This window comes from Dendrobates tinctorius, unplaced genomic scaffold, assembly GCF_039654945.1.
Source record: "Dendrobates tinctorius isolate UK_male_01 unplaced genomic scaffold, ASM3965494v1 ptg000065l, whole genome shotgun sequence".
In the NCBI taxonomy this organism is placed as follows: domain Eukaryota; kingdom Metazoa; phylum Chordata; class Amphibia; order Anura; family Dendrobatidae; genus Dendrobates; species Dendrobates tinctorius.
Window position 1 is genome coordinate 2,061,860 of NW_027361733.1, and position 238,563 is coordinate 2,300,422.

The 238,563-nt window shown below is 45.3% G+C and overlaps 2 protein-coding genes and 1 long non-coding RNA gene across 9 annotated transcripts; 1 reads left to right on the plus strand and 2 right to left on the minus strand.

The window, feature by feature from the left end:
* Nucleotides 1-7,184: 7,184 nt before the first annotated feature.
* Nucleotides 7,185-12,223, plus strand: LOC141094657 (P2Y purinoceptor 1-like). The gene has a single exon (XM_073580492.1). It carries the CDS (start codon nt 7,364-7,366, stop codon nt 8,414-8,416), a length of 1,053 nt encoding a protein of 350 aa, XP_073436593.1. The 5' UTR covers nt 7,185-7,363; the 3' UTR covers nt 8,417-12,223.
* Nucleotides 12,224-105,087: 92,864 nt separating this feature from the next.
* On the minus strand, nt 105,088-230,424 carry ARHGAP27 (Rho GTPase activating protein 27). Of its 7 annotated transcripts, none has more exons than XM_073580495.1 (17): nt 229,282-230,424; nt 227,518-228,325; nt 133,822-134,253; nt 133,240-133,434; nt 132,511-132,591; nt 132,192-132,302; nt 131,676-131,743; nt 128,418-128,505; nt 124,505-124,606; nt 121,822-121,929; nt 117,123-117,216; nt 116,281-116,382; nt 116,102-116,200; nt 115,368-115,445; nt 110,785-110,919; nt 110,402-110,507; nt 105,088-108,957 (listed from the first exon to the last, which is right to left on the minus strand). In XM_073580495.1, the coding sequence occupies exons 2-17, from the start codon at nt 228,304-228,306 to the stop codon at nt 108,783-108,785; spliced, it is 2,763 nt and encodes a 920-aa protein (XP_073436596.1). In that variant the 5' UTR covers nt 228,307-228,325; nt 229,282-230,424; the 3' UTR covers nt 105,088-108,782. The 7 variants fall into 7 exon arrangements, with proteins under 7 accessions (XP_073436596.1, XP_073436594.1, XP_073436595.1 ...); XM_073580493.1 differs by having other exon boundaries at nt 128,418-128,508; nt 229,282-230,423; XM_073580494.1 differs by lacking the exon at nt 229,282-230,424 and adding an exon at nt 228,720-229,208 and having other exon boundaries at nt 128,418-128,508.
* On the minus strand, nt 218,256-220,223 carry LOC141094660 (uncharacterized). Its single transcript, XR_012233149.1, has 2 exons — nt 219,914-220,223; nt 218,256-219,719 (listed from the first exon to the last, which is right to left on the minus strand). It is a non-coding gene; the product is annotated as an uncharacterized lncRNA (long non-coding RNA).
* Nucleotides 230,425-238,563: the final 8,139 nt, after the last annotated feature.

The window sequence follows — 238,563 nt, forward strand, 5'->3', positions numbered from 1 at the left end:
TGTGGCCTCCATGTGCCTGTATGACCTCCCTACAATGCCTTGGCATGCTCCTAATGAGGCGGCGGATGTTCTCCTGAGAGATCTCCTCCCAGACCTGGATTAAAGGATCAGTCAAATTCGCGACAGTCGGTGGTGCAACATGGCGTTGGTGGATGGAACGAAACATGATATTGCAGATGTGCTCTATTGGATTCAAGTCTGGAGAATGGGCAGGCCAGTCCATAACATCAATGGCTTCATCGAGCAGGAACTGCTGGCACATTTTATTATTATTATTATTATTATTATTTATTTATATAGCACCATTGATTTCATGGTGCTGCACATGAGAAAGGGATACATACAAATTATAGATATCACTTACAGTAAACAAACTTACAATAATAGATGGAAGAGGACTCTGCCCTTGCGGGCTTACATTCTACAGGAAGGTGGGGAAGGAGATAGTAGGTTGGGGGTTTGCAGCAGCTCGGATGTTGGTGAGGCGGTAGCTCTGGTAGTGGTGAGAAGTCATTGCAGGCTGTAAGCTTTCCTGAAGAGGTGGGTTTTCAAGTTTCGTCTGAAGGATCCGAATGTGGTTGATAGTCGAATGTGTTGAGGCAAAGAATTCAAGAGGATGAGGGATATTCGGGAAAAATCTTGGAGGCGGTTGAGTGAGGAGCGAATAAGTGTGGAGGAGAGAAGGAGGTCTTGGGAGGACCGCAGATTACGTGAGGGAAGGTATCGGGAGATTAGTTCAGAGACATATGGAGGAGACAGGTTATAGATGGCCTTGTAGGTCAGTATTAGTAATTTGAACTGGATACGCTGAGGGAATGGGAGCCAGTGAAGAGATTTGCAGAGGGGAGAAGCAGAGGAGTAGTGAGGAGAGAGATGAATTAGTTGGGCAGCAGAGTTAAGGATGGACTGGAGAGGTGCGAGGATGTTAGCAGGGAGGCCACAGAAAAGAATGTTGCAGTAGTCGAGGCGGGAGATGAGGAGGGCATGCACAAGCATTTTAGTAGATTGAGGGTGGAGGAAAGGACAGATTCTGGAAATAATTTTGAGCTGGAGGCGACAGGAGGTAGATAGAGCTTTCCATGTGCATTCCATGTGCAATTTGAATGACAGAGCAGAGTCAAGGGTTTCTCCGAGGCAGCTGACTTCTGGTACGGGGGAAAGCGTGATGTCGTTAATTGTGATAGATCAGGTAAGGAAGATCTGTGAGATGGGGGAAAGATGATGAGCTCAGATTTGTCCACATTGAGTTTGAGGAAGCGAGAGGAGAAGGAGGATATGGCTGATAGATATTCCGAGATTCTGGACAGCAGAGAGGTGACGTCTGGGCCAGAGAGGTAGATCTGTGTGTCATAAGCGAAAAGGTGGTACTGGAATCCATGGGATTTTATGAGTTGCCCCAGGTCAAGTGAATAGATTGAGAAGAGTAGGGGTCCTAGAACAGAGCCTTGGGGGACTCCAACAGAGAGAGGGTGGAATGAGGAGGTAGTTTGGGAGTGGGAGACGCTGAATGTGCGGTTGGAAAGGTATGAGGAGATCCAGGATAGGGCAAGGTCTTTGATGCCAAAGGAGGAGAGGATCTGTAGTAGGAGGCAGTGGTCAATTGTGTTGAAAGCAGAAGACAGGTCTAGAAGGAGTAGTATAGAGTATTGTCTGTTAGCTTTGGCTGTAAGTAGGTCATTAGTAAATTTGGTCAGGGCTGTCTCAGTGGAGTGATGGGGGCGGAAACCAAATTGTAGATTGTCAAAGAGCAAGTTAGATGAGAGGTGGGAGGAAAGTTCAGCGTGAACGTGCTGCTCCAGGAGTTTGGAAGCGAATGGAAGCAGAGATATTGTGCGATAGCTGGACATAGCAGTTGGGTCGAGGGTTGGCTTTTTAAGGATAGGCGTGATTGTGGCATGTTTGAAAGCAGAAGGGAAGGTACCAGAAGTTAGTGATAGGTTGAAGAGGTGGATTAGGGATGGGATAAGAGTGGTGGTGAGGTTGGGGAGGAGGTGGAATGGGATGGTGTCGAGTGCACAGGTTGTGATGTATGATTTGGAGAGGAGACAATTAAGCTCCCCTTCAGTGATGTTAGATAGGGATGTTATGGGGTTTGGGCCTTGGTCTGGTATACAAAGGGGTTGTGGTGATTGAACAATGAAGACTTGCCTTGTTTGGTCGGTCTTATTTTTGAAGTGTGTGGCAAAGTCCTCAGCAGAGATGAGGGAGGTTGGAGGGAGCAGTGGTGGGCAGAGGAGGGAGTTAAAAGATTTGAATAACTGTTTGGGATTGTAGAATAGATAAGATACAAGAGTTGTGAAGTTGGCCTGTTTAGCAGAGGTGAGGGCAGATTTGAAAGCGAGTGTTGCCTGTTTGAATGTAGTTAAATCGTCTTGAGAATTTGTTTTCTTCCAACACCGCTCTGTAATCCTGGACACTTGCCAGAGCTTTTTAGTGGTGTTATTGTGCCAGGGTTGTCTGTTGATTTGTCGCACTCTGCCATGAACGAGAGGGGCAACAGTGTCAATAGCTGATGCGAGAGTGGCATTGTAGAAAGCAGTGGCACTGTCTGTGTCGTGGAGTGAGGATATGGATGCCAGTGGTAGAATAGAGTCAGAGAGCGTGTGGGTGTCTAAGTGTGCAAGATTTCTCTGGGGGTGCGCTTGTTGCTGGACATGGGTGACAGATTTCAGCCACATGAGGCCTAGCAATGTCATGCATCAGAAAGAACCTCACAATGAGTCTGAGGATCTTATCCCAGTACCTAGTGGCAGTTAGGGTACCTCTAGCTAGCACATGGAGTGCTGTGCGGCCCTCCAAAGAAATGCCTTCCCACACCATTACTGACCCATTGCTAAACCGGTCATGTTGGAGGATGCTGCAGGCAGTAGAATGTTCTCCATGGCATCTCTAGACTCTATTACATCTGTCTCATGTACTCAGTGTGAACCTGCTCTTACCCATGAATAGCACAGGGCGAAAATGTAAAATTTGCCAATCTTGGTTTTCTCAGGCAAATGCACGGTGTTCAGTTGTAAGCACAACACCCACTTGTTGACGTCGGGCCCTAATACCACCCTCACGAAGTGTGTTTCTGACAGTTTGAGAACACACATGGGTGTTTGTGGCCTGTTGGAGCTCATTTTGCAGGGCTCTGGCACTGCTCCTCTTGTTCCTCTTTGCACAAAGGAGGAGCTAGTGGTCCTGCTGCTGGGTTGTTGCCCTCCTACGGCTCCCTCCACGTCTCCTGGTGTACTGAGCTGTCTCCTGGTATCTGCTACATACTCTGTACACTGTGCTGACAGACACAGCTACCCTTCTTGCCACAGCTCGCATTGATTTTCCATTCTGGATGAGCTGTACTACCTGAGCAATTCCTGTGGGTTGTAGACACTGCTTAATGCTACTGTACAGTACCTCTATGGATGAGAGCAATGACAAAATGGAAGTGTGACCAAAACAAATGTCAAAAAGGAGAACAGAAAAATGTTCTGTGGTTCCCCCTGCAGAACCACTGTTTTATAGGGGTTTTCTTGCTAATTGCCTATAATTTCTACCTGTTGTCTGTTCCATTTGCACAACAGCAGGAGAAATTGATTCAAAATCAGTGTTGCTTCATAACTGGACAGATTGATTTCACAAAAGTGTGATTAACTTGGAGTTACACTGTGTTGTTTGAGGCTATGTGCACACGTATGCAGAAAATTTCTGCATAAAAACAGGACTGCTTCCCAGAAAACGCGCGAATTTTGCACGTTTTTGCTGGGATTTTTTCCACGCGTCCCCAGACACATAGAAAATAGCCAGAAATGCGGAATTTACCGCAAAATTAATGAGCATGCTGCGTTTTTTACCGCAAAGCGTTTTTTTCGCGGTAAAAAACGTATCAATATGCACAAAAAGTGCAAAATGCATTAAAATGAATGGGAAGCTCCTTTTAAGCGTTTTTTGAGTGGATTTTTTGGTAAATCCGCAAGAAAAACGCGAAAAAAACACTGTGTGTGAACACAGCCTGACTGTTCACTTTCTTTTTTGAGCACTGTATATCTTTGTAGGAGGACACACAGAGTAATAAACATGGTTATTTATTACTGTCGGGAGCAAGGTAATTTATTACTGTTGAATCCAAGTATAGGAAAGGTCGCACTCGACAGAATAAAATATAGCTCCTTTATTGACACATAATTACATGTCAGGTCAGAGTGGTGTGGCAAGAGTGGAAGCGCTTGAACAGTGCGAAACGGCCGTTGTCAGCTTGTGAACACTCTTGCCACACCACTCTGACCTGACATGTAAATTATTTATATGCCGACAACATATTCCGCAGCACTTTACAATTCAGAGGTTCATATACAATAATTATATTACAATAATTAAAGCGAAAACAATGACGACACTGCTCGTAAGAGCTTATAATCTACAATGAGGAGAGGGTGACACAAAGTACAGGTGCATATTTAGAATGATGGTCCAGCCATTTTGAGGGAACGGAGAATAGATAAAGGCTGCATGCGCTAGTCACCAGCCAATATTTGTAGTGTTTTTGGGTGCATTGGAGTTTGATGGAGAATTATATTCAGAGAAGTAGAGAATGGACTATATATAAAAAGGACTTTGATTAAGGAACATGATAGGCTACCCTAAACAGATTTGATTTTAGGGAGCGCCTAAAGCTCTGTAAGTTGTGCTTAGTCCTAATTTCTTGGGGTAGCGCATTCTAAAGAACTGGTACAACTTGGGAGAAGTCTTGGACCTGGGAGTGGAAGGTATGTATTAGTGTGGATGTTAGTCAAAATTCACTTGCGGAGCGTGGAGAATGAGTAGGCCAATAAAAAGAAATAAGGGAAATGTGGGGGGCAACGCACTGTGGAGAGCTTTGTGGGTGAGAACAAGCAATTTAAATTGGATCCTATAATGTATGGGCAGCCAATGCAATGACTGGGCACAGAGCGGAAGTGTCCAAGCAGATATTGTCCTAAAAATCCTACAATGTCTCTGAGTTATAGTGGAGGACAATCCTAGTGCAGTGATAATCCAAGGATCAGGACCCACTGATGTTAAAAAGCCTGAGTCTGCACTACTGAGAACAGATGTCTCTGCATTGTCATGGAACTCTTATGTGGATCCAGATCACTATGGATAGCACCGGTTTTATGTGAATAGACCAGGGTACCAGCATATTTGATGATTTTGATCTTCAAATGATCTCTGAACTGAAGAGGTGGCTAAAAACTTTACATTTTCTTCTTATAAAAAAAATCCAGGTTTGGAAATAATAAGATTATAGATTATGACCATACAGATCAGTAAGGCTCTGTTCACATGGAGTTTTTTGAGGCGTTCAAAAATGAGTTATCAAATGAAATCCGCTTCAGTAAACACTTCTTTTGGGGAGGATATTGAAGTTTTGTCTTTTCCAGAAGCGGGCTTGAAAAGTTTGACAAAAACGTATGGAAGATCATTTATGGTACGTAAGCCACCAGGGTTTCAAGGTTTGGGTCCATATTGCAGAGGAGAATACTGTGTTAATTAATTCTATATATTTATTTATTTTGAATCTGCCATCTTGTAGTTGGTATAAAATAGCCCTCTAATTCTTCCAATTTACCATGAGATATGAAAGCACTGGAGAAGTCATACTGACCAATGAGAATGATCCTTAGGTGATGTCAGGCTCTGAGATCCAAAAACAATGGGGCTCATTCAAAAAGACAATCCCATTTTCAGCTGATATTGGAACCACTCCCTCTCCCCTAAGGTCTTTTTCTAAAATTGGCCAATGAATAATTATTAGTCAAATGAACACTCATTCATCAATGACCCTACACAAAGACAAAGCAAAGACTACATTACTGAATATTGGATTTTTTTTGGTTGATGATCTATCCAGTGCTGATCACCAAACAAAAAAACTCCAACAAGCTCGACCGGTGTTCTGAATGATTATGGTTGCTCAACGATCCTTCAGTCAAGATAAACAATCGTTCGTTTTACAATATCAGCCGAGAATCTTCATTATGGTCATATCTCATTTGAGTTTTTAACCCAATGTGTATGGACTCCCTTATGATCCATTTACACTGCGCAATGCATAATATAAAGTGACCGGCGACATGATTCCTAGTCAGTGGTCATTTAATAGTATGTTTACACAGGCCCACCTGGTTTAGATGTGCACTGAGCAATCAGCAATAAATCGATCTGTGCATAAAGGCCACCATTGATCTCAGCAGCACAAGGTCTGTTTGCACAGTACAATGTGCTGTCGAGAATGATGATCTTTTGTGCTAACCAAAAGCGTTTTGCTCGTTTATTGGGGCATTCCCAACTTGTTTAGACTGCATAATTATCATGAAATGAGCATTCCTAGCAGTGCTTGCTCACGATTATCGTGCACAGTGAATGGACCTTTAGACCATGATTACAACAAAGATTACAATCTGTACATAGAAAAACAAATGTCACATATTTTATTGCTGAAAGCCTGAGTCTGCACTGCTGAAAGCTAGTGATGACAACAGGTCTTGTCCTCTCCGATGTCATAAGTAATCTCAACCAACCTTTCTTTCGAAATAAGGGCTCATTCAGATATCAGTTTTTCGCGTATGAGTTCTATCAGTGTTTTTCATGGATCAAACCGAACCTATTACAATTTATGGGGCTTTTTCATGTGTCCATGTACTTTTGTGGACCGAGCGGTCAGCACAAAATCACGGATCAATCTCAGTTTCGCAAATTTAAGTCTTTGGTTCTGTGAAAAACTTAGATAACCTTCGGATGCCATTGTATGCTGTCCATTTTCATGGACTGTTTGATAGGAGAAGCTTGAGAAACCTCCTCCAGTTGTTTATTTTTTCATACAACAAATGATGAAAATCTGCTAGTAAAAACTGACATATTGACCAAACTTTGATGAAAATCAGATACAAAACATTGATGAAAACTTGACCATTTTTTGAGATGAGAAAAATCTGAAGAGTTATAACTGAAGAGTTGCTGAGGGAGTAATGCTGGTCCCAACGTAGACCAGGGGTTACTTTAGGACACGACTATGACAGATGTGATGCAGGTAGCTCATGTTATATAGCAGCCACATTGATGGGCAGAAGTTGCTACGCTTATCTGGAGACTTGTATGCGAGTAATTCCCATGCTGAAGTACTGAAGTGAAAGTATCTGTGAGTAGTGGGCAGCACCAAGAGACAGCCAGGAGTGTACCGAGAGAGTCACTATGTTTAGTGGAGGGAGGAGCAGTTCTCAGCTATGAGATGTCAGATCCCTGCACTCCAGCAGAAGCACTGTGCTCTCCATGTATGCTGACAGCTGAGGGTCTCCATCTGCAGGCCCATGCCTGCTTCATCTAGACCTCCTCTGCACACTCTATCATGGAAGAGGATTTCTTTGAGTCTCCCATAACAGCTGGAATTCTTAATGTCAGCTCAGAATGCAACGTCAACAAGACTTTCACCTTTCGCTACTTATCTTCTGTTTACCTTATCGTCTTCATTGTGGGATCATTAGGCAATGGTCTTGGGTTGTGGAACTTGTGCATGAACTGGAAGAAATGGACCTCACTGAACGTATTTGTGTTGAACCTTGGCATTGCTGACCTTCTCTACGTTGGGACGTTGCCATTTTTTGTATCTTATTACCTCAGCGAAGGTGTTTGGATGTTTGGTTATGGATTCTGCCGCCTCGCACGCATCCTTTTCCATATGAACATGTATGCAAGTATCACCTTCCTCACCTGCATCAGCGTCCAACGCTACCTTGGAATAGTACACCCAATGAAAATGATGGGTCATTTCCAGAACTTACGCCCTTCATTGTGCATCAGCATTATCATGTGGATATTGGTCATTCTTCAGATCTTACCAAACCTCTTCTATACCAATGCCATTAAAAACGACACATACTGCCACGACTCAACAATCAACGAACACCTGGAATCCTATGCGCCCTACACCCTAACCATCACAATCACAGGCTTCTTGATCCCATTTATCATAATTTTGACTTGTTACACCCGGATTCTCACTGTTCTTACGAAAAACAAAAATGTGGACCGAAACCTGAAGAGCAGAAGCATCAAACAAGTTTTTATCATTCTGGCCCTTTTTGCCATCTGCTTCTTTCCATACTATACATTTCGAAACCTCAACTTGATTTCCAGAGTTTGGCAGCTCCAGGGAACCTGCACCGAAGGTCTAAAGAACATTTACATTTCCTATCAGGTGACCAGAGGACTGGCCGCCATGAACAGTGCCATTAACCCCTTACTTTATTTAGTGACCAATGAAAACTTTGTTTCAAAATTTAGAAAGATTCAGAGGAGAGCCTGGTACGCCCTTGTCTATGTTGCCAGAAAACAGTCTCTCCCAGATATCCAGGCTATGTCTGTTAATGGAAAGGAAGAAGAGATTTCTGAAGTTCTGTGATGGACAAGTGTCAGTACCAAGCTTGACTTGGGTCTCATTAGGCATTCATAATGCTGCAGAATTTCAGCTTAAAGCTGACCTAAGGACTATATAGTCATTAACATCCAAAGCCTCTGGATTTTGCCCTTTTTCCTTGCTTCCAGTTGTCATCAAACTTAGCCTATGAACACCATGGAGAAGATCATGGTCCTGGGTCATGAATGATCCCATGGGAGATATTGTCAATGCAGAAATAGATTCCCCAAGAAACCGAAGTCAAAGTTTTTAAACGTTTATGGTCAGTCAACTCTAAACCACGGAATATGCAGGAATGACATTATGTGAGTACTAGGATTCTGTAGGTAGGAGAGGTTGGCAGTAGGTTTGTTGATATTACAGTTGGTCCTTGGGTCAACTGATTTTTTCTCTTTACATCATCATGATTCCTACTTAGTAGAGACTAATTTCTTTTGTATTCCTGACACCATAGAATAAAAGCATTTTTTAAATATTAATTAGCGTAAAATACAGGAGCACGGGACTAAAACTTCATACTGCCACAAAAAAGATAAATATTTCACCAGATTTAGGCTATGTTCACACGTTGCGTTTTTGCAGCGTTTTTTCCTGTAGGCAAAACCTGATTTCTTGGCAGTAAAGAAGCTGCTAATAAAAAGGAGATTTTGCTGCTTTTTTTTGGTGCGTTTTTATCAGGTACATTTGTCTTCTGTGCATAGTTTAGTGCATAAAATAAAAACATGATGCAACTTCCTGAGGTTTTTGTGCCAAAAACGCAGCAAAGCCTGATACCTGCATCTTTTTATGTATTTTTGCTGTATATTTACACTTACTAATTGCTTTCTTTTGAAAAAACGCAGCAAAAACGCTAAAAAAAAGTGACATGTTGCAGTTTTCAAAAGCGCAGTAGTTTTCCAATTCAGTCAGGGAAAAAAAATGTGTGTGCATGAGATTTCTGAAATCTCATAGCTTTTGCTGCTACTGTAAAGCGCAGCTTAAAATTTGCCAAAACGCAACGTGTGAACATAGCCTAAGGGTGAGTTCACACGTTGCAGATTGTGCTGCGGATTTTTCCGCCCGAACTTGCCTAAATCCGCAGGTCAAAAGACCTGCATTTTATCTGCGGATTAGCCTTCTGTTTTCCCCTGCGGTTTGACACCTGTACAATGGAGCAGGCGTGAAACCGCTGTGGATTCCGCACAAAGAATTGACATGCTGCGGATTTAAAACCGCAGCAAATCCGCGTGGAAAAATCCACAGCATGTGCACTGCGTTTTTCAATTTCCATTGACTATAAATGTACTGCACAATGCAGCAGAAACTGCTGCGGATCCGCAGGGCCAAAAACACTGCAGATCCGCAGCAGAATCCGCAGCGTGTGCACACACCCTAAATATTGCCTATGGATTATTGTAGAGAGTCCAGCCACAAAAAAAGCTAAATACCTAGAAAAATTGTGGTCATCTTCGAGCACACTTTTATCCACTGATTTTATATGCTTACATCCATTATTATAGAATTTTTTGTCGTATTTCTGAAAATAACATGGTTTTAGTATTTGTATTTTTAGCTGTATATTTATATCCTTGTGTTTCTAACATTACAAGTCATGTTACTCAAAGATCATGTTATTCCTCTTGGGATTCGTGCAGACGGCCATGTAAATCAGACGCGTGCTATCCGTGGGTTTGACAGGCAGCACTGGTCCCCATGTTATTCTATGGTGCTGTGCATATGTCTGATTTATTTCCTTGGACCAAGTGGTCCAAGGAAAAATATTGCAGCATGCACGATTTGCTTCCGAGAATTGGATAGCACTCCCCCATTCAGGTCTATGGGTGGGTGAAAAAATATGGACCGCACACAGATGACATTCATTTTTACAGAGTGAGAGGTGGAGATTTTTTTTTCTTCCTCCAAGAAAATCGAATACTATTATAATATCAAAAATACACAAAAAATTCAACAAATATGAACCCAGTGCGTTTTTTAACAGAGAAACAAAAAACTCTGCAGTTCTGCGGGACAAACTGCCTGCAAAAATGCCATACCTATAACATACTGCGATTTAGAAAAAGAGTCACAAACATGAAAATCGATAAAAAATGCAAAAATGCAGTAAATGTGTTGTGTATTTTAATACAGCATTTTTAGTAGCTTTTTTTCCTAGCGGTTTGCTGAGAACTATTAAAAAATATTTTTTACTAAAACATTATAGTTACCCTCCAGAAGAAGCCCCTTCTCCATCTGTGGTCATATGTGTTATTGCCTCTTAGGTAAATCTAAGATAGAAGAAAGACAACAGACATGAGATTATTGTAGCCCTCTAGATGAGAATTGGAAACTGGTGTCCTCAGGGGTACGTAGGCTAATTGCACCCGTGAAGACACCAATGTTTCGCTTGGGAAAACTGGTGTTTTCTGCTTTAGTTTACATCAACAGCCTCATAGTCATTATATGTATTTTGATAGATCACTCTGCCAGAGAAGGGGTTTGGCATATGCCATTAGATGTAGAAAGAAAGCACTAGGCTGGGAGAACACAAGCTTACCGGCCAAAGATCCCTTTATGACTCTGCAGCAGAGCATTATAATGCAGGTGGATGGTGTCACATTGTGACCTGTAAACTTCTTCGGCAAGAAAGTCATGAAAAGGTGGAATCATTTGGATTTTTTGCAACTTGCTTGTTGCAGTTCTCAGAAACTCGCAGGTCACAATTTGACCGCTTTCACCTGCATTACGCTGCAATGAAGCAGCAGCATAGAACTTTGCATGACTTGTGTAGACACAGCCTTAATCAAATAGTAGACTCGTATTTAGTCCCTTTTACTGTATACCGTATTTTTCAGATTATAAGACGCACCCAAATTTTGAGGAGAAAAATTAAAAAAAAATGTTTTTTAATAAAATGGTGGTGCTTCTTATAATCCATGCGTCTTATTGCTTACCGGGTTTGCTGGTGGAGGAGTGGAGTGATGCTGCAGGCCGCAGGCTGGGATGAGGGGGTGTTCTGATGTGCGGTGCGCCGCTGTGGGTGTCCACTTTGGGGTCTCTGGTGCCACTGCAAGGGTCTCTGATGCCACTGCAGGAGGTCTCTGCTGCAGCTGCAGGGGATTTCCGCTGCTGCACCAGGGTCTCCGCTGCTGCTACAGGAGTCTCTGCTGCTGTGCGGGGGTCTCCGGTGCTGCAGAGACTCTTCTGATATTTTCTCAAAGGCCAGAGCCCCCAGCAATTCCATGGTTTCCTGTGCAGTGGACTCCTGGAAAATGGCCGCCGGGGGGGCAGTGCATGAGCAGATGGAGTTCTCGGGAAATGAGATTTCAGCGCTGGGATCTCCTCTCCCGAGATTTTGGTGCCGAGGTTCTGGCCTTTCACAAAATGTCCGCAGAGCCCCCGCAGCACCGGAGACCCCCCGCACGGCAGCATAAACCCACTGCGACGGCAGTGGAGACCCCTGCAGTGGCACCGGAGACCCCCCTCATCCTAGCCTGCGGCTAGCAGCAGCGGTACCGGTAAGGTATATACATATTATAAGAAGCACCCCCATTTTCCCCCCAAATTTGAGAGGAAAAAAGTGCGTCTTATAATCCGAAAAATACGGTATATTATACATTTTATACAAAGACACATTGGTATTAAAGTTAAATGAATCAGAGACGAAAAGGACTGTGACTTTCCCTGTATTATTCTGCTGCACAGATTTTACCTTAATGAATAAAAATGATATTTATATATGAAATATGTTTTTTATTTCGAAGTAGAAATGTGTTAGTAAAAAGTAAGCTGTGAATAAAGTGACTTGTACTGGTGTCCCTGATTTACAGTAATCTTGTCCTATAAAATATTCAAGTGATATATAATCTCCATGTTTTATGTAATTCTCATGTTCTATATAGACCAGACTAACTCCTCATCCATACTGACATTCTGTCCACACAAATATCAAATCCACATAAATATCACACTAATAACGATACCACTTATTCACACTACATATTCTCATACAGTTTTTCTCCATCTCTGGAGTGACATGACAATAAGGAAAATCGTCCTATAGAGTACTTTTTTCTACTATACGGCAAGGACTGGATTTCCTTCTGAATGCAGCGACTCTGAGTGTTGGAATTTAGACTTCCCAATTCTGCTCCAGGATATTAACAGAGATTAGAAATGTTTCTTCTCAGTAATTGTTTCCGGCAGTAAAAGCAGAAACAGCAATATTCAACAGGGATGTTTATGTATGCACCTCTGTCGCTAGGACTCGGAGCAGGAATGTAAGTATAGTGGGTGCAGGGGTTCCAGTCGCACCCGGGTTCTGAAGGACCCTTTGGCCCATATCGTAGAGAAAAATTATAAAATCCATAAAGACATATCCGGAGAGTGGAGATACTACCCTCACTTTGAACATATGGGATTAAATATAACAGGGGAAGTGAAAAGAGCTGTCACTTCAACCTCCATTGAAGTGTGACCACCTGCCATGACCAGGTAATTCTATGAGAGCTAGACGCTAAGAATAGGATTCATGTCCTCAGAAACAGAGAAGTATAGGGGCTTACTCTGTTCAAAGGAATCAGCTTCCTCTCATCAAAGTATTTGTCTCTGGAGCCGGTGGTTACTGTTGAATATTGGATTTTGCATCGATCTGATATTTATGCGAGATATATTTTTGACATCGTAGTGAAGGGATGAACATAATGTATTCAAGGCCAGCTAAAGACTTAATATCGACAGAAGGATGATGCTATGCATGCCATGTTTCATCTCTATAGAAAAGTAAAATGTGATAGGAAACATAAGAATGATAACTCCCACCTGGTACCTCCAGGAGCAAAAATATCCTGAAAGTTGGGGATGTCATAAAACTCTAAAAAACCTAGCACATTCCACGAACAGCCTCAATACGAGTTCACTAAAGGCTGGTATGAGTTTGGGTTTTAGGCTGTGTGCACACGCTGCGGATTCTGCTGCGGTTCCGCAGCGGATTTGGCCGCTGCGGACCCACAGCAGTTTTAGCTGCGGTGTACAGTACCATTCAAATGAATGGAAAAAAAAAAACACAGTGTAGACGGTGCGGATTTTTCCACGCGGTTTTCCTGCGGTTTTGAAACCGCAGAAAGAATTGACATGTCAATTCTATCTCCACCATTGTGGAGATGGTGAAACCGCAGGGCAAAACCGCAGGCTAATCCGCAGATAAACCACAGGTCTTTTGACCTGCGGATTTATCTGCGGATTTTGCAAAATCCACGCGGATGAATCCGCAGCGTGTGCACACAGCCTTAGTCATTTGTCAATTCTGGAAGGTACAGCTGTAGTTCGTGTCCATTTTTCTAAGGAGTACCTCCCTCCACTAAGCTCTGAGCCATTTCTGTGACATAGGTTTAGTCCTTCTCTTTCTTTTAGTTCTTTTTTTATCCATCTTATGTTATCCTTGACATCCCATATGAGATATACAATACTATTAACCCCTTTCTGACACGGGGTGAGCGCTGCTGATCGCGGCCGGGTGTCAGCTGATTATCACAGCTGACACCCGGCACTATGTGTCAGGGGCGGTCACGGACCACCCCGACATGTTATCCCATGGCACACTGCGATCAAACATGATCGCAGTGTACCGGGGGTTTAGGGAAGCATTGGCAGGGAGAGGGCTCCCTCCGTGCTTCCCTGAGCCACCCGGAGCAGCGCGATGTGCAGTGCTGCTCCAGAGGCCTCCTTCCCTACAGGTCCCCGGATCCAATATGGTGGCACCTTTGGGGGCCTGCAGGGAGCCGGCTTCCTCATGCCTGCAAAGCGCCGACATGAGGAAGCCTCCAGCAGTGCCTGCGTCAGATCGCTAATCTGTCACAGCGATCTGTGATGTCACAGATCAGCGATCTGTCACATGACAGTGATCTCCCCCCTGGGTCGGTATAATAAAGTTAAAAAAAAAAGTGTAAAAATAATTTACAAAAAATCGCTAAATAAATTAAAAAAAATATATATATTCCCTAATAAATTCATTTTTTGGAAATAAAAAAACCCCAAAACAATAAAAGTACACATATTTAGTATCGCCACGTCCATAACAACCCGCCCTATAAAACTGTCCCATTAGTTAATCCGTTTAGCAAACCCCTTAAAATATAAAAATAAAAAACAAAGCAAACAATAATGCTTTATTATCATACCGCCGAACAAAAAGTGCAATAACGCGCGATCAAAAAGACGGATATAAATAACCATGGTACTGCTGAAAACGTCATCTTGTCCAGCAAAAAACAAGCAGCCACACAGCATCATCAGTGAAAAAATAAAAAAGTTATAGCTTGCAGAGTATAGCGATGCAAAAATAATTATTTTTTATATAAAATTGTTTTCAGTGCATAAAAGCGCCAAAACATAAAAAAAGACATAAATGAAGAATCGCTGTAACCGTACTGACCCGAAGAATAAAACTGCTTTATCAATTTTACCGCACGCAGAGCGGTGTAAAAGCACCCCCCAAAAGAAATTCTTGAAATGCTGGTTTTTGTTCATTCTGTGTCCCAAAAATCGGAATAAAAGGCGATCTAAAAATGTCACGTTCCCGAAAATGGTACCAATAAAAACGTCAACTCGTCCCGCAAAAAATAAGACCTCACATGACTCGGTGGGTCAAAATACGGAAAAATTATAGCTCTCAAAATGTGGTGATGCAAAAACTATTTTTACAATAAAAAGCGTCTTTTAGCGTCTGACAGCCGCCAAACATAAAAACTGCCATAAACAGTAAATCAAACCCCCCGTTATCACCCCCTTAGTTAGGGAAAAATAATAAAATTAAAAAATGTATTTATTTCTATTTTCCCATTAGGGTCAGGGTTAGTGCTAGGGGTAGGGTTAGGGCTAGAGTTAGGGCCAGGGTTTGGGCTGAGATTAGGGTTAGGGGTGTGTTGGGGTTAGAGTTGGAGTTAGAATTGGGGGGTTTCCACTGTTTGGGCACATCAGGTGCACTCCAAATGCAACATGGCGTCTGATCTCAATTCCAGCCAATTCTGCGTTGAAAAAGTCAAATGGTGCTCCTTCCCTTCCAAGCTCTTCCATGCGCCCAAACAGTGTTTTACCCCCACATATAGGGTATCAGCCTACTCAGGACAAATTGCAAAGCAACTTTTGGGGTCCAATTTCTTCTGTTACCCTTAGGAAAATAAAAAATTGGGGGCAAAAATATAATTTTTATGGAAAAAAAATGATTTTTTTATTTTCACGCCTGGGCGTTATAAACTTCTGTGAAGCACTTGGGGGTTCAAAGTGCTCACCACACATCTAGATAAGTTCCGTGGGGGGTCTAGTTTCCAAAATGGGGTCACTTGTGGGGAGTTTCAACAGGTTAGGCACATCAGAGGCTCTCCAAACGCGACATGACACCCGCAGACCACTCCATCAAAGTCTGCATTCCAAAACGTCACTACTTCCCTTCCGAGCCCCGACGTGTCCCTATACAGTAGTTTTCTCCCACATATAGGGTATCAGCGTACTCAGGACAAATTGGACACCAACTTTTGGGGTCCAATTTATCCTGTTACCCTTGGGAAAATAAAAAAATTGCGGACTAAAAGATCATGATTGTGTAAAAAATATGATTTTTTTATTTTCATGCCTGGGCGTTATAAACTTCTGTGGAGCACCAGGGGGTTCAAAGTGCTCACCACACATCTAGATAAGTTCCTTAGGGGGTCTAGTTTCCAAAATGTGGTCACTTGTGTGGGGTTTCCACTGTTTAGGTACATCAGGGGCTCTCCAAAGGCAACATGACACCCGCAGACCATTCCATCAAAGTCTGCATTCCGAAACGTCACTACTTCTCTTCTGAGCCCCGACGTGTGCCCATACAGTAGTTTTCTCCCACATGTGGGGTATCAGTGTACTCAGGACAAATTGGACAACAACTTTTGGGGTCCATTTTCACCTGTTACCCTTGGGAAAATAAAAAAATTGGGGACTAAAAGATCATGTTTGTGGAAAAAATATGATTTTTTTTATTTTCACGCCCGGGCATTATAAACTTCTGTGAAACCTTTGGGGGTTCAAAGTGCTCACCACACATCTAGATAAGTTCCTTGGGGGGTCTAGTTTCCAAAATGGTGTCATTTGTGGGGGGTTTCCACTGTTTAGGCACATCAGGGGCTTTCCAAACGCGACATGGTGTCCGATCCCAATTCCAGCCAAAAAAGTCAAATGGCGCTGCTTCCCTTCCGAGCTCTGTCATGCGCCCAAATAGTGGTTTACCCCCACATGTGGGTTATCAGCGTACTCAGGACAAATTGCACAATAACTTTTAGGGTCCTGTTGCCCTTGGGAAAATAAAAATTGGGGGTGAAAAGACCATTTTTGTGGACAAAATATGATTTTTTAATTGTACCGCTGTACGTTATAAACTTCTGTGAAGCCCTTGGGGGTTCAAGCTTCTCACCAGATATCTAGATAAGTTCCTTTGGAGGGTCTAGTTTCCAAAATGAGATTTTTTTAATTTTACTACTGTACGTTATAAACTTCTGTGAAGCCCTGGGGGTTCAAAGTTCTCACCACACATCTAGATAATTTCCTTGGGGGGGTCTAGTTTCCAAATTGGTGTCATTTGTGGGGGGTTTCCACTGTTTTGTCACATCAGGGGCTTTCCAAACGCAATATGGTGTCCGATCTCAATTCCAGCCAAAAAAAGTCAAATGGCGCTGCTTCCCTTCCGAGCTCTGCCATGCGCGCAAATAGTCGTTTACACCCACATATGGGGTATCAGTGTACTCAGGACAAATTGCAAAATAACTTTTAGGGTCCTGTTACCCTTGGGAAAATAAAAATTGGGGGTGAAAAGATCATTTTTGTGGACAAAATATGATTTTTTAATTGTACCGCTGTACGTTATAAACTTCTGTGAAGCCCTTGGGGGTTCAAGCTTCTCACCAGATATCTAGATAAGTTCCTTTGGAGGGTCTAGTTTCCAAAATGGGGTCACTTGTGGGGGGTTTCCACTGTTTAGGCACATCAGGGGCTCTCCAAACATGACATGGCGTCCGATCTGAATTCCAGCAAATTTTGCATTGAAAAAATCAAATGGCGCTCCTTCCCTTCTGAGCTCTGCCATGTGCCGAAACAGTGGTCCCCCACCACATATCAGGTATCAGCGTATATAGGAGAAATTGCACAATAACTTTTGCAGTCCAATTTCTCCAGTTACCCTTGGAAAATTAAAAAAAAATGGACCTGAATTAATTTTTTTGTGAAAAATTCCTGTGACGCACCTAAAGGGTTAATAAACTTCTTGAATGTGGTTTTGAGCACCTTAAGGGGTGCAGTTTTTAGAATGGTGTCACTTTTGGGTATTTTCTATCATATAGACCCCTCAAAGTGGCTTTAAATGTGATGTGGTCCTTAAAAATAAAATGGTGTTGCAAAAATGAGAAATCGCTGGTCAACTTTTAACCCTTATAACTTCCTAACAAAAAAAAATTTTGGTTCCAAAATTGTGCTGATGTAAAGTAAACATATGTGAAATGTTACTTATTAAGTTTTTTGTGTGCCATATCTCTGTGATTTAAGGGCATAAAAATTCAAAGTTGGAAAATTGCGAAATTGTCAAAATTTTCGCCAAATTTCCGTTTTTTTCACAAATAAATGCAAGTTATTTGAATGAACTTTTACCACTAACATGAAGTACAATATGTCACGAGTAGAGTTGAGCGACTTTGATCGGATCGGGTTTCATGAAACAAAATTTGTTTCAGATGAAACTGGTCCGACTAGGGCAAAAAAAGTCAGAGTTTCATCCGAAACCTGACCCCAAAGCAAGTCAATGGGGATTAAAAGTCGGCATTGAGTGGATGAATGTCATCCGCTCAATGCCGACTTTTAATTCCCATTGACTTGCATTGGGGTCGGGTTTCGGACGAAACTCCGACTTTTTTTGCCCAAGTTGGACCAGTTTCATCTGAAACAAATTTTGTTTCATGAAACCCGATCCGACCAAAGTCGCTCAACTCTAAGTCACAAGAAAACATTGTCAGAATCAGTGGGATCCATGGAAGCCTTTCAGAGTTATTACCTCATAAAGGGACAGTGGTCAGAATTGTAAAAATTGGCCCGGTCATGAACGTGCAAACCACCCTTGGGGGTAAAGGGGTTAAAAACCTTTGATAGCTGAGGACACTGTTGATGATTTCGACATTGGGGTCAAAGTGTTTCAAGTTACACCATGAACTCAGACAGGTGCAATAGAAACTTATGTAGCCACCATAACATACAGTATGCATGTACATGAGCCTGGATGGAATTGTGTTATTGTGGCAATGTAACTTTTTGCTACAACAAGAATAACCAGCTATAGTGCAGGAAGGTCTTCAGTCATTTCCATGGGCAGCCCTGAGGAGACACAGTGACAATAGTAAAATGTAAAGGAATGCGCAGATATGTGGTTGTCACCCAGCACATTGTTGCACCAAACCAGGCACATATTACTTGGTCACATGTGATTCATAGCTCTGCTAGCTTACTTACCATCGATTAGAATGCTAAATTTGAGACATTTAAAGGGGTTGTCCACTACTAGAACAACCCCTTCTCATGTCTCATTTTTGGCCCCGATAAAATAAAATCACCTATACTCACCTCTCATGCTGGGCAGGTTCTAGCGTTGGCACTCGCATTCTCAGTGCTCATGTGCAGTTTTATGACTCATGAACCCGGTACCCAATCAGTGCTGGCGTCATTGTCCCCTCCTTCGGACACATAGGTAATCAAGATAAAGTCAGGGCTACAGCAGGCCACTCACTTCTTCTTGATATGCATACATATGAAGGCGGGGACAGTGACACCAGAGCTGATTGGGTGCCGAGCTCACGTGTCCCAACAAAAACACAACAGCCCTGAGAACGCGAGTGCCATCACCGCTGGAACGGCACCGGCATGAGGTTTGAGTGTTCTTAATTTTATTGGGGCCAAATATGGGAAATGAGAAGGGGTTGTCAACTCTTTTAAGTCCCACCCAGGAATGTCTCCACAATGACACTTTTTGGTGTGGTTTGGCTGAATCCCACCCCTTTGTGGTATGGTTTGCAGTAGTGTGCAGTCAGAATCAGCACAATTTGGCAATGTTGCCTAAAAGAAATTGCATCAAACTGTAAAAGGGGATGATCTGAGAATACTATAGCCACACAACCCCTTGAGAAAGTTTTTTCCTTAAACTCTTCAAAGCTCGTAGAGTAAATGGCAGCTAGACTTACAATGTCAGGTCATGCTTTCCCAGAAAATTATAACAAATTACACTTGACATTGGCCATTTATGAAGGGCCGTTATATGAGTAATGGTGAGAAAGGCAGATGAATAGTTATGTCTAATGTGATCTATAACCTTTTTATTGCAGCAGCATATGATGACTGTAATTGGGTACAATGCAAGCTCTGTGCTTTTTCCTATTGTTATGTGTTGTACGCAGGTTGGCTGAGGTCACAGGCCATATGTGAGAGCACAAGAGCCATGTGCCGCATAGGTTTTGTTCTATGTCCTGCCATTTTGAACAGTCAGGGAGCTGGTGACATAGAAACCGACGCCAGCACAATACATGACTTTTTCAGAGGTACTGTAAGGGGGTACGGAGGCTAGTTTATGCCCTGTTCACCTTACCTATGTCTCTGCAGAACTGGTATATTTTGTATGTCTGATATATTTTGTGTAATATCTTGTATATATCTATATATATTATCTGCTGCTATAACATATAATGCAATGTACATATGTTAATGTGTATGGTAAGTGTAGGATTTAGATCAGCCCACTAGGGGGGCACAATAGAATACAATAGAGTAAGATAGGAACATGTTAGACCAATGAGTTTTTAGTTAGGAGGGGCCAACTGGGAGTAAGTTAGGGAGCTTCCTGGAATTAGTTAGTTAGGACTGGGGGCCAGGACAGGACAGTTGTGTCCCGTAATGTTTAAGGTGGGGAGCCCAGTCATCCAGGGCCTATGGGCTGACAGTCACATGGTAGTGGAGGAATATAGGGCAGCACCAAGATGGTAGCAGCTAACTTCATGGGAACAACAATCCCAAACGTCCGGGGCGAAACGGACAGGGAACTCCTGAAGCAGGTTGGTCGGGTCAGTCCAGAAGCTGCGGTACCGAAGTCGACAGTACAACCCTGCGATATTCCTGGAGGAGTGAGGCACGGTACAGGGAACAGAATGGTGATGTTTTGTGAAGAACCTTGTGCTGTTTCTGTGACTAAACTGGATGAGCTGAGTAAACTTGTTTTGTTAAAGTTGAACTTGGACTCTGACTGCAAAGAAAAAGTTGAAAAAAAAGAAGGCCCAGCAGTCCAGGGAGGACCCCCACATTACTAGTAAGTGCACTACAGAAGGGACAGGGTGTTTATGTGACGGAAGGCCAGGGTGCGACAGTGCAGCCACCAATAGCCATGACTACAGCCCTGGCCTCCGTTTCACTACTTAGGGGCACTTTGAGGGTATAAATGAGTTGTAGGATCTCCCATGAATCAGGGAAACTCCAGTTAATGCCATCTTTACTATAAAAGTTACAAATTGCTCAAATCTGCAAATTTAACATTTTATCTGAGCGGAGGGTGAAAGGCTGAGCATGGAGGAGGTGAACTTCTGAAACCAATGAAGGGATTTTATCATTTAGCACAAAGATTAATAACAACAGATACAGGAAAATAGTGCTGGAAATATCTTAGTGGTTTCTTACTCTTCCCTCTCGATACTACATATAGATAAAGTGACCAATTGCAGTCTGACATCCAAAAAATCATGCAAAAAAAGAAGAAAGGCAATCAAAATCTGCTATGCCCTATATATGATTATCAAATGACCTTCTGATATTGCTGACCCTATATCTTGTTGGGGGTGACAGTGCCTGCACTGGGACCGAGTGATTACTGTACTGGTTTGTCTCGTTGCGGTGGTTAGTATGTGCTTACTTGTGCACTAATAGGAAAAGGAAAGGTGTTCAGTTTTATGTGCAAAATGCCTCTTCAGAGAGGAAGAGGACTTGAACTCTATAGTGCTACCTGTTGGTAGTTGATATCTTGTCGGAAACTGAGCTCCCACATTGTGGCTTTATATCAATGTCCTCTAAAATATCTCAGTTTTTCTGAGATATTTTACATTACTTTATGATACTTTAGTTTATGATACTTTATGTTTGATACTTTATGTTATGATACTTAAAGTGAAACAATAGGTGAACTCTGAATCTATAATTTAAAAGGTTATTCCCACCATTATAGATGGCTACTGTCAGATAGTGCTTGCAAAAAAACATGCACTTTTACAATTTACTGCTTGTTTAAATTTGCAGGCATTCTGTAGATATTGACATTTTTCTTTTGCTTGCAGCTCATTGCGTAGGAGACCGACCACCGCTGCTGTCTAGTTTGTAAGCACTGCACTGAAGCTGGCCGAGATTAGGAGGTAGTAATGCTCTCCAGCAATCCTGGAATCCTTGAAAACAGTGCTTACAAGTTTAATTTAAAATTTGTAAGCACTGCGTATGTTCTGCAATCTAGCAGAGGTGGTCAGTCTCCAAGGCAATAAACTATAAAAAGAGGAAAAGTCTTAATATTTCAATAACGACTAACATTTGTATAAGCATTAAATAGTAATACTGCTTATATTTACAACCACTATCCAACAATAGTCATTTAGGAAAATGGGAATAACCATTCAAGGCCACTAGATAGTAGATTAAAATCTGACTATGTGTTGCAGATTTTCCACAGAATAACATTCACTGTATGAGCAGCAATGTGAATTCTCCACTTGACATCAATAATAACCATATTAGAAATTTTTGAAGAGATTTTTTTATGTGAATTTTGGAGTGGATTGTATTCAAAAGCTATTATTATTTGTTAGGAGTGGCGGAAGGCACTAAAATAAAAATATAAATAAAGTGCCTTCGCCACTCGGGGTCCACCGTGCGGTAGATGGAACGACCGCTGCTAGGTGTTGGCAGAGCTATAGGCGGTAGAGTGCACAGGTTAAAGTGCGTCACCAAGTGCACTGAACAAACTCTGTTGAGCTCACAGAGCTGTAATTATAAATGGTAACACCAAAATACGCTGAGTCTGTTCAGGACACAGAATCTCAGCGCAACACACGCGGTATGCGGTCACCGGAGAAACACAAGGTAGCGATACTAACTCCGTAAGGACCTACCGGAAATGTGTGCAAGGTGTCGCAACCGCAAACGCCACTAGGAGCTGCAACTGCAGCGCGGCTATAGCAGGGCCGCTGCAAAGACACTGCTGACTAGCAGGCGCAACGCTGACGCTTAGGCTGCTGTAGTATGGAGCATAACGCGCTGGTGCTTGGCGCTGGGTACTGGCACTAACACAAACACTCACACATGCATAGTATCAGAGGGTAGGGGTTTCATAATAAGTCAGTCACCAGTCCATGCATCCATCAACAAACATACAGCAGCAGTATGGCTACACTAGCGCATGGCGGAACGGCCATGCGCACTTTTTATAGCGCACGGGACCTTCCGGAAATCTCCAAGAGTCCAGGAAGAGCCAATAGGATCCGGAGCGGGACCTGAACACCTGACTCCCGAAGTCCAGTAGGAGCTCGTCCCGTGAGTATGCCCAATAGATGGAATAAAGGACTTAGCCTCTGGAGACAGTTGTTGTGAGACAATCTCCTCAGCAATCCCTTCTGCTGCATCAGATGGGCAAGAGACTGCAGCATGTGAGAATATGGGTTTCTGTCTAGACGTGTCAGAAACCAGATTCCTAACATTACCCCTCCTCCTAGGGCCCCCCCTCCCTGAACCTTCCGTTCCATCACCCTGTGCCTAGCAGTGGCACAGAGCTCAAACTCGCCTATAGACGAGCTTGGTGTCCTGGTAGGTGACATAGTAACCCGGGACACATGGAAGGTACCAGCGGAGGCAAGATCGCCCGGTTTCAGGGGGGGAAATCTGGGAAATGGCAGGAGCGGGAGTGACCGTGGCACGCCGCCGTGTATCGACGGTCATCGCCCCACTCCACCTAGAGAGGCTATGCTGAGCACAAGAGGTACATGCCTTAATAAACCTCTTAACATCCCGAGCCCTATGAGGCCACCAATATGCTCCGGCTAAGAGCTTCGAGACCTGCATGTAGCCTCGGTGGTGAAACGCATTGGACGCATGCGCCCAAGCGAGTACCTGAGCCCTAAGATGAGGAGGGACAAAGGTCTCGACTACCGGCTCAGACTCAGACCATTGCGGGGAGCTGGCTTCCGGAGAAACCGCACATACGTGGTGACAACCACAAACAGATTCCTGGTCTGAGTCCGTATTAAAATCGGTACGAGACACCTCCATGGGCTCAGGAGGTAGGACTTCAGGCTCAGGTGGCTCTAGCGGCTCGAAAAATTTGGGGAGCGGAGTACCCTTCCGTTTTGAGTGAGCTGGCTCTAAGCCGCGCTCTGAAAAACGGAGGTCAATGCGCGAGGAGATGGAAATCAACTCTTCCAAGGTCGTAGGAATCTCTCTGGTAGAAAGAGCGTCTTTCACATGCTCCGCTAACCCTTTCCAAAAGACAGGGATAAGGGCCCTCTCAGTCCACTCCAACTCGGACGCCAGTGTGCGAAAACGTACGGCATACTGGCTCACCAAGAGAGATCCCTAAGTGACTGCGAATAGCTGCAGGGAGGTGTCGTGCGTGACCCGTGGACCGAGGAAAACCTGCTTGATGGCCATCAGCAGGTGCGCTGCGGTTCGTATATCAGGATCACCACGCTCCCATAACGGCGTTGCCCATTCCAGGGCCTTGCCCGACAGTAGGGATATTATGAATGCCACTTTGGCCCATTCCGTAGGGAATTGTGCAGCCAGCAGCTCCAAATGGATCGAGCACTGGCTGATAAAACCCCTACAGGAGGCACCATCCCCGGAAAACTTATCAGGCAACGGGAGGCGGGAAACTGTCGGCGCAAGGGTGGACATGGACAAACGCGCTACTGCATCCGTTAACGCCTGGACAGCAGCATCAGTGGCTTGAGCAGCAGAGAGAGACTTCTCAAGAGCGGCCACCCGGTCGCCAAGCTGCTTAATGCACTGCAGGAGCTGCTGCTGTTCTGCCATCACTAGCCAGACCCTGGCGCTAGTGTAATGTTAGGAGTGGCGGAAGACACTAAAATAAAAATATAAATAAAGTGCCTTCGCCACTCGGGGTCCACCGTGCGGTAGAATAGAATCATAGAATCGTAGAGTTGGAAGGGACCTCCTGGGCCATCTGGTCCAACCCCCTGCTCAAAGCAGGATTCGCTAAATCATCCCAGTTAGATGTCTGTCCAGCCTCTGTTTGAAGACTTCCATTGAAGGAGAACTCACCACTTCTCGTGGCAGCCTGTTCCACACATTGATCACTCTAACTGTCAAAAAGTTTTTTCTAATATCTAATCTGTGTCTCCTCCCATTCAGCTTCATCCCATTGCTTCTAGTCTTTCCTTGTGCAAATGAGAATAAAGTTGATCCTTCTACAATGTGACAGCCCTTTAGATATTTGTAGACAGCTATTAAGTCTCCTCTCAGTCTTCTCTTTTGCAAACTAAACATTCCCAAATCCTGCAACCTTTCCTCATAAGACAGGGTTTGCAGACCGGTCACCATTCTGGTCGCTCTTTTCTGAACGTGCTCCAGTTTGTTGATGTCTTTTTTAAAATGTGGTGCCCAAAATTGGACACAATATTCCAGATGAGGTCTGACCAAAGAGGAATAGAGGGAAATAATTACTTCACGTGATCTAGACTGTATGCTTCTGTTAATACATCCCAGAATTGCATTTGCCTTTTTTGCTGCTGCATCACACCGTTGACTCATATTCAGTCTGTGATCTATTAGTATACCCAAGTCTTTTTCACATGTGCTGTCACTTAGCCCTATTCCTCCCATTCTATATATGCTTTTTTCATTTTTATTGCCCAGATGTAGTACTTTGCATTTCTCCCTGTTAAAAACCATTCTGTTAGTTGCTGCCCACTTCTCCAGTTTATTTAAATCTTTTTGAATCCTCTCTCTCTCTTCTCTAGTATTAGCTATCCCTCCTAGCTTTGTGTCATCAGCAAATTTAATCAGTTTACCCTCAATTCCTTCATCTAAATCGTTGATAAAGATGTTGAACAATACAGGGCCCAGGACAGAGCCCTGTGGTACCCCACTTGAGACATTCTTCCAACTGGATGTGCAGCCATTTACGACCACTCTTTGGGTCCGATCACTAAGCCAGTTATGAATCCACCTAACAGTTGCCTTGTCCATTCCATACTTAGTCATTTTTTCAATAAGGATTGTATGAGAGACTTTGTCAAATGCTTTGCTGAAGTCAAGATATACTATATCTACAGCATTTCCTTGATCCACCCAATCAGTAATACCATCATAGAAGGAAATTAAATTAGTCTGACATGACTTATTAGTTACAAACCCATGCTGACTCTGTTTAATCACTTCATTCTTATCCAGGTATTGACATACATGTTGTTTAATAATTTGTTCAAAGATCTTTCCTGGTATAGAAGTCAGACTCACCGGCCTATAGTTGCCTGGGTCCACCTTCTTCCCCTTTTTGAAGATAGGAACAACATTTGCTCTTCTCCAGTCTTCTGGCACTTCTCCTGTTCTCCAAGAATTTTCAAAGATTATGGAGAGGGGTTCAAAAATTTCTTCTGCTATCTCCTTCAGTACTCTGGGGTGTAATTCATCTGGACCTGGAGACTTGAATTCATAGAATCATAGAATCATAGAATCGTAGAGTTGGAAGGGACCTCCTGGGCCATCTGGTCCAACCCCCTGCTCAAAGCAGGATTCGCTAAATCATCCCAGTCAGATGTCTGTCCAGCCTCTGTTTGAAGACTTCCATTGAAGGAGAACTCACCACTTCTCGTGGCAGCCTGTTCCATTCATTGATCACTCTAACTGTCAAAAAGTTTTTTCTAATATCTAATCTGTGTCTCCTCCCATTCAGTTTCATCCCATTGCTTCTAGTCTTTCCTTGTGCAAATGAGAATAAAGTTGAGCCTTCTACAATGTGACAGCCCTTTAGATATTTGTAGACAGCAATTAAGTCTCCTCTCAGTCTTCTCTTTTGCAAACTAAACATTCCCAAATCCTGCAACCTTTCCTCATAAGACAGGGTTTGCAGACCGGTCACCATTCTGGTCGCTCTTTTCTGAACTTGCTCCAGTTTGTTGATGTCTTTTTTAAAATGTGGTGCCCAAAACTGGACACAATATTCCAGATGAGGTCTGACCAAAGAGGAGTAGAGGGAAATAATGACTTCACGTGATCTAGACTGTATGCTTCTGTTAATACATCCTAGAATTGCATTTGCCTTTTTTGCTGCTGCATCACACTGTTGACTCATATTCAGTCTGTGATCTATTAGTATACCCAAGTCTTTTTCACATGTGCTGTCACTTAGCCCTATTCCTCCCATTCTATATATGCTTTTTTCATTTTTATTGCCCAGATGTAGTACTTTGCATTTCTCCCTGTTAAAAAACATTCTGTTAGTTACTGCCCACTTCTCCAGTTTATTTAAATCTTTTTGAATCCTCTCTCTCTCTTCTCTAGTATTAACTATCCCTCCTAGCTTTGTGTCATCAGCAAATTTAATCAGTTTACCCTCAATTCCTTCATCTAAATCGTTGATAAAGATGTTGAACAATACAGGGCCCAGGACAGAGCCCTGTGGTACCCCACTTGAGACATTCTTCCAACTGGATGTGCAGCCATTTACGACCACTCTTTGGGTCCGATCACTAAGCCAGTTATGAATCCACCTAACAGTTGCCTTGTCCATTCCATACTTAGTCATTTTTTCAATAAGGATTGTATGAGAGACTTTGTCAAATGCTTTGCTGAAGTCAAGATATACTATATCTACAGCATTTCCTTGATCCACCCAATCAGTGATACCGTCATAGAAGGAAATTAAGTTAGTCTGACATGACTTATTAGTTACAAACCCATGCTGACTCTGTTTGATCACTTCATTCTTATCCAGGTATTGACTTACATGTTGTTTAATAATTTGTTCAAAGATCTTTCCTGGTATAGAAGTCAGACTCACCGGCCTATAGTTGCCTGGGTCCACCTTCTTCCCCTTTTTGAAGATAGGTTAGCTAAGTTTAGCTCATTTAGGTTAGCTAAGTGTTTCCTCACTATCTTTCTGTTTATAGATATCCTGGATTCTTCTATTCCCTTAATAGGACAGTGAATAACAGTTGATGTTACATTACCTTTCTGAGAGAAAACAGATGCAAAATAGGAGTTTAAAAGTTCAGCCTTCTCAACATCCTGTCTTACCATTTCATCATTTTCATCCTGTAAAAATCCTATAGCATCTTTGACTTTTCTTTTACTTTTGACATATCCTCAAAATCCTTTATTATTGCTTTTGACATCTCTTGCAAGCCTCAATTCATTTTCAGCTTTAGCTAATCTGATTTGTGCCCTGCAGGTTCTGCAGACAGCATTATATTCTTCTTTAGATATGCCTCCTTCTTGCCATTTTATAAACATTTTTTTCTTCCTTTTTAGCATGTGCTTAAGTTCTGTGTTCATCCATCCTGGTTTCCTTAAATGCTTCCTATTTTTCCCTCTTTTCGGAATTAACAACTGTGCTTTGAGAATTTGATTTTTCAAGATTTCCCATCCTTCCTGGACATTTTTGTCTTTAAGGATATCCAGCCATTGGATCCCTCCAATTCTCTTTCTGAATCCCTTAAAATCTGCCTTTCTGAAATCTAACCTTGACGTCTGAGTCTTCACAGGTCTTCCGCCTCTAGTTATCCAAAATTCTAAAATAGCATGGTCGCTACCTCCTAGGGTCCCAGCCACTTTTACCTCCTCAACCATTTCCTCCCTGTTTATAAGGATTAGATACAAGGTAGCAGTTCCCCTTGTTTTCTCCTTTACCTTTTGGAAGATAAAGTTGTCAGCAAGAGAGGATAAGAATTTCCTTGACCTGTTAGTTTTGCCTGAGAGAGATTCCCAACAAATGTCTGGATAGTTGAAATCTCCCATGACAACTATGTCATATTTTTTGGAGAACTTGGCCATTTGATGCATAAAGAGTTGATCCATATCTTCAGCTTGCACAGGCGGCCTGTAGTAAATGCCTACAATGGTGTCCTTTCCATTGTTCTGTCCTTGTATTCTTACCCAAACAGTTTCCACAGAACTCCCAGTCTCTGAAGCTTCAATCTCTGTGCAGATATACGCATTTCTAACATACAATGCGACACCCCCTCCTCGTTTATCAAGTCTGTTTCTTGCAAATAAGTTGTATCCTTCTAGTCTTGTATTCCAATCATGTGTATTGTCCCACCAAGTTTCAGTGATTCCAATGACATCATATTTCTTTTCCTGTGTTAGTAGTTCCAATTCTCCTTGTTTGTTGCCCATGTTTTGTGCATTAGTATAGAAACATTTTAGTTTGTGATTGGTTTCTCTTTCTCCAATATTTTTATTAATTAGATTCTTTCGTCTTTGTTCTTCCTTTCCACTTCTAATAGTAGATGGAACGACCGCTGCTAGGTGGTGGCAGAGCTATAGGCGGTAGAGTGCACAGGTTAAAGTGCGTCACCAAGTGCACTGAACAAACTCTGTTGAGCTCACAGAGCTGTAATTATAAATGGTAACACCAAAATACGCTAGGTCTGTTCAGGACACAGAATCTCAGCGCAACACACGAGGTATGCGGTCACCGGAGAAACACAAGGTAGCGATACTAACTCCGTAAGGACCTACAGGAAATGTCTGCAAGGCGTCGCAACCGCGAACACCACTAGGAGCTGCAACTGCAGTGCGGCTATAGCAGGGCCGCGGCAAAGACACTGCTGACTAGCAGGCGCAATGCTGACGCATAGGTTGCTGTAGTATGGAGCATAACGTGCTAGTGCTTGGCGCTGGGTACTGGCACTAACACAAACACTCACACATGCATAGTATCAGATGGTAGGGGTTTCATAATAAGTCAGTCACCAGTCCATGCATCCATCAACAAACATACAGCAGCAGTATGGCTAAACTAGCGCATGGCGGAACGGCCATGCGCACTTTTTATAGCGCACGGGACCTTTCGAAAAAAAACGATTTTGGCTCATCTTTCATCGTTTTTAAGAAATCTCAAGATGGAAGAGGCCAGGAGCCATTTGGTGAGCTGCATTTCTTGCTACATGTTCACAGATTTACCAGTGGAAAAGCCAAACTTCACATGCCACAAATGCAAGCTTGTGACCCTGTTGGAGGAAAAGTTGCAAAATCTCGAAGAGAGGTTAGCTACGTTGAAGATCATTAAGGAAGGTGAAGAGTTCTTGGACAGAGCAGAATTATCTCTTCATGTTACAGAAAGAGAAGAAATTCGAAGTGCACCTGAAGAAACAGAGGAATGGAGACATGTGACCCAGAGAAGCAGGAGGATCAGGAGGCAGTCAGCACCCATACTGCTCAGAAACCAGTACCAGGCTCTCACGCAGGAAAACGATGAAGAAATACATCAGGATAAGACTTTGCCAACAAACAGCAACCTTGTACGCCTTCAGAGTCCTCCTGGATGGAGAAAGAAAAATGTTGTGAAGAAGAAACGGAGAGTGGTGGTCATGGGGGATTCCCTGTTGAGAGGAACAGAGGCCGCTATCTGCAGACCGGATATAACTTCAAGAGAAATGTGCTGTCTTCCAGGTGCAAAAATAAAAGATGTGTCTGACAGGATATCAGGACTCTTCAGACCTACAGATGACTACCCATTCCTGCTACTACATGTGGGGACAAATGACACCGCAAGAAACGACCTGGAAACCATCTGCAGAGACTTTGAAGACTTAGGCAAGAAAGTGAAAGAACTGGGAGCGCAGGTGGTCTTCTCTTCCATCCTCCCAGTGGATGGCCATGGAACAAGGAGGTGGAATAAGATTCTGCAGGTGAACAACTGGCTACGTCGATGGTGCCGTCAGCAACGATTTGGATTTCTGGATCACGGAGTGAACTACTTATACGATGGACTACTTGCTAGAAATGGGGTGCACCTTATGAAGACTGGAAAACATGTATTTGGAAGTCGCCTTGCTACACTTGTAAGGAGAGCTTTAAACTAGAACAACATGGGAAGGGAAGCAAAAGACCAGAAAAAGCCATACACCTGACAAATGCTATTGAGAACTCTGCTATTAGAAGTGGAAAGGAAGAACAAAGACGAAAGAATCTAATTAATAAAAATATTGGAGAAAGAGAAACCAATCACAAACTAAAATGTTTCTATACTAATGCACAAAGCATGGGCAACAAACAAGGAGAATTGGAACTACTAACACAGGAAAAGAAATATGATGTCATTGGAATCACTGAAACTTGGTGGGACAATACACATGATTGGAATACAAGACTAGAAGGATACAACTTATTTGCAAGAAACAGACTTGATAAACGAGGAGGGGGTGTCGCATTGTATGTTAGAAATGCATATATCTGCACAGAGATTGAAGCTTTAGAGACTGGGAGTTCTGTGGAAACTGTTTGGGTAAGAATACAAGGACAGAACAATGGAAAGGACACCATTGTAGGCATTTACTACAGGCCGCCTGTGCAAGCTGAAGATATGGATCAACTCTTTATGCATCAAATGGCCAAGTTCTCCAAAAAATATGACATAGTTGTCATGGGAGATTTCAACTATCCAGACATTTGTTGGGAATCTCTCTCAGGCAAAACTAACAGGTCAAGGAAATTCTTATCCTCTCTTGCTGACAACTTTATCTTCCAAAAGGTAAAGGAGAAAACAAGGGGAACTGCTACCTTGTATCTAATCCTTATAAACAGGGAGGAAATGGTTGAGGAGGTAAAAGTGGCTGGGACCCTAGGAGGTAGCGACCATGCTATTTTAGAATTTTGGATAATTAGAGGCGGAAGACCTGTGAAGACTCAGACGTCAAGGTTAGATTTCAGAAAGGCAGATTTTAAGGGATTCAGAAAGAGAATTGGAGGGATCCAATGGCTGGATATCCTTAAAGACAAAAATGTCCAGGAAGGATGGGAAATCTTGAAAAATCAAATTCTCAAAGCACAGTTGTTAACAATTCCGAAAAGAGGGAAGAATAGGAAGCATTTAAGGAAACCAGGATGGATGAACACAGAACTTAAGCACATGCTAAAAAGGAAGAGAAAAATGTTTATAAAATGGAAAGAGGGAGGCATATCTAAAGAAGAATATAATGCTGTCTGCAGAACCTGCAGGGCACAAATCAGATTAGCTAAAGCTGAAAATGAATTGAGGCTTGCAAGAGATGTCAAAAGCAATAATAAAGGATTTTGGGGATATGTCAAAAGTAAAAGAAAAGTCAAAGATGCTATAGGATTTTTACAGGATGAAAATGATGAAATGGTAAGACAGGATGTTGAGAAGCCTGAACTTTTAAATTCCTATTTTGCATCTGTTTTCTCTCAGAAAGGAAATGTAACATCAACTGTTATTCACTGTCCTATTAAGGGAATAGAAGAATCCAGGATATCTATAAACAGAAAGATAGTGAGGAAACACTTAGCTAACCTAAATGAATTCAAGTCTCCAGGTCCAGATGAATTACACCCCAGAGTACTGAAGGAGATAGCAGAAGAAATTTTTGAACCCCTCTCCATAATCTTTGAAAATTCTTGGAGAACAGGAGAAGTGCCAGAAGACTGGAGAAGAGCAAATGTTGTTCCTATCTTCAAAAAGGGGAAGAAGGTGGACCCAGGGAACTATAGGCCGGTGAGTCTGACTTCTATACCAGGAAAGATCTTTGAACAAATTATTAAACAACATGTATGTCAATACCTGGATAAGAATGAAGTGATTAAACAGAGTCAGCATGGGTTTGTAACTAATAAGTCATGTCAGACTAATTTAATTTCCTTCTATGACGGTATTACTGATTGGGTGGATCAAGGAAATGCTGTAGATATAGTATATCTTGACTTCAGCAAAGCATTTGACAAAGTCTCTCATACAATCCTTATTGAAAAAATGACTAAGTATGGAATGGACAAGGCAACTGTTAGGTGGATTCATAACTGGCTTAGTGATCGGACCCAAAGAGTGGTCGTAAATGGCTGCACATCCAGTTGGAAGAATGTCTCAAGTGGGGTACCACAGGGCTCTGTCCTGGGCCCTGTATTGTTCAACATCTTTATCAACGATTTAGATGAAGGAATTGAGGGTAAACTGATTAAATTTGCTGATGACACAAAGCTAGGAGGGATAGCTAATACTAGAGAAGAGAGAGAGAGGATTCAAAAAGATTTAAATAAACTGGAGAAGTGGGCAGCAACTAACAGAATGGTTTTTAACAGGGAGAAATGCAAAGTACTACATCTGGGCAATAAAAATGAAAAAAGCATATATAGAATGGGAGGAATAGGGCTAAGTGACAGCACATGTGAAAAAGACTTGGGTATACTAATAGATCACAGACTGAATATGAGTCAACAGTGTGATGCAGCAGCAAAAAAGGCAAATGCAATTCTAGGATGTATTAACAGAAGCATACAGTCTAGATCACGTGAAGTAATTATTTCCCTCTATTCCTCTTTGGTCAGACCTCATCTGGAATATTGTGTCCAATTTTGGGCACCACATTTTAAAAAAGACATCAACAAACTGGAGCAAGTTCAGAAAAGAGCGACCAGAATGGTGACCGGTCTGCAAACCCTGTCTTATGAGGAAAGGTTGCAGGATTTGGGAATGTTTAGTTTGCAAAAGAGAAGACTGAGAGGAGACTTAATAGCTGTCTACAAATATCTAAAGGGCTGTCACATTGTAGAAGGATCAACTTTATTCTCATTTGCACAAGGAAAGACTAGAAGCAATGGGATGAAGCTGAATGGGAGGAGACACAGATTAGATATTAGAAAAAACTTTTTGACAGTTAGAGTGATCAATGAGTGGAACAGGCTGCCACGAGAAGTGGTGAGTTCTCCTTCAATGGAAGTCTTCAAACAGAGGCTGGACAGACATCTAACTGGGATGATTTAGCGAATCCTGCTTTGAGCAGGGGGTTGGACCAGATGGCCCAGGAGGTCCCTTCCAACTCTACGATTCTATGATTCTATGATTCTATGATTCCGGAAATCTCCAAGAGTCCAGGAAGAGCCAATAGGATCCGGAGCGGGACCTGAACACCTGACTCCCGAAGTCCAGTAGGAGCTCGTCCCGTAGCCCAATAGATGGAATAAAGGACTTAGCCTCTGGAGACAGTTGTTGTGAGACAATCTCCTCAGCAATCCCTTCTGCTGCAGCAGATGGGCAAGAGACTGCAGCATGTGAAAATCTGGGTTTCTGTCTAGACATGTCAGAAACCAGATTCCTAACAATTATTAAGTACAATAAACATGACCCATCCTGCATAAACAACTACAGACCAGTCTCCAATCTCCCCTTCATCTCTAAACTTTTGGAGCGCCTAGTTTACTCCCGCCTTACCCGTTACCTCTCCACTTACTCCCTTCTAGACCCTTCACAGTCCGGCTTCCGCCCCCTACATTTGACTGAAACTGCACTAATCAAAGTGACCAATGACCTTCTGACAGCAAAATGTAACGGTGACCACTCTCTGCTCATTCTTCTTGACCTATCTGCAGCTTTCGATACTGTTGACCACCAATCTCCTACTCTCTAGGCTCCAGTCACTAGGCATTTTCTGGACTTAGCTGGTATTTTGTTTTTTCCTCCTTCGGTGACTCATCATAACAAAGGACACTGCTCTCTCCTGGTGCTCTTCCTATCTCTCTGACCGCTCCTTCAGTGTTTTGTTCTCTTGCTCCACTTCATCTCTTCTTCCTCTTGCTGTCGGGGTACCTCAGGGCTCAGTCCTTGGCCCCCTTCTCTTGTCTCTCTACACAACCCCAATTGTACAGACCATCAGCCGATTTGGCTTTCGGTACCATCTTTATGCTGTTGGCACACAACTATATATGTCTTCCCCCGACCTTACCCCCTCTGTACTACAGAACGCCAGTGACTGTCTGTCCGCAGTCTCCAATATCATGTCCATTCTCTATCTGAAACTCAACCTCTCCAAAACTGAACTTCTTCTGCTCCCGCCGTCTACTAACCTCCCTAAATCTGACATTTCCCTCTCCATGGGTGGTACCACAATAACAACCCGGCAGCAGTCGCGCTGTCTGGGTGTTATGTTTGACATCAATCTCTCCTTCACATGCCATATATATCTCTTGCCCGCTCTTGCCGCTTAAACCTAACGAACATCTCTAGAATCTGCCCTTTTCTCACTATGGAAACAATGGAAACAATAAAAACCCTCACTGTAGCATTGATCCACTCCCGCCTGGATTACTGCAACGCTCTATTAATTGGCCTCCCCATCACTCAATTATCCCCTCTCCAGTCCATACTTAATGCAGCAGCCAGGGTCATCCATCTGGCTAAGTGGTACTCAGACATGTCCGCTCTTCGTCAGTCATTATACTGGCTGCCCATTCATTATAGGATCCAATTCAAAGAACTTGTTCTCACCCACAAAGCTCTCCACGGTGCGGCACCCCCCCTACATATCCTCCCTCATTTCTGTCTATCGGCCTAACCGACCGCTGCGCTCTGCAAACGACTTTCGACTAACCTCTGCACTAATCCGTACCTCCCACTCCCGACTCCAAGACTTCTCCTGTGCTGCTCCTATCCTCTGGAATGCTCTACCCCAAGAAATTAGGACTACTAACCACAATTTGCATAGTTTTGGCGCTCCCTCAAAACACATTTGTTCAGAGCGGCTTATCACGTTCACTAATCAAAGTAATTCTATGTGTAAGTGTGCGTGTGTAGCCCATTCACTATCTCCATCCATCCCTCACTCCCTCAAGATGGCTGGAACTTCATTGTAAATATACAATTGTAAATACACACCTGTACTTAGTATCTCCCTCACCTCATTGTAGATTGTAAGCTCTCACGAGCAGGGTCATCTTATTTCATCTTATTTTGCTCTAATTATTGTATTGTTAACGTTGTTACTTATGACGTGTTTTGAAACTGTTAAACTGTAAAGCGCTGCGGAATATGTTGGCGCTATATAAATAAAGATTATTATTATTATGACCAATACAAGGCACACACAAGTACAAAAGGAGAGAGGACACTGCCCGCGAGGGCTCACAGTCTACATAGGAAGGGTGATGAAACACTAGGAGAGGGGAGAGCTGGTCGTGTGGCAGTCCAGTAGACTGGGGATCACTGCAGGTTGTAGGCTTTTCGGAAGAGGTGGGTCTTCAGGTTCCTTTTGTAGGTTTCCGAAGCACCAAGCATGCGGGACTGGGGAAAGTGAGCAGCCATTGACGTTGATGGATAGGTGTGATCGAGGGGTAGAGTGAGATGGGGGAAAGATTATGAATTCTGTTTTGTTCAAGTTTAGTTTTAGAAAGCGAGCAGAAAAGAAAGATGAAAAAGGGGACAGACATTGCGGGATTTTGGTCAGTAAGGAGGTGATGTCAGGTCAAGTTAGGTAGATCTGCGTGTCATTGGTGTAGAGATGATACTGCAAACCGTGTGATTCTATGAGCTGTCCCAGGCCAAAGGTGTACAGTAGATGGAGAAGAGTAGGGGTCCTAGAACTGAGCCTTGGGGAACACCGACAGACAGGGGGCAAGGTGCGGAGGTGGTGTGGGAGAGGAAGACACTGAATGTCCAGTCTGTTAGATATGACGAGATCCAAGATAGGGCCAGATCTGGGATGCCAAGAGATGACAGAATCTGTATCAAGAGGGAATTGTGTACAGTTTCAAAGGCAGAAGAAAGGTCCAGGAGGAGGAGGACAGAGTAGTGTTGCTTGTTCTTGGCAGTTAGTAGGTCATTGGTGACTTTAGTTAGGGTGGTTTCAGTTTAGTGATGTGGGAGGAACCCAGATTGTAACCTGTCAAAGAGGGAGCAGGAGGAGAGGTGGGAGGACAGTTCAAGATGGACATGCTGTTCCAGTAGTTTTGAGGCATAAGGGAGAAGAGATATTGGGCGATAGCTAAATTCAGAGGATGGGTCAAGGGAGGGCTTTTTGAGGATGCGTGTGATTGAGGCATGTTTGACGGATGAGGGGAAGATACCATTTGTAAGTGAAAGGTTGAAGAGATGTGTTAGGGTTGGGATGAAGACTGTGGCAAGGTTAGAGATGAGGTGGGACGGGAGCAGGTCAGTGTGAATTTTGGAGCGGATTCTATTCAAAAGTTATGTAATGAAATAGGCGTGAGACTTTTACTTCTGTATGATGATGTGTAAGCAAGTTGTGGGATGCAGTGACAGACAGAAGGCAGAGCAAGGGTTAACCAATTTAACAATTTAATTTAAAAAGGGATTTAACTCCTCACAGGCAGATAAATGGTTAAGGGGGAAATATATACAGAAACAATAAATGTAGAATAAGAACAGTCTTTTTAGAAATAACTTATCGTGTCCTTTGTGCTCCTTCATGGCAGACGTTCCCGCAGGGAGTTGCAGCGTTAGCAATGGCTGAAATAATGTCCAAAGAGGTGGTCCTTTACACGACGGTCTGTCTTCTGGCGGCAGCGGTCGGTGTCCGGTACCTTCCGCTGAACCCTAAGCCCATGAATTACTGTGGCCGGAGCAAACAGGGCCGCAGTGTCTCTCAAGTCCAGGATATGACTGTCAAAGTTTACTGACAAGGAATGCCGCCAGTGTATCTCCGGTACCGGGCCATCTCCAGTCTGCACGTCTGCTGTGCTCACAGCCCTGGAGCACACAGTGGCGCTCCTCTTAGTGATCCCGCAGGTAAAAGCGGGAGCCGATGCGCGAGGCCCTTCGCAGTCCCGGAGCTCAGGGAACGGAACGCTCTGCTCAGCCTGTCGCGCGCCTCCTGTTCGCGCACAAACTGACTGCTTCCGCGCACGCTGATGCTTAGCCACGCCCCCTGCTTCCGGATCAAGAGATTTTTCCAGTCTCTTATTTCTTCCCCCAGACAACAGAGGAGACAGCCCCAACAGCTCTGGACCCGACTCAGAAAAGGTACCCGCAGCCCAGTCTTCATTCTTACAGAAGTAGTAGACGTCATACACTTCCATCATAATGGGAGATGCAACATTTGAAGAGAATGGGTGGTGCTGAGCACAATCTGGATTCGCCTTTCGGACTGGACCGTGAATTTTTCAGAGGCTTCAGGGGCACCTATGAGGTACGAAGGGGTTGTAGGAACCCCGTTTACATGCTTTTACAGGTGATGGATATGGATTATACGGTATAAATATGATGACATGTTCCTTTTCAGAAAAAAGTATTGAGGACATAAATGTTGCCATTAAGCTGCTGTGAATCTCAGCTGTCGTTTGTCTGGAATTCTTTAGATATAAACTCAGCGCAGCGGCTCAAGTCTAATGTTGTTCCCACTATAAACTCTATTCAACATTTTTCTGATGTGTAAAATAGCAAAATCTATCTGGGAAAAACTAAACCTACCCTGAGCTCTGCAATCCTCATGTTCCGAACCGCTATGATGTCTTTCCTTCCAGATCTCAGATCCTGCAGACGTTTCCCTTCTCCTAATTCACCAACAGGAAGAGGAAGCCATGTTACACATATGGCGGAGCTGCAGTCCATTCACTGGTCACCGACTCATATTGCTCGTCCTCCTTTTCCATATGTTTTACCACTTTTATTTCCAGAAATAAAATGTGTCCTGAGATTCACAGAGCTCTGATCCGTTGGCCAATGACTACTGGCGTGGTCACTAGACCAGGGTCCTGCATATTATTTTGCTATGCTCTAGAGCAGGGATCCCCAACCTATGGCTCGGAAGCCACATGTGGATCACAGGAGCATGATGTGTGGCTTGCGGATGACTGCCTGTTTGATGCACCAGCACCAGGTCTAGCATACAGCTATGAAGACCAGGTGTCCATAAGGTGACTTCTGTGCATAGCCTCACTCAGAATAACAGATCTGGATGAGCATATACCGTGTTCCCCCCCGCCCCCCCAAAATAAGACCAACTCTGAAAATAAAACCGTAGCATGATTTTCCAGGCTTTTTGGAATATACTTGAAATATAAGGCCTAGTTATAGAGAGGGCCTACGTCAAGAGGAGGGAGAAAACTAGGCAATTGCCCAGCGTCACCACTCTCGTAGGTGCCCCCAGCATATCTATTCTGATTTTATCAACAAAGGTCGTTTAACTGCAGGAACTAGACTGATACTGTACAGTATGTATCGTATGTTCCGTGTGTGTGATGATATTTATTTTTTTTCCCCATGAACTGTAGAAGAGAGGACCGGGCTGCAATGACTGCTGAAACGCCGAGTCAGGAACTGCTGGGGCCAAATTAGATTGCAGACAGAGTGAGCTGGTAACCCGGGTGAAGGGGGCGTGGCCAGGGAAAGTAAGTTAAAAGGGGAACGCAAGGGGGCTTCCCGCCAGAACACTGAGCAGGTGTGACGTATAGACACAAGATGGAGGCACGTTTCGGGTGCAACAGGTCCAAGTTTATTCTTTCTTTCACCGTCCACCTGACGGTCCCACAACACACCGGGATTCTCTTCACAGCTCTCAGGTTACAGAACACATTGAGACAGCTTACTTTCAACAGGGACGTATATATACGTACCGTCCCTTTTCACTCTGTGACGCTCTGACAGCTCCGTCACTGTGGCTGCCGTAGGCCTGTACACCAACAGTAATTTTACTGGTCATACGTCGTTCCAAATACGGTGTCCTACACCTGGAGCCTCGTCTATACTGCGGTACTTCGTGTCAGGACCACCCCCCTGACTTCCTTTCTCCTCAGTCCCCTAGTTAGGTTTTCCTCACAGTGCACCAACTGTCACAGTCTTCTTGTCACTTGAGCTCCCCCTGGGGACTGGAATCTTCTGGAACCCTCCTGTCTATAGCTTTCCCGATTCCCTGTAACTCCGCCCTCCATGACCAACGGTTTCTTAGCCCTAAGCTGATGTCAAGTCCTATGCTCACACTCCTCCCTGCCCTCTAATGTCAATTCCAGGTACTGCACGTCACCTACACTTTCCTAGCTGTTTTCCCTCCTGTCATAACTGATATCCTGCCTGACAAGTGTAAACCCCTTTGAAACCTGACCAGTCAGTCCGTCCGTCTGGTCACCTTCCCTACAATACTATGGAGCGGCTCTCTTCTTGTGTACTTGGATCAGTGCTGAGGCTGCTGTGATTACATGACATCACTTACTGAGGCCTTTTCTGTACAGACACAAAGACAAGTTTTCATTTTCTGTTCAGGTAAGGATCCTTTCCCTGGGCAACTACATTTCCTGTAACAAGGTCTGATTGAAGTTATAGGAAATCATTTATTGCCTGTTTACTTTCACGCAAAAATAGTCATTGTGCAATCATTAGTTTCTCCTCCTCTTACACAGTTTACATTATTACAGCCCATACACTGGTTATCCACTATTATGTGAGTACTGTATAGTAATAATATATTATTGGAACACTACATGGTAATATTATTTGCATACTGTCAAGGCGCTAGAGGTCCAATACCTAGGGCGACAAACTACAGGGGGTCACATCAGTGTGAAAGAGAAATAACAACATTGGTGTCTGTGGAGCGGCTTCGTTGATGTATCCTGTATTCATGTCTTTAAGACACAAATGCAAATAAAGATGCAAGAACGTTGCCGCAGCAGGGCCAGAGACGCACAAACCAGCTAGTTGCCCCAATGTGCAGCATCGCTGCAGTGCAATGAGGTCACCTCATCACTCTGCTTATGTCGCTGTGGCTCTGCAAAGGCAGCGAAGACGGGACAGCAAGGAGATTCTAAGCTCTTTGAAGTGGAGCTGAAGATGCAAAGGAATTTTACTATAGACAGGGGAGGTGGTATTCATTATTTAGGGTGAGGGACAGTGTGAGATCACAGTATGGGAGCGGGGCAGTATACATAAGGAGGGATAGGAGGGGGGTCAGTATACAGAACGGAGAGGATGCAGCATGGGGGACAGTGTGAAGAAGGCACAGTATAGAAAAGGGCCAGTGTGGGTGGGACATAGGGGGTATAGTGTAAGTTATGAATGTGAAGAAGGACCACCAAGTCTGGAGGAAAATACTGAGCCTTGGGCACTACTGGTTGAGGAAGGCCAGGTAGCATGAAAGGTAGATCCAAGTGGATGTAGAATAGCTATTTTACTGTTAAAAAGTTATTTATGGGTTTTAATGATGGATTAGGTGTCATGATCCAGACTGGGGTTGGAGTCCTGTTTTCCCTTTTTCCCGGTCTGGTCATGTAGGGGTTAACCTTTCTCAGCCTGAGTCTATTAAGGCTGGCGGAACACACCAAATAATAAAAGATGGTAATGAGGTGCATTCGCAGCCCGGGGTCCAACGTGCAGAGATGGTAGACTGCTGCTCGGTAATTGTGGACGGAAACTGGCGGTATAGCAAACACACATGGGTTAACCTCACCCGGTGAATAAGAGGCGGACCCTGTTGCTTCACAGGCCGCGATACCGCAGAGTGAATGCTAGTGTTTTGGTCACAGAACCCTGCCCAAAGGACACGGGTTTAGAGTCCCTCTAGACCCACTAGCATTCTGTGCCACAACTGTGATGCCAAGGAGAGACCCTTACTGAACGCTGTGCCCTGTTAACTGTCACACAGTGCAGCTGATAGATGAATACCGCATGAAGTACATACAGTGCAGCTCTGGCGGACGCCACTAACCAGCCTAAGTTTTGGTCTGGAAAGCGCATTAATGGTGCGCGGCGCCACTCTGACTGTAGTTGCTGAACTTGCGGTACTGTAGTGCCTAATGTAGTATGGCCTGCTGTCCAATGATAGTTGGAAACAATAACTCCCAGAATCTCCTTCCCATTGTTAAGGTTATATTTGGAGTTGCAGGCTAATTTAATACAATTGTACAAACTGCACTAAACTTGGTGCTGTTTTCCTGTACTAAGAATGATTCTGGTGATGCATTCTCACATTGATGTTGGCTCTGATGCTGTATTCATGTGCTAATGGTGGTTCTGGTAATGTACAGTGGTGCTCAAAAGTTTACATACCTCGGCAGAATTTTTGCTTTTTTTACTATTTTCTCAGAGAATATGAATGATAACACCAAAACTTTTTCTCCACTCATAGTTAGTGGTTGGGTGAAGCAATTTATTGTCAAACTACTGTGTTTTCTCTATTTTAAATCATAATGACAACCCAAAACATCCAAATGACCCTGATAAAAACTTAACATACCTCATTTCTTAATACCATGCATTGCCCCTCTAACATCAATGACAGCTTGAAGTCTTTTGTGGTAGTTGTGGATGAGGTTCTTTATTTTCTCAGATGTTAAAGCTGCCCACTCTTCTTGGCAAAAAATCTCCAGTTCCTGTAAATTTCTGGGCTTTCTATCATGAACTGCGCACTTGAGGTCTCCCCAGAGTGGCTCAATAATATTGAGGTCAGGAGACTGAGATGGCCACTCCAGAACCTTCACTTTGTTCTGCTGTAGCCAATGACAGGTCGATTTGGCCTTGTGTTTTGGATCGTTGTCATGTTGGAAAGTCCAAGTACATCCCAGTATTTGCTGATAACATGCTGCATTCATCTTTCCTTCAACTTTGACCAAGTTTCCTGTGCCTTTGCAGCTCACACATCCCCAAAACATCAGCGATCCACCTCCATGATTTACAGTAGGATTGGTGTTCCTTTCATCATAGGCCTTGTTGCCCTCTCTCCAAATGTAACGTTTATGGTTGTGTCCAAAATGTTCATTTTGGTCTCATCACTCCAAATTACCTTGTTCCAGAAGTTTTGAGGCTTGTCTGTGTGCTGTTTTGCATATTGTAGGCAAGATACTTAGTCGCATTTGCGCAGTAATGGCTTTCGTCTGGCGACTCAACCATGCAGCCCATTTTTCTTCAAGTATATAAAAAAGGAATGGGGATTGGGAGAAGTCAGCTCACCATTTGTAGTCTCTTTCCAAGAATGAGTTCCACGCACGGAGCCGCCTGGGGTTGAGCATGCAAGTTCCAAAGAATGAAGAAAAAAAAGAATGCAAGCTTAGAAAAATATAAAACTTCATCTTTAATGGAAAAAAATTCATAAAAGCGTGCACAATGCGGACAACATATAGATCCCAGAGAGCTACCAACTGACACGTTTCAACACTCCGAAAAGTTTTAGATTTTTCTACACTGGAGTACCTTTTTTTCTTCATTTTTCTTCAAGTTCCTCCATATTGTGCATCTTGAAACAGCCACACCGCTATTTTTCAGAGAGTCCAGTATTTCAGCTGATGCTATTTGTGGGTTTTTCTTTGCATCCCGAACAATTTTCCTGGCAGCTGTGGACAAAGCTATTGTTGGTCTACCTGACCGTGGTTTTGTTTTTACAGAGCCCCTGATTTTCCATTTGTTAATCACAGTTTGAACACTTGACTGGCATTATCAATTCCTTGGATATCTTTTTGTATCCCTTTCCTGTTTTATACAGTTCAACTACCTTTTCTCTCTAGATCCGTTGACAATTCTTTTGCTTTCCCCAAGACTCATAATCCAGAAACGTCAGTGGCTGGATGAGAGATGCAAGAGCCTGTCTGGATCCCGGAAACTCACTCAGCTTTTATGCACACATACTGATTACATGCAAACATGTCACAGCTGAGGATGTTGCCTTTAGTAGACAATCAAACGCCTTTATGTCAACTTCTGTGCATGTTATCAGGCCAAAATCACCAGGGTATATAAACTTTTGATCAGGGTCATTTGGATGTTTTGGGTTGTCATTATGATTTAAAAAGAGAAAACACAGTAGTTTGACAATAAATGGCTTCACCCAACCAATAGCCATGAGTGGAGAAAAAGTTTTGGTGTTATCATTCATATTCTCTGAAAAAAGGCCAAGAAAGCAAAAATTCTGCTGGGGTATGTAAACTTTTGAGCACAACTGTATTCATGTAAAGATAGTTCATGATGATAGTTCTTATTCTAGAGTATATTCATATCCTAATAATAGTTCTTGTGAAGTATTCATGTACTGATGGTGGTTCTGGTGTTCTATTTATGTACTAATGGTGGTTCTAATGTAGCACTAGCAATCCTTAAAGGGGTTGTCTGAATTACAAATTAATTTTCATCCTATATCCCTATCTATTTAATGTAATAATCTAAACTCTTTTCTAATAAACATAAATTAAAAATTCCCTAGCCTTCCCTTACTACACTATCTGCTTTTCTTTTCTTTATTTTTTCCTGCACGATATACATGGTATGATATGCAAAATGGTAGTGCGCTTTTGCAGTGGTTATTTTTCACATTCCAAAACCCACATTTTAACATGTCTGCAGCAAAAAAAAAATCATGGCTGTAATGCCTATAGCAACATAAACTTGACATACTGTCCTGCATGTTGTATATAGGTATCATTTAGACACTGACAGATAGTATTGTGTAGGCCATGTATGGCAGTAATATGGCCGTAATTATTTAAGTGGGGTTGTAGCACATGCATGCAATGTCAGAGAGAACCTGTCAAGTGGGGCTTAGTTCAACTAAGGCTGTAATTGCCGGGGCCCCTGTGATGTCCCTGTAACTAGGGGAAACCCTGTCTGACCCTCAACCCAGGGTTTTTGCTGATGGTGCAAATGCCTGAGCCTCCAACCTTTCCTTGTCTCCTGCTCAGCCCTGCACTTAACCCTCCACCCTCCACCCAGTGAGGAGTCACACCACCAAAGCCCCCACACAAATTAAGACAGACAGGGAGAACTTAAACTGCACTGCGCCACACACACACAGGAATATACAGTAATGTGAACAGGGCACCACTAAACACAAATATGGGAAGGAGAAAGGATAACGACGGATCATATGCCACCAGATACGAATCTCTCTCTCTTCAGCACCTCCACTCCAGACCGGAACCACTTGGTATGAAACACAAACTATAATCGGCGACGCCCATATGCCAGCCTGACTATTTAAAGACCGTGGGCGTGACTAACCTTCCAACCTGGTCTCCAGCAGGATTAACCCCCGAGAGCCTGAAGATCAAGCCGGCGCCACTGAGGCTATAGTGGCTGGAGGTGGAACTACCTCTGCCTGCCGGATGCTGTGGTGTGAACAGCGTCCGACATGACAGTACCCCGTCTTCTACGAGGGACCCCAGGGCCCTCAAGACTCATAGGACCCGGCTTGTCCGGATGACGACGGTGAAAAGAACTGACCAGCCGATCCGCATGTATGTCTGAGGCTGGAACCCAAGACCTCTCCTCCGGACCATACCCCCGCCAGTGCACCAAATACTGAAGAGTACGGCGTACTACTTGAGAGTCCACTACCTTGGCGACCTCAAACTCTAAATCGCCATCCACCATGACTGGAGGTGGCATCGGCGTCGTGTCCACCAAGCCTACCACCTTTTTCAATAAAGCCCTGTGAAAAACGTTGTGTATTTTGTACACCGCAGGAAGTTCCAACCGATAAGCCACTGGGTTAATGATGGCAGAAATCCTAAAAGGCCCAATAAACCTTGGACCCAGTTTTAAAGATGGAATTTTGAGTTTTATGTTCTTCGTAGCTAGCCACACCCATTCACCCACACACAGGTCCGGACCTGGCACGCGTCTACTGTCAGCCACCCGTTTGTACCTGGCACTCATGCTCAACAAACGCTGTTTCACCCGCTTCCAGACTGATGACAATTGGGCTCCTAGCTGATCCTCCTCCGGGACACCCCCCGAGTCACCCTGACGTATGGTACAAAACTGAGGATGTTGACCGTACACACAAAAGAATGGAGACTCTCCTGATGACTCTTGGCGGTGATTATTTAACGCGAATTCGGCCAGAGGAAGGAAAGTAGACCACTCCTCCTGGTTGTCGGACACAAAGCATCGTAAATACTGTTCTAGATTTTGGTTCATGCGCTCAGTTTGTCCATTAGACTGTGGATGAAACGCCGATGAATGTGACAACTTGATCCCCAAACGTGAGCAAAAAGCTTTCCAAAACCTCGCCACAAATTGCGTACCCCTATCAGATACTATGTCAGACGATACTCCGTGGAGTCTGACCACCTCCTTCACAAATACCTGAGCCAACGTCTTAGCATTGGGAAAAGAAGACAACGCCACAAAATGCGCCATCTTTGAAAAACGGTCAACCACCACCAGGATGACCGTGTTCCCTGCCGAGGCAGGCAAGTCAGTGATGAAATCCATGGAGATTTCTGTCCATGGCCTATTGGGTACCCCCAGAGGCTGTAGCGTGCCAGCAGGACGGGTTCGGGGTGACTTAGCCCTAGCGCACGTGATGCAAGCTGCCACGTAAGAGACCACGTCCTGCCGGATTTTGGGCCACCAGAAACGACGCGATACCAGCTCTAAGGTGCCCCTCACCCCTGGATGACCAACCAGTACCGAATCGTGGTGTTCCTTCAACACCTTAAGGCGAAGATGCAGGGGTACAAATGATTTGTTGGCGGGAAGTCCTGGTGGTACCTCCTCTTGGGCCTCGGCAATCTCCGCCTCTACCTCCGTCGTGAGAGCCGACACCACTACCCCTTTCTGGAGGATGGGTACCGGCTCTTCCCGAGGTTCTCCCCCCGGAAAACACCTAGACAAAGCATCCGCCTTGGTGTTTTTAGCCCCGGGACGGTACGTCACAAGAAAATTGAAACGAGTAAAAAACAATGCCCAGCGAGCCTGCCTAGGAGACAGACGCTTGGCCGACTCCAGATAGAGCAGATTCTTATGGTCGGTGATAACTGTGACCTGGTGAGCCGCCCCCTCCAAGAAGTGTCGCCATTCCTCAAAAGCCAGTTTGATGGCCAACAACTCCCTGTTGCCGATATCATAATTCCGTTCGGCCGGCGACAGCTTCTTGGAGAAGTAGGCGCATGGATGCATCTCGCTCAAGGACGAGCCTTGAGACAGTACTGCCCCCACTCCCACCTCCGACGCATCAACCTCTACCACAAAAGGTTTAGACACGTCTGGTTGCACCAGAATGGGGGCTGAAGCAAAACTATTCTTCAGACGCTCAAATGCACGTATAGCCACCTCAGGCCAGTTCGCCAGATCGGCACCCTTTTTTGTCATGTCCGTGAGCGGTTTGGCGATAGTCGAAAAGTGTTTTATAAATTTCCTATAATAATTCGCAAACCCAAGGAACCGCTGGAGTGCTTTCAGACTCTCCGGCCTCTCCCATTGCAGCACCGCTTGCACCTTAGCGGTGTCCATTTTAAACCCGGCTGCGGACACAATATATCCCAAAAAGGGCAACTCCTGGACAAAAAATAAACATTTTTCCAGCTTAGCATAGAGCTGGTTCTCCCGGAGCAACTGTAACACCTGCCTAACATGCTCCAAATGAGTGTCCCGATCGCTAGAATAAATGAGGATATCATCCAGGTATACAATCACAAATCTCCCCAGGACATGAGCAAATACATCATTAATAAAATGTTGGAAAACGGCAAGCGCGGTGGTCAACCCAAACGGCATAACCAGACTCTCAAAATGACCCTCAGGAGTGTTAAACGCCGTCTTCCACTCATCCCCCTGACGGACCCTTATGAGGTTATACGCCCCCCTGAGGTCCAGCTTGGAAAACCATTTCGCCCCCGCTACCTGGTTGAACAAATCCGGGATCAACGGCATTGGGTAGGGATCACGGATAGTAATCTGGTTTAACTCTCGGAAATCCAGACACGGGCGTAACCCCCCATCTTTCTTCTTAATGAAGAAAAACCCCGCGGCTACAGGCGAGGATGAAGGCCGGATGTGTCCTTTGCTCAGACTCTCTGCGATGTAGTCTTTCAGAGCTTGTCTCTCAGGACCAGAAATATTAAACATCCTGGCCTTAGGTAATTTGGCCCCGGGTTTTAACCTAATCGCACAGTCATAGGCTCTATGTGGAGGCAGTTCTGAGCAACCCTTCTCAGAGAAAACATCCGCGAAATCCTGCAAAGCCTCCGGCAGGCTGGGCGTCACGGCGGACACACATGTGGCCAAGCAATTGTCTTGGCAGAAACCACTCCATTGTACTATGTCTTGGTTTTTCCAATCAATTACCGGGTTGTGCCTGGACAACCATGGAAAACCCAGGACCATTTGAGCTGGGAGATTACGGAGGACCCTACATGTAACCGACTCCGAATGTAGGACCCCAATGTGGAGTTTCACCTCTGCAACAAACTCTGTAATCTCCCCTTGAGGGAGGGGAACAGCATTAATGGTCACCACCTGTATGGGGCGAGGAAGTTTTTCGATCTTAAACCCGGCGGTGTGTGCAAACTCCTCATCTATGAGATTGGTGGCGGAACCGCTATCCACAAACACTGATATTGGTAGCTCTCTGCCCGCGATAATAACCTTGGCAGGGAGCATACATTGAGATACCATCATGGAGGATATGCATACGCTCAGTTGGGTCTCCTCCATACCCTCTGAGCTTAACAGTTTTCCGCCGATGTGACCCTCTTAGGTAGTACCGGGCAAACGTTAACATAATGACCTCTTTTACCACAGTAGAAACATGCTCCGGGCTTCCGGAATCCGTGACGCTTAACCTGTGCCACGCCAGCAATCTGCATAGGTTCAGGGGACTCATCTACTTCAACCACACCTGCACCTCTGCTTTCCCCCAGAGGTAGCGTCTCCTGGGCCCCCTGACGAAAACGGCGATCAATACGTATCACCAAACTCATGGCAGACTCCAACGATGCCGGAGTCTCATACATCAGGAGGGCTTGTTTCACCCTCCCTGATACCCCATGAATAAACTGGCTCCGCAGTGCTGGGTCATTCCACTGTGTGTCTACAGCCCAGCGGCAAAATTCCGAACAATAGTCCTCTGCCAAGTGCTCCCCCTGGCGGAGGGCGCGGATTTTAGATTCCGCTAGAGCCAGTCGGTCAGGGTCATCGTAAATGAGCCCGAGGGCAGAAAAAACATTATCAACAGAATGAAATGTAGCAGAGTCAGCTGGTAAGGAAAATGCCCATGCTTGGGGGTCACCACTCAGTAATGACAACACCAGCCCTACTTGCTGGGCCTCATTACCTGAGGAGATTGTCCGCATGCGGAAGTATAACTTGCAGGCCTCCTGAAATACGACAAATTTGCTGCGATCGCCTGAAAATCATTCTGGCAGCGGAAACTTCGGCTCTGCACCGATACCTGCAGATGCCGCTTGCACCTTCGCTACTACCAGGCCCTGCTGCTGAACTGCCCCTTTCAACTCGGAGACCTGTAAGGACAGCGCCGCCAACTGGCGGGTTATGGAATCTAATGGATCCATGGACTCCTGAAAAAAAACAATGTGGGCCGATTATAATGTCACGTGGGGCTTAGTTCAACTAAGGCTGTAATTGCCGGGGCCCCTGTGATGTCCCTGTAACTAGGGGAAACCCTGTCTGACCCTCAACCCAGGGTTTTTGCTGATGGTGCAAATGCCTGAGCCTCCAACCTTTCCTTGTCTCCTGCTCAGCCCTGCACTTAACCCTCCACCCTCCACCCAGTGAGGAGTCACACCACCAAAGCCCCCACACAAATTAAGACAGACAGGGAGAACTTAAACTGCACTGCGCCGCACACACACAGGAATATACAGTAATGTGAACAGGGCACCACTAAACACAAATATGGGAAGGAGAAAGGATAACGACGGATCATACGCCACCAGATACGAATCTCTCTCTCTTCAGCACCTCCACTCCAGACCGGAACCACTTGGTATGAAACACAAGCTATAATCGGCGACGCCCATATGCCAGCCTGACTATTTAAAGACCGTGGGCGTGACTAACCTTCCAACCTGGTCTCCAGCAGGATTAACCCCCGAGAGCCTGAAGATCAAGCCGGCGCCACTGAGGCTATAGTGGCTGGAGGTGGAACTACCTCTGCCTGCCGGATGCTGTGGTGTGAACAGCGTCCAACATGACAGAACCTTAATTTTGCATGGGACCTCATTTTCTCCTAAACTAGCCCTCCTACACCCCTTTTTATTACTGGGAACAATTATCTGACTTATTCCATCATGTTACGTGTGTGGGTTACATGCACACATCCCCTCAACAAAGCATTCCAGTAGCTAAGCATCTAGAAGAAGCAATTAATCCATGGCAGTTAGTCAGGGCAGGAGACAGGTAACCCACACTTTGCTCTCCCTTTTAGCCATGTGCTTTATTTCTATCCTCCTGTGTCCCCTTGCCATCCACATTCATCGACCAATCCCCCCTCCATCACGACTCATACACATCAGCTCCTCTATACTTCCCTCTCCCATGTACAGCTCCCATGCACTTCTCACCTGCCTGAAAAACCTCAGCCCATCTTGCCCAAACACACTGCACAAAAAACTTCTTACAATTCCAATAACTACTTGCTCTTTGTCTTCCAACTTCTACTGATTTCAGGGCGCATCTCCCCCAACCCTGGTCCACCATCCCCCAACCTCCACCCCTACCCTACCTCCCTACCTCACATCAAAACCTTACTAACCTTCTTAATATTAGTTGTACTCCTTCATCTCCCTCTTTTAATTGTGCGCTCTAGAATCAACGGTCTGTATGTAACAAACTTCCTATCCTGCACAATTACTTTCTGAACAACTCTCTTAATCTGTTGGCCCTCACTGAAACCTGGATTCAGGATTCTGACAATGTCTCCCCTGTTGCCATTTCCCATGGTGGCTTACAATTCTCCCATTCCCCGAGACCCACAAACAGACTTGGTGGTGGAGTCGTTATACTTCTGTCCCCACAATGCACTTTCCAGGTTATCCCCCCAGTTTCATCACTCTCATTCCCTTCTTTTGAGGTCCACAACATCAGGCTCTTCCGTCCCCTCTCCCTCAGAGTAGCAGTCATTTACTGGCCCCCAGGCTCACCCACCCACTTCCTTGACCATTTGTCTGCCTGGCTGCCGCACTTCAAGTCCTCAGAACTCCCAACCTTTATTCTGGGAGACTTCAACATCCCCATTAATAGCCCCACTTTCACATTTGCATCCCAGCTTCCCTCACTAACCACTTCTCTTGGCCTCTCACAGCTCTCAATCTCTGAGACACACAAAGACTGTAACACCCTTGACCTGGTCTTTGTACGGCTCTGTTCAATGTCCTACCTAGATAACTCACCGCTTCCCCTCTCTGACCACAACATTCTCTCCTTCATGCTCACAGATCCTCACCCACCCCAGCACACTCCTACCTACCACACATTCAGAAATCTACAAGCGATTAACCCTCGTACACTTTCAGACTCCCTACACTCATCACTGTCCCCAATCTCCACTTTTTCCTGTCCTGATCTGGCTGTATAATCATTACAATGACACTCTCAGAAGCACTCTTGACCAAGTAGTGCCCCTCACGCTCAAAACCTCCAAACACAGAGTAAAACAGCCCTGGCTCACATCGCAAACTCTATTTCTCCTGCAATGCTCTAGGCGTGCTGAACGCTTATGGAGGAAAGCTTGCACACCAGAAGACTTCATCCACTTCAAATTTATGTTAAAAACCTATAACTCTGCCCTTCACCTCACCAAACAGGCATACTACTCTACAACACCACCCTGATCTCCTCACTATCTAACAACCCCAAGAAACTTTTTGACACCTTTCTGTTGGCAGAGGATTATTCAAGATACTCTCCAAGCGTGTGACAAGAGAACTTCATTATTCAGGAACAAACAGGACCAATATATGATAAGCTTAATAGATCAGGAATAAATCATTTGTGTGCCTCTATCTGTGCAGCATTTACAGCAGGCTGCTTCTCTCATACACGCACAGGAAAAACAGGAAATACAGTCCCATGCTCTCTCTGTGTGAGCCTCTGGGAGTCGTTTTTTAACTTTATAAACAGCATACAAATCTAGTAACTGAACACTCATAGACAGGAATGGAGTTTTTGCACCAAACTTATTCCAACACTTTCACTCCCTCCTCAGGCCGAAAGCACAAGCCCCTACCACAGACGTTTGTGCTGATGACCTGGCCTGCCACTTTATAGAGAAAATAGCTAATATCCATCAGGAAATCTGCTCCCAGCCACCAAGTGCTTTGACTCCCATCCATCCCCGCATTTCCCCTGGCTCACTCCGCACATTTGATCCCATCACAGAAGAAGAAGTCTCCAGGCTAGAGTTGAGCGACTTTAGTCGGATGGGGTTTCATGAAACAAAATTCGTTTCAGATGAAACTGGTCCGACTAGTGCAAAAAAAGTCAGAGTTTTGTCCGAAACCCGACCCCAATGCAAGTCAATGGGGAATAAAAGTCGGCATTGAGCGGATGACATTACCGGAGTAACGGCCGGTTTCGGGGAGGATGTCATCACTTGCGGGGGAACGCAACAGCGTCTTCTGGAGACAGGCTCCGCACCGGTGACACCGGGCGTGGCGTCACCGGGCGGCGTGGCTCGGGGCTAGGAGTGGAGACCCCACTCAGCTCCGCATAGACAGTGGGGTTTTCCTTGGCCAGACTTTCGGGATCACAGGAGGCCTCGTGCTGCGGCTGAGTGGTGGGGGCCGCTTGCGGAGCCGCTGGTAGAGCCGGGGGAGCTCTCATCTTCCCCGGCGCCACGGTCTCCGTTACATCTTTCCGCGGCTGCTCCTGCAGTCTCCGCTCTTCACTCCACCGTCCGGTGGGGCTGGCCTCCAGGCTCATAGGTTCCGCGGAGAGGCTCTATGCTGGTATCTCTGGCGGCTGCTCCCGTGGGATCCGCCATGGCTCCGCTCCTCCACCTGAGATCAGACTGACTGTTCGTGACTCTGAGGTATAGATCTTCTGGCGAAGCTCGACCTCCCGCCGCCATTGCCACTCCAGGCAGCCGATGCCTCAACAACCGCAGCATCGCATCCCATCCGGTGGGCAGCATTCGAATGGCGCCAAACAGCCGCAACCAATCTTTTCCTCGGTGCCACTCCTTCTGCTGGGTGGGGCGATGGCAGGCCTTTCCACCCACCTGCCAGGGTCCAGTATGTGGGAGCGTCGGCCTCCTGGAACATATCACTGTCCCCAGGGGTACGTAGGAGGGGGTCCCAGTCCATCCAGAACGACTGTAAACACCCGGACCTCTCTTCTGCGCTGAAGCAGTACCGCCATCTTGCTCCAAACCTGGTACCGCCCCGGATCCTCTGCTGGCAATGCAGATACGCCACAGTGCTCCCAATTTGTAATCCACAGGTGTTTATAATCCAAACAGTCCAAGTCTGTTTCCATTCCTCAGAGGCAGGCCTGCCGCAGAAGATATTGTATTAGCGCCGTTGATCCTGCCGACTACGCCAAATGTAGGGTCGATGGGCCGGGCTGGGGGGTGGTCCCTCTGTATACCGCGCAGTGATGTACAGACACAAGATGGAGGCACATTTCGGGTGCAACAGGTCCAAGTTTATTCTTTCTTTCACCGTCCACCTGACGGTCCCACAACACACCGCGATTCTCTTCACAGCTCTCAGGTTACAGAACACATTGAGACAGCTTACTTTCAACAGGGACGTATATATACGTACCGTGCCTTTTCACTCTGTGACGCTCTGACAGCTCCGTCACTGTGGCTGCCGTAGGCCTGTACACCAACAGTAATTTTACTGGTTATACGTCATTCCAAATACGGTGTCCTACACCTGGAGCCTCGTCTATACTGCGGTACTTCGTGTCAGGACCACCCCCCTGACTTCCTTTCTCCTCAGTCCCCTAGTTAGGTTTTCCTCACAGTGCACCAACTGTCACAGTCTTCTTGTCACTTGAGCTCCCCCTGGGGACTGGAATCTTCTGGAACCCTCCTGTCTATAGCTTTCCCGGTTCCCTGTAACTTCGCCCCCCATGACCAACGGTTTCTTAGCCTTAAGCTGATGTCAAGCCCTATGCTCACACTCCTCCCTGCCCTCTAATGTCAATTCCAGGTACTGCACGTCACCTACACTTTCCTAGCTGTTTTCCCTCCTGTCATAACTGATATCCTGCCTGACAAGTGTAAACCCCTTTGAAACCTGACCAGTCAGTCCGTCCGTCTGGTCACCTTCCCTACAATACTATGGAGGGGCTCTCTTCTTGTGTACTTGGATCAGTGCTGAGGCTGCTGTGATTACATGACATCACTTACTGAGGCCTTTTCTGTACAGACACAAAGACAAGTTTTCATTTTCTGTTCAGGTAAGGATCCTTTCCCTGGGCAACTACATTTCCTGTAACATGGTCTGATTGAAGTTATAGGAAATCATTTATTGCCTGTTTACTTTCACTTTTACGCAAAAATAGTCATTGTGCAATCATTAGTTTCTCCTCCTCTTACACAGTTTACATTGAACCTTTCTCAGCCTGAGTCTATTAAGGCTGGCGGAACACACCAAATAATAAAAGATGGTAATGAGGTGCATTCACAGCCCGGGGTCCAACGTGCAGAGATGGTAGTCTGCTGCTCGGTAATAGTGGCCGGAAACTGGCGGTATAGCAAACACACATGGGTTAACCTCACCCGGTGAATAGGAGGCGGGGACCCTGTTGCTTCACAGGGCCACGATACCGCAGAGTGAGCGCTAGTGTTTTGGTCACAGAACCCTGCCCCAAGGACACGGGTTTAGAGTCCCTCTAGACCCACTAGCGTTCTGTGCCACAACTGTGATGCCAAGGAGAGACCCTTACTGAACGCTGTGCCCTGTTAACTGTCACACAGTGCAGCTGATAGATAAATACCGCACGAAGTACATAAAGTGCAGCTCTGGCGGACGCCACTAACCAGCCTAAGCTTTGGTCTGGAAAGCGCATTAATGGTGCGCGGCGCCACTCTGACTGTAGTTGCTGAACTTGCGGTACTGTAGTGCCTAATGTAGTATGGCCTGCTGTCCAATGATGGTTGGAAACAATAACTCCCAGAATCTCCTTCCCATTGTTAAGGTTATATTTGGAGTTGCAGGCTAATTTAATACAATTGTACAAACTGCACTAAACTTGGTGCTGTTTTCCTGTACTAAGAATGATTCTGGTGATGCATTCTCACACTGATGTTGGTTCTGGTGCTGTATTCATGTGCTAATGGTGGTTCTGGTAATGTACAGTGGTGCTCAAAGGTTTACATACCTCGGCAGAATTTTTGCATTTTTGGCCTTTTCTCAGAGAATATGAATGATAACACCAAAACTTTTTCTCCACTCATAGTTAGTGGTTGGGTGAAGCAATTTATTGTCAAACTACTGTGTTTTCTCTTTTTTAAATCATAATGACAACCCAAAACATCCAAATGACCCTGATCAAAAGTTAACATACCTCATTTCTTAATACCATGTATTGCCCCCTCTAACATCAATGACAGCTTGAAGTCTTTTGTGGTAGTTGTGGATGAGGTTCTTTATTTTCTCAGATGTTAAAGCTGCCCACTCTTCCTGGCAAAAAATCTCCAGTTCCTGTAAATTTCTGGGCTTTCTATCATGAACTGCGCACTTGAGGTCTCCCCAGAGTGGCTCAATAATATTGAGGTCAGGAGACTGAGATGGCCACTCCAGAACCTTCACTTTGTTCTGCTGTAGCCAATGACAGGTCAATTTGGCCTTGTGTTTTGGATTGTTGTCATGTTGGAAAGTCCAAGTACATCCCAGTATTTGCTGATAACATGCTGCATTCATCTTTCCTTCAACTTTGACCAAGTTTCCTGTGCCTTTGCAGCTCACACATCCCCAAAACATCAGCGATCCACCTCCATGATTTACAGTAGGATTGGTGTTCCTTTCATCATAGGCCTTGTTGCCCTCTCTCCAAATGTAACGTTTATGGTTGTGTCCAAAATGTTCATTTTGGTCTCATCACTCCAAATTACCTTGTTCCAGAAGTTTTGAGGCTTGTCTCTGTGCTGTTTTGCATATTGTAGGCAAGATACTTAGTGGCATTTGCGCAGTAATGGCTTTCGTCTGGCGACTCGACCATGCAGCCCATTTTTCTTCAAGTATATAAAAAAGGAAAGGGGATTGGGAGAAGTAGGCTCATCATTTGTAGTCTCTTTCCAAGAATGAGTTCCACGCACGGAGCCGCCTGGGCTTGAGCATGCAAGTTCCAAAGAATGAAGAAAAAAAAGAATGCCAGCTTAGAAAAATATAAAACTTCATCTTTAGTGGAAAAAAAATTCATAAAAACTTGCACAATGCGGACAACATATAGATCCCAGAGAGCTACCAACTGACACGTTTCAACACTCCGAAAAGTTTTATATATTTCTACACTGGAGTACTTTTTTTTCTTCATTTTTCTTCAAGTTCCTCCATATTGTGCATCTTGAAACAGCCACACCGCTATTTTTCAGAGTCCAGTATTTCAGCTGATGCTATTTGTGGGTTTTTCTTTGCATCCCGAACAATTTTCCTGGCAGCTGTGGACAAAGCTATTGTTGGTCTACCTGACCGTGGTTTTGTTTTTACAGAGCCCCTGATTTTCCATTTGTTAATCACTGTTTGAACACTTGACTGGCATTATCAATTCCTTGGATATCTTTTTGTATCCCTTTCCTGTTTTATACAGTTCAACTACCTTTTCTCTCTAGATCCGTTGACAATTCTTTTGCTTTCCCCAAGACTCATAATCCAGAAACATCAGTGGCTGGATGAAAGATGCAAGAGTCTGTCTGGATCCCGGAAACTCACTCAGCTTTTATGCACACACACTGATTACATGCAAACATGTCACAGCTGAGGATATTGCCTTTAGTAGACAATCAAACGCCTTTATGTCAACTTCTGTGCATGTTATCAGGCCAAAATCACCAGGGTATATAAACTTTTGATCAGGGTCATTTGGATGTTTTGGGTTGTCATTATGATTTAAAAAGAGAAAACACAGTAGTTTGACAATAAATGGCTTCACCCAACCACTAGCCATGAGTGGAGAAAAAGTTTTGGTGTTATCATTCATATTCTCTGAAAAAAGGCCAAGAAAGCAAAAATTCTGCTGGGGTATGTAAACTTTTGAGCACAACTGTATTCATGTAAAGATAGTTCATGATGATAGTTCTTATTCTAGAGTATATTCATATCCTAATGATAGTTCTTGTGAAGTATTCATGTACTGATGGTGGTTCTGGTGTTCTATTTATGTACTAATGGTGGTTCTAATGTAGCACTAGCAATCCTTAAAGGGGTTGTCTGAATTACAAATTAATTTTCATCCTATATCCCTATCTATTTAATGTAATAATCTAAACTCTTTTCTAATAAACATAAATTAAAAATTCCCTAGCCTTCCCTTACTACACTATCTGCTTTTCTTTTCTTTATTTTTTCCTGCACGATACACATGGTATGATATGCAAAATGGTTGTGCGCTTTTGCAGTAGTTATTTTTCACATTCCAAAACCCACATTTTAACATGTCTGCAGCAAAAAAAAATCATGGCTGTAATGCCTATCGCAACATAAACTTTACATACTGTCCTGCATGTTGTATATAGGTATCATTTAGACACTGACAGATAGTATTGTGTAGGCCATGTATGGCAGTAATATGGCAGTAATTATATATGTGGGGTTGTAGCACATGCATGCAATGTCAGAGAGAATCTTTATTTTGCATGGGACCTCATTTTCTCCTAAACTAGCCCTCCTACACCCCTTTTTATTACTGGGAGCCATTATCTGACTTATTCCATCATGTTACGTGTGTGGGTTGCATGCACACATCCCCTCAACAAAGCATTCCAGTAGCTAAGCGTCTAGAAGAAGCAATTAATCCATGGCAGTTAGTCAGGGCAGGAGACAGGTAACCCACACTTTGCTCTCCCTTTTAGCCATGTGCTTTATTTCTATCCTCCTGTGTCCCCTTGCCATCCACATTCATCGACCAATCCCCCCTCCATCACGACTCATACACATCAGCTCCTCTATACTTCCCTCTCCCATGTACAGCTCCCATGCACTTCTCACCTGCCTGAAAAACCTCAGCCCATCTTGCCCAAACACACTGCACAAAAAACTTCTTACAATTCCAATAACTACTTGCTCTTTATCTTCCAACTTCTACTGATTTCAGGGCGCATCTCCCCCAACCCTGGTCCACCATCCCCCAACCTCCACCCCTACCCTACCTCCCTACCTCACTTCAAAACCTTAGTAACCTTCTTAATATTAGTTGTACTCCCTCTTTTAATTGTGCGCTCTAGAATCAACGGTCTGTATGTAACAAACTTCCTATCCTGCACACTTACTTTCTGAACAACTCTCTTAATCTGTTGGCCCTCACTGAAACCTGGATTCAGGATTCTGACAATGTCTCCCCTGTTGCCATTTCCCATGGTGGCTAACAATTCTCCCATTCCCCGAGACCCACAAACAGACTTGGTGGTGGAGTCGTTATACTTCTGTCCCCACAATGCACTTTCCAGGTTATCCCCCCAGTTTCATCACTCTCATTCCCTTCTTTTGAGGTCCACAACATCAGACTCTTCCGTCCCCTCTCCCTCAGAGTAGCAGTCATTTACTGGCCCCCAGGCTCACCCACCCACTTCCTTGACCATTTGTCTGCCTGGCTGCCGCACTTCAAGTCTTCAGAACTCCCAACCTTTATTCTGGGAGACTTCAACATCCCCATTAATAGCCCCACTTTCACATTTGCATCCCAGCTTCCCTCACTAACCACTTCTCTTGGCCTCTCACAGCTCTCAATCTCTGAGACACACAAAGACTGTAACACCCTTGACCTGGTCTTTGTACGGCTCTGTTCAATGTCCTACCTAGATAACTCACCGCTTCCCCTCTCTGACCACAACATTCTCTCCTTCATGCTCACAAATCCTCACCCACCCCAGCACACTCCTACCTACCACACATTCAGAAATCTACAAGCGGTTAACCCTCGTACACTTTCAGACTCCCTACACTCATCACTGTCCCCAATCTCCTCTTTTTCCTGTTCTGATCTGGCTGTACAATCATTACAATGACACTCTCAGAAGCACTCTTGACCAAGTAGTGCCCCTCACCCTCAAAACCTCCAAACACAGAGTAAAACAGCCCTGGCTCACATCGCAAACTCTATTTCTCCTGCAATGCTCTAGGCGTGCTGAACGCTTATGGAGGAAAACTTGCACACCAGAAGACTTCATCCACTTCAAATTTATGTTAAAAACCTATAACTCTGCCCTTCACCTCACCAAACAGGCCTACTACTCTACTACCCCACCCTGATCTCCATACTATCTAACAACCCCAAGAAACTTTTTGACGCCTTTCTGTTGGCAGAGGATTATTCAAGATACTCTCCAAGCGTGTGACAAGAGAACTTCATTATTCATAAACAAACAGGAACAATATATGATAAGCTTAATAGATCAGGAATAAATCATTTGTGTGCCTCTATCTGTGCAGCATCTACAGCAGGCTGCTTCTCTCATACACACACAGGAAAAACAGGAAATACAGTCCCATGCTTTCTCTGTGTGAGCCTCAGGGAGTCGTTTTTTAACTTTATAAACAGCATACAAATCTAGTAACTGAACACTCATAGACAGGAATGGAGTTTTTGCACCAAACTTATTCCAACACTTTCACTCCCTCCTCAGGCCGAAAGCACAAGCCCCTACCACAGACGTTTGTGCTGATGACCTGGCCTGCCACTTTATAGAGAAAATAGCTAATATCCATCAGGAAATCTGCTCCCAGCCACCAAGTGCTTTGACTCCCATCCATCCCCGCATTTCCCCTGGCTCACTCCGCACATTTGATCCCATCACAGAAGAAGAAGTCTCCAGGCTAGAGTTGAGCGACTTTAGTCGGATCGGGTTTCATGAAACAAAATTCGTTTCAGATGAAACTGGTCCAACTAGTGCAAAAAAAGTCAGAGTTTTGTCCGAAACCCGACCCCAATGCAAGTCAATGGGGAATAAAAGTCGGCATTGAGCGGATGACATTTATCCACTCAATGCCGACTTTTATTCCCCTTTGACTTGGATTGGGGTCGGGTTTCGGACGAAACTCCGACTTTTTTTGCCCTAGTCAGACCAGTTTCATCTGAAACAAATTTTGTTTCATGAAACCCGATCCGACTAAAGTCGCTGACCTCTACCCCACTGTACTACAGAATGCCAAGGCAAGCAGGATCATGGGGTGCATTAAAAGAGGTCTGGATACACATGATGAGATCATTATACTGCCTCTGTACAAAACCCTGGTTAGACCGCACATGAAGTACTGTGTACAGTTTTGGGCACCGATGCTCAGGAAGGATATAATGGAACTAGAGCGAGTACAAAAAAGGGCAACAAAATTCATGACCCAGCCTATTTTGACCTTAATGACCTGGCATTTTTTTGCAATTCTGACCAATGTCCCTTTATGAGGTAATAATTCAGGAACACTTCAACGCATCCTAGCGATTCTGAGATTGTTATTTAGTGACATATTGGGCTTCATGTTAGTGGTAAATTTAGGTCGATAATTTTTGCGTTTATTTGTGAAAAAAATGGAAATTTGGCGAAAATTTTGAAAATTTTGCAATTTTCAAATTTTGAATTTTTATTCTGTTAAACCAGAGAGGCATGTGACACAAAATAGTTACTAAATGACATTTCCCACATGTCTAGTTTACATCAGCACAATTTTGGAAACAACATTTTTTTTTGTTAGGGAGTTATAAGGGTTAAAAGTTGACCAGCGATTTCTCATTTTTACAACAAAATTTACAAAACCATTTTTTTAGGGACCACCTCACATTTGAAGTCACTTTGAGGGGTCTATATGGCAGAAAATACCCAAATTGACACCATTCTAAAAACTGCACCCCTCAAACTACTCAAAACTACAGTCAAGAAGGTTATTACCCTTCAGGTGCTTCACAGGAACTAAAGCAATGTGGAAGGAAAAAATGGACATTTTAATTTTTCCAACAAAAATTTTCTTTTAGCATCAATTTTTTCATTTTCACGTGGGTAACATTATAAAATTGATCATAAAATTTGTTGGGCAATTTCTCGTGAGTACACGGATGCCTCATATGTGGTCATAAACCACTGTTTGGGCGCACGGCAGGGCTCAGAAGGGATGGAGCGCCATTTGACTTTTTGAATGGAAAATATGCTGGAATATTTAGCGGTTGCCATGTTGCGTTTGGAGAGCCCCTGTGTGCCTAAACATTGGAGCTCTCCCACAAGTGACCCCATTTTGTAAACTAGACCCTCCAAGAAACTTATGTAGATGCATAATGAGCAATTTGAACCCCCAGGTGCTTCACAAATTGATCCGTAAAAAAAAAGTACTTTTTTTCACAAAAATGTTCTTTTAGCCTCAGTTTTTTCATTTTCACATGGGCAACAGGATAAAATGGATCCTAAAATTTGTTGGGAAATTTCTCCTGAGTGCACCGATATCTCATATGTGGTCATAAACCACTGTTTGAGCACACGGCAGGGCCCAGAAGGGAAGGAGCGCCATTTGACCTTTTGAATGGAAAATTAGCTCCAATCGTTAGCGGACACCATGTCGTGTTTGGAGAGCCCCTGTGTGCCAAAACTTTGGAGCTCCCCCACAAATGACCCCATTTTGGAAACTAGACCCCCTAAGGAGCTTATCTAGATGTGTGGTGAGCACTCTGAACCCCCAAGTGCTTCACAGAAGTTTATAACGCAGAACCGTGAAAATAAAAAATATTTTTTTCCCTCAGATATTATTTTTAGCCCACTATTTTTTATTTTCACAAGGGTAATAAGATAAATTGGACCCCAAAAGTTGTTGTCCAGTTTGTCCTGAGTATGCTGGTACCCCATAAGTGGGGGGGACCACTGTTTGGGCACACGTTGGGGCTTGGAAGGGAAGTAGTGACGTTTTGAAAAGTCGACTTGATGGAATGGTCTGCGGGCGTCATGTTACGTTTGCAGAGCCCCTGATGTACCTAAACAGTGGACACCCCCCACAAATGACCCCATTTTGGAAACTAGACCACCCAAGGAACTAATCTAGCTGTGTGTTGAGCACGTTGAACCCCCAAGTGCTTCACAGAAGTGTATAACGCAGAAATGTGAAAATAAAAAATATTTTTTTCCCTCAAAAAATGATTTTTAGCCCACTATTTTTTATTTTCACAAGGATAACAGGATAAATTGGACCCCAAAAGTTGTTGTTCAGTTTGTCCTGAGTACGCTCGTACCCAATATGTGGGGGGGGCCACTGTTTGGGCACACGTTGGGGCTCAGAAGGGAAGTAGTGACGTTTTGAAATGTCGACTTGATGGAATGGTCTGCGGGCGTCATGTTACGTTTGCAGAGCCCCTGATGTACCTAAACAGTGGAAACCCCATTTTGGAAACTAGACCACCCAAGGAATCTAGCTGTGTGTTGAGCACGTTGAACCCCCAAGTGCTTCACAGAAGTTTATAACGCAGAGCCGTGAAAATAAAAAATAATTTTTTCTCCACAAAAATTATATTTTTAACCCCCGATTTTTAATTTTCCCAAGGGTAACAGGAGAAATTAGACCCCCAAAGTTCTTGTGCAATTTTTCCTGAGTACAATGATACCCCATATATGGGGGTAAACCACTGTTTGGGCACACGTCGGGGCTCGGAATGGAGGCAGCACTGTTCGACTTTTTGAACGCAAAATTGGCTGGAATAAATGGTGGCACCATGTCGTGTTTGGAGACCCCCTGATGTGCATAAACAGTGGAAATCCCTCAATTCTATCTCCAACCCTAACCCCAACACACCCCTAACCCTAATCCCAACCCTATTCATAACCCCAACACACCCCTAACCCTAATCCCAACTCTAACCCTAATCACAAACCTAACCCTAATCCCTAACCCTAACCCTAGCCCTAACCCTAACCCTAGCCCTATTTCTAACACTAACCCTGTTTCTAACCCTAATTGAAAAATAAAAATATTTTATTATTTGTCCCTATGGGGGGTGATAAGGGGGGCGGTGATTTACTTATTTTTTTATTTTGATCACTGTGAGAGTTTATCACTGTGATCAAAATAAAAAAAATGAATCTGCCGCCGGGAAATGCCGGCGGGCGCACTGCGCATGCGCCCGCCATTTTCCAAGATGTCGGCGCCCATGGACCGGGACGGCGGGACACCGGGACGGCCAGAGGGGGTTAGTGAGTATCGTGGGCGGATCAGAAGGTGGGGGGGCGGAGGGAAGGGGGAGGGGGCAGATTGTGACAGCGGCGGCCGATCGCCGCCGTCAGTCGGTGGCGGCGGCCGATCGGCGCCGTCAGTCGGCGGGGGGTTAACTTAGTGTCTCCAGCCATGTCCGATGCTATTTCAGCTTCGGCCATGGCTGGATTGTAATATTTCAGCATCGGCCATGGCTGGATTGTAATATTTCATCAATTTTCATTGATGAAATATTACTATCGCTCTGATTGGCTGTTTCACTTTTAACAGCCAATCAGAGTGATCGTAGCCACGTGGGGGTGAAGCCACTCCCCCTGTGGTGAAGAACAAAGCCCCCTGTATCTGCGGGTTGGGTGACCTTTCATTGACCCCGGTCACCCAACCCGCAGGGGGGCTTTGAAGTCATGACACAGGGTATGCGTCATGGGTCGGATTGGCACCGACTTTCATGACGCATACGCTCTGTCACAGCTCGTGAAGGGGTTAATAAAGGAGATGGGGGAACTACAATACCCAGAGAGGTTAGCAAAATTAGGATTATTTAGTCTAGAAAACAAGACGACTGAGGGGCAATCTAATAACCATGTATACGTACCGTATATAAGGGGACAATACAAATATCTCTTTGAGGATCTGTTTATACCAAGGAAGGTAACGGACACAAGGGGGCATTCTCTGCGTCTGGAGGAGAGAAAGTTTTTCCACCAACATAGAAGAGGATTCTTTACTGTTAATATAATAATAATAATAAATTTTATTTTTATAGCGCCGACATATTCTGCAGCACTTTACATTTCAGAGGGGATTTGTACAGACAATAGACATTACAGCATAACAATAATCACATATAGTAGATTATAACAAATACCAAGAGGAGTGAGGGCCCTGCTCGCAAGCTTACAGTCTATGAGGAAAGAGGTAGACACGAAAGGTGGGTGGTAACAGTTGCTCTGATTGTATGGACCAGCCATAATGTTAAGTGTGTAACAGTACAGACACAGAGGGCTAATGGATGCATAAAGCATGTGGGAACATGATGCTGGGAACCTGGTTATGGTAAAACTTTTGGCTCTGCCACACAGGGATAGGTTAGGTTAATGTGTTGAGGCGATAGGCCAGTCTGAATAAATGCGTTTTCAGGACACGCTTAAAATTGTGGGGATTGGGGACTAATCGCATTGACCTGGGAAGTGCATTCCAAAGAATTGGCGCGGCACGTGTAAAGTCTTGGAGACGGGAGTGGGAGGTTCTGACTATTGAGGATACTAACCTCAGGTCATCAGCAGAACGGAGGGCGCGGGTAGGGTGGTATACTGAAACAAGGGAGGAGATGTAGGGTGGTGCTGAGCCATGGAGGGCTTTGTGGGTGAGGGTAATAAGTTTATACTGAATTCTGGAGTGGATGGGTAGCCAGTGTAATGACTGGCACAAGGTAGAGGCATCGGTGTAACGATTGGTGAGGAATATGATCCTGGCTGCAGCATTCAAGACAGATTGGAGAGGGGAGAGTTTGGTAAGAGGGAGACCGATTAGAAGAGAGTTACAATAGTCGAGACGAGAATGAATAAGAGAAACAGTAAGAGTTTTTGCAGAGTCAAAAGTAAGAAAAGGTCGAATTCTAGAAATGTTTTTGAGGTGCAGATGACAAGAGCGAGCCAGTGATCGAATGTGGGGGGCAAAGGAAAGCTCGGAATCAAGTATGACCCCAAGACAGCGGGCATGTTGCTGGGGAGTAATAGTGGAACCAAACACACGGAAATGGCAATGTCGGGTGTAGGTACATTAGTAGCGGGAGGAAACACAAGGAGTTCAGTCTTTGACAGGTTCAGTTTCAGATATAGTGAGGACATGATATTAGACACAGCGTTTAGACAATCGCCAGTGTTTTCTAGAAAGGCTGGCGTGATGTCAGGAGAAGAAGCGTATAATTGGGTGTCATCAGCATAGAGATGGTACTGGAAACCAAATCTACTGATTGTTTGACCAATAGGGGCAGTGTACAAGGAGAAGAGGAGGGGGCCTAGAACCGATCCTTGAGGAACCCCAACAGTAAGGGGAAGGTGAGAGGAGGAAGAACCGGCAAAAGAAACAGTAAAGGAGCGGTCGGAGAGATAGGAGGAGAACCAGGAGAGAACGGTGTCCTTGAGGCCAATGGAATGGAGCATAGTGAGGAGGAGCTGATGATCCACAGTGTCGAATGCTGCAGAGAGATCCAAGAGAATTAGCATGGAGTAATGACCATTTGATTTAGCTGTTAGCAGATCATTAGAGACTTTAGTGAGGGCAGTTTCAGTGGAGTGTAAAGAGCGGAAACCGGATTGGAGAGGGTCGAGAACAGAGTTTTCTGAGAGATAGCGGATAAGACGGGAGTGGACCAGGCGTTCCAGGAGTTTAGAGATGAAGGGAAGATTAGAGACAGGTCTATAGTTAGCGGCACAGTTTTGGTCGAGGGATGGTTATTTAAGTAGTGGATGTATGATGGCATGCTTAAATGAGGAGGGAAAAATACCAGAAGAGAGAGAGAGGTTAAATATTTTAGTTAGGTGAGGGGTGACAGCAGGGGAAAGGGACTGCAGGAGATGTGACGGAAATGGGTCACTGGTGCAAGTAGTTGGGCGAGAAGATGCAAGGAGCCTGCTTACTTCTTCTTCTGTGACTGGTTCAAAATCAGAGAGTGAGTTAGATGCAGTGGGGGAGGGAGGACAGTGCATGGTATGAGGGGATTTGGAGATAATTTCCTGTCGGATCTGGTCAATTTTTTCTTTGAAGTAATTGGCCAGATCGTCAGCTCGGAGCTCCGTGGTTAGGGCCTGTACTCTTGGATTGAGTAGAGAATGAAAAGTGTCAAAGAGACGTTTCGGGTTATTGGAAAGTGAGATGATGAGGGTGTTGAAATAGGTTTGTTTGGAGAGGTGAAGGGCAGTGTTGTATGTTCTAAGCATAAACTTAAAATGGATGAAATCTTCGTGTAGATTGTATTTTCTCCACAGACGTTCGGCGCACCTGGAGCACCGCTGCAGGAAACGTGTTTGCACCGTGTGCCAGGGTTGTCGCCGTCTGCGTTGTGGTGTTCTATTTATAGGGGGTGCAAATCCATCCAGGGCACTTTGAAGTGTTTCATTGTAATGCTTCAATGCAGAATCAGGACATGAGAGGGAGGAGATAGGGGCCAATGAAGACTGCAAGTTCTTCAGAAGTTTCTGGGTGTTAATGGCCTGTATGTTTCTATAAGTCTGGACAGTGGGGGTGACCTGAGCAGCCTGGCAGTTCTTGATAGAGAATGAAAGAAGATTGTGGTCAGAGAGCGGGAGAGGGGAGTTTGCAAAATCATCCACTGCACAAAGCCGAGAGAAGACCAAGTCGAAGGAGTTTCCGTCTTCATGCGTTGGAGAATTAGTAAGCTGCGAAAGGCCAAATGAGGAGGTTAGAGATAAAAGGTGAGTAGCAGATGGGGAGAGGGGAAGAGCAATGGGGATGTTGAAATCTCCCATGATGAGGATAGGGATGTCACAGGAGAGAAAATGTGGAAGCCAAGTGGCAAAATGATCCAGGAACTGATGGGAGGGGCCGGGAGGACGATACACCACCGCCACTCGCATGGAGAAGGGGGTGTAGAGTCTGACGGCATGGACCTCAAAAGAAGGGAAGACAAGTGAGGGTACTTGAGGGATAACCTGAAAGGTACATTTTGGTGATAGGAGCAGACCAACGCCTCCACCAGCTCTATTGTCTGATCTTGGGGTATGAGAGAAGTGTAGCCCCCCGTATGAAAGAGCAGCAGCAGCGGTAGTATCTGACTGCTGGATCCAGGTTTCAGTAAGAGCCAGGAGGTTAAGAGAATTAGAAAGGAAGAAGTCATGAATGAAGGAGAGTTTGTTACACACTGAGCGAGAATTCCAAAGTGCACAATTAAGAGAGACAGATGGCATGCAGGGAATATTAATAAGATTAGAGGGGTTTCTGAGTGTAGCAGTGGGGGGGTTTGACTTTCTATAACATGGGGGACCAGGGTTGGGAGCAATGTCTCCTGCGACTAGGAGGAGGATAGAAAGAGTGAGCAGATGGTTAAGTGATTTGTGAGAGCGTCTCTGGTGTTGAATGGTGGGACTGGCTGGATCTGTGCAATTTAACAATGTGAAAAGAGCATGAGTGCTATACATAGGAGAGGAAAGAAGCGAGGGGCCAATATGGATGGAGTGTGGAGAGTTAATGCCAGGGCGGTGGATATGTGTGAATGCAGCGGCCAGGATAAAAATTACACAAATGCATATGGTATATATTTGTTGTACTCCAAATGTACGGGGAGTAGATGTATATAAATGTCTTACCTGTCTCCTGCCCTGTCTAACTGCCATGTTATAACTGCCAGAAGTACTTTGATACATGTACTTAGATTACATGTGCATAAATGCCACCCCTGCATAAATGCTCCCCCTAGCTAGGTCTGAATATATAGGAGGTTAAGGCTAAGTTTTTTTTTTGTTTTTTTTTGTGGCTCTCTCTGCTCGTTAATCAATCACACTAAATTGAGACACCAGGACCCAATAAAATGTTGTGGTCAAATAAACACATGTCCAGCACTACATGGATCATAAAGCACTTTGAAAAGTTTCTTGACCTCACAACATAAGGGGACAAGCAGAGTAAGTTGAAAAAAACTATATACCAGATATAAGCTTGCAGAGTTGAAAACACATAGATAGCATTCAGGATTAACTGCTTGCTGACATTGAATGGAGACACAGGAGTGGATTCAGAGCAGAGATTAGGGCAGTTAGGGCAGTGAGAATCTGGAATTCCTTGACTGAGGAGGTGGTGATCGCGAACACAGTCGAGGGGTTCAAGAGAGGCCTGGATGTCTTCCCGGAGCATAACAATATTGTATCTTACAGTTATTAGGTTCTTTAGAAGGTCGTAGATCTGGGGATTTATTCTGACAGAATATAGGCTGAACTGGATGGACAAATGTCTTTTTTCGGCCTTGGTAACTATGTTACTATGTCTGTGCGCTGTCTACAATATCATGTCCGATCTCTATCTGAAACTCAACCTCTCCAAAACTGAGCTTCTTCTGCTCCTGCCGTCTACTAACCTCCCTAAATCTGACATTTCCCTCTCCGTGGGTGGCACCATAATAACACCCTGGCAGCAGGCGCACTGTCTGGGTGTTATGGTTGACACCAATCTCTCCTTCACCTCCCATATGCAATCTTTTGCCCACTCTTGCATCTTACACCTAAAGAACATCTCTAGAATCTGCCCTTTTCTCACCATGGAAACAACAAAAACCCTCACTGTTGCCCTGATTCACTCCTGCCTGGACTACTGTAATGCTCTATTAATTGGCCTCCCCCAAACTCGACTTTCCTCTCTCCAGTCCATCCTTAATGCAGCAGCCAGGGTTGTCTATCTGGCTAATCGGTACTCGGACGTGTCTGATCTTCGCCAATCGTTACACTTGCTGCCCATTCATTATAGGATCCAATTCAAAGTGCTTGTTCTGACCCACAAAGCTCTCCACAGTACGGCATCCCCCTACGTCTCCTCTCTCATTTCTGTCTATTGGCCTACCTGATCGCTGCGCTCTGCAAACGACCTTTGACTAACCTCTGCACTAATCCGTATCTCGCACTCCAGGCTCTAAGATTTCTCCCGCGCTGTGCCAATCCTCTGCAATGCTCTACCTTAAGAAATTACGACTATCCACAATTTGCACAGTTTTAGGCGCTCCCTCAAAACACATTTGTTTAGAGCGACCTATCACATTCCCTAATCAAAGTCACTTTATGTGTAAGTGTGTATATGTAGCACATTTACTAGCTCTGTCTATCCCCCACTCCCGAAAGATTGCTGGACCATCATTGTAAATAAATACCTGTACTCTGTGCCTCCCCCCACCTCATTGTAGATTGTAAGCTCTCACGAGCAGGGTCGTCTTATTTTGCTTTAACTATTGTATTATTGTTAACGTTGTTACTTATGACTGTTATGTATGAAACTGTTAAACTGTAAAGCGCTGCGGAATATGTTGGCGCTATATAAATAAAGATTATTATTATTATTGTTATGTTACCATTCTCTAAATGGTTAATGGGGTGTTGCACACATAACTGGATTCTCATTCATTTCTCAGCTCTTGGAATCCTGGCTATAAACACAGGAGCGGGAATGTTGTCTGGATCCAGTCAGGTCTCCGGAGCTGGAATCTCTCACTGCATTCACTAGGTTCATTCCTCATCCTGACAGCAAATCACAAGAATATGAGAAAGACGACAAGTAAATGAGAAATATCCACTACTAGTGCACAAACTGACCGACTGACTGTGAGCTCCATGGACGAACCTCTTCTGTACGTGTCCAAGAGCAGTCCAGGATCGGTCCAAATCCAGCACGATGGGGAGTGTGATGCAGACCCTCCAACTTGTGGAACTAAACATAGGTACAGCAGCTCAGCACACAGTATTACAAGATAGAATTACAGTAGATACAGGGGCTCAGCACACAGTTTCACAAGGTAGGATTAGATACAGGGGCTCACCAGACATTACCTGATAGGATTAAATACAGGGGCTCAGCAGACATCACATGATAGGATTAGATACAGGGGCTCAGCAGGCAATACATGTGATAGGATTAGATACATTGACTCAGCAGTAAATATAAGGGTATGTCCATACGTAGCATTTTTATGCACTTGTAGGAGGAGGAGTCCCCGCTGTGTGTCCAGGCCGGAACCATGGGGACTGTCACTAAGGTTCCTAGGGGGACTGTTTCTGGGGGACATAATTAGGGGACGGAACACAGAGACTTCTAGAAAGGTTGCGGGAGGAGCTAATATAAAAGGGGCTGAGGACGCCAGCAGAGGGCAGTCAACAGAGCAGGAGAGAAGGATCAAGGAAGCTAGAGGGTGCCAGAGAGCCAGAGCCAGAGCAAGAAGAACAGAGCAGCGACGGGAGAGACTGAAGGGGGACTCACCGCCGACAGAAGGGAGACGGCACCGAGCCGTCCAACGGAGAGACACCGACCACCTGACCGCGCTCCCAGTGGCCACCGCCGCCCAACTCAACCCCGCGGGTGCGGCCCCTCCGCGGCCGCCCACGCCCATGGCAGCTCGGCTCCAGCAATATATGAATGTTTTGCAGGAATTGTTTGTAGCCATTGAGAGGAAGGATGGGGTCGGCGTGGAGACCGTGCACGTCACGTTACGTGACCTCTTAGTGACCGGGCTACAAGACACCCTGACGAAACAGGCTCTGCGAGAGCGGGTGCGAGTGGACCCGCATCTGACCTTTTCGGAGATCGGAAAGGAGGCTCGTGTTCAGGAACATGAGCAAGGGGTGACAGTCCCTGTGGGGATGGCTCGGAGTATTGAAGCATCCGTAAGTGCCCTGGAAGAACCCCACTGGGTACAAGAGATGAGGCAAGAGCTAGGAAGTATTAAAGGCGAATTGGCTTAAGCGAGCAAAGAGGCCACTGTCATGGTTAGGTCATGGCTAATGTCCTGTTCTCGCAGGGTTAACTTTTGCCGGCCTCTCTTTGGATCTGGGAGGGGTAGGGAGATCTGGGATCTGGGAGACTAGGATTCCCTGTCAGCTATAGTGTTATTCTGACTGTGTGTCTGACCCCTGGTGTGCATGTATACTGCGTTGCTTGTTTGCTTCCTGTGTATGACCCGGTCTGTCCCCTCACTCTGTTCCCTGTCTCACGTTTTGGTACTATCGTCTTCTCCGGTTCTGACCTCCTGGCTTGGCTATCGTTACTCCATTACAGTTTGTCTCTATTGTACCATCTATTGCCCGTTCTGGTTTTCTGATCTATTGCTACGTCCTGATTATCCGTCTAACCCTTTGGTATTGTCGTGCTCTCTTGTGCTTTGACCCTGGCTTAATCTGGTTTACGTCTCTGCCTATGCCCCATGGTAACTTGTCCCGTTAGCCTTTCTAGGAGTTTTCCTTCAGCTCCCAGCTCTGTGTGGCTTAGGCCACGCCCCCAGCAGTCACATGCTTCAGGCCCTGTTAGTCTGAAGCACGCATCTTCACCGCTGCTGCCTCGCTCCACAGGTATCTTTCGTACTCAGGACATGCGCACTGGCTCAGTGAGAAAGTGCAGTGCGGTGTTCCTGACATTATAGCTGACCATTTCAGTTTTTTTTTTCTCTCTGAGAAAAAAAAAAGTTATCTTCATGGATTCCATGCAAGTTTTGGCTGATCAGGTCAAGCACCTGACCCAATTGTTCCACAAACGTAATGTGGAACAGCGCACGATGGCCCATACCCAGCAACAGTTGGTGGATACTGTGCATGGGGCTGTCGCTGCAGGGGCTCCTAGTGCTGGGGATAGAGATGTGTCATTGGCATCCCCCAAATCTCCGGTCAAATTGCCAGACCCATTCTCAGGGGATAAAAAGGAGTTCAGGTCGTTCAGAGAAGGATGCAAGCTTTTTTTTTTCTCTGAGGCCCCGCTCCTCCGGGGACGAGTTCCAAAGGGTGGGGGTCGTCATTTCCCTACTTCGGGGGGCTTCACAGGCATGGGCTTTCTCTCTCTCTTCCTCTGCTCCTGAACGTATGTCTGTGAATTTGTTCTTTGAGGCTCTGGGGCACATTTATGATGAGCCTGATAGAGTGCGTCTGGCAGAGGATATGGTGATGAGTGTGACACAGGGGAGGCACTCTGCTGAATGGTTCTGCTCAGAGTTTAGACGTTGAACCGCCGAAGTATCCTGGAACGACGCTGCCCTGAGGGGGTTGTTCCGCAGGGGCCTGTCTGACCGTCTGCAGAACGCTCTGGCATTACATCCTCCTCCTGATACCCTGGAGGATGCCATGATGCAGGCGGTCCGTATGGACCGGAGACTCCGTGCTAGAGGAATGATGCAACAAGAGTCTCCCTTATACCCCAAATTGTGTGACACTGCACCTATATCTGCGCCCATGAAGGTTGGGTCAGTCTCGATTAAGGAGAAAGAGAGAAGGGATCGCAGGGACAATCTACTATGCTTTTACTGTGGAGCCTCTGAACATTGGATAAGGAATTGCCCCTCCTGTCCTTCTTCAGAGAAACCATCAGAGAAACAACTGAGTCTGGGCAACAATCGAGGAGGTTGTCCAGACTCCCAGGTACATTTTTTCTCACATACAAAGATGGTGCTCCAGGTTGAATTGGAACTTGCTGGCGGTCCTGTTATGACTACCGCCTTTGTTGACTGTGGTTCCTCCATTAATCTGATTGATGCCCAAGTTGTGACTCTTAATAAGATAGGGACAGTCAGGTTAAAAGACCCTGTTAAAATTGTGGCCGTGGATTCATCCCCTCTTACCCGGGATGGAATTTGCTTTATGTCTGAAGTTTTTTCTATGAAAGTGGGTTCCACTCATGTGGAAAAGTTAAGCTGTTTCATTATGAATAATCTGCCTGCAGGACTGGTATTGGGGATGCCCTGGTTGCAATGCCACAATCCTCTCATTGATTGGGTGAAGGGGGAGATCACCCGATGGGGATGTAATGATAATGGTCTGTGTGGTAACCCTGTTCCTTTTGTCAATCCGATAAAATCTGTATCTGTGTCATCTGTCGGTCTGGAGGGTATTCCGGAGTACCTGAGAGACTTTGAAGACGTGTTTTCCGAAAGCGAGGCTGAGGCGCTCCCACCACATAGACCACATGATTGTGCTATCAATTTAGTACCTGGAGCCAAATTGTATACTGCGTTGCTTGTTTGCTTCCCGTATATGACCCTGTCTGTCCCCTCACTCTGTTCTCTGTCTCACGTTTTGGTACTATCATCTTCTCCGGTTCTGACCTCCTGGCTTGGCTATCGTTACTCCATTACAGTTTGTCCCTATTGTACCGTCTATTGCCTGTTCTGGTTTTATGATCTATTGCTATGTCCTGATTATCCGCTCTGTCTAACCCTTTGGTATTGTCGTGCTATCTTGTGCTTTGACCCCGGCTTAATCTGGTTTACGTCTCTGCCTATGCCCCTTGGTAACTTGTCCCGTAGTTACCTTACTAGGAGTTTTCCTTCAACTCCTAGCTCTGTGGCGCTTAGGCCACATCCGCAGCTGTCACGTGCTTCAGGCCCTGATAGTCTGAAGCACGCATCTTCACTGCTGCTGCCCCGCTCCACAGGTATCTTTCGTACTCAGGACGTGCACACTGGCTCAGTGAGCAAGTGCAGTGCGGTGTTCCTGACAGCCAGAATAAGTCAGCTGGTGCCGGGCAGAGAAGGCACGAACCATCGCGGCCCTCACCAGAGTCGGTTCCCACAACCACTTGCCTGTTACGATTGTGGAGGATTGGGACACTCCGCCCAAGAGTGCCCACATTGCAGGAGGAACCTGCCCCGCCGGCCATTAAAATCAGAAGACCCTGAGCTGGGGGGGACGCCGCTCGGGGCCAGAGCCCACCACACGGGGTGGTGGAAGTCATGAAGATCTGATTGCGCAGTGTCCAGTGGTATGGGCAGAGGTCGAGGGCCATGCCGTACATTGCCTAGTAGATACAGGGTCGCAAGTAACGACCATACCAGAGACTTATTTTCGGCAGCATTTTCCCGAAGCAGTGAGACCTCAGTGGGTGTCCGTGATAAAGTTGGTAGCCGCCAACCAGCTACCGGTTCCTGTCGTCGGAGTAGTCTGGATGCAGATTTCGCTAAGCGACAAGTCACTCGGCCGCCGGGGAGTGGTCCTGACCCAGGGAGACGCAAACAGCAAACATCCGGTTACCCTGGGTATGAACATACTGCGGGATTTCGGCAACCTACTCCTCAATCAGCCCACGCAAGAGACTCTGAGCCAGTGGGGCTCCCGCATGCCCCAAGGGCTGGTCTTCCAGCAGTTGGTGCGGGGAGCGCGAGTCCTCCAGGTGGAGCCGTGCTTCTCGGAGCACCTACCCCCTGGAGTCCTGGTGGCCCGCACCTTGGCCACTGTGTGGAAAGGGACCATCCTGGTGCGCTGTGTCAACCTAGAAGACCAAGACATCGTCCTGAAACCATAGGCCGAAATGGCGAAGCTGGTGAGACCTTTGGAAAAGGTGCTTCCGACCCCTGCATTCCAATGAAAAGTGCAGGCAGGGGACCCTTGGGCGGTATCTATCCAGTCTCTTCAGACCACCGGGTCCTCGACTGAAGAAAAAGGCCGAGTCATCCTGGAGAGAATGCGAGCCAAACTCTCTGGCCTTACCCTGGCCCAAATCCGCCAGGTAGAAACGCTTTTGGGCCAGTACCAGGAGGTATTCGCCAACCATGAGGATGATTTTGGATGTACCACAGCCATCACGCACGGCATCACCACTGCAGGAACGGCTCCCATCAGGGAACGATATCGACAGATTCTCCCACAACTAGATCAGGAGGTAAAAACATTACTGGGCCAAATGCTGCGGAAAGCAGTTACCCGAGAAAGCCAGAGTCCCTGGGCGGCCCCCATCGTGTTGGTCTGCAAGAAGGATGGTACCTTGCCATTCTGAGTGGACTATCGAAAATTGAACGCTTGTACCATTAAAGATGCCTCGGATAGAGGAGTCCCTATCTGCCCTGGGGAAGGCGACATACTTCTCGACTCTGGATCTGGCCAGCGGGTAGTGGCAGGTGCCAATGTCAGAGGAAGACCGTGCCAAGACCGCGTTCATCTTACCCATGGGACTGTTTGAATTTAATTGCATGCCGTTTGGGCTGGCCAGTGCCCCCGAGACCTTCCAATGGCTGTCTGGGGGATCTCAACTTCGAGGCCATGTTGATATACCTGGACGACATCATTGTCTATGCCGCCACATTTGAGGACCACCTGCGGCGGGTGGGGCAGGTGCTCGGGCGGCTACAGAAGTACGGGTTGAAGGTAAAGCCCCAAAAATGCCACCTGTTTCGTACACAAATCGAATACCTGGGACATACTGTCTCCTCCGAAGGCGTTAGACCATCCACGGAAAAGGTTGCCGTGATCCAAGGGTGGCCTACTCCCGAGACGGTAAAAGAGGTACGAGCCTTCCTGGGGTTGTCCGGATATTACCGTCGTTTCGTAAAGAACTTTACACGACAAGCCTGAGCCCTGAAAGACCTGCTGAAGGGGGCCCCTGTCGGAGCAAATGGATGGAAGATTCAGTGGCGAGAACCGCAGGAGGAGGCCTTCCGAGATGTCAAAGCCGCACTCTCGGACGCCCCGGTGTTAGCTTATGCAGATTTCTCGCAGCCGTTCATACTGCACACTGACGGGAGCCTAGATGGGCTAGGAGCTGTATTGTCGCAAGTCCAAGACGGTCAGGAAAGAGTGATTGCTTATGGCAGTCGATCACTCCACGACTCCGAGCGTAATCCCGACAATTACAGCTCCTTTAAGCTCAAGCTCCTCGCAGTAGTGTGGGCCATGACGGAGCGTTTCGCAGAGTACTTGGCATGCTCCGAGGTGGTGGTACGAACCGACAACAATCCGCTGGCCCACCTCGAAAACGCCAAATTAGGGGCCCTGGAGCAACAATGGGTGGCCCGGATGGCCAAGTTCAAGTACAAGATCATCTTTAAAAGGGGAGCAGAGAATGTACATGCTGACATATTCGACGTACAGCCCCAGGGTACAGTCGAGATGACGAACTGGAAGGAGAGGAGACGCCGTTCACTCTGACCCCGCCGGACTCACTGCCACGACCCAAGAACAATCCCACATAGGACTCACTAGAGGCAAGCTAGAACAATCCCGGGACAAATGGATCAGGAAGCAACAAGAAGATGGAGAGATTGGGGCCCTGCGTCAATGGGTGGCCACCGGCGAAATACCTAGTAACAACACTCAGAGACAGACTTTGACTCAGGACACTTTATTAATGCTACGTCAATGGGAGAAATTGGTAATCAAAGGAGGACTATTGTACCGCAAGGCGGTATCGTGGACAACATCAGCAATAGCTTGGCAAGTAGTTGTACCAGGAGCCCAACTTAGTGAACTACCTCGGGAGGCCCATGAAAAAGGGGCTCATTTTGGGGCTCAAAATACTTTTCAGTGGTTACAACAAATAGCTTACCATCCTCGTTTGCAGACAGCAGTGGAAGAAGCTTGCCGTGCGTGCTGCCTATGCGAGCTAACTAAACTGCCCGCACAATGGGCCCCAGTACAGACAATAGTAACATCAGCACCCCTCAAGCTCTTGATGATTGACTATTTGACCATTGGCCCTGCGCACCAGGGGTATGAACATTGTCTCGTCATGGTGTACCATTTCACCAAATTCGCCATAGTAACCCCTACTCGAGACCAAACTGCGGAGTCGGCCGCCTACGCGATTTGCAAAAACTTTATCCAAGTGTACGGCTGCCCCCAACGGATACATTCAGATCAGGGTGCGTGCTTTCTGGGAAAAGTCATGGAAGAACTACACTGTCTATATGGTATCAATAAATTCCGGACAACTCCGTACCACCCACAAGAGAATGGGGCCTGCGAACGATTTAATCGGACACTAATCCAAATGTTACGCACCCTGGAGAGTGACCGAAAGGCCCGCTGGCCTGAGTACATCCCTGAACTGGTGTGGGTTTATAACAACCGGGTACACCGAGTCACCGGTTACACCCCTTACTCACTGCCATTTGGCTGGGAAGGCAAGGGGATCACGGAGGTGGAATTAAACCCAGAAGAGCAACAACCATGGACAGGGGTCTCCTCGTGGGTCCGGAACCACCGGCATCGGCTACAAACCCTGCACCAAATCGTCCACACAAAACTCCAGGACCTGGAACATTCAGGGGGACTCTGCCTCAATCCACCGACCTCCAGGCCGGGATCGGGTACTCGTAGGAGATCAGCGCCCTCAAAACAAGCTGGAACCATGCTGGGAAGAGAGGCCATATCGAGTGTTGCGCCGAGTAAGCCCCGATGGGCCGGTGTATGAAATACAACCCGAAAAAGATGGGGATCTCCCTACCCGTACGGCCCTGTACTTCCACCGACCCAACATGACCCGAGGCCACTCCTCAGGTCTCAGAACCTCTGTCAGCAGTATGGGATGAGAACGACGAGGAAGATCTCCCAGCAGTACAAGCAGACACTTCGAGAAATAATATTCCAGCGGACCCAATCGACCCACCAGGCCCGACCGACCTGCCACCTTCCACCACCCCAGAGGACTCCACCACAGTAGAACCGCAGCGCTCCGAGCGGTCAACAGCTGGCAAACTCCCCGAACGCTACAAACAGGATCAGTTCGTATGGCAGAGGAAACTTTTGTCTCGAGAAGCCGGCCCAGGCCTCCCCAAGCCCTCGCCCGAGGACTGGCGAGCATACAGGATGGGTGAGTGTAGGACGAGTCCCCGCTGTGTGTCCAGGCGGGAACCAAGGGGGCTGTCACCAAGGTTCCTAGGGGGGACTGTTTCCAGGGGACATAATTAGGGGACGGAACACAGAGACTTCTAGAAAGGTTGGGGGAGGAGCTAATATAAAAGGGGCTGAGGATGCCAGCAGAGGGCAGTCGATGGAGCAGGAGAGAAGGAGCAAGGAAGCTAGAGGGCGCCAGAGAGCGCCTTCTTCCCAGAGGCATAACTTTTTTAGTTTTCGGTCAATATGGCTATGTGTGGGACAAGTTGTACTTTTGAATGACACCATTGGTTTTAACATATCATGTACTGGAAAACAGGAAAAAAATTCCAAGTGTGGTGAAATTGCAAAAAAAAGTGCTATTCCACAATAGTTTTTTGTTTCTTTCACCATGTTCACTAAATGCTAAAACTGACCTGCCATTATGATTCTCCAGGTCATTGTGAATTCATAGACACCAAACATGTCTAGGTTTTTTTTTTTTAATTTGTGAAAAAAAATTCCAAAATTTATATATAGAGTCCCTGCAATGCTAGTGCTAAAATTTGTTGTCCTATTCTGCCAATATGTATTATCATACTGGGTACTATACATTTTCTAAATATAAATTAGGCATAGTGCATAAAATAACTGCAGACGTCTAAGACAGATTAGAGACGAAACGTTTTATAACCCTTTGTATATTCTTTATTTTAATTAATAGAAATAAAAATGAAATTTGATGGTCTTCTAGTGAGGGTTTATTTGGGTCTGCGTGAGGGCTTTTTTTTTTGCACACATAGCTGATGTTTTTATTGATACAATTTTGGTGTAGACAGAGGCATATCTATGGGGGCAGCCAGGGCATGTGCCCTGGGCACAGCCGGCAGGGGGGTGCAGTCGGGCCGCCTAATGCGGCGGTTCGCAGTGTCTCCCCTGCAGATGCATTCTGCCGTGCTCCCAGGGATCAATTGTATATGACTCTGAGGACGCGAGTACATTTGAAGCTCTGACCGACGCCAGCAGCGTGATCAGATCATGTGATCACGCTGCTGACATCACTCTTCGACCTGCAGACAGAGTTACACATTGGTGGTAAGTGCTGCAGTGGAGCTGAAGACACCGAAGATTAAGTGCATTGAGGGGGGATTTGGAGTGGAGTTAGGGGCATGTAATGTCTGTGGGGAGATTTGGAGTGGGGATGCAGGCATTTAATGCATGTGGGGATAGGGGCTTTTAATGCATGTGGGGAGATTTGGAGTAGGGATGCGAACATGTAATGTGCGTGGGGTGATTTGGAGTGGGGATGCGGGCATTTAATGCAAGTGGGGATGGGGGCAATTAATGTGTGTAGGGAGATGTAATGTGTGTGGGCTGATTTGGAGTGGGGATGTGGGCATTTAATGCATTTGGGAAGTCGGGATGGGGTCATTTAATGCGTGTGGTGAGAATTGGAGTGGGGATGGGGCATTTAATGTGCGTGGTGAGATTTGGAGTGGAAATGGGGGCATTTAATGCTTGTGGGGAGATTTGGGGTGGTGATTGGGACATTTAATGCGTGTGGGGATATTTGGAGTGGGGATGCGGACCTGTAATGCATGTGGGGAGATCTGGAGTGGGGATGCGGACACGTATTGTGTGTGGGTTGATTTGGAGTGAGGATGCGGGCATTAATGCGTGTGAGGAGTGAGGATGGGGGCATTTAATGTGCGTAAGGAGATTTGGAGTGGAGATGGGTTATTTAATGCATGTGGGGAGATTTGGAGTGGGGATGGGGAAATTTAATATGTATGGGGATGGGGTCATGTAATGTGTGTGGGGAGATTTGGAGTGGGGATGGGGTCATGTAATGTTTGTGTGGAGATTTGGAGTGCAGATGGGGCATTTAATATGTGTGGGGAGAGGTGGAGTGGGGATGGGGGCATTCAATGTGTGTGGGGATGGGGGCATTTAATGTGTGTGGGGAGATTTGGCTTGGGGATAGGGGCATTTGATGTGTGTGGGGAGATTTGGAGTGGGGATGGGGCATTTAATGCATGTGGGGAGCTACGGAGTGGGGAGTGGGTATGGGGGCATTTAATGTTTGTGGGGAGATTTAGAGTGGGGATGGGGGATTTAATGTATGGGGTGAGATATGGAGTGGGGATGGGGATTTAATGTATGGGGTGAGATTTGGACTGGGGATGACGGAATTAATGTGTGGGGGGATTTGAGGACACAAAATGAGGTGCAAAAGGGGAGATGCAGAGCATGTATGAGGAAACAGTATGAGGGGCATGGACGAGGATACAGTATGGGGGAATGGGGGCATGTATAAGGAAACAGTAAGGGGGATGGGTGCAGACACAGAATGGTTAGTGGGGGAATGGGTGCAGACAGTATGGTGAGCGAACAGGGGAATGTATGCAGACACAGTATGAGTAGCGATGGGAAAAATGTATGTGGGCACAGTATGGGGAGTGAGGGTGTTGGGATGTGTGCAAACACATTATGGTGAGTCAGGGGTATGTGTGAGCAGGCAGTATAGAGAATGAGGGGATAAATATATGAGGAGACAGTATGGTGAACAGGGGGGATGTGAGAGAAAACAGTATGAGGAGGGAGGGGAATAGTGTGAGGAGACCGTATGGGGTGAGAAAAGTGAATGGGCACAGAATAGAGAATGAGTAGTGGAGGCGTAGCATGGGGGGACAGTGTAAGGGGACAGTATACCAAGGAGGAGGGAGTGTGATAAAAGGGTACAGTATAGAGACTGAGCCCTATAGGGAGGACACAGTGTGAGAGGACAGTGTGAGAGGACAGTGTGAAAAGGGGTCCAGTATGGAAAGGAGGGGACAGTGTGAAGAGCATGTACCATAAGAGGAACAGTGTGGGGCAATATTTTGTGCAGACAATGTTGCCCCCTATTGAGGAAGCCATACAGCGAAACGGCGTTGTCGGGGTAGCCAGGAGGGATTCTTACACCAGCGGCACTAGCAGCTACATTATGTAAGTCTTGTTGCAGCTATACGAATATTTGTGCAAGTTTTGCCTTATGTAGTATTACAGCTAGTTTGTTGCGGACAATTTTATTTAGCACTGAGCAGATTACTTTATATTGGCCTGCATTAACTATTTATTCACTGGCATTTAGCACTTTTTAGGTATCTGCACATTTATTGTGATAGAATAACGCATTGTCTGTGTTAAGGTATATAGTATTATCGGATACATCTATGAAAAATTTCCTTTTTTGATATATTAAAGCGATACTGTACAAGATATAATAAAAAACAACATAGTTAGTCAGGGATAATTTTATCCATGTACTGAGTAAATTATTATTATATATATAATGTGTATATATATATATATATATATATATACTAGATGGTGGCCCGATTCTATCGCATCGGGTATTCTAGAGTGTCTGTTAAAATAAAAAATAGTGATACACTCACCTCCCGATGGCCCCCGGACTCTTTCTCTCCTCTCACCTCACTCCCGGCATCTTCCGGTCCCAGTAATGCTTAGTGCGAAACACCGCTGATGACGTCGCGCTCTCGCGACAGTGACATCATCTCCGGCCCTTCTCGCTAAGCATTACTGGGACTGGAAGATGCCGGGAGCGTGGTGAGAGGAGGGACAGAGTCCGGGGGTTGTCGGAAGGTGAGTATATAACTATTTTTTATTTTAACAGAGACTCTAGAATACCTGATGCGATAGAATCAGGCCACCATCTAGAGTATTATACTCCTGTTACACCCGGAGCTGCTGTCACTGTTCTGCTGTTACCTAATGTATTGTACTCCAGTTACAGCCAGAGCTGCTGTCACTGTTCTGCTGTTATCTAAAATATTGTACTCCAGTTAATCCCAGAGCTGCAGTCACTGTTCTGCTTTTACCTAATGTATTGTACTCCAGTTACACCCAGATCTGCAGTCACCGTTCTGCTCTTACCTAATGTATTATACTCCTGTTACAGCCAGAGCTGCAGTCACTGTTCAGATCTTACCAAATGTATTGTACTCAAGTTACACCCAGAGCTGCAGTCACTGTTCTGCTGTTACCTAATGTATTGTACTCCAGTTACACCCAGAGCTGCTGTCACTGTTCTGCTGTTATCTAATGTATTGTACTCCAGTTAATCCCAGAGCTGCAGTCACTGTTCTGCTTTTACCTAATGTATTGTAGTCCAGTTACACCCAGATCTGCAGTCACTGTTCTGCTGTTACCTAATGTACTCCTGTTACACCCAGAGCTGCAGTCACTGTTCTGCTGTTACCTAATGTAGTGTACTCCAGTTACACCAAGATCTGCAGTCACTGTTCTGCTGTTATCTAATGTATTGTACTCCAGTTACTCCCAGAGCTGCAGTCACTGTTCTGCTTTTACCTAATGTGTTGTAGTCCAATTACACCCAGAGCTGCAGTCACTGTTCTACTGTTACCTAATTACCTAATGTATTGTACTCCAGAATATGTACAGGAGTGTGCCTGTGTAATGAGCGACGCAGCAGTGATGCCTTTAACGGCTGTAATGTGCTGGTACAATAAGCAATGCGGCCGTGTTGCCGCGACGACTAAGCAACTGTCGACGACTAAGCAACTGTCGCGCGTGTCTTGTCTTATCTTTTAAATTTTGAATCAATAAATTTGGTGATTTTATATTTTTGGCCTATGCCTTTCTTTTCCTGCAATATTCAATGTAGGATGTAGAGAAATATATTGTTTTGGAAGGTGGTATTCTAATTTTTGGATCTAGTTGATATGTATAAATATAGTGAGGAGCAATTATTTATTCAGGGGCTTGGCGAATGGGAAGATATTTTTATTCAGAAGTATTATAATGATACTGGTATCTTTAAAGGCATCATGTGGAGATTTGCTGCAGAAGACCGGAGCAGATGGAAGTCTGCAGAGACGGTTGTGGATGAGAAAACTCATCATGGGGTCTGGACAAGATGAAGAAAAGAAGGAGAACGACTCCAAAGACGACAGCTCCGTAAGGTACCTGGATGTAAATATTATTTGTGAAACTTACTTATTCTCATGTTTTTATTTATGGTAGGAGCAATAAAGGGGTTGTCCAGGCTTATGCTGAGTCTGCAGTCATTCTATGTGACTCCAGACTTCTGAATTCTCACAGTGCTCACTGAACGTTGTTAGGATTCTTTCGTGCCGGTAATTTACATACATGCGGTCACATGCTGACTAGACATGTGTGGCCTTACTCAATGAAAATGAACTGAGCGAGGCCGGGCACGTCTAGTCGTAATGTAGCCAGAAATATAAAAATCACATGCTTGTGCTGACATGACTGTACATCGGCAAGGGAGAATCCTAAAAGTGTGCAGTGCATTAGTTGTGAGAATTCAGAATCGTGCAATGTCAGGATTCAGCTCTGCAGGTTCCAGTAGTCATAACATGGACACTTCATGCATATGCGACTTTCAGGCTATGTGCCCACGTAAGCAGATTTTTCCTGAGAAAAAAAACAGTCTCCATCTCAGGAAATCCGAATTTTTTTTCGCGTTTTTTTCTGGAGCATCCTAATAAAATGAACATAGTGGTGCCAAACGGAATTCTTGCCCTGAGTGCCAGAAAGCCTAGATACACCTCTGGGTGTAGATACAATGTTTTGATCACCTGTTATTGCAATGTTGCGGCGACAAAAAAAAGCGTAATTCTGGCGTTTTGAATTTTGTTTCTTGTTATGCTGTTTAGCGATCAGGTTAATTCTTAAATTGATAGATTGGGCGATTCTGAACACGGCAATAACAAAAATATGTGTATATTTTATTTTTTTTATTATTGTTTTATTTTGAATGGGGCGAAAGGGGGGTGATTTGAACTTATATTTTTTATTTTTTTTTAAGATTTTTTAATTTTTTTTTACTTTTTGCGTGCTTCAATAGTCTCCATGGGAGACTAGAAGCTGCAATACTTTGATAGCCTCTGCTACACACAGGAGATGATCAGATCGCCTGTGTGTAGCAGAAATCCTCACTTGCTATGAGCGCCGACCATGGCTGCAGACCTCTGGTTATCATGCCGACCCATCGGTGACCTGCAATCATGTGATGGGATAACCTATGGGTGGAGCCAGCGACGCGCTTTATGAAAGTGTGAATTAAAGGCCGCTATCAGAAATTGACAGCAGCATTTAACTAAATAACAGCCGTGAGTGGATCGCGATTCCACCCACGGCTGTTGTGGGGACATGTCAGTTGTATACAGAGGCGTATCTGGGGGGGGCAGCCGGGGCATGTGCCCATGGCGCAGTCGGGCCGTCGAATGCGGTGGTCTGCAGTGTTTTCTCCGGCAGCTGCATTCTGCCGCCCCTCGAACTGGGAGTCAGCCATTCTCTGTGCCAGCTGTCAACCTGCAGCTGCAGCATGCCGGCTCGCAGGGATCAATTGTACTTGTGTCTTAGAGACGCAAGTACAATTAAAGCTCTGACCGCTGGGTCAGAGCGACGCCAGCAGCGTGATCAGATCATGTGATTACACTGCTATCGTCACTCACCGGCAACGCAGAGACGCAGGATGGGTGGTAAGTGCTCCAGTGGAGCTGAAGACACCGAAGATTATTTGCATGGGGGGATTAATGTGTGGGGGGAGATTTGGAGTGGAGATGGAGTTATTTATTGTGTGTGGGGAGATTTGTATTGGGGATGGGGGATTTAATGTGTGGGGGATTTGGAGTGAGGATGAGGGATTTAATGTATGGGGGAGATTTGAGGACACAAAATGAGGAGCAAAGGGGGAGATGGGGGCATGTATGAGGAAATAGTACAGGGGAATGGGGGGCATGAGTTAGTAGATAGACCGGACTGAGGGTACCTGCATGCCGGGCCCGGAACTAGAAAGGCTGCATCTTTTGTTCCCTGGGGGAAGCCTGAGTGGGGCGGACCTTCCCTTCTGTCTGAGGGAAGTCTGAGCAAGGAGGACCTTCTTGGGGATGGAGAAGGGTGGGGAGAGCCAGAAAAGCAGCAGCAGAGGCATAAAAGGAAAAAGTGCGTGAAGCGGAGCAGTCTGCTGCCGGAGGGGAACAGCACAAAGAGCAGCGCTCAGAGCAGTGAGCAGCACGCTCTGCTTCCCCCTCATACAGTACCGGTGTGGCGATGGGCTGTATAGAAGGAGCCCTCGTCACCTGCAGAGAGAGCTGTGCAGAGCAGAGCCATGCACACAGAGCAGAGCTGGGCCGGGTGTTGCAGCAGTCAGAGAGAGAAGTGCTCCGTCCGGGGAGCATCAGCCCCCACAAAGACCAGCGACCACTGTCGCCCGCCGCCAACCACGGGGACCAGAGAGAGAGATGGACAGTGTGTGCTCAGTAACCAACATAAAGCCAGGAGCCAAATACTTCAGGATCATGAGTACCGTGCGTGTGCCGCCTTAAAGAGACCAGTAGCGTGAAAGTAACCTACACCCTGACTGTGCTAGTAAATCTCGGCCCCAGACACTTGTGACTTGACTTGGCCTTCGTATACTTGCAGAGCCACTCTGGGCTCGTACAGGACTGTGGCGCTTACCGTTGTTTAGCCACTACAGTATATGGCCTAGGGACAGTGGAAGATGCCGGAGACCGACCATGGTTACCAGAAGACAGGGTATTGTCATTTACTTGTCCCCACTGGAAAGGACATCGCATCACTGTTGTCGGTGCCACTGTTGGAACCCTGAGGAGCTGCACCCAAGAAGACTACAGACTGATATGTTTCACCTCTTTATTACTGAACTTTCGCTCGTCCCTGACCTTCCCTGCCACTCTCCCAGTTCTGCCCCATTCCCTTATCATCACCCTACAATCCCTCACTCCCTGCATGGAGTACATTCCCCTGTAAATAAACCTGTTAACCCTTGCTCTGCCTGTGTCCCATCACTGCATCCTGCGTTCCTGCTCATACTCTTACACATGTACGAGAAAACAGTATGGGGGAAAGGTGGGCATGTACAGTACAAGGAAACAGTACGGGGGAATGGGGGGCATGTAGGAGGAAATAGTATGGGGGAATGGGGGCATGTATGAGGAAACAGAATGGGGGCATGTACAAGGAAACAGTACGGGGGAATGGGGGACATGTACGAGGAAACAGTACGGGGGAATGGGGGGCATGTATGAGGAAACAGCATGGGGGGATGGAGGCCATGAATGAGGAAACAGTACGCGGGAATGGGGGGCATGTACAATGAAACAGTACGGGGGAATGGGGGACATGTACGAGGAAACAGTACAGGGGAATGGGGGGCATGTATGAGGAAACAGTATGTGGGGAATGGGGGGCATGTAGGAGGAAACAGTATGAGGGAATGGGGGACATGTACTAGGAAACAGTAGGGGGAATGGGGGCATGTATGAGGAAATAGTATGTGGGGAATGGGGGGCATGTAGGAGGAAACAGTACGAGGGAATGGGGGACGTACGAGGAAACAGTACAGGGGAATGGGGGGCATGTATGAGGAAACAGTATGTGGGGAATGGGGGGCATGTAGGAGGAAACAGTATGAGGGAATGGGGGACACGTACTAGGAAACAGTAGGGGGAATGGGGGGCATGTATGAGGAAATAGTATGTGGGGAATGGGGGGCATGTAGGAGGAAACAGTACGAGGGAATGGGGGACGTACGAGGAAACAGTACAGGGGAATGGGGGGCATGTATGAGGAAACAGTATCTGGGAATGGGAAGCATGTATGAGGAAACAGTATAGGGGATGGATGCAGAAACAGTATGGTGATTGGGAGGGATGCAGACAGTATGGGGAGCGAACAAAGAATGTATGTGGTCACAGTATGAGTAGCAATGTGGGAAATGTACACTCACTGGCCACTTTATTAGGTACACCTGTCCAACTGTGTGTTAAGACTTAATTTCTAATCAGCCAATCACATGGCGGCAACTCAGTGCATTTAGGCATGTAGACATGGTCAAGACAATCTCCTGCAGTTCAAACCGAGCATCAGTATGGGGAAGAAAGGTGATTTGAGTGCCTTTGAACGTGGCATGATTGTTGGTGCCAGAAGGGCTGGTCTGAGAATTTCAGAAACTGCTGATCTACTGGGATTTTCACGCACAACCATCTCTAGGGTTTACAGAGAATGGTCCGAAAAAGAAAAAAAATCCAGTGAGCGGCAGTTCTGTGGCCGGAAATGCCATGTTGATGCCAGAGGTCAGAGGAGAATGGGCAGACTGGTTCGAGCTGATAGAAAGGCAACAGTGACTCAAATTGCCACCCGTTACAACCAAGGTAGGCAGAAGAGCATCTCTGAACGCACAGTGCGTCGAACTTTGAGGCAGATGGGCTACAGCAGCAGAAGACCACACTGGGTACCACTCCTCTCAGCTAAGAACAGGAAACTGAGGCTAAAATTTGCACAAGCTCATCGAAATTGGACAGTAGAAGATTGGAAAAACGTTGCCTGGTCTGATGAGTCTCGATTTCTGCTGCGACATTTGGATGGTAGGGTCAGAATTTGGCGTAAACAACATGAAAGCATGGATCCATCCTGCCTTGTATCAACGGTTCAGGCTGGTGGTGGTGGTGTCATGGTGTGGGGAATTTTTTCTGGGCACTCTTTGGGCCCCTTGGTACCAATTGAGCATCGTTGCAACGCCACAGCCTACCTGAGTATTGTTGCTGACCATGTCCATCCCTTTATGACCACAATGTACCCAACATCTGATGGCTACTTTCAGCAGGATAATGCGCCATGTCATAAAGCTCGAATCATCTCAGATTGGTTTCTTGAACATGACAATGAGTTTACTGTACTCAAATGGCCTCCTCAGTCACCAGATCTCAATCCAATAGAGCATCTTTGGGATGTGGTGGAACGGGAGATTCGCATCAGGGATGTGCAGCCGACAAATCTGCGCCAACTGTGTGATGCCATCATGTCAATATGGTCCAAAATCTCTGAGGAATGCTTCCAGCACCTTGTTGAATCTCTGCCACGAAGAATTGAGGCAGTTCTGAAGGCAAAAGGGGGTCCAACCCCTTACTAGCATGGTGTACCTAATAAAGTGGCCAGTGAGTGTATGTGGACAGCATGTGGGGAGTGAGGGTGATGGGATGTGTGCAGATACAGTATGAGAAGTCAGGGGTATGTGTGAGCAGGCAGTATAGAAAGTGAGGGGGTAAATATATGAGGAGACAGTATGGTGAACAGGGGGGATGTGAGAGAAGACAGTATGAGGAGGGAGGGTAGTTAGTGTGAGGAGACAGTATGGGGTGAGAAAAGTGAGTGGGCACAGTATAGAAACTGAGTAGTGGGAGCGTAGCATGGGGGGACAGTGTAAGGGCATAGCTGGGAGGGGACAGTATACCAAAGAGGGGCAGTGTGATGAGACAGTAAAAACACTGGGCCCTATAGGGGGAACACAGTATGAGAGGACAGTGTGAAGAGTGGGGCCGGTATGGAAAGGAGAGGTCAGTGTAAAGAGCATGTACCATAAGAGGGACAGTGTGTGGGTAATATTTTGTACAGACAATATAATGAGGGGTAATTATTTATTCAGGGGCTCAGCGTACAGCAGATATTTTTATTTAGGAGCATTATAATGACACTACTATCTTTAAGGGCATCGTGTCGGGATGTGCTGCAATAGATTGAAGAAGATGGAAGTCTGCAGAGACGGCTGTGGATGAGAAAACTCATCATGGGGTCTGGATAAGATGTTGAAAAGGAGAATGACTCCAGAGACAGCGTCATCTATAAGGTACCTGGATGTAAATGTTATTTGTGATTCTGACTGTCATATTTTTATTTATGTTAGGAGCATTAAAGGGGTTGTCTAGGTCTGTGATGAGTCTGCAGTCATTCTTTGTGACTGCAGTCTTATGAATTCTCACAGTGTGCACTGCACGCTGTCAGGATTCTGTTGTGCTGGCGATTTACATACATGCAGTCATGTGCTGACTAGACGTGTGTGGCCTCACTCCATGACAGTGAACTGAGCGAGGCCGGACACGTCTAGTCGGTTTGTGGCCAAAAGTATACAAATCACATACTTGTGCTGACATGACCGTCCACCAGCAAGGGAGAATCCTAAAAGTGTGCAGTGCATTAGTTGTGTGAGAATTCAGAAGCTGCAATGTCAGGATTCAGCGCTGCAGGTTCCAGTAGTCATCACACGGACACTTCATTCATATGCGATTTTCATACTTATGGTCCTGTGACAACGAGCTTCTCTTCCTTCTTCTCTCAGTTTTTCACTGAACATTGAGAGCATTAGGGTGAGCAGCTCGTGGGTACATGACTAACTGTGCAAATTGCATGTGTGCTCGGGGGGGGGGGGGGGGGGGGGGCGCCAAACCGAATTCTTGCCCCAGGTGCCAGAAAACCTAGATACACCTCTGGCTGTATAGATCAGCTGTCATATGCCCGGAAAGGTGCGGGCTTCGGTGCTGAGCCCACACCTTTCCAAGCAGGTGGATTCCAACATGTACGTATTGTTACTGCACATGTCGGAAAGGGGTTAAAGGATAAGACACACAGCTCAGCAGGCAGTGTCACATATGATGGGGTTAGATATACCAGCTCCGCAGACAGTATCACATAGGATAGGATTAGATACACGGCTCAGCAGATAGTATCACATATGATGGGGTTAGATATACCAGCTCAGCAGACAATATCACCCAGGATAGGAATAGATACACGGCTCAGCAGATAGTATCACATATGATGGGGTTATGTACACCAGATCAGCAGACAGTATCACACAGGATAGGATTAGATACACGGCTCAGCAGATAGTATCACATATGATGGGGTTAGATATACCAGCTCAGCAGACAGTATCACACAGGATAGGAATAGATACACGGCTCAGCAGATAGTATCACATATGATGGGGTTATGTACACCAGATCAGCAGACAGTATCACACAGGATAGGATTAGATACACGGCTCAGCAGATAGTATCACATATGATGGGGTTATGTACACCAGATCAGCAGACAGTATCACACAGGATAGGATTAGATACACGGCTCAGCAGATAGTATCACATATGATGGGGTTATGTACACCAGATCAGCAGACAATATCACACAGGATAGGATTAGATACACGGCTCAGCAGATAGTATCACATATGATGGGGTTTGATATACCAGTTCAGCAGACAGTATCACACAGGATAGGATTAGATACACGGCTCAGCAGATAGTATCACATATGATGGGGTTAGATATACCAGCTCAGCAGACAATATCACCCAGGATAGGATTAGATACACGGCTCAGCAGTTAGTATCACATATGATGGGGTTAGATATACCAGATCAGCAGACAGTATCACACAGGATAGGATTAGATACACAGCTCAGCAGATAGTATCACATATGATGGGGTTATATACACCAGATCAGCAGTACTTGTTTCCTGCGATGCAGCAGAGATGTGAAGAGGACGACGGGGATTTCTGACGATGATCACTTTAGGTTGTTTTTCTTGCAGATTGAGATCTCATTACAGTTCAGGGTGAAGCGATACGCAACCACATGAATGGCGCTGCACTACATCAGACTCCAAGTGCTTAGATTAGGATAGTTTGATTTCAGATCATGAAATATAAACATTTCCTTTCCAAGTCATTAGCAGTGTTAGTAAAGCCGCACTATTATGGCCGGATGTTTCCGTCATTAATGACTTTATTCTACAAATTGTCCATAATAGGAAACAAACAAAAAGTAAATCAGTGATTTGGCCCAGACCATCAGTTCCTACAATACACATCACAAAAAGTAAAAAAAAAATATGTATATATAAAATATATGTATATACACAATGAACAGCAGCATTTCGTTGTGGCAGAAATTCAACTAGTAGAGATGAGCGGATCAATTTGTAGGACTAAAATCCAGCATCCAGATCAGCGGTACCTGGCAGCTAGATAGGAGGCCCGCTAATCTCCTACCTTCTGGCGACTATGGTGCAGCTTGGGCTGGTGCAACGTCATCTGTGGATCACACCGATGATGTTGTCCCAGCCCTGAAAAATCAAATGCCATGCCGGACAGGAAGAGGTGTTTGGGACTCTAGTGGCCACTGATCTGGATGCGGGATCGGAGTCCTGTGATTCGATTTTCTCATCTCTATCTACTAGGTTGAAATTGCTCTACAGAGATATTGGCCCACGTGGACAGAATAGCTTCTGGGCGTTGCCGCAGGCTAGGCTTCATGCAGACGTCCATTTTTCACACATGTTCTGTATTTTTCACCATGTTCTGCATTTTTCACCATGTTCTGCCTTTTTCAATGATAGAACACCTACCTAATCTATGGGTTGTTCGCATGTCCTTTTTTGTGTGTCCTTGTATTCGTACCAAAATCACAAAGACATATCCAAGTCATGAACGCATAAAAATCACCGATGCCATCAGACTGCAGTCTGTATGATGTCCATTTTTAACATCACAATGGAAAATCACAGAGAGTAAAAACAAAGACACTGACCAAGTATGGATTAAAATTGGTCACTTAAGATCTTGGGCTGTGAAGGCCGTGGATTCGAGGAAAATTGACAGAAAAAACTGACGGCACATCCTAGTCTGAATATGTGCATACCAAAAAACAGCTTACATATCAAAATAAGGAAATGGTTGCACTCAATTGCATTAAGGCATATCAAATATGAAGTGTGAATAGCATAATGGCTTTTGGAATTTAGAAAAAACATATGAGATACTTAGCACAAAATTTGGCCAAAAGATGTAAGCCCATTCACCAACGTCAAGGTGATCTCATTGAACGGGTCTCTATTCTAACTGCCTCATTTTTCAAGGAAAATTGGTCTCATCCCCGAAATCAATCCATGATTATGGTATGTGAACATGGCATAGGTATTGGTAAAAGTGCCACATAATGCACAGCAATTAAGTGGTTAAAAGAAGCGACATGCTCATTGTTCGGGTGGTGTCGGCTCGGGAGCTGCATGCTCTCTGTACTTCACAGTATAACGAGAAAGATGTCAGCAGCTAAGTCACTGCAAGAACAACAGCGATCTCCTGAAGTGACGTCAAGTGGGAAAACTTGGAAGGTGTGCTGGCGTCTTAATGCTTAGGGTATGTTTACAATGAGTTTTTTTTTAGGAGGATTTGGAGCAGAAGTGGAGAAAAATCTCTCCAAATCCTCCTAAAAAATGTGGGCTTTCAGTTGTTTCCACTCTCAAAACTTAGTAAAAAGACTCAGTGTGCGTGTACCTTTAAATTAATCTTGTGGCATAGGGCATTGTCCTACTACCATAGCATAGACAGGTCCCATGAAAGGATGAACTTGGTGTGCTACAATGCTTAGACAAGCCTCATTGTCCAAATGTCCATTTAAAGGTATAAGAGGAGCCTGGGAGTGCCAAAAAAAAATTCCATCATTACGCCACCTTCACCAGCCTGAACTGTTGACACCAGACAGAAAGAAGTCATCTATTAGTGTTTCTTAACCTGACCATCCCATCAGAATGGTGCAACAACTCATCTGTCAGGGCAATGTTTTTTCACTCCTCAGTACCCACTGGAACCATGCCTCTTGGGAACTCGTCTGCTGTTAAAGCCCATTGGTACTAAGGAATGACAAGTTGTGAGTTTGGACACATTGGAGTGAATTCACACTTTTTTGGAGCAGAAACTCTACAAAAACAACAAGGAGTTAAAAAAAAACACAAGTTTTGATTGCAGGGTTAAAGAGATGCTTCTAAAAAAAAGACAAAAATCTCAGCGTGCACACACCCTTAGGCCACGTTCACATGTTCTATTTTTGCCTTACAAATACTGAAGTAAAATACTGACCAAATACTGAACGTGTGAACATGATCTTAAGGATCTTTCACACTAAGCGATATCGCTAGCAATATCGCTATAACGTCACTGGTTTTTATGACGTAGCAGCGATATTGCTAGCGATATCGCTATGTCTGATACTTACCTCCGACCGGCTCCCCCGCTGATTATCGCTGATCGCGCGAGAACGTCCTGGACCGTTTCTCGTCGTCAGCTTCCTGCTGTGGAGACGAGCGACGCGTGGACGCTGGCGGGAGGACGTCAGGATCACCTCGTCTAACAGGTAAGTAGCGACCCCCGACCCCTGCGATGTCGCTGGTGAGACCTGCCTGTGTGGCAGCTCACTAGCGACCACTTAGCGATGTACCAGCGATCCTGACCGGGTCATATCGCTGGTCGGGATCGCTGGTGCATCGCTAAGTGTGACAGTACCTTTAATCAGACACCAGAATTGCATTTCCTTGATTGTTCACTAGAACAATCCTTCACCACCTTTTCCTGCTTCCATTTATCCAGTTGTTTACAATATTCCCTTTTGGAATGTTCAGTGATGTTCAAGTTTCAACTTCCTCATAGAAGACTTGACGTACTCGCCTAGAATTTCCTAATACATGATTAATTCCATCTTTCCCTCAACACGCTGCAGGTTCACAGTGCCAGAGAAAGCAAAGCAGCCCCTTAGCATCATCAAGCCACCGCCATGCTTCATTGTAGGAGTCACTAAGACACAGGCTCTTTTGTAGGCATCACTGAGCCAATGACTATTGAGGAATGAGTATACTCGTTGCTCGGGTGTCCTCCGAGTATTTTGCCATGCTCGGAGATTTAGTTTTCCTCGCCTCAGCTGCATGATTTGCGACCTGTTGACAGGATGAATACATATGGGAATTCTCTAACAAACAGGCATTCCACACATGTATTCAAGCTGTCCAGCAGCCACAAATCATGCAGCTGAGACGACGAAAACTAAATCTCCGAGCACACCAAAATACTCGGGTTTTCCCGACCATGCTCGGGTGGTCTCTGAGCAACTAGTAGACTCGCTCATCACTACCTATGACATGTTTATCACAGCATATGATTCAATATTTCCTCATATACATAAATATATACACATACTGTATCACTGATCCATAACTACAAGAAGTTATAGCTGCACAAAACAGAATCTCAAAACGTCTGTTTATTTTTATGGCTTTCATCATATTATTTATTATTAATTATTATTATTATACATTTAAATAGCACCATTTATTCCATGGCGCTTTACAGGGAAAAGGGGAAATATAGACAAGTACAGTAAACATGTGCAAGACAAGGGACACACAAGTACATAAGGAGAGGGGACCCTACCCGCGAGGGCTCACAGTTTACAGGGATGGGTGAGGATACGCTAGGAAAGGGTAGAGCTGGTTGTGCGGTGGTTCAGTAGACCGAGGATCATTGCAGGCTATAGGCTTGTCAGAACAGTTGCGTCTTCAGGTTCTTCTTGAATGTTTCCGTTGTTGGCGAGAGTCTGATGTGTTGCGACAGAGTTCCAGAGTATGCGGGAAGCACGGGAGAAGTCTTGTATGCGGTTGTGGGAAGAAGAGATGAGGGGGGAGTAGAGAAGGAGATCTTGAGAGGATCGAAGGTTGCGTGCGGGTAGGTACCGGAAGACCATGTTACAGATGTATGGAGGAGCTATAGTTGGAGCTATATTGGTGCTATCTTTTCTTATGCGTTTTGTCCAGTAGAAGGGACATCTTGGAGTCTGGCCCGTGGAAACCTTCCAAGGCCTCATTCACACAGCTGATGTTCACATACAAGTACTATACTTGGTTTTCTCAGATAATGCTTGCTCTTGTCATAGTCTATAAGACCATTCACATGCCTGTCATTTTTCTAGAACCGGATGGTCTCCAGAAAATAGCGGATACATGTCCAATTTTCATCCGAGAGTCAGATTCATACATAGGAGATTGTGCATAAACTTTTTTTTTCCCCCACACACAAAAAAAAACTGAAGATCCATTTTTCTCCTACGTGGAAATTTCTAACATCTGAACGAAGCCTCACCTATGCAAACAAAACCTAATTGTCCACTTCCACCGAATCTTGCTGCAGTTTTTTTGCAGTCACTTAAGGGATCTTGAACAACCTCAAGAATCTGGAGGCGGCCGGTGAGAGGTTCCTCCTCTCATGTTCAGGTAGTGGAACCATTGCTCCTTTAACTTTGAACAATCCTTCCAGATGAATAGCGAGGACAATTCATTGCTTTTGTATCTTTCTATTTGTTTTTGCAAAGCAACCATAGCTTCTCTTAACTTTTTAGACCACGCTCTTGAATTAGTAATATTACTACAACAGAATCAAACCTCAGTCACCCTACTGCTTAGCCAGTACAGGTATTGGATGAGTTTTATCCAAGACCTGACATCCTGAATTATTACATAACATGTGCTTCAAATAACAATGTATTGTTTAGTGTTCCCTTTGTTTCCATAATACTATACTGCTCAAAAAAATAAATTGTATTAGCACTAAAAAAAGAAAAGCATTAAAAAAAAATGCAAAAAAGATATTTTCTTTACCCTCTTAGGAGGGGACGTTAACATTACGTTTTATCCACACACTTGTGACTTGAAACCAAGAACAAGGTTTTACTGCGCTTTCATCTTTGACTTAAATGATAGATGTGGCCAAAAACATAACTCGGAGCCCAAAGTTCCAGGTTTTATATTTATAGTCTATGTATCCATTACACGTCAGACAGAACCGCCCACTAGCGTCAGACGTTTGCCCAAATCTAACCTGACCATTCTCTAAATGATCCTATTCAAGGGTGAATCAATCTGAGACTGCAATAGGCAGTAAGTGTGGCATTTTTGGGTGAACTTGGAGGCAATAATAATAAGCAGTAATACATAAGTTATATAAATGTACAAAGTACAGGGTGGGCCATTTATATGGATACACCTAAATAAAAAGGGAATGGTTGGTGATATCAACTTCCTGTGTGGCACATTAGTATATGGGAGGGGGAAAACTTTTCAAGATGGGTGGTGACCATGGTGGCCATTTTGAAGTCGGCCATTTTGAATCCAACTTTATAAATGGCCCACCCAGGTGTATCCATATAAATGGCCCACCTTGTACTCTATATTAGTTGTGTCGAGCTATTTACATAATAATAAATTAAACAAGAACAAAAAGTTTGTAAATTTTGCTAATAAACCAAATTTGTAATGGGATGTGGGATGACTAATTTTGACTCCAACTGTAATACATACACTGCTCAAAAAAATAAAGGGAACACGTAAACAACAAAATGTAACATCAAGTCAATCATACTTCTGTGAAATCAGCCTGTCCAGTTATGAAGCAACAGATTGTGAATCAATTTCTCCTGCTGTTGTGCAAATGGAACAGACAACAGATAGAAATCATAGGCAATTAGCAACACAACCACAGTAAAGGAGTGGTTCTGCAGGGGGTGACCACAGACCATTTCTTTGTTCTCATCCTTTTTGGCTGTTGTTTTGGTCACTTTTGCATTTTATCATTGCGCTCACCCCTGCAGTAGAAAGAGGTGGTGTCTACAACCCACATAAGTTGCTCAGGTAGTGCAGCTAATCCAGGATGGCACATCAATGCGAGCTATGGCAGGAGTGGTAGCTGTGTCTGTTAGCATAGTGTCCAGTGCATGGAGCAAAGAGGAATAGGAGGAGCAGTGCCAGAGCTCCGCAAAATGACCTACAGCAGGCCACTAACATCCATGTGCCTGTTAGAAACAGACTCCATGAGGGTGGTATGAGGGACCGACATCCACAAGTGGTTGTTGTGCTTACAGCTCAACACTGTGCAAGGCAATTGGCATTTACCAGAGAACACCAAGATTGGTAGATTCAACATTGGCGCCCTGTACTCTTCACGGATGAGAGCAGGTTCATACTGAGCACATGACAGAGTCTGGAGTTGCCATGGAGAATGTTCTGTTAACTGCAAAATCCTCCAGCCTGACCGATTTGCCAGCGGGTCAGTAATGGTGTGAGAAGTCATTACTTTGGAGGATCTCACAGCCCTCCATTTGCTAGCCAGAGGTACCCTGACTGCCATTAGTTACCAGGATGAGACCCCCAGACCCATTGTGTGCCCTGGATTCCTTCTGATGCATGACAATGCTAAGCTTCATGTGGCTGAAGTGCGTCAGCAGTCCCTGCATGATGAAGGCATTGATGCTATGGACTGGCCTGCCTGTTCCCCAGATAAGAATCCAATCGGGCACATCTGGGACATCATGTCTCGTTCCATTCACCAATGCCACGTTGCACCACAGACTGTCCAGGAGTTGAATGATACTTTAATCTAGGTCTGTAAGGAGATCCCTCAGGAGAACATCAGCCATCTCATCAGGACCATAGTCAGGCTTTGTAGGGAGGTCATACAGGCATGTGGTGGCCACACACTACTGAGCATCATTTCCTTGTATTGAGGCATTTCGACTGAAGTTGGATCAGCCTGTAGTTTGATTTTGAGTATCATTCCAAATACATACCGCCAGGGGTTATTAATTTTGACTTACATTGATCATTTTTATGTTTTACTGTTCTCAACGCATTCCACTATGTAATGAATATAGATCTGCAACTGGAATATTTCATTCAGTGATATCTAGGATGTGGTATTTTGGTGTTCCCTTTTTTTTTGAGCAATGTATATTATATACAGACACACAGTATACTAATATGAGTTGTGCAAAACCTTTTGCAGGACTCTGGTCCAGCGGCCACATTGACAGTCTTGCAAATCATCTCATATTTGCTAGCATCCTCAGAGTCTCTTCACACAAGGAGGAGTTCAAGTGTACGTTGTGCCAGGCCTCCTAATAAGAAGCTGCGCTGGAATGCCAATAGGTAGAAATAGGGGTCAGGTCCAGTGGCTATGGTCTGCTGCTGTGGCCTCCAAGCGCCTGTGAATCTTTTTTGCTTCATTCTTATTGTATACACAGTATTTCCCCTGGATTCCACTCAAACATAACCGATACACATGGGTTGCAATGAATGTGATGTGTAAATAACATCTTACCCCCTATATATAATGTGTGGGGCAGGGGCGGACGTATCATTGGTGCAACCTGTGCTACCGCATAGGGGCTCAATAGGGAAGGAGGCCACTATCACCTCCAAAGCAGGGGGAATTGTACATTATAATGAGATCTTGTTCTTTCACAGGGGCCAGCTTCTGTCTGAGTCCACCAGTGGTGGGGAGTGTTGTATATATTGGGATGTGTCTGGTTACACTTCACTGCCATGTATTGCCTTTTTTTTCCATTCTTTGTATAATCGTCTTGTCTTTTTTTTTTTGTGAGGTGGGTGGTGTGATGCTCACAGGGATGAAATAAAGGGCAGCTCACCTACGGACATGATGCAGAAGAAGGCATCGGAGCACCGGTTGTATAAATGTTTCCAGGGATCCAAGGATACAAATATATGGAAACCTCTCAAGGCGTCTTATGTAGGATATACAGGATGTGACTTGTGCTATCATTCTTGGGTGCTGTGGCGGGTTACACTATGTAAATGACAGGTGACTGTTTCTCAGTTGCTTGTTGCCTTGGGGTATGTTGCAGGTCTGTGTCACTGCACAGAACACAGCTCACTCTGGCACTTACATAGGAAAAGACTGGAGGTGTGGTGTGCATGGTGAGGTCCACTCGGTTCAGATAGATCCCTGCAGCGTTTTAGGATCCGCTGCTGGCCTCCAAGCTCTCACGACTGAGTGACAGAAATCCAATGCAATGATATTCTGCAGTATCTCAGTCTCTGCTCGGATGGGATTTCCTGGCAGCCAGAGTTCAGCTTTAACTCTACCTTCAGGATTTTGTCACTACTTTGATAGAACTGGCAGCTGGAAAGCACATGCATGGACGGAGGTATAGATACAGGACCTTATAGTCACATCCTGGACTTGATGGCTCTATTAAGACGACGGCACAGCACGCTCTGGTGGCCATTAGTAACCCTGCAGCACCTGCAGAGCACTCTCTGGTGGCCATTAGGAAGCCGGCAGAGCACTCTCTGGTGGCCATTAGGAAGCCTGCAGCGCCGGCAGAGCACTCTCTGGTGGCCATTAGGAAGCCTGTGAGCACTCTCTGGTGGCCATTAGTAAGCCTGCAGTGCCAGCAGAGCACTCTCTGATGGCCATTAGGAAGCCGGCAGAGCACTCTCTGGTGGCCATTAGGAAGCCTGCAGCGCCAGCAGAGCACTCTCTGAGGGCCATTAGGAAGCCGGCACAGCACTATCTGGTGGCCATTAGGAACCCTGCAAAGTCGGCAGAGCACTCTCTGATGGCCATTAGGAACCCGGTAGAGCACTCTCTGATGGCCATTAGGAAGCCTGCAACGCCAGCAGAGCACTCTCTGGTGGCCATTAGGAAGCCTGCAGCGCCGGCAGAGCACTCTCTGGTGGCCATTAGGAACCCTGCAGTGCCGGCAGAGCACTCTCTGGTGGCCATTAGGAACCCGTCAGATCACTCTCTGATGGCCATTAGGAAGCCGGCACAGCACTCTCTGGTGGCCATTAGGAACCCTGCAAAGTCGGCAGAGCACTCTGATGGCCATTAGGAACCCGGTAGAGCACTCTCTGATGGCCATTAGGAAGTCTGCAACGCCAGCAGAGCACTCTCTGGTGGCCATTAGGAAGCCTGCAGCACCGGCAGAGCACTCTCTGGTGGCCATTAGGAACCCTGCAGTGCCGGCAGAGCACTCTCTGGTGGCCATTAGGAACCCTGCAGTGCCGGCAGAGCACTCTCTGATGGCCATTAGGAACCCGGCAGATCACTCTCTGATGGCCATTAGGAACCCGGCAGATCACTCTCTGATGGCCATTAGGAAGCCGGCACAGCACTCTCTGGTGGCCATTAGGAACCCTGCAGCGCCTGCAGAGCACTCTCTGATGGCCATTAGGAAGCAGGCAGAGCACACTCTGGTGGCCATTAGGAAGCCTACAGTGCCGACAGCGCTCTCTGGTGGCCATTAGGAACCCTGCAGCGCCGGCAGAGCACTCTCTGGTGGCCATTAGGAAGCCTGCAGAGGACTCTCTGGTGGCCATTAGGAAGCCTGCAGAGCACTCTCTGGTGGCCATTAGGAAGCCTGCAGAGCACTCTCTGGTGGCCATTAGGAAGCCTGCAGCGCCGGCAGAGCACTCTCTGATGGCCATTAGGAAGCCTGCAACGCCGGCAGAGCATTCTCTGATGGCCATTAGGAACCCGGTAGAGCACTCTCTGATGGCCATTAGGAAGTCGGCAGAGCACTCTCTGATGGCCATTAGGAAGCCGGCAGAGCACTCTCTGATGGCCATTAGGAAGCCGGCAGTGCCGGAAGAGCGCACTCAGGATAATTGCAATATGTGAGAAGAGTAATGAGAAAAGCAGAGCTAAATGAAGAATAAGGATCAGCGGTATGAGGAGAAGGGAGCAGAATAAGAACAGGATGAAAGGAGTTTCTGGAAAAAGAAACATGGATTTTTGTGAGTACTCACCGTAAAATCCTTTTCTCCGAGACGCTCATTGGGGGACACAGAGACTGTGGGTGTGTGCTTCTGCCGTCTGGAGGCCGACACTAAGTGTACAAAAAAAGAGTTAGCTCCTCCTCCGCCGCATACACCCTCGCCCCTAGGCCGGGCGTAACTCAGTTTAGTGCATAAGCAGTAGGAGAACGCGCCTTAAACTCAGGCAAGAAACTATATGTCTGAAAAAGGGGGCCACCCTAAACCTTGTACAAGGATTTGTATAACTCAAAATAAGTAAATGCCAACTGGCTGATAGGGTGGGTGCTGTGTCCCCCAATGAGCGTCTCGGAGAAAAGGATTTTACGGTGAGTACTCACAAAAATCCATGTTTCTCCTTCGTCTCATTGGGGGACACAGAGACTGTGGGACGTTCTAAAGCAGTCCTCTGGGCGGGATCTTAGCTCACCCAATCCATGCTAATTTGCGCCCCTGATTAGAGGTGCGCAACTGCTGCCTGGAGAATCTTTCTTCCCAGGCTTGCATCCGAGGATGCCTGGGTATGTACGTTATAATGTTTGACAAACGTATGCAAACTGGACCAGGTAGCTGCTTTGCATACCTGCTCCGCTGAAGCCTGGTGTCGCAGTGCCCATGAGGCACCCACTGCCCGTGCCGAGTGAGCCTTGATCCCTGCCGGAACCGGCGTGCCACTGATTTGATAAGCTTCTTGGACCGTCAGGCGAACCCATCTGGCCAAAGTCGCTCTGGACGCAGCGAGCCCCTTCCGCCGCCCCTCTGGAACCACGAATAGAGAGTCTGTCTGGCGGAATGGCGCTGTCCTTGTCACATACCTTCTAAGAGCTCTTACCAGATCCAGGGTGTGCAAAGCCTTCTCTACCCTGTGCACCGGTGCCGGGCAAAACGAGGGTAAGACAATGTCTTCGTTGATATGAAATGCAGACACAACCTTCGGCAAGAAGGGAGGAGCTGGCCTTAAAACTACCTTATCTTTATAAAAGGTCAGGAACGGCGGTTTACAAGATAAGGCCGCCAATTCCGAAACCCGCCTAATAGACGTTATAGCTACTAGAAAAACGACCTTTCTGGACAGGTAAGGTAAGGAGACCTCTTGCAATGGTTCGAAAGGAGCCTCCTGAAGGGCCCTGAGCACCAAGTTCAGGTCCCATGATTCCGTCGGCGCCTTATAGGGGGGTACTAAATGTGCGACCCCTTGCATAAACGTCCTAACCTGCCAGACGGAAGCCACTTTTCGTTGGAAAAGCACCGACAGGGCCGAGATTTGCGTTCTGAGCGAACTCGGAGCCAACCCTGCGTCCAGCCCTGCCTGTAGAAAAGCCAGTACGTTGGGGATCGAAAAAACCAGAGGAGCCACTTCACGATCCCTACACCAACGGAAAAAAACTTCCCAAGTTCGATGATATACTCTCGCCGAGGAAGGCTTTCGGGCACTCACCATCGTGGCCGCCACATCGCGCCTGAATCCTGCCTGTGTTAACAGCCAAGATTCAATGGCCACGCCGTCAAACACAGGGCCCCTAAGTTCGGATGGCAGATCGGCCCCTGGGACAGTAAGTCCGGCCGATCTGGAAGACGCCAGGGTACGTCCACCACTAGTTGGACCAGATCTGCATACCAGGCCCGCCGGGGCCAGCAGAATTGCTGGAACCTTCTCTCTCCTTATTTTCCTGATAACTCTTGGAAGCAGCGGCAGCGGGGGGAACAAGTACGGGAGACGAAACTGGCTCCACGGGAGCACCAGAGCGTCTGCTGCGATTGCCTGCGGATCGAGGGATCGAGCGACAAACCTTTGTACTTTGGCATTCTCTCTGGATGCCATAAGGTCCACGTCTGGTGTCCCCCACCGTTGGCAGATCTGCTGAAAGATCTCGGGGTGCAGGGACCATTCCCCTGCCGCGACCCCCTGTCGGCTGAGAAAATCTGCCGCCCAGTTTTCGACTCCTGGAATGTGCACCGCTGAAATTACCACGCGGTTCTTCTCTGCCCAACGCAGTACCAGTCCGACCTCGCGCATGGCTGCCTGGCTGCGCGTGCCCCCTTGATGGTTGACATATGCTACTGCTGTAGCATTGTCCGACTGGATGCGCACCGGCCGGTGTCTCAGGAAACACTGGAAATGTTGCAGGGCCAATCGTATTGCCCGTATCTCCAGAATGTTGATCGGGAGAACTATCTCCTGAACGGACCACCGCCCCTGGGCTATGTGACTCTGGAAAACTGCTCCCCAACCTTGCAGGCTTGCATCGGTCGTCACCACCAACCATTGTTCCGGGGGAAAGGGTTTCCCCTGGACCAGAGACGAGTCGCGAGTCCACCACCGGAGTGAACCTCGTACCAGCGGAGACAACTTGCACCGATGACTGAGAGACAGCAGCCTCCGGTCCCATGCTGTCAAGAGCGCATGCTGAAGCGGACGGAGATGGAACTGGGCAAACGGGATTGCTTCCATCGCCGCCACCATTCTGCCCAACACACTCATGCCGTACCGGATGGATCTGGTGCCCGGCTGTAGAAGGTTCCGTACCCCTTGCTTGATTTTTTGCGCCTTGTCCTGAGGGAGGATCACCAGCCCCCGGGAGGTGTCGAAAATCATGCCTAGGAACACGATTCTTTGGGCTGGAACCAAGGACGACTTGCTCCGATTGATCAACCAGCCCAGACGGGCCAGGGTATCCAGAGTGATACTGACATTGTCCTGGCACTCCTGAAACGACGGCCCCTTTACCAAAAGGTCGTCCAGGTAACACCGTTATGCCCCGTGCATGCAGGATGGCCATAACCACCGCCATTATCTTTGTAAAGACTCTGGGGGCAGTGGCTAAGCCGAAGGGCAGAGCCACAAATTGGAAATGATGTCCTCCGATCGCAAATCGCAGGAACCTCTGGTGTGGGGGAAATATCGGAATATGCAGATATGCATCCTGCACATCGATCGAGGCCAGGAATTCCCCTGGATCCATGGCTGCAATGACCGAGCGGAGGGACTCCATCCGGAATCGCCTGACCCTGATGAATCTGTTCAGGATCTTTAGATCCAGTACTGGCCTCACAGTCCCGTCTTTTTTGGGGACCGAAAACAGATTGGAGTAAAACCCCTGCGACTCTTCGCCCTGCGGCACTGGGGCGATGACCCCTTTGCGCTGTAGCGTCATTATAGCCTGTAACAAACTCTCCGCCTGCAAATCTGTCTTGGAAAGTCGGGAACGGAAGAATCGCTGTGGTGGCCGTCCGACAAACTCTATCTTGTACCCGGACGATATTAGTTCTGCCACCCAAGTGTCACTGCGACCCAAACGTGGCTGAACCCTAGTAGGCGTCCGCCCACTCTGTCGTCCGTAGGTACGGAGCACCTCCAGTCATTTAGCTGGAGGTTTTTGGGACCTGGCCCCCCTCGCTCTGGGCAAACGGCCTCGGCCTCTACCCAGCGGATTGGCCCTGTAAGAGGCTTGCTTTTCCCTACTCTGGCCATCGTTTGCGGAGGAGTATGCCCTGGCCGAAGTCCCCCCCCAGGGGCTACGAAAGGGTCGAAAACGCCTCTGCGTTTGCCTGAATGCCGGGCAACTTCTCTGCTGCGGGAGGAAACTACTTCTCCCCCCTGTGGCTTCTGAGATAAGCTTGTCCAGCTTCTCACCGAACAGCCGATTGCCCTGAAAAGGCAATGAGGTTAAGGATTTTTTAGAGATAGAATCCGCTTTCCACAGCCTCAGCCATAATGCACGCCTAATGGCGATCGCATTCGCTGCCGCCACAGCCGAACACTCGGCCGCGTCCAGTGAGGCGCTGACAAGATAATCACTCGCTCCTGATATCTGATTTGCCACCTCCAAGACCTCCGCGGGCAGATCCCTGTCTTGGAGGGCCTTATACAGAGCGTCCCCCCACGAAACCATGGCTTTAGCCACCCAAGTTGCCGCAAAGGAGGGGGCCAGAGCCGACCCTGCTGCCTCATATACCGAGCGGGCAAGCCCGTCCATGAGGCGATCAGTTGGGTCCTTTATAGAAGAAACACTGGGTATCGACATTAGCGATCTTGATGCTAAACGTGATACCGGTGGGTCCACTACTGGCGACTCTACCCAACCCTTATGGAGCTCAGGAGGAAACGGATACTTTGCTTGCAGCGCTTTTTGCATTGCAAAACGCTTATCCGGGTGTTCTCTATGTTTCTGGACTAGCTCCTCAAACTCCGGATGCGTGGCAAACCTTCTATGTGGTCGCCTGGATTTCTTGAAAGAGACCTTGTGACCTGAGGCTGTGGGCACATCGTCCTCGATCTCTAATGTCTGGTTGACTGCCTCAATGAGACTGTCCACCGAGTCCTGGAACCCCAGGCTTTCTAGATTCCAGGCCTCCTCCTCCTCTCCTTCATCCTGATCGCTCCCTGAGCTCAGCGACGGGGAACGGGATGCCCTAATACCCGCCGCCGAAGCCCCGGAGGGCCCGGCCGACGGGGAACGAGCCCTTTTGATATGAGCTTGCCTGGTACTGGAGCGACCTCTAATGGTTGGAGGGTCCTGAGACGAGGACGAGCTCTCTTCCGCTGGCAGACCACCATCCTTGTTCCTGCCCGGGCCTTGAAGGGATTCAATTGCCCTTGTAAGGGACAGCATAGAATGCGATAAGGACACCGCCCATTCCGGGGGGTCCTGACCCCTGGGTTCAGAAACAGTGGGGGGCTCCTGGGCGCGCTCCGACTCGCAGGCTTCACAATATTTACCCGCCTGTGCCTTTGGCAGCCTGACCCCACAGGACACGCAAACCGCGTAAAGGAAAGAGTGAGCTTTCCCTTTGGCAGACATACTTGCACAGGCTGAAGGCAGGGTAGAAGGAGGAGGAGGGTAACCCCTTCCCTGACAACCAGTGCGGTTCTCCAAACGGAGTTACACTCACCCACCGGCAGGGTCCCACTCCTGTTTGAAGTACCCCGGGAAGCTCCGGATGCGTGGACGCGAGGTGGTAGGGCGGAAGTCTCCTCTCCGGGACCTGTGCGCCCGCCATTTTCCACCCCTTGACCTCCAGGCCTCCTGCTCCTATACAGCGCGTCTCCCCGACGTCAGTGGGCGGGACTTCCGGCTACCACCGGAAGTCGGCGCGCGGCCTCGCGCGATAGTCACGGACCTCCTCCTGCAGCGGGGCCGCGGCCGCCGGCGGGCTTCCGGCCGCACTCCGGTACACGCGGTGTGCGGCGTCCGGTTGCAACGCCACTCTGGCTACCGTTACTCACCGGGGCAAACTTGCGGTGCGCTCCAGGAGCGGATCCCCCAAATATTAAAGGTGAGCAGGGCCATCCGCCGTGGGCTCCATCCCCGGCAGGGGGGGGGGGGGGGGGGGGACTTCTGGTACCGGTTTCTTCCCCCTGTACTCGCCACGTCCACAAACTAGATCGGCTCACCTGCGCCTCCAATTCAGCCCCTGGACTCACTACCAAGGGGTGGAAGGGGCCTCCATACATTGTTGTTGTAGGAGAGGAACAACGTGGAGGCTGACCCCTGGTTCTGCTCACACGTGCTCGCCTGATGAAGTTATGGGGAAACCGAATCCTCTTATCAGGACGCGTTGCCCCTCTTTTAAAAAATAGTTGTCTGGCAAAAAGTCCCAGATGTGTCCCTCGGTGCGGGAGAGGACACGTGGAGGGTTACTCACACGTGGTCGCCCGTTGATGATTTGGGGAGATCGGATCCTCTCTATAGGATCCGTCGCCCCTGTCTTATCTTCATAGAAAAAAAGGGAAAAAAAAAAAAAAAAAAAATCTAGTCTGGAGCTCCAGACTGCGTGTGCCTCCATCAGACACTAAGCAAAAACTGAGTTACGCCCGGCCTAGGGGCGAGGGTGTATGCGGCGGAGGAGGAGCTAACTCTTTTTTTGTACACTTAGTGTCGGCCTCCAGACGGCAGAAGCACACACCCACAGTCTCTGTGTCCCCCAATGAGACGAAGGAGAAATGGGGGCAGAATAAGGAAGATCAGGATGTGGGGTGCAGAGCAGGGCCACATTATACATTCACCTGACACCAAAGAAAAACAAACGCACTGTATAAATGGGATAAAACAAGTGAGTATTTGAGGATGTAATCAGATCAGCGCTCAGCGCCTTTTACATCTACAAAGAAAGAAAAAGTGACACCATACATTTTTGACGTGGTTGCACAGACTTGTTCAGAGGCAGCACCTGCCTTCACACACTTGGCATGTGCCAATTCTCTGCATTTCTTAGAAAATGGCTATACCCTATCCCTATATTTAGCATTTACAGCTGGGGAATCTCCTGTCTATAGGACTATATTGCCAGACGAAGGCCTATAGAAAGTACTTTTTGTCATTTGCCTAAATCAGTGTGTAAGTATATCAACAAAAAAAAACATAGAATAGCACAGTAAGCTAAAATGTATACTTTTGTTCCTTAACTTGAAGGTATAGGGGTGATGGACGTGACCATAGTGAATCCAACAGAGGTATTCTTTGAAAACAAAAAAAATATTTTTGTAGGTAATCTTTGCAACATTTTTCCCCAAACACCATGGTAAAAATGCCATGTTTGCACTTGGCACCATTCTCCTTTTGTAGCTGCTTTGAATTGCTGCTCTAGCAAGAATCCATACTCAAACACTATTTACAAACTCTGCCCGAGTATGGATTCTTACTACAGCTGCAGTTCAAAACAGCTACTTGAAGAGCTTGAACTTTCAACATGGGGTTCAGGGGAGAAAAAAAAAAAAAAAAAAATTATTACAAAGCTTCATAACTTTGCAATGGCTAGACTTTAATTTTTATTTAATTACTGATCAGTAACGTTTCAAAAGGGGCTTTCTGATAGGCTAAAATAGCTTTTAATGACAGATCCATTAAATGGATGCCATGGGTGACAGATCTGTTAAATGGATGTTTAACAATGGCATCTGTGACCTAGAGACAATAATAACATACAGAGGTGCAACTGGGAGCTTGTGAGCCCCTAAAACCAGACCGCCAACAGGCCCCAAACACAGGTCTTTATGGAGTAGTAATCTTTCCATATGGGCCAAAAGGGACTTTTGAGCCCCCCCCAGGTATCAGGGACCAGGTGCAACCCCTGCACCTACTATAGTTATGTTCAACGGGCAGCTTTTATCAGACACTTGTTACATGTTGTCAGCAATATATGCTTAACTCTGAAATAATGCAACGTTTCACATAAAAACAGTTTACAGGCCGCAGGGGACCAAGTTACATGGGAGACTATTCAGACAGGCAGATTCCTGACGGCTTCTCCCCACCCGCTGCCCTGGAGTTACATGTCTATTCCTGCATGAGTACATATAGGGAGAGACCTGTTAGTCATTGGCATTTAGTGGGAAGAAGTAACCAGTGACCCGCCTGTCTGACTAGTCATCCATGATCCTAGTGACTTTTAAATTAGGTTTTCCCTCTGAAACTGGATTTTAAATATACAATTAAAATCATGCAGCTCGTGGATTGGCCAGCATATATCAGCCCACGGATCACCTTCAAAAAGTCTACAGTTACTCATATTAGATATCCATCACAGCATCCATATATTACCCAGACACTAACATAAGCCTAGAAAAGTTCCCAACATACACATGTAGTCAAACTTGTTAGTACCCGTCATTTAATTACAGAAAAACCCACAATGGCGACAGAAATAACTTGAATCTGACAAAAGTAATAATAAATCAAAAATCTATGAAAATGAACTAATGAAAGTCAGACATTGCTTTTCAACCATGCTTCCACAGAATTAAAAAAAAATTAAACTCATGAAACAGGCCTGTTAAGAAATGATGGTACCCCTGAAAATAATGTGACAAAAGGAACATGTTAAATCAAAGAGTGTCCTCTAATTAGTATCACAGGTGTCTACAATCTTGGAATCAGTGAGTGGGCCTGTATAGAGGGCTACAGATACTCACTGTGCTGCTTGGTGACATGGTGTGTATCACACTCAACATGGACTAGATGAAGCAAAGGAAAGAGGTGACTCAGGAGATTAGAAAGACATTTATAGACAAACATGTTAAGGTAAAAGTTATAAGACCATCTCCAAGCAGCTTGATGTTCCTGTGACTACAGTTGCACATATTATTCAGAAATTTACGCTGCATGGCACTGTAGCCAACCTCCCTGGACGTGGCTGCAGGAGGAAAATTGATGACAAATCAAAGAGACGGATAATATGAATGGTAACAAACGAGCCCAGAAAAACTTTGAAGCAGATTAAAGGTGAACTTCAGGATCAAGGAACATCAGTGTCACATCGCACCATCCGTCGTTGTATGAGCCAAAGTGGACTCCTCGGGAGACTACCAAGAAGGATACCATTATTGTAAAAAAAAAAAAATCATAAAAAAGCCAGACTAGAATTTGCCAAACTACATGTTGACAAACCACAAAGCTTCTGGGACAATGTGCTATGCACAGCTGAGACAAAAATGGAACTTTTTGGCAAGGCACATCTCTATGTTCATAGACAGAAAAATGAAGCATATCAAGAAAAGAACACTGTCCATACTGTGAAACATAGAGGAGGCTATGTCATGTTCTGGGGCTGCTTTGCTGCATCTGGCACAGGGTACAATGAAATCCCAAGACTATCAAGGGATTCTAGAGAGAAATGTGCTGCTTATTGTCAGAAAGCTTGGTCTCATTCGCAGGTCATGGGTCTTGCAACAGGATAATGACCCAAAACACACAGCTAAAAATCACCCAATAATGGCCAAGAGGAAAACATTGGAATATTCTGAAGTGGCCTTCTATGAGCTCTGACCTAAATCCTATTGAGCATCTTTGGAAAGAGCTGAAACATGCCATCTGGAAAAGGCAACCTTCAATCATGAGACAACTGGAGCAGTTTGCTCTAGAGGAATGGGCCAAAATACCTGTCAAGAGACGCAGAAGTCTCATTGACAGTTACAGGAATCGTTTGATTGCAGTGATTGCCTCAAAAAGTTGTGCAACAAATATTAACTTAAGATTACCATCATTTCTGTCCAGGCCTATTTCATTAGTTTTATTTATTTATTTTAATTCTGTGGAAGCATGGTTGACAACCAATGTCTGATTTTCATTTGTTCATTTCCATAGATTTTTGATTTAAAGCATTATTACTTTTGTCAGATTCAAGTTATGTCCATCAATATTGCGGGTTTTTGTGTCATTAAACAAGGGGTACCAACAATTTTGACCACGTGTATATGTTAAACAGAGACCATAAAACGTGGTGTGAACCAAACCTTCGGCTGTGCACTTAGCTGACAGTATACACTTTTGGGTGTCTACCTCATCAGCATATACACCCAACAGGCTCAGTACACACTGCGGTTGCGGTCACCAACAGTGCACACCCAGATGTGTTGACACTGGAGGTGCAGAAGCGGCTGACTCCAGTGAGAGAAGGAGGAAAACAAGGTTGCCTACAGGTGGACGTCTCTATACAAAAACATTAGACCCCAATGTTACTGCCAGTAACATCAAGTCATCTACTTCCCGAGAGCCCCTCTAATATTACAACATCAGTCTCATTATTCTATGCAGATACATGGAGCATAAGGTGCACGTCTCCGTCGTCTGCTCACAGCAAACAGTGGCAAGAAGTCCTCATCCTGTAGCTGGGTAGGTTATCCTGTGCCATGAAGCTGATTCAGAATATGTACATGAGGAGTAGTCTATACATTAAATATGGAGACGTCGTCAGGCGACCCGCGCCTTCATGTCACTGTCGGCAATCGTTTGCTCAGCTGCTGAATATGAACTTGTACTGGATGAGTATCTGCTCTACTATTTGGTTTTGGCAGACCATGTTCATGGCGATGTTACTACCCTCCAACTCAGGCCTCAGTAGGGTTGGTCCAAAGACAATGGCGACACTCTGGACTGACATCCGGTTTGCGTCTTTATGTTCGATGACACTGAAATCACAAAAAAAAAAAAATTCATTAGTTTTACTGATCTGCTGTCTATTCAGTTACAGCAGCGCAGTCATGGGCCAGGGTTTTGTAAAAGTGCATGTTCTCTGGATACATCATGTACAGGTTCGGACTGGCCCAATGGAGAACAGGAGAATCCTCCGGTATGCCCTGTGAAGGAATGCTAAGGAGTAGTGCTATTACACTTGATTCACAACTTGCAGGAAAAAAAAAGTATCCTCTAATCATTTATTAAACAATCTAGCCAAGTCAATGTTATATAAAAGCAAAAGTTAACTTGTGTACTAGGGTCAGATTATTTTTGCATGTAGCAGAACAGTGGGCCCCAGGAATCAATGTTACCGGTGGGCCTTTGCCAACCCAGTCCTACACTGATCATGAATGATATGGGAATATGCTTTTATCGAAAATTTATCCTGCTGCTGGGTCCCCCAGCGATCTACTAATTTGTACAAAACTAATTTTTACATACAGTACAAAACTATTTTTTACTTCAGGGACTGGAATCGTTTGTTTTGAATATTGCAATTCTTCTATGAAGTCCAGCCATAACCTGAGCTTCAAAAGAGGACCACGACGGCAGCAAGGGAAACCTTCAGCAGGAGCCTGGTGGCCATGAAATCTATCAGCACGCTTTGCAGATGGGCAAATTGGCCGAGGCACCGGCATCAGGGACTGATAGCACCATTTAAATGATTAAACAGGTCGCTCTGGTCACTTGTGTTACAGGCGGATTACAGTTGTATAATACAGCCGATATCTCCTGTGTATTTCAGATTCCATTCCAAAGCCCCCTGGGTACACCCGAATCCGACATCAGATGTATTATTTTGTTCTACATTGAGAAGGGGTGAAAATGAATGGGTCATCCACATACGATTCTACACAAAGGTGTTCTTTATATCTGCTCCTCGTTTTGTCTTGTTGATGGAGGTTTCGAACTCCAGGGCGACCCGCCTGTACATCGCTCATTTGGGGTTATCTAAAATTGGGGCTAATTCATTAGTGCATTTGTACTTTTTTTGGGCTGTTTGTCAACAGTTTTTCCATTTGCTCCTATTTCCACTTTCAATGTGCTCCTTTTTTAAAGGGTTTTTTTTTTTTTTTTAAATTATTTTGCTATTGTGGACAGGGTTTATGATTTCCAGATGTTTTCTAAAAATCACAAATGATGAATCTGTTGAAAAGTCGCTAAAGTTAACATTAAATGTACTCCAGTCCTCCCTGGCATCATTGTATGCATGTAGTAATAAAATAAGCAATTAAAAGGTTAAAAAACAAAAGACCAGTTTTACTTTACACAAAATTCATGAACCATCAATTCGATTTTGATAAATTTGGTGAAAGACAACAAATACCCAAATGAGAAAGAAAAAGAAGAGGGACTTAAATCTCTATGTCCATACTGTATTTTCTATCCACTAACCTGCACAGATGCCTGAACAGAAGCCTCATGGTCTCCAGGTTGGGCAGCGGCAGCGATAGGACCAGGTCCTTCAGACGTCGGATCTTCTGGCTCTGATCACTTATTTCTAGCACAGAACGAGAAGTCAAGTAAAAAGGGAGTTTGCTGATGGGAAGACGATAAAGTAGTGGAGGGGCCCAGCAAAAAAGGGACAGCCTTACCCTGGTTACACATGGGCAATAAAGACCCCAGCTCAAGCAAATACATCACTTAAGTCTGTATAAAGTGTTGGGGCTAGGCCAAAGCTTTTTAAGAACCAAGTAGGGGATCCAAGTGACATAGAAAACCCTCACATTGTTGAGTTTCCCTCTCAATCCCAGAAGCCAAATGGGACAAGGACTTACTTATCGCTTCAACAAACTGCTGATAATGACTAAAAGGGAACAGTGGTTCCGGGAGCTCACGGAAGAACAGCTTCAGCGCTCCAGTGATCACGTGGACATCCTCCCATCGACCATCATCTAAGCTAAAGTTTTCACCTGTGAAATGATAGAGATGCCTGATAGAGGGTCATGTACAGAACACATAGTTGGGGGTCTCCCCTTCGTCCTTTACTTTTATTCCAGGTTTGCATTCTAAAATAATTATATATATATAAGCGTCACTCTGTCCGGAGCCTTTAAAGACTGCGCAAGCGCGATGCGCCTGCGCAGTCTGGCTCCAGACAGAATGAGCCAGCATGGAGAGGAGTGTGTATGGCGTCGGAGATGGCGGTACGCATACACACTGCATACCGCTATGTCCGGCGCCATACTTTCCTGACCAGGAGCAGCGTTGCCGCGGCGCTTCTCTGCGATCGGAGACCGGGGTCGGAGTGTGGCCGGAATCGCGCATGCGCATAGTGCGATCCAGCGCCATTTTACTGAAGACACACTTGCAGTGTGTCTTCAGCAATATGCCGCCGGATAGCGCTATGTGCATGCGCGTATTCCGGCGCCAGACTCCTCCTCCAGCAGAACGTGGTGACAGCGCTGGAGCACAGGAACGAAGGGTGAGTATAAATATTTTTTTGGGGATGTGTGTAGTTTTAATAGGAGTGAGGGGACCATGCATACCAGGATAGGGGAGGTGAGAGGACCATGCATACCAGGATTGGGGGATGAGGGGTACCATGCATACCAGAACAGGGGGGTGAGGGATACCATGCATACCAGAATAGGGATGAGGGAGTACCATGCATACCAGGATTGGGGGATGAGGGGTACCATGCACACCAGGATTGGGGGATGAGGGGTACCTTGCATACCAGGATAGGGGGGTGAGAGGACCATACATACCAGGATAGGGATGAGGGAGTACCATGCATACCAGGATTGAGGGATGAGGGGTACCATGCATACCAGGATTGAGGGATGAGGGGTACCATGCATTCCAGAATAGGGGGTGAGGGGACCATGCATACCAGGATAGGGATGTGGGAGTACCATGCATACCAGGATTGGGGGGTGAGAGGACCATGCATACCAGGATTGGGGGATGAGGGGTACCATGCATACCAGGATTGGGGGATGAGAGGACCATACATACCAGGATAGGGGGTGAGGGGGCCATGCATACCAGGATAGGGATGAGGGGTGCCATGTGTACCAGGATGAAGAATAGGGTGCCATGCATACCAGGATTGGGGGGGGGGGGGTGAGGGTACCATGCATACCAGGATAGGAATGAGGGGTGCCATGCGTACCAGCATAGGAGGGTGGCAGCACATACCAGGATGGCAGACCATATACCAATTAAAATCCTCGCCACCCGGGCGTAGAATGGGTTCATAGCTAGTATATATATATTAGAATGCAAACCTAGAATATACAATCTTTGCAGATTGTCCCCTTGATGTTTGCACATATATTCGATGTGCTTAATAATATATTAATAATATAATTATATACACACACATATACAATGTATGTGTATATATACACACACACACAGTAGCTTGCAAAAGTATTCACCCACCTTGGTATTTTTCATATTTTGCTACCTTACAACCTGGAATTTCACTGATTTAATTGAGGGTTTGGATCAGTTTATTTTAGGCTGGTTTTACACCTGCCTTGTTTTTGCGGCCCCAATGCATTTCTATATGGCCGCAAAAATTAGTAGGAAGGCCGTGCTCCCTATGGCCGTGAGGGCTGTATTTGCGGCCATGAAAAAACATCTAGGTTGCTCGATATTTTTCACGGCTTACAGACACGGCCGCAATGCATTTCAATGGTACCGCAAAAACGTTAGCTTGTTTTTGCGGTACACCATATTTGCGGATCGCCAATTTTTTCCCTGCTATTTGTTATAACAGGGAAAAATGACGATCCGAGAAGGTTTTTTAGGGCCTGTTTCTGCGGTAGACGGCAAAAATCACGGGAATACGGCCGCAAAAACAGGCCGCAAAAAAACTTGGCATGTGTAAAAGTAGCAAAGGACATGCACCTACAACTGTGAACTTTAGGTTTTCTTTTTAATGTGATGCAAACAACAAATAGGACAAAATAACTGAAAACTTCAGTGTGCATAACTATTCACCTCCCTAAAGTCAGTACTTTGTAGAGCTTCTTTTGTGCCAATTACAGCTGCAAGTCACTTTGGATAAATCTCCAAGAGCTTTCCACATCTTGCCATCTTGATTTTTTAGCCATTCCACAAGGCAAAACTGCTTCAGCTTTTTCAAGTTAGATGGTTTCCTCTGATGAACAGCAATCTTCAAGTCTGAGCACAGATTCCCAATTGGATTAAGGTCTCGGCTTTGACTAGGCCACTCCCAAACATTTACACGATTCCTCTTAAACCACTCGAGTGTTGCTTTAGCAGTATGCTTTCGATCATTATCTTGCTATAAGTTCACCTAATGTCCCAGTCTCAAATTCCTGACAGACTGAAAAGGTTTTGCTTAAGAATATGCCTGTATTTAACACCATCCACCTTCCCCTCGACCATTTTCCCTGTCCATGCTGCTGAAAAACATCCCCACAGCAAGATGCTGCCACCACCATGTTTCACTGTCAGGATGGTGTTTTTGTGACGAGTTGTGTTGGTTTGACACCACACATAGCATTTACCTTGGTGTCCAAAAATTTTGGTCGCATTTGATCACAGCACCTTATTCCATATCTTTGGGGAGTCTCCGACAGGTCTTTTAGTGAACACAGAACAAAATTCACAATTTATGTGTAAGGAGGAGTGTACGGCTTATTGTGGTCGTATAGACAGATATTCCACTCTCTGCTTGGGAACTCTGCAGCTCCTTCAGGGTTACTTTTGATTAGCTTTGGTTTCTGTGCTGCCTCTTTGATTAATGCCCTCCCTGTGTCACGGGGCAGTAGTGGGAAGATAGGGGACGAGGAACCAAGGCCCCTGAACAGCCACTCAGACTAAAGGGGGTGCCCTGACTTTCCTTAACTTAGGGGTACACTTAATGGTTGTGAGGCCCAAGTCTCCGACCTGTTCCTATCTCCTATTTAGCCCTGAGCTAAACCCCCAACCCCCTCCCCAGGAGGTGAGACAGGGAAAACAGACAACTACACCTGAACCAAAGGAAAGAAAAAACAGACACCAGGGGGAAATATCAACTGAAAAACAGAACTTAGCTTGGTCTGCTGCTAAGCACCGAACAGCAGAGTTAGGTACCAGAACAAGGAAATGGCTAGAGCTCCACTGCAACACAGCCTGCTCCTGACTCCAGCTTGGTTGGAAAGAGGAAGAGGAACAATATCACCAACAGTTAGCTGGTGCACCTGGTGAGCTTTTATAGGAAGGTGGGAGTGGTTTCCACATGCCTCAACAGATGGACCAGCCATGCAATTACACCAGCGGCCACTGGGGGCAAAAACCCACCAGCAGACTAACTAAACTTGTAGTAACACCAGCGGCCACCGGGGGCAAAAACTGATGTTAACCCCCAATGGCCTGAAAGGAAAAAAGACAAATTTCAAAAACTGACAGTCACATCCAAGCATAAACATTGTGTGAACAGGTGCTTAACCTAGAGTCCCCAACTCATATACATTCAAGCAAAAAAGGAAGCACACTAACGCCATAACATGCAAATATGAAAAATGAATTGCATTACTGCATTAGAAATATGAAAAATTGAGAAAGTTTAGCGCATAAAATGGTCAAGTTATGTGTACCTGGAAGCCCCGTTAAGGCATTTCTCGTTTTCCAGGTCCCTATCTGAAAAGAAAAAAGGTTATATATGAGGATCCAGATCTGACCTCGATCCAAAAATGGATCGTGACACCCTGCCTGGGCTGAGAATTTTAGTGGGTGGCCTCTCTTGGCAGGTTTGTTGTGGTATCATGTGCTTTCCATTTGATGATGGATTTGACGGTGCTCCTAGTGATCATCAGAGATTGGCATTTTTTTTTTTTTTTTTTTTTTTTTTTTTATATATAACCCAACACTGACGTATACTTCTCCACTACTTTGTCTCTGACTTTTTGGAGATCTCCTTGGTCTTGATGGTATGGTTGGTTAGTGGTGCCTCTTACTTAATGGTGTTGCAGCCTCTGTGGCCTCTCAGAAAAGGTGTGTACATACTGACAGACCACGTGAAAGTTAGTCCACCTGTGTGTAATCTAAGCATGTGACTTATAAAAGGTAATTTCTTGCACCAGAAATTTTTAGGGGTTTCAACGAAAAAGGGGTGAATACATATGCACATGCCAATTTTTATTTCCCAAAGGCCTATATTTTCACACTTCATCAACTCAGGCTATTTAGTGCTGATGCATCACAGACAAATCGGATTACAAAAAATATTTCAACACAGGTTGCAATGTGACAAAATATGTACAAATCCAAGGAGGTGAATACTTTTGCAAGCCACTGTATGTAAATATAATATACATACATATACCCACACATCCTACATGTATCATCGCCATCATTGCTTCCTCAGGGGTAACTGGATCCCATATATACACACACTCACCATGATCCACCTTATAGCGTAACTTCTGAATGACTGCTAGGTTCCCGCTGATACGGTATAAGCCATCAATGTCCAAACCTACATCCCCAAATGATGAAACAGAAACTTGTGAAGTAAAAGTGGCTAACTATTACAGAAATTATATAGCGTGATGATACGAGCATAATGGTTACAGTCTCTACATGAGGGACATAACTTGGCAGTTGCCCTCACACTTGAGGATGTAGAAGTTCTTAGTCTTTTACTGAAGCCTAGGGAACTGTGTAACCACCAGAAATCCTCCAGTGGTATCACGCCAGATGAATAATGGCTTGTGCTGGTGGTTATTTACCATTACGGTTCACATGAAGGCTACTGCCTCATCGCAGCCTACCCCACAGAAAAAAGTGGTAGGTGCCCATCATTCTTCAATAGGTATCCATCTTCACTCCCATTGTACTTGTGTCTCTGAGCCATGTTTAGTTATACTCTGCTATGCATTGCTAAATAATGTCATGTACTGTAAACCACCAGTTGTGCATGTACAGTATTCTAGAACTATAGGCGCTAGAAAACAAACAACTATATTTCCCCCTGACCACTTACAGCTGTGCAATTTAATAGAGTGGTCTCAATTATCACAGTCTCTTTAAATACCACTTTAGCACAAAGTTCTTCAACCTTACGATTATATTTCAGACATATTGGGACAGCTGGCAGCCACCATCAAGAAGGGGTGAGGACCATGAACTTACCTCTTTTCTCCACCACCTCAATGGACTCGCTGACGAACTCAGGCACATCCCTCTTCTCACGATCACACAGGTGATGCAGGTGGCAGCCAAAGACTTGGTCTGTGGAGAAATAATGAAGATGTCAGTGCATGGCAGGCACATGGGAGGGGCATGAGTGCAGTAAGGACATTTCTTCTTACCGCGAATGTAACCTTTGTCTCGGAGGGACTGTAATGTTGGTCTTCTCTGTAGGAACTTCCTCAGTTTTGACCTCACATTGCGGTCACTGTCCGAGTTCTGACCTGTAGATACATAAGACATGAGGATCCCATTGTAGATGGTAAGGAGGTCCTCTGATCCCAATACTCGGAATAATAATCATCATCTTATTTCTATGGCACCAAAATATTCCGCAGCACTTTACATTTTAGATGGGACTTGTACAGACAATAAAAGACATTACAGAATAACAATAATTACATAAATAAAATCTATGCATCCACTCACTGCTAAGGTGGAAGGATGGCAATCTACCTCCTGCAGCTGCTAGCTTGTGTGGTTACTACAAGAGCATCTGACAGCAAAAAGCAAATCTTTGGTTACTAGATCACAGAAGCTTCCACCCTTATGTTACTTTAACCTGCTGAGCTACATGCCATGTTTCTGTTTGGCTGCAGAAGATTCAGGAATTAAATCATGTGCAAAGCTGCTGGAGAGCGCTGAGGCAAAATACACTATAATGCTACTGAAGTTGAGCAAAAGGAATCCCAAGACCTTGGGCCAGCGGCCATGTCAGTAATCTGTGATCGCCGGACCAAAGTCCTGGCACCTCATTTGATTAGTAGGCCTGGCACATCATCATTGTGGCATAACGCACGCAAGATATCATAACAAGCAGAAGTAGTGGCAAGGATTCTGGCAGGTAGTCAGGGCTCTAGTCCAGAGGCCATAAACTACAGACATGGCTGGTGGAACAGGATCCTGTGTTTCTTTAACTCCAGCTACCATTCTTACCACTGTCCACCACCTCAGGTTTTCTTACCAGAATTCTTCTTCTCATCTTTTATGCCCAACTTTTCGGTTGATCCAAAATCACTCAGCGACTCAGTCTCATTCTCTGAGGCATAATCTGAGGACTAGAAAAAAAAAAGTTACAGATTCATGAGAAGTTCTGAACAATAAAATTATCCTGACACTAACAGGAATGATAATAATTTCAGCTAGACGGAACATCAGTAATGTGAAAGACACGACCTACCACGTTAGGAGACCTCAAACTCCTCCGAACCATTGGCAAGAGTGATGCATATGAAACTAAGGTGTGATATTTTTTGTCTGTTTCCACATTGCTTTTTTCTGGTACTCTCTGTACTGCTCATCGCCATTTTATATCTCGAACATCAATCGGACATTGCCCACAGATGTATAAATGCACCCAAATATGTGATCCATGGACAATGCTACTAGGTGTGCATCTTGTAAGATGTATGCATGGCTTGAGTAGGCTTTTGAAGGTGAATATATCTGCAGTCAATGTTAGCGTGTTGCATATTTGGAAGCCCGGATAATGGATCTAAATATATAGGAGAACAGAGGTTGGGAAGGTCAGGGCCTAGAAGTAGGTAGCTTTGTGACAGACAGAAGAAAGGATAGGGGGAAAGTGCCAGGGAACCCAGTCCTGATCTGGCATAACATAGTAAATATGCCCGTTTGGCTGATATTGGGAACGTAGGCCAGGGTCTAGGATCACTACAGCAGGACATTGCTCCTAGGAACAAGGAAAATGCTTTAGGAAGAAGGTAAACAGGAGTGCAGCAAAGGCCAGACAAGTGTTGGTGGTAGGGGACTCTAATTAGGCAGACAGACAGGGTCATTTGTCACAGAGACAGTGAATGCCAAACAGTGTGTTGTCTGCCGGGTGCTCTAGTTTCCACATATTGAGGATCGGATAGACAGATTTCTGGGTGGACCTGGGGAAAACCTAGCAGTCATGGTACACATCGGTACTAATGACAAAGTTAGAGAGAGGTAGAAGGGCCTTAAAAATGATTACAGGGAACTAGGTGGTGTTTTTCAGAAATACAGCTGGTGCAACGAGTGTCACTAGAAAAACAGTGGGAACTTAGGGGGATAAATAAGTTTGGGTTCATGGAGAACTGGGCCGACTTCTCTGTCGATTACAGGCTCTACAGTAGGGACAAGCTGCACCTCAATAGGGAGGGCTAATGGTCACATGGATGGAGGAGCTTTTAACCACTGATGTGCCTAAAAAGTGGAAAAAAAACCACAAGTGACCCACCTTTGGATCCCTCAATCAATGTATACAGATGTGTGATGAGCACCTTGTACCCCCAAGGCACTTTACAGAAGTTTATAACTTTGAGCTGTGAAAAAAAAAAAGGAGGGCTGCCACCTCTACAAAAATGCCAAACATGTGGATGCCAAATGTGGTTTAGACACACTGTGGGGCATTTGGATTTGAAAGTGCAAAATTCTCTGGATTTCTTTTGGAGGGGGGTGAAGAGCCTTTGTGCTACCAGTAACATGGAAGCCCCCTATATTTCCGTTAACAGATTATGAACCTGAGTGGGGACTTGCTTTTTTTGAGGACTGAGTTGTAGCTTTTGTTGGGAACATATTACATAACGTTTGGGTTCACATTTATCCGGCGCGCTATGCTGAATGCTTACATCAGGGTTACCACCTAAATCTCCGAGTGACGCGATTCCAAGGAAACCCCCAAGGGATCCATTCACTAGTATGAGGCAGCAGTTACGCTTGACTCCGACTGGCCTCTGCTCAAGGATATCCTTCTTTCCAGAGGTGCATAAAACTGTGGCCAACAGCACTTTTATGCTCGCCTAAAAAGACGGACACTGGTGCCGGATCACAGATCAGACGACGTCCACAGTGCCTCCATCTGCCTCATTATAGGGAATCTTCCGCCAGGGGTTACTACTTTATAGAAACATTTTTGCATCGCTGTATTCTGAGAGTTATACGTTTATTTGTCCAATGATTGAGCTGTACAGTAGCTTTTATTTTGCGGGACAATATGTTGTTGCCAGGGATACCATTTTTGTTTACATTCGTGTTTGATTGCTTTTTCATCATACCACCAAACAAAAAGTGGAATAAAATGCATAGTTTTTTACGGTGTTCACAAAAGGGTTTACTAGTGGAACAGTTTTATAGGTCGGGTCGCTCCAGAATACAAAATGTATACTTTTTAATTTAATTTTTCATACTTTTTTTAATGTGATTTTTTCCCAAAAAAATTTCAATTTTTTTTTTTTTTTTTTTTTTCTTCTTAGTCCAACTATGGGACTATCAGTTTTAGCCCTCTGATCGCAGGTATAAAGCATAGCAATGCAGGAGCATTGCAATGCTTTATGAGCAGTCAGTGTTGCACTGAAACAAGTTAGTTAGATCATGCATGATCCAACTAACATGCTAGCCCTGGTGACTCGGATGTCGTCATGACGACAATGGGTTCCATGGCTACGATCAGCGCTTTGCGATGATGTTGAGGGGTGTGCCGACTGGAAGGCAGAGGAGCCACCCCTCCCTTTGCCTTTCTAAATGTGGCTATCGATATTGATTGCAGCACCTAGAGAGAGTTAAACTGCCAGAAGTGCAGGCACCGCTTCTAGCAGTGAGTGCCAGGTGTCATGTCAGCTGAACACCTGGCAGCGATCACCTGGTCGTATGAAGGGGATAAGCTAGGATCTGGCGGGAGGGAGCATGCGATTGTCTTTTCAGGCTATTCCATATTCTGTACACAGTGGGAAACAGTAGAGGTCAATGGCGATTTAGGGTCCTGGGATAGACAGGAAAAGTAGGGAGGTGAGTAGGTATAATAAATGTGCTAATAGTATTAAATGACTTCTGGAGAATGCAAGAAGTCTTATAAACAAAAAACAAAATTAATGAATTGGAAACTTAGGTCAGTCACAAGATCGCATCGTGGGATCAAAGCGGTGACTTAAAGAAGACGAAGATGCTGGTGGGTTTCAGCCTGTCAGTAATTTGAGACTGGGACAGAGCTTCACTTAGAGTGAAGAAAAATATCATCCCCACAGTGAAACATGGTGGTGGCAGCATCATGCTGTGGGGATGTTTTTTGACAGCAGGAACAGACAAAATGGTCCGATACGAGGGGAAGATGGATGGTGCGAAATACAGGGATATTCTTGAGCAAAATCTGTTTCAGTCTTGCCAGTGATTAGTAGACTTGGACAAAGGTTCACTTCCAACAAGACAATGACCTAAAGGATACTGCTAATACAACACTTGAGTGGTTTAAGGGGAAATATGTAAATGTTCTGGCGTGGCCTAGTCAAAGTCCAGACCTTAATCCAATTGAGAATCTGTGGTCGAACTTGAAGATTGCTGTTCACCAGAGTAAACCATCTAACTTGAAGGAGCAGGAGCAGTTTTTCCTTGAGGAATGGTCAAAAATCCCAGTGGCAAGATATGGAAAGCTCAGAGAGACTTATCCAAAGTGAATTGCAGCTGTAATGGCCGCAAAAGGAGTCTCTACAAAGTACTGACTTGGGGGGAGGGTTAATAGTTATGCACACTGAAATTTTCATTATTTTGTCCTATTTGTTGTTTGCTTCACAATAAAAAAAGCCAAATGTTCACAGCTGTAGGCATGTTCTTTACATGAACTGATGAAAACTCTCAAAAAAAAAAAAAAAGCAGTGAAATTAAAGGTTGTGAGGTAGCAAAACATGAATAGTGCCAAGGGGGTTGAATACATTCTCAAGCCACTGTATATGTATAAATACATGTGTGGTCAATACAAATGACTGATTTATTACTAAGGACCAGGAGGCACTCATGTGTGGAAGAAAGGCGATTCCGGCAGCTAAATAGGAAATGGCTCTTTACAGTCAGAGTAGTCAGACTGTGGAATGCGCGACCGCAAGAAGTAGTAGATACTATATCAGAATTTATCAAAAGGGCTGAATGCTTTTCTCACAACAAAAAGGACATTGTGGGTTATAAATAATGTAGAGATAGAGAACGCAGAACAGCTGAACTTGATGGACCTGTGTTTTTTAACCTATACAACTATGTCCATCCGACATGCAGGTTTATTATCAGACTTAACTTTTGTGTTTGGGAAAACCCCATTAATCTTAATCAATAGTTATTGGAATAATAACAACTTCCACAATTGGATGTGATTAAATAAAATGTTCCTGTGCTGAGATAATCTTCTAAATGTGCCCCTGCTGTGTACTGTGTAATGTCTGTGTCTGACAGTACAGGGACATGGTGTGATCTTACCACAGCTCCTGGGCAGGGGAAGCGGAGGAGAAAAAAAAAAAAAAAAAAAAAAAGTACAGATATTACAGCATGGGATCGCAAATTATTCTTTGAAGTAATACATTGTTTAAAACAGGCAGGGACATGCTTTACCTGACAAAAAGAATCATTTGTAATCTCTGTGTTGTAATGTTTGTGTACTGTCTTTTGCTTCCTCCCCTGCCCAGGAGCTGTGGTATGATCACACCATGTCCCTGCACGGTAAGACACAGCCATTACACAGTAGGGACACATTTATAAGATTATCTCAGCACAGGAACATTTTATTTAATCACACCCAATTATGGAAATCATTATTATTCCAAAAGCTATGTTTTGTTCATGGGAAAACCCCTCTAAGGCTTTGGTAATTAGACGAGGCTCCCGTCAGTCACGAGGAGGCAGCGTCCAGGCCAAACACTTACTATGTTCACGTTCCTGCCGATACTTTTGCTTATTGATGTAAACCAATCTTTAGTGATGGCCTCAGAGTCGTGGTGAATCAGATACTCGCATGCATCGCGCGTTCTCAGCTGGAGAAAAGTTAGAACAACCACGTTAGTTTAAAGACCATTTCAATACACAACTGCTGCAGAGCAATAACCAGCAGTAGCCACTGGAGGCAGTATGGACTAGAAAAACACTTATCTTAGGCTAATTTCACACTTGCTTTTTTTTGCAGCGCGTTTTTCCCGCAAAAAAACGCATTGAAAAAACGCATACAAAAGCATACAACTGCTGCGTTTTTTTCAAGCATTTTTATGAGCATGCATGAAAAAAACGCAGCGTTTTTATGCGTTTGTATGCGTTTTTACCGCATTTGCGTTTTTTCCAAACATTAGGTGGCCCCTCACACTAACCCAAACCATGACTTTACTAACCCAAACCCTAAACCCTAACTAACCCTGACCCTAACCCTGACCCTAACCCTGACCCTAACCCTTAACCAAACCATACTTAACCCTAACCCAAACCCTAACTAACCCTGACCCTGACCCTAACCCTAACCCTGACCCTAACCCTAACCCTTAACCAAACCATACTTAACCCTAACCCAAACCCTAAACCCTAACTAACCCTGACCCTGACCCTAACCCTAACCCTGACCCTAAACCCCCACTCTAACCCAAACCCCTAAATTCCATTGTTAACAAAAAAAAACACATGTGCAAAAAAACGCATACATAAGCATGCCAATGCGCACATATGCGCACCCATAGACTTATAATGGGTGTCTTGCTGTAAAAAAACGCATTGCGCGCGCATGCGTTTTTTTGAGGCAAGTCGGACGCCCAAAAAATGCAACAGGTTGCATTTTGTGCGCCCGAGCGCATACCGCAAAAAAACGCATGCGCGGAAAAACGCATACAAACGCATGTGTATGCGCACATAAGCGCATCCCATGCAAAGTATAGGGAAAAAAAACGCATGCGCTATTTAGCGCTAAAATACCGTGAAAAAAAACGCAAATGTGAAACCAGCCTTACAGAGGAATTTGGAAACATCGATAAAGAGAAAAAAAAAAAAAAAAAAAATATTGGACACAGAACAAACGCGATTTAATATGGATATGTGAGAAGGTCTGGAGGTCACGATTACTTACGGAGTGGAACAATGATAATACAGAAGGGTAGCAATGGATAATAAACTAGACTATTACACTGTCTCTTTGAGACATATGCGCATCCCTGACTCTTCTTATACGCATTCTTCTTCTGCAGACTCTTTCTGAATATTGATTGCAACTTTGCATATGGGAGAAATGCACTTTATTTATATTTATTGACATTAGTGATTTTCTAGCACCCATTGTTTGTTAACTCTATGTAGTGCTACTGTGCTGCTTTAAGCCCCCGTCCCCGTGCTGCTTTAAGCCCCCGTCGTGTGCTGCTGAGTCACAAGTTTTGTGATGCAACAGCGATCTCACCAGCGAGATCGCTGTGTGTGACACTGACCGGCCTCCCTGCCGGTTATCGCTGATTGTCCTGGAATAGCCAGGACATTTTTTTGATCGTTGATCTCCCGCTGGCCAGCACGCATCGCTGCGTGTGACAGGCGGGAGACCAGCGATCAGCACGCTGGTAACTAAGTTAAATGCAGGGTTTCTAAGCACCGGGCAGTGCTTAGAAACCCTCTGTGTACCTTAGTTACCAGCGCGCTGATGCAGGGAGCTGGTAACCAAGGTACACATCGGGTTTCTAAGTGATGCACGTCCCTTAGAAACCCGATGTGTACCTTGGTTACCAGCTCCCTGCATCAGCGCTCTGGTAACTAAAGTACACAGCGATGCCGCGCGCTCGGCGTCGCTGGTGCTGATCGCTGGTGAAGCTGCCTGTTTGACAGCTCACCAGCGATCATGTAGTGACACACCAGCGATCCTGACACGTTCATATGGTTGTCGGCATCGCTGGTGAGACACTATGTGTGACGGGGCCCTTAATGTCTGGGTTGTCACTGTTTGCAGTCATCCCTTACCTGTTGCCCAATTTTTGTCTCTTATAAAATGTGTTTTTTTTGTGTATTTAATATAATTATGAATTTTTTATGTAGCTTTGACTCCGGGTTCTCCTATTTAGTATGTTTAGCAGAGTCGCTACTACATTATATGTTGGGTCCTAAAAATCATACTTATGCTTAATTGATAAAATGGACGATTGGAGATTTCTTTTCATACTATTAGGCTGTGTGCACACGGTGCGGATCCTCACGCGGATTTTTCCACGCGGATTTTACTAAATCCGCAGGTCAAATGACCTGCGGATTTAGTGCATTTTTTTGTGCGGTTTTCCACCTGTGGATTTGTAGAATGGAGCAGGTGGAAAACTGCAGCAAAACCACACAAAAGAAGTGACATGCTGCTTCTTTTATTCCGCACGAAATCTGCGCAGAAAAATCTGCAGCATGTGCACAGCAGTTTTTTGTTTACATAGGCTATAATGGAACTGTACATCACCTGCAGTTCTGCTGCGGATCCCAGGGCCAAATCCGCTGCGGATCCGCACCGTGTGCACATAGCCTTAGACTGTCAGTGTCCGGGGCAAATAATACAGGACACAGGTGATGGGGGATACCCTGGGTACATAATACATATGGGTTTGCGGCACTCACTTCTATGACGTGCTTTTTACTGGACTTGTCCTTGTTGGCCCAGCCGAGTGATGCCCCCAGTAACCTGACTGTGTGCTCCGGGACAATAAGCTGAGATTGCTTCTGAAATTCAAGAAAACAAAAGAGACATTTTATAAAAAAAAAAAAAAAAAAAAAAAAAAAATCATGAAATGTGAGGGTGCAAATGTCAGGATTAACATTGGGGGCCCCATTCCTATATTGCATGAAGAGCATGCTACACTTGTATAATGAACCAAGAACATTATTTACATCCTCCTATATTATGTACACTCCTGGTAGCATATCACTTAGAGAATTAATATGTTTCTACATAGACCCAAATATTCTATATTTTACTATGTACATAATGTAGGTTTTTGTTTTTCCTTTCCTAAGGCCTTTGGCTCCATCTCAAGCCATGGCGACTTGATGAACACTCTGTAGGAAGATCAATCATGCACAAGCCTAAAAAGGATAGATATACGATAGATACTGATCACAGCAGGAGATATGGATCCAAAATCAACAGATTAATAATTTGTGAGGCAAGTGGTATATATCATGGTAGACAAGTCAGAGAAGTGAAAACCAAACGAGAAGCGAGGAACACGTGATCAAAGCAATGTGGGATGAGAAAGTATATAAAGATAAAACACCTTTATTAACATAGGGGTAAAGGGAAGCACCACATACAAGAGGAGTCCGCACCATAAAAGTAGAAGAGAATATACATATCTATGCAATAAAGCAATATTAAAAACCCCTTTCAGGAGAAATATATTTATGCATACGTATGTAAATACACACACATGTATAGGGAGACCTATACATGGACACATGCTTCATAATTTTGCATATCTTGTACATTGGTGATTACACTCTATTGGCCACACTTATTTTCATTACACCCTCACATTGTATTTATCACCTTTCCTCATTATTATCCATCACTATCCCTTTTCATTATTATCTCATTACACCATTGTGCCGTTATGCCCCCGGATATATTGCAGCTTTGTGCTCCATAGGTACTACCTTACCGTCTACTGCATTCCTGTATGGTACTCACTACTTTCATTTTAGTGAGCATAAATATATACTGATTGAACTATTACCTACAATCATGTGCTTTTGCACCTGAGTAATACCTTTTCTCCCATTTACTTTCCATTTTTTTCACCTGGAACTCCTATATTACCCATACTGCACAGCAATCTCTACACACATGGTATGATATATATTTTCCAGACACATTGTAATACATATTAAGACATTTTTTGTACTTCTTATTACTTATAAGACCGTATGTACCCCAATAGAGATACATTTCTCAATTCTTGATATTTTCTTGTGCACAATAAAATGCATAACATATTTTTATACATAGTACGGTATATACAGTGCCTTGCAAAAGTATTTGGCCCCCTGGAACTTTTCAACCTTTTCCCACATATCATGCTTCAAACATGAAGATACCAAATGTAAATTTTTGGTGAAGAATCAACAATAAGTGGGACACAATTGTGAAGTTGAACGAAATTTATTGGTTATTTTAAATTTTTTGTGGAAATTCAAAAACTGAAAAGTGGGGCGTGCAATATTATTCGGCCCCTTTACTTTCAGTTCAGCAAACTCACTCCAGAAGTTCATTGTGGATTTCTGAATAATCCAATGTTGTCCTAAATGACTAATGATGATAAATATAATCCACCTGTGTGCAATCAAATCTCCATATAAATGCACCTGTTCTGTGATAGTCTCAGGGTTCTGTTTGAAGCACAGAGAGCATCATGAAGACCAAGGAACAGAACAGGCAGGTCTGTGATACAATTGTGGAGAAGTTTAAAGCCGGATTTGGATACAAAATGATTTCCAAAACTTTAAACATCCCAAGGAGCACTGTGCAAGCGATCATATTGAAATGGAAGGAGTATCATACCACTGCAAATCTACCAAGACCCAGCCGTCCGTCTAAACTTTCATCTCAAACAAGGAGATGACTGATCAGAGATGCAGCCAAGAGGCCCATGATCACTGTGGATGAACTGCAGAGATCTACAGCTGAGGTGGGACAGTCTGTCCATAGGACAACAATCAGTTGTACACTGCACAAATCTGGCCTTTATAGAAGAGTGGCAAGAAGAAAGCCTTTTCTCAAAGATATCCATAAAAAGTGTTGTTTAAAGTTTGCAACAAACCATCTGGGAGAAACACCAAACATGTGGAAGAAGGTGCTCTGGTCAGATGAAACCAAAATCGAACTTTTTGGCAACAATGCCAAACGATATGTTTGGCGTAAAGGCAACACAGTTCATCACCCTGAACACACCATCCCCACTGTCAAACATGGTGGTGGCAGCATCATGGTTTGGGCCTGCTTTTCTTCAGCAGGGACAGGGAAGATGGTTAAAATTGATGGGAAGATGGATGGAGCCAAATACAGGACCTTTCTTGAAGAAAACCTGTTGGAGTCTGCAAGACCTGAGACTGGGATGGAGATTTGTCTTCCAACAAGACAATGATCCCAAACATAAAGCAAAATCTACAATGGAATGGTTCACAAATAAACGTAACCAGGTGTTAGAATAGCCAAGTCAAAGTCCAGACCTGAATCCTATCGAGAATCTGTGGAAAGAGCTGAAAACTGCTGTTCACAAACGATCTCCATCAAACCTCACTGAGCTTGAGCTGTTTGCCAAGGAAAAATGGGCAAGAATTTCAGTCTCTCGATGTACAAAACTGATAGACATACCCCAAGCGACTTGCAGCTGTAATCGCAGCAAAACGTGGCGCAACAAAGTATTAAGTTAAAGGGGACGAATAATATTGCACGCCCCACTTTTCAGTTTTTGATTTTCCACAAAAATTTAAAATAACTAATAAATTTCGTTCAACTCCACAATTGTGTTCCACTTGTTGTTGATTCTTCACCAAAAATTTACATTTGGTATCTTTATGTTTGAAGCATGATATGTGGGAAAAGGTTGAAAAGTTCCAGGGGGCCGAATACTTTCGCAAGGCACTGTATATTTTTTGATAAATTGTTACCTTGGGGTTTTGTTTTTTTAGTATTGTTTTATTGCATATGTACCGTATATTCTTTTTTACTTTTATGGTGCGGACTCCTCTTGTTTGTGGTGCTACCCTTTACCGCTATGTTAATAAAGGTATTTTATCTTTATATACTTTCTCATCCCGCATTGCTTTGATCACATGCTCGGCTCTTCTCGTTTGGTTTTCACAAGCCTAGATAGGCCCACCAGGGTCTTCGCCGCCACTATTGTGATAGCATCAAGCCACCTGGTTGCTGGTCTTTTTTCGACTTGTTCCTTCTAATCTTCCCACCATGTCGTCCTTCTACAGTGATTGCCCTCTTCGTATGTGTCCAAATTAAATAGTCTGTAGCTTGGTGATCCTTGTTTCAAGTGTCTGGCTTGATTTGTTCCAAAATGGATGGATGTTTGTTCTTTTTGCCATCTATGATACTGATAACATCCATCTCCAACACCACATTTTGCAGACGATTATTCGTCTGTGTTTTATTGTCCAGATTTCGCATCCATATGTTCCCACAGAAAAGACCAGACTATATACAAGCTAGTGAAATGTTCATCAGGATAATCTGCCTCCTCTATATATTATAAACTCTCCATAGTCCATATTTCTCCATATAATTTCAATCTACATCCCACATATACAGTATAATCTACAGCACTCTCCATAATGCACATCCTCTAGATAACCCTAATCCACCTTGCTATAATCTCTCCATTATAAGCAAATGTTATTATAAACCCGTTATAATGCACTTAGAATCTATAATCCCCATCAGAAGCAATAATCCACATTGCAACCTTAAAATCCATATTTCACCCACATAATCCACATCACCCCTCCATATTAAAGACCTCACCAGACTGTTGGAAGAAAGGTTTTTTGCATCTTTGAAAAATGTCAATATTCCCCCTTCCAGCACCGTCCAGGATGAGCTCCAGTTCTTCCTACTGAAGAGAAGAAGATGATAGTCTCAGAAACAGCATTTCAATAGGCATTATATACCAGCACCTCTGAGACACAGCAGCAGAGCAAGGTCTTGGACTGCCTTTTGACTAGTGTCACTGCTGTGCCACAACCCACTGTCACATTACTACTGGCAGCCTCAGACACCTCAGATTAGGTGCGGCCTGGGCCGGCGTTAGGGGCAGGCAGACCAGGCAGCTGCCTAGGGCCCCCGCTCCTCCAGGGGCCCCCAGCCAGTGGGACATCACACAGCCGCTATGGGGCCCCTGTGAGGCAGGGGGGCCCGCCTGCCACCAGCGCCGACTCCCGCCGCATTGAAGCAGGCAGTGATGGAGGAGAGAGTGTCAGCTGACGCTCCCTCTCCCATCATTCCCCACTCTGCCTCTGACACAGCGGGGGTGTGATGACGTCATCGCACTCTCACTGTGTGCCAGACAGAGCAGGAGGAGACAGGAGCAGCCAGCAGCGCAGGCACGAGGAGAAGGTGAGGACAGGTTTTTTTTTTGTTTTTTTTTTTTTAAATCAGTGTGAGTACTGGACTGTGGGGCCACTCTGGGGGGGCTATATACCATGCTCAGCTGTATCATACCATGCTGGGGGGGCTATATACCATGCTGGGCTGGATCATACCATGCTGGGCTGGATCATACCATGCTCGGCTGGATCATACCATGCTGGGGGGCCGTATTATACCATGCTGGGCTGTATTACACCATGCTGGGGGGGGGGGCTATATACCATGCTGGGCTGTATTATACCACGTTCGGCTGTATCATACCATGCTGGGGGGCTATATACCATGCTGGGCCGTATTATATCATGCTGGGCCATATTACACCATTCTGGGGGGGGCTATATACCATGCTGGGCTGTATTATACCATTCTGGGGGGCTATATACCATGCTGGGCTGTATTATACCATTCTGGGGGGGCTATATACCATGCTGGGCTGTATTATACCATTCTGGGGGGGCTATATACCATGCTGGGCTGTATTATACCATTCTGGGGGGGCTATATACCATGCTGGGCTGTATTATACCATTCTGGGGGGCTATATACCATGCTGGGCTGTATTATACCATTCTGGAGGGCTATATACCATGCTAGGCTGTATTATACCATTCTGGGGGGCTATATACCATGCTGGGCTGCATTATACCATTCTGGGGGGGTTATATACCATGCTGGGCTGTATTATACCATGGTGGGCTATATACCATGCTGTGCTGTATACCATGGTGGGCTGGGGTATATACTATGCGGCTGTGTTATATACCATGGGGGGTACATTTTACATTATATTCTATAGGGGGAGGATGTGTTCTATAATATGGGGGGCTATATTATATTCTATGGGGAGGTGGGCTGTATTATATTCTATTTGGGGCTACATTATATTCTATGGGGGCTGTATTATATTTATTATATTCGATGGGGGCTGCATTATACTATATGAGGAGGGCTACATTGTATTCTATGGAGGGGATACATTATACTATATAAGGGGCTGCATTATATCCTATGAGGGGGTTGCCATATATTCTATGGAGGGGCTGCATTATACTATATGGGGGGTGGGGCTGCATTATATTCTATGGGGGGGTTACATTATATTCTGTGGAGTGGCTGCATTATTCAAGGGGTGGCTGCAATATACTATAAGAGGGGGGCTGCATTATATTCTATGGGGGTTACATTATATTGTATGGCGGGGCTGCATTATACTCTGTGGGATGGCTGCATTATACTATATGTGGGCTGCATTATACTGTATCGACGACTATGGGGAATACATTATATGAAGAACTATGGGGTGCATTATGCTACGGGAAGTGAATTGTACTACATGGGTGACTATGGCGGTGCATTATACTATATGGAGAACTATGAGGAGTGTATTATACTATATGGAGGACTGAGCAGTGTATTTTAATATATGGAGGGCTATGAGGAGTGTATTACATTATATGGAGGACCGAGGAGTGTATTATACTATATGGAGGACTGTGGGGCAGATTATATTATATGGAGGACTGTGGGGCAGATTAAATTATATGGAGGACTATGGGGTGTAAAGTGTAGATGTGCAGCTGATAGCATGATACTGTATGGTGATCTGTTAGGGTGTGTGCACACGTTGCGGATTAGTCTGCGGCTTTTTCTGCAGAGAACACATATCTCTTGGCAGAAACCGCAGTGTAAAACATGCATTTTTCCTGCGGATTCCTAGCATGTGTACAGCGGATATGATGTAGGTTCTAGTGCGGTTTGGCAGTGCGGATGAGAAAGATTGATTTGTATGTCCCGGAACGGACCCTGCAGCTGCGGTTCCGCAAAAAAGTAGTAACATGCTGCAGAAAATAAACCGCAGCAAATCTGCGTGGAATTTTCCGCAGCATGTGCACGGCGGATTTGGTTTTCCATAGGTTTACATGGTACTGTAAACCGCATGGAAACTGCTGTGGATCCACAGGACCAAATCCGCTGCGGAAACCGCAACGTGTGCACACACCCTTAGTGATCGTCCTGTCCCCATCATTCTTTCTCAGACGGTGGAAAGAGGCCGGGAAATAAGTGTTGAACGACTTCTTCAATTTTGTCGATCTCATTTACCGGCCTGAACTCAGCGCATGTAAATACAATCGAAATGCTTCTGTAATGTGCAGTATGTTAGCATTTGGGGCCCCATTTTAAACTTTGCCTAGGGCCCCACTTTGTCTAAAACCGGCCCTGGGTGCGGCTGTTCCATGCTAGCTTGTCTAACCCCACTGCTTGACCCAGAAACTAAGTTCAAAAGGTATGTTCACACGTGGTGTTTTTTTATTATTTTTTCTCTGCAGCAAAAATCAGAGGATACAGCTCAAAAGGTCTTGATCCTGAGGTGCGCGAAGTGTGGAGACCTTCCCAGATATCATGAAAGCACTGAAAACCCTCGTTCTAGCTCAGAAATGGAAGTCACAGGAAGTGGTACATTTTATTCATGCTAAAATCTCCATCATGGCAGTATCCCAATCATTTATTCCTCCCAAAAGTCATGTACAGAGGAGCAGCAGCCATCATGGCTGTACTCCCAGTCAGTCGCTCATTCTACGCCTGTCACCTACATACTCTGAACGACCAGCCCAGCATTTTGGAGCCACCACTCACCGCAACTTCCTCCCATTCTCAGCGATCTTGGTCTTGTGCAGGACTCCGGCTTTCTCAGGACCTTTTGTCTGCAATGATAAAAGATGACAAGAACCAAAAAAAGGGAGAAAAACAGATCAGAAGGCGAACACACGCAAAGCCCAAATCCTAGAGATTACGACTCACCCAACTTATCAATATTAAAAGACAAGCTGTGCACGCTGCTTTCATTAATCCTGACCCCAGGAGTCTTTTTGCTCTTGACAAAGTACAAAAGCCATACACCTCTTCACATATGTGGTGGCACCATCCATCTTGCAAATCTACTACAAGGTAATACAAGAAAGCCCTGACTGCATTTTGACCCACTGTAGAGCACTTTATACCAGGTAATCCCTGGGGATCTCTGCATCCTTCACCATGCGTTATAGATGTTAATCACCAGAGATCTCACGGCCAGTTTGTTCAATACATAGCATAACAATCTGCTTATTTCAAAAGGACAGAGTGAAGATGGGTGGGGTACAGGAGTCTTACCTGGGTTTGTTTTTGCAGGGGCGAAGTTGTGATATTTTGCTGCCAGCTCTTGTAGACATTGCTGTTCTGATCGAGATCACTGCTCCCGCTCTGTAGTTCTGGGGGACCAAGCTTTAGGTAGCAAGAGGAGGAAGCAGAGGATTAGTGATAAGGGATGTGATGATGTAAGGAGTGTGGCCCAGGTATGGGGATGGATGTGAAGAGAATGACCCAGTGATGGTGGACGTGAGACGTGTGACCTGGAATGATTGGTGATATAAGGAGTGTGACCTGAGGTTGATGGTGCATGTGAGCAGTGTAGATAAGGTTGGTTACGGACCTGCGGCAGTTTCCATTGTGAGAGGGAGCCATCTGGGGTGTAGAAATATGTTTTCCCATACGAGTCCTGAGACTGTAGCCACTGCAATAAGAATGTCTAGTTATTACTGCTGCCTTACACACAGTCAGGGTGGAACACTTCCTCATAAAATGTGTCTTATGATGGCCACCATAATGACAGCTGAATAAGTCAGAGCATTGGCATGAGTGTTGAAGCACCCAGAATATTTCACAAGTACTCTCTATTGTAGATAAAGCCCCCCCGGCCATAGTCTGCACCTAAGTAAAGGCCCCGTTACGCATAACAATGTCCCAGCGATCCCACCTACGATCCAACATGGATGGGATCGCTGGGACATCGTTAGACAGCCCCTCCAGCGATCAGGACCATCGAGCAAGCTGGTTTCCAATGTAAACAGCTGGTATCTAAGAGCCACGCGGCTCTTAGATACCCGATGTTTACATTGGAAACCAGCGTCGCTGATCGCTGGTCTCTCGCTGCCACACGCAGCGATGTGCGCTGGCCAGCGGGAGACCAGCGATCAAAAAACGGCCCAGCGATACCCGGCGGGGGAGCCGGTCGCTGATCCCCGTCACACACACAGCGATCTCGCTGACGGGGCCTTAAGAGACACAATGCCATAGGTAACTAAGAAAGCAGGTGTGGTCCAGTCATACTCTGTCTTGACTGGCACCAATGCTGGCCATGTGATTGGGGCCAAATACTCACCGTTTCACCACTATTACTGTTGATATACAATTTCTGTCCATCCTTGTCCTCACAGGTCCAACCTGAGATCTGACTGATATCTGCTGGTGCATGGTGTGGGGGAGGGGGAATGTATTGTCCATCATAATCGGCTTCTGGGTAACTGTCTGTGTGGCCGTGAAAATATTCAGGGTAGTCGGCTTCTGGCGTTGGGGGCTGTGGACACAGAAGATGACAATTTATATTACTGCTGCCATATTGGCCATTTACTATGAGAAATAAGTGTGTGGGAGTAGCTGAATCCCTACAGTAGATGTGAATTACATCTCAGAAATAACATAAGAGATGCACATTATGATCCTATAACAAAAACTCCCAAAACCGCCAAATGAAAATTATAGCAGTCCAAATTTAGAGGGAGGTATAGGTGGTCCCTCCGCCACCTGCATGAATAGATTTCTTCATAGACTAAAAAAAAAAATAATTATGAAATTGTTTTGTATTCCAGCTGCTGAATGCCCAAAAATTATACAAAGACAACACCATCAGCAGGGCGGTACTGGAGGTGAGCATTGGAGAAGTTCAATACACGGATATACCAACCCTTCTGTCCAACCCTTCTGATCCGTAAGGGGAAAACATTGGCTTCACTGCTGGAAGGGGCAGCTCACTCTCTGGAGGTGGGTCCCAAGATGTCTCTCCAGTCACCAAATTGTAGAAGTAGAACTGCCCACTAGATTCATCAAAATGCTTCTCCCAGTCTAGTTCTCCAGACAGAGAACTTGGTGAGGTTGGAGAAATGGGTGACTGTAAGGTCTCCTCTACTTGATCAAAAGGACAATCCCAAGTGGTTTCTCCAGTAACACAGTTGTAGTAGAACAGTTGTCCAGTCCCTTTATCAGTGTGGGTCTCCCAGTCCTCTATGGTGCTGGTGGAGTAACGCTGCTGAGAGGACGTACTGTTCCTCAGTTCATCACTACGAAAGTCTTCCAAGTTGGCATAAATGTGAGATGAATCCTCCTCTTCATTCACCACCTGCAATAGAATAAAGAAGATTAAGTGGATAAAAGGTCAGTAGCACTTCTTACCCGGTGCTAGTAAGGGCAAGTGACAGTGTGGATTGAGTGCCTAAGCATCTTTCCAACATGTGTCTTGTCAAGAGGGGGCATTAACCTGCCATTGCCCTGATGTTACCAAGCACTACATGCTGCCATGTGCGCTCAGTGACAGCACTGGATTGCTCATCAGCATTTTTTGTTCCGTCATTGTCTCTTAAATAAGCTGAATTCTTTCCCTCTGACTCATTCCCCATGTTGACTACATAACTTCACTCGCCCATCAAATAACCAAGGAAATAAAACAAAGTGAGAGCAGAGACAAAACCAGGAAAGAGAAGGAGCTTCTCAAGCCAGAAGAAACACGATGGAAAAGATGGAGTCTTTCTAAAGAGGAGACAGCAGGGAAGAGCGGGAGCTTCAAAAGACAAGTGACATATAGTGATGTCAGAGTGAGAAGTTCTGAGAGGTGGACCCCAAGTGCGAAATTTTCAATTTTTGCAGTTTTCCAACTTTGAATTTTCATGCCCTTAAATCACATAGATATTTCACACAATATACTAAAGCAACATTTCCCACCTGTCTACTTTACATCAGCACAATTTTGGAACCAAAATTTTTTTTGTTAGGAAGTTAAAAGGGTTAAAAGTTAAACAGTGATTTATCATTTTTACACCACTATTTTTTTTCTCTTAGGCACCACATCACATTTGAAGTCACTTTGAGGGGTTTATATGATAGAAAATACCCAAAAGTGACGCCATTCTAAAAACTGCACCCCTGAAGTTCTCAATACCACATTCAAGAAGTTTATTAACCCTTTAGGTGCTTCACAGAAATTTTTTGAATGTTTAAAAAAAAAAATGAACATTTAACTTTTTTCACAAAAAATTTTACTTCAGATCCAATTTTTTTATTTTCACAAGGATAACAGGAGAAATTGTACCCCAAAGTTGTTGTGCAATTTGTCCCGAGTACGCCGATACCCCCATATGTGCAGGTAAACCACTGTTTGGGCGCATGGCAGAGCTCGAAAGGGAAGGAGCACTATTTTACCTTTTCAATGCAAAATTGGCTGGAATTGAGATCAGATGCCATTTCGCGTTTGGAGAGTCCTTGATGTGCAGTGGAAACCCCCCATAAATGACACCATTTTGGAAACTAGACCCCACCAAGGAACTTATCTTGATGTGTGGTGAGAACTTTGAACCCCCGAGTTTATAATGCCTGGCCATGAAGAAAAAAAAAAAAAAAAAAAAAATAATTTTTGTTGGGGGGAAAAAAGGTTTTATTTTTTTTAGCCCCCAATTTTTTATTTTCCCCTGATGTGCCTAAACAATGGAAACCTCCCACAAGTGACCCCATTTTGGAAACTAGACCCCCCAAGGAACTTATCTAGATATGCCTTAACAGTGGCAATGCCCAAAAAGTGCCCTCTTTTTGGAACTAATCTACTGTTTCCTGGTATGTGAATTTTAAAAGTGACCCCAGATCTCACCGCAACTCAGCCCGGCTGGGAACAGAGCCCAGTGACCAGATGTAACTTTGGTGACTTCAGTGAGATCCCCGTTAGCAACATGAGTGCTCACGGTGCTATGGGGGATCTCACTGGATCTCCCCGCAGCTCAGCCCGGCTGGGAATGGAGCCCAGTGACCAAAAGTAACCTCTATGACGTCACCTCCGGTTACTGACGCTGCGTTCCCAGCAGCTCATTCACCAGTGGTTCTCAGCATGGACAGTCGTATCTTGGCACCGTCCAGGTTGAACACTAATGTTTTTATGTTCGGCTGCAGTCACGCTAAAAGACACTTTTCACTGCAAAAAATAGTTTTTGCATCACCACATTTTGAGAGCTATAATTTTTCCATATTTTGGCCCACAGAGTCATGTGAGGTCTTGGTTTTTGCGGGACATGCTGTGGTTTATATTGGTACCATTTTCGGGCACACAATATTTTTTGATCGCTTTCTATTCTGATTTTTGGGAGACAGAATGAGCAAAAACCTGAAATTCATGAATTTCTTTTGGAGGGAGGGTGTTTAATACTGTTCCGTGTTTGGTAAAATTGATAACGCAGTTTTATTCTTTGGGTAAGTACGATTATAGCGATACCTCATTTATATCTTTTTTTGTTTTGGCCTTTTTTTGTTTTGGCGCTTTTATGCAATAAAAACTTTTATAGAAATAATAATTCTTTTTGCATCACTTTATTATGAGAGCTATAACTTATTTTTCCGCTGATGGAGCTTGTTTTTTGCGGGAAAAGATGTTGGTGCCATGGTTATTTAGATCTGTCTTTTTGATGGGGTGTTATTCCACTTTTTGCTCGGCAGTATGATTGATGGTAAAGCATTGTTTTTTGCCTTTTTTATGGTGTTCACTAAAGCGGTTAACTAATGGGACAGTTTAATAGGTCGGGTTGTTACGGAGGCGGCAATATGTGTACTTTTATTGTTTGTTTTCATTCAAATACTTAGAGATAAAAAAAAAAAATCATATATATATATATATACACACACACACACACACACACACACACACACACATATATACATACATATATATTTTAATTTTTTTTTTTACAATTATTTAAACATTTCTATTTTACTTTTTCCTAACTTTTTTATTTAGTCCCACTATAGGACAATCATTTTTTGCAGGCTGAATGCTACTATAGCATGCAGATGAAGCAGCATCTGCATAAGCTGTCAGCACTGCACTGACAGAGAGAAACTTGCACTGCGCATGATCAGCAAGTTTACTTAGCTCTGGTGACCCGGATGTCGTCATGAAGACATCCGGTTCACCATGGCAACATTGGGACACCACAGGGTCTCCGATACAAAGGTGCCCCTGTGCCGGCTCCCAAATGCTGCGATCTTGTTAGATTGCAGTATTTCGGGGCTTAAAGTGCCACAAGCAGTATGTGACCGCTTCTGGCACCTAGTGCCGGGTGTCAACTGTGATAATCAGCTGACATCCAGTGGCGATAAACCGCGCACCCCCCGTGTGCGTGGTCGATCGCGATGACGTTCTATACTGTCCATGTTTAGACAGGCCCAGGTCACATGGACAGTATAGTACGTCAGTTGACAGAGGGGTTAATTAAGATTATTAAAGGAGTCTGTCATTATTTCTAATAAAGTACTTTATTATGGCTGTGTCTTTATTTACCATGTAACTATAGGACTAGTAATGGATAGGCGTCTTATAGGCGCTCCTCCATTAATAAGCCATGGGCTTGATGTCACCGGACAATACAAAGGTGACATCAACCCCACAAATATTTCACCACTTGCCACGACTACAGAGCAATTGGGAAGAAACAGGTCAAGTGCCACAATTGGCGCATCTTTTGATGTGCCAATTGTGGAGCGGCTGCGGGCTGCTTTTTTTAGGCTGGTGAGCTACGGTCCCGTTTCACTTAGCGACGCACTAGTGATCCCGACAACGATACGACCTGGAAATGATTGCTGGTGCGTCGCTAAATGGTCACTACTAAGCTGCCAAACAGGCAGATCTCTTCAACGATGCAGCAACGATCCGCGGATCCATGTAACGACCTCGCCGGTCGTTGGTACCTTGTCTCACAGCAGCTTTTCAAACGATTCCCGCCTGCGTCGCCTACGAGGTCACTCGTCGGCGTCAAACACAGCGATGCGCGCTGGCCAGCAGGACGCCGATAACGAAAAAATGGCCCAGGACATTCGAGCACGATCAGCGATATCCAGCGGGGGCGTTGGTCGCTGCTGCGTGTCACATGTAGCGAGATCACTGGCGAGATCGCTGTTGCGTCACATAATCGGTGACGTTTAAGCGATCTCGCTATGTGAGAAGGGGGCTTAACACTAGTGGAAAGTAAGTCTAATCAAACAAATGTGACACGAGGTAAAAGAAGGAACCTTGCAAGATAAAAAAAAAAAAAAAAAAAAAGAAATCTACCAAGCAAGGCCTCAAACATACATCAGTTTTTCTCCACATATGAGAAAAAGGGACCAAGTTTTATCAGGGTTTGGTACAATTTTTCGTCGTTTATCTTGTATAGGAAAGAAAAAAAAGTCTCCATCTTACAAGTCTGTGAAATTTGGATGGTATCTGAGTGCTGTCAGATTTTTTTCAAAGACCCATAGGCTTACATTGCTGACTTTGATCCAGCATCTGGGTCAAGATTGGACATCTCTGCCATTTTGAGCACAAAATCATGAACATGTGAACAGCGCCATTGAATATTATAGGTCCAAGAAAAACACAGATAGTAGTCGTATGAGAAAAACAGACACATGAATGAGCCCCAAGGGAAGTCTGACCAGAGGAGGCAACGTTAGAGACAAATGCCATATAAAAGACAGTCTCGGTAAATAGAAGCACCAGGGAAAAGAAGAGCTTTACAAAAGAATAGAAAGGAACGCTAGAGAGAAGGGGTCTCAGCAAAAAGAGGAGATCCCCAGGGCAAAGAAGGCATTCCAAAATCAAGAAGAAACACTGGTCGAAAAAGGAACCACAAATCAGGAGACACCAGGGAAGTGATAAAGACTTGCAAAGCAGAAAAGCTATTAAGCCTCATTCGGGCGTCAGTTTTTGAAGCATTTTGAGGTTTTCATAGATAGAACATGTACAGTATGTACCCATTATAGTCTATGGGGCTTTTCACATATCTACCGTATGTGTTTTGTGGACTGTGTCCTTAAAAAAAAAAAATCATGGGAGACATGCCTATTTTTAACTTGCATCACAGATGAAAATTACCCCTAGAAGTCTATGGATCCGTGAAAATAATGGAGATCACAGAGACGACATCAATGTACAAACCATGAGTGGGTTGTGATTAACATTGTGATGGATAGGAGAAGCTCTGCCATTTACTTATTTTCCCACATAGGAAAACACAGAGGAATCTTTAAATGGTAAAAACTTACACCAAACACTGCTGAAACTCGGATTCAAAACATTGATGGACACTTGTACCTTTTTTAGGTGTACTGAAAAATTACTGATGACTGAGTCAGGCCTTAGAAAAATAAGAGTCTAACCAAACGGAAGAGAAGGAGTCTCGCAAGACTGAAAAACCACTAAGAAAGGAAGAGTCTAAAAACAGGAGCCACAGGAGACAGAAAAACCACTAGGAAAAGAAAGTAGGAGACACCACAGAAATTAAGGCAAACACTAGGAAGAGAACGCTTTGCCAAATAAGGAAAACAGCAGGTAAAAGAAGAAGCATTACGGAAAGGGTATCTCAACAAATACAAGACTACAGGGAAGAAAGTGAAATAAAAAAAAAAAAAACAGAAGAAACAAAAGAGAAAATTATGAGTGTCAGGCTATGTGCACATGATGCCTTTTAGGATACTTTTACACATGCCAGGTTTTTTGCGACCCATTTTTACAGACCGTTTTGCCGTTATTTTTGCGGTCTCCCGCAAAAACAGGCCACAAAAAACCTTCTCAAATAGCCGTTTTTCCCTGTTGTAACAAAATGCAGGGAAAAAAACGGCGATCCGCAAATACGGTGTACCGCGAAAAGAAGCTACCGTCGTTTTTGCGGTACCATTGTTTTAAATGGAGGCTGTGTCCGTGAGCCATGAAAAATATCGAGCAAGCTCGATATTTTTTTTTTACAGCCGTATATATGGCCCTCACATGTATTTTTGCGGGCCGTTTTTGCGGCCCCATAGAAATCTATTGGGGCTGCAAAAACAGCCCGCAAAAACCCGGCAAGTGTAAAAGCAGCCTTAGACGACGAGCTTTTCCAGGTGAAGCTACTTCAGCAAAATACTAGCAGATGTTCTCCCCGAGACGGCAAAGCTGTCTCAGACATCTTTCACACTATTGTAAAGAATAAAAATGTCAAATTTTATCCGCTTTGGGGTTCCCAAATCTAGAAGTGTGTGGAGTTTTTGTCCTCTGATTTTCATCAGCGCGCTGGACCAGATTTTAATTAGTGTCAGTTTTTTTCAGCATGAAAAAATGAAACCAAGACAGAACAAGACCGTTTGCTAGAGGAAAACTGACAAACCCCAAAGAGTCAGTATAAAACGGACAGCACTTGGGCGTCATTAGTGGGATGTCCGAGATGGTCACCGACCCATACAATTGCATTGACTAGTTTAATCCATGACTCCAATCACAAACTGAATTTTTTATGGATTCAATAAAAATAAAAAAGGCCACGTGAACAGTGCAACAGACTATAATGAATAAATGAGACCTAAAACTGGCGACAAGGAGAAAAAAAAAAACATTAAAAAAAAGAAGAGCCTACAAGAAAAGAGAAACAAATAGGAAGAGTCTAACCAGAGGAGGGAGATGCCATGGAAAAAGCGAGAGATATTTATAAAACAAGACAAGAACTAAGGAAGAGTCTTACCAGAGGAGATGAGCAAAAATGAAGACAAAATACTTGGTAAAAGGAGTAATCACTAAATAAAGGAGATCCCAGGAAAGAAAAAAAACTTCAGAAGACACTATATGGAAAAGGAAGACTCATATTTAAGGCCGGGAAGATACACAAAATAAGAAAGATGACAATTTAACGGACTTAATCTACAGACAAATCTCTGGAAGACCTTGTAGAAAGAATTTGATATGCAAATTAGATTCCAACTTATCGCTTCTTGCATGCGGACATCTCAGATCCTGAACCACTTAGAGATCGGAAATGATGAAGAAATACACTGTATATCTTTCTAAGCAAATTTCTTTAAAATTGTATAAGTCATTAGTATGAAATCGAGAAAATGATCATCATTGCTGCTTCTGGGTTCAGACTATTGGGGCTCACTAGATCTTATTACCCCAACTTCTTTCATTTTTTAATATTGGTGAGTTTTTAATGTTGCAGCACTTCTGCACCAATTAGGTTACAAACGTTTTTATCTCGTTTTAGATGCTGGGCTTTTTGCCTATTTTTGGTAGGTCATGATTTACATAAACAAGTCCTAGTATTTGGTTTTGTCAAAACCTTATAGATACAGTCATGTGTGGATTATATGCGTTTTTTACCTGTAACTTTCCCACATATAATACAATTCTATAAAGGAAAATCTGTACATAAAACTCCAGCTAAGAAAAAAAAAAAAAAAAAAAAAAAAGTACACAGTTGTCATGAGATGTTAGCAGAAATACGCAGCATAAAAAACGCACTGTAGAAACTTAACTTAAAAAAGGTGAAAGAAAACCGGCATGGCAAAATAATCTGCAGAAGATCCTGATGTCAGCTCAGCCGTTAGTGCTTGGTTGGAAGACCATAAAACTATTTTTTTTCCTCACATTAAATACATTTGAGCCATGCTGGTATAAAAGCAGATTATGTTGAAAAGTAAAGTGGGTTTGGTGACCGATTGTCTATAGCCAATATCTCACTGGCTGATAGAAGAGGGCCCTATGCAAGAACAATACTTGTGCCCTTGCAGACCACTAGCTCAACATAATGCCCAATTCCACCTGTTTTAGAAGTGGAAATAGCCCCCTTAGCTCTTAGGCCCCTTTGCGGCCGCACAAGTTGCACCAATGATATGTTCGCCCCTGCAATACTTGAGAGCCAGGTCTTAGACCAAGCATGAGGTGAGGCAGATATGTCATACAGGACCATTAGTGGTTTCAGCACTTTCAGCGCATGGTTGGTCTTTTCATGTAGCAGATACAATCCAGTCCAGACAATGCTAATGACTTCTGTAAACATCACTCGTACCCTCCAATGATCCTTAAGGCCCCGTCTCACATAACGAGATCATTAGTGAGATCGCTGAAACGTCATGGATTTTGAGACGCAACAGTGACCTCGCCAGCTATCTCGCTACATGTGACAGATAGCAGCGACCGGGCCCCTGCTGCGATTTCGCTGATCATGCTCGAATGTCCTGGGCCATTTTTTGATTGCTGGTGTCCCGCTGGCCAGCATGCATTGCTGTGTTTGACGCCAACGAGCCACCTCATTGGCGATGCAGAACTCAGGGATGCAGGCGGGAGTCGTCAGAATAGCTGCTGTGTGACAAGATACCAACGACCGCCGAGGTCATTATACAGATCGCCGGATCGTTGCTGCGTCGCTAAGTAGATCTGTCTGTTTGACAGCTTACTAGCGACCATTTAGCGAAGCAACAGCGATCCTTACCAGGTCGTATCATTGTCGGGATCGCTGGTGCATCGCGTAGTGTAACAGGCCTTATTCAGACATCAGTTTCTCTCATATGAGTGCAATTCATGTTTTTCTTGGATACCACTTGCACCTATGATAGTCTATGGTGTAGTTTACGTCAGATCTTTACCTCAAAAACAGTCGTCCATACAAAGACTTGTCTGATATTGATCTCATTCTCAAACCAAAATTACCAATACGAAAACTATGGGTCCGTGTGTGGGGGGTGGACACACCCAGACAGCACTCTGATGCTATCCATATGCCGATAAATTTCCACTGCTTTGATAGGCAAAGTTTTTGCTTTTGTTGTTTTTTTTTTCCTTCTCCCATCTCAGAAAAAAAAAAAGAAGGTAAAACTGACATCCTGAACAAACTCTGATGACACGCTGATCAAAAAACATGGGTGAGACGCAGACCGTTTTTCTCATACAGGAAAATTAATCTCATCGCATCGGTACAAGATGACATTACATATCCAAGCCCTTGCCTCCTCCTGCCGACTCCAACTCAAAAATATTTCCCGGATGCGTACATTCCTTGACCAGGAAACTGCAAAAACGCTCGCGCACAACCTCATCATCTCCCGCTTCGACTATTGCAACCTCCTGCTCTGTGACCTCCCCTGTAGCACCACTCCAATCTATCATAAACTCTGCTGCCAGACTAATCCACCTATCTCCCCATTATTCCCCAGTCTCTCCTCTCTGCCAAACCCTTGACTGGCTTCCTTTTGTCAAGAGGCTCCAGTTCAAAACCCTAACTATAACATACAAAGCCATCCACAACCTGTCTCCTCCATACATCTGTGACATGATCTCCCAGTACTTGCGTACATGGAACCTGCAATCCTCTCAAGATCTCCTTCTCTACTTATCTCTTCTTCCCACAACTGCATACAAGACTTCTCCCGTGCTTTCCCCATACTCTGGAACTCTCTACCCCAACACATCAGACTCTCGCCTACCACGGAAACTTTCAAAAAGGAACCTGAAGACCCACCTCTTCCAACAAGCCTACAACCTTGCAGTGATCCTCAGTCTACTGAACCGCCGCATGACCAGATCTACCCTCTCCTTGTGTATCCTCACTAGTGTTGAGCATTCCGATACCGCAAGTATCGGGTATCGGCCAATACTTGCTGTATCGGAATTCCGATACCGACTTCCGATATTTTTTCAATATCGGAATTCGGCATCGGAATCGGAAGTTCAGTTGATTGACGGCCTGACGTCATCATGATGCGCGGTGTGTGCGCATCATGATGCGCCGTCATTTCGGGCCTTCCGGGGGTCTCTGCCGGCCTGCCGGGGGGCTGTGCCGGCCTGCCGGTGGTCTGTGCACCCTGTGGGGGTCTGTACCGGCCTGCCGGGGGGCTGTGCCGGCCTGCCGGGGGGCTGTGCTGATGTCCGGGGGTCTGTGCAAGCATCGTCCGATGGGACTACAAGTCCCATCGGGCGATGCCTGCTACCATGACAGTGATTGACACATTAGCCAATGATGGGACAGTAGTAGTCCCATCATCCGGCTAATGTGTTAAATGTTAAAAAAAAAAAAAAAAAAAAAAATACTACATACATACTACATGCATGCTACATACATACTACATGCTACATACATACTACATATATACTACATACATACTACATACATACTACATACATACTACATGCATGCTACATACATACTACATACATACTACATACATACATACTGCATGCTACATACATACTACATACTACATACATACTACATACATACTACATGCATGCTACATACATACTACATGCTACATACATACCACATACCACATACCACACAGCAATGGCATAAAGTGAGACTAGGGACTTTTTTTTTTTAAGTGGCGGAGGAATACAGTGCGGAAGGATACCTACCTTCCGTCATTGGATTCCTGCAGCCCGTAGAGAACGGCAGCATCATCTGATGCTGCAGTTCTCTACCCAAGATCGTCGTGGGACACACTCGTGGACTGCTTCGGATCGTGGGTGAGTATTTTTGTGGTTTGTTATGTTAATATTTATTCCGTAGACGACAATGGCTTCGGGGAACAATGTGACAAGTATTGGTAAGTATGTTACTCTATGTTATATGTACTGTATGTCTATGTATGTATTGTATGAATGTATTGTATGTATGTAGTATATATGTGGTATGTATGTAGCATGTAGTATGTATGTAGTATGTATGTAGCATGCATGTAGCATGTAGTATGTATGTAGCATGCATGTAGTATATATGTAGTATGTATGTAGCATGCATGTAGTATATATGTAGTATGTATGTAGCATGTAGTATGTATGTAGCATGTAGTATGTATGTAGTATGTATGTAGTATGTATGTGGTATGTATGTGGTATGTAGTATGTATGTAGCATGCATGTAGTATATATGTAGTATGTATGTAGCATGCAGTATATATGTAGTATGTATGTAGTATATATGTGGTATGTATGTAGCATGTAGTATGTATGTAGCATGCATGTAGTATATATGTAGTATGTATGTGGTATGTATGTAGCATGTAGTATGTATGTAGCATGCATGTAGTATATATGTAGTATGTATGTAGTATGTATGTGGTATGTATGTAGCATGCAGTATGTATGTAGCATGCATGTAGTATATATGTAGTATGTATGTAGCATGTATGTAGTATGTAGTATGAATGTAGCATGTATGTAGTATGCATGTTGTATGTATGTAGCATGTAATTTTTTTTTTTTTTTTACATTTAACACATTAGCCGGATGATGGGACTACTACTGTCCCATCATTGGCTAATGTGTCAATCACTGTCATGGTAGCAGGCATCGCCCGATGGGACTTGTAGTCCCATCGGACGATGCCTGCACAGACCCCCGGAGCCTGCACAGCCCCCCGGCAGGCCGGCACAGCCCCCCGGAGCCGGCACAGCCCCCCGGCAGGCCGGCACAGCCCCCCGGCAGGCCGGCACAGCCCCCCGGAGCCTGCACAGACCACCGGCAGGCCGGCACAGACCACCGGAGCCTGCACAGACCCCCTGGCAGGCCGGCACAGCCCCCCGAAAGGCCCGTACAGACCCCAGAGAGGCTGTACAAGGGCAGGAAAGGGTTTTTCTTATTCCGATACCGGAAGTCCCATAGACTTGAATGGGACTTCCGGTATCGGAATCGGCGATACCGATACTTTTTTTAAAGATCGGCCGATACCATCCGATACGATACTTTGAAGTATCGGACGGTATCGCTCAACTCTAATCCTCACCCATCCCTCTGTACTTGTGTGTGTCTTGTATTGCTCATGTTTATTGTACTTGTCTATGTATGCCCCTTTTTCACATGGAATAAATGACACTATAAAAATAAATAATAAATGGTATCTGATTGGATTGAGCCCCAATTAAGATCCTCCTCTAGTATGTACTGAGAGCAGATAAAATATTCATGCCCAAGCTCAAAAATGCAGACCAGCAGCAGCCTGAAGAGGAAGCTCCTGGATGTGTCTATAATGGCTAAATGATCTAACCCTTGTACATAGCGGATACCACCGAGTTAATCCTCCTGATAAAGGACATCCATATTGGAGGATGGAGCTTCCATTGATGGATAAACTATGTGAATTCTCCTAGATGCTAAAAAGCAAAACTGCAGACAGACCACACAGAAACCCACATGTCGTCTTCCTGTCAGCATAAACAGGATATATATATATTTGAGGAACAATGAGGCCACGCAATACACAGTCCTGGAAAAATAAAATGTATTCCATCAGTTACAGTAGTTTATATCAGCAACTTTCACAACATAGAGAGATCTATGAAGCAGAAGTCAACTATTTCTACAGGTATCAGTGTCCGCTGCACATTTTGTCAAGTGCAAAAAGGTCTGCTTGCAAAATTAGCGACTTCTCAATAACGTTTCCTGCTCCAAAGCCACAGGTTTACAAAACATCTAACCAATACGCCTACGAACACTATCTAAATATGCCCGTCCTCACAAATGGAGAGCTGATCCGTTCATAACAGTCATGGTACATACCACCAACTTGTGGCCTGCATAGAAAAACCAAAAGAGTAGGGACATATCCGGACATGTAGTATATATTGGCCGTAGAGCACATCAAAATCCAGATCCTTTCTACTAGCGCACATACAAACCTGAAGAAGTATGGACTAGGAAGGTGCTGAGCACCTTGACCTAAGAGTGTATATGCCACATGGGCAGCTCGTACAGCTACTACTAGAGCCCTGTTGTGGATGTCCATTCTCTTTGCTACTGGGTGACAAAATTGCCACACAAGGAACATGTAGGCAATGTCATCTCAGGACAGAATGTAGGACCCTGTGTACACTACAACCACTACAGCATCAAGCTATTCATTCAACTAGGACAAAGCTACAACAACAAGCTCAAGTGCTAGAGAGGTAAAAGCATGTGCAGTACAAAAAAAACGATTTATAAAACCTCTTATGGTATGTGCACACAGTGTCTTATAGACGTTGGCGTATCTGTATTGTTTTTGAGGTAAAAGACCCTTCAGGAAAAAGCTGGCTTTTGTTTTTTGGCCTTTTATTCTATAAAGAAAAGTGTTGGAAGACGTCAGAAGAATGGTCAGGTCCGCTTCTTCTAGCCACTTAACGCCTTTCCAAGTCTGAAGCAGATAAAAAGTTACAAAAAGACTAAACCTATTCACAATGAGTCGTTTTGACATTGCTGTGCTAATTATCTTTAACGTTTATGAAACTATTTTTTTTTAAGCTGGTTCCAGGCAGAATACACCTGAAATAGACGTTGCATGCTCATGCCCTAACTTGGTAAAATAGAATATATTGCCTCTAAACGAAAACAGTAGTGACCCAAATAATTTGGATGACGGCCATGAACTCGCTGACCTAAGGGGGATAAGTACAATTGCTGTTTAAAGAAGTCCATACAATTCAGCCTATTATTCTGCTGATCCTAAAGAAAGTTAAAAACTCTCAAGGAGAGCATTCCTGTGTATGGTAAAGTCAGGAGAGATACTTGACCTAACGGTTCTTTGGCCGACAGCTATTCAATGTGTATAGCCAGTTTTAAGTTTTATAGTAAAGAATTCCTGTCTGTGTAGAAACCTTCATTCCAGACGTTGAGGACCTCCTCTTGTAGTCAAATAGAGTGAAAGTCCCTCTATGGACAGATAGCATCTCAGTCAGCACCTGGAAGAGACCGTACACAAGCCACATAGCTGGGCACGGACTAGAAAACAGTACACGTTTCATTATGATGACACGTACATGTGACACCATATAATATGAAGGTAAAGAGGATGATTAATACTGACTAGCAACCACATCCATCCACAAGCTTCCCAACTTTTACAGAAGTCAATGACCTCTATGCTGATGACCATCAACAGATGAGAAGTCCTAGACCATACCTCAACAATCCTAGGTGAGCTTGGCGCCATGTTCTTTTTCCTCCTGGAGGTTCTGCTAAAGAAGTCCATCATGGTCCCAGGCCCTGATTCTCACATACGCTACCCACATTTCTGAGTCCTCATGTGCATAGTAACCCTAAGCAGCCACACAACAGACATAAGAGAAAGAAGAACTAGAAGTGGTTGGGACGGGTTTTGCACATTTCCTGTGTTAGGTGGAGGAAGGAAACTGTATAAAAATCAGGTGGTATGTTTATAGACTCAGGAGAACAGAAGATGAGGAGTACTGTTAAGAGGGGATCCTACACCCCACGTGTTCTCTAATGCTGCATATTCTGGTTCAATACCGGTCTATTAGAAAAAATATTCCAAAATTTTTCACAAAAAGTGGGAGAAGTGGGTCAGTTCCCAGACAGGCTGCGGCGCCTTCCTTCATCATTGCCCCCCACCTCTACACATCCCCAGCTTCCTTGGCATCCAATTTCCATGTGACGCATTTCACGCACATGCAGGTATTACCTTGGCACTTCTATGGCCCTTCTGGAGGCACACACATGCAGGTATTGCCTTGGCACTTCTCTGTGGCCCTTTTGGAGGTGGCTCTCCCTCCACTATCATCTCCTACTTTATCCAGACCTCAGCCTGCATTTTTTCTTATATCCTATGGATTATATATGGCCGTAGTCATTCCATGCCTTGTTCTATTTATTTAAGAACACTTGTCTGTTTCTTCGGAAACTCATTCTCACTAGAGTATTCTCTCTATTAACTTTTTGGATATAATTATTAGATTGTGCACTTGCTGATTTTGTTATGCCACAGGGATAACCAATATCACATATTTCACGGGCATGTGCTTTAATCATTGGTATGTATATACAGAGGCGTTATCTTGTGCTTCATGTAGATTTGCATTTATATTCTTCCATGTTCATGCAGTTTCTCTGCATTTATGTCCTTCATTGGGAGGTACCAGGGTTGGGGTAACCCCCTTCTTTTCCATTCATTTTTGATTGTTTTTAATCATGTTTTGCTTGTGTTGAGTTGTCTAATAAAATTACATTTTTTTACATCATTTTTGTGAATGTGCACTGATATGCAGGTAGCTTTCCTTTCCCTTTTCCCCCCCTCACAACTAGTTTTCTACCTGATGTGGCACCTCCTGTTTCATGGATATTGTTTTGATTGTGGTGTGCCCTACATTATGCAGAAATTTCTACAAAAAAGAAAAGAAAGAATCTGCATCCAGAAATGCTTATTTATACATCTACATGTGGATATCACCACCTTTTCCATCCTTGCTGCTTTGGTCTCCGTGGCTCTTCTTTCTGTGCTACCGGACGACTTCTCACACTCTACCTTTGTATCTTGGTGCTTCTCCTGCTGCCAGGGATAGAGTCGTCAAAACTTGCCATATTACTGTTAGGTGCCGACCAAGGACACTTCAGTTTTGTCCAAGTTCGATTTTAGCAGACTGGATTTCCACCGTTCTTGTAGTTTACTTAAAGGGAACCTGTCATGTTGAAAACGGGATCTGTTCTGCAGGGAGGATATTACAGAGCATGAGGAGCTGATCAGATTCGTATCCATTTTTGTGAACTTGAATGGTATTGATTAAAACCGCTGGTATTTTTTATGTATGGGTGTTGAGTGGGCAGTTCCTATTCAGTGATTGACAGTCTTCCCTATATGACTGTGCATGCAGATAGCTGTCAATCAGTAGGACTGCCCACTGGACTTGTGTTTAAAATACCAGGGACTTTGGTTATCCTGAATCTTTTCCAGATCGGACTGCACGTACAATGTGACAGGTTCTCTTTAAGTAGTTATTTGTATTGAAAAATTAGTCAACTCACAGTTTAAGACACTTGTCTACTTTGTTTTCTTCTAAGGATACAGTCACATGGGACTTAAAATCCACAGTTATTTGCACCAAATTCGTGCATATCTTGTTGAAATGCTGTAGAATTGCTGCACTTCTCACAATTAGCATCGCAGGCCAAACAGTTTACATTGTGGATTTTTCCTCTAGTGTGTGAATGAGATCTCTCATCCATAATGCAATCAGAAAATCCACTGCGTATCAGACCCATGTTGACATACTCTTAAGGCCATGTGAACACAATTTTTTTTTACTGTGCATAAACTCTCCAAATCCTTCTCAAAAACTTGAGAAATTTTGCTGAATTTCTGTGCACACTAATACTTTGAGCAGATTTAATTTTTTCAATAACTAAGTTTTTCAGGTTAGATATAAACCACATTGACAGAAGCAAGCCCTGTGGTACTCCATATTTTGAGGAAACTGGTACTGTGGAGGATCAACCGAGAGATGCCCTTTGTGGCCTTCAAGCCAAGGAGGAATTGTATTGTACCATCTAAAATTGTGTGATCAAGTGTAGAAAACATCATATTTATTATTACTAACAGCCTTCAGCTTGATTTCGAGAAATGGCGACTTGATGAACGCTCTGCAGGACGATCGATTTAGTGCAAGCTTAGATAGGTCCTTCTCCAGTGATTGCTCGCTTAGTATGATGTGTCCAGAGTAGGCAAGTAGTAGATTGGTGATCCTTGCATCGAGAGACATATCTGGCTTGATTTTTTATTTTTCAGAGGGGTTATTTATCACATCTCACTGAAGCACTGAGAGATAAGAGAATCTTCTGGGGTTGCCCAACAGCTGCCTGACCTGTATGAATATATCTCTCTGGCGTCCAGCAGGTATTGTGCAGTGTGGGTCCTTTCCCACAGTTGAACAGTACCAGAATGGTACATGAGATTTAAAGAAAGCTCTTGCACTTATGCAAACAAATATTTGCAATATCAATTGACCACCACTGCAGATTTGAAATCCAACGCAAGTCAATTTATGCTACGGATTTCAACCTTTGCAGTTTTTAACAGCAACACTTTCTCATTTTCTCAACAACCCGCAAGTGGTAAATTGGGGAAAGCAATGTGGAACCTTACCCTAAAACTGTTCATCATGGCATCTAATATATACTTACCTTGTAATGTCCTCACATCCTGTTCCGTCCAGATGTGTCCCAGAATTCCAAGTGGCGGAAGTTCACCGACCGCCATATTGGGACACCCAAGTGATGGGTGTCTCAATATGGAAACTGCTGGTGGTACCAGCCTCTTGCGGGGTACCACCAGCGGAACATCGTCGCACCACACACACGAGGAGCGCATGTGCAGTTTTAATGTGGCTGCTGCTATCTGTCTGCACAAAGATGGTGGCGGTCTGATTTACTGAATCATTCGACTGATCCCGGCGGCAGATGCGCGACATGTCTACTGTACAGGTAGAGGAAGCCGGTCACATTAACGGGGTTTTCCCACGAATGAAAGTTCATTTTAAAAATTAGAATCATAGAATCGTAGAGTTGGAAGGGACCTCCTGGGCCATCTGGTCCAACCCCCTGCTCAAAGCAGGATTCGCTAAATCATCCCAGACAGATATCTGTCCAACCTCTGTTTGAAGACTTCTATTGAAGGAGAACTCACCACCTCTCGTGGCAGCCTGTTCCACTCATTGATCACTCTGTCAAAAAGTTTTTTCTAATATCTAATCTGTGTCTCCTCCCATTCAGTTTCATTCCATTGCTTCTAGTCTTTCCTGGTGCAAATGAGATTAAAGGTGATCCTTCTACAATGTGACAGCCCTCGAGATATTTGTAGACAGCTCTTAAGTCTCCTCTCAGTCTTCTCTTTTGCAAGCTAAACATTACCAAATCCTGCAACGTTTCCTCATCAGACAGGATTTGCAGACCGGTCACCATTCTGGTCGCTCTTTTCTGAACTTGCTCCAGTTTGTTGATGCCTTTTTTAAAACGTGGCACCCAAAACTGGACACAGTATTCCAGATGAGGTCTGACCAAAGAGGAGTAGAGGGCAAAAATGACTTCACGTGATCTAGACTGTATGCTTCTGTTAATACATCCTAGAATTGCATTTGCGTTTTTTGCTGTTGCATCACACTGTTGACTCATATTCAGTCTGTGATCTATTAGTATACCCAAGTCTTTTTCACATGTGCTGTTGCTTAGCCCTATTTCTCCCATTCTGTATATGCTTTTTTCATTTTTATTGCCCAGATGTAGTACTTTGCATTTTTCCCTGTTAAAAACCATTCTGTTAGTTGCTGCCCACTTCTCCAGTTTATTTATATCTTTCTGAATCCTCTCTCTCGCTCTTCTCTAGTATGAGCTATCCCTCCTAGCTTTGTGTCATCAGCAAATTTAATCAGTTTACCCTCAATTCCTTCATCTAAATCATTGATAAAGATGTTGAACAATACAGGGTCCAGGACAGAGCCCTGTGGTACCCCACTTGAGACATTCTTCCAACTGGATGTGCAGCCATTTACGACCACTCTTTGGGTCCTATCACTAAGCCAGTTTTGAATCCACCAAACAGTTGCCTTGTCCATTCCATACTTAGTTATTTTTTCAATAAGGATTGTGTGAGATATTTTGTCAAATGCTTTGCTGAAGTCAAGATATACTATATCTTCATCATTTCCCTGATCCACTCAATCAGTGATTCCGTCATAGAAGGAAATTAAGTTAGTCTGACATGACTTATTAGTTACAAACCCATGCTGACTCTGTTTAATCACTTCATTCTTATCCAGGTACTGACATACATGTTGTTTAATAATTTGTTCAAAGATCTTTCCTGGTATAGGAGTCAGATTCACCGGCCTATAGTTGCATGGGTCCACCTTCTTCCCCTTTTTGAAGATAGGAACAACATTTGCTCTTCTCCAGTCTTCTGGGACTTCTGTTCTCCAAGAATTTTCAAAGATTATGGAGAGGGGTTCAAAAATTTCTTCTGCCATCTCCTTCAGTACTCTGGGGTGTAATTCATCTGGACCTGGAGACTTGAATTCATTTAGATTAGCTAAGTGTTTCCTCACTATATTTCTGTTTATTGATATGCTGGATTCTTCTATTCCCTTAATAGGACAGTGAAGAACAGTTGATGTTACATTTCCTTTCCTTTGAGAGAAATCAGATGCAAAATAGGAATTTAAAAGTTCGGCCTTCTCAACATCCCTTCTTACCATTTCATCATTTTCATCCTGTAAAAATCCTATATCATCTTTGTCTTTTCTTTTACTTTTGACGTCTCTTGCAAGCCTCAATTCATTGTCAGCTTTAGCTAATCTGATTTGTGCCCTGCAGGTTCTGCAGACAGCATTATATTCTTCTTTAGATATGCCTCCCTCTTTCCATTTTATAAACATTTCTTTCTTCCTATTTAGCATGTGCTTAAGTTCTGTGTTCATCCATCGTGGTTTCCTTAAATGCTTCCTATTCTTCCCTCTTTTCGGAATTGTTAACAATTGTGCTTTGAGAATTTCATTTTTCAAGATTTCCCATCCTTCCTGGACATTTTTGCCCTTATGGATATCCAGCCATTGGCTCTCTCCAATTCTCTTTCTGAATCCCTTAAAATCTGCCTTTCTGAAATCTAACCTTGACGTCTGAGTCTTCACAGGTCTTTCTCCTCTAGTTATCCAAAACTCTAACATAGAATGGTCGCTACCTCCTAGGGTCCCAGCCACTTTTATCTCCTCAACCATTTCCTCCCTATTTATAAGGATTAGATCCAAGGTAGCAGATCCCCTTGTTTTCTCACCTACCTTTTGGAAGATAAAGTTGTCAGCAAGAGAGGATAATCTCCCATGACAACTATGTCATTTTTTGGAGAACTTGGCCATTTGATGCATAAAGAGTTCATCCATATCTTCAGCGTGCACAGGCGGTCTGTAGTAAATGCCTACAATGGTGTCCTTTCCATTGTTCTGTCCTTGTATTCTTACCCAAACAGTTTCCACAGAACTCCCAGTCTCTACAGAACTCCCTGTCTTTGAAGCTGCAATCTCTGTGCAGATATACGCGTTTCTAACATACAATGCGACACCCCCTCCTCGTTTATCAAGTCTGTTTCTTGCAAATAAGTTGTATCCTTCTAGTCTTGTATTCCAATCATGTGTATTGTCCCACCAAGTTTCAGTGATTCCAATGACATCATAATTCTTTTCCTGTGTTAGTAGTTCCAATTCTCCTTGTTTGTTGCCCATGCTTGGTGCATTAGTATAGAAACATTTTAGTTTGTGATTGCTTTCTCTTTCTCCAATATTTTTATTATTTAGATTTTTTTGTCTTTGTTCTTTCCTCCCACTTCTAATGGCAGAGTTCTCAATAGCATTTGTCAGGTGTATGGCTTTTTGCTTCCCTTCCCACATTGTTCTAGTTTAAAGCTCTCCTGATGAGTGTAGCAAGGCGACTTCCAAATACATGTTTTCCAGTCTTCGTAAGGTGCAACCCATCTCTAGCAAGTAGTCCATCACATAGGTAATTCACTCCGTGATCCAGAAATCCAAATCCTTCCTGACGGCACCATCGACGTAGCCAGTTGTTAACCTGCAGAATCTTACTCCACCTCCTTGTTCCATGGCCATCCACTGGGAGGATGGAAGAGAAGACCATCTGCGCTCCCAGTTCTTTCACTTTTTTACCTAAGTTTTCAAAGTCAGATGGTTTCCAGGTCGTTTCTTGCTGTGTCATTTGTCCCCACATGTAGTAGCAGGAATGGGTAGTCCTGATATCCTGTCAGACACATCTTTAATTTTTGCACCTGGAAGACAGCACATTTCTCTTGAAGTTATATCCGGTCTGCAGATAGCGGCCTCTGTTCCTCTCAACAGGGAATCCCCCATGACCACCACTCTCCGTTTCTTCTTCACAACATTTTTCTTTTTCCATCCAGGAGGATTCTGAAGGCGTACAAGGTTGCTGTTTGTGGGCAAAGTCTTATCTTCATGTATTTCTTCATCGTTCTGCGTGAGAGCCTGGTACTGGTTCCTACTTCAGTCTTTTTGCATCAGTCACAATCAGTCAAAGTGTGAAAAACGGATCCAGCAAATTATTTTAAATTACAAAAGCTGCAGCTTCAACAGATCCGTTGAAAAAACGGATCCGATGCTCAGTTTTTTGCAATCTTCACTGGATCCGTTTTTTTCACACTTTGACTGATTGTGACTGATGCAAAAAGACTGAAGGCAGTATAGGCGCTGACTGCCTCCCGATCCTCCTGCTTCTCTGGGTCACATGCTTCCATTCCTCTGTTTCTTCAGGTGCACTTCCAATTTCTTCTCTTTCTGTAACATGAAGAGATAATTCTGCTCTGTCCAAGAACTCTTCACCTTCCTTAATCATCTTCAATGTAGCTAACCTCTCTTCGAGATTTTGCAACGTTTCCTCCAACAGGGACACAAGCTTGCATTTGTGGCAGGTGACGTTTGGCTTTTCCACTGGTAAGTCTGTGAACATGTAGCAAGAAATGCAGTTCAGCAAATGGCTCCTGGCCTCTTCCATATTGTTATTGTTAGAGAGATTTCAAAACGATGAAAAATGAGCCAAAATTCGGCACGCGGTTCACCGATTTCCTCTTTTCAGCTGCAACGGCCAAAATCCAATGATCGTTGAGCTCGGAGACTCTTCACTTACCCCAGAATGCACTGGGAATATGCAAATGATCTCAGAACTCTTCCCCTGGTTCTGTCTGTGTCGGAGCATACCACATCTCCTGGGCAGGGGAGGAAGCAAAAGGCAATACGGACATTACGGCAGGGGATCACAGAGGATTCATTTTGTGAGGTAAAATATTTCACTGACTGTTTTTAAACAATAGTTTACCTCACAAAATGTATCCTCTGTGATCTCCTGCTGTAATGTCAGTAAAGTCTTTCACTTCCTCCCCTGCCCAGGAGCTGTGGTATGTTCTTTACAAGGTCACAGACAATTTTTAAAATGAACTTTTGTTTGTGGGAAAACCCCTTTAAAAGCAAATATCAACGCCAACATGGCTCCTTCTAAAAAGTACGCCAATGACAATGAAAGGAAAGCAGCAAAGGCACAACGTCACCGCTAAAACGTTATAACATACTAAACTTATCATTTCTGAGTGCACAATGGCACAAAACCATGCTTTGAATGTTATTGATAGACTTCTACATGATGTCATGACAACACATGTTGCTGACAAAAATCAAGTACCTTTTGGTGGTAAAGTTTGTGTTTTTGGAGGAGACTTCAGACAATGCCTTCCTGTACTTGCTAATGTCACAAGAACAGAAATTGTAGACTCCGGTGTTGAATATTCAAAACACTGGAAAAACTTTATAAGACTGTCGCTAATCAACAACATGCGCTCCAGTGATCCAGAATACAGCACTTGGTTGCTTAAACTAGGAAACGGTGAGCTGTCAAACGAACACAACCTTGGAGATGTCATAAATTCCTCCTGACATGCTGTGCACTGGCTGTTCAGTGATGGGGTACACAGGTCAAAGAAGAAATGACATGAGGTTGTGTACCCACGTTGCGTTTAAGCTTTTCCGCCGCGTATTTCCCGCACCGGAAACGCTTAAAAAACGCATTCCCATATAATCCTATGGGATTCCGCAGTTGCTGTGCCCATGCTGCGGATTTTCCCGCTGCGGAATCGCATAGCGGTAAAATCTGCAGCATGTCAATTATTTCTGCGGAATTGCGACGATTCCGTCGCCACAGGATTGCATTGAAACGCTCACTTTACGCATGTGCCACCATGCGTGAAGTGAGCACTTCATGTGCGGATGGTACACATGATCTGGATGAGATGAGACGCTCCTCCATGCCATGGATACCATATTCCTGTAGAAAATAGAATTAAAATAAAAAATAGTGATATAATTACCCTCTGATGGCCCCTAGAGTCCTCCCACCTCTCAGCCTTGCTGCCAGCTTCTTTCGTTCCCAGGGATGCATTTCGCGAATCACCTGAGAGGACGTAGTGGTCTCGCGAGCGTGACGTCAAAAAGGGAGCGCCGCTAAGGACATCGAGCCGTCAGAAGGTGATAAAAATAATTAAAAAAATTAAAAATATGGTTAACATTCTTTTACTATTGGTGCTGCATAGGCAGCATCAATAGTAAAAAGTTGGTCACACTTGTCAAGCACTATGCTTGACAAGTGTGAACAACCTGTCAATCACTTTTCCAAGCGACGTTTCAAATCGCTTGGAAAAGCGCAAGCATCTGCAAGCTAAAAATGCTTGCAAAACGCTTGTGTTTTGCAGGAAACCGCATGTGAATTCCGCATGCATTTTACCCGCGGCAGGGAGTTGGGGAAATGCTGTGGACATTTCCGCAGCATTTCTGCAACGTGGGCACATAGCCTGAGAGGAGAAGAGAGCAGATGGGGGAGAGAAAGACAGAGCACAGGGGAAGACAGCTCGAACGGGACAGCACATGAGGAGAGAACACAGCACAGGAAGGAGAGAGACAGCAGACAAGGGGGATAACACATGGGGTAGACAGGTGAAAGAGAGCACAGACGGGAGAAGTCAGCACATGGGGGGGGGACAGATTCTCAATGCTGCAAAGCCTGCCCCCATCGTGACATTACCACCCTCCCGATGCGATAACATCGGGCCTCCATCTAGTGTACATGATAAAAACAGAACAAGCAGGAGAGATGTTCGGCCTGGGTTATATATTGTTCTGCAAAAACCCTAAATGACCTCTGGTTTTACCAGATCAAATTGTGTCCATCAAATTAAGGTTATAATATTATTAATTTTTTGACCACTAATGCCTTTGTTTGCTACTGGTCTGACATTGAAAAAACAACAGCACTTTACCATGAAGAAATAGACAATTTTCTTCAAGTTTTTTTTCTCCAAAACATTAAAAAATTTCTGATGCAACTTTAACAAGTGAAAGAAGTAAAGCTCTTGGAGGGTGACAAGGAAAGATTGAAAGTGAACAGAAGCAACTCTACTGTCCAAGGTCATGCCGAAATCGCTAGCCAGCCCTATAGGTCAGATTATAGGATTACTCTTATCTATAGGTCAGATACTAATATTAATAAGGTTGATAAATGATCTGCAGCTTTAGAGCTGATCGTGATATGAAGATATCAGCACCATTCATGGTGTAAAAATAGGAATTACAAACAATAACCATAACCTGCACAATCATTTCCTGCCTATAAATAATTACATATACGGTGCGTCAGTGGTTAATACAGTCCCTTCTGCAGTGGAAAACTGGAGGAAACCCACACAAATATGAGAACATGCAAACTCATTGTAGATGTTGTCCATCTAACAGGCGTTTGCATCTGGGTTTAAATCCCAAGGACAACTTCTCCAAGAGGTTTGTATGTTCTCCAAGATTTTGAATGGGTTTCCTCATACACGCTAAGGACAAAAGGATAGGGGTTCACAATCTACATTTCCTATGGGGACAGTGACAATAAATGTTTAAAAGTGCTGTGGAACATTATGGAGCCATGTAAGAAAACTGTATCATGTGTTGATATAATGCCACCATACGCAATTCAATAGAGAGGTCACTGCTATTAACTGGAGTATCATAGCGATGACTAAGGGGGCAAGTCACCTGTCTCCCAACATCTCGTCTCAGGAAGCAAAAGGCTATAGTCCACACCATCCGAACTTCAGTTCTCCTGAATGGAGACTTTCAAGCGCTTCTCATCTGCATTAGATTATGAGCAAGGTGTACAGGTAGGGCAATGGGGAAAGCATATCTATCTGAGGTATGGAGACAATGATGGGTGCGAAGAATTTTTAAATGCCCGTCCCTCTGGGTGTGTTACACGTTGTCATCGCACAAGGTTTTCTGAGTGACAAGAGTAAAAAACAAACAGTGGTGACATTCTCAGGTCGCATTGTGTACTCCGCTGTCAGGTGTGGCACGTACAGAGATGGTTCACTATATTAGTGCACCTTGTTAACACCCAATCTAAATGCAGAAACCTTCCCTTAGGTCATGTACAGAGCCTTAATACAGGTCGCTGGCAGACACAGACAGAATTGGACCCCTGTGCAAGAACAATATATGAGCCCTTTGCAGTCCAATATCTCATTCTAATACATACATGTTTTTTGGGGGGGTAGAAATGGGCCCCCTTACCATTAGAGCCCCAGGGCGGCCGCACAGGTTGCACCAGTGATATGTCCGCCCCGATAATGGTTCCGTGCACATCCAGTGGGACTTCCAGAGCACAAGATGCCTGCGACAGGAGATTTTATGCCGCAGGTCTCAGGATAGGAACAGACCTTCCACCTTTACATCCATCACCTGGCGCACAGAAAATAATGGCAGACCAGGGTCCGGGGCACAGTATCGCTATCACCAACAACCGGTAAAGTGGATATGTCCTCCCTGATAGTGAGGAATCAGGCTGTGCATTACCTGCTGTCGCAGATCCCGGCTCAGGTGTCTTCCCGATAGCACCTGGATGGAGTAATGCTGAAGCTGCAGGTCACCTGTGCTTCCAGGCTCTGGATCTCCTGCCACATCCTGTGTCAGGTGACGCTGCATGCTATTTGCATTGGGAGTGGCCAGGAACCAGTGTACCCGTTCCATTGAAGTTAACCCTTCAGTCACCGAGCATGTAAATCCAGTCTGACCACTTCTCATTTCACTATGTGTCACATTCCTGTAAGTCACCGTTATTATCTCAAGTCCATTGTAACCTGCGGCAAGAATTCTCATCGAATTTAGTCATTGCTGGGCTCGGGTCCGTATCTCCCTAGAATAGCTCACCTGAGGGTCTAGCTTGAATGTTAACGTGAAACCCACCTGCTTAATATTGCGTAATTTAGACCTCTTGCCACAAAACAGATCTATGGGTTTCCAACAGAACATTACCTAGAGAATCACACTGCCTCCTCCAGCTCATCTTCTGGTGACCTCTGTTACCCAGGTAAACAACGCGCACACACCTGGTCATCCTTAGGCTAAAAGAAAATGCGATAAAAGACCAGGGCTCTTTCCTATTATGCACATACGCCCATTTTGAGCACTTTCGGTGGCGGACGGGGGTCAGAATGGGCACTGACTGGTCTGCAGCTAGATAGTCCCATATACAGCAAGGGGTAACGCTCTGTGTGGTATAACACCCTTCTATCATGGCCAGCAGCAGGGTCGGGCTGGGGTGTGACATTGGTACGTGGGGTCTACTGTTCAGCTCCATGCAAATCTTACCTGACCCTTGTTCACAAATTTGTCTATGCTTCTATATACTAATAAACTAGGTTGTTTATTAAATGATGGGTGAGATGTTGCCCTCATCTGTACGTGTTGCATGTAAGGTTAGAAGGCCCACGCATGCACAGCAGCACACCGGGGGGACTCACCCATTCCCGGCAGTAACTTTATCAGCAATTTGTGCTACAAGAGTTCTACTAAGAGATGGACCTTCAGTCTCATTGCAATAAGCCTTGTTAAAGGATCACCGGTTGTCCTCCTTTGGACCACACTCTTGGTGGATACTACCCACACCCCAGGACCTGCTGTTTTGGAGATGCGTTGATCACCAGTCATCTAGCCTTCATATTTATCCCTTGTGAAAAATCACTCAAGACTCTTTACTAAGTCATTTCTCTTATTTTCAACACTTCAACTTGAAGAACTGACTGCTCAAATGCTCTCCAATAAATCCCATCTCTGACAGGAGCCAATATCATGATATAATCAAAAGTTTTGAGAAATAATGTTTGGAGAAGCCAAGGTCGATTATGAGGGTAAAAGGAACCTCAGAAGGAGCACAGGTGACCTTAGCCTTATAAAGCACCAGAAAGAAATGAGCCCTATAAAACCTCTCCTCCCCCACACTGGGCAGGGCGCTCCTAGCTAGTAAAGGCCAACGCTCCACAACTTGCAAACATCTCCTATAGAATATAGCAAGTCTGTATTCATGTGCAGGATGCACCAAGCAGACACTTTTTCATTTACAAAGTCTTACAATATAAAAAGTATTAAAATAATATACTACACATACACACTTATTAAGCTTCTTTAGGTGCCATTACATCACTATCATTGTAGCGGAATACCTCTTTAATACAATCATGACCTCTCTGTAGGATGTCATCAATATCAGATTGTTAGGGGTCTACCAGGCACATTCAGTACACAATGGTGGGGACCTAAATAGTGAACGGAGCCCGAACAGCAGAGCTCCTGTGTAGTGGCCTTTGCCGAGAACTGCATCTCATGCCCTATTGAAATGAACAGTAGTCGAGTTGCAGTACCCGGGAAGAGCAACTACAAGGTGAACAGAACTGTATTGTTTCAGCTGCTTTCTCTGTTTACATCCGGCCACTAGAGGAGCCCAAAACCGGTGAATGGTGGGGGGTGTCGAAAGTCAGACCCCCACAGATCTGATATTGATGACCTATTCCAAGGATAAACAAACAAACTTCCATACACAAAACAACTACTTATAACCTATCGTAAAGCCCTATGCAATAACAAAAAGAAGTAATAATAAATCAATTCGCTAAAACAACAAAACAAAGCCTAACAGGCAGGAAAAAAAAAAGTACTTAAACCAAAACTAACTGGCTTGAAATTAAAGCAAAACTAATCAGAATTTAACAAGATGTCCTTAGGGCGTGTGCGTGCACAATTTTTTGAGGTGGTTTTGGAGCAGAAACTAAATGGAAACTCTCGCAATCTTCATCAAAAACTTGAAGTTTCTGCTATGAAAAAACTCAACGTGCACATAACTTTAACAACGTAAAAAAAATTCAAAGTCCAAGTTTAGTACCTGCAAGCCTGAAAAGAAAAAAAGCGAAGATGTCGGAACAGCCCACCACCTGGAATGAAACAACTAAGCCATGATATAAAAAAAATAAAATAAAACTAGGAATATGCACCTATCTGCCCTCATCCCACAATACCCCCTCCCCCAAAAAAGACCCCAATTATGGTCAGTGTCTCATACAAGAAAGTGAGCCTGTACAAGGTATAATCACATTTTTAATTTCTGACTATAGAGTCACATTAAGGGACCTGGAGATTTCTTCAAATCCAGTCCTTTGGATCAACGCATTTCACTTCCTCTCCCCTAGACAGTCATAACATTAAGAGAAGGGTCTACTTCTGCCTTGGGGGACGTTTCAGTCACAAAGTCCACTTTGACTCCTGGATCTAAAAATTGTGGGGGGCCATTATACAGTGCGGGTTCTAGTGTGGGGGGCCACTGTACAGTGCGGGTTCTAGTGTGGGGGGCCATTATACAGTGCAGGTTCTAGTGTGGGGGGCCACTGTACAGTGCGGGTTCTAGTGTGGGGGGCCACTGTACAGTGCGGGTTCTAGTGTGGGGGGCCACTGTACAGTGCGGGTTCTAGTGTGGGGGGCCATTATACAGTGCAGGTTCTAGTGTGGGGGGCCACTGTACAGTGCGGGTTCTAGTGTGGGGGGCCACTGTACAGTGCGGGTTCTAGTGTGGGGGGCCACTGTACAGTGCGGGTTCTAGTGTGGGGGCCATTATACAGTGCAGGTTCTAGTGTGGGGGGCCACTGTACAGTGCAGGTTCTAGTGTGGGGGGCCATTGTACAGTGCGGGTTCTAGTGTGGGGGGCCATTATACAGTGTGGGGGGCCATTATACAGTGTGAGGTTTTCTATGGGGGTCACTATACTGCGTTCAGGAGGCCAATGGGATGACGCCATATACTTATTGAAGCACCAAAAACAAAAGTCCCTGATTCATCAAAATTCTGATGCAAATCCCTTTGAAAAGTCAAAATCTTTTGCGCTGCTCAAACAAATTGCAACTTGGATGCTACTTTCAGCAAGCACAGCCAAAGTAGACAGAACTGGGGAGGAACAGGCACATAGCGTAACAACACATGCACAACAAATTAAAGTGGCTGTGCCCACTCCTCTAGTCCCTGAATGGCATAACCTTTCTGGCAAGGCGCAGGTCACCGATTACATTTATTAAGTGGCATGCAGAGCATCTTGTTCCTGTACGCCCCTGATTAACAGTTGCCTGCAAAACTCTAGTCTTAAAGGTACTGTCACACTTAGCGATGTACCAGCGATCCCGACCAGCGATATGGCGCGGTCAGGATCGCTGGTACATCACTAAGTGGTCGCTAGTGAGCTGCCACACAGGCAGATCTCACCAGCGACATCGCTGGGGTCGGGGGTCGCTACTTACCTGTCACACCAGGCGATCCTGCGTCCTCCCGCCCGCGTCAACGCTCGTCTCTCCACAGGAAGCTGACGACGAGAAGCGGTCCTGAACGTTCTCGCGCGATCAGCAATAACCAGCGGGGGAGCCGTTCGTAGGTAAGTATCAGACACAGCAATGTCGCTAGCAATATCGCTATAACGTCACAAGTTATAGCGATATCGCTTAGTGTGACAGGCCCTTAACAGAGGGCCAAAGTATTTTGACATTTTGAAATAGGCACCATGGAGCACAAGAAGAAAAATTTATATACTGAGGAAGTTACCCTAAGGCTATGGTCAGGTGGTGGTAGATTCGAAGCAAATTGGGCAGATTATGCAAATGACAGTCTGATTACAGTTTGATCCTAGTGTCAGCACAGTGTGCTCCAATGCTCTCAGATGAGTGAAGAGCACACAGTGAGGAGAAGATGGATAACAACATTTCTCCATTGTGCGAATCTGCAGAAACCGAACTGCACTCAGATGTCATCTGAGTGCAGTCTGATGTTTTCCACACACCCATAGACTTGAATCGGTGCGTGACATCCGATTTCAAAGTGAAAGCCCATTAAGATGTGATTTCTTTTTTTTTTTTTTTACCAAGAGTGGAAAAAAAAAATCTGATAGCATTCGTCCGATGTATACACTCATGTAAGCGAGCCCTATGGGGAAGGTGCACAGCTAGTCATGCACGCTACCCTCCCACTTTTTACACAATGAGGTGTAAAATAGTAAAAGTTGCACACTTTTGTATCAATATAGTGTGTACCAATTTGTGAATTTTTTAAAGTCTCACATCCCCCTCACTGTTTGCAGTGCATGTTAGGTCTGATCATTACCTTACAGCTATACATCCATTTTTTTTCATCTGTCTCCAGTTTTAGATGTGAAAAAAAAAACAAAAAAAAAATAAAAAAAAATCAGGCAAGACAGATGGCACATTGGAGAAAAAAGTCAATTTTTTTCATGTAAAATCAGATTTGTGAACGCGGCCTACACCTGACATTTGCCCACAGTGGGGCACACTTACCAATCTAGTTGTATATAGAGGCCGCATATACTGAGGACACGATTCAGTTTTTGCCAGAATTTGATCATTTCAGGAAATCTATTTTAAAACTTGATGTGGGGGGGGGGGAAACGTGGATTAAATTGTAAATTCATCATAATTTCCACAAGAATGTAGCAATTTGCAACAGCTAATTTACTCCAGGTCCTGACTGGTACATTTTTTAGGGTGGCGCATGGATGGTAAAATAATGCACCAAACTCATTCAGATTGGCATCACTCAGTAATGAATTGCCAGCCTTGTCTGAAAAGTCACAAAATTTAGGACGGCGCAAAAGTGGTTCAAACACGAAATAAACGTCACTATTCAAGAAAAAGCAAAAGGCTCAAAGCTCTCCCCTAAAAAAGGGGGCATTTTCTGAAACTATTTCCAAAGGAAAAACTTTGCACATCATAAAAAACCATAGTGTGGACGTAACCAAAGACAGACTTTTGGATAGATGATCATTGTGTGCCATAGAAGCTACGTAAAGAAATACAAACCGGAACGACTGGGCGCAATGTGGAGGATGAGTCGTCATCCATGTTACGGTGCCGAGGAATGACCAGAAAAATACTTAAGAGTCAATGTCAGGTGGCAGCATAAAGCACATCTTTCCTCACACTGTAGAATAATGGATAAATCATATATTAAAATTCTTCACGTTTCCCACCAGTCACCTCCAACCCCCAGGACTTATAGTACAAGGTAAAGCAGATTGATGGTGGATTCCTGCATTTCTCACAGTTGCTCTACACCCAGGCACTGCTAGAATTAGCTTCACCTGCAGGTGGAGTGCACCTAACACACCCCTCCTATGGTAGTCAAGGCCTACAAGAGCGCCCCCTGCTGGTCACGTACTGTAATGGACGCAGATTCTCTCGAAAGCAATATGATATACCACTTGGGTGGAGCGCAGTCTTCTGCAGATCTACAAAGTGCTCAGTATTCAATCACAGGTATGATTCTGATGTAAAATTAGATAAAGGAACCTGAGCAATCACATAATCCATGTGAAAAAGTAACCTCCCCACTAGAACTGGTTGTTCTACCGCTATAATACCTTCCTAACAGGTGCTGTCACCTTTAGACTACATCAACGCAGCAAGGTGTTGCACGACATCAAGACCCAGGCAAGTCATGCGACCAAATCCACGTCTACAACTAGTTTACGACTTGCTGTCACCCGCCTAATTTTAAAGCGGCATTTTTGCTGAAATGAACAGTCAAATTGTACACGATTTGCATTGAAGTCTATAGCGAGTCGCGTGGGGAAAATTTGAGACTCTTGCGTTTCCGTGTTGTCTTCCCAGCAAGTCGCAATGTCACACCCCAGGAAATCGCCGGATGCAAAATCGCAATGCGATAATGCAATCTCAGTGTCGGCGTGTAGCCCTAGCCTAAATGAAAGGCTTAGCTGAAGAAAAAAAACATTTATTAAGTATCCACCATATAAGTGATAAACGTATGATTGGTAGACTTGGCATGTGCCCAGGGTTGGACTGGCCCACCACAGAACCGGAGAATCCTCCGTTGGGCCCTGGCTTCTCCTTCAGGAGAGTTCATAGTGCAAAGCTTGCAGCTAATATGGAGCTTTTGAGTGGGGCAGAAAGGTGGGCCCTCAGAATTAAATCCTCTGGTGGGCCCACTGTTCTGTCATCTGACACTGCATGTCCCCTTCTGGAGTTTGAATGGAGAAGGGTCACGCATGCAAAATACCGCTGTGGTCAATGTCTACAGGACTAACCGAGAAAAAAAGAATTCTATCTCTTATGTGCTTATGTGACCACTGCTCTGAAATATGGTCTCTGGACCCCTGTTCTGATGATTGTAGTGGGTCTGGTCTCAGTTTTGGGGCCATACTTATGTGGATAAGCGATGGATTTTTGTGTGGGTTAACCATGATTAGTGTGTTCTTCTTCCGCTTCTGGTGTTCAGTCATTGGAAAGCTGGCGCCTTTAAGGTCCATCTCCATCTTCTCCATTGGTTTCAGTTCAGAACGTTCATGTTGTGTCTCCTCAGCTCATTCACGCATAGGCTTGTTCATGTGTTCTGGAGCCTTGTATTTGTGCAGTTCAGCATATGGATGGGCATCGGACCTTCTCCTGAAGAACTTTTTGATCCAGGGTATAGTTCTCAGCTCTCCAGAAAAGCTTCCTGTGATCCACATTACAACATAGGAATGTTGATGCAACCACCACTACCCAAAGACAGTGTATAGCGCCACCTGGTGGCGAATATATGACACTGCAGCAGACAGAAGGACTAATAACGAGACATGACAACTTTATTTGCAAATGCTTCTTGTAGCCAGTATCAAAGCCATGATAAAAAATCACTAAAGGTGACAGTACTGTATAGCAGGGAGTGTGCATCTGTATGGTACCCTGAGACTGGATTAATCATGATAGGTTTAAGATACAGTAGATTATTATTATTTATATAGCACCATTAATTCCATGGTTCTGTACATGAGAAGGGGTTACATACAAATTACAGATGTCACTTACAGTAAACAAACTAACAATGACAGACTGATACAGAGGGGAGAGGGGACCCTGCCCTTTCGAGCTTACATGCTACAGGATGGTGGGGAAGGAGACAGTAGGTTGGTGGGATGCAGCAGTTCCGGTGTTGATTGAGGTGATATCACTGGTAGTGGTGAGAGAGACGGAGGTAACGGGGTCATTGCAGGCTGTAGGCTTTCTTGAAGAGGTGGGTTTTCAGGTTCCGTCTGAAGGATCCAAATATGTTTGATAGTCGGACTTGTTGGGGCAAAGAATTCCTGAGAATAGGGGCTATTCAGGAGAAGTCTTGGAGGCGGTTGGGTGAGGAGCGAATAAGTGTGGAGGAGAGAAGGAGGTCTTGGGAGGATCGGAGATAATGTGAGGGAAGGCATCGGGAGATTAGTTCAGAGACATATGGGGGAGACAGGTTACAGATGGCCTTGTAAGTCAGTATTAGTAATTTGAACTGGATATGCTGAGGGAATGGAAGCCAGTGAAGAGATTTGCAGAGGGGAGTAGCGAGGAGAGAGATGAATTAGTCGGGCAGCAGAGTTAAGGATGGACTGGAGAGGTGCGAGGGTGTTAGCAGGGAGGCCACAGAAAAGGATGTTGCAGTAGTCGAGGCGGGAGATGTTGAGGGCATACACAAGCATTTTAGTAGATTGAGGGTTGAGGAAAAGACGGATTCTGGAAATATTTTTGAGCTGGAGGTGACAGGAGGTAGAAAGAGCTTGGATGTGCGGTTTGAAGGACAGTGCAGAGTCAAAGGTTACTCCGAGGCAGCGGACTTCCGGTACTGGGGAAAGTGTGATGTCATTAATTGTTATAGCTAGGTCGGGTAAGGAAGATCTGTGAGATGGAGGAAAGATGATGAGTTCAGATTTGTCCACTTTGAGCTTGAGGAAGCGAGAGGAAAAGGAGGATATGGCTGATAGACACTCTGGGATTCTGGACAGCAGAGAGGTGACGTCTGGGCCAGAGAGGTAGATATGAGTGTCATCAGCATAAAGGTGGTAGTGGAATCTGTGGGACTTTATGAGTTGCCCCAGACCAAGTGTATAGATTGAGAAGAGTAGGGGTCCTAAAACAGATCCTTGGGGGACTCCAACAGAGAGATGGTGGGATGAGGAGGTGGTGTGGGGGAGTGGAAGATGCTGAATGTGCGATTGGAAAGGTATGAGGAGATCCAGGATAGGGCAAGGCCTTTGATGCTGAAGGAGAGGATCCGTAGTAGGAGGCAGTGGTCAACTGTGTCAAATGCAGAGGATAGGTCTAGAAGCAGGAGTATAGAGTATTGTCCACTTGATTTGGCTGTAAGTAGGTAGTTAGTAATTTTGATCAGGGCTGTCTCAGTGGAGTGATGGGGGCAGAAACCAGATTGTAGATTGACAAAGAGCAAGTTAGATGATAGGTGGGAGGAACGTTCAGCGTGGACGTGCTGTTCCAGGAGTTTGGAAGCGAATGGGAGCAACAATATTGGGCAATAGCTGGACACAGCGGTTGGGTCGAGGGTTGGCTTTTTAAGGATAGACGTGATTGTAGAGCAGAAGGAAAGGTACTGGACGTTAGTGATAGGTTGAAGAGATGGGTTAGGGATGGGATAAGTGTGGTGAGGTTGGAAGAGGAGGTGGGATGGGATGGGGTCGAGTGCACAGGTTGTGAGGTGTGATTTGGAGAAGAGACGATTAAGCTCCCTTTCAGTGATGTTGGAGAGTGAGGTTATGGGGTTTGAGCATTGGGCTGGTATACAAAGGGGTTGTGGTGGTTGAGTGATGAAGACTTGCCTTGTTTGGTCAATCTTGTTTTTGAAGTGTGTGTCAAAATCCTCGGCAGAGATGAGGGAGGTTGGAGGAGGCAGTGGTGGGCGGAGGAGGGAGTTAAAAGTTTTGAATAACTGTTTGGGGTTGTAAGATAGGGAAGATACGAGGGTTGTGAAGTAGGCCTGTTTAGCAGAGGGTAGTGGTATTGCATATTGTAATGAGAAAGAGGTCTAGCTTTTTTTATATGAAGCTGACACTGTTATGGGCCAGAATCATATCCAATGTAAATCTGTATGAGAAAATGTTGTTACTTTGTAAAGATATATGCCTGACTCCCAGATGAAGCATCACACGCGAAACATACATTGGCAAAGGGTGCCTATATGAATAGGAGGATCTGTTGTGGTAACTTATCACTTATTTCCTCTTGTTTTCTTTATACTGTCATCTTTCATGTTAATGTGGTTAATTGTGTAAGTTACATTACTAGCTTCATGGGGTTTGATTTTGACATCAAGTATTTAGATTTTTTATATTTTAGTTATATATTATCCACTATACCGCCTCCCTCTTTGCAGGTAGATTGTTTCCTCCTTTTTCGTTATTTGTTTTATTCCTAATATCACCTATTGTGTATCTGACGTTCACATATAATAATAAATAATAAATCATTTATTTCTATAGCGCCAGCATATTCCGCAGCACTTTACATTTTAGAGGGGACTTGTACAGACAATAAAAGACATTACAGAATATCAATAATCACATAAATCAACAGATACCAAGAGGAATTAGGGCCCTGCTCGCAACTTACAATCTATGAGGAAATAGGGGCGACACGGAAGGTAGATGGTATTGCTTGTATTGTACGGTCCAGCCATCAATATAATAAACTAGCTGAAGAACCCGCTGCTGCTCAGGCATAGTAACTAACTACGGTTAGTTATAACAAATTATAATGATTATATATATATATATATATATATATATATATATATAAAGCGGAGTGTATAGCCCTGCCCACTCCACATAGCCACATTCACTATAACAGGGTTCCCCAACTCCAGTCCTCAAGGCCCACCAACAGATCATGTTTTCAGGATTTCCTTTGTATTGCACAGGTGATGCAATTATCACCTGAGCAATACTAAGGAAATCCTGAAAACATGATCTGTTGGTGGGCATTGAGGACTGGAGTTGGGGAACTCTGCACTATAATATCCCACATCATCCCATCAGTCAGAGCTACCAGACTACTACCCATAATATCCCACATTATCCCGTCAGCCAGAGCCACCAGACTTCTAATATCCCACATCATCCCTTCAAAGCCACCGGACTACTACCCCTAATATCCCACATCATCCTGTCAGCCAAAGCCACCAGACTACTACCCCTAATATTCCACATCATCCCGTCAGCCTGGGGTCAGAACCAGAGCACTGAGTGGAATGGCCCTAACTTCCATACCGGGGATCCTTTTAAAAGAGGCCTGGCATCAGAACCAGAGCCCTGAGTGGATTTGCCCTGACTTCCATACCAATAATCCCTTTAATAGAAGCCTGGGGTGAGAATCAGAGCACTGAGGGATTTACCCTAACTTCCATACCGGAGATCCCTTTAAGGGAGGCCTGGGGTCAAAACCAAAGCACTGGATGGATTTGCCCTGACTCCATACCAATGATCCCTTTAATAGAGGCCTGGGGTCAGAACCAGAGCATTTGAAGGCAATTGCCCTGACTTCCATACCGGGGATCCCTTTAAGAGACCCTGGGGTCAGAACCAGAGCGCTGAGTGGAACGGTCCTAACTTCCATACCGGGGATCTCTTTAAGAGAGGACTGGCGTCAAACCAAAGCGCTGGATGGATTTGCCCTGACTTCCATACCAATGATCCCTTTAAGAGGGAAGATGTGCCTATAGGATGGAGGATGTGTGATGGGGATATGGGCAGGGAGGGGGGATTCATTTCTGTCATGTGCTCTCTGCTCCTTTCTGGGGGGCAGAAGATGGCTGGAGCCTATGTTCCCAGGGATGCTAGATTTCTCCCACCATGTCACTGTCTGCTGAGGTGTTGTGAAGTGGGAAAACTTGCTCATAGCAACCAATCACTGCTCAGCTTCTTTTAATCAGCTCTGGTGAAATGAGAGATGCTTAGTGATTGGTCGCAAGGAAAACTGTTGCTCATAGCAACCAATCATAGCTCAGCTTCTTTTGAACAGCTATGTTGAAATGAAAGATGCTTCATGATTGCTTGGTGATACACACACACACACACACACACATATTCAGTTTTATATATAGAGATGAGCCCTCACATAGCCTTTCTATATACAGTATGAGCTCCATGTAGCCTCTCTATATACAGCATGATCCTCACATAGTCTCTTATATACAACATGAGCCCCTACAGAACCTTGTTATATGCAGCATGAGCCCCAAATAGCCTCCTTTATACATAGAAACATTCCATACACATGAAAAAAACAACACATACTCACCTTGCCCCGATGCTCTGCTCTCTGTGATGAACTGATATTCTGCTGAGGTGTTGTCATGCAGTGAGAAAACTGTTGGTCATAGCAACCAATCACAGCTCAGCTTCTTTTAAACAGCTTTGGTGAAATGAAAGATGCTTCGTGATTGGTTGATGATACACACACACACAAACACACATTCAATTTTACAGGATATATAGAGATAGGGTGTTCACGTAATGCTGTGGTAATCAACCAGTATGTATAAAAGTACCGACACGACGACTGGTATAGGGTAGAGGCATTGGTGTAGTGGTTGATCAGAAATTTGATCCTGGCAGCTGCATCCAGGACGGATTGGAGAGGGGAGAAATTACTAAGAGGGAGACTGATTAGTAGAGAGTTACAATAGTCCAGACGAGAATGAATAAGAGAAGCAGTAAGAGTTTTTGCAGAGTCAAAAGTAAGAAAAGGTCGACTTCTAGAAATTTTTTTTAGATGTAGATGACATGAGCGAGCCAGCGATCGGATGTAGGGAGTGAATGAAAGATCCGAATCAAGTATGACCCTAAGACAGCGGGCATGTTGCTGGGAAGTAATGGTAGAACCACACACGGAAATGGCAATGTTGGGCATGGGCCTGTTAGTGGGAGGAACCCCGACAAGAAGGGGAAAAAGAGAGGAGGAGGAGCCAGCAAAAGATACAGTGAAGGAGGGGTCAGAGAGGTGGGAGGAGAACCAGGAGAGAATGGTGTCCTTGAGTCCGATGGAGCGGAGCATAGTGAGGAGCTGATGATCCACAGTGTCAAATGCTGCAGAGGGATCCATGAGAATCAGCATGTAGTAGTGACCATTAGATTTAGCTGTTAGTAGATCATTAGAGACTTTAGTGAGGGCACTTTCAGTAGAGAGTTAGGGTACCATTACACCTAGCGATGCACCAGCGATCCCGACTAGCGATATGACGCGGTCAGGATCGCTGGTGCATCGCTAGGTGGTCGCTAGTGAGCTGCCACACAGGCAGATCTCACCGGCGACATCGCTGGGGACAGGGATCGCTACTTACCTGTCAGACGCGGCGATCCTGCGTCCTCCCGCCCGGCTCCACGCGTCGCTCGTCGGCGCCACAGGAAGCCCAGCAGGAAGTGGCAGACGAGGAATGGTCCAGGAGCTTCTCACGTGATCAGCGATAACCAGCGGGGGAGCCGGTCGGAGGTAAGTATCACATGCAGCGATATCGCTAGCAATATCGCTGCAACGTCACAAAATTGGTGACTTTATAGCGATATTGCTAGCGATATCGCAGTGTGTAACGGGGGCTTAAAGAGTGGAAACTGGATTGTAGAGGGTCAAGAAATCAGTTATCTGAGAGATAACAGATTAGACAAGAGTGGACCAAGCGTTTCAGGAGTTTAGAGATGAAGGGAAGATTAGAGACAGCTATATAGTTAGCAGCACAGTTTTGGTCAAGGAATGTTTTTTAAGTAATGATATATGCTGGTGTGCTTAAATAACGAGGAAAAGATACCAGATGAGGGAGAGAGGTTGAATATTTTTGTTAGGTGAGTGGTGACAGCTGGGAATAGGGTCACTGGTGCAAGTAGTAGGTCGAGAAGATGTAAGTAGCCTGATTACTTCTTCCATGATTGGAAGACAGAGAGTGAGCTAGATACAGTGGTGGAGAGAGGACAGTGCATGGAATGAATTGGGAGCGAGTTTACTGTCGGATATGGTAAATTTTTTCTTCAAAAAATTTGATCAGATCGTCAGCGCAGAGGTCAGTGGTCTAGGCCTGTACTCTTGGACTGAGGAGGGGATGAAAAGTATCAAAGAGACTTTTAGGATTCTTGGATAGTGAGGTAATGAGGGTGTTGAAATAGATTTGTTTGGAAAGGGCAGAGTTGTATGTTTTAAGCATAAACTTATAGTGGATAAAATCTTCAGCCAGATTGGATTTTCTCCACAGACATTTTGTTTCTCTTCATAAGAAAAGTGATGAATGTATGATCGATTTGATTCCCAACGATCTCTAGATTTGGGACAGGATACTTGGGGTCACAAACTGCTGGTCTAGACTTTCAGTGGAGCAGTGGTCATCCATTAACATAACTGCTATCTTCAATGTCTATAGCACTAACCGATATAACTTAGTTCTATCTCATATGTACATATGTGACAACTGCTCTGAAGTAGGGTCTTGGGACCCTTGTTCTAATGATTGTAGGGGGTCTTAATACTGACCGTGTGGATAGATTTAACACTGATCGTGTGGATAGATTTTTTTTTTTAGTGGGATAACCCTGTTGAGAACTTTTTTCTTCCGTCTCATGTTCTTCAAAGTCAGGCTGGGGTCACACAGCCATAGATTCTCACATGTGAGAGAAGCGGTCCAATTATGCTAATGTCAACTTTGTCAGAGTTTGATCCAAGTGTCACCTTAGTGGGATCTGATTCTCTTGCATGCTCCCATGTGGAACAGACATTGTTATTGGCCGGAATTACATACTGTGATGGTGTGATATGTTATGTGGATGTCATTTTTTGTATATTCCTATTTTTAACAATTCCAGTTATTTTGATAGTGTTTTTCTTATTACATTGTAAGTCTACAGCCTCACTGTATCTGTCTCTTAATGACCCCCTGTAGTGCATTAATCCCTAAGGCCTTTTGTTCTTCTCTGGGAGGCAACTTGTTTGACTACCCCTGGAGAAGGAAGGGGGTGGGGGGAAGAACAGGAGCTGGACAGGTCAGTTCCCATAGAGACAAGATGGTGAAAAGGCTGCATTTCAGAGAGAAGGATCCATTTCTATCCTCTGGTGCTAGAGTGTTTTGGAATCTCGTTTCCCTGGACATTTTATCCTGATACTGGACTGCATTCTTATTCTGGACTATCTTATCCTTTGTGTGGTGGACTGAATATGGACCTTTTCGTATTTTTGCCTGAATAAAGGTCTTGGAATTGTTCACTCTTCGCTTGCTCTGTTGATTGTGTGATACCAGAGAAGGACCCCGTGACAACTGGTGGCAGCAGTGGGATCAACAGAGCGTCACCCAATGGAGAACCACCCACAGAGTGAGTACAGAAAATGGACTGTATGCAGTTTACAGGAGAGAGCCAGAGACCTGGGCCTGAACTACCAGGGACTGACTAAAGAGGCCTTAATCGATCTACTGGTGGGCGCTAGCCCAGTCACCTCCTCCCAGATGTCTGAAGGACAAGCACTGGAGACAGGGATCCCCATCCAGAAAAGCCAGTGGTTGGTGTGGTATGAAGAAGAGATGGCGGTTCTGGGCCCCGGCGTCTCTCAGGAGTACAAGGAGGAGGCTGCCCGCCGGGCACAGCGGAGACAGGAAGCAATGGAGCTTGAAAAAGGGAGTAACGCAATATGGAGTGTAACCCCAACAATCCGGGAGCCTGTACGGATCACCCGGACAGAGTTTAAGCCATTTGATGAGGCTTCCGGAGATGTGGAGGGGTTCTTCAAAGACTTTGAGCAGCAGTGTGCTTTGATGGAGGTGCCCCACTCTAGCTGGATGCGTTTGTTAGTGGGGCTCCTGAACGGAAGCTTGGCGGAGGCTTACCGAACCATTGATGCACTGCGGAATCGGGATTATAACATTGTAAAGCGGACTATCCTGGATTACCATGCTATCACCCCAGACTCATATAGGGCCAAGTTCCGAGACCTCCCATGCACCACGGGTGGATCGTTTAGGATGTATGCACATAAGATGTCCGAGGCATGTCGGAGATGGCTGGAAGCAGAAAACGCCTTTACTGTGGAAGATGTTATACAGGCGTTCCTTATAGAACAATTTCTTGCCAAGTGCCCTGCAGAGGTAAGGGAATGGGTCCGGGAGCGCACGCCGTGTACCGTGGATAGAGCTGCATCTCTGGCCGATGAAGCCCTTACTATCTGGCCGCAATGGAGGAGGCTTCTGGACAATGAACCACGGCCTGCTCCCGCGCCCCATCCCCCTCCAATTATATCTGCCCTTCCACCTAGTCGCAAGCCGATGACAATCACACCTCACAATCCTAGGCCCCAACAGTTCCGACCACGACCTGGGGGTATCACAGAGAGGAGGTGTTATGGGTGTGGGCAACCTGGGCATTTGCAGTCTGGCTGTCCCTCCAGGATTTGGAGGGAGCCCCACGCAGCCCCACCTCGTCCAGTGCATCTTGTACATTCCACCACACCTGAGGAAGAACTACCACCACCCCCACCAGAGTGGACCACCGACCACGGCACCATAGATACCTCTCCTGGAGTGTACAGACTCCGGCCTCTGTCCTTTAGCTACTCAGAGCAACGGAAACGCCACCTGCAGGATGTCTTTATTGATGGATACAAAGTGTCAGGATTTAGAGACACGGGGGCATTCTTGACTATCGCTGACCCCCGTGTGATTCGACCCGAGGCAATTTACCAGGGTCCGGGAATTCCCATTGTCCTGGCGGGCGGTGCCCGCAAATATATACAGCGAGCTTCTGTGCGTTTGGATTATGGTTATGGAGAAAAACTGTGTTGGATTGGAGTTATGGGAGGACTTCCTGCAGATATCCTCCTTGGGAACGACATTGGGGAGTTACAGTGCCAATTTGTGGGAGCAGTCACCCGACTACAGGCCCTTCAAGCACTACGTCATCCGGACCCCACCGGGGAGCAACCACCACGAACCACATCAGAGTCGGTAAGCAATACTTTCGCTGCTACTACATTGGGAGAGTCTTGGGACAGAGAGGAGTTTAGGAGAGAAATAGAGGGTGACACTACCATAGCAGCCCTTAGGCGAAAGGCAGAAACTGGGCACATGGGAGATAATGGGGATGGCTTCACTCGAGAAAACGGACTGTATTATCGTGTAACAAAGGGCAACCCTGACGCAACGACCAGGCAACTCATTGTCCCTCAGAAGTACAGGGCACAGCTACTTCAACTGGCCCATGACATCCCCTTGGCTGGGCATCAAGGGAGAAAAAGGACTGAAAAGAGACTCACCCAAAGTTTTTACTGGCTGGGCGTCTCGCAGTCGGTAGCCCATTATTGCCGCACCTGTGATGTGTGCCAGCGAATGCGGCATCCAGGAGCTCGACATAAGGTACCCCTGCAATCCCTGCCCATAATTGAGGAACCATTTCAACGTGTAGCCGTCGACATCATAGGTCCTCTGGCCTACCCCAGCAGGTCGGGGAAAAAATATATCCTGACCGTGGTGGAATATGCCACTAGGTATCCTGAAGCTGTGGCCCTGTCCAGTATTAAAGCAGTAAGGGTAGCCGAGGCCCTTGTTACCATCTTTACCCGGGAAGGGTTTCCTAGTGAAATATTGTCGGATCAAGGCACTCAGTTCATGTCAGATCTGGTCCAGTCCCTATGGCATACCTGTGGTGTTCGAGCCATTCGCACCACCCCATACCACCCGCAGACCAACGGACTATGTGAACGCTTTAATGGAACCGTAAAAAAATATGCTGAGGGCTTTTGTTGACGTTGAAAAAGACTGGGAAAAGTACCTGCCACATCTCCTCTTCGCCTATCGGGAGGTTCCCCAAGAGTCCACAGGGTTCTCTCCCTTCGAACTACTGTTTAGCCGGAAGGTCCGTGGGCCTCTCACTCTTCTGAAAGAACATTTGGAGGGAGACATGTCAGATACCGGAATGCCCATCGTTCCCTATGTTCTAGAGCTCAGAGACCGTCTCGCCCAGCTAGCTACCTTCGCTAAAGAACATCAGCGAATGGCCCAGTCCAGACAAAAAACCTGGTATGACCGTAATGCCAGGAACCGGGAATTTATGGAAGGACAGCAAGTGCTCATGATTACTGCTTCCCCTGCCAACAAGCTTCAAGCAGTGTGGGAAGGCCCTTATCAGGTTGTCAAGAAAATTAATGACACTAACTATGTTATTGCCCTGGACTCTAGTGGTCAACGACAGAAAACCGTCCACATTAACATGCTGAAAGACTACCACGACCGATCTCTGCCTGTTATAGCTGTCTGCCACCCCCCTAGTGATACCGCCGATGACGAGTATCTCCCAGCTCTCCTCCAGGTTGCCCAAGTGGGAGGATCACTGGAACAAGTGCCCCTGGGCTCCCATTTATCGGATATACAAAAGGACGATATTGTCTCTGTACTAAGGCCGAGGGCTGCTGCTTTCTCCTCAAAGCCAGGGAAGACTACTCTCACCAGTCACCATGTGGAAACCCCCGGACAACGCCCCATCCAGCAGGCTGCCTACCGGGTTCCAGAGGCTGTTCAAGGCATGATAAAGAAAGAACTGGAGGAGATGAAACAACTGGGAGTTATTCCGCCATCTCACAGTTCTTGGGCCTCTCTTGTCGTCCTGGTCCCCAAGAAGGATGGTACAACACGATTCTGCGTTGATTACAGACGACTAAATGATGCCACCAAGAGTGATGCTTATCCCATGCCCAGGATTGATGATCTATTGGATCGTCTGGCCAGTGCCCAATTTGTGACCACGTTAGACTTGAGCAAGGGGTACTGGCAGATACCCCTAACGGAGGACGCTCGGGAGTGCTCAGCCTTCATTACTCCATTTGGGCTTTATGAGTTCCTGGGAATGCCCTTTGGGATGAAAACTGCCCCCGCTACTTTCCAGAGACTGGTGGATCGACTGTTACAACAATGTCAGGACTTTGCCTGTGCTTATCTTAGACGACATCGCCATTTTTAGCACAACCTGGAAGGAACATCTTAAACACTTGGGCATAGAACTGGACTGTATCCTTACTGCAGGACTGACCATTCGCCCTGATAAGTGCCAAATAGGGATGGCTGAGGTGCAGTACCTCGGACATAGAGTAGGGGGTGGGACACTAAGGCCTGAGCCTGCCAAGGTGGAAGCCATTAGCAACTGGTGTAGACCCCAGACTAAAAAGCAGGTACTTGCGTTTTTAGGAACTGCGGGTTACTATCGCAAATTTGTTTCTAATTTCAGCACCTTGGCCAAGCCCCTAACTGACCTGACCCGCAAGAACATGCCTAGGAATGTGACGTGGACGACGGCATGCGAGGATGCCTTTTCAGCGTTAAAGACTGCCCTCGTCACTGCTCCTGTCTTGGCTGCCCCAGATTACAAACACAGGTTCCTCGTGCAGACAGATGCATCCACCTTTGGGATTGGGGCAGTACTTAGCCAAGTGAACGCCGCCGGAGAAGAACATCCTGTTGCTTTTGCCAGTCGGAAACTACTGGATCGGGAAGTTGCCTATGCCACTATTGAAAAGGAGTGCCTTGCCATCGTATGGGCGCTAAAAAAATTGCAGCCCTACTTGTATGGCAGAGACTTTACAATTGTTACAGACCACAACCCCCTCACATGGCTGAATCGCGTATCAGGGGACAATGGAAGATTGCTGCGGTGGAGCTTGTCCTTACAACCCTACAGCTTCTCCATCCAATACAAGCGAGGAAGCCAACACCAGAACGCCGATGGACTGTCTCGACAAGAAGAACCATAGGCTCCCCAGGCCGACCTACCCCTGCCACTGTACAAGGAATTATAAATAACTGAGCAATGTGGACTAAAGTGAGCAGGCCAGAAGTCTGTGTAGACCTCATGGCGTGCTCACTTATTATGGGGGGGGGAGGTTGTGATGGTGTGATATGTTATGTGGATGTCATTTTTTGTATATTCCTATTTTTAACAATATCAGTTATTTTGATAGTGTTTTTCTTATTACATTGTAAGTCTACAGCCTCACTGTATCTGTCTCTTGATGACCCCCTGTAGTGCATTAATAAGGCCTTTTGTTCTCCTCTGGGAGGCAACTTGTTTGACTACCCCTGGAGAAGGAAGGGGGTGGGGGGGAAGAACAGGAGCTGGACAGGTCAGTTCCCGTAGAGACAAGATGGTGAAAAGGCTGCATTTCAGAGAGAAGGATCCATTTCTATCCTCTGGTGCTAGAGTGTTTTGGAATCTCGTTTCCCTGGACATTTTATCCTGATACTGGACTGCATTCTTATTCTGGACTATCTTATCCTTTGTGTGGTGGACTGAATATGGACCTTTTCGTATTTTTGCCTGAATAAAGGTCTTGGAATTGTTCACTCTTCGCTTGCTCTGTTGATTGTGTGATACCAGAGAAGGACCCCGTGACACATACCATGTAAGTCTGTGTGACAAAATGTTGTTATTTTATAAGACCTATGCCTAGCCCCTACACGAAGCATCACACGTGAAACATACATTGGAAAGGATGGCTACATACAGGTGCTTCTCACAAAATTAGAATATCATCAAAACGTTAATTTATTTCAGTTCTTCAATGCAAAAAGTGAAACTCCTATAATATCGATATATTACAAACAGAGTGATCTATTTCAAGAGTTTATTTCTGCTAATGTTGATGATTATGACTTACAGCCAATGAAAACCCAAAAGTCATTATCTCAGTAAATTAGAATACTTTAGAACACCAGCTTGAAAAATTAATTTAAAATCTGAAATGTTGGCCTACTGAAATGTTCAGTAAACGCACTCAATGCTTGGTTGGGGCTCCTTTGGCATCAATTACTGCATCAATGCGGCGTGGCATGGAGGCGATCAGCCTGTGGCACTGCTGAGGTGTTATGGAACCCCAGTTGCTTTGATAGCAGCCTTCAGCTCGTCTGCATTGTTGGGTCTGGTATCTCTTATCTTTTTTTTTTTTTAAATTCGTTTATTAAACCATAAACAGCTATACAATACACACACTGGTACATGATGTTGAGCTTGATACAAGATACACATATGCTTTATATGACATGAAAATGTAAAGCAAAATGTGCGCATCAGTTGTATACAAATAAAGCAAAACATAATGCTAATTAAATCACAACAGCTTCGTGTTATTATTCCAGTGATGAAATCTACCTAGCTTCTAAACCATACCTACACCTACAAGGACCTAAACTATTCCGCATCCTACTTCCACATAATTAGCTATTTACTATGTGACATCTCTACTCTACAAAGTGAGGTGAGAGGAATTCCACCTCTCCCAAATCTTTTCGAATTTACCCGGGTGTGTCGCCCCTGAGGCTCAGTCGCCACAGAGGTACTGCACCTTCTCCTAAGGTGTAGTGCCCCACCACCTAGATAAGTTGGGAACTCCTTTCCACACTCCAACACCTGCACCCACACACACGATAGTTCAGCAATGGACCAGATTGCGGTTCCATGCTTAGAGGGTGGCAGAGCACCTTTCGTGGTTCCTTGCTTCGTAACACGAGATGTGCTGGGAGGTGGGTGGAGTTAGATATAAAAGAGTGGGAAAGTTTAGAATTGCAGTTCAGTCAGAGATCAGTCTGAGAGAGCAGTCTGAGGGAAGCTCAAGCTGAGGAAGACAGAAGAGGCTGAGAACTGGTCTTGGTGGAACGAGCTCCCTAGGAGAGGAGAGAGAGGAAGGAGTGTTGCAGCTGCCTCAGTGAGCTGAGCCAGCTGGCACGGGAAAGGAACAGAAGGAGAAAGACGTAGAACTGCAACCTAAGCTTCCATAAGAGAGAGAAGGAACAGCGTGGAACGAAGGAGTAGGAGAACAGAGAGGAGTTGTGGGTTGGAAGAGGAACCCTGCCTATAGATTCTCAGCGCAAGGCCGGGGCCCGGTCCCCGAGGTTATATGGACACTTACGGTTCTGCAGCAGACACCGGTGGAGTAGTTGGCTGTGTATGCATTACTCCCATCCAAGACTTGGGGCACAACAGCATCTGTATAGAGAGCCAGGACTCAGGAGAAAGGGAGTCCCCGAAGTAGGCTACAGCTGTCTGCCGTACAAGGAAGAGTTGTTAGGAACATCTGACAGGAGGAACTTCAGAGTACCACGGTACTGGAGCTCTTCACACCAAATGCGCAATAGAGGAGTTGTTCAGGACAGGTACATGTTGGCGGAGTGTTGGAGAGGAGAAGCCTGACTTGCCCGGGAGGTTGATTGAGTCTCTGCCCCGGAGGACACGGCACGGAAGCAGGCACCAGTGTGTACCACAAACTGTGAGTAAAGCTTTGGAACTACAAGTTCTGGTGCCTTCCAGTCATTGTGCGCCAACACCGTTAGCACCGCTACATCTAGGTATCATCCTTTACACTACCTGCGCCTACACACTGCCCTGGGGTTACAGCTTCACCTGTGGGGAGCTATATCATCTATGCTGCAACACACCATCAGCCCCAGAGGATCTGCACGCAGCATTGGCTTAACATCTTGCTTGCCAAACACCACAGGTGGCGTCACGAACTATTTCATCACATAAACTATATCACAAACCACCATTTATTTGGGCGCCCAGGGCCACGGACCGGGTCTCTGCTGCTGTGACACATCCCACTGACACCGGCCCGGTACCGAGTACCCCGCAGCCCTGGGAGGGCGACCCAACGTGGCGTCATGAACAGGATGACGAGACCCGATGCCATCGGGTTCTGTGCGCCTGAAATTTGTGAGACTTTAAGCTTTTGAAAATGTGCAGAAGACCTGATTTAATAGACTGTAAAATGGACATTAGAAATGGCCGCTGGAGCGGAGAAGGGCGTGGAGAAGGGTGTGGAGAGATTGGAGGTCCTAAGAAAAGACCGCAAAGAGTATTGGGCCTTCCCTGCCTGAATTACTATGCAACAGATACATGACCCACCCACCGAGGGGTACGCATACTGGCTTGGTATGGAGGCGCTGGAAGAAGACGCCGCCTCCAGAAGGAGGGGCAAAAGAAGCCAGTGGCGGGAAAGGGGCCGAGGCAGGAAGAGAAACGCCAGAACGCCATTTTGGAGAGTGAGGGAAGGAGGCCTGCGGAGCACAGGGAAATGGATCTCTCTGGCGCCATAGCTGACGGCTCCAACCCGAACTCCGGAATGAACCGCCAACAACTAGAGGAGGAAATTGCTGAGCTGACCACCCGTCTGCGGCTGAGGCAGGAGGCCTTGGAGCAGCTGAGACGGCAGCAGGCCCAGGAGGGGCCTACGCCTGCGGTATCCGCTCCACCGGTACCTGCTGCTGCTGCACCGGACTGTCCGCCGGCAGCGCTGATCTTCACCTCCACGCTGTCTGTGCGGCTGAGCGTACCAGAGGATCCAAGAGCTGAGACCCTGCACCCGCCCGGACCTTTTGCGGCTGCGCAGGTCCCGACCGAAACCCCCGCGGACCCAGAGCTGCCATCGGCCTCACCACCAACGACGCCCGGACCAACCATTCCGGTGGATATCCCTGCAGCTGCCCACCGTCACAAGCCTGCACTGGAGCAAAGACCTCACCGCCAGGAGGCCCCAGGTACGTCAGATGTCCCTCCACCTGGGAAGGCCCTGGGGTGCACCACAGCTGCAGCGACTGGCCAGGTCGTGCTAGACCTGGTCTGGGACCGGGATGACTGTCCCCAGGGGGAAACATCTGGACCCCTGGCGGTGGTGCCGGGAAGAGCGGGAGGATGAAGAGAACTGGGCAGGGTGCCGGGCCATCATCCGACAGCTGGCAGCGGAATACCGGGAGAGAGAGCAGAGGAAGAAGGCTGTGTTGGGCCCGGATCTGGCCCGGAAGGAGAGGGCCCGTGCAGGTCATCATGGCCCCCGGGATGCAGCCGGATGGGGGGCAAGTGCTGAATGTGAACAAGGAGAGGGGTTTTGGACTCCTTGCGGACCCCAAGCGCATTAGGCTACTTTCACACATCCGGTGTGTGGGGACAGGCGGCGTGCGGCGAAAAGCCGGGCCGCCGGATCCGGCCTGCAGCCATGACACCGGATGTGTGTGCGGCGAGAGATACGGCTCAGACATTATTTAAAGGAGCCGCAGGACGAGGTGGACAGAGGCAGCCGATGAGAGACAGCTGCTGAAAGGGAGGTGAGGGGAGGGGAGGAGAGGATAGGATAGGAGAGGGGAGAGGAGGGGAGAGGGGGGTGGAGAGAGAGAGACATGGGGGGTTAACACTTAGTGTCCAGGTGAGAGAATCTCTCTCTCTTGCCGGGCACTTGTGGGATTAACCCCACAGAGAGATCTCTCTCTCTCACCCAGACACTGTGAGTGTTAACCCCACAAGTGCCCGGCGAGAGAGATCTCTCACAAGTGTCCGGGTGACAAAGAGAGATGTCTCTCTCTCTCGCCGGGCACTTGTGGGGTTAACATTCACAGAGTCCGGGCATGTGCTGTGGAAAAAGCCGGTCCGGCGCTGACAAAAAACGTTGCAGGGAACGTTTTTTGCAGATGCCGGACGGCTAATTTATGCCGTGTCCGGCAACAACCGGACACGACGCATAACCATCCGGCACGATGCGGCGACCATGAAAGCTTATGGGACAAAACCGGATCCGGTGCTGGATCCGGTTATTAAAAATTTTGCCGCATCGTGCCGGATTACAAAAACCGGATGTGTGAAAGAGGCCTTAGTGACTTGTTCTTTAACAGGAGGGATGTTGAGCCACATCTGAGGAAGGGGCATCCTGACAGAGACCTGCAGCCTGGGGAGTATGTGACATTCACCCGGCATGAGGGGCTCAGAGGGTGGTATGCCCTGAATGTACGTCGCATTCCAGGAGAGCTTATAGAGAGGTACAAGCCAAAGCGACCTGTTGCTGCCCCTCCGCCCACCGTTGCCTCCCAGACTGCACAGGTACCTGCTTCCAGGTACCAGGCTGCTCTATCATCAGCTCCAGCCCGGCAGCCCAGACCAAAGATCCCTGGCTTGACACCATGGGAAGAGGCCAGAACCCCAGGAGGGGAACACAAGTAGAAAATTTACAGTAAATCTCGTTACCCAGGAGCGTTTGTTTGCACCAGTTGTGCCTTTTCTATTTTTCTATTTTTGCTATCATGTTTTTCTGGTAGCACTTTAGTTGCCCTGTTTTGATTGGCAGCGTTCTTCAAATTTGAACTATCGATCATGAACTTGGAGTGATCCAAATACTTTTATTGTAAATAGTTGCACCTCTTTACATGCCCTCTCTTGGTTTTACATATAAAGACGCTTTGCGAAGATAATGTTTTTGCATGGACACTTTTCGAAGATGATGTCTACCTCAAAGGACACAGCAAGAGATCCTGGCTGGGAGTGGTGTCCAGCACTTACAAGAATAATTGTTGAATGTCTTACTGTGAAGTATTTGATAATGTGTTTTATAAGAGTATTAGTAACTGAGAAATGGCTTTTATAGAAGAATTAGGAATGTCTGATCTAGAGAAGAGTGATGTGAATAAAGAACTGAAAGTAGCCAGGTGACGGACCAGGTTCTTGCGGTCAGCGTCTTGCGTCTAGAAGAGACAGTGAAAGTAGAAAAATAAATGTGTACTAGAGAAGGAAAATGAAAGAAAAATGTGTTACAGAGAATTGCAATTAAAAATTTTAGATAGAATTGTTTGTAACATTCAAGATGAGTATCTCCTATACTAGGAAGATTAGTATAAGAAAAGTTTGTTATGCATTACAAAATTTTTGTATGTTTCTTTGCTGTCTACTTTGTTGTCTTGCAGCCCGCGGACGTGCTGTGTTTAACGGGGGGGTATGTGGCGCCCCTGAGGCTGTCGCCACAGAGGTACTGCACCTTCTCCTAAGGTGTAGTGCCCCACCACCTAGGTAAGTTGGGAACTCCTTTCCACACTCCAACACCTGCACCCACACACAGGATAGTTCAGCAATGGACCAGATTGCGGCTCCATGCTTAGAGGGTAGCAGAGCACCTTTCGTGGTTCCTTGCTTCGTAACACGAGATGTGCTGGGAGGTGGGTGGAGTTAGATATAAAAGAGTGGGAAAGTTTAGAATTGCAGTTCAGTCAGAGATCAGTCTGAGAGAGCAGTCTGAGGGGAGCTAAAGGCGGAGGAAGACAGTCAGTAAGGAGAGGCTGAGGACTGGTCTTGGTGGAACGAGCTCCGTAGGAGAGGAGAGAGAGGAAGGAGTGCTGCAGCTGCCTCAGTGAGCTGAGCCAGCTGGCACGGGAAAGGAACAGAGGGAGAAAGACGTAGAACTGCAACCTAAATGTCATGATCTGACAGTTTTAAATTGCACTGGGTGAACTTTTTTTACTTTGGAAAGTTCCAAGGTGTCTTGACTGTCCCCGGTGGTGGTTAGTGGTATCGTACTTTAGGTTTTTTGTGCACGTAATTAGGGATCAGGTGTGACACCCTATAAAGGTGTGCTAGGGGTGTGCAATCACTGCCTGTGATATTGTGAGATTGTGTTCACTCTGAGTTTGAGAGCCTGGTGGAAGGATGGAGCTGGAGAGGAGTCCTGCGCAGCTTAGCCAGGGGGGACGTGTGTCAGCTATGGTGTCTGGACGAAGGGCTGGCATGGCGTGGTGGGGTCGCAGTGATGGTGTCAGCAAGAAGTGTCTGCATGGACTGGTGGAGTGGCGACTATGGAGAGTGGCACTCACCATGTGGGACTTGGCTGCTGAGCTGGACTCAAGCATGCTTGACTTCGTGGCAGAAGCTGAACTCATCCTTGGGACTCTGTTACTAAGCAGCAGCAACTGGTGGTGGACTCTGCTCCAAGGCTGCACTAAGGTGAAGGATCCTGTTATGGTGATGGATCCAGGTGGAGGAGAAGATGCACACAGGTGGTGGGCTCTGTTGCTAGGAGCGTACGCAACAGAGCAAAGCTAAGTGGTGTTTCCCCTGTATTCTTTCTTTCCTCATGTGTGTTGTTAGTGCAGTGGTGGGATTAGTCTCCGCACCGACCTATTCCCTAGTGAGGGTTTAGGGTCAGGGTGAGCAAGGGTTTTAAGGTACGCGTGCGGCGACAGGTGCGGAGCCTGTATAGGGAACGTAAGGAGTGCAGGGACACTGGCTCAGGGGAGCTTAGGAGGTCTCCACGTCCCCCATTCCCTATCGCAGGGCCCACCATTGTTAAAGTTTCCCAGGTTCCCCCTTTATTATTTAAATTCGCCTTACTGGAGGCGGGGTTTCCAGAATTATTGTATAACGTGTAATACCTAAATTTGCCAGGTGGAGGCGGCGTATCCACCTGCACGTTTTATTATTTAAATGCGCCCCACTGGAGGCGGTGTATCCAGGGTCACATGTGTTATGGGTTCGCCTTGCGGTAACATCTGCGTCCAGACACACGTGACCATGACATTATCACAGGCCCTACAGTTTTTTTTTCTGGTGAGCCTTGGCCATGTGGAGACCTATGGTATTTGCTGCCGGGCCTCACTGAGGTGTGGGGAGCGGCAAGGTGTGTTAGTGCCGCTGCAGCAGCAGTTATCAGGGTCTGGGGCCTCTGCTCAGCTAACCAGAAAATCAAAAAAAAAATGGCGGCTGCGGTCTGGCTAAAAGCCCCCTAGAGTCGCTGCTGGGGAGCGGGACTGGTTCATGCATGCGGGCGCACCCAGGCAGGTGGGAGGAATGGTGCCCCACGGAGCTGCCTGGTATTCCCCGAGGTGAAGGGGTACGCCCCTGTGGTGAGCTGACTGGTGTGATAGTCCGCGGGGTTTACGCCAAATCTTCTATACCATCGAAGAAGCCGCCCCTCCTGGTCGTGTGGAGGCGACCAGCGAGTGTATATATTTTCCTCCACATTCCTGTGGCTCTGGTACTGAAGCCCCCTAGAGTCGCTGCTGGGGAGCGGGACTAGTTCATGCATGCGGGCGCACCCAGGCAGGTGGGAGGAATGGTGCCCCACGGAGCTGCCTGGTATTCCCCGAGGCGAAGGGGTACGCCCCTGTGGTGAGCTGACTGGTGTGATAGTCCGCGGGGTTTACGCCAAATCTTCTATACAATCGAAGAAGCCGCCCTCCTGGTTGTGTGGAGGCGACCAGCGAGTGTATATTTCCTCCAGTTCCCGTCCCCCTCTCCTCCTGGTGTGTGCAGCAGGTGTGCTGCGGGGGAGTAGGGACAAATCTCAACCCTCGCCATTAACCAACTCTGGAGGCGCAGGCCTCATGGTGAAAGGGTTGGAGGGTGGTGTCCCTTGGTGAATAGCGGGGGTGTGAGTGTGGTGACACAGGGGGACGCCTCTGTTGTCGAGTCCAGAATGAGTTCACCAAATTTATGACAAACAAATGTGTGCAATAAACGTTCAGGTCCGGACCTGTGTGTGAACGAGCGTGTATGGGTGCCACCAAAACACATCTTGGGAAAATGTGTTGTGGAGTCTGATCAGCTCATAACAAACATTCACATACATAAGCTCATTCCCCAGGTCGGCGCTGTGGAGATGAGTGGTGCCTCCAAAACGAACTTTATTGCCAATACCAGCGGTGTGTTTGTCATAAACCTGAAGTGTCAGGTAATGGTGGGGTGAACTCAGGGTCTGGGCGTCCCCGCTGTAGGTGTTTCCCTAATGAGGGGTGGTCTTGAGGGTCCAGAGGCCCCTCATTAAGGAGGGGGTACTGTCATGATCTGACAGTTTTAAATTGCACTGGGTGAACTTTTTTTACTTTGGAAAGTTCCAAGGTGTCTTGACTGTCCCCGGTGGTGGTTAGTGGTATCGCACTTTAGGTTTTTTGTGCACGTAATTAGGGATCAGGTGTGACACCCTATAAAGGTGTGCTAGGGGTGTGCAATCACTGCCTGTGATATTGTGAGATTGTGTTCACTCTGAGTTTGAGAGCCTGGTGGAAGGATGGAGCTGGAGAGGAGTCCTGCGCAGCTTAGCCAGGGGGGACGTGTGTCAGCTATGGTGTCTGGACGAAGGGCTGGCATGGCGTGGTGGGGTCGCAGTGATGGTGTCAGCAGGAAGTGTCTGCATGGACTGGTGGAGTGGCGACTATGGAGAGTGGCACTCACCATGTGGGACTTGGATGCTGAGCTGGACTCAAGCATGCTTGACTTCGTGGCAGAAGCTGAACTCATCCTTGGGACTCTGTTACTAAGCAGCAGCAACTGGTGGTGGACTCTGCTCCAAGGCTGCACTAAAGTGAAGGATCCTGTTATGGTGATGGATCCAGGTGGAGAAGATGCACGCAGGTGGTGGGCTCTGTTGCTAGGAGCGTACGCAACAGAGCAAAGCTAAGTGGTGTTTCCCCTGTATTCTTTCTTTCCTCATGTGTGTTGTTAGTGCAGTGGTGGGATTAGTCTCCGCACCGACCTATTCCCCAGTGAGGGTTTAGGGTCAGGGTGAGCAAGGGTTTTAAGGTACGCGTGCGGCGACAGGTGCGGAGCCTGCATAGGGAACGTAAGGAGTGCAGGGACACTGGCTCAGGGGAGCTTAGGAGGTCTCCACGTCCCCCATTCCCTATCGCAGGGCCCACCATTGTTAAAGTTTCCCAGGTTCCCCCTTTATTATTTAAATTCGCCTTACTGGAGGCGGGGTTTCCAGAATTATTGTATAACGTGTAATACCTAAATTCGCCAGGTGGAGGCGGCGTATCCACATGCACGTTTTATTATTTAAATGCGCCCCACTGGAGGCGGTGTATCCAGGGTCACGTGTGTTATGGGTTCGCCTTGCGGTAACATCTGCGTCCAGACACACGTGACCATGACACTAAACTTCCATAAGAGAGAGAAGGAACAGCGCGGAACGAAGGAGTAGGAGAACAGAGAGGAGTTGTGGTTGGAAGAGGAACCCTGCCTATAGGTTCTCAGCGCAAGGCCGGGGCCTGGTCCCCGAGGTTGTATGGACACTTATGGTTCTGCAGCAGACACCGGTGGAGTAGTTGGCTGTAAATGCATTACTCCCATCCAAGACTTGGGGCACAACAGCATCTGTATAGAGAGCCGAGACTTAGGAGAAAGGGAGTCCCCGAAGTAGGCTACAGCTGTCTGCCGTACAAGGAAGAGTTGTTAGGAACATCTGACAGGAGGAACTTCAGAGTACCACGGTACTGGAGCTCTTCACACCAAAGGCACTATAGAGGAGTCGTTCAGGACAGGTACATGTTGGCGGAGTGTTGGAGAGGAGAAGCCTGACTTGCCCGGGAGGTTGATTGAGTCTCTGCCCCGGAGGACACGGCACGGAGGCAGGCACCAGTGTGTACCACGAACTGCGAGTAAAGCTTTGGAACTACAAGCCCTGGTGCCTTCCAGTCATTGTGCGCCAACACCGTCAGCACAGCTACATCTAGGTATCATCCTTTACACTACCTGCGCCTACACAGTGCCCTGGGGTTACAGCTTCACCTGTGGGAGCTATACCATCTATGATGCAACACACCATCAGCCCCAGAGGATCTGCACGCAGCGTTGGCTTAACATCTTGCTTGCCAAACACCATAGGTGGCGTCTCAAACTATTTCATCACATAAACTATATCACAGACCACCATTGATTTGGGCGCCCAGGGCCACGGACCGGGTCACTGCTGCTGTGACGCATCCCACTGACACCGGCCCGGTACCGAGTACCCCACAGCCCTGGGAGGGCGACCCACGGGCACCCTCTGTTTTGATATAAGGTACGTTCATATGGGATAATCGAATTCACCAAATTGATCCAGGACCCGAGAGAAGGAGATGAACTTCCCATCCACCGTAATGCCAGTACCTTTCGCGCCATAAACAGTGTCTCCCGTAGAAAAATCCCAGCATATTGACCCCATGTCTCCTCATCCCATACTCCAAATAGACAGACCAGTGGTTCAAGGGGAACAGGGATTTGTACCAAAGATGTCAATAGTGATGTCACCTCCCTCCAATATTGTGCAATGATAGGACAGTCCCAGATCATATGGATAAAGTCTGCATCTATTAAGTTACATCTCAAACATTCCGATGATTGGTATCGACCCATCTTAAAGAGTCGAGTTGGAGTCAAATATGATTATTATTATTATTATTATTATTATTATTATTATAACGCCATTTATTCCATGGCACTTTACATGTGATGATTGATTTATAATATATAATTGTATCATCCTGTTATTGGCAGACGGAGATTCCCAGATTGGTGACTCCAGGATTTCTTCCCACTCCTCTCCCTGTGTATCTGGGATGAGCCTCTCCCATTTCTTCTTAACAGAATCTAAGGTAGACTCCGTCTCCACTGATAGCATATACAGTATGTATATAGAGAGGAGATGAGACGTTGGGGGCCTTGTAATTTAAGGATCCCTATCAAGCGTAGAGACGAAATAGCATTATTCATACCTATACATCTCATGTGCGATTGAAAAGCTTGACCTTATTTGAAAATAACAAAAAAACTGGGATCTCGGGACATTGCGATTAACTTGTAATTTTTCAAAGGACATCAAAGTTCCGTGATCATATAGATCACCTATCATAGAGACACTATACTGAGCCCAAAACTCGGCAGATGGATGTTCAAGTAGCGCCGGGAGGTAGCTATTATTCCATAGGGGCATTTCAGCTATAATATCCCCAAATCCAACCACCCTTTTAATCTGTCTCCATACTGATCGTGCCAGCCGAAGCAGGGGTAACAGTCGCGAGACATTTATTTTCCTCATTGCCAAAAAACCCAGTGGGCAGCTAATTTGTGCAGCATGTAGAAAAACCAAAAAACTGAACTGGAGTAGACTTGAATGACATGCATGATGTAAAAGCATGTTCACACTGGCCATAAAAGCAAGCAAAACCAAAGGAAAAAACAATGTGTGTATATACCCTAACGCAAATAAATAAGTAAAAAAGCAAGTGCATTAAATAACATAGGGTACTTGGTAAACACTATTTTGATCAAAAAAGTATAAAGCTGTCCCACCACGGCAAGGTGTACCCATTTGAGACAGTAACTACACTAATGGTTAAAACCTACCTAGTGTGAATAGTGGCAGAGTCTCTGGGTCCCAAACGGGCACCCAGCTTCAGAGGGACTATACGTAAACTACACAGCTCAGTAGAAAGGAGGCCACACCCTATTTGTACTGAATACAAAAATGCTGAAGAAAAACCAAAAAAACTGAACTGGAGTAGACTTGAATGACATGCATGATGTAAAAGCATGTTCACACTGATCAAAATAGTGTTTACCAATTACCCTATGTTATTTAACGCACTTGCTTTTTTACTTATTTATTTTCGTTAGGGTATATACACACATTGTTTTTTCCTTTGGTTTTGCTTGCTTTTATGGCCAGTGTGAACATGCTTTTACATCATGCATGTCATTCAAGTCTACTCCAGTTCAGTTTTTTTGGTTTTTCTTCAGCATTTTTGTATTCAGTGCAAATAGGGTGTGGCCTCCTTTCTACTGAGCTGTGTAGTTATATTCCCCCTGAAGCTGGGTGTCCGTTTGGGACCCAGAGACTCTGCCACTATTCACACTAGGTAGGTTTTAACCGTTAGTGTAGTTACTGTCTCAAATGGGTACACCTTGCCGTGGTGGGACAGCTTTATACTTTTTTGATCAAAATAGTGTTTACCAAGTACCCTATGTTATTTAATGCACTTGCTTTTTTACTTATTTATTTTCATTAGGGTATATACACACATTGTTTTTTCCTTTGGTTTTGCTTGTGCAGCATGTAGTAGATGATTTTCAGAATTAGGGAGGTGACCTCCAGGCATCCATGTACTTATAGCCTTGGCCTGTCCAGCCAGATAATACAGGAAGAAATCGGGTAGCGCTGCCCCCCCTCCCCTCTTGGGTCTCTGTAGAGTGGATAGTTTAAGTTTAGGCCTGGTTTTCCCCCATATAAAGGATGTGATCTGGGAATTCAGATTAGCGAAAAAGGATCTGGGCACCACCACAGCACTATGTTGGAGAAAATAGCTAAGCTTGGGGAGTAATATCATTTTAATTAAATTAATACGTCCGGCTACAGACAGTGGAAGTTTACCCCAGATCGCGAATTTACCTTTGACCGTCTCCAGCAATGGATGTATATTAAGTTGCAAATCAAATTTACTACCCTGAGAAATATGGACACCCAGATATTTAAAACTGGTTACAATGGGCAGTCGTGGCATCGGAGCATGGGAAAGAGGCATCAAAGCAGATTTCTCCCAATTTATATATAGGCCAGTATATTTACTGAATTTATTTATGGTAGTGATCACTCTTGTCAGGGTTTCCTCCGCTTTGTCCATAAATATCACCATATCGTCAGCATATAGGCCTATGGTGTCTGTCCGACCCGCTATTTCTATACCAGCAATACCAGGGGAAGATCTTATACGAATTGCCAGTGCATCAAAAGTAAGAGCAAAAAGGGCCGGGGAAAGGGGACACCTCTGACGAGTTCCTCTATGCAATGAAAATGGCTCAGATATGGAATTATTTACGATGACACGGGCCTTAGGCTTCATGTATAAAACACAGATTCCAAAAATGGGTCAATCACCGAATCCATACCTCTCCAAACATGCACGGAGAAAAGGCCATTCAAGAGAGCCAAAGGCCTTGGCCGCATCAAGCGATGCCAATGCCCATTCATTATTTGGTACCAGATAACTATATTGGACCACTGACTGGACTCGTCTAATATTGATGGAGGTGCTCTTACCAGGCATAAAGGCAGTCTGGTCAGAGTATATGAGATCTAAAATGACTGAGTTCACCCTTTTGGCCAAAATTTTTGTAAAAATCTTATAATCCACATTTACTAATGATATGGGCCGATAAGATCCACAGTCTAAAGGGTCCTTCCCCTCCTTTTTAAGAACTATTATATTAGCCTCATAAAAGGATTCCGGCATGCATCCCCCCTCCCAAATCCTTCAAAACACGTCAACAAAAGGGGCGCCAGTATCTCCTGGTATTTTCTATATAGTTCGACAGGAAATCCATCCGGGCCAGGGGCCATCCCAGAGGCCATATCTTTTATGGCATCCTCTACCTCCTATAGAGTAAACTCAACATTCATAAAGGCCCGCTGGGAAGGACTCAGTGTGGGAAACTCTATATCTGACAGAAAATTGAGACACCCCGGGCCATCAACATCAGTCTTAGAATTGTATAATGAAGCATAATAATCAGAAAAGAACTTCAGTATTTCCTCAGTTGAGGAAACCAAAGTACCATCCGAATTGCAAATCTGTAAGATTGTGTTTAGTTGTATTATGCTGTCGCAGTAAGTAAGCCAAAAATTTGCTTGCCTGATTCCCAATCTCAAAATAAGATTGTCGGGCAAAAAATAATTTACTGTTGTGAGCTCATTTTCGGGTTTGCCTCTGGCTTCTGGTGAGGGTTATGGAGCTGGCTGTGCTGACAGAGGAGTAGTGAGTTCTCTATCTGGACTCCCTCTGTTGGTGAAGGGAGGTAATGAAGCTGATCTAAATGGAAGACCGGCCACCTGAGGAGGAGGACTGCGATTGGACATCAGGAGTTTCTGATTGGATTTAAGGCAGCCGACTCCCTAGTTTCTTGCTGGTGATTTTTCCTGACTGTGGCTCCTGGTTTCCAGTTTGGTTCCTGCCTTCATAAAGCTAAGTTTTCTCTGCTATTGTTCATATGAGTTTTTGTCTGGTTTACTTAGTTTTTGTGTTCAGCCACCCCTGGCTGGGACTGGGCTGAATCCCCATTTTGTCTCTGATCAGTTGATCTCTTTTGCTCTGTCTTCAGAATATACCTGAGTGCTGATATAGTGATTTGAAGTCTAGCGACTTCAGGGCCTTTTTCTATCAGACGTGTTGGACATTCTTTTTGGCAGGGTTTTTTGCATGATTGCAGACAGCAGCTTTTCTTTCCTGTCCTTTCTAGTTAGCGAGGGCCCCATCGTTTGCTCAGCCTATCTTTCTACCTGTGTCTGTGTTTTCATCTTGTTTCACCGACAATACATGTTGGGGGCTGTCTATTGCTTTGGGGTCTGCTCTGGGGCAGTTTAGATTTTCCCTTTAATTCTTTAGGCTTATTTAGTTCTCCGGCCGTGAAGAGGCGTCTAGGACCACCGTAGGCACGCTCCACGGCTATTGCTAGTTGTTGTGGATAGGATCAGGGGTCTGCAATCCGCTAGTTACCAACCTCTCCGGTTTTCTGGGCTTAGCTTGCTTTTTGTTTTTTCCTCCTCGGTGACTCATTCATAACAATTTACGTTTCGTTTTAGTGTCAATATATTGAGTATATAACCTTTGAGCAGTCAACCACTCCACCCTATTGCTGTTAGTTTGATCAGATATATAGGCTGCCTCCGAATCTTTCAGACATCGCTCCATCTCGCCATCCTCCTCCGATGTCACCCGTTTAATGTAAGAAATCGTAGAGGATAAACAACCCCTTAGATAAGCTTTAAGAGCATCCCAAAATAAATTAATATTTCGGGGTTCAGGGTGGGACGAGACGAAGCAACGTAACTGATCTATCGCTCTATCGGGCGATGTTATCAACTTCAACCAAAAGGGTTCAATTTCCATGTTATCCTATTGGTCGATAGCCCGTATTTAAGTTTAAGAACAATCAGGCTATGATCTGAAATCCCCCTACTTCCATGTTCAACATCATCTACCCATATCGCTAGGCTGCTGGATCCAAAGATGTAGTCTATGCGAGACAGAGAGCGTTTAGTGGAGGAATGGCAAGCATACTCCCCCACCTCAGGATGGCACATTCTCCATAGATCCAGCCACCCGCTTCCCGCCATAAATTGTGACAGCTCCATCGCCTAGTCTCAGTTTATCAAGATGACTATTCATGACCAAATTAAAATCTCCCATACAAATGACGTGTGCATCTGGGTAATTTAGGGCGAAACTCAATGACTTCTGGATAATTGACATATTGGCCGGGGGGGGTTGTAGATACACAGAATAACATATTTCTGAGAGTTGATCAGCGCATGTACAAACACAAACCGTCCCTCAGGATCTTTCCGGGCCTCCCTGTTCTCCCACCGAACATCCTTATGAATTAACAGTGAAACTCCCCTAGAATAGCTGGTGTGAAAAGCATGTATAAACCATTGCACCCACGGTTTCTGCACCCACTGAATCGTATCCCTAGTCAGATGCGTCTCAAACAGAGCCACAATGTGAGGGCGATAGTGTTTAATTTGTGAAAACACTTTAATTTTCTTTCGAGGGTTTTTGATGCCTCTTACATTCCAAGTCATACAAATCAACTCAGAACCCATTCCCGTCCATCCGGATATGTTGCATAATGGTGCCCGAACAGAATGCAGAGATCTCACCTAGAGAACAAAACTGGCGTTGGCTGCGGCATTTACCTAAATAACTGTAAGAACTAAAACCTTTGAAAAAGAAAAAACAAAACAAGAACCTAGCAATATAGGAGCACAGTCTCACGCCCCCATCAAAAAATAAACAAGGGGATACCATCACTGAACACAGTGTCCGGTATTTTTGATAACTGGATACTCGCCGAGAGAGCTCCAATTAGACCCTTAATTGAAAGGATCTGGAGTAACAGCCGCCACATCGGGATTCCTTCGCAGGGGATCCCCTCGCAGGGGATCCCCTATGGGACCGCAGCCATTCAGTCGCCTCCGCTGGATCTGTGAAAAACACGGAGGCACCTTCATGAACAACCCAAAGTCGGGCCGGATATATCATCGAGTATATAATGTTCCTGTCCCTGAGCCATTTCTTGACCTCGATGAATTGTGCCCGCTGCTTCTGCAATTCCATGGAAAAGTCCGGAAAGATGGAGATGACAGCATTATTGAACTTGATAGGACTTTTTAGTCGTGCAAGACGCAGTATGGTATCTCTGTCCTTACAATTGAGCAGGTGTGCCAGGAAAGGTCGAGGCGGGGCCCCCGGAGGCAGGGATTTTGTAGGGACCCTATGAGCTCTTTCCATAGCGAACATTGAGGAGAATTCATCTCCCAGGGAGGTCTTAAGCCAATCTTCCAGAAACTGCTCAGGATGCTGACCTTCCGAGCGCTCAGGCAGACCAATGATACGGATATTATTCCGGCGCATTCTGTTTTCCAAGTCATCCGCCTTCTGCTTCCAAGCATTCATGGAGCCTGCCACTTTCGTTAATTTAGCCTCCATAGGTGTAATGGCATCCCCTACCCTGGACACCCTCGTCTCCACCTCCGTAATAAAAGTCCCTTCATGGCCTGCATATCCTGACGAAGTCTCCCCACCTCCGTGTAAACATCCTCAATTTTCTCCGTCAGGGATGTCCTCGTTAGAGAAATAGCCTGCATCAACTGCTCAGACGCCTGTTTAAGGGTCAATTCCTCCTGCTCCGTCTGTTCTTCACCCCCAGAAGGGCGATTTTTGCGTTGGACTTGAGAGGAAGTGCTCCTGATAGGTCGTGCATTTTCAGTAGGGTCGGGTCTGACAAACTCTTTCAGTTTTTCCGCCGTTCCTGACCCCTTAAATCGACTCATAGTTATCTGCAGTGCGGTTCAGTGAAATAGCTAGAAATGTGTGTTTCAGGTATCTTCCACCACAGATGGGGATCACAGCAGGGCTAGTAATGTTTAATTAGAGTTTAGGCTGCAAAAGGAGGCCACGTTAATTGTGAGGACGGCAACCAGCACTTAAGGTACTGTCACACTAAGCGATATCACTAGCAATATCGCTATAACTTGTGACGTTATAGCGATATTGCTAGCGACATCGCTGTGTCTGATACTTACCTACGACCCGCTCCCCCGCTGGTTATCGCTGATCGTGCGAGAACGTTCAGGACCACTTCAGGACGAGCGTGGAGCCGGACGGGAGGACGCAGGATCGCCTAGTGTGACAGGTAAGTAGCGACCCCCGTCCCCAGCGATGTCGCTGGTGAGATCTGCCTGTGTGGCAGCTCACTAGCGACCACTTAGCGATGTACCAGCAATCCTGACCGCGTCATATCGCTGGTCGGAATCTCTGGTACATCGCTAAGTGTAACAGTACCTTTATTCAGTACAGTTCCTTGTGGCCAGGGGAGGGAGGGGGTGCCCCACAGAGACAGCAGCAATGGGGGAGGATGTTCAGAGCATCCCTTAGTAATGGTGCCAGCCAGCGCAGTGAGCAATTGATAGAGGGGAGATAACACGCAGGGCCCAATCTTTCAGGGCACTCACTGCGTGTCTCCTCAGGTCTGTCCTCTGATGTCTTCACTGCCCGGGCAGCATTGCAGCAGTATGAGCCGACGCCGCAGCTCTCAGTGGCAGAGCCGCGCGTCCAAGATGGCTGCCGCCTCGTGGAGGATCAGCCACCCGCTCCTGTCTCCCCGGCCGCCCGCTCTCAAAAGCCGCCTCACGTCCTGCTGCGGGTACCAGGGGGATCCCGACGTCCAGGGGGTCCAGGCAGCGCCAAGCAAGCCACAAAAAAAGGGGTCCAGAATCCAGGATCTAGCAGGATATTGAGGAGCTCTCCTAGCCAGCGTCCTCTCTCGTTCATGGCATAGCCACGCCCCCGGTGTCTCTTATCTTCCTCTTGACAATACCCCATAGATTCTCTATGGGGTTAAGGTCAGGCGAGTTTGCTGGCCAATCAAGCACAGTGATACTATTGTTTTTAAACCAAGTATTGACACTTTTGACAGTGAGGACAGGTGACAAGTCCTGCAGGAGAATGAAATTTCCATCTCCAAAAAGCTTGTCAGCAGAGGGAAGCATGAAATGATTTTGGTTTTGATAAAACACAGTGGACCTACACCAGCAGATGACATGGCTCCCCAAACCATCACTAATTGTGGAATCTTCACACTAGACCTCAAGCAGCTTGGATTGTGTGCCTCTCCACTCTTCCTCCAGACTCTGGGACCTTGATTTCCAAATGAAATGCAAAATTTACTTTAATCTGAAAACAACACCTTGGACCACTGAGCAACAGTCCAGTTCTTTTTCTCCTTGTCCCAGGTAAAACATTTCTGGCATTGTCTATTGGTCATGAGTGGCTTGACACATGGAATGCGACACTTGTAGCCCATGTCCTGGATATGTCTGTGTGTGGTGGCTCTTGAAACAATGACTCCAGCAGCAGTCTGCTCCTTGTGAATCTCCACCAAATTTTTGAATGGACTTTTCTTAACAATCCTTTCAAGGCTGCGGTTATCTCGGTAGCTTGTGCACCTTTTTCTACAACACTTTTTCCTTCCACTCAACTTTCCATGAATATGCTGGGATACAGCACTCTGTGAACAGCCAGCTTCTTTACAATGACCTTTTGTGGCTTAACCTCCATGTGGAGTGTGTCAATGACAACCTTCTGGATATCTGTCAAGTCAGTCTTCCCCATGATTGTGGAGCCTACTGAAACAGACTAAGGTACCTTTTTAAACATTTAGGAAGCCTTTGCAGGTGTTTTTGTTAATTATTATAATTTACTGATATAATGACTTTTGGGTTTTCATTGGCTGTAAGCCATAATCATCAACATTAACAGAAAAAAAACACTTGAAATAGATCATTTTGTTTGTAATGACTATATGAGTTTCACTTTTTCCATTGAAGAACTGGAATAAATTAACTTTTTGATGATATTCTAATTTTGTGAGAAGTACCTGTATATATCAGGGATCTCTTATGATGTCTCTTGTTACTTATTCCCTTTATTTTATATTACTGTGACTACTTGTACAAGTCCCATTACTATCTTTATGAGGTTTGTTTCTGACCTCAAGTCTTGTGTGGTTTTTTTTAAATTTTATTTATATATTATTTATGTATACCTCATCCTATGTATACCTATGTATACCTCATTCTATGCAGGTAGTCTACACTGGCTTGGAAATGTATTCACCCCCATTGGCTTTTTACCCATTTTGTTACATTACAACCTGTGTCTAAATATTTTTGGAATCCAATTTGTATGTGATGCATCAGCACTAAATGGTCTAAGTTTGTGAAGTGAAGTATAATAATAGGCATAAATTAAATTTATGGGATCAAATAACTAAAAATTGGCAAGTGCATATGTATTCACCCTTTTTGCGATGAAGCCACTAAAAATGTCTGGTGTCAGAAATTATCTTCATAAGTCACATGCTTAGTGAAAGGAAGTCCACCTGTGTGCAATCTAAGTGTTACATGGTCTGTCAGTATATACACTTTAACTTTTCTGAAAGGCCTCAGAGATTGCAACACCATTAAGCAAGAGGCACCACTAACCAAATAACACCATGAAGACCAAGGAGATCTCCAAACAAATCAAGAAATCAAGGACAAAGTTGTTGAGGAGTACAAGTCAGGGTTGAGTTATAAAAAAAAATCCCAATCTCTGATGGTCCTCTGGAGCTTCAAACAAATCTGCCAAATATTGCCCACCAAAATTCTCAGCCCAAGCAAGGAGGACATAAATCAGAGAGACAGCACAGAGACGAAATCTAATCCTGAAGGAGCTGCAGAGTTCCCAACCAAAGATTGGAGAATCTGTCCATATGACCACAATAAGCCGTACAGTCCATAGAGATGGCCTTTATAGAACAGTGGGCAGAAAAAGGCCTTTATTTACACACACAAATTGTAGGTTTTGTTTTAAGTTTGTCAAAAGACATGAGAGAGATTCCCCAAATTTATGGAGGAAGGTGCTGTGGTCAGATGAGACCAAAAATTAACTTTTTGACCCCAAAGGTAAATGATATGTATGGCGCCAAACAAACACAACTCGTCATCCCAAGAATATCATCCCTACAGTGAAACATGGTAGTGGCAACATCATGCTGTGGGCATGTTTCTCGACAGTAGGGACAGGTAAAATGGTCCGATATGAGAAGAAGGTGGATGGTGCGAAATACAGTGATATTCTTGAGCAAAACCTGATTCCGTCTGCCAGTGATTTGAGACTTGGACAGAGGTTCACCTTCCAACAAGACAATAACCTAAAGGATACTGCTAATGCAACACTTGAGTGGTTTAAGGGGAAACATCTAAATGATTTGGAGTGGCCTAGTCAAAGCCCAGACCTCAAAGGGAACCTGTCACCCCCCCCCAGGTGTTTTTAAGTAATAGAGCTACTTTGTGCAGCACTAATGCTGCATTCTGTCAATGTGGTTCTTTTACTTAGCATCCCTTCCACCGCAGAAATGATTGTTTTTAAAATTGGTCAAAAATACCTGAATTTTGACTGGGGGGCAGGTCTTTACCCCTCTGACAGACACCTCGCATCCATCAGTCATTTCTTTCTTCAGTATTTGGTGCCGCCTCCTAAGCTTCGTTTGAAATCGTGGCGCCTGCGCTGTACTATATCTTCTTTGCCTGTGCTCTCACATCACATCCCGGCCTTCCTATCGCACGGTCAGCGATCCCGCCCTGCAGACGCTTATGATTTATTCACACTGTGGGGCTGGGAATCTTGGGCATGAGAGACGCAGAGAACTACTGTGCATGCCCAAGATTCCCAGCCCCACAGTGTGAATAAATCATAAGCGACTGCAGGGCGGGATCTCTGGCCGCGTGAATGGAAGGCCGGGATGTGATGTGAGAGCACGGGCAGCGCTTACTGCGCATGCCCAAGAAGATATAGTACAGTGCAGGTGCCACGATTTCAAAAGAAGCTGAGGAGGCGGCGCCGCCAAATACTGAAGAAAGAAATGACTGATGGATGCGAGGTGTCTGTCAGAGGGGGAAAGACCTGCCCCCCCGGTCAAAATTCAGGTATTTTTGACCAATTTTAAAAACAATTATTTCTGCGGTGGAAGTGATGCTAAGTAAAAGAGCCACCTTGACAGAATGCAGCATTAGTGCTGCACAAGGTGGCTCTTTTACTTAAAAACACCTGGGGGGGTGACCGGTTCCCTTTAACCTTCCTCTAGTGTTAGGGTCGTGACCGACCCGTTTTAGGTTTTAAATGCATACAAATTCTACATACATTTGTTTATTGCATCAAGACTTTTTGACTTTTTCAGGAACTTATTTTTAAACAAAATACAATAAAATAAAACTATTTTACTAAATTGTAAAATGCTCTTATTAAAATTATAACATTTGTGTTGTTGGGGTCAATTTCGACCCAGGTCTAATATAAGAGTAAAAAAACAATAATAAGTCCCAAAACTGAACTCATAACCACAATATAAACCAACAGCCCACAGCCAGCTCTACCTCCAACAACTTGAGTTAGGGACATGTCCAGGCATGTATGGCCAAATTAGCTTAGAGTTGGTACTTTGCAGAGTATACATCTCCAGTTTATACATGCAACAATGAGAAGATTTGATGTAAGCCAAATTCTGGATTATATCTTAGATGATAATGAATCAGAGGACACCGAGCAGCAAACTGATACAGATGAACAGGTTTCTGAGGAGGAAGATGATGTGGAGTATCAACTGAAAGACACAGACAGTTCTGATCAGTCTGATGAGGAGGTCACTGGTGCTGAAGCTGCTCCCGCTGAAAGATTCAAATCCTAAAGTGGCAAGATCATTTGGAGCTCAGTACCTCCAGATGTACATGGCAGAGCAGATGCTGCAAATGTCATAAAAATGACACCTGGGATCACAAGGTTTGCTGTGACAAGAGTAAGTGACATCAAGACATGTTTTGATCTGTTTATGCCATTGTCAATAAAAAAAGTCATTATTGCTATGACAAACCTTGAAGGAAAAAAAGTCCACGGCAACATGTGTAATGACCTTCATGATGATGTCCTGGATGCCTACATTGGTGTTCTTCTCCTTGCTGGAGTGTACAAATCCTGCAATGAGGCCACTGATAGTCTCTGGGACGCATCGACAGGCAGGAATATATTCCGGGCAACAATGTCACTTCAAAAGTTTCAAATGATATCAAGAGTCCTCAGATTTGACAACAGCGACACCAGAACAAAATCTGACAAACTTGCTCCCATCAGGGATGTTTGGGAGAAATGGGTGCAGCTCCTTCCACTGATGTTCAACCCAGGGCCAGAGATTACAGTGGACGAACGTTTTCTCCCTTTCCGCGGAAAATGCCCCTTCCGGCAATACATGCCAAGTAAGCCAGGCAAATACGGCATAAAAATCTGGGCAGCCTGTGATGCAAAAACTAGCTATGCATGGAATCTACAGATTTACACAGGCAAGTCTGCAAGCGGCATCCCTGAAAAAAAACAAGGAAAATGTGTAGTCCTCGATATGACTACTGGACTGCAGGGTCACAACATTACTTGTGGCAATTTTTTTTACCAGCTATGACCTTGGACAAGAACTTCTCAGGAGGAAAATCACCATGGTGGGCACAGTGAAAAAAAACAAACCTGAGCTGCCCGCTGAATTGTTGCAGATGAAGGACAGGGCTCCACTTTCCTCAAAGTTTGTTTTTACAGACACCACCACTGCTGTTTCATACTGCCCCTAAAAACGACGGAATGTGGTACTGATGTCCACACTTCACAAAGATGCAGCTGTGTCATCAGGAAGTGACAAAAAGCCCAGAATCATCCTGGACTATAACAAAAACAAAGGAGGAGTGGACAACCTGGACAAGCTGTCTGCCACCTACACTTGCCAGCGAATGACTAGGAGATGGCCAATGGTTGTATTTTACAACATCCTTGATGTGTCAGCATGCAATTCATTTGTGTTGTGGACCCACATTCACCAAGGATGGAATTCAAAGAAAAAAAAACAAGCGGAGGATGTTTCTTGAGGAACTAGGAAGATCCCTTGTCACGGCGCACATTGACCAAAGGGAACGAGTGCCCCGAGACCCAGCCGCTGCAGCCTTGGTCCGACAACTCCAGAGCTCAACAAGTGCTTCGTCCACACCCACAGCAACACAAAGAGCATCATCATGAGCATCCTCCTCAACCAGGCCTGCCTCAACATCAACCACAACAGCCACAACCCCAGTGAGACCACCTGATTCTAAAAGAAAGAGGTGTCAGGTCTGCCCTAGCAATAAGGACAGAAAGACAAACACATCGTGCTTCGCCTGCAAAAAATACCTCTGCAAAGAACACACAAAAAGTGTCACTTTTTGCCACACATGCATCTAAATACTAATGCATCTAAAAACTAGTACTTGATTTCTGTTGATTTGATTTGCTTGATTGATTGTTGTTTGTTTGTTTGACCTAGAAAAGCTACTTTTATTATTATTGCTATTAATGTTAATATAATTTTCATCTTTTATTTGTATTAAAGTTCTATAAAAAAAAAAATCTGTTTTTTGCCTTTTTCATAAAGTAGTTAGATATGGGTCAAAATTGACCCGTAACACGGGGGCGTGGCCTGGAAGCTCATGGTGCAGGCTGCATAGTCAGGGAGCTCCTGCAGACACGAGCTACCACTCGGCTTCAAGCGGCTCAAACAGGCTGATTTTGTCACCTTTGTCTACTAGAGGACCCAGGGAGCACATAGCATGCCGCGAGGACCCCCGAAACTGCGCAGTAACCCGGCAAAGCTTACAGATTTCTACAGCAGGGAAGGGCTGCAGCAATCCAAGATGGCACCGGCATCTCACTCAGGCTCTGCATCCTCCCATCCCTCCTCTAGGGACATTAGAGAGACAGTGGCGATGGAAACAGAAGATATTCCTCTTACCCAGGCCACAATGCAGCGCCTCTTGTCCTCCCTCAGGAAGGCTCTCCATGACGATATGAAAGGTATGATTGGGGAGCTTAGGCAGGACATTGTTTCCCTGGGTGACCGCACAGACCATATTGAGCAGAAAATGGTGGAATATGCGACTGCTCATAATGTCCTGGCTGATGATTACTCTGCCCTAGAGGAACGTTTTTCGACCCAGCAACTTAAACTATGGGATTTGGAGGACAGATCCCGCAGATGTAACATAAGACTTCGTGGTATTCCTGAGACTGTTAAAGATGCTGATCTGTCTGATCACTTTACGGCCTTTCTCAAAGAGGTTCTTCCTGATGCTCAATCCAGGCCCCTGGGAATAGAAAGGATTCATCGGGTGCCCAAACCCTCCCACATTAATCAATCTCTTCCCAGGGATGTGCTTGCCTGTCTCCACTCTTTTAGGGTAAAGGAAGATTTCTTGCATGCAATGAGAGATCAGAGAACCCTTCCGGAGCCCTTTTCAAAAATTGCTGTTTTTCCGGATCTCTCAGCAGGGACCTTAGCCAGAAGAAGAGAGTTTGCGCCCCTGTGTAAGGTGTTAAGAGAAAATAGCATTCCTTATAACTGGGGTTTTCCGGTGAAGATTCGATTTGTGCATATGGAGACAAGATACGTTTTTCACTCACCTAAAAAGCTGGAACAAGCGCTTCGTGATTGGAACCTACTGGTCTCCCCAGAGAGGGGTAGTCCACAACCTGGCCGAGTAAAGCCTTCGAGAAGAGTAAGAGCGGACTGGGAGACGGCAGGTTGACCTTCCTAAAAACTACTCTAGGTGGCACACAGCCTTAAATTCTTCTTGTGGCCTCTGTCTGCAGATGGCTTTTCTTTCCCTGATGCAGCATGGGAGAATGGTGTATTCAAAGGGACCTGGTTTTCCCTTTTTTCCCTCTCCTGATGCTGTTTACATGCCCCATTGCAGTATTCATACTGCCTGTTACGTTTACATAGATTTTTTTTTTTTGTCTGTTTACTTGTTCCCCTCTTTTTGATGTGTATCCCTTTTTGTCGTCCCTGGGTGTGTCTGGTGAGACGTGTTCACCACAGTTTTGAAACCTTTTTTACACATGACAGTGAAACTTGTTTCTTTAAATGTCAGGGGGCTTAACTCGCCGTTTAAACGCTCTATGTTGTGGGAGGAGGCTCGCCGTAATAAAGCAGATGTATTGTGTATACAGGAGTCCCATATGCTCGAAGGGGACAATCACCGGGTCCGTAGTCTCATGTATCCCACGGCCTTCTTTGCCAATAATACTTCAAAAAAAGCTGGTGTCTGTATCTTTGTTAAAAAGGATACCCCTTTTCAACTCCTCAATGGGATTGTGGACCCGGGAGGGAGATTTATTATTCTGAATTGTGTTATAGATGGTTCAGCATATTCTATTGTTAATGTGTATGCCCCTAACCTCTCCCCTGTGAAATTTATGAGAGAATTGTTAAAAGTTGTGGAGGTGGAGGCTAGAGGCGGAGTTATTATATGTGGTGACTTTAATGTTGTCCCTTTAAGGGCTTTAGACTGTTCACCGCGCTCAAAAGTGGGTCGAGGTGAACTGAGCTCTCTCTGTTTGGAAAAACATTTACATGATGTCTGGAGATACTTACATGCTGCAGAGAGGGATTTCTCTTTCTTTTCCCATAGACACAGCTCCTACTCCAGAATTGACTACTTCCTAGTTGACAGCGGAACTCTCCCGGCATGTGTTTCGGCGGAGGTGGGAACAATCTCCTGGTCAGACCATGCTCCTGTCAGTTTGGAAATATCTGTGGGGTTTGGGCCACGGACTCCCTGGCAATGGAAACTAAATCCTGCTCTTTTAACTAGGCAGGAGGTGGGGACGGATGTGGAGGCGCAGCTGGCGGAATACTTCTCCATCAATGATAATCAGTCAGTTTCTGATGAAACTATATGGGAAGCCCATAAGGCTTTTGTTAGAGGCCTTTTTATACAAAGAGCATCCCAACTTAAAAGAGAGCGCGAGCACACTAGAGTGACCTTAGTGGCTGATTTGCAACGGTTGGAACGCATTAACAAGCTTAACCCGTCCCCTTTGGTCTCTAAACAACTGGCCTTAACCCGTTCACAACTCAGGTCCTTTCTATTAGATCAGCATGAGAAGTATTTGAGGAAAATGAAAACTTCTTTTTATGCAATGGGGGACAGAGCGGGTTCATTACTTGCTAAACGTATCAAAAAGAGGGAAAGGTTAGCTCATATTGAGGCCTTCCGAGATCATTCCGGAACCCTTATACGTAACCCCATCGCTATAGCTGAGGTATTTGCACAATTTTATTCTAAATTATATAACTTAGAGGGAGATGTGAACACCCCGCTTCCATCACAGACAGATATCCAAACCTATCTAGATTCCATCTCTCTCCCAAAATTGTCGCAGACCCAACTTGAGGCCCTTAACTCTCCTTTCTCTTTATCTGAAATAAAGCAGGTTATAAAAACTACTAAACTTCATTCCGCCCCAGGTCCAGATGGACTTCCTAACGATTATTATAGACGTTTTTCTTCTGTTCTTGCCCCATACCTCCTCCGTACTTTCTCCTCGTGGCAAAGGTCTGGGTCGGTCTCTGCTATCTCCCTTCAGGCTACCATTGTCACTATACCCAAGCCAGGTAAATCTACAGAGGACCCGGGAAATTATCGTCCCATCTCATTACTGAACTGTGATGTAAAAAATTTTTCTAAATTATTGGCATCTAGATTGAATGTAATTACCCCGTCCCTGGTTCATCCAGACCAGGTGGGTTTTGTGGCCGGTAGGAGGGCTGGAGATGGCACTAGACGTATGATTGACGTTATTGACGTGGCTGAAAAGATGGGTGTCCCCGGTGTGTTTCTCTCATTGGACGCAGAGAAGGCTTTTGACAGGGTACATTGGGGATACCTTAGCTCTGTCCTTAAAAAGTTCGGTTTTGATGGCCCAATATTGTCGGCTATTCTGTCGTTATACTCTAACCCTAATGCTAGGGTGCTATCTTCAGGTTTTTTGTCCTCCCCCTTCCAGATCACTAACGGAACCCGTCAGGGTTGCCCCCTGTCACCGATTATATTTTCTTTGGCTATAGAACCCCTGGCTGAGTCCATAAGATCTAACAAAAATATTTCAGGTTATCATATAGGTTCACACCACCATTTGATTGGCTTATATGCAGATGACATTATTATCACTTGTACTGACTTGCATAAATCTTTACCGGCTGTTATGACTTCTCTGTCCTTATTCTCAGCAATTTCCTTTTATAAACTTAATGCGACTAAGTCTCTTATTTTTCCCATAGCAGTCCCTTCGCCGCTTCAAGAGAGACTGAAAACAGAACTCCCCTTTACATGGTGGGATGACGGAATTCCATACTTAGGAATAACCCTTACCCGCTCAAAATATATCGCCTCAACTAACATGGGAAACTTGGTCTCAGCTCTAAATTCCGAAATTTCTAGACACCCTTTACAGGGTTTTTCGTGGATAGCCCGCGTCCAAGCCTTTAAAATGTTTCTTCTCCCTAAAATTCTTTATTATTTTAGTTCCCTCCCTATTGTAATTCCTTCCAAATTCCTCACTAAACTCCAAAATATTACTAACCGATATATCTGGGCTAATAAAAAACCTAGAGTAGCGGGTAAAATTATGTATCTTCCATATACGGAAGGTGGCATGGGAGTTCCCTACATAGCCGGGTATTATAAGGCTGCTGTTTTAGAAGCGGTGAAAAAGTGGTGGTCAACCCCACTTGAGAATTTGGGCTGGATACAGATAGAATCGAGCTTTGTCGAAGGGTCCTCATTACGGTGCCTACTAGAGGCAGAATCGCTCCGGCCGACGCCTTATTCCCCTCCGCTAATTACAATGCAGGCCACCCTTGTAGGTTGGAGGCGAGTGGTGGGGGATTGGATCTCACTGCCGCCGAGCCTGATAAATATCAAGGCCCTGTCCTTTCACATACCCTATATCGATCTCCTTCCCTGGATGAAGGCTGGTATCCACTCACTGGGAGATATGTTGTGGGAGGGTACCTTCTCATCCTTTTCCAAATTATGCTCGAACTTCTCTGGTATAGAGAAAACGGTTTTCCAACACTTCCAAGTGAAACATTTATTATCATCAATACACCGCCTCTCCTTCCCCTTATTACCTGTATGCCCCTCTTCTTTTCAAAAATTTCTCCTATCCAACCCTCATCAGTACAAGGGCTTATCTGCTATATATAAAGCTTGTAATAACCTTTTATTTCCTATAAGACCAACTTATATGTCGCGTTGGGAGGAGGATTTATCTTTTCACGCCTCGGATGAAGAGTGGAGAGCGGGAATAAAAGCAATACAGCGGGCATCTAAATGTATCAACCACCTTGAGACACTAAAAAAGATTCATCTTAGATGGTACTATCCCCCGATTACTTTATCTAAATTTGGAAAGAATTTCTCCCCTTTGTGCTGGAGACAGTGTGGAGGAAGAGGTACTTTGGCTCACATGTGGTGGAAATGTCCTAGTTTGACTCCCTTTTGGTTAGTTGTCTCAAACTTACTTAAATCTGTGACGGGTATTGATTTCCCTCTATCTCCTCAACTGGCAGTTCTAAACATTGGGATCGAAACACTTCCCCTAGAATTCGTACCCTTGGTCTCGAATATATTGATGGCTGCTAGGATTAGCCTCGCTGCTAAATGGAAGGCCCCGCTCCCGCCTACCCTCGCGGAGTTGGTGGTCAGGCTTAACTCAACATTTCATCATGAGTACTTTCTTTCACTAGATGCAGGGGTCAGAGACAGGGTAATGAAGAACTGGGCGGGTTGGGTTTCCCACCCCTTGGCATCTCCCATAAAGTTTAGTACTTACTCTATACATCGGATCGGATTAGGATTTCTTGAGTCTTACCGGACCCCCCCCTTCCTTTTCCTACGGTCTCATTGTCTGATATTGTTATTGTTATTGTTGTTTGCATTTTTGTCTGTCTATATTATGATCTTTGGTTTTCTTTCTGTAAGATCATTTCTGTCTTTGAAAATTTCAATAAAAATTTATTGGATAAAAAAAAAAAAAAAAATTGACCCGTAACACCATAGATGTTACTAGAGTTAATAATATAAAATATATATATGTATTTTTTTTTACATTTAATAGTCAGGTAATATAACAAACTTTTTTAAGTTTATATTATTCTCTTGAGGTTCATTTGACAATATTTTTATATTGAAAATGAAGGGTATGCTCTCAAATGAAAGGCCCAGGGGGCCACAACAAAAATATTAAAATCAATCCTTCCATGGATGAGAAACCCTAACAAGGTAACTAAGAGGTAAGAAACAAATTGGATCATAAATAACTGTTTTTAGGGTATCCTAGGGGTGATTTAAGACACGGGTCAAAACCGACCTGTTAACATAAGAAACAGTAACAGAAAGCTAACACTACAGGAAGTTAATCCAATTGAGAATCTGTGACTAGACTTTAAGATTGCTGTTCACCAAAAGAAACACTCTAACTTGAAGGAGCTGCAGAAGTTTTGCTCTGAATGGGCAAAAATCTCTGTGCAAAATGTGGAAAGCTCATAGAAAGTTATCCAAAGCGACTTGCAGCTATATTTCAGCAAAAGGAGCTTCTACATAGTACTGCCTTTAGGGGAATGAATAGATATACATACTGAGGTTTTCAGTTATTTTGGTACAGAAAGAAGGATGGAGACCCCACAGTGAGAGGTGGCTATTTTCCAAACCAGGAATCACTATACAAGAGCCAAATTAACAGCCGGAAGGACAGATGGTGGCCTCAAAAACTAGAGCCAGGTACTCAACCTAAAGGTTGTGTATAGTTCAGATTATGGAGTGGCCCACCTGAAAATATGTTGTATGCACAAAACTTAGCGGTGAGAGCGCCACAAAGTCATGCGTATGTTTTCCTCTGATGTGGGGTGTGAAGGATTCAGCCGTCACACATGCTTACAATATGATAACAACACTTTGAAGCAGATTGTCCATACTGTTTTTCCATAGCTGCAGCTTGGTTTTCATCCGTTCCTCATATATTCGGTTATTTGTGACATGTGAGGAGATGACTTTCCTGCATTTTAGGCTTCTGAAGAATGGCAGGAACTCACCTTCTGATCAGAGAGGAAATGACTAAAGCCAACATCTCTAAGGAAGAAGACAATAGTCTCTGGGAGGAAGGAAAAGCCATTGGAGGCAGCTGTGACACTTGAGGTTCCTGCGACACAGAGACACTCCACCTGCACTTATCCCGAGACATAATGAAGGGAAGATCTCCTCCTCACTCTTTGATCATGCATCCAAGGAACAGAATTCCTGCATACAAAGCTGCTCAGCAGAACCATCAACACATAGTCCCAGAAAGTGACACAAGAAATTGTGTAAAAGTCCTGGCAAACAGCATAGAGCTTTGGTGGCCACAGGAATCACCTACTGTACATATGGCCCCTCTACATAATCTTAGCTACCGTCTTTGCTCAGATCATACTGAATCTCAGCAGAGAATGAAGGAAGGCATGGGAAATGTTTAACTCATTTCATCTAAGTATATGGAAAGAGAAAATAAAATACAATCATCCTCACTCCAGCTAAATGCCAGGAGATTCATGGATCCTCCATTACAGTGACAGCCATGTATTTTTCATAATAATGCCTCATCCACAGATCCCCCAAAACAGTGCTTCATCCACAGATCCCCATAAACGTGTGTCATCCACAGATCCCCCCATAACAGTGAGTCATCCACAGATCCCCCATAACAGTGTATCATCCACAGATCCCCCATATCAGTGCTTCATCCACAGATCCCCATAAACGTGTGTCATCCACAGATCCCCCCATAACAGTGAGTCATCCACAGATCCCCCATAACAGTGTATCATCCACAGATCCCCCATAACAGTGCTTCATCCACAGATCCCCATAAACGTGTGTCATCCACAGATCCCCCCATAACAGTGTGTCATCCACAGATCCCCCATAACAGTGTGTCATCCACAGATCCCCCATAACAGTGTATCATCCACAGATCCCCCATAAGAGTGTGTCATCCACAGATCCCCATAACAGTGTCATCCACAGATCCCCCATAACAGTGTATCATCCACAGATCCCCATAAGAGTGTGTCATCCACAGATCCCCCATAACAGTGTCATCCACAGATCCCCATAAGTGTGTCATCCACAGATCCCCCATAACAGTGTGTCATCCCTAGATCCCCCATAACAGTGTATCATCCACAGATCCCCCATAACAGCGTGGGCAATGTTTAACTCCTTTCATCTAAGTATATGGAAAGAGAAAATAAAATACAATCATCCTCACCCCAGCTAAATGCCAGGAGATTCATGGATCCTCCATTAAAGTGACAGCCATGTATTTTTCATAATAGTGCTTCATCCACAGTTCCCCCAAAACAGTGCTTCATCCACAGATCCCCATAAACATGTGTCATCCACAGATCCCCCCATAACAGTGAGTCATCCACAGATCCCCCATAACAGTGTATCATCCACAGAACCCCCATAACAGTGCTTCATCCACAGATCCCCATAAACGTGTGTCATCCACAGATCCCCCCATAACAGTGTGTCATCCACAGATCCCCCATAACAGTGTATCATCCACAGATCCCCCATAACAGTGTGTCATCCACAGATCCCCATAAGAGTGTGTCATCCACAGATCCCACATAACAGTGTATCATCCACAGATCCCAATAAGAGTGTGTCATCCACAGATCCCCCATAACAGTGTGTCATCCACAGATCCCCCATAACAGTGTATCATCCACAGATCCCCCATAACAGTGTGTCAACCCTAGATCCCCCCATAACAGTGTATCATCCACAGATCCCCCATAACAGCGTGGGCAATGTTTAACTCCTTTCATCTAAGTATATGGAAAGAGAAAATAAAATACAATCATCCTCACCCCAGCTAAATGCCAGGAGATTCATGGATCCTCCATTACAGTGACAGCCATGTATTTTTCATAATAGTGCTTCATCCACAGTTCCCCCAAAACAGTGCTTCATCCACAGATCCCCCCATAACAGTGAGTCATTCACAGATCCCCCATAACAGTGTATCATCCACAGATCCCCCATAACAGTGTGTCATCCACAGATCCCCATAAGAGTGTGTCATCCACAGATCCCCATAAGAGTGTGTCATCCACAGATCCCCCATAAGTGTGTCGTCCACAGATCCCCCATAACAGTGTATCATCCACAGATCCTCCATAACAGTGCGTCATCCACAGATCCCCCATAATAGTGTATCATCCACAGATCCCCCATAACAGTGTCATCCACAGATCCCCCATAACAGTGAGTCATCCACAGATCCCCATAACAGTGTATCATCCACAGATCCCCATAAGAGTGTGTCATCCACAGATCCCCCATAAGTGTGTCATCCACAGATCCCCCATAACAGTGTATCATCCACAGATCCCCATAACAGTGTATCATCCACAGATCCCCCATAACAGTGTGTCATCCCTAGATCCCCCATAACAGTGTATCATCTACAGATCCCCCATAACAGCGTGGGCAATGTTTAACTCCTTTCATCTAAGTATATGGAAAGAGAAAATAAAATACAATCATCCTCACCCCAGCTAAATGCCAGGAGATTCATGGATCCTCCATTAAAGTGACAGCCATGTATTTTTCATAATAGTGTTTCATCCACAGTTCCCCCAAAACAGTGCTTCATCCACAGATCCCCATAAACATGTGTCATCCACAGATCCCCCCATAACAGTGAGTCATCCACAGATCCCCCATAACAGTGTATCATCCACAGAACCCCCATAACAGTGCTTCATCCACAGATCCCCATAAACGTGTGTCATCCACAGATCCCCCCATAACAGTGTGTCATTCACAGATCCCCCATAACAGTGTATCATCCACAGATCCCCCATAACAGTGTGTCATCCACAGATCCCCATAAGATTGTGTCATCCACAGATCCCACATAACAGTGTATCATCCACAGATCCCCATAAGAGTGTGTCATCCACAGATCCCCCATAACAGTGTTTCATCCACAGATCCCCCATAACAGTGTATCATCCACAGATCCCCCATAACAGTGTATCATCCACAGATCCCCCATAACAGTGTGTCATCCCTAGATCCCCCATAACAGTGTATCATCCACAGATCCCCCATAACAGCGTGGGCAATGTTTAACTCCTTTCATCTAAGTATATGGAAAGAGAAAATAAAATACAATCATCCTCACCCCAGCTAAATGCCAGGAGATTCATGGATCCTCCATTACAGTGACAGCCATGTATTTTTCATAATAGTGCTTCATCCACAGTTCCCCCAAAACAGTGCTTCATCCACAGATCCCCCCATAACAGTGAGTCATTCACAGATCCCCCATAACAGTGTATCATCCACAGATCCCCCATAACAGTGTGTCATCCACAGATCCCCATAAGAGTGTGTCATCCACAAATCCCCCATAAGTGTGTCGTCCACAGATCCCCCATAACAGTGTATCATCCACAGATCCCCCATAACAGTGCGTCATCCACAGATCCCCCATAATAGTGTATCATCCACAGATCCCCCATAACAGTGTCATCCACAGATCCCCCATAACAGTGTGTCATCCACAGATCCCCATAACAGTGTATCATCCACAGATCCCCATAAGAGTGTGTCATCCACAGATCCCCCATAAGAGTGTGTCATCCCTAGATCCCCCATAACAGTGTATCATCCACAGATCCCCCATAACAGTGTATCATCCACAGATCCCCCCTAACAGCGTGGGAAATGTTTAACTCCTTTCATCTAAGTATATGGAAAGAGAAAATAAAATACAATCATCCTCACTCCAGCTAAATGCCAGGAGATTCATGGATCCTCCATTACAGTGACAGCCATGTATTTTTCATAACAGTGCTTCATCCACAGATCCCCCAAAACAGTGCTTCATCCACAGATCCCCATAAACGTGTGTCATCCACAGATCCCCCCATAACAGTGAGTCATCCACAGATCCCCCATAACAGTGTATCATCCACAGATCCCCCATAACAGTGCTTCATCCACAGATCCCCATAAACGTGTGTCATCCACAGATCCCCACATAACAGTGAGTCATCCACAGATCCCCCATAACAGTGTATCATCCACAGATCCCCCATAACAGTGTATCATCCACAGATCCCCCATAACAGTGCTTCACCCACAGATCCCCATAAACGTGTGTCATCCACAGATCCCCCATAACAGTGTATCATCCACAGATCCCCATAAGAGTGTGTCATCCACAGATCCCCCATAACAGTGTCATCCACAGATCCCCATAAGTGTGTCATCCACAGATCCCCCATAAGTGTGTCATCCACAGATCCCCCATAACAGTGTGTCATCCCTAGATCCCCCATAAAAGTGTATCATCCACAGATCCCCCATAACAGTGTGTCATCCACAGATCCCCATAAGAGTGTGTCATCCACAGATCCCCCATAAGTGTGTCATCCACAGATCCCACATAACAGTGTAACATCCACAGATCCCCATAAGAGTGTGTCATCCACAGATCCCCCATAACAGTGTGTCATCCACAGATCCCCCATAACAGTGTGTCATCCCTAGATCCCCCATAACAGTGTATCATCCACAGATCCCCCATAACAGCGTGGGCAATGTTTAACTCTTTTCATCTAAGTATATGGAAAGAGAAAATAAAATACAATCATCCTCACCCCAGCTAAATGCCAGGAGATTCATGGATCCTCCATTACAGTGACAGCCATGTATTTTTCATAATAGTGCTTCATCCACAGTTCCCCCAAAACAGTGCTTCATCCACAGATCCCCATAAACGTGTGTCATCCACAGATCCCCCCATAACAGTGAGTCATCCACAGATCCCCCATAACAGTGTATCATCCACAGATCCCCCATAACAGTGTGTCATCCACAGATCCCCATAAGAGTGTGTCATCCACAGAGCCCCCATAAGTGTGTCATCCACAGATCCCCCATAACAGTGAGTCATCCACAGATCCCCCATAACAGTGTATCATCCACAGATCCCCCATAACAGTGTGTCATCCACAGATCCCCATAAGAGTGTGTCATCCACAGAGCCCCCATAAGTGTGTCATCCACAGATCCCCCATAACAGTGCGTCATCCACAGATCCCCCATAATAGTGTATCATCCACAGATCCCCCATAACAGTGTCATCCACAGATCCCCCATAACAGTGTGTCATCCACAGATCCCCCATAACAGTGTCATCCACAGATCCCCATAAGAGTGTGTCATCCACAGATCCCCATAAGAGTGTGTCATCCCTAGATCCCCCATAACAGTGTATCATCCACAGATCCCCCCTAACAGCGTGGGAAATGTTTAACTCCTTTCATCTAAGTATATGGAAAGAGAAAATAAAATACAATCATCCTCACCCCAGCTAAATGCCAGGAGATTCATGGATCCTCCATTACAGTGACAGCCATGTATTTTTCATAATAGTGCTTCATCCACAGTTCCCCCAAAACAGTGCTTCATCCACAGATCCCCATAAACGTGTGTCATCCACAGATCCCCCCATAACAGTGAGTCATCCACAGATCCCCCATAACAGTGTATCATCCACAGATCCCCCATAACAGTGTGTCATCCACAGATCCCCATAAGAGTGTGTCATCCACAGATCCCCCATAAGTGTGTCGTCCACAGATCCCCCATAACAGTGTATCATCCACAGATCCCCCATAACAGTGCGTCATCCACAGATCCCCATAACAGTGTATCATCCACAGATCCCCCATAACAGTGTCATCCACAGATCCCCCATAACAGTGTGTCATCCACAGATCCCCATAACAGTGTATCATCCACAGATCCCCATAAGAGTGTGTCATCCACAGATCCCCCATAAGAGTGTGTCATCCCTAGATCCCCCATAACAGTGTATCATCCACAGATCCCCCCTAACAGCGTGTGAAATGTTTAACTCCTTTCATCTAAGTATATGGAAAGAGAAAATAAAATACAATCATCCTCACCCCAGCTAAATGCCAGGAGATTCATGGATCCTCCATTACAGTGACAGCCATGTATTTTTCATAATAGTGCCTCATCCACAGATCCCCCAAAACAGTGCTTCATCCACAGATCCCCATAAACGTGTGTCATCCACAGATCCCCCCATATCAGTGAGTCATCCACAGATCCCCCATAACAGTGTATCATCCACAGATCCCCCATAACAGTGTGTCATCCACAGATCCCCCATAACAGTGTGTCATCCACAGATCCCATAACAGTGTATCATCCACAGATCCCCATAAGAGTGTCATCCACAGATCCCCCATAAGAGTGTGTCATCCACAGATCCCCCATAACAGTGTATCATCCACAGATCCCCCATAACAGTGTCATCCACAGATCTCCCAAAACAGGTTGTTATCCACAGATCCGCCACAACAGTGTGTCATCTACGCATCACCCATAACAGGTTGTCATTTACAGATGTCCAGTAACAGTGTCTGTTCCACAGAGCCCACATAGCAGCATGTAATCATCAGATCACAAACAGTGTGTCACTCAGAGATCCCCCATAATAGTGTGTCATTCATAGATCCCCTAAGACCAGTGTGTCATACACAGATCCCCCCATAACAGTGTGTCATTTACAGATCGCACATAAGTGTATCATTCATAGATCCCCTATAGCAGTGTGTCATTCACAGATCTCCCTGTAATAGTGCGTCATTCACAGATTCCCCTCTTAGTAGTAGCTCATTCACAGATTCCCCTGTAACATTGTATCCTTTACAGATCCACAGATAGCAAAGCATCATCCAGAGATCCCCCTACAACAGTGTGTCATTAATAAATCCCCATTACTGTGTCATACAGAGATCCCCCCATAAGTGTGTCATTTACAGTTCCCCCATTACAGTGTGTCATTAACAGATTCCCCATAGCAGTGCGTCATTCACATATGCCCCATAACAATGTGTTATCCAGAGATTCACCATAACTCAAAATCATAAATGTATGGCGTATCTCAGGAATATGATACCATTTTTCATATTAGAAATATCCCTTTAACAATAAAACTACCATAAATTTGTAAGTGTATATTACTTTTTTAAGTTTCGGTCTCGCAGGCATAATACAGTAGCCATGACCTACACATAATACATCACTATCAGAAAAGGCAATGTGCAGCCACACCATAAAACAACCAGACTTAGGCTACTTTCACACATCAGGTTTTCGGCGTCAGGCGCGATCCGGCGTCGTGCCGGAACGCCGGATCCGGCAAATGTTTCGTAAAACCGGATGTGACGGATCCGGTTTTCTGCCGGATCCGTCTTTTTCTTGACAGACAAAACCGGATCCGTCTCATCCGGTACATCCGTTTTTCTATCCGTTTTTCGACGGATTACGCCGGATCCGGTTTTTAAAATTGACCCTTGTGGCCTTCCGAACGGGATTGGCTACTGGAAAACTATATATAGCATGTTCCTACAGCCCTTCTTTGACAGGTTGTAGAGGAGAAAGTGCAGGTTGGAGAGAAGAGCAAGTTACTGGCGAAGATGGATGTTGTCATTGGAAATATTTTGAAGAATTTGGCGGATTTTATAGCGGAGGCGAATCGTTTGAGGGTGATTGTTCTGGAGAAGGAGAGAGCGAGACAGCAGCGCATCAGGCATCGTAGACGACGTTTGTGGATCCACCCCATCACAGCCAAGAGAATGACGCGTGGGGTCTATTCTACACTCTGCATGGACCTTCGACGAAACCCGGATAAATTTTTTGGATATGTTCGGATGAAAATGGAGAATTTTGATTACTTGGTGGAGCGCATTGCACACCTCATAAGAAAAGCGGACACCTATTGCCGCTTCTCTGTTTCACCCGCAGAGCGTCTGATGGTGACTTTAAGGTAAGCCACATTTATTGGATGTGATCGCATCAGAGCACACTTTCACTGCAATCTTGTTGGTGGTAGTTTGTATCTCCAAGTGTTATAGCTCAGTTTTGGTATGTAATGCTGTGATTTAAAACTAATTTATTGTTTTTTAATTCCCCACAGATTTCTTGCAACTGGAGAATCCCTTTCGTCACTGCATTTCCAGTACAGACTCGGGATTTCCACCATATCTGGAATAGTGAAGCACACATGCCGTGCACTGTGGGACTCCTTAGCTGAAGAGTTTTTACCAGAGCCCACAACAGAGAGGTGGATTGAAATTGCTGACAAGTTTCAACAGATATGTCAGTTTCCAAACTGCTTGGGCGCTGTGGACGGGAAACATATCCGCATTGTAAAGCCAGCTGGATCGGGATCGGAATATTTCAATTACAAGAAATATTTTTCAATTGTCCTCATGGCCATCGCTGACACGGAATACAAATTTATTGCGGTTGATATTGGGGCCTATGGCCGCTCCAATGACTCTCAAGTTTTCAAACTGTCTGCCATGGGGCGTAAACTGTATGGAAACACCTTCCAGTTCCCACCACCTAGACCGCTGCCGCAAACATCTGGTCCACCTATGCCATTTGTCTGTGTAGGGGATGAAGCCTTCCAGCTGTCAGAACACCTTTTGAAACCGTACGCTAGCAGAGGATTGACAAGACCAAAACGCATTTTTAATTACCGCCTCACAAGAGCAAGAAGAATGGTTGAATGTACCTTTGGTATTCTGACAGCCAAATGGCGGGTCCTATTGACTGCGATCAACCTCAAGACAGAAACTGTGGACGAGGTGATCAAAGCGTGCGTGGTACTCCACAATTTTGTTATCTGCAAGGAACCCATTTCCATTGAGGACACCTCTGAAGAAGCCACCTTGCAAGATTACCATGACATTACCACTAGAAGTTCTGTGACGGTTTCAGTAATGAGGGACAATTTTGCACTATACTTTATGTCACCTCAAGGCAGAGTACACTGGCAGGATGACAGAGTGTGAAAGATTTGTGCCCTAACCAAACTTGTGTACCTTCTGGACCAACAGTATATACCTTTGCCAACCAAAGTTGGCTATCTTGTCATGGTCTTACTATTTTTAGCTTTAGGCCACAGGTGTGTACCTGGTTGTGTTTTATGCAAAGTATTTCACCTTTTAACAAAAGTTGTGTACATTGTTAGGAAATCACCAACAATAAACACAACTTTTTAGGTGAAATACTTTGCTTCAAACACAACCAGGAACACAACTGTGGCAAAAAGCTAAAATTTACCCACAGTTATATACCTGGTTTTGAATACCTTTTTACCTTTGAAATACCCTGTATTTAACCTTTTTTTTAAACATAGTTCGCCGCAGAAAGAAATGACAGACAACCATTGTGAAACGATAATTTAACTTTTATTTAAAATTTTTTTTTTTTTTTTGTAAAATGTTTTTCAAGTGCAAAAAACTTTTTTAATAAAGGTTTTTAACCCAATGGGCATTTTTATTAAAAAACACACATTACAAATCTGTGTAGTGTGGGGTGGAAATACTGCTGGAGGGGTTGCGGGACACTTCGACACTGGGTGTGTGGAGAGAGGACTGGGATCGTGGTGGGGAAGGAACAGTTAGAGGTGAAGGTGTGGAAAAAGCTACAGAATGGGTGGACATGTGGGAGGCAGAAGAGGTGGTGGGCGGTGGAGTGGAGGGTTGGGCAGGGACTGTAGGAGCAGATGATGTTGATGGAAAGTTGTATGGGGAAGGAGTTTGGTACGGGGAAGGAGTTTGGTACGGGGAAGGAGTTTGGTACGGGGCAGGTTGCTGGAAGTGGGGAGATGTCTGGTACTGAGGAGGTTGCTGGTATGTAATAGGAGGGGGAGGATGGAAAGTGGCTGGAGGGGGTGCAGATGTAATAGGAGGGGGAGGATGGAAAGTGGCTGGAGGGGGTGCAGATGTATTAGGAGGGGGAGGATGGAAAGTGGCTGGAGGGGGTGCAGGTGGAGGAACTACAGTGGTGGGAGGTGGAGGTTGGGAGGTAACCTGCTGTAGAGCACCGTGGCACGAATGCATTACATGCATCTGCTGGGTTGGAGATAGTGTTGCCATGCGCTCCACAACAGACCTGAAAAAGGTGTGGTTTGGCGAAGATCTTGCTTCTGAATGCATGGTTTGCAGAAGTGTCTTCACCTCCAGAATTCTGGAGTTGATCTGCTGAAAGCCTGCGGAGATTTGCTCTGACAAGACTTTTAGACAGTTCTGGAAAGATGCATTCAGATGCAAGAACTCTTGCGCATAACTCTTTTCCTGACCCCTCTGCCGCTGTCGCCCAGTACCCGCAGGTGTACTAGAGGTGGCAGGGGCAGAAGGGTGGGGTAAAGGGAAAGCGATCTCCTCACCAGCAGCTTCATGTAATGTAGGCAGCCACGATGCTCCTGTGCTGGTGGATGGGACAGATGGGTCGAATGTGTGGGAAGGCTGGGAAGGTGCAGATGTACCGGGGCGGTCGAAGTGTCCCTCGGTGCCGGTCTCCTCAGGGATCGCCTCAGAAGGGTCCAATCGTGCAGGCTCCCGAGTGCTGCTCACCGTGCTGTGGAATAAAGAGAAAAAAAAACAATTAAAATAGTGACATGGTATGGCCCTGGCTGAAAAAAAAAAGTTACATCTAAACATTTTTTTGTCACATGTGGTGTGTAATATTTACCTTCTGGTGAGCATTGTCTCCCGGAGGAACGACAGGGCTTGTGCGTACTTGTACTTGCTCCTGCGTCCTCCAGATCCACTCGGGGCCCGCATCTCTTTATTGAACTCCTTCTTGAAACGATCCCTCACAGACCGCCACCGATTCACAATTCTGTTCCCTGAAACGAGAAAGGAGTGGTTAGTATACAACATCAGTGTTTCACAAACTCCAGTCCTCATGGTCCCCAGGGGTCATGTTTTCAGGATTTCCATAGTAAATAGAAATCCTGAACACATGATCCGTGGGGACCACGAGGACTGGAGTTCGGGAAACACTGGTTTACATCAAGCAACCGGTACTGTATATACTTACGCTCTTTAATCTGGGCCCGAACATCGAGGTCCACCCAGCGGCCCACAAGGAGTGAACAGATTTCCTCCCAGAGTCGTCGGGTAACGATAAGGTCAGCGTGGCGGCGGTCAGCCATATTCCAGAGCGGCTCCCTTTCTCTGACGAGATCGATGAGGTGGTCCACATCGAGTCCTCCATCCTCACCGTCAGAGTCGGGAGCACGCTGTGAAGGCTGTTAAAGAAAAAGACAAAAATAACATAATTAGCCTCCACAAAAGAAATGAAATAAAAAGTGCAAAAAAACAAAGCAAAAATATTTATACTTACACGCTGGTGACCGCCGCGTTGCTGTCGCCGACGACCCTGGGAGGCACTGCGAGGACCTCTTGGCCGAGCACCAGATTGGGAAGACTAGAGAAGAAAACAAAAAATGTTATGTCTTTGGATGTAGGCATTTGTTTGCTGTGTGTGGTCTGCAGAACATTGTTTTCTATGTGTTGTGTGTAGTGTGATGTTGTGTTTCTGCGTTTGATGCAAAAAACTTACCAATTGTGAGCCCACTCCAGGTGTCTGTCCACCCCTTCCTTCTTCTTCTGGGAGCTCCTCTTCATCTTGTGATTCCTGTTTTGAAATAAAAGGCAATGAATACACATATATTACAGAGATGATGGATTTTGGAAATAAAAACTTACCGTCAAACGCTGACGATGCGAGGGAGGGCTCCCAGAAGAAGATGTGCTGTCCTGTTGATGGCCAGACTCCATGGCTGTGGGTATTGCTGCTGCTGTTGCTGCTGCCAGTGATGCCATTTCTGCTGCTGCTGCTGCATCTCTTTGGCGGCTGTTGAATACAGAGAAACAAAGGGCCAATGAATATCTTGATATTCCATGGCCCTAGTTTGGAGGAATGGGGGATTTGATAATTACCGTTTCTCATCTGCTGCTGGACTCCCCTCCTCAGCATGTTCCATTTGCTGCTCCATTTGGGGTGGTGGTGGTGCTGATGGTGCTGCAGTGGTCTCCTGCCTTCTCCTGCTGCGCTTGTTTGCTTTCTTGGGTGGCATGTTGGGTGTGGCTGTGGGTCCCACTGTCTTGCTTTTATATATGTCTTGTGGGCAGAGCTACTGAGCATGCTCAGACCAAAAAAAACGGATCCGGCCACCGGATCCGGCTTTCGCCGGATCAGGCGCATTGCGGCGCTCATAGGCTTTCATTGTGTGAAAAAGCCGGACGCGCCGGATCCGGCGTGTCCGGCTTTTTCGCCGGAGACAAAAAACGTTACAGTAGCCGTTTTTTCCAGACGCCGGATCGCGACACATTGCCGGATCCGGCGAAAACCGGATGAAACGCATGGCCATCCGGCGCGATCCGGCGCAAATGCAAGTCAATGGGGGGGAAACCGGATCCGGCATTGCATTTCGCCGGATCCGGTTTCTGTCAAAAGCGCCGGATCGCGCCTGACGGCGAAAACCTGATGTGTGAAAGAGGCCTTATTGCTCATATTATCCAGGATGGTATTTGTTGATAAGAAAGTTGGCAACCCTAGTTACATTGTATACATAACAAGTACACATCGATCATTTACTACATTACATAAATTATACATACACACTGGCCTGCACCCTATATTATATTACATACATTATACATACACACTGATCTGTGCCCTGTATTACATTACATAAATTTCCCAGAGGAGCATTGCGGCTTTAAGTCTCCTCACCTCGACATGCTTAGCATGTCATTCTCCGCAAGGAGAAATGATACTTCTTGGATATCGGTCAGACGCCTCTCTCACAGCCAAACCAGATCTTCTCCCACTTTGCACTGATGAGGGGCAGTACCCCGAAACACAGTGTCTGCAAATGGAGATTCTGGCTTGGCTTTTATCCTAAGTCATGTAACTAGGCTCGTTAAAGGGTCAACATTGACTTTTAGGAATGCTACCTCCAATAGGTGGCACTAGAGTTCTAGTCCTCTTCCTCTCTGAAGAGACAATTTGCATAATTAGCATAAATTATACATACACACTGGCCTGTATCCAGTGGCGTAACTACAAAGTTATGGGACCCGATGCGAACTTTCAAATGGAGCCCTCCCATGCCAAAATACACACACATCTCCGCTCTGTACACCTCGTACACGCACGGCTCCGCTCCGTACACTTCGCACACACACGACTCCGCTCCGTACACCTTGTACACACACGGCTCTGCTCCGTACACCTAGTACACACATGGCTCCTCTCCGTACACTTCACACACACACGACTCCGCTCTGTACACCTCGTACACACACTGCTCTGCTCCGTACACCTAGTACACATGGCTCTGCTCCGTACACCTCATACACACCCGTCTCCGCTCCGTACACCTCGTGCACACACGGCTCTGCTCCGTACACGTCATACACATGCAGCTCCGCTCCGTGCTCCTCGTACACATACGGCTCCGCACACCTCGTACACATGCGGCTCCGCTCAGTACACCCCATACACATACGGCTGCGCTCCGTACAGCTCATACACACACGGCTCCGCTCAGTACACCCCATACACCCACGGCTCTGCTACATCCACACTGTAAACCCCTCCTGACCCCACACATAAACTTACCCTCATCCAGCAGTGCACCATGACAACCAGGTCGGCAGAGTCCTGCATACACGAGGCTCCTGATCATGTGAACCCTGACTACTCCCCTCCTGTGACCTCATCACAGGTCCTGTGTGCAGCCATAGCGTCAGGCCAATTGCAGCCTGTCAGCCACTCAAAGCAAGGAGCTGCACAGCCAATGAGCGGCTGCAGCTCCACGATCGAGTCCCTAAACACTCCGGGGCCCCGTCACAGCTGCGACCGCGGTAGTGCCGCCCCTGCCTGTACCCTATATTACATCACATACATTATACATACACACTGGCCTGTACCCTATATTACATTACATACGTTATACATACACACTGACCTATGCCCTGTGTTACATTACATATATTATACATACACACTGACCAGTACCCTATATTACACTACATACATTATACATAAACACTGACCTATGCCTTGTATTACATAAATAATAATACATACACATTGACTTGGGTCCTGTATTACATTACACACATTATACATACACACATATCAATCTGTGCTCTGACTTTTATTACATTACATATGTCAGATTCTCACACCACAGACATTACATACATTCTACATACACACTGACCCCATGCCCCGTGTTACATTACACACATTATACATACACACTGACCCGGGCCCTATATTACATTACATACATTATACATACACACTGAACTGCACCCTATATTACATTACATGCATTATACATACACACTGACCTATACCCTGTATTACACTACATACGTTATATATAAACACTGACCTATGCCTTGTATTACATAAATAATACATACACACTGACCTGGGTCCTGTATTACATTACACACATTATATATACATACATACATACATACATACATACATACATACACACACACACACACACACACACACCAACCTGTGCTCTGTCCTTTATTATATTACATGTTACATACTCACACCAGAGACATCACATACATTTTATGGTACATAGATTATATTTCTGTTTACTAGATCTAAAATCTTTATTACTAGAGAAGAAATAAGCATGGAGGATCCTGCTCTGAGGATATACAGTTGAAAGTTTCCATACACTATATCAAAAGACACATACAGTTGTGGCCAAAAGTATTGACACCCCTGCAATTCTGTCAGATAATACTCAGTTTCCTCCTGAAAATGATTGCAAACACAAATTCTTTGGTATTATTATATTCATTTAATTTGTCTTAAATGAAAAAACACAAAAGAGAATGAAGCAAAAAGCAAAACATTGATCATTTCACACAAAACTCCAAAAATGGGCCAGACAAAAGTATTGGCACCCTCAGCCTAATGCTTGGTTGCACAACCTTTAGCCAAAATAACTGAGACCAACCGCTTCCGGTAACCATCAATGAGTTTCTTACAATGCTCTGCTGGAAATTTAGACCATTCTTCTTTGGCAAACTGCTCCAGGTCCCTGATATTTGAAGGGTGCCTTCTCCAAACTGCCATTTTTAGATCTCTCCCCAGGTGTTCTATGGGATTCAGGTCTGGACTCATTGCTGGCCACCTTAGAAGTCTCCAGTGCTTTCTCTCAAACCATTTTCTAGTGCTTTTTGAAGTGTGTTTTGGGTCATTGTCCTGATGGAAGACCCATGACCTCTGAGGGAGACCCAGCTTTCTCACACTGGGCCCTACATTATGCTGCAAAATTTGTTGGTAGTCTTCAGACTTCATAATACCATGCACACGGTCAAGCAGTCCAGTGCCAGAGGCAGCAAAGCAACCCCAAAACACCAGGGAACCTCCGCCATGTTTGACTGTAGGGACCATGTTTTTTTCTTTAAATGCCTTTTTTTCTCCTGTAAACTCTATGTTGATGCCTTTGCCCAAAAAGCTCTACTTTTGTCTCATCTGACCAGAGAACATTCTTCCAAAACGTTTTAGGCTTTTTCAGGTAAGTGTTGGCAAACTCCAGCCTGGCTTTTTTATGTCTCGGGGTAAGAAGTGGGGTCTTCCTGGGTCTCCTACCATACAGTCCCTTTTCATTCAGAGGCCGACGGATAGTACGGGTTGACACTGTTGTACCCTCGGACTGCAGGGCAGCTTGAACTTGTTTGGATGTTAGTCGAGGTTCTTTATCCAACATCCGCACAATCTTGCGTTGAAATCTCTTGTCAATTTTTCTTTTCCGTCCACATCTAGGGAGGTTAGCCACAGTGCCATGGGCTTTAAACTTCTTGATGACACTGCGCATGGTAGACACAGAAACATTCAGGTCTTTGGAAATGGACTTGTAGCCTTGAGATTGCTCATGCTTCCTCACAATTTGGTTTCTCAAGTCCTCAGACAGTTCTTTGGTCTTCTTTCTTTTCTCCATGCTCAATGTGGTACACACAAGGACACAGGACAGAGGTTGAGTCAATTTTAATCCATGTCAACTGGCTGCAAGTGGGAATAGTTATTGCCAACACCTGTTAGGTGCCACAGATAAGTTATAGGTGCTGTTAATTACACAAATTAGAGAAGCATCACATGATTTTTCGAACAGTGCCAATACTTTTGTCCACCCTCTTTTTATGTTTGGTGTGGAATTATATCCAATTTAGCTTTAGGACAATTCTTTTTGTGTTTTTCATTTAAGACAAATTAAATGAAGATAATAACAAAGAATTATTTGTGTTTGCAATCATTTTCAGGAAGAAACTAAGTATTATCTGACAGAATTGCAGGGGTGTCAATACTTTTGGCCACAACTGTATGCATGTTTTTCTCAATATCTGACATGATATCAGAATAAACCTTTCCAGTTTTAGGTCAATTAGGATTACCATAATTTTTCATATTTGCCAAATGCCAGAATAATGAGAGAGAGAGTTTTAAGGCATTTTTATTAATTACTGCAAATTCAAAAATTTACATACACTAAGATTACTATGCCTTTAAACAATTCTGGACTGCACATATGGTGATGTCATGTGTTTGGAAGCTTCTGATCGTTTTTTTGGCAACATCTGAGTTAATTAGAGACACACCTGTAGATGTATTTTAACGCACACTTGAAACACATTGCTTCTTTGGGTTGTATCATGGGAAAGACTTAAGAAATCAGCCAAGATATCAGGAAGAGAATTGTGAACTTGTACAAGTCTGGCTCATCCTTGGGTACAATTTCAAGATACCTGAAGGTGCCTCGTTCATCTGTACAAACAATTAAACACAAGTACAAACAAGATGGGAATGTCCAGCCATCATACAGCTCAGGAAGGAGACAGGTTCTGTGTCCCAGAGATGGACTTGCTTAGGTCCGACATGTGCATATCAACCCAAGGACAAAAGCAAAAGACCTTGTGAAGATGATGGCGGAAGCTGGTAAGATTGTGTCAATATTCACAGTGAAACGAGTACTGTATCAACATGGGGTGAAAGACCACTTTGCCAGGAAGAAGCCATTACTCCAAAAGAAACATAAAAAAGCCAGATTAATGTTTGCAAATGCACACAGGAACAAAGGCTTTATTTTTGGAGACATGTCCTGTGGTCTGATGAAACTAAAATTGAACTTTTTGGGCATAATGACCATCGTTACGTTTCGAGGAAAAAGGATTAGAGCTGGAGAACATCATCCCAACTGTGAAACACAGGGGTGGCAGCATCATGTTGTGGGGTTGTTTTGCTGCAGGAGGGCCTGGTGCACTTCACAAAAATAGATAGCATCATGAGAAAAGAAGACTATGTGGCAATACTGAAGCAACATCTCAAGACATCAGCCAGGAAGTTAAAGCTTGGGTGGAAATGGGTCTTCCAAATGGACAATCAAACAAAAAAGGAAGCACACTGTAGCGCTAACATGCAAACATGAAATATGAAAAATGAATTGCATGTATATGAGTTGGTGACTCTAGGTTAAGCACCTGTTCACACTATGCTTATGCTTGGATGTGACGGTCAGTTTCCAAATGGACAATGACGCAAAGCATACTGACAAAATGCTAACAAAGTGGCTTAAGGATAACAAAGTCAATGTTTTGGAGAGGTCATCACAGACCCTGATCTCAGTCCTATTGAAAATTTATGGGCAAAGCTGAAAAGACAGGTGTGAACAAGGCCACATACCATCTGGATCAGTTATACAAGTTTTGTCAGGAGGAATGGGCCCAAATTCCTACCAATTATGTTGAGAAGCTTGTGGAAGGATATCCCAAACGTTTAACCCAAGTAATTCCGTTTAAGGGCAATGGTACCAAATACTAATGAAATGTATGTAAGCTTTTGACTTTGAAGTAATAAAAATGCCTTAAAACATTCTCTCTCTCATTATTCTGCCATTTGTCAAATATTAATAATTATGGTAATCCTAATTGACCTAAAACAGGAAAGGTTTATTCTGATTTCATGTCAGATATTGAGAAAAACATGCATATGTGTCTTTTTATATAGTGTATGTAAACTTCTGGTTTCAATTGTAGCTCATTATAATCAATATCATGTTTATGAACGGTTTCCATTAATAGTTAATGAGGACCTATCTCATCTCCTGACTTGTCTATCTGTCTAATCCATAAAATAACAGTTCTGAATCATCTTTTTTTTTATAATTCGGTGTTCTGCTGTTCCTCTATTATTCCACTTGGAAATTTATGAATAAAATGACAACTAGGTGGCAATCAACACTATGCACATAGTGGCTCACAACACATTCATCTGATCATGTTAGCTCAGTGACTCTCAATATTAGGCTAGGCTGTTTGGTTGATAGGGAGCTTAACTTTTTACATGGTTAAAAAAATACCTGTTTTGAATAATGAAGGGTCAAGTTTTGGAAAGACTGATCAACCATTTCCTTGACTACGGATGAAGAGAAAAGTTTTTTGTTTTCGAAAAACTGATCAATCATTTCCTACACTAGGGAAGTCACTAACATGTGGCCTTGAATATGCTTAGTACCACATTTGGTCTCCATACAGATTTGATAAGTAGATTGGTTGCCCCTTTTTCCTCCCCTTCACCAAAGAAAAAAATAATACCTTTTCCAGTGCTAAGCAGGTGTCGGAGCCGGCCACATTGCTCTGCTCAACGGTCAATTCCTCCATGTGGAGATGGATCTCTGGTATTGAGACTCTGTCAAGGAGCGGCTGGTCAGAGGAGGATGACAATGACTTAATAAGCTGCAGATCATTCAGAGACTGTGAGGGTCTAATCCTGGGCTGAAGCTCTGGGGGGCTCATATAGCTAATCCGCTTTAGGGGATCTAAAAATTTCTTAGAGTTGTGAAAAGTTCTCAGAGGCCCCAACTTGTGGTCAGTGTTGAGACCGTCCCGCATCACCCTCTGCTCCGTCGTTGTCCTGCGATTCAGCTGTGATAAGTCAAGTAATGACTGAGATGATCCTTTTGTGACCAGATACTGCAGCTGCACATTGCTTGCTTTGGCAGTGCCTGCATTGTGTTGACTGACCATAATTGCACCTTCTTGGCCACCAGAAGATGCACTTTCGTGTGGCTCTGCTGGCACAAATGTGTAGCTGTACTGAATACAAGATGGCTGTTCTGTTAGATCCTCTGATATCATCCAAGAATTATCAGTCCCATAGGAGCCCCGACCAATGGAGGACAGGACCTTGACGTACTTTGCAGGAATGTAGAAAGGCTTGGAATTGTGGTCCTGACAGACCTGCCACCAGTGCTCATTTGTTCTCTTCAGTAGAATGTAGCGTTCATGCGGTTTTATACAGATAAAGCTGCCATCTTTAGCCGTGTACTCAAATCCATGCTCCACCAGGACATAGTCCTTGTCAAAAGTCCCGGCACTCTGCATCCTGATGGCTGGTGTTTGCCTATGAAGGTGAAAAGTAATAGAGATGATTAATGGAAAAGGCTGGGCCTAGTGTTCTTTAGCATAGGGCCGAATATGACAGGAGACTAAGCGAGAAGAGACCTGTGTACATGTCTGACATTGCTGAAATTCAACAGGAGGGGGCAAGGAAGGCAGGTAATGCACAGTACCAAAACTGCTCCAGAAAAACTGCGGGTAGCACATGTAGAGGAACTGCTAGCCGAAAGTCCCTCCTATGTAAATGAATATTTTTGACCAGACTGCAAATATATAAGTTGGGGAACTGGAACGAGAAGGTGTGCGTAAAGGTGACTAATACACACCAAAAACACTAGGGCCATGTACATATTATCTATATGTGGATCCACAACACTTGAAATAAACACAGTACCCACCGTTGGTCCAGGGAAGAGACGGGCTACCGGGAATCATATGCAGTGCTTTGACCTTCTGGGACTCAAGAATATTCTTACAGACAGGGCACAGGAAGCCATTCCCCGGATGCTTGTCTAGAACAATCCAGAGCTGACAATCTACTACACCTCTGGAAGGAAAGTTTTGGTTACTGGGCGGACATACCACAGAGCCTTCCTCACTTATTTCATCTGCTCCATCGTCTGTCCTGCTCCTTCCTGTTCTCTGTGCATTTGTGGAGACATAACAAGTGTGTTGAGCACAGGAAGAGTGGGGGGTTCCTGTGTGTGTGATCGGTGACCCCCTAACCACCGCCCATCAGGTGCTGAGCAATAAAGATAAACACACTGCGAGGAAAATTTATCGTCACATGTGACACAAAATGCCGCTTCCACTGTGGCTCTAATGGAAAGTGTCACAATCTATTCATATGGAGAAGGAAGGGGCAGATCAAAATCACAGCTCATAAAAATCAGTAACCAAATCCATGCTGTGCCAACGTCAACTACAACACCTAAGAGAGTAGTCAAAAGTTCTCCTTACCTGCTTCTTCTCAATGCATCGTAACCAGGATGAAATGGCTAAAGGGTGTGCCAGGTGCCAGCTCAGAGTTGGATGCAATCCCTAAGGATTCCAGAGGGCATCATGAAGGGCATAATCCAGAATGACAAAAAAGGCAGTGCTAGAATAATAAACTGTGCAGGATGGTGCTAGGACTAGTAAGTGGTAATGTGGCAGAATGTAGTATGAGAACAGTATAGGGGCAGAGACAGTGTAAAGTGTAGGATCGGTATTGGGGTAGAGTGAGCACAGCAAGATCAGTAGATGTGCAGTGTGCAGGCAGTGTAGGATCAGTATAGGGGCAGTATGCAGTGTGAGGGCAGTGTAGAATCAGACAAGCGAGGTGCAGTATGACGGTAGTGTAGGATCAGTAGAGAAGCAGGATACAGTATGTGGACAGTGTAGGATCAGTGTGCAATATGAGGGCAGTGTAGGATCAGTAGAGGAGGAGGATGCAGTGTGATGGCAGTGTAGAATCAGTAGAGAAGCAGGTTGCAGTGTGAGGGCAGTGTAGGATCTTAGAGAAGCAGGGTAAGTATGAGGGCAGTATAGGATCAGTATAGGAGCAGGGTGCAGTGTGATGGCAGTGTAGAATCTGTAGAGGAGTAGGGTGCAGTGTGATGGCAGTGTAGAATCAGTAGAGAAGCAGGGTGCAGTGTGAGGGCAGTGTAGGATCAGTAGAGGAGCAGAGTGCAGTGTGATGGCAGTGTAGAATTAGTAGGGAAGCAGGGTGCAGTGTAGGATCAGTAGGGAAGCAGGGTGCAGTGTGAGGGCAGTGTAGGATCAGTAGAGGAGCAGGGTGAAGTATGATGGCAGTGTAGAATCAGAGAAGATCAGGGTACAGTATGAGGGTAGTGTAGGATCAGTAGAGGAGCAGGGTGCAGTGTGATGGCAGTGCAGAATCAGTAGGGAAGCAGGGTGCAGTGTGAAGGCAGTGTAGGATCAGTAGATGAGCAGGGTGCAGTATGAGGGCAGTGTAGAATCGGAGAGGATCATGGTACAGTGTGAGGGCTGTGTGGGATCAGTAGAGCAGCAGGGTGCCGTGTGAGATCAGTAGAGATCAGTAGAGGAGCAGGGCGCAGTATAGAATCAGCACTGGTCTGGGCGTTGTGTGTGAGAGCAGTGTTCGGGCAGGTCTCAGCAGAAGCTGTGTATCAGCTTGCCTGCATTCAAGCATTTCCTGTTGAACAGACTAAACCAACCACTTAACCTGATATTTTATTCACTTCCTTGAAAAAAAAAAAAAAAAAAAAGATAAAACCCTAACCCAGGAAACAACACTGCACCGTCTAAACCAAAACTTCTGCACAATGCACTTATTCCTACCAAAAGACCTAATACAGCAGTGTATGGACATAAGTATTGGGTCACCTCCACAATACACCTACAGGAGCGTTTATGATGACCTCTGCGCCCACTCTTCTGGGAAGGCATTCTACAAGATTTTGGAGGGGTCTGTGGGAATTTCCGCCCATTTTTACCAGACAAGTATTTGTGAGGTCAGATACTGATGTTAGAGGGAGGCCAGGTTCACAATTTCTATTGTAGTTCACCCCAAAGATGTTTGGTTGGGGTGAGATCAGGGCTCTGAATGGTAGGTAATGTGCTTCCACCCCAAACTCCCCCAGCCATTTCTTTACAAATCTTGTATTGTGCATTAGTACAGAGTCATGCTGAAACAAAAAAGTCCTTCCCCCCAAATTGTTCCCACATTGTTAGAAGTTTCAATTGTCCAAAATGTCTTGATGTACTGAAGCAGTAAGATTTCCCCTTACTGAAACCATTGGGTCACAGTTGACTTTACACCACTCCATCCGAAAATTAAGGCTGAGTGCACACGTACTTTTTGGCCCTGCGGATTTTTCCGCGCAGAATGTAAGAAATCCGCAGGTCAAATGACCTGCATTTTTCCTGCGGATTTCTTCCTTTTTTCATGCGGTTTTCATGCTTTTTTTGTGCGGTTTTCCATCGCGGTTTTCCCCCTGCGGATTTGGTGACAGGGGAGATGGAAAACCGCACAAAAGAAGTAACATGCTGCGGATTTTGTACCGCGGGAAAACCGCGCGGAAAAATCTGCAGCGTCTGCACAGCGTTTTTTTTTTTCCATTGATTTTAAGGCTACTGTACATCACAATGCAGAAATGCAACGTTTCTGCGCGGTAAAATCCGCTGCGGAACCGCAGCAAATCTGCATCGTGTGCACACAGCCTTACATTGTGTTTGGTAATATAAGGCTTGTATGCAGCTGCTCAGGAATAAAGCTCCCAGTGGGGGCGCAGTGTTTATACTGATATTAGGTTTTTGACAACTATGAGAGACAATTACCTTTCACAACTGGTTGAGGACCCAACAAGAGGGGGGGCACTGCTAGACCTAATATTAACCAACAGGCCAGACCGCATATCAAATGTAAGGGTTGGGGGTCACTTGGGTAATAGTGATCACAAAATAATAAGTTTTCATGTATCCTTTAATAAGATGTGTAGTAGAGGGGTTACAAGGAGACTAAACTTCAGGAAGGCAAATTTCCAACGGATGAGAGATGATCTTGGTGCAATTAACTGGGACGATATCCTGAGACATAAAAATACACAAAGAAAATGGGAGACGTTTATTAGCATCCTGAATAGGACCTGTGCACAATATATACGGTATGGGAATAAACATGCGAGAAATAGGAGGAAACCACTATGGCTAAATAGAGCTGTAAGGGGTGCAATAAGAGATAAAAATAAAGCATTTAGAGAATTAAAGCAAGTAGGTAGTGATGAGGCATTAACTAAATACAGAAGATTAAATAAAATCTGTAAAAAGCAAATCAAGGCAGCAAAGATTGAGACAGAGAGACTCATTGCCAGAGAAAGTAAAAATAATCCCAAAATATTCTTTAACTACATAAATAGTAAGAAACTAAAAAATGATAGTGTTAGTCCCCTTAAAAATAGTCTTAGTGAAATGGTGGATGAGGATGAGGAAAAAGCCAATATGCTAAATGACTTTTTTTCAACAGTATTTACACAAGAAAATCCCATGACGGATAACATGATCAGGGATAAAAATTCTCCGTTAAATGTCACCTGCTTAACCCAGCAGGAAGTACGGCGGCGTCTAAAAATCACTAAAATTGACAAATCCCCGGGCCCGGATGGGATACACCCCCGAGTACTGCAGGAATTAAGCACAGTCATAGATAGACCATTAGTTTTAATCTTTAAAGATTCCATAATAACAGGGTCTGTACCACAGGACTGGCGTATAGTAAATGTGGTGCCAATATTCAAAAAGGGGACAAAAACTGAACTCGGAAATTATAGGCTGGTAAGTTTAACCTCAACTGTAGGTAAAATCCTGGAGGGTTTTCTAAGAGATACTTTACTGGAGTATCTGGAGAAGAATAACCTCATGACCTAATATCAACATGGGTTTACAAGGGACCGTTCCTGTCAGACTAATCTGATAAGCTTTTATGAAGAGGTAAGTTCCGGACTGGAAAAAGGGAATGCAGTGGACGTGGTGTACATGGACTTTTCAAAAGCTTTTGATACGGTGCCACACAAAAGGTTGATACATAAAATGAGAACAATGGGGATAGGGGAAAATATGTGTAGGTGGGTTAAGAGCTGGCTCAGGGATAGGAAACAAAGGGTGGTTATTAATAGAGTACACTCGGACTGGGTCACGGTTAGCAGTGGGGTACCACAGGGGTCAGTTTTGGGCCAGCTTCTTTTTAACATATTTAAAATGACCTTGTAGGGGGCATAGAGAGTAGAATTTCAATATTTGCAGATGACACTAAACTCTGCAGGGTAATCAATACAGAGGAGGACAATTTTATATTACAGGAGGATTTATGTAAACTAGAAGCTTGGGCTGATAAATGGCAAATGAGCTTTAATGGGGATAAATGTAAGGTCATGCACTTGGGTAGAACGAATAAGATGTATAATTATGTGCTTAATTGTAAAACACTGGGCAAAACTGTCACTGAAAAAGACCTTGGTGTATGGGTGGACGACAAACTCACATTTAGTGGCCAGTGTCAGGCAGCTGCTGCAAAGGCAAATAAAATAATGGGATGCATTAAAAGAGGCATAGATGCTCATGAGGAGAACATAATTTTACCTCTATATAAGTCACTAGTGCGACCACACTTAGAATACTGTGTACAGTTCTGGTCTCCGGTGTATAAGAAAGACATAGCTGAACTGGAACGGGTGCAGAGAAGAACGACCAAGGTTATTAGGGACCTAGGGGGTCTGCAATACCAAGACAGGTTATTACACTTGGGGTTATTTAGTTTGGAGAATCGAAGGCTTAGGGGTGATCTTATTACAATGTATAAATATATGCGGGGACAGTACAAAGACCTTTCTAATAATCTTTTTACTCTTAGACCTGTGACGGGGACAAGGGGGCATCCTCTACGTCTGGAGGAAAGAAGGTTTAAGCATACTCACAGACGCAGATTCTTTACTGTAAGAGCAGTGAGATTATGGAACTCTCTGCCATATGATGTTGTAATGAGTGATTCCCTACTAAAATTTAAGAAGGGCCTGGATGCTTTTCTTGAAAAGTATAATATTACAGGGTATATACGCTAGTTTCCTTAATATTGCGTTGATCCAGGGAGCTAGTCTGATTGCTGTATGTGGAGTCGGGAAGGAATTTTTTTCCCCAATGTGAAGCTTACTGTTTGCCACATGGGTTTTTTTTGCCTTCCTCTGGATCAACATGTTAGGGCAAGTTAGGACAGGATATGGGTTGAACTAGATGGACTTAAAGTCAACCTTCAACCTTAATAACTATGTTACTATGTATTATACCAGAGGGGGTCTGGACTCTGCAGTTATCGAATCAGCAGAGCTTTGGCGACTTTTCTACCCTCTGCACCCGGTGACTCCGCTCTTTAACTTCATGTGGGCTCCACTTCGTGGCTGACTTGCTGTGGTTACTTCCACTTCTCAATAATACCACTCATAGTTGATCATGAAATATTTAGGAGGGAAGAAATGTCATGATGAATCGACTTTTTACACCAGAGGCTCCTACAACAGGACTGTGCTGGTGTGAGTGAGCTTTTTCCACCAACCATTCTTTAGCAAATGTTTGTAAACGCAAATGGCATGGTGAGGGGGCAGGATTTTGTATATCTGTGTCCAGGGTCGCTCCCACCATGAGGCGAAATGAGCTGTAGGTGGCAGTCTGACAGACGGCGGCAAAATGCTGCTGCTCCTCTGTCATACAAATGCATGCTTAGATGCACATCCAGTGGAAAACTAATGCATAACAAAAAGCCATTGGCTCCATGACCCACATACCAATATACACCACCGATCTATCAGAGGCCAGCAGTAGCAGCTGATATCGACATACCACCGCTATTACACCACTTGCACCCCCTTTGACCGGCGTTGGAGAAGGAAGAAAAAGCTGCTCTTTGTAGAAGTGCAGACAGATTGTGAAATGGTTATTTTTTTTAAAAAAAAGCACCCCAAAGGAGAGGAGAACATTATACTGTGTAGGGAACATTATACTCTATGGGAGTCACAATGTGGCACATTATACTACACTGGGGACAGAATGGAGGACAGTATACTGTATTGGGCCTAGAATGGTAGACATTACACTTAATGCGACCAAAATGGAGGACAGAGTATGCATATGGATTATTCATTGCTAGATATTTGTATATACTTATACAGTATGTGTGCATATTTTATTCATAGCCCAGACCATCACACTACTTACACTTCTTGCTTTCTTCCCATAGTGCATCCTTATGCTAACTCTTCCCAGTTAAGTGTTAAGTAGTGCACATGTACCCAACCATCCACATGATACAAAAAATGAGACCAGACCATGTCACCTTTTCACATTGTCCTATGGTCCAGTTCTGATGCTCACTGGCCCTTTGTACATACTTTCAATGGTGGACATGAGTCAGCCTGGGCACTCTTACCAGTCTGTGGCCACATAGCCCAATTAATGGTAAGCTGCAGTGCTCTGCATCTTCTGAAACCTTTCAACATAGCCAGCAATATTTTTTTTTCCGTAATTAACGCTACAGTATCTCTTATGTGGGATCAGACCAGAAATACTAGCCTTCACTCCCTATACGCATCAATGAGCCTTGGACAACCATGCCCGTTCACTAAACATCCTTCTTCCCTGCATACCAGGAACACCTGCGGTTTGGAAAATACTGTGACTGTTGTCTAGACGGCACAATTTTGCCCTTGCCAAAGGCTTGGCATAGTGCAGGATTAGATTCGGCTCTGTGTACATAGAGTGCCTAGAAGTAGTAGAATCATAGAATCATAGAATCGTAGAGTTGGAAGGGACCTCCTGGGCCATCTGGTCCAACCCCCTGCTCAAAGCAGGATTCGCTAAATCATCCCAGTCAGATGTCTGTCCAGCCTCTGTTTGAAGACTTCCATTGAAGGAGAACTCACCACTTCTCGTGGCAGCCTGTTCCACTCATTGATCACTCTAACTGTTAAAAAGTTTTTTCTAATATCTAATCTGTGTCTCCTCCCATTCAGTTTCATCCCATTGCTTCTAGTCTTTCCTTGTGCAAATGAGAATAAAGTTGATCCTTCTACAATGTGACAGCCCTTTAGATATTTGTAGACAGCTATTAAGTCTCCTCTCAGTCTTCTCTTTTGCAAACTAAACATTACCAAATCATGCAACCTTTCCTCATAAGACAGGGTTTGCAGACCGGTCACCATTCTGGTCGCTCTTTTCTGAACTTGCTCCAGTTTGTTGATGTCTTTTTTAAAATGTGGTGCCCAAAACTGGACACAATATTCCAGATGAGGTCTGACCAAAGAGGAGTAGAGGGAAATAATGACTTCACGTGATCTAGACTGTATGCTTCTGTTAATACATCCTAGAATTGCATTTGCCTTTTTTGCTGCTGCATCACACTGTTGACTCATATTCAGTCTGTGATCTATTAGTATACCCAAGTCTTTTTCACATGTGCTGTCACTTAGCCCTATTCCTCCCATTCTATATATGCTTTTTTCATTTTTATTGCCCAGATGTAGTACTTTGCATTTGTCCCTGTTAAAAACCATTCTGTTAGTTGCTGCCCACTTCTCCAGTTTAGTATTCAACCCCCTGCAGATTTAGCAGGTTTGATAAGATGCAAATCAGTTAGAGCCTTCAAACTTCACACAAGGGCAGGATTTATTAACAGATGCATAAATCTTACAAACCAAAAAGTTATGTTGCTCAGTTAAATTTTAATAAATTTTAAACATACAAGTGTGGGTCAATTATTATTCAACCCCTAGGTTTAATATTTTGTGGAATAACCCTTGTTTGCAATTACAGCTAATAATTGTCTTTTATAAGACCTGATCAGGCCGGCACAGGTCTCTGGAGTTATCTTGGCCCACTCCTCCATGCAGATCTTCTCCAAGTTATCTAGGTTCTTTGGGTGTCTCATGTGGACTTTAATCTTGAGCTCCTTCCACAAGTTTTCAATTGGGTTAAGGTCAGGAGACTGACTAGGCCACTCCAACACCTTGATGATTTTTTGCCTCTTGAACCAGGCCTTGGTTTTCTTGGCTGTGTGCTTTGGGTCGTTGTCTTGTTGGAAGATGAAATGACGACCCATCTTAAGATCCTTGATGGAGGAGCGGAGGTTCTTGGCCAAAATCTCCAGGTAGGCCGTGCTATCCATCTTCCCATGGATGCGGACCAGATGGCCAGGCCCCTTGGCTGAGAAACAGCCCCACAGCATGATGCTGCCACCACCATGCTTGACTGTAGGGATGGTATTCTTGGGGTCGTATGCAGTGCCATCCAGTCTCCAAACGTCACGTGTGTGGTTGGCACCAAAGATCTCGATCTTGGTCTCATCAGACCAGAGAACCTTGAACCAGTCTGTCTCAGAGTCCTCCAAGTGATCATGAGCAAACTGTAGACGAGCCTTGACATGACGCTTTGAAAGTAAAGGTACCTTACGGGCTCGTCTGGAACGGAGACCATTGCGGTGGAGTACGTTACTTATGGTATTGACTGAAACCAATGTCCCCACTGCCATGAGATCTTCCCGGAGCTCCTTCCTTGTTGTCCTTGGGTTAGCCTTGACTCTTCGGACAAGCCTGGCCTCGGCACGGGAGGAAACTTTCAAAGGCTGTCCAGGCCGTGGAAGGCTAACAGTAGTTCCATAAGCCTTCCACTTCTGGATGATGCTCCCAACAGTGGAGACAGGTAGGCCCAACACCTTGGAAAGGGTTTTGTACCCCTTGCCAGCCTTGTGACCCTCCACGATCTTGTCTCTGATGGCCTTGGAATGCTCCTTTGTCTTTCCCATGTTGACCATGTATGAGTGCTGTTCACAAGTTTGGGGAGGGTCTTAAATAGTCAGAAAAGGCTGGAAAAAGAGATAATTAATCCAAACATGTGAAGCTCATTGTTCTTTGTGCCTGAAATACTTCTTAATACTTTAGGGGAACCAAACAGAATTCTGGTGGATTGAGGGGTTGAATCATAAATCAGCGTATGCGCGCTGATTTTTCCTCAGCATGTGCACAGCATTTTTTCCCCATAGAATAACATTGTACTGTAAATCACTTGCGGATCTGCAGAGGATCTGCAGGGCAAATCCGCTGCGTATCCGCAGCTCCACAACATGTGCACATACCCTAAATCTTACCCCCATTACTTGTGAGTGATATTACTGAAAGTGAAAAGAACAGCAACAACGCTGTCCCGAAGTGGAGACCACGTAATATTTCAGAGCAGGGTCACCGAGTGCTGAGGAGCAGAGGGCAAAAAAGTCACCAACACTCACTCTACTGACTCCATATCTGCAGTCCAGACATCCTTTGTCATTATCAGCACAAACATATAACCCCCACTGGAAGCTACATGGGCGAGCAGCTGCATGCAGCCGTACATCATCAAGCACAATGGCGATCTTCGAAAGGAGTGGTGTAAAGCTGCCGCCACCACTGGACTCTGAAGTAGTAGAAAAGTGTTCTGTGGTGTGACGGATCACACTTCTCTATCTGGCGGTTTTATGGATGAGTCTGAGTATGCATTAAAAGAAGTTCTCATACAAGGAAAAAAAGAAACTAATTGTTTCAGGCATTATACCCTGACGAGTAGCTAACTAGGTTTGTCACTATCAAGGCCCCTACTAAGCTCTACCTATCTGTGGAGGTTGTCACTCTGGTAAACGCAAATGGCGCCCCACTCAACAAGGACTAGCTCTATGGTCCCTATCGCGCCCTGTGGTCTATATAA

Coding starts and splice junctions, on each gene's coding strand:
- LOC141094657 (XM_073580492.1), top strand. CDS start 7,364: ATGGAAGAGGATTTCTTTGAGTCTCCCATAACAGCTGGAATTCTTAAT.
- ARHGAP27 (XM_073580493.1), bottom strand. CDS start 228,306: ATGCAGAGTGCCGGGACTTTTGACAAGGACTATGTCCTGGTGGAGCAT. Junction 116,383..117,122: donor AGATGAGAAGAAGAATTCTG/GTAAGAAAACCT, acceptor ATGTATCTACAG/GTCAGAACTCGGACAGTGAC. Junction 110,508..110,784: donor GCAGTTTGTTGAAGCGATAA/GTAAGTCCTTGT, acceptor GTTCTGTGCTAG/AAATAAGTGATCAGAGCCAG.